The following is a 286,974-nucleotide window of genomic DNA, read 5'->3' as shown; positions in this document are numbered from 1 at the left end:
CTGAGCAGAAATACTGGATGGATGCAGGGATTTGTCATCTCAGGCAAGGCTTCTGCGTAGACTGTGGCACCCAGGGCTGCACAGAGCATGTCCATCACAGGTTGGGACTGTTTAGTGAAAGTGGAGACAGCATCAGTCTAACACATCCTGCCTTGCACTAGTTTGCAGACTAGCCCACCATAAAAGTGACCTCATTTTTATCCAAAATTTGGTGGGGTATTTTTCTTATTCAATGTTTTTATCTGCGATACTTTTTTTTTTTTTTAATTAGCTAAAATAGATTTTTTTCCTGAAGAATTTTAACCACAGTGGCATTGTGAAAACATTTATTGTTTGACCCAAAAACATGTGTCGAAAATGAAGACTGAGTTTGTTTTGATGTCTGAGGTCCCAGTGTTGTGGCTGGCAGCAATTGCCAGGGGTCCGCAACAGATACCGCTCTCTGTACATGTATGTATTTTGGCTCTGGAGACTTGAATCGCTGCATGTGCTTGTCTGTCTGCGGTGTTTGATTGTGGGCTTATGTGGCCAGTCTCTCTAAGTAGACAAGTTTTATCTTTCAGCTAACAGCACCCAAGGTACAGACACTAAGAAGACAAGTGAACAGCCTGACCACTATCTGCATTTAGATGTCTTGGCTTCTTTGGGGATTTAATGACCATTTTTTTCACCTTTGCTACCACATCAAGGAAAAGCTGGTGAGACTGGGTCTGACTGGGCTCTCTGATCTACACAAGACGTTTCTTGTTCTCATTTCCTACATGGTGCTTGCTAGAGCACAGGCATCCCTGGCGTAGAAGCCCCCAAACAGACTGTCGCTTCTCTGGGTCAGATATCAAATGGGCTGGGTCATAAGCTCTTGGATGGGTACCAAAACCAAGGGACTTCCTCAAAGTGCACAGAGATACCAAAGATCTGATCCCTGTTTAAAAAAAAAATAAAGAAAAAATGCTTATTAGTTGCCAGATGCTAACCTATTAAAATTGTCCTCAATTGCATTTTGTGTAATAACTGTTTTCCAGATCTGTTTAGCTTAAACCTGCAGAAGTGTTGTAATTTGCATATAGTGACACTGGGGAGTAATGGGATGATTTTACTAATTAGGGAATAGCAACAAAGAATTTTCTTAGGGATAAGCAAATCCTTTCAGACTAGTCTTACACTGATGGAGGATGGTTTCTGTGTTGATGATTTCTCCATCTCAATGGAAACCTTTCTGAATGGAATAAAGGAGAAATATAAGATTGCCTTTCCCATATGCGCTTACCAATGCACTCTACATTCAGAATTCAATATAGGAGGGATTTGATTTTGCTAAGTCACAAAATATGCATTAAGTTAAAAGAAAAACCAAACACACTCGGATTAGGTAATTTGTCAGAAACTAGAACTTCTGTGAAAGCACAGGCCTGTTCCCCAAGCAAAATCAAGCTATGTCATAATGACAGGAGCTGCAAAATTCTGCAACTCTATGGCAGCATGTGACTAATACAAGACACCTGGTTTTGGCTGGGCTGAACATTTTAACAAGAAGCTGGATTTGCACTATAGGTCCTATCCTTTCACAAAGGTCAGGGCTGTCCTCAAAGAGCTCATCAAGAAAAAAAGCTGTTCTTTGTGATCAGCTTTGTCGCTAGGTTGAAGATCCTATCACAAAAAGGGCTATTAGTGCTTGACAAATCAGCCTTCTGAATCCCTTTGGGTCACTCAACACATCATTTTGGGTAGATCCGACCTCTTATTGAATCCAATCAAGACATACTGTCAAGATTTCAGATTATTTGACATTTTAGTTAATGGTTTCTTTTCCCTTTGAGTTTCCATCTATTTTTAAGTGAAAAAAATACTGTTTTGAAATGGTACAAAGTTTCATTTCAAAGAGGTCAACCCCAAATGTTGCAGAATTTTCCATAACATAACGTGACATTTCAGAAATGTCCAATTGAAATGTTCCAGCATTTTCAAACTTTCGCTCCATTTGGGGAGTTCAGTTTATCCAAAAGCTCAAATAGCTTCAGTGCTGTGCATTTACCTTCACCTGACAAATCCAACTTAACTTCAGTGAATAGGAGCCTCTCTGTTCAATCCTTTTATTAATGCTGTGATGGATAGCAGATGCTTGAAGAAAATCTTTGAAGAGAACTGAATGACCAACTCTTTCTAAAGTTTTCTCTGCTTTCCTTGCCAAGACTTTTAAGCGACCCTAACAAATATGTCCATGATCCGCAAAGCCCCTGGCATTTTTCTGGAAAGGGCTCTTCTTTTGAGTGTTTGGAGGTCCCAGACAAGAAGCTCATGAAATCCCTGATCACCCTGCTGAGACGCCTGGCCAGACATCCTTTGCAAAGTGAGTAGGATGCCTTTTCCATCTAAACGAATGGACGTGACACTAGGTGTAAACCTGGGAGTTGTTTATATGTTGCTGGTTTGAAATGATCATTTTCCTCCCGCCTGCAGCCTAGTCTCTTTTCTTTTTTAATATGTATTGTTTGACATTTTTTCTGCCTGAAACATTTATAAGGCATTATGCTTAAAAAATTAGGTTGATGAATGAGAAGAGACGGTTCTCCTAATAAAGTCATTGACAGAAAGGCCAGAAGCCTTTTTTAAAGCATGGAAGCTTGTCATTTGGCTGCTGTAAATTGCTCTGAGTAGCAAGATAGTAAAAAAAAAAAGACAAAAATAGAGCAATAGATGACACTGAAGCAGAAAGCATCCCAGCAAATACAGCATTGTGGAGAAATACAATTAAAGCATTACGAATTCCTCACTCATTTTAATGAGGGAACAAAGACTGTCTCAGAACTTATGCAGCTCACATGCTTCTACAAGACCTTTTTTGTAGGTGACAGATCTGTTATTGCTTGCCAGGTGACCCTGCCGATATCACACCATGGTCTATAAAGATGATGTCCTCCTTTCGTCACGCTGCAAGACTGAGACCCACTGAAATGGCATTAGTTGGTCTTGTCAATGGGTAGATCAGTCCTGGCCAATTTTAGCTTTCCTTTGCCTGTTTTGAGCAGGGATTTTGCTTTTGTCTTGGGTCCTGGACTCGAAGGCGTCTGGAAGGCTGTGTTAGAAGAACCGATATTTGAATACTTCTCAAACTCCAGAGGTAGCTCTCTGCAGTGGCCATCCAGTTGATGTGAGTGTGACTGTGGGATCATTACAGGAGACAATCCCCAGTCGGCTGTGATTCTGCTTTCTGTGTTCATTATTGACAGCTGTACTAACAAGCTGTAACTTTGTGAGGTTGATTGTGCTCAAGCCAAAATGCCTGACAAATAACTTTGGGAACTCCAGCTGATCAGGTTGAACTCAAGGCACCTGCTTGAGTACTCAAAGCTACACAGGAGACGTGATACAATTACCGGAGCTTTGGATTGGTCTTCTGAGCCACTGGGAACCATAGCAAGAGACACAACGGCCACTTTAACACCATCAAAATAGAAACTTCTCTTCCAGCTGACACATCGAGCTGAATGCACCACCCCCAAGAGAGAAGAACGTGGCTCCAACACCAATGGCCCTACTTCAGAGTAGCACTTAAGCATGTCCATGATCCCCTTGATAATCAAGGGAACTGCCCTGCTTGGATGCCTAAGTGTTCATCTGAATCAAGGCTAAAAGTGTGTCTACTAGCTCTGGTTTCCGAGGTGTTTGTCCTGCACTAAAGCTGAAGCCTAAAGTGGATGCAAGGTACCTGGTGGTACCTGGCCTCTCCGTGGTGGTGAACCTGGGCCAGTCGTTCCACCTAGTCAGTTTGCTCAAAAGCACTGCACTGGAAGGGAAAATTCAGCCCCTCTTGCCCTTGTCAAGGTAAAAACAGACCGACCATTTCAGCTGACTTGGAAAAACGTTTTTGTGCAAGTGGCAGTTTTAGAGGGCTTTTCCCTTGCTACCTTTCCCAGCCAGGCTGGAATCCAGCCATCGCACAGAAGCAGGATCGTAGCTGTGTCTGGAGGGGACATGGCAGACCCTTGACTCACAGCCCATCTGTCCACATTCTCAGGGGAGACTGAGCCGTCTCAGAAGTCATCGTGATGCATAGTATTAAATCCTAGGATATGTTTAAGCTTAAAGGCACTTAAAAGTACCACCTGAGAGGCCATTGGTTCCATCATCATCCTAATTGTGCAAATAACCTCATTCGACTAAAAAAGTGTCTGATTTCCAGCCGGTTTACTGTCATATCCCAGGATCATGTTTCAGCCAAGAAATGAGCATCACATCTTCATTTCCAGGTGAAACAAATAAATGTATTGCATTGTTGTTGTTGTATATCTTGCAGACAAACAAAGCAGTAGCCAAGGGGGACTTCCACCACGCAAGCTCCAGCTCCCGGCGAGCACTCTTCCTGGCTGTCCTGTCCATCACAATCGGAACTGGCATCTACGTTGGGGTGGCCGTGGCTCTTATTGCCTATCTGTCCAAAAACAATCATTTATGAGCCTCAGGAAAGGGGGAGAACCAGCCACCCGGCGCCTGCACTGCAGAACTCCCCAGCAGATCAGACTGCATGATTTTCCAAAAAGATCAAGAGACAAACACCTTCTGGGGGCAGGTACAGGATAAGATGGGCTTGTGCATTACTGTAGGGTGGGAAGCTGGCTGGGGTGGGGGTAATTCCACCATTTGTGATGCACAAGTCTTGCTTCTCTTCATGAACCCCCGTACAAGAAAGAAGGAAAGAAAGAGCGAAAGAGAGAAAGAAAGCAAAAGACAGAAAGAAAAAAGAAAAAAAAAGAAAAGGAAGGAAGTTGGGGGAGGTCTGGAGAGGGGTGTTTTGCCTTTGCCTTCTTTGCAATATGGTGTTTACAAGCAGCTGGCAAACTGAGCTGTTCTCTTAATACCTTCTTGGTGACCTGAACTTTGCAGCCAGCATGAGCTTGTGCTTAGTTTGCTTGTTAAGCACGGCACTGAGATCTGGGAAAGCATGGACAGTGGCTGGTTCTCTGAAAGAGCAATATAACAACAGGAGGAAGAATATGTTTTCTTTTTTTTTTGAACGCAGGACTCATTTGCCTAAGAGTGAACCAGAGACCTCAGCGTAGAATGGTATTGCCTACTCTTCTTGTGTGGGTAGGTTTCCATGGAGGAGAAAAGGAAATAAAAAGTATTTTTTCTTTCCTTTCCTTGTTTTTGGATTAAGATGTGACCCACAGGCCCACCCAATGCAGAACAGCTGAGGTTACTGCATGACTTGGCTCCGCAGACTGAGCGTAAGGTCGAAGTAGCATGGGATCTGTTGTAAAATTAATTCCTCCATCCAGTCACATTGTGATAACGGCACATTCCTGTGGCATATTGCTTATCTGGGTTGCTCCACCTTACCGTGGAGACCTGCATAGCAGTCAGTGCAAGAAACCTGGGGAAAAAAATGCAAACTGAAATACTAATCAATTTTAAATTAAAAATCGTGGTAAAGCATGGGAATTAACCAGGGGAAGGAATGCTTCATACATTTCTGGGGTCCTGCTGATACACAGAGCAGTGAAGGAGACCACTCAGATTACAAACTCACAGCTCATCCGTGGACCAGGGACACAGCATAGCAACGGAGAGACAAACATGTCCCTCGATAAGCAGCGCAATGGTATGTTGTAAGGGAATTGAGCGTTGTCCTTATTTCACTGACTGAAATGATACATTTATTTTCTTCTTTACTCCTTCCCCACAGTCAAGCTTTTTTTTTTTTTTTGTCTTACAGATGTACCATTTCATCCCACCAAGGGTGTATCAGCATAGATATATATGTATCTACATATATATATATACAGAGAGAGAAACTGATCAAAATAATAAGCATTTTATTATTCACTGCATTGTGGTTTACAAACATAATTTCTTTACCCAAGAATGTCATCAAAGACCTTTTTTTCCAACTCTGTATTGTGTGTCAGCTTTGCTCTGGGACAGCTTTTTCTCCTGTTTTGGGGTTGGCATTATTTTGGTTTTAATTTAACTTTTTTTTTATTTTAGGGGGGAGGACAAACACATCCAAAACTATTTTTCTGCTAGTTATACAGTTTATTAAAACACATGGTATACAGCTGCTGATGCTCCGTGTGACACTTTCTTTGGACGGATGCGAAGCGTTAGACTGAGTGAAACTTGCCCCAGTACCCCAAGTTCAGCTACCTGGAGAAGCACCCGTATGGACCATCCCATAACGTACCTGACCCAAAAGCCTATTGCAGTCACTGACAGTTCTTTTTTGCATTGATTTGTTGGGCTTCAAACTAAGCCTGGAGACTAGCAATGTACTTCTAGTCATCTTCACCCATTCTCAGCCACTGCTAAAGTTGAGGTCCCAGTAAATGCAGTTTTTTGGCCAAGTTGCCATATTAAGGTAAAGTCAATCCTGTGGTTCTTCCCCTTCAACCTTTTTTTCTAGCAACTGCCATGGAAGCCTCTTCCCTTTGAAGCAAGGCAGTGGTGACCAGGCAAGTTAGAGTCCCCACTCTGTATTTGCCCTAATGGGCAGTATCTGGGTTTGGGTAGGTGAGGCACAAGAGCACAATCTGCTGCCTCCTTATTCTTCCAAGAGGATGCACGGGGTTTCCAGCTATGATGCTTACAGCAGGCTCTCCAAAGCAGCGTGTCGTGGCTTTAAAAACCAACCTGGGATGTGTGTTGCAGTCCTTGTCTCACTTCCCCCTGGAAATCAGGCAGCTGTGACCACTTTGGTGCACATTTGCCCCATTTCAAACTGTTCTTCCCATTCAGGAAAAACGGGAAGTTTCTTTCTAGGTTGTTTTTAAGGGTGAAGTGTTGCTAGACTTGTCTGACTATAAGGGATCAACTCGCAGCAAAAGCCCCATGCTTTGCCAGCAGAGCTCTCGTTTCACTCAGCCCACGGGTGACATCCACACTGGGGACCGTGGGCTCCTGTTCATCCATCACCACCTTGGGAGTCTTTGGGGGCCATATAAGCCCCATTCAAAACCCCAGACCTGAGCACCACATGTCAATAACTAATCCATTTGCTCAATAACCCAGATTTAAGGGTGTTTGGATGTGGTTCATCACAAGGAAGGAGAATGATGATTGGGATTCAAGCTAACACCCCCAGGACACCACCCTACCCCTGTGTGAAGGCCCTAAATGCCGCAGCGTGTGAGATGTGCAGTGAGACCTGTGAGCACACGTTTGCTTTTGCAACATGCAGGTGCCCAGTGAGCTTGAATTTGGGCAAGGTAACACGTTTCAGTTAGGGCTTGGCTTTCACCACAGGCTCCTGTGCTTTGCTCCTGACACACAGATCAGCCCAAAGAACCACACAGCCAAGCTGTGTAACATGCTCTTGCCTTATGTCAGCATGATTTGTGGGGAATTAGCTCTTTCTCTCAAAGCCTGAACTTTGGAGCCCATGGTATTGAAGAAGAAACTCAGATTTTCCATCTAAAAAGAAAGGAACTAATATTTCCTAGCCCCGATCTGAATTTAACCTGGAGTTCAAAAAAATTAGAAAGCGAATACAGAGACTCTAAGGTCATTATACATGCCCAACAATAGTAATAATAATGCGATTTTTAAACCAATCTTGTGGTTGAGGGATCTGCCTTATGATTTTTGATGATGGTTGTGCAGGCTGAATAGTGACCTGAGAGGCAAAAGCCAGCTCTGGAGCTAGAAGAAACTTTCCCAGATGAGCAGCCTTAAAAATGCCATAGAGGCCCTCACGCCTGGCCTTAAAAATAGCATCCCAAGCTGAGGAGTGCAGGCTTGCATGTCTCCAGGAACCTCCAAGGGACAGTAAAGAGGAGCAGCACTGTGGGAAAGATCTGCCTAGCAAGAGCACTCCTGTGAGCATCACCTGGCTGAAAGTTGAGGATGTGCCTCTGTGCTGCACATGCTGGAGCAACCCACCATGGGACTGGTATTTGGTGTGGCAGTCCGGGGGGGTAAGCAGGGAACCTAAAGGGAGCTTGCATCCCGGGAAGGTAGACCTGAGCCTCACCACAGCCCAAAGTGGGGATAAAGCTCCCGTTGATAGCTTTCATGCCTTATTATGGGTCCAGTTTGCTGAATATCTGCAGCACGGGTATTTACCCAGGGCTGTGTATCAGCCAGGAGCTGAACAGGGACCTGTCTCTCTTCCTAAGGTAAGTGATGTTGGCATGGCCCGCTGCAGCGTCTCTGGCCACCAGAACAGATATAATCCTCTAAAGAAAAATCTATGCCACGAAGACTAGAAAGTGCCACCAATACCAGTGCTCCAGTCTGAGCTTCTGCTGAGCAAGGACCTTGGAAGCTGTGTGACACAGGTTTGCTCCTCAGTGCCAGGAAGGTTCTGATGAAGGCAGAGGAAATTTGAAGGAAATGCTGCAGAGGTAGCATTTAACTCGGGGTTTTCCTCAGCTCAGGCTTTGGTGTTGCCACATGCTGTGATGTGGCTGAAGCAGAGGAACCGCCTCTGTGCAGGAGCATCTGGTGGAAGAGCAAGAAAGACCACGCGAGAAGGACCACGTGGGGTGCGCTGGTGCTGTCTCACAGCTTGCAGGAGGATGCATTTGCCCAGGATTCTTTTCCTGCAAGAGGATCTTCTGCTCAGTCTGCAGTGGGCTGCGAGGAGCTGCTAGAGCATTTCAACTGCTGCGTTTCTAACCGTTGGTTCTCCAAACACTGTCCACATCACCTCACTGCACCCGACTGAGGAGGCAGCTATAAACTACCACCCGTCTGAGACACTGACGCAGCCTGTTGGCAGAGACAGACTTTAGGATCTATCTTTGCTTTACCTGTGCACCTGAAACAAGCTTTCTTGTAGGTTTGCGGTGTGTCCTGGGCCAGCAGCATCAGGTCAGCATACTGGTGGGGCCATCCTGGCAGAGAGGAGACGTATGATTTCATGAGAAGTCAGTGCACATTCACACACACGCAAGGAACATCAAAAGCTTTCAGGTTTGCATGTGTACATGGCCTCTCTGAAGAAAGAGAGGCTTACCCCGATTTTGGGTGTGCTATATATCTCACCATCTGCAGTGATACTCCTGGAAGATGCCAGCTGTGGAAATAAATTTTTCTATTGCATACCAATACCTTTTTCCCCATCATCTTGGGAGATGTGTAAAGTCCTGCCATCCTGATGGGCCCAGCTAGAAAATGCTGAGAGAAACGTGGTTTGGGCTCTCATAAGATATCTGAGAGCAAGAGGAACAGTAAGAACCAAAGGTAAAAGTGATGCCTTGGGCTGCTTATAACCTTGTTTGATGTTGGTGAAAACCTTAGGCTGGCAAAGTCAGGAAGCAGCTTTTCAAACACACATGGGGGGATTTCTAGCCTTTTTCAGCAGCAGAAGGGAGGAGGGTCTGTGTGTAAATGAAATCACAAGTCCCTGTTGCTTAAGCTGGAAACACAGCTCTGAAACTGGGCAGCCATGTGAGATTCATGTCCTTTTATTCACAAAGAACAGCCTGTGTGACCCCCACTGCAGCTGAAACCACACTACCATCTTTTGCTTTCTGAGTACCGGCTCCAAACTGCTACAGGCCATGGGATGACAAGTGCTCCACTGGTTCAGATGTATCAAAAAATAAGCTGTCGTGTTACCTTTCCACATATAAAGGTCCCGCCTGTCTTCCCCCAGCCAGAATAAATCTGGCATGAACTTCCTACTGTGTGCTCAGGCAAATTTGGCAGAAAGACCAGTATGTGTATCTGCCTTACCCAGATGATGCTGGTATTTCTGAGTGATGCCACAGCGTACAAACCTGTACGAATTGGGAAATCACAGTCAGATAGAGGAATATCTTCATAAATTGCTATAGCAATCACTCCTGCTGTTTAGAGCCATACTATTTAAGACTGGCTATAAAATGTTGTCAGCAGTTGTTGAACTATGAAAGCACTCTGCAGACGATCATTATTCATTGTTGGCTGCTTATTGCTGATGGTTATTCTCTGTTGAGTAACCCCTGCTTTGGGAAAGGAAGGGTTGTGTGACCAGAGAGGAGAGACAGGGATCCTGCATCTGCTGTGAAGGATGAATTGGAAGAAGTCAGGGGGAAGTAGTGACAGGTAAAGATAGACCCTTGAAAGCTTACTTATCTATAGAGGGACACCAAGAAACTTACTCTGGGCACTTTCCCTTTTCAAAGCAGCTTTTTGAAACTGAGTTAACGAACATACCTGTCACTCAGTTCAGCTTGAACTTGCCCCTTAAACTTAGCTGTTATTCAGAAGCTATTGCTCCTTTTATGCTCTCTCCAGGCTTAAAGGCAACTTTATTTTTAATAAACATCACTTTTGGGGTAGCAGAGTGCTCTTCCCTCCTGTGTTTGGACACAGGGAGATCCTGTTTAGTTTACAAAAGAGCTTTGCCATCCAGAGAGAGAGGAGAGAAGCCGGTCTCCCAAAGACTACAGCTGCCACATTGCTTCCCTCCCTTTCTGAAGTGAGACCTTCATCCCATATTGGCTCAGTCAGGAGGTGTCAAAGAAGTGGCACTGATATCTTTACCAGTTGACAAGCTGTAGTGATAGCTAAGATTTACTACAAGGAAAAAAATCAAGCTGTAAAGTCCAGGGTCAGAAGGCTCCAACTTAATCGTATAATGTAGGATGTCATTGTGGATTAACCTCAAAAGATGCATGGGGAGTGCTGGAGACTCACTGAGAGGAAAGAAAAAAAAAAACCCTCTGTGAAAGTCTCAGAGCTCAAGGGAACAGAGAGAGACTCTCAGCAAATAATGTGCTGGGTCAGAGACTAATTACACATTACATCTGCCATCTGATGGAATTTCATATCCCCCTGATACCTCCGTTGATTCTCAGCACCTTCATTTGGGAATCTTCCTAGCCGAGCATTTTTTATTGCTCTGTCAGTCTGGAATGAATTTCTCCCATCTTCCACACAACACCCACAGTACGGCTAGCTTGCAAGAGCTCCCTGCTGAGGCAAGAAGAAGGCATAGCAAGGGTGCCTGGGAGCATCCTTGTACACCAAAGCTGGAACAGACACCAGCCTGCCCGTGGCAGTGGCAGTGCCAACCACCTTCTCTGGGCTTGCTGCCATGCACCCTTCACAGCTTGGGAAATGCTGCAAAGAAAATTCACAGGCAGCCAACAACCAGTGGCTCCTCTGGAATCTCCCCTTAATTTCTTCCCGCATCAGTGCCTAAAATGAGGGCTGGCCGGAGGGTGTTTCTAAGCTGAGGGACTTTTTAAGTTGGTGACCATTTTCAACAGAACTTGACAGAGGGTGTGGATGGCTTTAGTACAATTAAGTGCCTCTAAACTTCACAGTAAGGAGCGGTGCAACAGAAGAGATGTACCCAATCACTGCCCAATTCCAGAGAAAGGGCACAAAGAGAGAGTGCACTGTGTATTAGACATCAGAGAACACACACTCAGGCCGCTAAAAGCCCCAACCGGTGGTGGAGCTTCTGTCAGAGTGCACAAGAGGCCGTGATACACACAGTCTGCAGGAGAACAGGTTTCATTAGTCTCAGAGGTCATTACACTTGCCTGTTAGCAGCACGAGGCCACAGGGTGAAGAATCGCAGAAGGGCTGCACGTAGGAAACCTTGTAATGTGTCCGGTTCCTTCAGGGCAAGATGCGGTCCAAGTAGCTAGTCCTGGGCTCAGACAACTTCAAATCCAAAAGAGATTTGAAGACAAGAGGCAGACATGGAGATGGACAACAAGAACAGTGTCAGTTTTCTCAACTAAACCGGTCCAGCCCTTTTCAGCATCCTGCACCAACTCTGCTTTCTGTATCAGGCCAGCACAAAGGCTGCTCTTTGCTGGCTGCGTGGCTTTGCACACAGCTGCTGCGTTACCAACACGGTGTGGTTCCTCAGACAGTCTGATCGCTGCAGCCCGTGGTCCCACTTGTCTTCTGCAACACAGAACATTGGGGTTTGCTTCAGACATCATGGGCAGGACTCAGTGTTGCAGACACCGGGATCACAGCTGTGTCAAGGGAATGAAAGCAGGAGCTGCCAACACTGTTGCAGTTTATGGTGATATGGTGAGGACAACATATGTCTCATATTTATTGATCATGAGGCAGCTCTGGTGACCCTGCTGCATGCAATGGTCAGAAGGTAGGTGCTACTCCTTCATGCCATCACATTTCCTTCTTTAGACACGTCCAAGTGTACTTATGGCAGGCTGCTCTAGCCATTTCAGGGTATAGCTGTCTGTGGAAGGAAGCAGAGGAGTGGGAAAGGGCTCTGGGAGGCAGATTTTATGAGGTGGGAGGTAGGAGAGAATCTGTCTTCTACTATATCCAACCTACGCCTGCACACAACCACCATGCTATGTGCACGGGGAGAAAGCCACCTTCTCTTGTCCAATAACTCTACGGCGGGCTATTTTGCTGTGGTCAAAACCCTCCCTCTACAGAATTCCCTGACAAGTAACAAATTGTGCTTGTGCAAAGGTAAAGCATCTGAAGTGATGCACCAGGTGGGTTACAGTAGCCTTCCCTTCCCAACACAAGGCCAGGTACTTGCATACCTCTCAGATTCAATTTGTCCTTCCAGAAAACTCAGAGGTGTTCCCCCTCTTTCAGACTCATGCCATTTCTTAGTCAGTGCCATATATGTACACATACATATGCATACATACATATACAGACACATACAGGTGTATACATACATACACATACACATACACATACATATCTCATATATATGTATATGTGAGATACCGAACAGAAAGACATGGGGAAATCAATCGACTTGTTCTCCATCAAGGAGGATGCTGCAGTGGATTTCAACAGAAAAAAACCCAACAATACTGATCAATAATCATCTACAAAATGGACAACAGATCATGAGAGCTAGCCTTTGCTGATTGCCTGCTGTATGCTTTTGAGTCAGCTCTTTGCTGCTTTTTGCTCCCTGCCACCTTTGCCCAGCGCATCTTTTGCTAGCATTGGATGGGGGCAAGCTGATGGTCATGCATGGAAGTGGTACTGACACATCCTTAGCAGCATGCTGCCCACTATTTTGTAGCAGAAAGGACCTGACCCCCAGGAAGGCAGGTCTTGATCCAGCTTGGTCATGGATTTCCTCTATGTGTTTAGATAAGCCTTAATAGAGTCTGTACTGCTCTCCAGGCACTAGCAGCTCATTTGAGCTGTCTGCCAATTCTCTGGAGTCATCTGAAATCTCTAGGAATTAGAGATGGTGGTCTGCATATAGGACCATAGAATAACTCAGGTTCACAGGGACTTCTGAAGGTCTCCACTCTGGCCTCCAGCTCGATGCCCCGTGCTTCTGCCCCCAGACAGCTTGGTGGCCTCCACTGGACTCACTCCAGTTTGTTCCTCCGTCTCTTGTACTGGGGAGCCCCAGATTGGGAGGGATCTCACCAGTCCCAAGTAGAGGGGACTATAATCACTGTAATCACTCTAATCACTCCCCTCACCCTGCTGGCTGCACACTTTGCTGATACAGCCAGATGACCTTCTGTGTTGCAGGAGCACCTGCGGACTCCTGGTTACCTCCCTCACACACTTCACAAGACTGGGTCGTTTTGTCCCAGAGGTGGGACATCACATTTGCTTTCACTGACCTTCACACTGTTCATATCAATCCATTTCTCCAGCCTGTCTAGGTCCCTTTGAAAGGCAGCTCTGCCCTCCAGCATACTGCCTGCTTCCCCAACCTCTTATCTTCCACAAACCTGCTGCGTGCCCCACAGAAACTATATTTTCCCTGTGCGAATCGAAGCAAAAAGACAAAAAGCATGTTGGCTTGACCACCATTTTTGCAGGTGCTCTTCTGGAAGAAGTTGCAACTCTTCTCTTTGAATTTCCCCCAAACCAAAGGACAATATGAGCACCCAGGGGACTGTGATTGACTCACATTTAGAACTGGGGCCACGTTTCTTCATTCTGTCCTAGAATTAGTTCATCCATTATATTTTAAGAACACCTACTATAATCCTGGCATATTCATTATTTTCTATTCATTTGAGACATACCCAAGAGGCGAGACAGATCACAATAAATAAATAAATGCTCAAATGAGCCAATACGCAGGCTAAGTAATATAGATTTTCTTTCAAAAACAGATTCATGAAGCAACAGCTTGTATTATTACTAAAGTGCTTTGGTTATGAGCAGCTTAACAGCCATGACAGAATAACAGCCTCATCAAGGCAGTGAGCCATCTTGGAGACCAGAAAGAACATAGGTACAACTGCTACACTGCTACATAAAGAAAGTAGCATGCATGCAAAAATAACTGTTGGACAGTCAGCAAGCAACTGGGGCTTGAAGAGACTCTCTTAGAGGTCTCTAAAGCATGGATATGGTCACACAGCATTGTGTTCAACCACCTCCTTGGGCCACAACAAGCGGGTTTGGGGGTGTCCCCAGCTGTGACTAGCAGAGGTGGACTAGTCAAACAAGAATATCTCACATGAGAGGTTAAAATAAAATGATCTGTAGAAAAATCACCCCCATTCCCATTCTAGGTAGGGCAGAGCCTTCCTTTTCCTCTTGGCCTCCATCCAACAGCTTTCTGTGTTGCAGCAAGGTCTGTACAGTCCCTTGGGGTTGGTAGAAAATTCTCCTCTTGTCTCCCACGGTGAAGGTCTGGCTCTGCACTTCACTCTCTCCTTTTTTTAGCTTCATCCTCGTTTGGGTTGGCTGCAGGTTGCGGGCTGTTCCCCAACTGTGCAATGCTCGGTTGCTCTCAAGGAAGGTGCAAATTCCTTGATCCGTGGCCCAGTAAAAAGGGCATTTCCCTCCTGCTCCCATGCCCTTTTGAGGAACAGTGAATTTCATCAGCTACAGCTGCTAACCCGCCAATCTGGGTGTGATGAGAAGCATCCTAGAACCAGTGTCCTGTCACCTGTGTCACCCATAGCCAAACCCCACGGCATGTCTCTGGGACTCCATCCTCTGGGTGACAGATACAATCCCTGTTTAGATTAGGGACGGGAGCAAAACTTTTATTCCAGTGCTTGGTGGTCCATCCCTGAGAAAAAAGTGAGTATGAACTGCTGCACCATTCTCTTTCCTCAGGATCTTCTGACATGCGTGGTTAAGGAAAAAGTCTACCAGCATCACTATGGGAACGATGATCCCAGGAATTTTCTGTCACTACTGTTGATTTCTACTCCCCTGTGAAACACTGAGAAGACAGAAGGGGTTAACCTGTTGGATTTCAGTCAGAAGGCTGGGAATCCCAAGTCCCAGTTCCCTGTGCCCCTGAGGAGTGGTCCCATGGATGATGGGCTCCAGGAGCTCCAAGAAACTCCCGTGCCACAGGTATGCAAGGAACAAATGGCAGTAGCCAACGGCAACCCACAAAACTGAACCATGAAATAAGTAAGCCAAACATCTCATGAAGGCTGAACACTTGCTTGCATGCAAGAGGAAAAGACCTTTTAAGACGACACCTAACAGTGGCACTTCTGGAAACAGCCGGTTAAGTAGAAGCTGCAGAAAAAGTCATATCTGACAGTAATTAGGTGACCTGAGCCTTGAGAACAATGATTGGCATTGAATCTGGTAGCAGGCTGGAGTACTGCAAATTCTTGTTATGACAGCTTCCCTCATCATATCAAAGCTGTGGAGACCTTCTCTAACCAAGAAAGGAGACAGACATGAAAATGCAGGCAGTCCTTGGTTCAGCAAATTGCTCAATAAAGTTTTACATGTTCTGGTAGAGCGATGCACATGTACAACTTGTTGCAAGGCTCTTTTCTGTTCTGGAGGGTCAGCAAACACCTCGATAAACCGCTGTCTATTACGTTATATGGACCTTTAGAGCATTGCTCCCACCCTAAATGCTATACACAAATAGATCTGTTTCTCTCATTTCTCCATATTTTTGTAGGATTCTGGAAAGAAACTGAAATTAGTCTACCCATTATGACCTTGTCCTCACCTTCCTTTATTATTTCATTTGATTAATTAGTTTACTTGACCATTTCTGGACCCTTGCCTGTGAACTTGTAGCAGTAACTTTTGAGCAGCCAGTGACTTGTTGAATCATCAAATAAAAAAGGCCCAGGCAACATCACTTTTCCTGCTGCCCTCCAAGAAAGGGACCTGCTGGCATACTCTTGGCACACAGCAGCAATTAGAGCTGGTCGCATTGTCTAATCATTTTATGTTTGCTTAGAACATTTTCCATCAGAAAATGTCATTTAATCAAAAGGCTGCAGGAAGATGTTGGTTTCAAGGACATTTTATTATTGAGAAAATAAGAAGCGAAACACTTTCACAATGGCAGAATATTTCACACTGACCTTTTTGAGATGTAACACAGACTATTTTCCTTTGGAATTATTTGTCTCTAAAATATTTGATGCTGATCAAACTGCAGTCCAGCTGGCAAGAGCACATCTTGAATTTTTCTTTTAATTGAGACTTTGCTTGACAGATCCAAACTGAAATTGTTAAAAACATTTTGTTTACTTTTTTTTTGAGGGAACTGCCAAAATGCAATATTTTGCTCTGTTTCGAGCTAGAAACAGATGTTCAGATTGCAATATTACCTATCACATAGGAATGGGAATCCCATTCCCAGATTTTTATGCTTTGTTGGTCTGTAGAGAAATTCTCTCTGGCCCCACGAAGAGCAGCGGTCCTAAGCCCTCTGCATTGAGTAATCTATCCTTGGAAGCACATACTCCTCTTTTTCTGCAGTGAAGATAATGATGGTGGAGCTGAAGGGTTAGACGCTCTAGCAGACTGATGCACAGATGCCCTCCTGATATAGTCAGGCAGAAAAAGGACAGGTAAAACATGTTGAACCATGTTTTGGTTGCACCAAGAAGAAAGCAGAGCACGTCCCGAGTCACCTATGTCAGATCCCGGCTGTGCTGCGTGCCCCTGTTCGGCAGGGATGTGGAGCTGGGTTTCTGCTATGGCCAGCCGCAAAGGCAGACCTGCCTGCTTTTACTCTCCTTGTGCCACCGTGGTGCAGACCGCGGGATGGTCCCTTAACACCTCGCGTTGTACGTTAAACTGTGGAAGGGAAACAAAGGCAGCACAGCTGGCAGTGCGACCCAGCCACATGGCCCAGGCTCAGCCTGCGCCCCTTGGAGAGACAGGTAGGCACTCAGGAGGGAAAGAAAGAGCAACGGGCTGAGATTCTCGGTCAGTGGAAGATGTAAAGGGGGATTCGGGCTACTTCCAACCCAAAACACATCTTGAGGTAGCATCAGCTGACCCCGTTCAGCAGCAGTGTGAGGGAAGCGCTGAGAAGGCTCCCCGCGCCAGGATCTGGCCTCTGCTACCTATGTCTCCAGGAGTATTTACTTCTGCCTGGGAAAGACTCCCCAGTGCGTGCAATGGCAGAGCCTCTTTTCTTGCTATCATATACCTTCCACAAATTTCCCCTACCCTAAAGACTCCCCAGGTTTGAAGGGGAGGACCTAGCCCTGCCAGCAGGAGCCTGAGAGTGATCTGTGTGGGGAAAAGGCTCTAAGCTGAATCCTTTGGTTATGTCCTCCTCATCTACTCTTCTCCTTCCCCGGTCTACCCTCACAGAGGCTGCTCCCACACATCTGCAGTGAAAACAGAAGCTCAGAGAAACAAAACCTCAGTGCTGGTCGATGGGGCTCATGCTGGACAGAGCTGGGACCTCATGGCACCGAGGACACAGAGGAGCAGCTCCACACTGGTGCTCTCAGAAGAGAAGGTGCAGGCAGCAAGACATACACTCCCTCTGTGCAGCCCACGCTGCTGGGGAACCACCCCTGGTTCCCATCCAGTCCTGACATCAATCTTTTTCTGCAGGTTAGACACAATGCCTTCAGCTGATCTGGCTCTGCAAGGTCAACAGGCAGCAGCTTTTTTGCTGCCTTCAGGGTCTCCCCAGGCCCTGAACTTTAAACACTTGCAACTATTTGCTAAGCTCTCCTGTTGCTCAGGAGCTAGTTCAGCATCCTTAGAGCTGAGATGAAGATCACGCCTGTATCTCTGGGGCCTGTACTGCAGCAGAACGTGGAACTCCTGTTGGATTCACTCGGGGAAAGGGATTCCGGACAACCAGCTTCAGCCCAGGAGGGCTAGTCTCTGCTGACTCCTGCAGTAGTTAATAGAGAGAAATCAGTGCCCCCTGAGGGCAATTCAAAGCAAGAGATTAATGCTCTGAATTACATGTTGGAGGGCTGTGATTCTCTGCTGGCTCAAGAGGAAGCCTTGTGAGACATAATCTAGTGTGCTCAAGTTGGGCTCTGTGTGTCTGCAGCACCATCGAGATACTTACTCTCATTTCCTATGAATGACCTGTGCTGTAGTCCTACCTGAGTCCCACGCCCAGGTGCGTTTTCAGACTGCTCTTGCCACCACATATGCCTGGCTCTTCCTATTCCAGCCATTTCTGCAGCTCAAAATTGCCTCTGCGGCACTGCAGTTACATGGAGATCAGTGGGAGCAACTGGTTAGGAACCCATTCCCAAATTCCCATACCAAGGTGCTGCTGGCACGCTGAGAAAGGTACTGAAATGCCATCATCACTTGTCGTCATCAAGGGATTGTCAGCTGGGAGGCAGCTTCGGAAGGTCCCTTTGGCTGAAGGTACTCTGTGCTGCTGTACTGGCCCTTCATTTACTTCAGCGCCAAAGCATAGGAAGAGGCATGAGCATTTGGGAGGGACTCAGGGCACGGTGTGACAGGTCAAAGTGAAGTATCTTCCAAGAACTGAGCAGCAGGGTGATGACTATTGCCTAGAGGATCTTTTAAGATTGCATTTTTTTGTTTTCCTTGGCAGGGGAGTTCTCTTGAAAATCAATTTCCTGTTATTTTCACTTCTTCCCTTATCCATCAGCACATTAGCTTTTCTTCATTCTTCCTTGGCTTTCCTCACCACACACACCGTTGGCCAGCTTATTCATCTGGAATCTGCCATTTGCTAACTGATCTGATTAGAGTTAATTACTAATTATTTGTATTACTACAACCCTGATGTTATACGCACCATGGGAATATAATTTAATTACAGCATAATATCAATCAGATGCATAAATTAAAATGTTCACATTTTAATATGAGCCCATTTTCTATTTTCAGTTGTATGAGCTGCCAAGCTTGGAGGAGAAAAAAGCTGTTGCTCCAGGCTGTTGTGCAGTGAGAGATGGGCAGTTCTCCCAAATCAGGTGGAGGAATGGGGGTCACAGTTCCCAGCTGTGGTTACCTTTAAGAAGAATTCTTTCTAAAAGGATTTTTAACAAGAAAAGCTGTGATTTTACACCATCTAAGTTCTACAGCGTCTAGCAGCAAATAGTTTAACTACACAGTCTATGAACAACCACCTCTTTGTGTTCACTCTGACCTAGACAACAGGAGGGTCTTTTGCTGGAAGCAGAAATGCAAGCCAGTCCCTTTATGGCCTCTCCTTGCCATTCATCATTCTTCATATCCCTGGCATGTCTTCACTCAGCCATTTTTTTCCCAGCTCGCAGATCTAGGCCAGTTAGCTTATTCTTTGTGCACAAGCTGGTCTGTAACTTCATCTCCCTTTCTGAACCATTTCCAGAGAGGGGAGCAGCACTGCAGGCACTATGTAGGATGGTGGACACACCATCAACACATACATTACACAAAAGACAACGAGCCTGAAGGAACCTGACTTTTCCCTGGTGCTTTTAAGCAGACACATTTCAGTGGGGAGAAGAGAAATCCTAGGGGTGTGTGTGTGGGGGTGTCTTATTTCTATACATATATATATAAACCTGCTGGGAGGCAATGAAGATGAGAGAGCCAGGCTCTTCCCAAAAGTGCCCACTTAGAGCACCAGAGACAAATTAAAACACGTAATACTCCAGCTGCACATGAGAAAACAACTTTTTCCTGTCCGGGTGGTCAAACACTGGCACAGGTTGCCCAGGGAGTTTGTGGAGTCTCCGTCCTTGGTGATATTCAAAACCCAAGGGCACATTGTCCTGAGCAACCTGCTCTAGTTGACCCTGCTTGAGCAGGCGGGTTGGACCAGAGGACCTGGTCCCTTCCAACCTCCACCCTCCTGTGCACCTCTGTGCTTTGGTTTCACTCCTAAAGCACCTGAACTCAGCCCTGATGCCCGCCGGCAAGGATGCTGGGGCAAGGCACGATCCCAGACTCCTCCCCGAGGGTTCATCACCAAACAACAGCTCCCCGCTCCAGAATATCGTATGGCAGACACGCTCAGAAGAGAGAAAAGAACATTTTATTGCAAACAACAACTGCGGCGGGGGGCGAGCCCAGGAGTCACAGGGGTTCAACCAGTAACAGGGAAACGGCACCTACAACGACAGAGAACACTGATAAACCCACAAAGGCAGGATTAGGCATGACTCGGTTCCCCTTTCTTTGGGGAACACCGTTGATGAGGAATTGTTCATATAGCCCAGAAGAGAGAGCTGTCGCTGGCATCGACTAGGGGACGGCTCTGGCGCCTTATCCCCACGGGTAATGCCCTTAGAGACCTGCGGGCGTGCAGAGATGCACAGGGCCCCCGTGCCACGCAGCAGGGCTCGATGGGGAGCCCCTGGGGAGCGGCCACGGAGTTATTTCCAAGCCCTGCGCAGCACCGTCCCTTGCCAGCGGGTTAGACTGACTTGGAGCAGCGCTGAGAGTTGGGAAAGATGGGCAGCAGAGCCTGGTACACACCTGGGCTTCTTGACCTGCTGGACCTTCCCGCTTCTTTTATGTCCCCATCTCTTTCTGTCTTCCTTCTTTTCTTTTCTCGTTGGCATTCCTTCTCCTCTGCCCAGACCTCTTTTCTCTTTCTTTTTTTTGAGTTTTCCTTTTCCTGGGGGGAGCCTGCAAACCTTTCCATCCCACAGGAGGATTAGGTAGGTAAAGCCAGGATCAACTAGAATCAGTTTTTGATTTAACCAAAGCTGACTCGTTTTACCTTCTTTCCTCTGAAAGGCTCTTTAGTTCTTCTGCGCATCCCAGGGAGTCTACTGTGGTCCCTGGGGTGGTTGAGGCCAAAGCAACGGGTGCCTACAACAGAAATGTCAGAGTCAGCAGGTGGCAAGGGACACCCTGGAGTAGCAGGTGACTGTTTGGCAAAATGCTGCCTTAGCCCTACAGAGAAGATCCCTTTGGCTGGTTTGCATTAGCCCTTTCTTCCAAGGGCCTCACTTCGGAACACAGGGTTCACACGGGTGTGTGATACTCAGTTCGTTTCTGGCAGCTCAACAAACACGGGGATAACGTGTCTCGGGTAGGAGGGTAGCTCCTGATGGAGCTGCCATACCTCTGCTGTTTCAGACTCCACCACCGTGTCTCCCCCAGCTTCTTTGAAGACATCCAGAGAGGTGGATGTGTGCACCAAGGCTTCTGCCTGCTGGTCCTGGTCTGCTCTGCCTGGAGGGCTGCTCTGCTCTTCCAAATGCAGGTCTAGAAAGGAAAACCATGTGCAGCAGTGACGCCTTGGAAGCAAAGCACACCGAAAGCAAAAACCACCCAAAGCCCTACACCAGTTGTCTTGTTGAGGTTTCTGGTATCCCAAGCCCCAGCCTGTGACAGCCCTCAGTTCCTCCTCATACCTGTGGCTCTGTCCGTGGGTGCTGGCGACTCCCCGGCTGACGGACAGGAGCGGCCATCCATCTCCTCCCCAAAGATATCACCGCAGCGTTCAATCATAAACAACACCAGCACGTTCACCTGCATATATCAAACCCTTGGTCTCAACCCAGGTGCCTGGAAATGTATCGTGCAGCCTTTCCCACTGCTGACCCTCGCCTCTGCGCAGACGGCTGTTGCTGTGGGGCTGCTCTCGCAGGCAGCCGCCCCACCGGCATTTGTTGGGGAGAGGAGGCAGCCAGGGACCTCTGAGCAGCCAAGTTCTGATGGGCCGGCAAGGCTGCCGCGGGCTGCTGAATCCAGCGTACCTTCTCAGTCACCTCCAGCATGGCCTGGAGGGGCAGCAGGTCCTCGTTGGGTGGGCTCAGGAGGTTTGGCCCAAGGCAGATGGCCAGGTTGCTGGCGCTCATTCTGCTGCTGGAGGCGTTGTGGCTGATGTGCCGCAGGAGGGCCAGCAGCCGCTTGAGGAGGAGGAGGTTGGCTGCAGGCAACTTCTCGGCCACCCTGAGGGAACAGGAACTCAACGTTAACGGAGCAGATGTTGCCCGCAGCCGTCCCCGAAGCTTGCCCAAGGCAGGTGGGAGACAGCGGCTGGGTTGCGCAGCTTTCCAGGTGCTCTCGGCCAGCGGTCAGTGCTCCTGCGCCTCAGGAAGCAAGCATGGCATTCCTTCCTAGCTCCTGATTGCACCCAAGCCCAGGCAAGGGCAGGCTCCCTGTCCATGCCCTCTCCCCCGAAATCTAAGCCCACCCCAGCAAAAGCAAGCTGTCAGAAGACACAGCTTTTTAAGGAGACCGTCCCTTTTCAGGCAAGTCCCAGGCCTCTACCAGTCCCTCCTCAACAGGCAGGCTGCTGCCCACGCTTACGCTTTCAGCTCTTCAGTCTTCTCCTCCTTGCCGCTCTTCTGCATGGCGGCCATCCAGTCCTCGTAGAGGTCTGTCACGAGGAGCTTTGCGGGGATGCTTCGGAGAAAGTCCTGCAATGCCAGGGGCTCCAGGTGAGCCTCTGAGCATTCCAGGGCAGGCAGGAGCTCTCCCACCTGCAGGTCAGAAGCGCTCACCTTCAAGATGACGGCCAGCAGCAGCGCAGGCTGGCTGCCCAGGTCGACGTCGGCGCCGCGGTCCAGGGCCTCTCGCAGCTCCCGAAATTCTGTCCCGCTGGCAGCTCTTCGGAATATCCCTTCTGTTGACGGTCCTTCCCGGTGCAGGGCAGCCAGCAGCTCCTGCAGGAGGACAGTTGCTTGGCTGAGAAGTTGCCTTGCAACAGCAGTGCCTTGCAAAAGCACCGCCCCAGATCCTGCTCCTTGCCCCCCAAAGCATCGTCTGGGGGTGAAGAGCCCAATCCCCTATCCCCAGAGCTCCTGGGGACAGCACAGTCCCCTCTGGAGCAGCCGGAGGGAGGGCTGGGGACCCCCTGCCCAGGCTGGCTTACCTGGATGGGCCGGGGCAGGGAGCCGTCCTCCCCGCAGAGGGCTGCCAGGGGCTGTCCAAAAAGCGCCCTGCTGCAGCCGGAGCCCGCCTGCCCTGGCGCCTGGGCAGCGGCCGGGGTCCTCCGATGAGCAAAGGGCCAGGGCAGCCCCATCCTCCTCCTCCTCCTCCTGCTGCTGCTGTTCCCTCCTTCTGAAAACGGAGCAAGATCCCATCAATGGAGACTGCCAGGCCACTGCTCGCAGAGCCTGCCCTGCCCTGCCCTGCCTGCAGCACGGTGCTGAGCAGTGAGGACGGGCAGGGAGCCAGCAGCTGGAACCGCGGCTCCAGCTCAGCGGCTCCATCTCGGAGGCTCCTGAGAGCCGGCGTGCCACCGGGACAGCCTGTCCCAGCCTTCACCCTGCCCTCCTCCAAGCCGTGGGCAGCAGCAGAGGCTCCGTGTCCCCGCAGAACCACGTCCAGCGGCCGCTGCCCAGCGGGTGCCCTTGCTTCTCCAGGTGACATCCTCCCTTGGGGTGCCGCACCTGCATGGCGACACTCAAGGGACAAGTGAGCACAGCTCAACCGTTTGCAGGAGGTTGCCTTTCTTTCCAGAACTCACCTGGTGAGCGGCAAAGTCCATCTGCATTGTTCCCAGATGGGGCTGTCGGTGGCTCTTGCTTGGGATGATCCTGCAAGAAGCAGGCTGCGCTTAGAGAGCATCCCCGCAGCAGAAAGGGCCACCGGCGAGCTGCCGCCCGGCACCAGCAGCCTGAGCGCGGCAGAGCTGGGACCCTCTGCCCTCCGGGGCTCTCTGCCCCACACGGCAGGTTTCCCCCCAGTGCCGCCAGCGAGGATGTGCCGGCATTCCTGGTGGCTCCCCAACCCTCTCCGCTCCCCGAGTGGCTCCACGGGACCCTCCCTCCCTCCCGCACATCCTCACCCCACGGGCCGCACATGCCGGCACAGCCAGAGGCGGTGAAAGGCAGCCGTGCTCACCTCTGCCTGGCTCTGGATCAGCCTCTCCAGGCTCCTGGCGCTGAATGTCCTCCCCTGGGCAAGAGAGAAGGAGCGGAGGAAGGTGAGTGGCGATGCCTCTGCTGCTCGGCTGGAGGACCAGGGCTCGGGGACAGAGCCCAGACCGGGGAGACGCTCACGGCATGGTGGCGGCTCAGCTTCTTCTCCAGGGGTTTGACAGAGGGGAGACGGGTCACCCGGGCTTGCTTTGCTCCTCCTGGTGTCCTGTGCACGGGGAAGGGACGGGGAGAGAGCTGGGTGAGCCCCAAGCTGCCCCTTCTCTCCTGTCAGGCAGCTCTGCCCGAGAGCTGCCAGCAGCCGTGGGGGCACCTCTCCCCAGCTGGGGAGCTGTGTCCCCCCGTCCGGCTGCGCCCACAGCATCTCCCTTTGGCTTACCCCAGCAGCGTGCCCACCCACAGCTCCTTCAGCGCCCGGGAGCTGCAGAAAGAGAGAAGAACCAGCGTCAGGGCGTGCTGCTTCAAAGCCCGTGGGCAGAGGCGTGTGCCTGCGCAGCCCTGCCCCGTGGGGAAGGACACAGATGCAGGACGAAGAAGCCCCGTGGGGCAGGACAGGGACGCTGCCCAAGCCCTGGCTCCCCGTGTCCTGCCAGAGCAGGACTTTTGCCCTTCTCTTCTGGGCATGGTTGGGATCTCTCCTGCCCGGCCACGGGACGTGGCACCACGACTCACCCGAAGGCGACAACGCAGGAGCCGGTGGGCCAGGCGAGGATGAGGATGTCCTCATCGCCGCTTTCCTCCTCCTCTTTTTTCTCCCCCGCTGCCTCCTGTCCGCCGCTCAGCACCCACAGCTGGTCCAGGGCCAGGCGGAGCTGTGGGCGCAGCGTGGTGCCGCGTCTGCAGAGAGCAGGGAGGAGAGGCAGGCGTGGGGGTGATCTGGGGGTGTCCTCCTGGGGGTCCCCCCGGGCAGAGCCCTGTCCCCCACCTGCCCTTGGGACGGACATCCATGGGCGCAGCCAGCACCAAGGTGCCGGTGCCAAGGTGCCAGGGCCAGGGATGGGGGAAAGGCAGCTGGGCTCTGAGGGTCTTACTGCAACTTGGCGATCACCAGTTCCTCCTGGAGGAGGAGAAGGCGTCTCTCGCTCCTCTTGCGGCCCCGGGTCAGCCGCACGTCCGCGCTCAGCACCGGCTCGGCGTCGCTGAGAGCCTCCCTGCAGAGCAGAGCGCGGCGGGCATGAGAAAGGCCGCCGCCGCCGCGGGTCCCGGCCGTGCCCCCGAGGCACAGGGAGAGCCCACCTGGAGCCGCAGCAGCAGTTGGCCTGGCCCATCCTGCCCGGGAGAGGAGGACCCTCGCCGTGGACCGAGGTGGCGGGCCAGTCGGCGACAGCGGGGATGGGGAGCGAGGCGCCGGTGCCGGCTCGGTGCTGCTCGGCCAGATGCTGCCTCCTCCCAGCGCTCCTGCGTGCCAGCAGGGCTCCGTGCTGCTGTCTCTGGTGGCCGTGGGCTCCAACTGACCAACATTCCGAGCCCAACGGAAAGTGGGCGGGGCACTGGGGGGAGAGTTCTCTCCAGTATGGCCGGCTCTGCCTGGCACTGGGGAGCCCAGGGCTGGATGGACACAGCAGAGGGGAAGGACCATCTCCCTCCACCTCTTGCCAATGCTTTGCCTACTGCAGCCCAGGAGGCAGTGAGCCGCCTTTGCCCCAAGGGCACTTTTCTGGCTCTAAATCGGTCAACTTGGCGTCCACCATCACCCCAGGTGTCTGCACAGCTGCTTTCCAGCTGGGCGTCCCCCAGCATTAACTGGCGCAAGGGCTTCTTCGTCCCCAGGTCTCCAGGACAATAGGCACAATACTTGGTTTCAACTCTGAACCTGTAATTTTGTGGCTGTTCTGGAATGCCTTACAGTGAAAGAAGATTTTTAAATTCAAACTGGCTTCCAACTCCCCTAGAAATGATTTTTGGTTTATTTTGACGCCATCAAACCTAGCATGGTTTTGGATGCCTTGATTAATTTTCCTTTAAAGTAGAAAAAAAAAAATCACAAGTTCACAAAAGCCTTTGGTGTCACTAAAAATATATCCTCTTCAACACTGGCAACAAGAAAGAAAAGTTTGTCCCATTTTACTGGTTTTGTCAGCCCTTGAAGAGCTGGGCACTGCATGGTTTCCTCTCTGGTTTGTGCCAGTAGGGAACCAGAAGAGCAGGCAGCAAAGCCAAGAGACCGCTAAGGGACCTGACTGGGATGAGAGGAGGAACCTGCAGTCAAATTCACAATTGGGCATGGACTTTCTAAATGTGAGCCCAGGAGGGAAACCAGAGCACTGGCCTTTCTCTTCTAGCTGTCAACTTTGAGGAGCCTTTATGTCTGTCTGCAAGGGATACCACACACTTTTTCCTGACGTGGTGTCGTGGTTTAATCCTAGCCAGCAACTAGGCACCACGCAGCTGCTCGCTCACTCCTCCCCATCCCAGTGGGATGGGGAGAAGAATTGAGAAAAAGCACACCCAACAGAGCCAAGGGTGGCCCATCAACAGCCCCAGACACAGCGAAGGGATGAACTGGGACCAGGGTCCCTCCAGGGAGCCCTGTCTGGAGCAGGAGATGGGGTAGGAGACGAGGCTATCATGTACGTAGGAGGCGTCCCTCCAGGACGTAGGGACAGGACTGGAGGCAGACACATCTCCGGCACAGCTCAGGCAGGGACCAGGGACCCAGACCTGAGTTTAAATGGGCTCCTGGCTCATGGGCAGGGTGCATGCGTGGAGGTCCCTGCTCGGCACCATTAAGGCCTATTAGTGCCCTCGGGGCTCTGACGGTAGGAAAACAACTATTTCTGCAAACAGAGGCTCAAAACTGCAGTTATACAGGGATGAAAGCAAACGCTGCAGCACTGGTAGAGTGACACGTGTCAGACATGCCTCCAGAGACAGGAATTTCCAAACCTGTAACGCTCCTTGACTTGAGTTCCTAAAACAGAGCCATGAGAAAGGAGGGGTGCAGCAGCATCCCTGCAGAGGTAGGCAAAAGCTGTCAGACAGGCAGGGTAGGCAGGAGCGATGCCAGCGGATCCAGGGATATGCTTCTGATTACAGGTTGCCCAGCAGAAGTGGCCCAAATTTGCCTAAAGTCCTGAGCCAGCTGGTTTCTGCGAGAGCCCTTGGACCTTCTGGGCATTGGTCCTTTAAAACAAGAAAGAGTAGCAATTGCCACCGGTGCTGAGAGTCGAGGCTGCTTGCCTGTCTGCTGTAGTTTGCAAAAGAACTGTGGGAGGCAGGTAATACCCATGAGTCTAAATTTGGGCCAGGACTAGGTTGCAGGAGTTACTGCCACTTCCCAGCCTTGCACAGGTACCTGGCAGAAGGCTGCCTGTCCATTCAGTGACACTTGGGACAGATACGGGTCCTGGGTGCCGAGGCAGAGGCGAGACAAGTGTACTGAGATGTCGCTCGTGGCAAAACCTGATGCAGAAACTCAGAGCGATTGTTCCCAAGCTCTCTTGGCTCACAGCTTGCTCCTGCTAGTCCTGGGAAAAGCCAAATATGCATCCAGCAGCTTGTCTGTCTCACCCCTATCATCACTCTACCAGAAGTTGCCGTGTGACCTTCTACCATGCAATGCAAGCGGTGCTGTGACCACGTACGACCTTTGAAACACGTAACACCAGCCAGCCCCCAATTCCTGCATACACCTTCCAACCAAAACCGGGCAGGGGCAGCAGTCTTCCCCCAGAGTTCCTCAGTAATTCGCTAGCAAGCTATTTTGGTGCTCCTTCAGAACTTACCTTTTTGCAAAAGTTTTTGATGACCGAATTCCAGGCAGGCACTGTTCTTTATAAACACCAAATCTCTCATGGTAATTGCTTCTTCTCCAGGAGGCCAGCAGACCTGAGATCCACCAAGATTTAGGCATTCTTTCCCATCCCAGCTCAGGTCCAGCACCGCAGCAAAGGCTGGTGGCTATAAGAGACTTCCCAGCTGCGTGGACAGCCTGGAAGAGGTGCTTTGGCTCGGTGGAACCAAAGATGCTGACCACACGATGGTGTGGGTGGGAGTCTCTTGCACGCTGGTTTGCAGGTAGTCTGTGACACCTCCTGGGGCAAGGCTGCTCTTCTCAGGTTTGCATTTAAACCCATGCATGGGACAAGCTGGCTGAAAAGCCATCATCCACGGGTGAATGGGACAGTTCAGTGGCTTCCCCTCCTAACCACGCTTTTTGGACCCAAACTCACAAGTCAGAGCAACAGCTACAGCAGGTTCCCAGCTTCTCCTGGGAATGGGGCAGCCTTTGCAATACTCGGACCCCATCTGCACCCAGTCTGCTGAGAAATGTGGGAACTCATCCCTTCCAGAGGACTTCCATCGATGGTTTGCTTAGGGAGTTATCAAATCTACTTAACCATATGAATACCAATTTACCTTTATTGTATATTGCACTGTTCATGTCTATTGATGAAAGTGGCTGTGGAACAATACCAGGTAATGAATATATGGAACAGAGCAGTAGATATATCTGGAGTGTATAACTAGATTCTGCTTTGACTGTTCAATTTTTCTGCACAAGCGTGGGAGTGCAGCATGCATTCACCATGTACAATAGAACTAATACCAAGAACTGCCTGTTTGCAACCTTTGTTACCTCTGGAGAATTTAAAAATTGAGTGAAGGGAAACGTACATTTGTTTGTAGAGTGTCAGCTGAGTCCTTATGAATTTCAAAAGCTCAAACACAGGCAGGACCTGAAGTATCAGCGTCTCCTGCCTCCAGAATTCAGTTTTTTCTTTATTTCTCTGTGGCTGTTGATTTCCTCCACTGTTGCTGACACAGGTTGCATCAGCAAGAAAGCTTTGAATGCCCCAGCATGGAGCTTGGCTAGCCAAACACTCAAACCATGATACCTGTAGGATACAAGTGCCTGGCAAGAAATAGTTTGCTCCATGCAAGTGTGCATCAACCATGATACCTTGTTTTCTTTGGTTTTCAGAGGGGGTTTTCTCAATAACAAGTTTTTTGTCCTTTGGATAAAAATAATTGCATAAAATCATGTTCCTCTGTTATGAAAACAGAGTATTTCTTGAGCCGCTTCCACTTAGCTGGAAAGCCATTTGCCACTGAGCAGTATTTAGATGCTCATCTGTCCTACTCAGCCAGGGACCTCATGGCCTGGGTTCTTCCTGCTATTCTTGGATTACATGAGCCACTCGAGCAAAGCAGTACAGAAAAAGATCCATTTGCTGCCACGTCTCGTCGACCCCAGGAAGGAGGACAAACAGGCTCCACTTGCTCTGCCTTCCCTCCTCTGAGGCAGAGGTGGGGAGAAACATATTTGGGGAGGAGGACAAAGCAATATTTCCCACCCCCAGCCTGAGGAAGGGATGAAGAGGAGGCTTTGTGGGCCGTGCTCACAGGAGGATAAGGAGAAAAAAGGAGAGGGGATGAGCAGGACCACGGGCACAGCCTGCATTCTGTCCTTGGGACAAGCACCTCAGTCCCTTTAAAGATTCCAGATAGCCTCAGCGGGGCTTGTATCAGTTTCACACTCCCACCACCAACCTGAAGTACTAGGGGCTCTTTGCAGTTGTCTCGATTTGGATGAGGCACTAACACACGTCAGGCAGTGCTGAGCACGGCCAAAGGAAGCTCAGACCTGCTGCTAAAAACCCTGCGTAGCCATCACCGCGCTCTGGTTCCTGCTCTCTTCCCTGCCTTTTGTCTCTCGCCTTCGCACTGCCAACCCCAAACCCACAGGATGGGTGCTCTGCTGCGTACCCACCTGTGAGCAACACACGCCAGTCTAATAGAAATAAAAAACATCACTTTGCGTATGGGTTTGGATCTGGTCACTTAAGAACCCAAGGTATCATTATTTAGAGAAAACAAACAAAAAAGAAGCTTAAAGACAGCCAGGTAATAGTGGGGCTCTAGGAATTTTGAGTAAACCATCTAGTATCAGACACAGGGAGAGCAGTCTTACTCTCCAGCCATCAGCTCTGTGGTGAAAACTGCAGGGAGCTTCTGAGCATCCTTATATCCTGAATGCTACAAATTCCAAAGGTAAAACAGCCCACACTTGGAGAGGACTTTGAAATGCTCATTTTTATTTCCATGTACTCGTGCTAACCGTTTTTGCTCTTTAAGATAATGGCTATTCATCCCAACACTATTTTGTAAAAAGCCAGTCATAGGAGGCAATCTTCTTATCTCCTAGGATACATAGGTTTTGTCTGAATATGATAAGGCTACAGAGAAATTAGTTTATTCTCTTGAAAAAGTCTCTCTTTCTGTGTATATATGTATGTGTGTATATATATATGTATGTATGTATTTTTAGCTAATGAAACAAAAAGTACAAAGTTAGTTTAAAAATTCAGCTAACAGCATTATATGGTTTTATGCAGAGACAGAGCTTTTCAGCTCCTGCTAATTAGCATATCTCTGACTCTGATGGGGCAGTTTAAACTGGCTGAAAACCTAGCCCAAAAAGTGGCATTTAATTTTCTAACTTAATTTCAAACTACAAATGGAAGTCTCTTGTTAGGTTATTTAATTTTATTCTAAAATGCTAAAGGACTGTTAGGGAGTCATGTTTTCCAAAATATGGGGCTGCAAAAGTTCCTGAGACAAGGAGGTTTGGTTTTATCTTGATGCCTTCACGCTTTGCTTCTTAAAGGAAAAAAAAAAACAAAAAGACACAGGGAACTGAAGTTATTGACGATAAAGCTTGAAGTGAAGATGAACAAACAGCAAATGCCAAACAAAATAAGCAGAGCATGGCAAAGGAACTGTCAAAGTTGCCTTCTACGGATCCTTTAAAAAAATAAAAAAAGAGAAGTTTTTGCATCCTTACCTGTTTCTTCTCTGTCATCTACATGGTGTTCCATTGTGCCCAAAAGCTATACTTCTCAAAAGCCTGCCAAAATAAAATGTTTCCCTAGCTCCCACCAAGCTTTCTCCAACTTTGGAGATGCCAAGTAATCCTGTTCTCAGTCTTAGATACGTCTTCAAAGTTTAGATACTTGAAATCATACAGTTCACCACGATTTTGTTGGAAAACTTCAAACTGCATGAAAATCTGCAAAACCTTCTGGTACAACTGAGAGCAGAAGAGGGGAGCATGGACAGAACCGCCCACCAAGACCTGAGCGCTTGGTGCTGTGTATGGGTTTAGTAGGGACCGTATCTTCCTCTAAATATACAGGAAAAGCAAAATAGTGATGGATCCAAGGATTTAATACCTTAGCATAGTAGGTAGGGCTTGAAGGCACGAGTCACAGATACACTTTTCAGAAATATGAAGTTTGAAACTGAAGTCTCCTTCCCAACAGGAGGCTGATTCAAACAGCACCCAACGATACCTCCGTCTCCGTTCCTGCGGCGAAGAGCAACCAGCTCTCTGATTGCTGTGGGGACTTAACAGGTGCAGCACCCTTCGCCGCAGTATTTTTAGCACTTCCTAAGCACGTTAGCATCAAAAGAAGTCCGTCAAGAGCCTACCTGGATGAGGTGTCCAGCTGGGCTGCAAACCTTCTGGCAGGCACTTCCAGAAGTGTGTAGTAGCCTCCTTCGGCACTTAGACACCTTGAGGCTCTAGTCCTCAGTCTCAGGAGCCTGGAAAACAGAGACTCCAAAGTCACTCAGACTCTGCTGTAAAACATCACCCTAAAGTTTCCCTCCTCTGCTTTACTACTCATATGCAACACATAAACAAACATGCTGTGAAAACTTCCAGTCAAACCAATTCCATTATAAAAACCAGTAAAGTATATTGTGAACACACTCCTATTCCCCCACCTTTCTTTGACGCTGATGAGAGGTCACAGAGGTCTGGCTGTGCAAAGTCAGTCGAGGAGTTGCTCCACTACCCAGTTTCTCAGTATCGCTGCCAAGAAAACAAGCAGAACTGCGGTTGTTTTGGTTAAACCATGCCTTTCTGATGCCAAGAGACGCTGCAAATTAGCTAAGCCTCATTCAGAGGAAATTTATATCAATTTTCCATCTCCCGTGAGATCTGTCTGAGCAGTTCCAGCTACATGAAAAGGATGTTTGGCTGATAAATATTGTGAGACGAGGGCCAAATGGAGCTGGCTGAGGCACCAGGTGAGGTGGTGGGAATATCTTCGATAACGCAGGCTAGCTGGAGTCCTGCCAGGCTTTCACCCTGGTTGTAACGGCTGCCATATGCGAACGCGGCGAGGAGCAGACCCTGTGTCAGAGTCGCTAAAGCAGATAAAGCACTTAAGAAAGAAGACATTAGCTACCGCGCATCGGCAGCAGCGTAAAAAGCTGTGGCAGATGTGTGGGGGGGAAGAGGGACGTTCCCAAGCAAGGACAGTCTCCAGGTTTGCTCGCACGTGGTGGTAGATACAGTATGAATACTACAGACATCTAGGTATCTATATAGATGTGGATATTAACACAAAATACAGCTTGGCTGCTGCAGGCGTCCCCCCCACTGCCTGAGGGTTAAGGAGAAAAGCTGCATCTCCTGTGGTGGTGACACCCAGCTCTGATGTACTTGGCCACCAAGGCTGGCTGAAGACAGGCACGAAGCATTTAACAACAGAGACGACTAGTGATTTGGAGAGAGCTGTAAATAAAAGGTCAGTCAAGGAATTTTAATTCACCTGCAGCTCCGTTTCCTAAATTAGTCTTGGGAAAGGTGGCTCAAGTTGCAGTTATTGTACCCAAAAGATGAACAAACAGGACGTCAGATGTTGAAGGCAGGTTGTTTCGAAGGTGTTACCCACGAACATCAGTCTTTAACCCCTCCCTCTGGCTCCGCTCTTCCCACAGGACAGATTTCTGCTGGATGAGGGATTACAAGCCCTCCACGAGGCCAGGGAAGAAACCTGGATGTAGATGGGTACCTGACAGGGTTAACTGGCTGGAGCCACTGCTGACCTGCAATTCTCAGTAATATTCACAAACACTGGATATGGAATTTTGGCATCCCACTGGCAGTGGGAAAGGGTTATAACATACAAGACCATTCCAGTAAATACGATGGGCAAAACCTGACCTCCTTTTGGAGAAAAAAACCCACAGAGTATAAAGTTCTTCTACGGGAGACAGCCACCCCTGGTCAGTCTCCTGAGTGTATTTCCCCCATAGTATTTTTTCCTCTCCCCTGCTTGAAAGATGAACATACCTACCTGCCCTGCAGCCATTACATCTGGTCACAGGAGACTGCAGTCAGCGACAATAAGGAGGGTGAGAAGAGCTCCACTAAAGCAGCTGTGCCTAGCATCAGTATCTGAGCTGCTGCATTCAAGCACATCAGCCTCCTTCACCTTTTTAAACGCTGCCAGTACAGTGAGGAAGGCAACCTCTCTGCTCAGCCCCGGGAGGTGTTATCCCAACGCTGGCTTTTCATGTGGCTTGGGGAGTAATCCAAAAGGAGAACATCACAAGTGGACAAAATAGCACATTGGAATAGGTCAGGTTAACAAGGGATTTCCAGGGAAAGCTGGGAAAAAAGACATGGTCACAGGTGAACTTAAAGAAGTCTAGACAGTAACAGAGGGGTATGTAGACTCACCAAGCCTCCCTATACTGCTTATCAAAGCTGTCTTGCATCAGACAGGTGGGCAGTCTGCAGTAATCGAGGTATTACTTTTGAACACGCTGTGATCTTCCCTGTGCTGTCTTATCGTCCAGCAGGCAGGCAGGGAAGCAGATTACCTGCGAGGCATTACAAGAGGTAATCTTTATTGACAGCTCTTAGAAGAAGGTCTCCTTAAGGCTGGCTTCCCACTGTCACTGCTAATGTGTTGGGCTTGGCTTTATTCTGAGCAGGTAACAAAGGTAAAGATGGCATGAAGCTGTATTTAATGCCTCGGGTCCCATCAAAGTGAGCACCTTCATCTGGGTTCTTCTGGTTCACCCACTCCAGGAGCCTAAGGACAGCTATAAACTTAAGACTAGTCACATGAGTTGTCTATACCGCAGTAACCACCCATCATCGACATCCTAGCCCAAAGCCCCTGGGCACTCGGCGCTATAAAAACACATCCCTGAATTTGCACTTCCCACAGAACAACTGGTTTCAGTTCGGTCCCTTTCCATTTTTGGTGAGCATGAAACAGGTCAGATCATGACTCCCCTGTCTGGCTAAGCCAGCCTCCTGATGTGTCTGTTTGTCTTTCTGAGTGTCAGTTTGTAGGTTACATGACAAAATCTTGCCTCCAGCTCACAGGGGAAGAGTGGCTGGTAAGGAACACCAAATGACACCCTGCTCCAGTTCCTCCCAGGGCTGTCGCAAGAGAGTCATCAAGCCATCAGCCCCATGGGCCAGGGGACATCCATCTCTGGGAGTCGTAAGGGGGGGACAGGACTCGTTAGGGGATGCAGAGAAAGAGCATTACCTACTCTGCCACCTGGCTGCTAATGCCTTGGTGGGAGGTCTCCTGTGGGTCCTTAATATCGGGATGGCCCATTCTTGCACCTGGAGGATGCTGTCCTTCAAGACCTGTCACCTTTCCTAAGCTCCTCTGCCCTTCAAACCGTCTCCCATGGGATCCCTTGCTCCCCTGCTCCGAGGCACAGCTGGGAGTCTGGTTTCTGAGAAATTACTTCTGTCTTTCCAGAGCAGCACAGCAGCAGCCTCGGAGGGTAGTAATGTCTTGCCAGTGTTGCAAAAACACAAGCAGAGTGAACGGGATATGTAACGCCAGTCCAGGACAAGGTTGTAGAAATCTCCATACAGGACCCATTCTCTGAAGAATTAAAGAAGGGAATACAACAAGGCAAATCAATCTGTTTTTATGGAAAATAGGGCTTGTCAAACAAACCTGATTTCGCTCTGTGATGAGATTACAAATTTGGTTGATAAAGGGAACTGTCCAGATGTAATAGGCTTAGATCTTCGGAGGGCTTTTGACTTAGTATCAAATGACATTTGTTTTAAAAAAAAATGGTACTATATAGCATCAATAAAGCACGAACTAAACAGATTAAGAACTGCCTACCTGACAGATATCAAGCAGCAACCAGTCAGGGGAAACCAGCATTAAACAGGAACGGCTCTAGTGAGGTGGCACGAGGAGCAGGACTATGCCCAGAATAGTTTGCTGCTTTCAGCTGTGCTCTGGGAGTTGATGCAAATAAAACTGGCAAGTGATGCAAATGCCAGCAGCTCAGTAGAGAGTGATGAGGATGAGGCTGCCACACCAAGACATCTGTGTCACTGGGGGGACAGGGACCACTTACACAGAGGTGGCTTGAATATGCAAAGTCATGTGTCTAGCAAGGAGAAACACATAGAACAGGGACTGTACCCCAAAATGGGGGTTGCAATGGCCACAGGACTGAACGTGACCTCCCAGCATGAGGATTTGGCAAAGAGACACAATCCTTGTCTACCGACAGACCGCATGTGACTTTTTGTGCTGTGATGAGGAGAACAGTCCTGGGATACTATGCAGCCTTCTGGCATCTGGAGATCAAGAAAGCACGGAAAAGTCAAAGACAGCGAGGAAAAATGCTGCCTAAACTATCTAGGGGCTGGGGGGTGGGCAGAGGAGTGCATTAGCAGAGAGGGTCAGACAGCTTGAGCTGCCAAGAGCTTTGTGGCCGGCCCTCACCCTACGCATCCTCTTTTCTTCTGAGCATCGCCCTTCAGCTTCAAGGACTCCTCTTTCTTCTTGACGGACAGCCAAGATGGTGAGCAAAGGCCATGTCCACCCACAGCCCGGCTCCTGTGGGCTGACACAGCCCTGTGACCACATGGAATCTGCAGACCAGACCCAGCCTCTCACACACAGCTTCTCGCTGCAGGTAGGGAAGATCTGCAGACGTCACTCGGAGCGTCTCGGTGATATTCAAGCCTCGGCAGTGCACTGTGTCACACAAGCAGGACTGGGAATAATGGGCTGTGCTACCTCTCTCTAATTTGCAGCATCGTAACCATTCTAATTTGCAATTTTCCCCAAATGAGACACTTGCATGTCAATTGGCTGCTACCAATTACAAGATGGGCAGTATATGCCTTGAAAAAGTAGCATCAGCCTCTACTGGGATCATTAAAAGATAGCGTTGTAATCTCACCCAGGCATTTTAGGTGCTTAACAAACCAAAAAGGGCAGACTTTCCTTAAGAAAAGCAGCAAGAAGCTGCCAAATGTGTCTTTTAACCGAGTGGAGCTTGCCAAGGTGAGTTTAGCAGTGCTATCTTGAGACTGCCAGACTGAATTACTTTGAAGATTTTGTTGTTTCTTTGCTTTTGTTGCTTTTTTAAGGAAAAGAAAAAAGGCTAAGATAAAGGAAGAAATACAGTAAGGAAAGAGAAGGAAATTAGCAGCCTATAGCCCTTCACTAAGCGAGCTGCAGCTCCGTGCTAAAAATGCAGGCAGGAAGCTTTTCTGGAGGACGAACAACAGCATCACAAGCTTAGACCCTGCAAATTTTTAAGTGTCCCTTATGCTACTCCATCCTGCCACCCAGCTTTTCGGCTTCACTTCTCCAACACACTCTTCATACCTTTGTACCCTTCAGGAAGTGTTTTCCCTGCCTCAAGGCCATGAGGAGAGTGGAAAAGCGACCTTCTTGCTGCAGGTAGCAGAACAGGCTGCAGGGCAGGCAGGATGGTGTGTGCTTGGGTCGTCTTCCAACACAGAGCCTGCCTGCTTTGGATGTTTGGGATGTTGTTGCCCCTTTCTGCTAGATGAAAATTCAGCTGTGAGGAGACATCCATCTTCCCACATGGATGGCCCTAGTCGGGGAGCAGCCTTCTCTCCTTTTCCAGCTGCTGCAGAGAAGAAGCTGTTAGGGTCCCCACGTGTGAGGTGGATCTTCCACTCCACTGGGTAGACCTCATGGATGCGATACACCACCCCTGGACCCTTGCCCTGTCAGAGAAGATGACATAAGGGAAATTAGGACCTCTGTGCTCCTCTTTACAGAAGTGGGACACTTTATAGATAGGGAAGCTGGTTATTACTGCATTTAAAAGGACAGGATGATTTTTCAGATCATCACCCATGCATGGCTGGAGCTCATCTCACCAAAGTCCTGGGCTGTGTGTCATTCCTGCTGGGCTGGCTGCTCCCCCAGAACCTGCAGGTCAGCATGGCAATAACACTACAGTTCTCCTTTTGGGCTCAACAGATGCAACACACGCAGCAAACAAAGCTGAACGAGCTCTCCAGCAGCACAAGCAATTACTGCTGCAAACGAGCCCCAACAACCAAAAGGACTTGGAGCAGCCCAAAGGAGGCTGAAATAAAACCAGTGCAAGTGAAAGCAAAAATGGGCACTCTATAGCCAAGTGGGTTCTTTGAGAATTAACCTCCTCGTCATGGAGCTGAACAACAGAAAAGGTGAAAGAGCAGAGGAACGTTACTACCAAGAAGATCATGCCCAAGTTATGGCAGCTCTTTTAACAGCACAACCAGGGCCAAGGCTCTTCAGGAATCTTTCTTGTTTGGCCCTTCCTCATCAGCCATCTGCTTGGTACCAAGCTGTCTCCCATCCGTATCTTTGTCTCATTTCCCCCTCCAGCACCCACACTGCAGTCAGCATTACTTATTCAGGCTGTGTTTCCCAGCAGATACCGACAACAGTTACTGTCTCAGGGAAAGCTAAATTGCAGTGGGATGTGTGGAAACAAACATGCTCACTGCCCCACAGTATCAGGCATCACATCTTCGCTATCATCAGGCCTTCATTGCTGATGAACAATGAACTCATCACACTGGGGCATGTGTAGAAAATCTCTCTCCGTTATGTGGGAGTTCAAGTAAGAGGCTTCATTAAAAAAAATTAGAAAGCTGACAGTTGCCTTATCCCTGTCCACAGGTCTCACAGACTGGGACGCAACTGGGTCTTCTTTCATCTGGCCAAGGCGAGTGAAGTTTGCCCCGGCACTCAAAAGCTGGAAGATTCAGGAGGGAATTTCATCAGGACTGGGAGGGTAACAGGGCTGTCCGTCAGGAGGGGTCTGGGTGGCAGCTGCCAGAAATTAAATCCTAAATCACACGGTGTGGAAAAGCTGCCTGTGGAGATGGCCAGGATGTTTTTTCCTGCGTATGGGTCAGCAGGGCTGAAATGGGAGCTGTATGGTGTGATGTGGCAAGCTACACCTGCATGCTTGCAACCTGAAGCATCACATGGATGAAATCTTTTTTTTTTTTTTTCATACTTCTCATGAAAACAAACAGCTACCCTACAGCCAACCCTTGTGTTTCTAAAACACGTGGCACAGATCTTCCCTCAGAAACCTAAAATGTACTGCTCACAACACGGAAACTAGACGTTGTCCTCTACTTTCAAAATTCTGATTAAAAATTCTTCACAATGTTTACAGTGGAAATTTTGAGCATAACTATCACTGTAACCCAGGTCTCATCTTATCTTACTCATTTCTTGCTCAGTTTTAAATCTAGCCAACAATATTCAGATTAGAAAAATTCTTTAGTGCCATATTGGAATTAAACATATTATATTTTAATAGGAGAAAAACAAGAGGAAAATTATTTTTCTTTACTTAATTCAGCCATCTATACTTGTGAAAACTACCACGCATGAAAGTCTTAAACCACTGTATGGTTTAGTATACTTGATAAGCAGCAACAGCAGACTCTCCTGCAGGCTGGGATGGTTTTTTCAACACTTCAAATTAAAAAACCCTGAAAACATGATAAATACCTCTGAATTCCAATAGCCTTTTAATGTACACTTCTCTTGCAAGTAGATTGCCTTTATGAAACATGAATAAATGCACACATCAAGGAAACTGCACGCTTCAGTTTTTGAGATTGAGCATGCTTACTCGTGAAAAGACCCCACAAATCTTCCTCGGATGTTTGTTGGTCGAGAGTCAGCCCAAATTTCCAGTTTGAAAATGATTTATAGGGTGCTCATAGAAGCTAAAGAAAGCAGAGGGCTAATTAAGTGTCTTTAACTGTCTGAACATCAGGTACAACTCAAAGTGACTGCACTGCAGACTTTTTCCCTGCAATGGCCCACTAACACCTCCTGAAGGCTCCAGATTCAGCCAAGCTGAAAAATATATTTCTGCCTTTTGTGCTGTTCTTAGCCGGCTGAGGTGGCAGGGGCTGTGCAAAACTGCGGTGTGTATAAAACTGACTGATGCTCACCTACAAGCACAAAGGGCTACAATTGCTCCTGAGCCATCGCAGATAGATTTCCCCTGCCAGAAACAAACAAGATCTCTATAGGTCTGAATTGTTATTAATAATGCGGAGAAGTCTCATTGTACACCATAAGGGCTCATTTGATCATGATAAAGACAGTGATGAAAGGAAGCACTGAGGCTTCTGAGCTCAGTGTGAATGCTGCACTTTAAATCACTAGAACAAATTAAATTCTAAGAGAAAAATGCTGTAAGGCACTTGGCCAGGGTGCCTGAGCTGGAGGGTTATTTACACAGTTTCTTTCTTTCAACAAGTAAGTTTTCTGAGTGAAGTTAAGGCAAATATTCCCTGGAGAAACTAATTTGTAGTAGATCTTGAACACTAAAAAAGGAAGGCGGAGGAGATCAGACCCGCCAGAAAGAGATAGCTTCATCCACATTTAAATTATTGAACCACTTTCTTCTGAATAAGCTCTCAAGAAAAATGTACAAAAGTTCAAACCGGGAAATCCAGACATGGAGGATGCATGCCCCTCATGCTGTACGCTACCCACAACCAACACGCAGCATTGGTGTATAGGAACTGAAGATTACATCCTGAGTTGATCAAAACTGGTATAGCCCTGTTAAAGTTCAGGGTGAGTTCAGATAAGCTTGAATTTGACCATCAAAGAAAAGCTGAGTCAAAATGCTTTTTAAAAATGGCATAAATCACTCCCCACAAACAGGACTGCTGTCTCATGACCAAATCTGTATTTGCTGGGGTTTTTTTTTGAAGGCCCATGTTTTAGAGTCCACTAAGTCCAAGATAATAATTTTCTGTTCTTCTAGGTAAGTACCTAACCGCCATGAAGAACAAGCAACTCAAATGTTTGACCCGAAGGACTCAAAAAAAGAAGAAATATTAGCAATGTAAACCTCCAGGTATGGGAACTGTTTAAGCTGACTTCGTTTCTTGAAGCTCAAGAGCTGTCCATCCTGACAAGTGGAAAGTCAGGCAAAAGTGCTAGGAGATCTGCATGGATAATCAATGAACTTCTGGCAAACCTCAAACATAAAAAGGAAGTATACAGAAGTTGGAAGCAGGGACTGGTAACCTGGGAGGAATATCGAGACACTGTCCGAGCATGCAGAGATGTGTTTAGGAAAGCCAAATACCACCTGGAATTGAACCTGGCAAAGGGTGTCAAAGGCAACAAGAAGGGCTTCTGTAAGTGCGTACCTAGCGAAAGGAAAATGGGGAAAGGAAAAAAGGAAAAGGAAAAGGGGAAATGTGGGCCTGCCGCTGAATGGGGTGGGGGACCTGGTGACACAGGACATGGAAAAGGGTGAGATATTGAATGCCGCCTTCGCTTCAGTCTTTACTAGTAAGACCAGCTTCAGAAATGCCAGACCCTGGAGACCAAGGGGAAAATCTGGAACAAGGAAGACATACCCTTGGTGGAAGAGGATCAGGTCAGGGAATACTTAAACAAACTAGACATACCTAAGACCATGGGCCCTGATGGGATGCATCCGTGAGTGCTAAGGGAGCTGGCTGATGTTATTTTGTGGTCAATCTCAATGATCTTTGAATGGTGATTAGAAGAGGTTCCTGAGGACTAGAAGAAAGCAAGTGTCACTTTTATCTTCAAGAAAAGCAAGAAGAAGGATCCAGGGAACTACATACAGGCTGTTCAGCCTCACCTCAGGGGTGCTCCAGGCACTAGAGTGGATATTCCCCTGTAGCCTGTGGAGAGGACTTTGGTGGAGCAGGTATTCCCTGCAGCCCGTGAAGAGGACCACACTGGAGCAGATATCCACATTAGAGCAGGCAGACATCCCCTGAAGGAACTGCAGCCTGTGGAGACCCCATGCTAGAGAAGGTTCTCCTGAAGGAACCGTGGCCCATGGAGGAGCCCACACTGGAGTAGATTTTTCCTGAAGGATTGCAGCCCAATGAAGGGGATCCATGCAGGAGCAGTGGAAAAATGTGAGGGGGAATGACTGGCAGAGAGGAGCTGTGATGACATCCCCTATTCCCCATCCCCTCCTGCACAGCTTTGGGGAAGGAGAGGGGAAGTAAAGGAGTCAGAAGTGGCAACAAGCTAATTCTCGCAAATTTGAGTCTATTTTGCCTGCAGCAGTAACTGGTAAGCAATCCCCCCCGTCTTTATTCCGACCCATGAACTTTCTTGTTCCTGGGCGTTTTTCTCCTGTTTTCTCCCTCATCCTGCTGGGACTGGTGTGGAGCGAGCACCTGGGTGGGAGTTAGGCTGGTAGACAAGGCTAACCCATCACTGCTTAGCTGATCTGAAAGAGCAAAACTACCATTCCCTTCTTCACTTTAGAATGAAGACAATTGCGATACAAACACAATCCAAAAAAGGACTGCCTGCAGGCTGCCTCTGAGGAACAAAAAGGCAGGGGGAAACAGCTCCCAACACACTCTTCTCAGGAGAAGGAATAAGAAAGACCAAGGGCTGGAGCCTGACCCAGTACACACGCATAAAGCATGGATTTGAAAAGCATGATTTGATTTTAAAGCATGGCTCTGGATTTGAATGATCTAGGTTGAAGAGAAGGGAGACCAATCTAGATCTCAAAGGTTCCCTCTGTTTTGGTGTTTGAGACAGCATTGGTTCAGGTCACACAGCATTGAGCACCTTGGTCGTTTTATCTGTTGGCATGGGGCAGGGCTCCACTATGTAATTTATCAGTTTGTTTTTTAAATTGACCTTTATTGGTTTGCTAAGGCACTTGAAAAAACTAAGTTGAAACTATTAAAAGTGTCAAGCCAGTTGCTTAAGCGATTCCGGCAAATACAACTGCCAGTCTCAGAATAAAAACATACAAACATGTTAAAATAACAACACAGCCTCAGATGACTCATATTCATTGAATTTTAGAACAATTTAGGTTGGAAGGGAGCTCCAGAGGTCAGCTAGCCCATCCATCTGCTCAAAACATGTCTAATCAGATCAAGGGATGCTTGTCAACTCCTCATGCATATGCATTAGAGTTTATGTTTTCTAAAGCCTTTTCCAACCTCTGAGTTCATTACCAAGGAGAAGACAGATACTATCCCTATTGTTTACAAGAGGAAACTGAGGAAATTTAGAAGAAACACAGTTTGTCTGATCAGAGCTGTAAACTAAACACAGGCTCTCCCCACGGTTTTATGCATGACCTTAATATCAGGCTGTTCTGGATCAGCCTTCCAAGATGACTGGTGAACATAAGATGGAGCTCAACATGGAGTGGGTACAATGACACTGGAGATGCTCTCCAGTCCTACACCTTCTACGTGCCTATCATCAGGCTGTGACATGACACCCAATACAAGGCCAAACACTCCTAGTGACCAGAGAAGACAAGGGAGAAGAAAATCCAGATGTGAGACTTCTATTTGATCGGAGCATCTCTTTGAGGTGCTGTTGACCGCTAAGTGGGGTCCCAGAGCAAAAAGGAATGAGACAGGAACAACTAGTGCTGTGATCACACGCAGCAATTCAATCTCCATCTGCTCCAGAAGAACCCAAGGTCATTAGTTAGTGTTGTCAAGGTTGTTAATGAGCTATTTACTTTGGCTGGTAATATGCCAGCCCACCTCAAAGACAGACAGCAAAATGAATGGATCAAGACTGGGACAACAATGACCCAGATATTTCACTTTTCTAATAGACAGTGTCTTGCAAACCATGACAGAAACAGAAAGGAGATGAGAAAAGCAAAGAGCTCATCAAAAATACTTCTGTCTTCACAGATTTACAGTTTTCAGCAAAAACTTTGGCCACCCTCAAATGATTTTTTGACTACAGAAGAGAAGAAATAAATTCAAATTAAAAAAATTTAAAAAAATCCCTGCTACAAAAACTTCAGGCAAAATGTTCCTTGTCCAGCCATAGGGAATATCAGATCGGAACAAAGCAGTGCTTTTAGACTAACATATCCTGTACCTGTGTTTCCAGATGGAGGTTAAAGAAGAAAGAATGGTTCAAAAAAGAGCAAGAAAGCCCATCAGAGTTCTGGAAAAGATGCCTTATAAAGAAAAATGTATTCCAAAGCTCTTGCCTGTATTAAATTATTTCAATGTGGGTTATAAAAGTTACTGAGAAGTATGAATTCTTCCATCTCCAAAAAAAGCAATACAGCTCTAACACTGAAAGCTGAACCTATCTCACAGTGAGGTAAATCAATCACTTGGCAACTTCCCTCGGGACACGGTAGCATCACCATCACCTGAGGTCTACAGCCAGCTGGCTGAAGGACGCACCCTAACTAAATCAGGAGCTATGGGCTAGATATAGAAATTGCTGGGTAAAGTTTCAAGGCTTGAATTATTATAGAAGGGCAGGATCCAGATTCATAATAACCCCATCCAGCCTCAAGATCTATGAGTAATGCAGTTACTTCTGCTTTCATTTTGGCAGCAGCCATTGTCTTGGATGCAAGTCCCCAGAACTTCACTGCGTACACTGGATCTAAGTGAGGATACAGCTTACAGGATGGAAATTTACAGAAATGAAACAAATTAACAGCTTCTCAAGCTCAGCAGTATTCATCTGACTCTTCTGCTCTGAGTGTGCTGAAAACACTTGCACTTTTATAGCTGTAATTATGCAGCCCTGTTCATTGCTTCACTGCCTAGCCCAAGGTTTATAGAGCGATGCGAAATTTTTGGTTGTTAATCCTGGCTGTTAGTTACTGCTTTCATTTCATCTTTTCACAATCACAACTGATGTTTATATTTACTACATGCTTTATGAGGGTTTCACAGTACTTTTTAGGCACAGTTTCAATCTGGCAGCATTGCAAGCAAACCATTGTCCTTCTCGCTTGGTAGGATCCTTCATCTTGAAGAGGGGTTTGGAACTGCAGGTTGAGGAGATCAGCTCAGATTCCCCATTTCTCAGGCCAGCCTTGCTGGGCAAGCAAAGGCAGTTCACCTTCTTTCACATATTCCAGTGTCTCCGACACTTCCTTTGCATCCAATACAGGGACCTTTCCCTTTCACCTAGCACTTCTACAAGGTGATCTTCAAGGCATCCAGAACTACTTCACCATTGCTTTGTAAATGGACACTTATCTTCTCATATCATGTGGTGATTGTATTGGAAACATGCATTACTCTTACATTATCAGCTGCCTCTGATTTATCACCACATTTATTGCAGATCCATAATGGGCTCAGATTTATGCTTTCATTTATTTTTATGTCTTAAAGAGACCAGCGCAGGTTTCATTTTGCTCCTTTCCTGCTCTTCAACAGAAAGGCACTTCTTTGCTGCCTTCCAACCTGAGTTCTCTTTCAAACGATCAAAAACTCCCTTGCTACACAGGGCGAAACACTACTAACACTCTAAAACAAAATTTTTACTTTACTAACTACAGTATATGCCACAGATAATGCTGCTTTTCTACACTGAGCAAATATTTTACCAAGAGACACAAAAAAGGAAAAAAGGAAAAGAAAGAGTCAAAAAAGGAACACTCCCGGTCACCAGCACCCTACATGCTAATGCATGCAAGATCAGATTTGGGAGCCACCTTAATTAACCAGACTCTTAATAGTATGAATACCACTAAATCAGCAGCTGTTTTTTCCCCACTGAAATCCCTACACCTCTAAATGCGACAAGAGAAACCCAGCATTGAGCCAGGAAGGATTTTCATAGCACGTCTTCCTTCATGGTCTCACGTAGCTCCTAGGCATGAATTGCACCGGGAACCTCTGCTTGTTCTGCTATCCCCCCAGTCTCACCTAAAACCTGCTTTCAGCTAGGAATACAAAAGAAAGCATAAAGCAACACAGACACAAGCCCCTTCCTGAATGAAGCAGGGCACTGCCAGGGAAGGAATACCTTCGTGCGGCATCTAACAACACTGTGCAATATCAATTCAGGGAGAGACTGCAAAGTTATCCATCTCACACCGCTGCAGCACAACTGACTGCCCTTGGTAAGCATAGGCTATGGTTAATAGACCCCTCTTTATTAAAGTATTGGAAATTTGTCTTCATTGCACTTCCAAAGTGGAGAATGCCTTGATTTGAGTTTCTCCTCTGGCTTTAAACACATCAGCATCTATTTTCAAGCACAGTTTGCTCCCTCTTTCCCTAGTGACTTCTTACTTGAGAAACATTAAATGCCTCCCCATTCTGCTCCCTCCATCAGCTGAATCTTTTTTATATTAGCATCCATCATTTCTCCCATTTGCTAGACGGGTTCAAAGTCAAAAGGCTCACTGCCTGCTAGAGAATGGAACGCATCTGGGGGTTTTTTGAGAAGCACGAGGGCAGCAGCGCTGGGGCCCTGATTCAGCCCGGGATCCTGCTTGTCCTAGGTGCTGTACACACTGCCCGCTTGCACAACGTGTTGGGCAGTGACTCTGAACACCACCACCGAGCTCCCCACACACGTGCAGATTTGCGTGCACCCGTGGCTGCTGAACACGGAGAGGACAGCAACGTGTCTGGCTCATTCCTAGGCACCAGAAGAAAGGCAGCAGCGAGAGATTTATGATTTATCCTGGGCAACGCCAGGTAATAAAGACTTGTTGCCAGATAATAAGGACTGCTTTTAGCATAGAAAGCACCTCCAAATTCAATACTAGTTTGCATAGCTGTGCTCCAGGACCCATGAGCATTGCAATGAAATCAAGTATACTCTTGCACAACAAGGCTCACCTCCGCTGCGGGCTCAGTGGTAATACCCAGCGCTGAAAGGTAGTTTGGAAAATGCATTTACGTAGGGTCCCAGTTGGCCACGAGCCTCACCTCTGTGACAGGTCATGCCCCGCTCTAGCAAAACTGACACATTTTGAACACACAAAACCTCCTTGCCACTGCAAGGGACTGCCAGACCATTGCCGCATCTACCGTGTCCCACTTGGCTCATACCACTCAGATTGGTACCATTGACCCCAGCTGGATACTATGGACCAGAGCAATCAGGAGAACCCTTCTGATTCAGCTGGCAGTGGCCCAGGCCATACACAACACCATGGCCCAGGTCTTTTGCCTGTTCCCCATTAGTTGGCAGCTGCCCTGCTTTCCTGGAGCATGGGGTATTTATAAGTCTGAGAAGGGAAGACTTCAGTGGCCTATCATTTTACACATCTGGGGCTTTGTAAAATTCTAGGCTGAAGGCTGATTGCCTCCAATCACCCTAGATATCTATTATTGGTCCATAAAAACACACAGTGCACCGCCCCGGAGTTGCTAATAGCAGCTCAATTACGAAGGAATTTGCACTGGAAGCAGAGAATCAGGCTCATTCTTATGTGTGTCTCCACCCCAAAATTAAAGCACTTACTTGTGGAGCCCAGAATTCGTTTTCTGAGGCAGTCTATTCATTGGCATCTTACGGAAAGACTGAGAAGTGGCCTCTTTTGGGTCTTTCACTTGAACAAAGCATTCCCTCGCACTTGCTTAAAGCTAGCTGGGATATGGGGAGCTGTCACTTGAATTAGGATAGGTTTTAAGTACAACAGATGACGTAGGTCATTTTGTCCACTCACTGAGCTGTAGTGTCCCAGCTGTAATGCACCGGGTGGAAGAAGCACATAACCGAGCTGACAAGCTCTGCAGCTGCTGTCAAAGGCCAACCTGAGACACAACCAATTGCACCCAGCTTGGCTTCTGCTCTTCGTCACCACTGCTGGGACTGGTGATAGAAAGAATTAAGGGGAACGGGCAGGAGGCAACCACAGGGCAGAGGAAAGAAAAACTAGATAGAAATACCAGTGTGGCAAGGAAGAAGAAAACAGTGGCAATGAAGAGCAGGACAAAGAAGTTTCTCCTGGGGGCACAGCAATGCAATACACTTTCTGAATGGGCATCCATAAGGCACATTGACCAGATCCCTCTCTGCAGTCTCCCTCCACTGAAGCAACAATGAGAGCGAGGCACGAAATTATTTTCATACTCTTCCCTCCACCAAAAAGAAAAAAAAGAAAGTTTACAACAAACCAAAAGCATTCTTAGGGAAAGAGGCAGTTTTGATAACACAACTGCCATGTGCAATTCCCACTGCTCTACTTCCACCCTTTGCCTTCTGATTCGGAATTGTTTTGAAATCAAAATGGATTAAGTCTCTTTTTTAATTAAGGGGGGGAAAGATCAATGGCCAATTCCATAGCTAATTGATTTGGGGCAATTCAGACAACAGCTGCAAAAAATCCTCCACATTTCACATTTTCATGAGCATATAGATACTTCAGATATTTTTAGAAAAGCTTTTCTCACCTTGTTTTATTTCCTACTTCTAAACGGAGCTTGGATTACTTCAAATCAATAGCACAGAAGAAATATTAAATGCTATCACCTTTCATCAGCTGGACAGAGCAATCCCTTGCCCTATTTCAAGGTGACAAGGAGTCCCCAAATAGCCCAGAGCGGGGACTGAAAAGCACTTCACCTTCCGAAGTGCTCATGCATACACCTAACACTGTGCATAACAAACTGTTGGATTTTATAAACATTCGCATGGCATACTGCAGCAGACACACTTAAGCTGTGCTTTAGCAGGAAAGATGTTGAAGCATGCAAAATTCTTTCAACTATCTTTTTATGTTCCCGGCTGCACAAAGCATAGAGTAGAAGCGTGGCACCCATGCAGGGCTCATTATTTTCACTCAAAGCAGCTCTGGTGTCAGTCCATTGGTCTCTCTTGCGGTGTCAATTTATGGTGTAATGACACAGTCTCTGTGCAGTATCCTGCTCTACAGCCCAGGAAATTTAACCTGTCTCTCAACACTCCTGCATTTTCACTCCTCTCTGGCCCTTAAAAATGTGCACCTTCACATCTGTTTGCCTATACAAGCTGCCACCTCTCTCCTCCCTCGTCTGCTTGAGAAATCATTAGTACAGTTCTTCCTTATTTCTGTTTTGGGGTTGGGGGAGGAGATTTTTACTACACACACACCCACACACACCCTTTTTTTTTTCTGTGTTTTCGTATTTGCTTGTTTGCTGCAACGTGTTTTGCACATTGCTTGAGCAAGCCCAGATAAACATTGTGACAAGCCACAGGAGAGCTGGAAAAGAATTGCCCATCGCACAGAAACGCTCTCAGGAGCCTGTGTGTTACAGCGACTGCTATTTTTGATGAGCACAATTATGTCCTGGGAAAGCATAAGGGCTTCCCTGGCTTCATGAGAAATCTGGAGGCGTTGAGTTTACTAACACAGGTTAATAGGAAGCTGGATTTTGGTGACACTACATCCTTCCCTGAAACAAAAAAAAAAAGGGGGGGGATGATACGATACAACCCTGTTTACAGAAACCAGACAAAACCCAAGTCAAGTCAGAAGCCAAGAAACAGGGGGACGTTGCTGACGAGTAATACCCAGTACTGCCGTTCCCAATGTGCAGCAACTTGATGCTTTTTGGAGCCCAAAAAGGCAAAGGTCCTGGGACGTGACCATTTCCCAGTTCTCCCATTAAGTCAGGCTGCTCTCCAGAACCTGTCAGCTACAGGAGTGAGCACAAATGAGCAAAGGAGGTGCAGTATTGTGTGGGGTTGCACAGTGCCTTCACCTTTACAACACTCAGGGCTGTCCATTTGCAATCCTGCAGCCTGTCTTTCTCCCCCAGATCTGCAACCTCTCACCAAAACTCCCACAGCTGTCCAGAGCCTCTGGGGCAATATTTTCCACCTGATTTTTCCATGCTGTTGTTCCCATGGCTTTGCATTCTCCAGTGTTACGACAGGTTCCTCCTTGGAAGCAATTGCCCCTGGGGTGAGAATGACCCCCTCCGCCCTCTTCTTATTTACCCCTTTTTTTGTGGCTTTTCGTTTACATTAACGCAAAAATAAGTCTTGGTGGATAACAGTCATTTAAATATAAGGTATTAATGCCACCAGCATTTCCTGCAGGGTCACCCATGCTTGCCCCGGTCTCCTGCTGCACACATTAGAGCTAATGGGGAGTCAGCACCCAGAGGCAGGGGAGGGACACAGAGCCAGCTTTGGCCCCAGGGCTGGGGGAAAGGGATGGGACCGGGATGAGATTTGGGGGACGGCAGTGCACGGCTTGGCTGTCGTTGCTAAAACTCCCAGTTCAAGCACTTGGCCAGCAGGAAAGTGTCAGTGTCCATTGACCTTCACCGGCTAATTCCCTGCCACCAGCCAACAAGAGAATTAAAATTCAACAGCGGATCTCAGCTTTGGCTTTCTTTTTTTTCACTGTATGAACAGCCTTTTGACAGCCTGTGAAAGGAGAGACTGAGAAAGCCCCACTGTGGTCCAAGGGGCAGCATGGAGGCAGCAAAATGCAATCAGAGAAAACAAACAAACAAAAAAGCCAGTAATGACCAAGGAGCGCAGGGGCTGGAAAGAAATGCTCATGGTCCTGGGCATCGTCTTGCCTGACATCCAGGCCACGTTGTGTCAAGCCCAGAGGGGTGAGACTCAATGAGTAAAGGGAGGCTGAAGCCCAGGTTAACAGACAGACGGTAGAACATTGATCCCCAGGTCACCCCAGGTCTAAGAAACCACCCTGCTTTGCTGAGACCACGGCTGCCCAGAGCACCTCTATGAGGAATTGAGCCCGCATCTCAAAATGCCTTAAGAGACAGCAGGGAACAATACTAACAGGGAGGAGGATGGTCCAAATCCTCCTCGACCAGCAACAGATCCAAAGCACCGCGGGATGATCGGCGAAGCGCAGCGGTCGGGAAAGGGCAGGAGAGCCCACCAAGCAAAAGGAAAACACCGCTGGGTCGTGCAGAGGGCTGGAATTGTACCTGTCCCCGTCTGCTGGGACCCACTGCTTGAAGAGGACAAAAGGCTTCCATCTCCTGCTCCTTCTCCTCCCTTCCCTACCTGCAAAATCTTGCCCCAGGCAATGGCTGATTAAACACTGCATACTGCGTTATTTAAGACGGTGTTGCTGTGATACAAAGCTAAGTTCTTTCAGAGGCAATACCTGACAAAAACAAGCATAGAGAGATACTTAGAGTTCCTGGGGGAGGAATTTAAATTGGTCAGGAAGGGCTTCTGAAAAATAAAAATCAATGACAAAGTCTATTTTGAAAAGCAACCCCAACGGAGAACTATGTTTTTCCTCACACGATCCTCTCCACTGGCCTAAAATACACTCAAATATATTCCTTGTTGTTCACAAGAAAAGCTAACTCAACAAAGCCCCTTTGCTTATCATCTTCTGGGTTTTTTGTAACTACCTAGAAATGAGGGAGCATACCCAAGAAAGGGACATATACCACTTTTTGTTTACTATGTCTGCTTCATAATGCCAGTACTTTGGAAAAAAATAACATAATAATCTTTTATGTATTAGATTCTTCAAGGTGAACCAACTAAATAAGCTGCAAGGATTGCTACAGGATTTATGATCCAAAATCCTTGGAGTAGTTGCCAGGTCTGAAGAATGAATTCTTCCCTGATGTTAGGACAGGTCTATTTGCTTCTGCGTGACCCACAGTCAAAAGGCAAAGGAAAGCTTAGAAGGGACAGGCTCTGCTCAGGACAGGGCGCCTATGTGGAGAAAAGGAGAGTAAGAGGGCAGACGGTGTCCCATTTTTGTTGTGGGTATATTCTGAAAATCAAGATGTCTAAAGGTTGACTACCCACCATAAACAGCATGAGTAGCTCCAGCAAATTTCAGTTCTGCTTTCTTGCAATTTCCCATCGCTAGTGGGCTAGCAGTCCTGCCGCAGGAGTAATCGCAGGAGACCAGCTCCTCAGGAACAGAGAATCCCAGCTGCACTTTTCCTTGCCACAAGTTAAGAAAATACAATAGAGTATTTAAATCATAAACTTTCCTTGGGTAATGACTGTCCCATCCTGAGTATGCACAGCACTTATCACCCAGCTGCTAATTGCTAGTTTTGATTTGGGTCCAATAGAGACAGTTTGGAAAAAAAAAAAGTATTGAGGAGACAGCCACATTAAATTTGTTAGGTCAGCCTCTGAGAAGGGGCTGTAGCTCTCTCTGCATGGGTAATCTTGCCTCCCTGAGCCCTCCCCCCTCTCTCTTCTCCCTTTAACAGTTTTATTTTGTTGAGCTACAAGACTTTTTTTTCTCCTGCTGAGTGCTGGCTTAACAATGCAGGAGGCATATATTAACAGTATTCTTTGGAGACCACCTACAGCAGTGGGATGAACAATGGGCCTCGAACCATTACTAATTTATAGCCCAGAAATATGGTGTATGAATATTTTTTAAATGTAAAACCATTAGTCACACTTAATAGTTTATTTGAACTAAAACCGTATTATTATCCCCTCATTATTTTACCTGGTATATTTTAGACCACTTATCTCAGGGGTTGCCATAGCTACCTGCTGAGTGCCTTTGACTGGAGTGTTTGCAGTAATCAAAGTTAAAGACTTCTTACAAAAAGATGTACGCTCTGACTAAAGAGGAACCTGCGCAAAATTGCCCGTAATTGTATTCTTTCTCTCAACGCTGCAGCTGTTGGGTGAGCGGTAGCTTGGTCCCCTCATTGGTCTCTGAGGAGGTATCCTTAAGGTACAGTCCTTAGGCTCCACCATAAAATCACATGAAAATGAAGGTTTGGAAGGGCCTCTGGAGGTCTCTAGTCCAACCTCCAGCTCAAAGTGGGTCCAGCCAGGATCATGGCCTTATCCGGAGAGGTGCTGGAGATCTCCAAGGACAGAGAGGGTGTAAAGAAACCGGAGCCAGGCACTTCTCAGTGGTCCCCAATGACAGGATCAGAGGCGATGGGCACAAACTGAAATACAGGAGGTTCCCTCTGAGCATCACAAAATACTTTTTCACTGTGAGGGTGACCAAGCCCTGGCACAGCTTGCCCTGAGAGGTTGAGGAGTCTCCATCCTTGGGGGTACTCAAAAGTCACCTGGACATGGTCCTGTGCAACCAGCTCTAGGTGACCCTACTTGAGCAAGGGGGTTACATGGCTCCAGAGGTCCCTTCCAACCTCAACCATTCTGAAATTCTGTGACACTTCTCAGATGCCAACAAGCCGATGTGACGCTCCACTCTTCTTCCTGAACTGAGGCAAAAAACCCATAGACATCTGATTTCCAGAAACACCTGCAGAGCAGCCTACACGCTCCAAAACCACATCCAGCCTCTCCCCACACATGCAAGGACACAGTGCAGGGTGATTCCCAGCAAGACCCTTTCCAAGCATCATGTTCCTGTCCCTCAGTGGTAGAGCTGAGTGCCTGGGAACCTTTGTCTTCCTCCAGGGAGACTTTGACTGTGAAAGAACGTCCACCGTCATCAGGTTGGCACTTCTCTATGCTGCACTGCCTGCTCAGCCCAATCCCTTTGAGCACCAGGACTGCCCACCCAGGATGCTCCACTGTGGTTGACCCTGTGATGTGAAGGCACAGACCACATGTGATAAGGTAAAGTGCACAGAGAAAAGCGCTGGGAACCAGGACTCCTGGGTTCTCTCTTTGCTGCTAGAGGATTTGTCTTGGTGGCTAAAGCAGGAGTGAGGAAGGCTGGGTCTCTCCCAAACCCTCCCCAGTGTCAGGGAGCAGCAAGGGTAGCTGCTCCCTGAGGAAAGGGGAGCAGGAGCTGAGCAAGGTAACTCCTGAGTTATCTCTGAGCAGAGGCGACAGCCTCACCGACAAGGATGCAGGCTCACATATCCTAGTACCACACGTAGGACAGACCCAGTGAGACCTTCAGCTTAAAAGCCAAATGCAATCCAAGGCAGAGGAGGTCCCCACTGAGCTGCTTCGCAGCACCTCCTCCAGCAGCTCTCTTCACAGCTGAATGCCTGCACCGTACCTAAGGTGACCCTGAACCAGGCAGCCAAACCCTCAGGAAGACGGCAATGCGCTCGAGCTCTGCCATTGCACCTCTGGGGGACACAAGGTGGGTCCCAGCCCTTCTCTGTTCCTCCATTTCCCCATCTGGGTAGCAGAGTGGACACATCCCTGAGCTCTGATCGGGCAGCAAGCACTTGTGGGCACAGCGAGCAATTGCTCTTTGAGGCAAGGACTCCTGCCGGTGTCCTGCCAGCTGGAACCAGCACCCTTCTTCAGGTTTGGAGCAGAGGGTCAGAAGTTCCCAGCAACCCCCATCTCTTGTTGTCTTCCCCCATCCCTTGGAATGCTGGCTCTGGGAGACCCCATCCCAGGGGATGTGCACCACTCGCTTTGCTGAATTGCCGTCCCCTCTTTCCCTTTGCTTCAGCCACTCCTGCCTGGAGCATTCCCTGTGCAACATAAGCAGAGCCCCTTCTCCTAGCTAACTCTCTCTATGCAGCACGTTACCCATGCTGGGAAGCGCTGGAGCCCAGTATCACAAGCCAGGGGCCTGCTGATAGCAACAATTGACCCCAAGTCCCCCAAGGCAGTAAGAAGTGAGGTACCTCAGCTCTTCAATCCATCCATCCATCCATCCATCCATCCATCCATCCCATAGCAGTGTTTCAGGATACCTCAGCATGCATCTAAATATTTATTTTACTTATGCAAAGAAGTGAGAGGAAGAAACTTAATACTTTTGGAAGGAAACCAGTTTTAATCAGAGCTAGCAGGCACTACTGGAATCATCCAAATGCACTGCAAGCAATTAGACAATTACAGTGAAGGTCACTAGAAGTACACACTAAGCAGCCATCCTGACAGAGCATTTAAGTACAGAAGAGCTGGATACTGCAATTAAAACAGTTTGCACAAACACAGCTCTGTTGGCTTAGGGACTGACTTCTCTAAACCCTACAGGAACAAATCAACAAGGCAACAGGATTCACACTGGTTGTACTCAGAAGATAGACTCCTTCCCCACTGTGGCTAACAGCAGGTCTAAAATTTAGAGGATTTGAGTGCCATCAGCTTCTCCCCCTTCTACACCACAACTACACCCACACCCCCAATTCCTGCACAGCTGGAACAACATTTCCTATCTGAGAAACCTGCCAGAGCAAAAGGGATTTGTCCCTTCACAGTTAACCAGTCCTATTCTGCCACATGGAAGAGCAGAGTGGCTTTTCAAAAAAGGGGAGATTGGGGTGTGGGATGCAGAAGTTAAAGAGATGTTTTATCTCAAGTTTCACAGCAGACACCACTCCCCTGTTTGACCAGAGCACTTTTTCCCTTTCAGCATCGGGAGTGGCTAAGTCCCCAGGATAACGTTTAGAAAGACATGCAGCACGAGAACTCTGTAAAATGACAGTCACTGTCTTCTGGAATTGCCCTAATGTGGGATTGCTGACCCCTGGATCCAGGCATCCAAGTAGCAAAAGAGACCACCATCCTCTACAAATTCTCTTCATCCTACCTTGCGAAGACCTGACTAAACACTCTCCTTCACCCAATCACTGTGACAAAGGGGAGTCAGAGGACATCCCAGCTCCTAGTTTTGCTCAGCCAGCCTGCTTGGAGCTGTGATATACTCCACAGAGACACCATAGGTCCCGAGGACAGGCAGGCTTGCCAAAGAGGAAATAATGTCAACGCTTGTATCATTTACTCTTGCAAAATGGTTGATTTACACTATAAAGGTCCAGTTTTCACCATCATAGGTTATCAGAGGCAGCATGAGTCAGGAACCAGGATGCTGTTGTGCTAAACACCACGTCCAGGCACCCCAAAACAAGACATACGACTTGCTATGATCCCCCTTGGACAAATACAGCTGATATCCTCAGGAAGGCTTCCACAGACAGTGCCTGGATCCATCCACCCACCAAGACGTGGGGCTGGATTCTGCCCTTCCCCATCCAAACCAGCTTGCATTTGTCAGAACAGACATGGTCCCAAAGCATCTCTGAAATTCTGCAGAAGCTGCAGAGCACTGCTGTTTCCACCATCTAAACCATACCACTCCCCTCTCAATTTGAAATCTCTCTGGACATCCTCACTAGGATCAAGGGAGCCAGGAGCACCGCCCCAGCCGGCAGATTCTCATTGCAAGAAAAAAGAAAAAAACCCTCATTGCTGGCTATCTCCTTTCTATTCCCTGGTAAAAAGATTTAGAGCAGTCAATGACACAGGGTTCAAATTGGGTATATAGGTGAGGCCATGCCTGCTGGCTGTGCCTGTAGCACTGTCTGGGCAGCTGGTGTCCTGGCACAGGGAGGGGAAGGCAATTTGCGTTTCTCCCCAGGAACTCCAAGATGCATTTTGAATGGAGACCAAGCAAGAGCCCAGAGGTCTCAGATGGCCCCTCCAGAGGGAGCTGCCAGCGGTCAGGACATCCATTCCCCGTTAACTTTGTACATCTAGAAACTCTGTTAATCTCAGAGGCTGAAGAGGTCAGGCAAAGCTCTGCTTATCAGCGTGACCCACTCCAGGAACCTCTCCTTGTCGCTGGAAGTCACGCTTGTTCGTACCTGCTAGGTGACCTATTGATTTTAGCACATCTGAATGTAACACAGAGTTCACGCTTGTGCAGAAGTGCAAGAACCCTTTCGTATGCCCCCACCACGTACCAGGCAGCACAGCAAAGGGAAGCCTGCATGGAAAGCTAACGTTGATAAGTGTCCCTGCATGGGGTTCACCTTAGGGAGTCCTGGCCATACAGAGAAGAAAGCAGGCTCCAGAAACACACCCTTATCCAGAGCAGGAGACTTTAAAAGTTTCCTTTATTTTACCAGAAAAAAAAAGCTTCATGCAAACCACGACAAAGCAGCCAGCAAGCAGGAAACATTGACTCCCTTAGGGGAGAGCAGTCCTGGCTTGAAATACTCAACAGGTCCCTTGGCAGAGAACTGGACCCAGGACAACACAGTGCTGCCTCTTTCTGGAAGGTGTATAGAGAGGAGCCATTTGTTCTTTACCTCCATTCAGCCTTTTGGAAATTAAAACAAAACAAAACCATCTCTGCAGATTTTGTAGTTATGGGGCCTGACATATTAATAAATCAGAAAAACATTTTCGGCTCTAAAAATCTGGAGCACATTTGTCTCCCACCCATGTAACTTAACCAAAGTACCAGAAGCAAACCAGCTCCTGAAAGTCATCCCCTCTGTGCAGAGTTTAGCAGCCCCAGCCACCTCTCCAGAACTGCAATCCCCTGCCGTCCTGGTCTCTGGACTGCCTGAAATTCCACTTTCCTCAGGCCTCTTAGGTAACTTGCTTTAAAGTTTATCTGAAGAGCACTACAGTGAATTACTCCTTGAAATGAGCTTATTTGGAAAGTTAAATGTCAGCCTTTCCCAGTGCCCACTTCAGCACAGACTTTAGAGTTATCATCTCCCCATACCAGTGTAAAAAGCTAATAATCCTCATTAGGTTAACCCCTGCTGTGTCGCCAGACAGCCTGTTTGAGGGACTGTCCCAGTGAAGAAACCCTGGCACGTGTCCCAGGTCTTGTAGAGACCTATGTCCAAGGTTTTGGTCCTAACAGCAGGACACAGGTCATCACCCTGTCTGCCATACAAATACAAGCCAAGGATTCAGCCTAAGACAGGAGCTCCAGTGCCCTCCCAAGCCCCCTCGACCTGGGTGACCAAGACACAAGCAGCCAAAGGCACAACCCTGCACGCTTACAGATTTACTAAAAGGAAAGCAAAGAAGCCCGGGTGTAGCCTGCCACAGGGCATTTCAACAACAAAAGCGAGGCAAAAGAACCACAGCCAGCTGCTCCTTGTCTGGGATCCCTGAGCATCCCAGACTCATTTCTGCGTGCCTGTGCCAAACCGTGCACTGCTGCCCAACACAAACAGCCAGGTATCTCGTATCTCACAGCCTCTGTTCTTTCCAGCATCTCTTCCTACACCAAATCTTCCCCTTCTGCTCCAGACCCAGAAAGGTGTCTCAACTGACAAAGTCGGCACCGGCAGCCCGTTCTCCAGTACTCCTATGCTGCCCTGCACCAGTCTTTAAAAGGCCTTTTTTACTGTACAACTGAAGCATGAAAAAAGGACGTCTCCAAACAGCACAACCAGAGCCTTTTCATCCAAGCTTTCTTGGTGAAACACCAGGCATAGCTCATGCTACTGTGCCTGGGTATGACAACAGAAATGGGTTAGGTTTTAAACCTAAGCAGTTTTTCCAGCATACACTGTATCATGAACTTTAGTATAAAAGCAGGTCTGTTAAAAAGTTGTCTTCAAAATCTGTGTGTCAAAAAGAATCTGTAGTTTCTTCCTCCTTCCCCACCCCATGTTGCATTTCAGTCACCTTCCAAATTTGCTTTTTGTTGCGTAGTCTTCTTTGCAGACCTGCAGTAACTGGAAGAGACGGCAAGGTAAGGGGATTTCTGGGTAATTACAGCTTTGATGACACACTATGTAACCAAATACTGAGCCGCAGAAGAGAATAACAGACTAAAAATTAATGCATTCATTGAACATCAGGTAAAACTCAGTCATTCAGTGGTCCGTGCACGACAAGAGTACTTCACAAAAATAAATGAAACAAGTCAGTGGGAAAAACTGTAGATTTGTTCCTCTCACAAAAATATATACCTTGGATTCCCAAAGAAAAGTTCTCTGCACAGTCCAGAAATCACCCAGGCTAGTCTGCAGCACTGAGAGCATAAATCAAGTTTTCTCCGCTTGCAGGGCTTACACTCTTGAAACAGTTGGATCTAATGGCTAATCCTTAAAGCAACCTTATTCATTTCTCTTAGGACACATCATCACAAGTACGGAAAAAATGACTTTGGAGTGAAACAGAGAGCAACTAAAATAAGCAAAAACTGACTTTGGTAAACTGCCAAGTGATGTTACCATTACACTGATCTAGAGAACATTAGTTTTCAGCAGTACCACCACTGTAACCTCATCTTCATCTGTTTCGTTCCACCTCTTGGCTTTCAAGGACAGCCACACATCAAAGTAACTCACAGAAATAGTGATGGAGGAAGAAATATCGAGCTACAAATAGATGGTAGACAGGCACGTTTTTCTGGGATGCTTTCCCGTGAGCTAAGGCTGTACAGCTCAATGGGCTTGGGATCTGACCCCAGTAAGCCCATGATCTGCAGTCCACAAACTATGCAGATGAGTTTCACAGCCTCGCTGATTTATTCCCACACTTAAACTGCCCCTTGCCCTACGCTGGCTCCCAGTCTCTCCTTAGCCCTTTTACTTTACACACACCAAACTATGCGTTAGGCACCACAGAAATGGGTCCCTTCTTACCCCCATCACAGCAAGGCAGCCAACTCCTGGGGTCCGTGGAGGACCGTGGCTTCAAACACATGCCTACCCTGAGCCCCAGCTTTGAGACTCCTGCAAAAGTCTTTTACCCTTGACGTCTAGAGAACGCTGGGCATGAATTGTCCCTGCAGGAATCACCAAGGAGCAGATGCTGATGGAGAAGGATGAGTCCAGGCTTTGGCATACATTCGGACCTTTGCTCTCACTCTTAGGTGTCACAAGGTAGAGACGATGAAGCTGGTCTCCAACTCTGGAGAAGACCAGAGGAGAGGAAGAGTGTGATCATACACTCACAGAAGCATTGGTGGGAAGGACCTCTAGTCCATCAGCTCTCTCAAAGCAGCACTAGCACCAGAACTAGATCGGATCAGCTGCAGCTTTGTCTAGCAGAGTCTCAAAAACCTCCAAGCAAGGAGATCCCACCACCCTGCCCCCAGTCACCTGCCCTAGGGCTGCTCTTGAAACCGACTCAACCTCCCACACCTCAGCTTGTGGACATTTCATATTTTCATGCTGTCTGGCACTACCTGAACAATTTAGCCCCATCATCCATGCAACTGCCCTTCAAGTAGCTGGTCGGGGAAATAAGACAGCAATCAGAAACTGATGTATATTAATAATCCTTATTATCATGAATAAACTATTCTTCACCTGTCACAGGTGAAAGTAGGACAGGGGTTCAGGAAAAAAATTATTCTTTAGTGAGCAACAATTTAAGGTAGCTAAACATTGTGACAGGCAATCTGCATACACACAGTCTTTTGTAGGTGTTCAAGCATCAGCTGTTGGAAAACAGCGAAGTTTTATTTTCTGCACAGGAGGAAGAAAAGATAAACCTGTGCAGTCTGTTAAGCACCTCCATTATAGCATGAAAACAGCACAGCAAGAGAGACTGTTTACTTAAAACAGCTTAACTGTAACGTAACACCCAAATCTTTTTAGCTGATAGTGGAAATGGTTTGGGCATGAATATCTATTTTAAACATGTTTATGTCACACTTCACAGAAAGGTCAAAATTAATGTTATACCAAAAGAATTTTTCAAAGTACAATCATCTTGACTCTTGGAGCAAAGAACATTTCTATTAGGTTTACCACCTGGGGTTTAAATTTCACGGGTTTTATGGTTTTTTTTTTTAAAACTAGGTACCTTACTGATTATATTGGGAGCTGCATTAAAGAGATCTTATAGCTACTAGCTATAATGCCGACTAGCTGCTTTTCCTCCACTAACCCACCAACCCTAATTCTCTGGGGGTTCACGAGTGATGTCTCCAAAGATCATGTGGAACTTTTTTTTTTGTCTGATTAGCCTGCTAGTCTCATTGCCGTATTTCTCTCAGTTTAACTCAAGGGCTCATGTTTCTCCTCTTGCAGGCATTTCCTCAGAGACAGTGGGAAGGGAGCAGATTAAAAAAACAGACTAACCAATCTCACGAATGCAACAGTCACACAGAAAAATCATCATTTTCCTACACCCTGGAGCTTGCTGTTTCCCTTCTCATTTTCACAAGCTTCTCAAGCCTATTTGTTGACATTCTTACAGCGATCCAACGGTCTCTGTGAGCAGATGGCATCAAGCTCAGAAATCGTACACATGCCATGTTACATTAAGCCCTGGCTGACTCGAAGCTATTCCCAGCGTGATATTATTGACTTTTTCGGAGTAAGCAGTAAACCCATCTTCGGAGTTTTTCAGGCTGTTGTATTAGCAAGAGCAAGCAAACGCATAAGCCAGATTTTCTTGGCTGCCGATCTGTTTACAAAGAGCGTATCTCAACATCTTATTTCTTCAAAGTGTGGTTCAGAGAGAAAACAGTTTATCTGCTAATTCCAAGACTACTTTTCCATTCAGTCCCCTGCCCAAAGAGTACAGTTGGCTTTCTTCTCTCATTATTGCCAGAAGGATTATTGCCTTCCCTGTCCTCCACCTCTCTCTCCCCAGCCAAATTCTCTCTTCTCTCCCTCCTCACCCCAACAGGCACACAGATCATCGTGACCTGCTCAGTCCTCAACTCCCACACTTTCATCCACCCTAGCCTTTGGGTAGTAGCCTTCACTCATTTAGCCATCAATGTGCAGAAGAGAATTTCATTGCTCTTTCAGTTGCTGTCTGTGAAAGATAACCACGGGACACATTAATATCAGCATGTCTATGTTTGTACACGGAAGAAAGCTGTTCTAGTTGGGACCCACCAAAACAGAGATACCTCTAAAACAGGCTCAACAAGTAGTTGAATTACTTCAGCACACCCCAGCCAGGAATGAGCCTGTATATAGCAGGGAAGGCCCTCCTCCTTTATCACAGCTCTGGATGGGACTGCTTCTTTCCCCATCAAAAGCCAGCTCAGATTTTGCACTCACCTGCATTTTTGCACAGCAGTCATCAAATGTAATGCTCTTAGGAGACAGGCATGCTGGAAGAAGAAAACTACTCCAGTCCTCTGCCCTACTGCAGTTAGTGCCTTACCAGTGAAGCAGCTATAACCATGCTGTGTGTGACCTGAGGAGCCCTGGCCAAGGTTTTCTATGCCAGATAAGCACCCAAGCCTGGGGTTATATCAGCTGCACTGAAGCATTGGTGGGAAGGACCATATAGAGGGTGTGAAGCTCCATATAGAGGGATCTACCCAGCCAGGAGGAGGTTGGAGGAGAACGAACCTGCGCTTTGCAGGTGTGCCCTCTGAGTCTTCCTCCCGCTCCGTGATTTCCATGCTCCTGAACTTGGGAGTAAGAAGGGCTTTTCATCTCCACCACTTGGAGTTTGCACTGTGTCACACAGCACCAAAAATCGGTCTGTGCTGCTGTAACAGAAGGTGCAAACAGATGCACCAGTTTGCGCAGAGGAGCACACAGAAGGGAGCCAGAAATTCTGCTGAGGGCAGTGTATGTGTGCTTAGCGTTGGTGGTGATGTACCACAGGGCACAGTCCAACACCACCAGCAGCAACTACTTCTGGCCCATCAGAGGCCTCAGCACCAGCTGAGCTCCCAAGAAAGGATGCGGCACTGCGGGCCAGGGGCTGCAGGTCATGCCTGGGGACCCTCAACGAGCCTGGGGCAGGGCAAGTGGTCTTCTTGCCTGCAGAAGGTGAGCGCTTGTCGAGGAGCTGCAAGAAGAGGTGGGAAGTCTGCAAGGCATCAGAGAGTATGAAAAAGAGGACAGGATCTTCGCCAAGACCCTACGAGAGCCTGAACACCCAACTGCACAGACAGAGGAGCATTCAGTCTGTACTCATCAGGTTGGGAAAAGGAGACTCCCATAATAGAAAAGGCTGGAAGCTGGTGACTTCTGGCACCAGGAGGAAGGCTGCTGCTCCACCTGCGGATCGGCAACTACAGAATAGATTTGGTGCCGTGGTATCAGATGAGGGGCTGGGAGCTCTGTTCAGAGCAGCATCGGAGCCAGCTGAGCCTAAATCACATGGCAGTACCAGGAGACTCCTTGCTCTGCGGGATAGAGGCTTCCATCTGCCAGCCTGACGCTGTCTGGGGAGATTTAGTAGGATCCAGGACATTGAGGATAGTCTGAAGGCCCAGAAAGACTCAGAAGTCTATTATCCCCCACTGCTCACCCATGTGGGCACCAACAAAATTGCCTATGGAGACCTGGAAAGTATCAAGCAACACTACATGGGTCTGGGGATGATGGCCAAGGGCATGGGTGCTGAAGTGGCATTCTCCTCAGTCTTGCCCCTAAAAGGGAATGGGAAGGGGAGAAAAACCTTGAGGAAGAGTGGATTGATCCTGCAAATCAAGTTTGTTGCAAAGCTGGAGATGACAACAGGGCTTTTACAATCACGGATGGGGTGATATGGAGAAGAAAGACCTCATAATCAACAGTGCAGGGCTGAAGAGGGCTCAGCCCCAGAGTATGCACACAATTAAGGAAGTTCCTACAGGACAGCATCATGGAGAAAGCTCTCACACATTCTTCCTTGAAATCAGCATGGCTGGGTCCTTCTCTGAAGTGCTCAAACACCAATCCATGCAGCATGGGGAACAAACAGGAGGAATTAGAAGTCTCTGTGCAATTACAGATGTCATGGTTTAACCCCAGCCAGAAACTACAGACCACACAGCAGCTTGCTTACTCCCCCCTCAATGGGATGGGGGAGAAAATCAGAAGGGTAAAAGTGAGAAAACTCGTGGGCTGAGATAAAGACAGTTTAATAGGTAAAGCAAAAGCTGTGCATGCAAACAAAGCAAAACAAGGAATTCATTCACCGCTTCCCACAGGTAGGCATGTGTTCAGCCATCTCCAGGAAAGCAGGGCTCCATCACGTGTAACGGTGACTTGGGAAGACAAACGCCATCTCTCCGAATGTCCTCCCCTTCCTTCTTCTTCCCCCACCTTTATATGCTGAGCATGACATTCGATGGTCTGGAATATCCATTTGGCCAGTTGGGATCAGCTGTCCGGGCTGTATTCCCTCCCAGCTTCTTGTGCCCCCCCAGCCTACTCGCTGGTGGGGTGGGATGAGATGAGAAGCAGCAAAGCCCTTGGCTCTGTGTAAGCACTGCTCAGCAATAACGAAAACACCTCTGCATTATCAACACTGTTTCCAGCACAAATCCAAAACACAGCCCCATACTAGCTACTGTGAAGAAAATCAAATCTATCCCAGCCAAAACCAGCACACGGGGCTATGATCTCATTTGGATCGTGGCTCACGTACCTGGAGGGCTGTGAGGGATGGATACGGCTCTTTAGGCAGAACTGGCCAGAACAGCAAGGATGGGGAGTTGCCTTTTATATGAGAGAGAAGCAGGAATGAATGAAGCTTTGCTTTGGGATGGATGATGAGTCAGCTGAGAGCTAATGGGCCAGGCCCTGCACAACCTGCTCTAGTTGACGCTGGTTTGGGACTTGCACTAGACAGTCTTCAGAGATGCCTTCTGTGACTCTCTGATCCATCAGCACGAATTCCTGCCTATTTGTCTAGGAGAAAGGCCATAGACAGAAAACAAGACTTAGCTTCCCCCCAAATACAGCACGTGTGAACCTTAACCTCCTTTTCTCCCCTTGTTCATAGGCTTTTTCTTCTCTTTTACTCCTTTCTGCTCAGAAAGGGAGAAAATTAAAGAACATGCCATACCTGCTGAAAGAGAGGACTCCGGGGGACTCATTAACCATCCAAACCTAGGCATATCATATGGAGTTCTGCAAATGACAATGTTCAATTAATTTGATCAGAGTCTCAGAGAGTGTTCCTACACAATACAAAGGTGAGGCCGAACACGTCATTCTTAATGACCGTGCCGTGCACAAACAATACTGTCTATTACTTACACAAATCACACACGCACCTACAATTTTACAGAGAGTTTTCAGATGTCATTTTTTGCGGGGTTTTCTGAGAGATCTCTGTGAGTGTATCCTTTACCCACCAGGTGTTATTGTCTGGCTAATGGACCATAAGAGTTATTTAAAGGTTGTTCTTTGTTACTTTGGCCTTGGCTTTTACGTGTACAGTATGTACCTATTTCCCATTGTGCAGGAAGCATGTTACAGTAAAGCTAACTCTCCACGTCAATAATGAAGCAGAGGAGTCAGCTAACAAATCCTATTCTCCAGAGGCATTCAAGTAAATTTCTTCCACCTAATGGCTTTTGGACAAAATAGAACAAAAAGAACAAAATCACCAACCCCCAGTTCAGATCCAGGAGCTTAACATGGGTGGATATTTTAAGGAAAGTTTTTAAGATTTGGGGTCCAGTGAAAAACAATGATGCAATATTTGCTGTTCAGACTGTTTGAACTGCTAGCCCAACACACTCAAAATGGTAGTAATTTCACCTCACATACATTGGCAGGGAATCTGCCCCTGAAAAAATGAACCAAGATGGGCGCATGACCTTTGAATTCATGAGAGAGGCAGGGAAGGGGAGTTAGTCTGAGTTATTTGGCACGCAAAGGTCTACAGTACTCACTATGCTGAGAGAAGACAGGCTTATGAATGCCTGCCTGGTACAGCTGTACCTTCAGGCTCAACAGGTCCTACCTTGACTGCCAGAGGCTGGGAAGGACCTTCAAAGAGAAACGACTGTTTGTGCACCTCATTTCTTCTGGCCACCATCAGAAAGACAAGACCTGGTCCACAAGAGCTGCCTTTCCTTAATATCCTTTTTTAACAACAAGGACAGTCCCACGGTACCTGAACGAGGAGAGCAGAGCACATCCAGTGAGAGCAACCGTGGACACCAGTCATCACCAGACGTGTCTGTAGTGATGAGAGAGGTTCAAGGTCAAGCAGGGAAGTGAAGTCAACACAGCGATGCCAGGATCAGCAAAAGGTGCAGGACCAGGCATAAGCAGACCTCCAGCACAGCTCAAGGAAAGGCCAAGGCAAAGAGCCTGGGCTTAAATATAACTGCTAGACCAAGGTTGTTTTCCCAACAGCATGATCCCAGGTTGCAGCTGCACCATGTTGGAGCTGCTCTTGAGAACAGGCAGTCACGCTCCCAGGAGGGGGTGCAGAGATTGCAGAGCCCATTTCTGTTTGCTCAGCTCCTGACAGCACTAGAAGCAAGAGAAAGTAACGATACAGATGATGTTATGTGGTGACCAGCTAGGAGTCATTCCGCAGAGGTGAGAGCGAACCCAGATCTCCTGAATCCTGATTCTGTTCCTTGTCCAGGACCTCTGCCACAGTGGAGCAGTGGAACTTAGCCAGCTTGTACAGCTTAGAGAGAAAAAGAAACAGTGGTTCTTGAGAGAAGGAAGCCCGGGAAAAAAATTCACCTCACTTGTCTTGTCCCACCTCTTCCCAGAGGGGTGAAGTTATCCTGCTTTGAATAGGGAGAACAATACTTTGAGAGGGCTTTCAGGTTCCTTTTATCATTAATGTATCAAAAAAGAAGTGTGAGAACTTCAAGGAGAGAAGACTGCAGGGCTGAAGGCACTAATTGGAGACAGATGGTCAGACATAGGCTCTTAAAAGCATGAAGATCAGCTAAGAACATCAGCCATTTATCTGAAAATAGCTTGAAATACTGAAAGAGGCAAATCACAACTTTCACTGTCAGTTCCTTGAATCCAGCTGCAGTCTCCAGTTGCAAAACTCAACATAGCCCACTAAATATGAATTTGGTCATAACTAGCACAGGACCACAGACTTTATGCTGACCTGCCAGCACAGGGTCTCAGCAAGAAACCTGCGAAAGATGCAGCTGCTGTTTTTATTCCCTACTTCACCCCACCATTGCCATTTTTCCCTGTATGCTTATAATACCCGCCTAAGGCTTCTTTCGCTTTTCTTTCACAGTTAGGTTTTTGTCCGGATGTGTTCAAAATGACTTTAAAATGAACAAAAGCTGTCACCTCTCGCCTCCTCTGAGCCAAGTCACAGGGTGAGGGGAGGAAGGGATGGGGGGAGTCACCTGAAAAAGCAGCCAGTCATGAAGTAAGCCCTAGATGCCTCTCTCAGTGCATGGCAGCAAGTTTGTCTCCAGCATGCCTCACAATAAATAGCCTTTGCACCGAATTTGGGTCTCCTCCAACTCGAATTTAACTTAAGGGCACTGCTTCAGGCCTCACATTTTTTATTTGCTGCCACATGAGCTCGCCTCCTCCCAGGGATCCCCCAAAATTTCCCACTTAAATAAAGGCAGGCATAGCCTAAGGACATTGTGCGGCTTTCTGGGTCTCGGAAACCAGTTGAGACACAACTCTGCACGCTGGCTTTTCATTTAGCTATAAATTCTCCATGCACTTCTGTTCTCCTGCGTGTAACCTTTCTCATTCTGGGACCCAGTTAGTAGAAATACTTCAAGAGCATTTGGCATGAGCCCAGAAGCCTTATGTGAGATGTCCGTGTGAAGTATTCAGCCACTGGGATCGCGGTGCCGAGCTTTGCAAGCCCTGATGCTCTGCGCTTTCCCAGAGAGCCCAGCCCTGCAGCAGGTCACAGTTTTCTCTCTCTGCCTGTGCCTCCTCCTCAACAAAGCTGCACCCCAGTATCCCCCACCACCCCCCCGGCCTGATTCGAAGGGTCTGCCTGACTTTTACACATCTGCTTGTTGGAGAAGGGGTGACGCCAGGCCAGTGTTGACTCCCCATCCACCAGCCAAGGGAAGCACATCCCCGGTGGATTAAGACCCAGCCTCACGGACAATACGGCGTGTGTGGAGGCTGTGATAGCCCCCACCAGTGACCCCACAACCTCCCTGTCCTCGTTACCCTTCTGGTCCCAACCACGAGCAGAAGGCTAGTGCTGCATTGAGGCAACCGCACGCTCTGGGACAGATGATACGGACTCGCTCCATCCAGAAGAAGGTCTGGTCTGCCCTCTCCGCTCCCAGCCCTGCCGCTGCTCCACGCGGACAACACCCGTACGGGACCGGGATTGCACAGCTGCCCGCGAGGGATCCCAAAATGCACCATCCTCACTTGCACGCAGTGACTGAGCCAGCGGAGGAGAGGGCTGCAAGTGTCCCAGCAGGCAGCACGGGAGGTCTGCGGCTGCCCGTGTCCCCAACACGATGCTCAGCTATGGGAGAGCTGCCTGATACCCCCACATCAGCAGAAACCCCAGCGAGGGTAGACCTTCGCTGCTGCAAATGGCACTGATCTTTCGTGCTGTGGATGGGACAATCAATCTCGGGCTAATGCGGGTTGTTAAAGCAGCAGCCGTCGCTCTGATGAAGCAGCACAGCTTGCATCCTGAAAGACTCACAGTGAGAATGTAGTTTCCCAGCTGCCACATTTGGGGGGGGGGGGGGGGGTGAGCCCAGAGGTCCCAGATAACTAGGCTATTATACAAATCTTAAAACACAGCGGACAAGCTTTACCCCAGTATCCCTGCCCACTCCTAAGGCTTTTTTTCCTCCACCTTGTATTCCCTTGGCATGTTCTGTACACATGCTATACTCCCTCCTTCCTTCTCCTGTGTTTAGTACAAGGGGACGTACTCCATCCCAGAATTTCAGAAGCAGCACCTGTTAACTTCATAAGTCAAATCCATCCTGATGGAAATCTAGCTCTTTTTGGCACATAAGACGCGTTGGAAAATCCTGTGCATTAAATTACCCCAGTTATCCCATATCACACTGAAGTTAGGGAAGTGATGCTGATCCTTTGGAGCCAGGAGAGAAGGCCCAAATATGAGAAAGACCACTTTCAGGGAAATATTGCCACAGCACAGGCAGGGGATAAAGTCAGAGCAAAGGACATTTGGACATATACATAGATCTGTTCTTTCTTGGTAGGGACACTGTGCCTGCCTGTTTAATGCTAATGCCTCTGCTGTCCAAGTTTTCTCTCCCCTCCCTCTCGTTCTTCAATGTTTTCCTTTTGTTTGAGGCTCCCTGCCATCAGACTTCCAATAGTGTGAATTTCTTCCCAAACACTGCTTGTCATGCTGCTTTTTGAAGCTCCTGTTAAGGATGTGACACAGCTCTGAACTTCTTTTTTTCTTTTGGGGGTGGGGGTTAATCATCAGATTTCAGATCTTTGCTATTAAAATCCATCACACAACAAAATGAATCTAGGTAATGAGACAAGACTGTCACTTTGTAGGAAATCAATGTCATGGTGTTTGAGAAGCAAAATCCATTTACAATTATATTACAAGAAAGAACATATCTGGGCCACTTATTTCAGTGTTGGTAATGCAAAACATTGCCTTCCTGAGACATGCACCATCAAACACCATGTATTACAGCATGTGCAGAAGATGAATACGAGCACGCAGTTTAGGTTTGGCAGATATGGTACTAGACTGCACTTCCCAAGATTTTTGGATGAAGGCTTCCTATTTTTTGTAGCTTACCAGTCACATTCAAAGTTTTAACTGGAAAGCGTCCGTGTTTAATCTGGTTCCACAGATCAGCTGGAATTGTTACCTTGTCCCATAACCACAGCAAGTTGCTGACTCCACCTTGGAAACGCCTGTTCTGCAGAAATCTGAAGTTCTTCCAACAAAACCTCCATGAAAGCCATTATGGTACCAGGCTGAAATATATTCCCCTAGTGAGGAACCGCATTTTCCAAAGCTGATTCTAAAAAGCATCATGTTAGGAGAAACTGAATCCAGTGGGCTTGAAAACCCAATGAGTTTCTTCTCACCAGTCTGTTTGCCACTCTTCCGATTTGTGGGTGTCTCCACACAGCAACGCGTATGTCCCAAAGATGCAGATGCACGCAAAACACAAGCAACTGGCCACACAGACCAACATGGACAAAGAACAGTGCCTTTACTGGCCCCCACAAAACCATCAGCAGTACTCACATGAACATGAATGACATGAGCAGCCTCACTTTTTCCCCCCTTCCCCTCCAGCTGATCAGGACTGAAGGTCACCAGGGGACACATGCAGTTCCTCACTTTCCTCATCCACAGGCACACGTGCATCAGCAGAAACCTCCAACCCCAGACACGTAGTCCATCCAGACTCCATACCAAGATCATGAGTCTCACTTACCCCGTGTCCAGCCTTGGGCTATCACATTCTGGTCTTCTACTCACTGACTAGTCGAGCTTGAAGTTTGCCAGTGAAATGTACGCCAATTCACATGCACTGAGACAGAGAGAGAAAGAAAAAAACTATGAATCAGGTTCAATATGAGGACAGGACAGGCTGAAGTGCAGATACAGGGCTCAGCCAGAAAAGCACACTGATCAGCAGCCTACTTACACACAGTTGGACCCTTTTATCCCCTCTCCTACCCATTCTCCCATGCTTGTTCCTCCCCAAATCACTTGGATCCCTCCTTTCCCTGCCTCTGGCCCTTCCCTTAAACATCCCATAATGTTTTCCACATTCCTACAATCCCCTTTAAACATCCGATAATAAGCTTTACACAATCCCACAAGCCTCCTGAAATGTCCCATCACAGGTTTGCGCTTTCCATGATAATCTTCTTCCCCCTTTTTTTCAGTTACCAGGCTCATGATTGAGAATTAAGCACTAGGTTGGCCTTGGTCAAAAACCATATGGGGAATATTAAAAATGTAATAGTAACAGTGATGGGAGAGTGCCTGGAAGCATTGCCTAGCACCGTTTCATTGATTATTCTGCCTACGTGGTCTCTGTGCCTACAGCAGCCTGGGAATTTCAGCTCTCAGTCGAGCCGGCAGACAGCAGGTATGGATGGCCACCACAGAACTTCCCAGCATCACCGAGGGCATCAGGTGTGTTCCTGTGTCACTGTAAATCAGGGTAGCCCCTCCGAAATCATGGAGCAAGCTCTGGAGCAAACTGGTGTGTCTTCAATAACCTCGACGGCATGTGAGCACCAAGCCCTCAGCTGCTCTGTGGTCCGGCTTGCCTTCTTGCGAAAGCTACGGGGCAGAGGTACCCCGGGCGGTGATGGACACCCACAGCCACCCACCTTGCCTGTCCCAGTCAGTGAAACAGCATGGAACAGCTCGTTATTCCTAGGACACTCCACTTTTTCCCTGCAGCACAGCGTTTCTGACTAGTAGCGTGATTTTGGCTGGAGTCCCCCCATCCCAGGGGCTGGTGCAAGATGTCGTGCAATCTGGGATTGAAGAGGTGGTTGCAGACAGGTTGGGCGAAGGCAGAAGTGGTGGCTCTCGACCTGCTGGGCACCAGCTGCCTCTGTCACCCAAACAGGGACGGCGTGCCAAGAGAAGAAAGCATTTCTCTCCTTCCTGCCCTCATTCCCAAAAGTGACAACCATCTCAGGACATCCCCAGCTTCACGGCCCCTGCGTACACATGCGTCAGCAAGCACACTCCTCCAGCAAAGCTGCCTTGACCTCAGTACAGACCATGGAGAACATGAACCCCAGAGACATGCTTGGGGCGGGCAAAAGTCCCAAATGCTGACGCTAAATCTCTGTCCTGACAATAAACTGCAGTTCATCCTCCTCTCCAGCAGCCCGTCTTGCTTTTCCAGCCTCACAGTACAGCCTGCTGTTTCCCACATCCATCAAATTTAACTACTTGAAATTCAGCCACAGCTGACAGAAGGAGATGCTGTGCACATGGATCCCAGGCTTCCAGTTAATGGCATAAATTGTTGCCACCTCTCCCTCTTGCTGAGCAATCACAGTCAGAAAGCTATGAAAGGGTTATAACTCTCAGCAGGCGTACCCTTTGCAGAGCCTCGTATTTGGGTTGCCCTGGTCTCCTCCTAGCAATGGCAAAATAGTAGTAGGTGGCTTAGTTCAATGCCATACGAGCTCCCCACCGTTTGCTTAGCCCCCTGCCACCCATTTGCAGTCTACCTTGGCAGCACGGAGTTCACTCCTGTTTAGCTACAGAAGCAACCACAAAGAACCTTTGGAAGTCCAGAACAGGGGTCAGGGTCTTTTTTTCTTTCAGATTTACTGTTGTTGCTTTGCTTGTTTTGTTTTTCCAAGCCAAATATTTACTAAGAGATGTTCTCGGTATCCTTTGTGGCAGCATGTGATTTTTGCAAGCCACCTTTAAAGTTAAGTCTTTAGAGCTGGATGTCTACTCTCCACCTGCCTGCAAACCTACAACTAGGCTCACCAGATGGCTTGTGAAATGGGCTGCAAAAAAGTGCAAAAGCTTTGTTGGTTATTAGCCGTGCTATTATGGGAGTCTAACAGCCTGGGTCAGGAACCGTTTGCCACTTCAGAGAGCAAACACAACATTATCGCAACGAGAAGTAACTGCAGCAGCACCGAGCACGAGGCTGCCCGTTCCCTGCACGACTGCCGGCGATGAGGGAAGCTGCATCTTCAGGCACCGATGCAGACGAAATCCCAGCAAATGGCAGGGTGCGGGGAAGCATCTCGTCTTTTCCCCAACCTGATCCAGCATACGCTGCTGGGCTGAAGCCTGCAGGAGAGGATTGCCGTGTCACAGAAGGGAAACTGAGGAAAGATGATGTGGGTCGGCCTCTCCCCCTTGAGGTATGCACATGACTTTATCTTAGGGCATATTCACCAAGCACCCAGCGTGCTCTGCCCAGCCGAGGTGACAGTGCACGGTGGGTGCAGAGCAGCTGGGACCATCCGGGGGTCTCTCCTGGGCGAGAGTGGCTCTGCACGTTTGAGGTTTAAAATCAACTTCTTCCTGACAGCCCCAGTTACCTGGAGCCTCCTATTAAAGAGGCTTTGCTTTTCACAGGTTTTGGAAAAGACCGTGCTGATTTGTTGCCTGTGAGCTACAGCCATCAGCCCGAAGACCATACAACATTCAGAAGGACTATAAGACATTTCTTTCTTGTGCCGCATAAACCGATTGAGTGTAAGCACTAAGAAATACAGCTACTCCTCTGCAGCAACATTTTGGACCCATGCTTTGGCTTAATCTCTTTGAATAACGCACAGAATCATTAAAAAACCAGACACAAACCCCATGGCCAGTGCAGAGTTCAGTACCTTTGATGTAGGACAGGCTCAAGGAAACTCTTTCCCTGATGAGAACTTCGGAGCGTCCTCTGCCCCGGCACAGACAGCATGTAAAGGCACGTCAGCAAAGTAGGTGGGTGCATTATTAGGATTAAACTTAGGATAGAGTCCCGATCCTATAAATTGCCCCATATAGGCAGGCTGCTGTCCCTGTCCAGAGCCCATTGCAGGATCGGGACCTCCTTGCACAGCAAGACGAACCAGTTCATGGAGAAGACCCAGATCAGTTGTCACCATTCGTGTCGCTGTTTGAGGCCCCAGAGGCGGTACGTCCTCCCTGTTCCAGCAAATTGCTCTCAACACCAACAACCCACGTCCAGCACACGCCGTGCACCTTCTTAACTCTGAATAATGCTGTTTATTTTTCCGGCAAACATTCACAGCCCTCGCACCTCCTTCGCCCAGGGCTTTGCGCCGCAGCTGAATTTAGATCAGCCGCCTGCCACAATCAATGAGTCAAACTAACGACTGGTGTCCCGCTGGACTTCCCTGCTGTCAGCCTGCTGGCTGCAAGGGAGTCTCTTTGGGCCAGATACTGATGTTTTTATTCACGGCCACTTCTTCTCCCCACGGCTTGCTGCGGGCACGGTGTAATACCCACTTCTGCATGTCCAATAGCATCTGACTTGAAACCTTGGGGGTCTGCTCCTGCAGGGAAGTCCCCCAGAAAGCCGAGTAAAACCCCGCACAGGCTCATCCAAGCAAACCACCTTTCTCCCTGAAGGTAACTTGTCAAGATAACAGGATTTGTCCATCTCTGTGAAACAACATGTGTCCCCGGTGCTGAATCTGCATGTATTTAACTTTCCAGAACTGTGCCAGCATGCTCTCTGTCGTCAGAAGCAGCGTATTTGTCATCTGCAGAGGCAGAACCATTTAGTTGCTAATGGAAGCGATTTCTGCTTCCCTGAGGCTGATGTTCATCCAGCCACGTGCAGCCCAAGGCTCTGACAAAGCAATGCTCCTTCCTGACTGCCCCAACACAGCAGCACCCATGTGAACTGAAACACCCCCGGGAGTTTCCCAGCTAAATTTAATTAGTGCAGAGCAATGACCCAGAATTTCTTGCTGAGCTGAGAAGGGCTGCAGGGTCAGAGAACCCATCCCTGCCTACACAGACTACTGTGTTTGCAGCAGTGTCTCCATGCTCAGCTCCAGCCTGAGCATCTCTTGCCTATCCTCTTTCGTACCCCTCTGGGGTGTTGTTTGCGTGCATCCTAGCACTTGGTTTAGCCCAGGAATGCCTAAATGAATAGCTCTGTGTCACCCTCGCCTCACTAGCGTGACTTACAAACGCAGCATGAAAGCTGGAGATGCTCAAGATGTGAGTCAGGAGGCTGGTCTCCTTTTCCATGCCCTTCCCAGGGAGAGAAAGGCAGGCACCTTTCAAGAAAAAGCCACAGGACAGGCGTGAGTCTGGAGGTACCCCCATCCCTCCACTAGCGACAGCAAGATGCTCAGGGCAAGGCTTTACAAAAAAGCACCCGAACAGGTCTGGGTTTAGCATTTTAGCATCAGTCACATCATTGGGGTGGTGGTCCCCTTCCATTCCAGGAATTAAGTGCCTTTTTAGACCCACCATCCTAATGAGATGGAGTTGTCTAAGAACAATCATTACAGCCAGTTTCTCAGCCAGTGGAAACAGCAGCAATTCTCCGTGCGCCCCACTTTACCCTTGCTAAAGGGCTCATTTATGGCCCGAATGAGTCGGAAGAGACTTCATATTCTCCTCCCCTTGATGAAGTACTCCTCTTGAAAAGCAGGATTAAGTGTTTATGAGCAGCATAGAACTTAAACTATTTCTCACATTCTACTACACTACAGGGCTTCCTGGACACAGCCAGAGGCAGCAATAAAAGCAAGGACCCTACAAGAAGCATTCCTGCCGGCAGCAGAGACCATACATAGAGAATATTGTGCACGGACAGACACACACAACTCGGGCAGAATCCCACTGGTAAATGGCTAGTGCTGTCCCCAGGCTTTGGCACGGGACAAGCGACTGTCCCAGACAACCCAACACATGGGGCTCACAGGATCCTGGGTGTCCCTCTGCAGAAACCACTGCCAGGGAGCAGAGAGACAGGGGCGGGATGTGATTTGCAAATAAACACCTCTCTGAATTTCAGTGACCCCGATATGTACCTAACCGCTGACATTTTAAGAGGCACAATATAACTAGTGAGTAAAAATAACTTCTTTTAGGTCTATTACCATGAAAAACGGGAATGGACTTTATTGACTGGTAATTAAAATCTTATCCCTTTTGGTAGCATATGGCAACCAAGGAACAGGCATTTTTGTTAAGGGTATAGAAGCCAAACTGCACTAGCAATAACTGTGTTTTATCTTCCTGGGAATGCACAATAAAAGAGTCAGATCTTATAGCTGAACTTTGTAAAAGGCACCAGTAATCAAAAGTTAGCACGGAATCTTATCAAACATTAATTTTAAAGCTGCTAATATTTAAAGACCCGCTTTTGTGTCTGTCATTTTTATTCTGAGATGTTTTACTTGTCTCTTTTTAACGATCTGATGGTGAAATGGAGATGAAAATTACCCAGAGTTTCTCTTGAAGTTTGCTCAATGTGACTATCAAAAAGATGCTCTGTGCTGCATGTGCATGTGGGTCCGAGTGAGTTTGGGAGGTTTATTGGTCTCGATGTGGATAGATAAAAAATGAGAAAGAAAACTGCGGAAGGGATGGAAAAATTACGATAATAACTAGAGTTCCCAGTGCCACGCTCGGTTTGAATCAGGAAATTGTACATCAGTAAGACCCAGCTCCAAAGGCCATCAGCGACTATGCAAAGGCTCCTGCAGCACTGGAAGAGAAGGGGAAGGTCACGAATCGGGTTGGAGCCACTACTCTTTGACAAGGCTGAAATAGCCACTACACTTGGCCTTTCAGGAGCTGAATCTCATTCCAGCTGTGCTTTTCAAGGCATCATTCAGCCGATCAGATGTCCTAAACCTTCACAGAGAGAAGGGTTTCATCCTGCTCTCCATCCCCTACAGCCCCTCATGGCCTTATTGGGGAATGAACTCTGCCATGTTCAATGAAAAAGAGAGTTCTCTGCAGCCGTCTGATTTAAACCTTCCCAAATGCATTTTTACTTTTATTAAGCAAGCCTTTCCTAAGACACTGCCAGAAGAGTCCAGATCTTGCATTCATAAAGCTAAGATATTGCTACCAATAAAAATAAATAGATGGCAATTACTACGGAATTACGCTTAGACCAAAAACGACTGAATTTATGACCCTCTGAATGTGTGCAGCATAAAATGCAGCAATACAGAAGTTTAAGGAGAAGAGGTGGGCAAAGAAACTTCTCTTTCTTTTTAATGATGTAGCCAGGAACAAGCCGAGCTCAAATAATAACTGAAATCTGAAGCCGTAAGTGAAGACCGCCTCTAAGTACAGAGCTCGTGTACAGATAACAGAGCAGTTCAGCAAGCGGTACAACACAAATAGATCAGAGATGACTACGCATTAAATGAGGACACCAGGCTGGGAAAGATCCTCCTGGAGAGCTGCCTCCTGTTAAACTTTACAGTCTACAGCCAACAGGCTTTATCCAAAATCTACCGATGCTCTTTCCACTGACATACCCAGGCTTTGGCTACAAAGCCTTCTCGCAGGTCAAAGCTCTTTGCTTTGCCTGTTGAGCGTAATTCTTGTGGGACACCCTTGAAGGGTGGACAAGGTTACCGAGCCCAAAAGTACTTCCAGGGCTGTATGGGTCCCTCCACTTGCAGAGGCAAAATCAACTGTCCTGGTGTAGAAGTGCTCTTGCACCTTTATCACTGCATTTCTGCCTGTGGACACTGTACTGTAACCAGTAATGTGAACAAAGCAGCGGTACGCTCCCGTGCAGTACAGCCCAGACCATTTCGAGATTAATAATGCCAGCTTCTGACACTGCGTGGGTTCTTTTAATACAACATTGCTAAAATACTGTAGAAATAATAATTAAAAAAAAGGCATCTAAAAGCTGGGAAATTTTAAATGACAGTTCCCACAAGTTATCTCTGAATTTGTACTCTCTGAAAATCTCATCTGGCTACTGTGGAAATATGAGGTAAATATTTCTCTAAAATGAGAATGGTTTCCTGGCTAGCAGTGGCAGTGCAATAGCTTACAAAAGACACTCTGAATGAGCTTCCAGTATGAAGATGTCCTTGAAAAATGAAGAACTGTCCAAAAACAAAGGCTGCACAGATTACCTTACATCTGCCCCTTCGACTGACCTTGTGTCCACCCACCCTATTCAATGGCCACATTAAGCCATTTGCTGGATAATGGTGACTCTCAACGAATCTAGCAAACTCTGGCTCAGGCCCCCAGCTGGCAGTGGGAGATGCCTTTATCTCCACTGCTCAGCAGCTTCAAGAAAAGTTTTCATTTTGTCCAGAACGAAAATTATTTTCCTGAAATACGGAGTTCAGGTGAGGAATTGGGCAACCCATTAGTCGCACTGCTCTGCTAACTCTGCCGACAGCCTCCGCTGCCCTTGCTCCCACCCAGCTCATCCAGGGATGAGGTCCTGGAGGAGCCTGGTGTGCTCCCAGGCCTTCGGTTGATTTCTTAAATGCCCACTGCTCAGCTTCCTCACCTTCTTGGTCCCGTTGGCCCTTTCTCTTCCAGATATATCCAACCCAAGATGGGCTCTGTCCTAGGAGCACCGCTGAAGAGATGCAGCGCTCCCCACACATACACAAAGACTGACGGCTTGGTCCCCTTGTATCTAATGCCCTTGCACAAAGTCCCAAAATTCTCCTGCTGTGGCGCCTGCAGGTTGTTAAAGACGTGTCCCCTTAATTTAAAGACTCACAGTGATGGAGAGCCCAGTCCCTTGGCAATCAGTCTCGATGGCCAATTACTCTCCCTCTTAAAAATCTACATTGTATTTCCAGGCTGATTTTTGCTGACTTCAATTTCCAGACACTGGGTACTACATCTTTTCCTATTAAGAACCCCCCTAAAACCTCCTCTCCCTGGGCAGTCATTTCATCAGACTTCTTTTTGACATAGCAAACAGGCTTGCAGTCTTGTTTAGGCACCACAACACAGCAGGGTCCCAGTCCTGGCCCTACTCCTGCTCCTGTAGTTCTCCTTTAGCTCCAGGAAAATACCTAGCTCCCATTTTGCAAGGACTAGGGCAAAAAAGGCCACGTGGAATACAAATGAACCACAAAAATGTGCTTCGTAATCAGCCTGTTACCTCTCTAAAAGTGTCTATTCTTGCATGATTATTGTGAGTTGTATAGGAATCATCTGTAAGGGAATATCTCCCGCTCTTGCAATAGGAACACAGTGGGATGGCCTGAAAGTCCCTTACTGGCCTTCTCAGGGAGATCCTGGGGTTTTGCGGGTTTTTTGGTTTAGGTTGGGTTTTTTTTAAGAGGGAGAGAGGCTTACATGCGTTGGGAACACGGGTCTGTTTAGCTGATACAGAAGGCAGGCGAGAACTGTGGTTTCCACAAAGGCAGCCTGTATTGCCGTGTGGATGCAGCTGAAGGTGATGCAACGGGGCTTGGGTAGTCCAGTACTTTCCCTCCAACCCCAGGGCAGAACTGTACGTCTTGCCTTCCCACAGGCACGACGTGAAGCGTGCATTTGTGGGGACCATTCATGCTCCTCCAACCAAAACGCCACTAAGGTCCCGTGCTGGGGGTCTTTGTTCTGGTGTCTTGTATACAGCCAGAGCCTTGAAGGAAGGCTTTCTTCAAGGACTGTGAAGCTCTAGAACTGGAAAGGTATGACAACTTCTTCATGTCCCTAATGAAAAGTCAGTATTTGGCTTAGGCTACCTACACGCCAGCTTAACCTGCTCTCCCCCAAAGTGCCTCAAACCACCCTCCTACCTTGACGTCTCTATAAATCCAGATATTTCTACCTCTTCTTGGACTGGACAGCTTGAGATGCTATTCCCAGTACTCCGCATCAAGTGGGGTTTGACGCCAGCATCTGCAGCACCATGATCAGGATGTTCTTCCAGACAAGGACCAACACACACAGAGCAAGTGAAAAATGCTTGCTAGGAACACCGTGCCCCATCGATTCAACCTGCACTGGTACTGCAGGCTCCAGATTTCCTTCCCTACGGGCTTATCTGCACCAACTCCATCCACATTCAACCTCTTCTGACTTTCCAAAGACTGTCAGAAAGATCTGTTGACCACAACCTGCAGGGTCAGGAGGATGGAAAGCATTATTAGAGACTTGCTTGCGTGGGCTTTCATGGTGTCCCCACAGCCTGTGTCAGGGAGCAGCAAGAGTGGGGTTGTTCCCTGAGGGAAGGGGAGCTGGTACCCCAGGCTGATAGCAAGACAGGGCAGCGTCCTCACCAACCAGGGTGCAGTCCCATAGTCCCTAAACACAGAGTAGAGCAGGTCTAGTGACATTAACCAAGGTAACGCCACAGTCTAGCGATCCCCAGACAGGTCCGTGATGAAGAGGCAGACTGACGGTCAAGCTGGCAAGCCACATCAGCAAAGCAACACGAAGATCAGCAAGGTACAGGACCTGGCACAAACATACCTACAGCACAGCTCAGGCATTGACCGGAGGCAAGGACCTGACTTTATGCAGGTCCACGGCCAAGGAGAGGAGATGCCGACGAGGCTTCTCACTGTTCTTTTTCACATGGCTCTTTCTCACATCTTACTTGTTTTCCCAGTCTGACCCCAGGTTACAGCAGCACCAGATCACATCTGGCCTTGAGCACGGCACCCAGACCCCTCGGAGGGATAGGGGATGAGGCTACGGATACCCCAAGCCACGGTGAGGCCAAAACGGCCAAATCCTGCTGAGACAGCCACCACGCAGCTCCACTGCTCCCCCTTCGCTAGACAAGCTTGTGCACCAAAATTTCAGGCCCTTATTGCACAAGTACCAGACATGCACACTTACCAGACACAGCATTTCTGTAACCTTTCCCTCGCTGCTCTCCAGCCGTCCAGCAAGGTGTTTTTAGCAGAGCTGGCCTCCTCCCAAGAACACCAAGCTCAGAAGTCCCCCAGATACGCTCCAATTCTTCCTCCAGCAGCGACATCCTCTCTGCCCTGTAGATCCAACCTGCGACTTCTTCTCCAAATCAGCACGCTCCTCCATTCCTGCTCACAGCTTCACGCAGATTTCGCGGAGGTTGCTTTGCAGCTGAGCTTTGTGCAATCTGACCTTCTGCATGCAAAACTCCCTGTATGCAAACCCCTCCCTGCTTCCCTTGCTCCGCTGCGGTGGAACAGCTCGCACCCCTGCTCCCTGCAGGATCAGAGCACTTGGAAAGAGGGGGAGCTGGGAAGAGCCCCTGGCTGACTTTCTTTGGGGAGAAAAAGCAGGTGGGAGACACGGGCATGGCAAACATTCACCCTGTTTGCTCAGAGCACCGGCGCAGGCATTGCTTTCAGACGCGGTTGGTCCTGGTTTGGTTTCCTAGCTCAGTGTGGAGAATTGCCTTTCCTCCTGCTATTTTTCAGTAGTCAGACCCCACGGGCAGCACTTGTTGCTTGTCAGGGCACGGCTCTCCTGATTCCAGCATCGGGCTGGTCCCGGTGCCCACCCAGTTCCCCCTTTGCAGGGAAAGCCCACACCCATGAAGTTTAGAATTCCTCCCAGCCAGTGTTTGCCCAGTCTCTGCATTTCTCTAGGTCCCTTTTTTTCTTGCTTGGCCCTTGCTGGTGACAGTAACCTGCAGCTCTGCCCTCCCTGACTCATGAGGACAGGCTCGTTGTCGGTTTTCCCAACGCAAGCGGTGATGGCTTGGCTTCCCCCCTTCTAGATGAGCTGAGTCAGGGATAGGGTTTACTGCCATCCCCCAGCACACATTTACTCCAGCCCAAAAGATATCCCTGACATGCTGCCACATAGGCATTTCTATACTGCCTGGATATCGCCTGGGAGAAGGTTTTCAAGCCTGATCCGGTGTCAGGGCAATCAGCAGTTGTTGATGTGTTCACACTGTCTGCAACCGCTAATAAAAGAGCTCAGGCTTCTGGACAGGAGGTTTTTGTGTGTGATAGGACTGACACACAAGGCATCCCAGTAGTTTGACAGCTGGCTGCTCAATTCCCAAAAGCTCCTCATTAATAGCTGCGCTTTCTGCATAACAAAACGAAACAAATCCAAAGCAAAGCAAAAAGATTTCCTGTCCACACATGCATGCAAGAGCCCTTCATGAACTCACTTTCAGTACTCGGTTGCTTCTTCCATTTAAACTGATCTACAGAAGACAGACAATAAAGTAGAATTAAATAGGTGCTGACTTACAGGTCACAGGCCCTGTAAATCAAGGGAAAGCCCTCCTTGTTACTGATCCTGCCTTTCTTGCAGGTCTGCAGAGTTTAGCAGTGTGGTCCCAGAGCTGAGGTCGGGCAGACACACCAAGCTATTAGAGGTGATTTACCATTTGACGCTAATTAGATCTAAAGGAAGCTTTAGAATGGAAACTGCATTTGTGTCAACGGGAGGTTCACATTCGGCTCAGCACCGAGTGCTTTTGTGAGCGATGCAGTTCCCATTCCGTGCCTGGGATCCCAGAGAGAGGGAAATGAACTCCTTTGCTTCTGGCTGAATCCCAAAAGGGTCTAACCTTCTGTGCCGAGCTCTGCCTGCTCCGAGGTCAACACATATCATCTTTCATCAACCCCAAGAGGGTCCCGTGTCCTGGACCCTCAGCCCTGTTTAGAGCAGGAGTGCAGCTTACAGACTCTGAGTTCAGCTCTACTCCACCTTTTACTTCTTACCCTGCTGTTTTACAAAGAAAAATATATTCACACAAGGGAGAAAAGATGAATGTTCCCAGCTCTTCGGTGACACAACTGCTTGCTTGAATTTTCATGCAAATGTCTTGGTTCCTTGGCTTTCTGAATGATGTCGTCCTACAAGTAAGCAGCCCTTGACAAGAGAGCATGTGTTCAAGTTAATTGACGAGGTCTCTCATTAGGCAAAGCCATACACATCCTGCAGGATGAGCGTACCTATCCAAAAGACATTTGTATTTCCACAGGCCAAAGCCACTCTTGCCTAAGCCTCCTTAATGCTTGTAAACCTACCCTGTAAATCTCCAAGTTTGGTGGGGTTTTTTCTCCAAAGTATTGCTGGTCAAACTGGTAGCTGGACCTTGCTGCCCTGGCAGTGGGAGATCTCTTATCATCTCTGCCATCCCTCACCTTCACAGGGTATTAATGACAGACAACTCTTTTCCCCTCTCGGGATCTTCAGCTCAGGGGCTTTTCACCTAAGCGGATGCTGAGACAACACTCGTTCAGTGCCTCAAACCTGGCTGACGCTCCCCTCACCACTTATTTTCAGTGCCAGCAGCCGCAGCCATGACATTACCCTGACATCCCTCTGGGAAGCGTAAGTCCCACTTGCTGCCCACCCATCGTCTCCTCTGTCATCCGAGCACTGCTGGCACAAGCACGGCGAGAAAGAGATGGGGACCAAACCACCGGCACAACACCGAGAAAAACTGCTGACCAGTGGAAGCGTCCCCAGGGCTGTCATCTCCACCTCCTTTGGCTCCTTACCATGCTGGGGTGGAGATGCTGGGCTGCTCAGGAGCAGGGAGAAGAGCAACCTCCCCGAGCATCCAGGGGATTTTTGTCACACCTCAGTGTTTGCTTGAAATTCTCTGGCTCTTTCCATCTCACACAGAAACTCCACAGGGTCTCAGTCTCATTTTGCCTCGTTGCATTACTCATCCGGGTGATGGGTCTTCTCAGGCAACTTGTGACAAAGTAATTATGTTCTGCAGGGAAAAGCTGTTTGACAGAGAAAGCCACTCACTGATCTCTGCTGAAACTCTCTAAGCCTGACATCCCGCTGTCTCAGAAAAGTCAGCAATCTGAAGAAAAAGAAAGATATGGGAAGAGCTGATCACCACAGCTCCTTAGGGGATTGAAGAGGGTGAGCTTCAGGGAGGTCCGTTCCCCTCCTGCAGCTTTGCTCCCATTGCCAGAGATGGCTCCTCACTTTTTGGCACCTTTCACCCTCAGACACAGCCCAGCAAAGCCAATTTGAAGGACGATAGGGAAACACACCCCCACCACCGACACACATGTTCCCACCACGTTGGTCTTGTACAGAAGAGACGTCCTGGAGCCAGAGCAGGGGCTCTGCTCGTGAGCCTGGGAGGAGGCGATGGAGTCTGGCTGCACCCAGGGCACCTACCGCAAAATGAGGTACTGCTGGTTGTGCTGGGAAACTGAGGCAGCCCCAGAGGGAGGTCAAAGTTAATGCACAGCTTTACCCCTTCCCACATGGGCTGCTCTTTCTCTGCTAGCCTGCGCGCAGCGCGTCTTATCGCAGCTCCCTTGATGCACTACGGCAGCCCTGTTTGATAGCAGTACAATCCAAAGCACTCTGGTTTTCTCTGATTTTATATTTCTGGTGGAAAACAGAAAAGAATAAAATAAATCTAAGGTACCTGCAAGAGCTCATTTCACAGGAAAATACTTTGGCATTGCAAAAAACATTTTCCACAGAAAATTCTCAGCCGGTGTCTCCAGCATGGCTAAATTCATTCTGCCAGTCTACAACAGCGAGCAGCACTTACTCCTTCCAAGAAAGTGCAGAAATCCCATAGGACCCGGAGATGGGGTAACCACGCATCACGTTGTTCCCCAACCACCACTGCTCAACTTACACGGTGCCCTGAAGCATGGAGGCTAGCATCATTTCTGGATTTTTTTAATAAAACTTAAGCACAGCTATCCCATCCTTGTTAACTACCTGGTTTGCTTCATAAGCACTAACGAAGCAGGTGGCATTCGGAACTGTGATCCCAGGTGGAGCTGTTTTTGAGAACTCCCTTTTTATCTGCAGAAAAGGGCCTTGAAGCTTTAGCTTAGTGCCAATGACCAAAAACTTCCTCAAACTCTTCTCCGTGTCCCAATTCTACAGGCAGGGGACATTAGAGGCTATATCAGCAGCCCCACAAGGGTATTTCCCAGGGAAGATGTTAATGTTAATTCACACACACACCCCCAGACGCTCCAAACAGAACCAAAAGTTTTGCTAGATAAGTGAAGCACACTTTTTTTTTTTTTCCTCTTTTTTTTTTTTTCCGCAAGGCAGATTTCTCTCCATTATGGCTTTGTTGTGTTGTAAGGACAATCTTTTCTCTATTAAGCTGATTATCTGTTGTTAGAGGGGAAAAAAGCTGAATACAGGAAAATGCATGCACTACCTTTCAGGGGGAGTGGAAGGGCAGGGATGCGAATTGCTGTGAAACGGCTCTTGTTGCATTTTGTGAAAGATAATTAAGCCCAGATTGATTCTTCACTTTTGTTGCTATAGAACTGGCTTAACAACATTTTTCAGTTATGGGTTTCAGTAGATAACACTTGTGTGGCTTTTTGGCCTCTGCCCAAACCACAGGGAGATGCAGAACAGCTGGGAAGGGAAGGAGACTTTATTTGCTGCCCTGAGCATGGATACCTACCTGTACCTCTCAAGGGAGAGAGACAGTGCAAAGCTAACCCTCTGCCAGGGTATCGATATAATGGACACTGCTCTGCTTGGTTTAAATTAGATTCAGGACACAGCAATTTTCCGCTCTCTGTGGGAGAACACCTCCGACACCATCCTCCTAGCCCAGGGAGCATCTTGCACGTGTTGGCGTTGCCACCGGCATATGAAATCACAGCTCAGCCCTCCCTTGAATCAGCTTACGGTTGCTCCTCACGGATCCGAAGCGCCAGGTAAGAGCTGGCAGCGGTGGTGAAAGGGAACGCAGCACGGCAGAGGCAGACTGGGGCTGTCAGATCCAAGTCTCAGCAGCGCTGAGTACCTGGGTACCTGCCAGATGGAGAAGCTCCATGGAGTTACAAACGGGATTTTTAAACGCAGCTAGAGAGCACAGATTTGTCTTCCTTCATACCGCGAGACCCGCAGCACACGCTGCATTGCAGACGCAGGCGTACGTTGCGGCACCGATACGCTTCGCTCTGTCTTGCGTTTGCTTTTTCACGGCTTGTGCCAAGACTGAGCCTGAACATAGAAAACACAGTATTTGTCTGAAAAGCAATCCTTGATGGCTGCCAGCCTGAGCCAGCCTCTCGCTGCGACCCTGCTTTGGCCACCTGAATGGCTTTTTAGCAGCTCTGACCCTCTGCAGCTTCCCCACGGGACCCTCGGCAAATACTTTCAATGCATCCAGAGCCATGAGGTCAGTCGATTTTCCCCACAAAAGTGATCATCTTATTTAAAAAGATGCAGAGTGAGCGCAGCATGTGCTGTCTTTGGTGAACTCCTCTGCCTTAAGAGCAATCGTTCCTGCCAGTCGTGTTTCTGAGTGGGGCACACGGCAGAGCACAGGGACCCCGCATTTCAACATCACTTCTGAACCCCCCGTTCTTAAACCAGAGCACATTTGCTGTTCTCTTGTCAAAAGCATCTGCCCTGTCTAGAGAGAATTATTAAACACGAAGGCGAGCAGTAAGGACGCCAGCAGATGGAAAGTGAATCCAAACAGACTGGGGAACCCCGCAGAGGCCTGGACAAAGGACCAGCCGGTCCTGAGTCCCCAAAATACGCTGCATCGTTTCCACAGGTCCAGTGCAGGCTGGGTGAATACGCGACGGATTCATTTGCAAGACATCTGGGAAGAGAAATACCGAATTATCTGAAGCCATCCTTGCACCATATCCTTAGAGGACAAGAAGGGGCTCTCAGAGCCTCTCTCTTGGCCACTGCCTTAACACAGGTTTAGGGGCAAGACACGACGAATCCGCATTTGTGCTTGTGTGCGTTCCCATGCAGGTGCACCTAGATGCAAAATCCAAGCAGACCACGTTTCCACTTTTTTTTCCAGCATTACCCACCCCTGTTGAGCTCATCTATCATCACACAACCTCCACCACCACCAAGACAGCCCCCTCCCTCTTTGCAGAGGAACAGTGGCCCGCTTTCTCCGGGATGATGGGAGAGGAGGAAAAGCAGCTCTATTAAACGGCTGCCAGTGTTCCCATCAGCCAACTGGATAGGGACTTGCTAACTACGTTTAATTGCCCACTGGGGTAGCTGGTGTCTAACACAAATTCATTTGGTGGATGTTTTCCATCGACCTCTTGCACAATAGACCCTAGTCCAGGGCAGGGACCTCCAGCATTACTGAAACACAAGCAATTAGCAGCATTAAGTGCTTAAGTCGATGGCTCTGCCCAGGCACTTTCCAATGTGGTAAGATCTATTTAACTAGGTTGGTCTCCTTCAAACAGGCCCCCAAGCTGGCTGGCTGAGCCAGTGCATGTCTCAGTCACCTCTCAAGCCTTAATTCATTTTGCTAAGAGGTTTGCAGGGGCTCGCACAGATGTCTGACTACACTCAGCATCGTGCAGGGTGGGGGAATAACGGAGTGGAGCGAGAAGCCACTGCATGGACAGTCGCTTGAGAAAGCAAGGTGCCACAGGGGCAAGAGCTAAACTGGCAGCGCTTCGTCGTTACTCCTGTTAGGTTATGATCTTGCCAAGAGGCTCTATCACAAAGTAGGATCTGCCCGGCTGTACAGAGTCCTGACGAGAGATGGTCGTTAGCAAAACAAGCAAAATATAGAAAGAGTCAGTGGGGAAACTGAGGCAGGGAATATCTGCAGGGTTACCAATCTCTCCTGATCAGCAGTCCCCAGCGAAAAGATAGTCCCCAAATGGGACTGAGAACAAGGTGATTTGAAATACACAATATTTCAGATTGTGGAAATAATTTGGAGAACATATAACCCTCTTCTCCAGGCTGTGCTCCAAGACAAGGTTCGGGGCTAAAGGGACCTTTGCTCTGGGCATCTGTATATCACGTTCCTGTTAGAAACGGAGGATTTGTTCTTACTGAGGTAATCAGGCTCTAGCTGATTTTAAATTCAAGTAGCAAACCTTGGATGCTGCAGTGAGAACAGCACCAGGATCATAGCAAAACGTCTGTCTCCTTTCTCATTGCAGCGGTTGCAAAGAGGAGCAGGTTTGCCCTGGAAGTGGACTACTTCAAATCATCAGATGGAGAAGGAGGGGATGGGAGGTTTGTTCATCTCAAAATTAATAGAACAGCCCCAAGGTAAAATGTGGAGGGGTCTTTACATACACCCATTCTTTATAAATACCCCACAGCGCAATCTATAGGCAATCTCTGCACACCAGCTGACAGTGCTGCTGGCAGATAGACTAAATAATGCCACAGTTGCGCTCCCCACCCCTACCTCAGCCCAGCCATTAATTTGGGTCTTCTCTAGAAATGTATGATAACCAGATTATCCTCAAGTCTTCCCTCCTGCTTTCATATTTGATTGAAATTCATCAGTTCAAAAGTTATTGCTGGTAGAAAAACAGATGCAACTGCATGAGCCTTGATCCCTTTGAAAAATCACAGCTATTTCTGCCGTGGAGGCACAGGTGGGGTGTTGGTGAGCTACAGAGCACCTGGCAGAAGAGACAGGGGAGCATAAGGAAACAAATACCCCAGGTGAGACCAACCCACTAATGTCAAACCCCACTTTCTCCTCTACATCCTATTGCTACCAAGTGCAGAGACCCATAATCCCCACTGTAGCCACCACTGCTGACTTAATCCTACGTAGGGACACGTGCTCCGAACATTTTCCTCTTTCCCTTTGTTCAGCTACATGCCTGCTCAGAAGAGTATCAGTATCCCGTGGCTTATCCAGGTGACCCTGTACTATAAAGCTGCTGCTATATGAGCTGCATGGTTTTCCACTTACAAAAGAAGGGCTGGCAAGGTGTTCCTGCTATAGGAAGGCAGAGAAGCAGCTGAGTCCTCAGCTGAATCCTTTATCCTGGTCCTTCTTCCTTGGACTGTCCTTTCTCTGCACCTCGACATATTTCAGCATCTGCAAAGTGCAGGTCTCCGTTGTGGAAGAACACATCACGCCCACCTCTTTCATATTTAAGGCTTAAAGGCTGCTGTTGCCAGTCTGCCAAAGTAACACATGTTTTACTATGTACTAGTCTCCCAAAAGCTGAAATATGGTGATTTCTCTATTTCAACTGAGAGCCAAAAAAAGCATCCTCTTGCTCAGATCCTTCATTAAAGCAAAGCCAATGAAATTAGCTGCCCTGGGGATCAGATGAAGGCCTGGAAAATGTAAAAAAGATTAAAGGGAAAAAAACCCCCACAACTATTGACACTAGTAAATGTATCTCAATTAAAACTTTCAAAAGCACAATTCAAAAACACTCCAGCCATCCTCCAAGTCCCTGCAAAAGTTAATGAGGTGGGTTTTTTTCTTACAGCCCCCCATTGATCCGTGAAGCGCAAAACTGGAGTCAGAACAAAAAATGAAATATTGTGGGTGCAGAGCTAGAGGCTGATTGCATTTACAGGAGTGTAATTCCAACGTGACCCCTGAAGACCCCGCTTCCAGGAAGCCGTGGTAGCAACTGCTGGGTTGTGCTGTGTGGGCAAAGGTCTGCCTCGAACGACAGAAGCAAAAAGCGATGCTGAAGCGCGAGAGACCGAAAGAGTCAACGACAAAACGACGGGATGATAAAAGGACAAGAACTGAAGCCCCAGGTGCGCAAGCCCACCAGAACTGGAACCCTTCCCCTTTCCCTCCCTCTGTAATCCCTACACCTCATCTGTTTTAAGACATAAAACCTCTGACCGAGTCTGGGACTAGGAGCAGATCCAGCCACCCCTGGGCTTCTCGCTGAGAAGGAGTCTAAAAAGCAAGGGGGTCTGCTCTGAACCTCGTGACCCAACGGGAGGGCTGTCCTTATTGTTTTCCCTGAACTGAATCTCAAATAAGCAAGGCCTGCAGTATATGTTTGGTTAGCACATTACAGTTTACTGACATAGTTTCATGCCAATTTTTGTTGTGAGCATACCAATTTTTGTGGCGAGCATGCTAGTTCTTGTTGTAAGCAAATAAAAGTTGAGTTTTGTGAGTTAAAGGATCCCTGGTGCTGTTTCACCTTACTCCTGACCTAGGAATCAGAAAACCTGAGTTGTCATCCTGAGAAATTGGGACGTGACATGAAGAAGTCCACATCATGCACCAAACGTCATGAAAATCAAACTTCGGGTACTGTGGGTTTTGCTTCTTCAATAGAAAAGGAGGATATAATTACATCTTTGATTTATGAATAATAAAAGTTGGGGTGGGGGTTTTTTTATTTTAATCAAAAAAGTCCCCACAGTTTCCCAAGCCTCTAGTAACCCAGCTCAACAGTGAGATAACGAACAGACTCTGCAAATTCCCTTGCAGAAAAAAGAGCAGACTTGGTATCCCCTGACTTGCAATACACATCCCCTACTCACACAAAAACAAACATGAGGGTTCTTCACGCGTGCAAGTCTTTTAAGATCTGTTTAACCCAGCTTAATGCAGAAAGATCACAAACTTGATTTAGTCTGGGTCAGGGCTAGCTATTTGCTTAAAGCAAATGCTCTGTTTACCCTGGGATAATCAGCGAGCCTTTCATTGTCCGCTTACTCTCATCTTCTCCCTGTTCAGGATTTCTGCTCACACAGGAACAGCCACATAATGGGAAATTTAGAGAGTGAAACTTACCCCACGGAGTGCCCCGCATGCCCTGTGCTGGTGTAGAGGACATGGTCTACACATGCATTCCAGGGCAAGTGGGTGAAATTCCCACCAGTGACCCTGAGGGAGCTTCAGCAAGAAGAGCATCTGACTCATTTTCCAGGGTTGGATGTCGGACGAGACATCAAGCTGCTCCACTCCTCCTGCAGACAGATTTGGGGCACAGAGCAGCGTCCCAGGAGATGGCATCTGGTTGGAACGAGACATGGTAAAGGGACAACAGTCCCAGTCTCCGGTCACAGGTTCCTCCACGGCACAAAAATTCCCTGAGAAAAATAACAAGTATTTGCATATTGTGGGCTTGGAGGAGTTTGTTATTGTTTGTCAGTTATTTGGGGGAGGGAGTTTTTTGGTGGGGTTTTTGGTGTTCCGTTGTTTGGGTTCTTTTACATAATAGTACCTAGCACTATTAATACTAGTGCTCATTAGTGAGCACTCTGTTACTTCCTAGGAGAAAAGAACTGGAGAAACATCCTCAACAGAATCATAAAGGGGTCATTAGAAAAAGGAAAAGTTGATTTGGAAGAGCCGCAAACGAGCAATTTTATGGAAAGAGATGGAGAGGGAAGGCGGCAGGAAAAACGTGCCCTCTGCAGACACACGCTACTTACTTTAAGTCACTGTCTGGCTTTATAAACCCTGTTAAGAGTGAAACAGTGCTTTTCAGGAAGGAGCAGGTCCTAGAGCAGGTCCCGAGCTCCCCAGGATGAAGTCCATGGCAGCACAGATGCCACCGCAGTAGGACAGCAGAAGGCAAGCACAAGCCAGGTTTGCATTAGACCATGGAGGTGGGTGACCTGACACCCAGAGCACGTTCCCCTCTGCCCTGGGCCACCAACCATCAGACACCCAAGAGCGTCAAAGCCACGGGCAACCTCCTAGGCAAGAAGAGAACCCAAAAGCATTGCTAGTTTTGGATGAGGTCCAAACAGGGCCACTGCCCCTGGGGTCTGTCCCCACCCCACCGGGGACAAATTCTGCTCTGCGTGAGGTTGGAACTTGCCTTTGGCTTCTGTGCAGAGGAAGGGGCTTCACACAACGGGATCCCAATCTCCCCAGTACTCAGGTCGGAGGTAAAGCAGCAGCGGCTGCTGGGGATGCTCTGTGGGTGCTTGGACCAGGCGAGCTTGGGTTCCAGCACAGTGAATTACCTTTGGGTGCCCTCTAGTGCCAACAGCTAAATAAGGTGGCCTTGGCAACTCCAGCACCCACAGCCCTCTCCTCCCACCCTGCTCTGTGCATCTCACCACCCTTCCTGCCTTCGTTAGTCATCGTCCCCACTCACAGCAAACCCTGTCGAAGGGCTGCTAGTGGTGTCCCGAGGCTCTTGTTTTAAGGAAGGAGAGCATCTATACTCTAGAAAGATCCCCCCAAACGCCTCACGCTTTTGACTCAAATCAAAAGGCTATGAGCTCACCTGGAAGCAAAGAGAGAAGAGACATAGGTCCTGCAGGAAGCCTGAACCCCTTTCTGGTGCATCGTGTGGCAAGGTGACAAACAGGCTCTTGCAACACACGGGAGACGTGTTGGGATCTGGTGACGAGGGTTCCCAACCACCCCTTTCTTTGTATGTTGGAGGACTCGACTACAGGCTTACAAAGGCACTCTGTTGGAGTCTCTCGGTGAGGTAGGAACTGTAGAGCACAGTTCTTGAGGAGAAAGGGAGGGCTGAAGATACCCGATCCAGTCCCTACCTGTGCCACAGTCGAGGGACAGGCCACGGTGTGAGCTCAGAAAAAAAATAAGGGAGGGGGAAGAGACAAAAAAGCCCCAATATAGTCACTCTCATTCCCTTTCAATGTTTTCCACGGGCTTTGGAGTCTGATTCAGAAGCTCTATGCAAGCAGGACTGATGATAAATGTGACTTACCGTGCTTGCCCCATTCCTTCTTGGTGGGACATTTCAACAGAGGGTTTACCTAATCCCTTCCTACATGGAAACACTGATTATTTTCTTCCAGCTGCTTATACACCACCCACACTGCCCTGCATTAGGACTTTCCTTCAGGCAATATCTTTGCCTAGAAAGGAGCACAGTTCATTGCTGGGACAAGTGAAAGGCAACCATCACCTTCCTGCTCACCTGAAACAAATGCACACACACAGACTGAGGTCCACCACTCTCAGCCCTTCAGCGAGACAGCAGTTCATCTCCCAGTCTCCTGAATCTGGCAACCAAGCCCCTTCCCCAGACTTGCAAGCTCCTCAGCATGGACCTACGCTGCCCGGAGAGGACCTCTCTGAAAACCAAGTACCGACCCTGGGGAATCCAACCCCCGAGCTGGAAAGCTCTGCAAGCCACAGAAAGCCAAACTACCCCACTCCCCGTGTTTCTCTTGCTCTCTGGAGAGCATCTAGAGAAAACCTCACCTCCTCTGAGCCTAACGCAGCCCTTACCTGTTGTCAAAACACCTTTTGTAAATGTGGGGCAGGGTGTTCTCCTCTGCCACCGAAACCAAAATCCTCTTCCTACCGGCTCTGCTCCACACAGCCCCCTCGGGTAGATACCCCGAAAACTTCCTTGTCTCCCTCACCCAAACCCCACATCTCCACCTCAGGGGAAGCAAGACACTGGGCCCCATCTTCTCCGTCAGGCTTCTCCCCATGCAGACACCCCTATACAAGTCAAGAACCACATCCCCAGGGCTCACAGCCCATTTCTCAGGGATTAAATTTCCCCGTGAATCTTAAAGCACATGACCGTTGCTCTCCTCACCCCCACACCACTTCGCGGTGTCACACCACACGTATCTGCCCATGCTTCTGCACAACCCCTGAGGATCACGAAGCAAAAGTCCCTCCGGTCTGATGCACGACCGGTGCTGCTATCACCAAGCCAGAGCTTTGTGGCTGGACTTTGAGGTATGTGATCATCAGCAGGAGACAGTCTGCATCAGAGCTGCAATGATTCTGGGGGTTTTAGGGTGATTTTTTTTCTTTTCTCCCAGCCAATAAGAGCACTCAAAGAGGCACATCTTCCCTCGCAGGAAGCAGGGCGGTCGCTCCTTTTGCTGGCGGGCTCCTCTTCTGAAGCGGTGGAGATGGCAGTGAACTTCGCCTGCAGCTTCGCCACACTTTGCTGTTTAGCACTCTGGAGCTTCACCGGGACTTCAGGCGGTAAGAGTGGAAAGTAATTTCTGTTTTCCTTATGCTTTAGGTCCTGTGAGTGCTGCTTTCTAATTCACTGGTAAGGAACAGCCCTTCTCCACCTGCTGCCTATGCTGGCTCAGCGCTGCAGGGTTCAGGCTGCAGCTGAAAATCCAACTGCTTAAAAGACTTTCTCCCCTTGTAGCGAACCACATTATTCAGGGACATCATCTAAGGATTTTAAAGTCAACTTATGGTTTTAACTTATTTGTCAGTGTTTAAACTCCGCGTGACCTTGATTATTAAATCTAAAGACTGTGGCTAACAATTTGACTGCTAAGTACAGATAGGCACTTGAGGGCCGATTAGCTGACTTTAATGAAACATTACTCTGTATCATTTTTTCCTTTGCTGAGCAAGGAAACTCTCTTGATTGCAGCTGGCCTTAAATCTTCAGAATGGGAGCTGCAGACAGGAGTGTTTTCTCTCTGAAGGTTTTAGTTCTGCTTCAGTTTTACTTTGGCTCCCATGCACAGAAAGTACTAACGCACTCAGGGATGGTGTTTGGTTAGCCAGTAGCTTTTTGTTTCGGCTGCGGTTTCCTTTGGGGGTTGCAAAGGCATGCAGGAACTCTGCTGCTTCTTCAACGTAAAGATAAAGCCTAGCCTTGCTCCTAGTAATGGGGAGGAGGTTTTGAAAGTACCTCATGGAAAAAAAAAAAAAACCAAACAACAAAAAAACCCCAACCTGTTGCAGTCAGCCTATTTGCTTCACTGCAGGCTGGGAGAGAGCATCCACAGGATTGCTCTCTCGTACTGCAGGAACAGGGCCCCCAAATTATTCCTTAATGAGAAAAGCACAAGAGAACACCTCTTAATACAACATTCAACTCGTCTCTGCAAGAACAGCCCTCTCTTGCTTAATAACAGGCAGTTGCCTGTTAACCCAGAGCAAGAAAAGAGTCTACCCTACTACCGTCCAGCAGAAGGAGGGGGGGCAGGTTTTTCCCCTCTCTCTTCACATTTCCAAACCCAGAAGCAAGGATGGGGTCCGAAATACAAATGCTCTGGCCCTAAGCATCTCCCTGTAGAGCAGTAAGAGCTGTTTTCCCAGATCGTGAGATCAAATCCTCCGGGCCTCTGAGTATTGCAGATGCCTGAACAAGCCATGCAGTGCCTCTGCTCTCACCCTGGCCTGGACAACAAGTATTTCACCAGTACTGGTATGTCTGGAGCCCTGCACTGTTATCTGACCCTCTGGGCTATTCTGCTTTGCTCCTGGAGCGGGGCCATCACCTTAAACACATTCAACTTTTTAAGGTAATGGCCCTCAAGGGCCAAGCTAGGGAAGAAGCTGTCAGGCAAGGTTACAGTGCAGAAAATCAGAACTACAGGTGCCTCAGACCAGAGAGTTTCTGGAAACAGAGCGGTGCAAACTATTCCAAACAGCAAAAGTGATTTCAGACCAGCGTTGTGTGCCATGCAGCGACCACCTTGAACGAGAATCAAAGCACCTAAAGAAAAACAAATCCTAGCCTTGGGGAATCTGTGTCACCAGAGAAAAAGGGGGGTAAAGTTCTCCCACGAGGCCTCGGGAGATTTTATACCCACTTTGCTCTGGTCTGAGTCATTCTTAACACCAAGTTGCAGTGGGGAAGGAGGTGAAATGCTTGGTACCCCTTGGTGAAAGCTTGGGCAAAAATATACTAGCCTACCACCCGTCTACAACACACGGTGTATTACAAGCCTGCTACTTGTCTACAACACGTGGTCCAGCTTACTAGACTATGAGCCCACCTCTCCAGACGTAGCATCTCAGAGGTCTTGCCATGTGTGACAGTGCTGGATCTACCAGGCACTAGAGTCAGGAACAAGGACACTCCAAGCAAGAGTCAGAATCCAAAGTAACACATTTCAAAGTTTTCTTCCCATACGCACAGTGTGACTTCAGCCAGCCTCACTCACCCTGCCAGCCCACGCCTAAAAAAAGATGTCACCATGACTCAAGATGCGTTGAGGGCTATTATGCTGAAAAGGGACCCTGTACTAAGATTGAAAAAGCCTGTGGTTATCTCTTCCTACTACAAGGGACAGTATCTGCTGTCAACACCCCCACCACTGCCACGTCTGACTTTCCAACAGGCATAAGAGCATAAATTCAAGCAGGGTCCTGGAGAGCAGCCAGAAGAGCCCAAGCCAGGGACCTGCTCTCAGCCTGGCAGCCTGTCTCAGTTGCTAGGTGAGCTCAGGAAAAAGCTGGTTCCTATAAGCTCTTGGGTTGGTATTGATGGTGCAGGAAAAAGCATGGCATCCCTGAGGAAGAGGACAGCTGGTCTTATGGGCAAAGCCCAAACCAAGGTCCTGCTCTGCCCCAAGCTTCCTTTCTGACTTCAGGCAGGTCCTGAATAGTCTTCTTGAATCACCTGTGGGTCCCACTACCTTGTGCCCCAGGCAGAGTCCCTGTTCAGAGGACAAACAGATGCTTTGGAAAGTCTTACCCTTGAGCTGAGCACTGGGTAAGATGTGCTGCCCGACAAATACCTTCAGTCCTAGGCTGTGTGGTCATGAGTTTCTGCGAGTCTTGAATCCCACTCACCCTTGCTGCAATGGGGAAAATATAATCCCATAGATAATAGTCTCAGGCCCTACAAGTGGATTCTGGGCTGTTAAGTGAAAAAACACTGCCAGGTTGCTCAGCACTGGCTGCACACCCGGTCCCAGCATAGATCAGAGATGTGGGACACGAAAGTTTGTCACCCTCACACCAGACACAAAGCCACTTGCAGAATATCCGCTCCTCTCAGACCCATGGTCTCGGTCTCTCGGCTCCCACCTGCAAGAAAACATGGGAGTCATTAAGGTAGCTGGGGTATCAGCCTGGAAGAGATGTGAATTTGGACATTCTTGGGTTGAGGAGGGACGTGGAACTGAATCTCTCCTTTGCAGGTCAACGCTTGAATCCCTGCGCGGTGTTTCAAGGGGGTGCAGCAATTACCACCTACCTGCGGGGGAGGATGTGATAGTGTAACTAGGACATACATAAGCAACCTGAAAGCTGAATTTTTGCAGCCTTCTATGCCGATGATGGCATGTAATGCTGGGTTTGTTTTTTTTTTTAAAAATACTCTGGATCACCAGGTTGCCCCTCCCTCTTCTACTCGGGCTTCTCAGTACAAACTGGCTGAAATACACAGTCTATGCTCTGTGCTTGGGTGTTAGCGAGAGGTCTAGCTGTGAAAAAAAGCTGGAGGTGATAAAAAGCTTGACTTTCACAGCAAATTTAGTACAAGCTCTGTGTGCACATTTGTGTGCACCTGCACACGCAGGCTGACTGCCTACACATACACACACACAACGTGAACTCCAGGGGCCACCTCCTGCATTGGCAGATCTTGGCATCAGCAGTGGCTGCACAGTAACTTGCACAGGTTGAGGATTTTTTTTCCTCTTGTTTGTATTTCAGAAGTGGGAAAACGGAGGTGAAGGCAAATATAAAAGGGGAAGAAATAATGGCATCAACTGTCAGCTTCAAGCTTCTTTTAAATTATTGAAAAAAAAAACCAAGCAGGGCATGGGGAAATTAGCTACATAACCAAGTAAGAATACACAGTAATAAGGGCTGTGTGGAAAGAAGTGCTCAAACTTGAAAGCTCATGGGTGTCCCCACACCCCCCCCAATCTGCATTTCCTACACACCTTGCTCCTCCACTTCATGGCTGTGCTAATAAGATGGTCCTTGGCATTTGGGTCAGGGCAACAGCACTTCAGCACCCAAAGCAGCCCGTTGTGCAGGACGGTGGGGAGCTAGTCCAAGTTCTGCCCCAGGCCCTTCCCTGTCCAGCTGGAGAACAGGGACACCCTCTCCTTTGTCAGCATGTAGAAGGAAGGTATCTTCCCCTCACCTTTATCACCACCTAAATCCCCCTAAAATAAAAACCTCAAGGTGCCATCAAAGGATTAAGGAGGGTAGGAAAGATTTACGTCTGCAAGTTAAACTTGGCATGCCAACTAAGAGCAGCAGGACTCTGCCAGCCAGTGTTTGATATGTTATCAAAATTATACTGTACTCGGAGCAACACGATCTAGCTTTATAACTAGATTCAAAGTTGGGCCTTCTACGAGACAGCAGTCATACCAGAGATGTTCTAAATAATATTCATGGTACCCTGGCTTCTCCTAAGTCAGTTTGAGCTCTGCTACTACTTCTAGCAGCGCCTTTTTATGTCACTTCATTCCACAGCATTGTTTCACCATTTCAAACATATAAAGGAAAATTACCTTGTAATGGATGCGAGCAGAGCCCTTCTGAAGCACAAGTGCATTGAACAACTAAGAAAGTTTAGCACTGGTTCAGAGGGCTGAAGCTCCCACCATTTCAGACACCTGATGTGTTTTGCACTCATGTTTTGTGTTGTTTCAGCTACGTATGTCCCACCACCTCATTCGACCATGAAACCTGGCTCCCCGGTCCCAATGGACACCGACAACCCTGGTGTTCGCAAGGCAGCTCGCTTTGGGGTTTACAGATACAACAACAGTTCCAATGACCTCTTTCTGTTTAAGGAATCGCAAATAAACAAAGCCATGGTACAGGTAAGTAGAGACCAGACTTCTGGTGGCCCTCCAAACCATTTACCAATTGACCATCCTACAAAGCACCCAAGATGTGTGAGCCCTGATCCTCCTCAGGACTGCTATGCATGCCTAAAGATAAACAGCACATGTTCCTCTATCCCATTTTTCCCCCCCAACCCCCGCCAGTAATTCAACACAAAACACTTCAATCCACAACGCCACACACAATTCACAGATGCGGCACTTGATTCCTAGCCAAAATGTTGGCATCCCTTTCCCCTGCCCTTCCTTTAAAGGAGGAAACTACTTTCTCTAGATTGTCAGAGGGCTGAAATACATGCTCCACGTGGAAATTGGACGCACCGTGTGTGAGAAGAGGGAGCACTCCAGCCTCGACAGCTGTCACTTCCAGAGGAAAAAAAACCTGCAACAGGTACGTGTCCAATTCCTTTGTGGTACCCAACAACTGCAGGTGATTCTTGGCCATCTCTAGCTGTATAGTCACCTTCAGAGCAGCTCTGCCATGTCCCCATAGATGTGCGAGCCTCCTCTGTGCAGAACCAGCTGGGGTGAGGCAGGGTTATCAGTATAAGCAGCAATATACAATATTGCTATAATAATAGCAGCAATAAACAATATACAAAAGGTACTATACAATATATAGTACCTCTCGTGCATATCCAGGGCCAGCTCCTGTCTGCAAGGAGTTGAACCAGACACAGCCATCTAGCCCATATTCCTGGGTAACTTGAGTGAAAGTATGCAGAAATAGAGCAGATGCTAAATAGCGAGATTTCCTGGGCAGGGGGAAATCCTTACACAGGCTTTCCCACTAAGGTGTGATTACTTAGCAAACAGTACTTTTCCTAGGATAAAGGGGGCAAAGAGATGCTGTCCTCTCCTGCCCCATCATGGCCCACAATGCTGAGACTGACCAGCAGCCACCTGAACTTTGTCACCAATTCCCCTTTTATTTGCAGATGCTGAGATGCTATTTTGAGGTCTGGATAACGCCTTGGTTACATAAAGCATATGTCCCCGTTGCTCGCTGTCACTGAGTCACCTTTCCCCATGAGAGCCTGACTTACAAGGGATCTACCACCACGAGTTTTTGCTTGCCTGGACTGTTGAGGCCAAAACTGAAGTGGAGAACGGCTGTACAGAATTGCCACAGAGCTTTTCTCTCAAAGCACACGGTTGTTTTCCTCCCTGAGAAAGATGCTCAAAAGTGACAAAGAAAAGAGCTGCCTCAACTGAATTTATTGCTAGCCAGTTGTGTATCTGTTTTTCCAAAACTAAACTGCAGATGAGAGCATGTTGTCATTCATTTAGTAGAGAGCCATCTATGCTCTGGCTGAATTTCCAAGCAGTGTCAACACACCCAGGAAGCTCTGTTGGACTTGCTTTATTCTGTGATGAATCTTCATGCAGCTATGATGTAAACAAGTTTAAAACCACAGCACATGTGACTACAACACTGAGGAAAGCTTTACAACAATGGGATAGTTTGCCTGGGGATACCCCCCCCCCCAAAAAAACCCACAAAACCCAACCCAGTCCTAAGAATATCCAGTGCTAGAGAAATGATTAGACCTGTCAGGAATGCATGAGGTAGAGTTGTTCTTTCTTCAACATAAGAGTATGGATAAGGTTGTCTTGAAACACACCCACAGCCCAGAAATGACACACTCTAACTAGTGCTTCTACTTTAATCAAAAGCTAATCTATACTATGAAAGGGCATCATTGCAAATGCCAAGACAAATAAACCAAATCGTATTCCCAAAGCATATTTTTGCTGAGGTTAAACAATGCAGTTTCATTCAGGTTAATGTAAGACATTCAATCTCTGGCTGACCACAGCTTATATTCAAGCTTAGTAGAATGACGGTCATCTCTAGGTGGGCATCTGCCATTCCTTCAGGCTTCACTCTTCATGTGTGGGTAGATTATTGCTTACACTGGACTAAAGCTCTTATATTTAGGAGGATTTGGGTAACTGCTCCCTTAAAACAGCAATAAAGTCTGGGCCCATGTTCAGTCATACACAGACCAGCACTTAAAAATGGACAGGGCCCTGACCTAAGCTATGAAGACTTTCTTTCCACAAACACCCCTTTTCTTCTGATAGTTGTTGCCTTTCTGCAGCAATATTGCAACACCTATTAGCAGTGACACCCCCACTTTCAGCCTTTATAACAACCATTCAGTCAAGAAAGGCCAGTAAAGGGCCCCAGGCCAAAGTCCAGGGATCTTAAGACAGATATATCTATTAACAGCACAGCCGAGGTCTCTGCTCCAAGTAATCCCAAAGCAAACCTTTGCAGGCTGGGCAAGTCTCAACTTCTGCTTCAGAAACATCGCTTGTGATGAGCAGGTGGCCCAGCAGCAGCTCAAATTCAGCATCCAGTGCTGGAGAGCCAGCTGTGCTGCATCTTGTCTTTGGGGGCAGCTGTCTCTTAGCTGGAAAAAAAGAAGTGCTCAAAAGAAACCTCCAGAAGGGCCATGAATGGATGTAGTGTGGTGCTACATTCATCCATCACACAAGCCACCATTGACAGCCTGATGCCAAAGACAAGAAAAAGAAAGCCAAGTATGGTGGCTCGAGTTGTCCACAAAGCAGGAAAGCTAAGCCTCAGCTAAGTTTATAAGAGGGCAAGAGGAGCCAGGAGGAGCTGCTCTCCGAATCTCAAAGGGGTTAGCAATGGTCTCAATCCCTCTTCCACTTCAGCCGTGTGTTTCACACGATGCCAAGGGCTTACAGCCAGGCTATCAGCTCCAGCCAGCCTGGGCCCAGCACACGCCAGACAGATCCACGTTTCTTCCTTCAGCCAGCACGACAGCCTGGTGCTCAGTAAAGGATGTCATCAGCCTATCCACATGCCACAGCAGGGGTGAGAAGGCAGCACAAAATTACCTTAAATCTGTCCAGCGATTCATGCAGGCAGTAAACACACGACAGAGCGGTCTCCCACGTGTGACCCTTCAAGCCCCTGGCATAAAGGGCTTCATCTCCATCTCCTCACCAAGTCAATTCCCCATTTGTCAGAGAAACAAAAGATAAAGCCAGGTGAACCTGGCGTCACGCAATCTGACAAACCCAACACGCTCTTGCTGCTCTCTCAAGGGAAATGCAGCAAGATCGTTCAGACCTCTCTATCCAAACAAGATACATAAAACTGTTGCCAGCATTTACTGCAACACAGTTGAGCTGATTGCAGCCAGTACAGTGGGAAAGGAGACAAGCGCCTTCTGAGAAAGACACATTAGCCTTATGTTTACAGCTGCAGCAATGTGTTTACTGTAAGATCACAGTAAGAAAGGCACCCTGGAACGGCAGCATCCATCATCCCCCCAGGTAGATAACAGAATTATCATGAGCACCAAAGAAAGGAGCAGAGCTAAAGTCAACTGAGCACTTTGTACCACTCCAGAGCACTTGGCTCAGGAAGGATTTGGGCAATTAAAGAGTCTTGCATCAGGAAGACACTGCTAGCACTGAAATAAAGAACTGCGGCTAAGTACCATTTAACCACAAGACATACAGCAGTCAAAAAGCCAACGTCTCTGCCCTCTGCATCTTTGCTAGAATTTACAGCAAGGTTAACTGTTCACCAATTTGCTTCAGGGAGTTCATACCCTTGCAGAGCTTGCTGAGGCTCGGACATCTACTCCAGGCTACAAAGGCAATTAAATAAAAGTAAATATTTCTAGTAAAGATTTAGGGCATAAGGAGAGAAGGACAAGTTGTTCCTGCCAGCCCCAGATGCTGGAGAAAAAGGAACAATCTCAGCAGTGACATTAAGAGCTTCTGGGACAACCAAAGCTGGTGCTTCAGAGGTATGGGTTCCCGCAGGAGTGAACCCACACCTCCAGCAGACAAGCTGAAGGCTTCCTTCAGCTTCAGATCTCTCTCCAGTATGCTGGAAGCACTGGGTTTGGTGCGTGACATACTTTCGTGGCTCGTGCTTATAAGGATACTTAGGGAACTCTCGTTCAGAGGAGGCTAACAGTCTGCCACATAGAAGGACTGGCTGCACACTGAGACGACCTCCATGCACACAGCGCTACCCAAACCAAGCTAGCCCGAGTTTTCATCAGAGCTTCACAGTGCCTAGTGATCCTCACACTGAGATCTGCATTTGCTCAAAAGCTTTGCTATGTAAATATTTCCTCTCACACTCCCACTTTTTAAATTGCATAGGAAACAAACTGCCTGCCACCAAAATATAAAGCATTGCTGACTGACAGACTTTCCACTTTGCATTCTCTTCACATCAGCAGCTCCACATTAAAGACCTGGAAGGCCTTTCTGTACCAGTTGTACCCAATTTCACAACTTAACTGACTTCCAGGACCCACTGACAGCTTGGGGAGTCATGCATACAGCTGTACAGAACCAAGACAAGTTTTAACTGGCAGCAGCCAGATAAGGAGACATTACTTCTGCTGGCTGGGAGGAAAAAAAAAAAAAAAAAAAAAAAAAGTATGTAACTAACTACAATCACTTACTGCTAAATTTTTCACTCCCTACCTCAAACAAAGCAGCAAAAATGAGCTGCCCCATGTGCTTATTCTTTTACAGCACTGTTTTCCAAGCAAGCTAGATGAGAAGGTCCAAGTGTCAGCATTGTCAGATCTCTGCTGTGATCACTGAGCAGACAGACCCAGAAGCTTAGGAGGTCATTATCTCACGTGCAAAGGTTACTGCCACAAAGCAGACTCAGATTTAAAGGAATCGGATTTAAGCCAAGGCTTTGCAATCACTTTCATCAGCTGTTTGCACTGAGATACCAACCTTTGCATAAAAGCGTCAGGGGCTATCTTCCAGCATCTCTGCTACACGAGAAGTCAGCTCCAGAAAAGGGACAGAGCAGTTAGCTGTGGAGTAGCATTTTAAAGGGCTTCAGCAAAATCTTCTTGATACTTGTGTCCTGCAGAAGCATCTGTTCCACCACCAAGGGAAAACAAAACATATCTTTAAAATGCACAGCAGTGGTGTACTCCAGCTCAGTACATTTTCCTCAGGCTGTTTTACTGCAGGGCTCTATGTTAAAGCAAAGATTTCCCCAAGCCCTGCAGGAGACAGGGCACTGTTCTCTCAGTCTGTCCCATAAGGAGCTTGGGTAAGACACAGAAAGCACCCTCGGGCTCTTCTGGGAGCTGTGCAGAGAGGGTTTCCTCCCTTCATAGGGAAGGAACCACAGCCCCTTTCTCCTGCCACCAAAAAACAATCTTGCCCTGACAAGATCTTTGGATACTGCTGTAAATGTTCCTGCTTCTTCCAGTGGGGAGATGCGGCCACACTAGAGAAGAGCCAGAGCTGCAAACAAGTCATGTTCCTGCACTGATACCATCAACAGAGAAGACAGCTTTTTTTTTTTTCCAAGCCTGACTTGATCCACCTTTCCCTGTTGCTCAAGGGAGATGTGTCACCATCCATCTGAAACCATAACATGCCATTGACTCACGCTTCTGTGGAAGTGGAACAAGCCTGTAGAAGCAGTCTTCACAGGAGCACCAAGAGGAATTTATGCCAGTTTGTTCATTCCATAGGCATTTTAATGCTGCTGCGTTACTCTGGGAGGACTGCATTTGAGCAACGGTTGGATTAAATGCACCTGAGCTTCTATGAAAATACTGTTCTTAAGCACCCCTTATGCTGAGTAATTAAAGAGCTGTGTGTCAGTCAACCTGTTTCATCTGGGTTCTACAGCAGACCACCCCACTTCTGCATACAAAGGTTGGACTATCAGGATCCAACACTGCACCAGGAATGGGAACCAATGCCATCTGAGCTCAGGAAGGGCACTCCTTTCAGCCTCTGCAGACTTTGGGTATCCTTGGACTGGAGATACGCACACCCTGCATTCAGATCCATGTCATAAGATCTTTAAACCGCAAAATGGCACCTCTACCTGATACTGCAGTTCCACCCTGGGCCCCCACCAATGTTGCAGCCATCATGACAGTAATTGGCCTCCTTTCAATTTTAGTAGCCATGGAGGCATCAGCAGTTTTGGGCCAGACATCTCTCTCACCTGGAAGCATCAAGTATACTGACTTTCTCCTAGACCTTGGTGCCTCACACACCACCACTCCACTCTTGCAGGGCCAAGCACAGTGCTGAAAAACTTTGCAGACAAGTTTCAGGTCACTATCAAAACACGGGAGATAGCCAGATCACCTCCTTCTGAGGAAAAGACTGACCCATATTTATGTCCATAAAGCTCCAGCTAAAACGAAATGTTAAGGTTCTTATGACAAATGAAATACCAATGGCCTGGTTAAGCAGCCTGTCACCATGCAAAGTTTGTTGCTTAGAATGATATTAAATTGTGCCACCTACCAGTTTGCATTTGGTGCTTTACAGACTTTGGTGGTTTTGGTTTTTTTGTTTTGTTTTGTTTTTTTTTTAAGGGAACTGCTGACTGACTGGACCTGTACCCAGTGAACTCTCTATTTGTAGAGACTGGACAGATGGGCTTTATTCATCCTGAGAAATTAAATTGAGAAGAACTGAACACTCTGTCCAAAGGCTTAACCTTTAGACAAACTCATTTAGACTGACAGCTATTCAGCTACTTTCCAACAAAGCACAGACAAGAACAATGAAAAATTTCTATTGGCCAGGGCAGACACAACGACAGGCAGGGTGAGACATCAGAAACTATAAAGATTTTTATGGGCACAAATTTCTGCCTGTCTCTGAACTCTACTCCCAGAATTCACCTCCTGCCCTCAGTGCAGAGCCTGCCTTCTGTCTGCCTGCAGTTATTTCTAATGCAGCTGTAGCTAGAGGCCCACTCTTCACAGCCAGAGAGGTCTGGCCAGCAAAGAACCCGCATCACCTGCCAGAAAGAGAAGTAGCGACTGAACTCCCATCAGACACCAAGGCCAACAAAGAACCCAAGTGCCCAAGGCATTAGCTCAGCTTCCTCCATGCTACAGCACTAACCTTCACTACTGACTTTCCGGATTTTAGAGGCAAATTGCTCCCCATAGGAAGACTCTTGAGCAGACAGCTCCAGTATCCTCATGGTGTCCAGCCTCCTTTCTTGACCATGGCACTTGGCAGAACAACCCTCTCTGCTACCACAGGATTAAGAGAAAAGCTCAGAAGGCAACAGCCCCAGTGAATAAGGGCATTAATTGTCTTCAGGTTAGGGGCAGCTGCTTCTGGGCTTCAGTTCTGCCATGATTAATCATTTCTAGACTTCTTGCACCTGCCCCTGAGATACTTATGCCTGGCCACTGTCTGACAGTTTGGACTAGACCGCTAAAAAGTCACACCAGACAAAGCCACACTCTGTTAGATCCCTCTCGTATTTGGTGTTCTCTTTTCCCCTTCCCCAAGAAAAGCCAGTTATTCACATGACCTCTGGGTCTGCTGTACTTGCTACAGAGGTCAGCGAGAACTAAAAAAGACTCAAGAACTTTTTGGTGGGACCACAGGATCATCAGTGTACTAAGTTAGTCTCCAACAGCGGCCAGGAAGGAGTGAGGGGGTGGAAGAGTAGAAAAAGGATCAGAACCAAAAAACTCCCACGAGACAACTCTTCCTACGTCTTACCCCTCTTGAGCATCAGCAGCACTACAACTTACTTTCTTTCCCACTTCATAACTTCAGGGACAGTGTCTTAAAAGGGAACTAGTCACACAAAAGCCATCACATTTGGCATGCCAAAACAGCTGATGTCCACTTCAGTACAAAAGACAGCACAAGTTACTCAGATACTTTGGCAAATAAATCACTAGAGGTAACAATGCAACAACAGGCAAAACTGTGCTTGCCCCAAGGCTACCAAAGCACCAGCACGAAACAAGCCCCAAAACAGACTTGCTTTTGCAACCCCAATTTAAGATCCCATCAAGTTTAACTTTCATATCTCACCAGAATGGGACAAATAGCTGCAGGGGCTAGCAGAGCAATGCTAACCAGCTGCTGTTTAAACAGCCAGCCCTGTGCTGCGTTTTCCCAGAAAGAGACATTACAAGCGTGTCCCATTTTCAGCCCTTCTTCAGAGTTCCCACAGCAACAAGTCTGTCCGCCCCCACACAGGTCACACCTCTCCAGCCTTTCAAACTTATCACAGTATCACTCCATCTCTGTCCACAAACTGTTACGATGGGGCTCAGCTGAACCATAGGTCAGAGCCTGCAGCAACTCATCTACTAGGCTTCTTTTGCCTCTTACTGGGCTCCCTCCCAAATCCAGTAACCACCAGGTGAAGCAAAAGGGTTTGCAGCTTCCTGTGCAGGAACAAGTCAGCCTGATCCAGCAACCATCAGCTACTTGCCACAGGACTGCTGCAGCCTGGTAGTAACACAGAACAAGGTGACTCATTTCCATATCCCTCCATTAATAAAGACAAGCGCAGAAGGCCAGTGAAAGCAGCAGATGACGTTTTTAACATCATCTTCCCCTTCTCTGGTGCTTTTCATTACATATCAAGCAAATCTTGATTATTTCCTTTTCAAAGGTGAAGAAATTGAGCAATAGCGTAAGTTTATGTTTGACTATCACCCAGTGGCAGAAAGAGAGCAAAGCAGCAAAGTCTTCAACCCCAAAGCATGAATCAATCCACTAAATCACACACCTGCTGAAGCAACCCCTTCAGTTCTTCAAGAGGCAAAACCTTTTATTTAAAATGTAACAGCACAGCCTTTCCTTTGTAGTGGCTGACAGAAAAGCATTCTCTGGATTTACCAAGCAGAGTATCCGTAAACAAAGGAAGTAAACCATTTCCTCTGGAGGTGCCAGAAAGCACCCATGAGCTACTACCACGTTCCAAGATTTTTCTGTCAAAGCCTTCCTCATCCACTATTACTAGATCTTACAGGGGCCTTTTCAGTCCACTTCTGTCTACAGACACCAACCTTCCCCAAGATCAGTTCTCCATAAAAAGCATGCTGAAGAGGATTCCTGAAGCTGGCCCTCTTCCCTCCCACATCTCTCAGAAATGGCCACCTACATAATGAACAGGAGACTTACAGGACCTGGTAAACATGGAGGAAATATTGCAAGTGACACTTTTTAAACCCGCTGGAACTAGTCTTTAATAACATAGAAAATGCAACTTTCATTCATCATCTGACTACAACGCTATAAAGAAACACAGAAGTCCATACGTAATGATCAAATTTGATTCCGCATGTTGATTAACAGTTAATTGTAGTGTCTGATGTTGATTACACAGGCTGGAATTGAAGAAACCCAATGGTAGAACTAGATTTCTAGGCATGTTCTGGATGTTGCTGCCTCTACCACAGCACCATGGTATGACATTAGAACACGCAATGTAATCACTCCTAAACAGGAGGTTCTAAAACAGAAATAAACACATGCAAGACATCCTTTTCAATCCAAATCATATACAATTAAATTCCATACATTACAAATCCTTCCAGTGTAAGAAGACATACAGTTGCATTAAAGGTGACAGATGATGTCTGTTTAAGACGACTCCAAGCAGGGCTGCGTGTGGAAAAGCAATGGGTTTTCTTTAAGGAGCACATAACCATATGAAGATGCCCCACCATACTCCTCAGATATTAATAATTATGCATGCCAACTCCAAAGCAAGAGCAGTCAAACCAAGGAAGAGGACAGGTACAGCAAGCTGTATGTTTTCCTATGGCAACAGAACAGTGTTACTGCACATTAACAGACTGTCTTTCACATTTTGTCCTTGGTCACACACTGCCTCAAGCACATGCTTCCTTCGTACCTCTGGAGTATTACAGGACGGTGGCACTTTATCATGGATGGACAGTTAAACATGCTGAAGATTAAGTCTGCAAATAAACGGAGACCGGAAGGAGCCCAGGTAAAGATATCCATTGTGCTCATGTGCCTCGCTAACATAAGCTACTGTCACTCCATTGGGATCATGAAAGCTTCTTCTGTAGGATCCCGTCTCACTAAGTTCAACAACAAGGCTATATTTTGGCACAAACTTTGTCACAGTTTCCTGGCTCAGCAGCTAAAAGAAAGAAAAGAAAAAAAGAAAATTAACAACAAAAGATTTTGTTCTCCACAATTAGATCTCAGACACTTAGACAGTCAAAGACCATTCCACACTCCTTGGAAGAAGCAGCTAAGGACATGAGCACACATTTTGAGTAAACACTATTACACAGGCTTAACACATTAACATCTGAAAAGCCAACTTTAAAAAAAAAAAAAAAAACCCAAAAAAACAAAAAACAAAACAAGGCAGCAGAAGCATACTCTACTCCAGCACTAGGCTGAACGGATGTCAACGCAGGAGACATCATCTTGTTCTGGTGCAGTTGATGCCAAGCAGCAGACATCATGCTCTGCTCCCCATAGCATCAGTTTGTTAAGGCTCCTGCACTGCACCAGGAGAGACAACAGGTTTTACAGGGACAGCACAGTTTGTTTAGCCGGAATGGCACTTCCATCCTGAACACTGCTGGTTGATTTTTTTTTTTTTTTTTTGAGAACAAAAGTATTTTCAAAGTCTTTGTATCGTTTAAAAAGCACCATGCCATTTCTTTAGCATCAGGTATCCCTTACAAAATACATCATTCTTGCTCATCCTCATCTTAAAGGGGAGTGTGACGTAACAACAGGCATATTGAGTCAGAACAAAGTGTCACCTAGCAGCATACATAACATACACACTGTCTCCTAGGATGCCTAGGGTAGTCATTAGAACAGGCCAGACTTCCCAAATGCTCTCCAGACACCTGGCAATAAGCAGTTTAGGCACTTCGGGTACAAAGGTGAAGTCTTCACATATCCAAATGTAGATCCTGTGCTGCTGCATGGCTAGGGCAGAGATAGTCTCTTTTTCTTTCCTGAGATCAAGATGGAAGGCAACTTAAGAGATGTGCACCTGCTGCTCAGAGAAGCAAATGTTAGTTCTGCTACCTATGAATATATAAGGACTGTTCTACCTGGGGACAACCACGACAATTTTAACCACAGCACTAAAAAAATTTTTTAAATCTTCCTACGAAGAGGAAGAAACAGGACAAACAAATATTTATCACTTCCATTCCTATACTAAAGGTGATTTTTTGAAAACTCTTTTTAGCTTTTTTTTTTTTTTTTTTACCTTAAATATCATCCTTTTAATCCATGGTTTTTCAGACAAGAAATCCAACAAAGAAAATCCAGGATTGGGCCGGACAGCTGACATAGCTACCCAATATCCTCCAGAGCTGCTTAACCTGATATTATCTGGAAGACCAGGCATATTCTCAACAAACATATCTGCTCCACCTTTCATCAGCCCAGACACATAATACCTGAAAGTTATAGACAGTAGGATTAGGACACCTTAACTTACGCAGTGTAAGTAATAAAAAAAATTCCCCAAAAGAATTCATTTAAAAAAATAAAAAGAAGGGGTGTTTTTTTTCCTTATTTTGGTACACAGAAATACAGCATTCCTCTCCCCAGAAAAAGTCAGCTTACTCCACTATGCTCAAGGAGCCCATGATGGAAAGATTATGCAGTCCAGATGTTTAAAGAAAAAATTAAGTATTGAGGAAGGCCACCTTCTTTGCCATTGGTAACTAGGCATAAATAGAGTGTAGGGTTTCTTTTGTCATTCAACTCATTTATTTAAACAATCTCTAAACAGAGAGTAATAATTTCAGCAAAGTCACACTCACCTCCTGATTCTAGCCATGGTTGTCTCCTGCACCAGGACAAAGTCTTCCGCAGGAGAGAGCTGGACACCATTGGGAAACCGCAGCCCCACCATTAAGACTTTCACTTCTTTTGTTACTGTGTCATATTCAAGCAGGCTAAAAAGAAAGCATTATATACGGTTTTGAGAGAAGACAAATATTTATTCACCTTGGTTTCATTCTCCAGGCATTCTATCTTCTCTCACATGCGCTTCATCTAAGTTAAAAAGGCAGAATAGCCAGGAAGCATTTGTTTATGAACACAGGAGAAACACTAAGCCACTTGAGATTGGCAGCATTCATGAAGGATTTAGGCTGAATGTAATGCTAACTCCTTCCCTTTTAAAATAGATGTTCCATGTAAGTCCTCTTGAAGGAAAAAGAGGAATCTCATTTATTTTGCTGCAGGTCTCATTAGCAACATCCATACATTCTCTCACCCTCTCCTGGGCATTGCAGTGTTTGCACAGGTGGTTTATAAAGAGAAAAAACTTGAGGACCAAGAAAGCGGTGAAGTCCATTCCTACAGCTGAGCTTACAATAAGTTAAATTCTCTGGGGAAGGGATACTTGCCGCCCATCATCTGTGCCTTCCATAATCAAGAATAAGTAGTCTCGTCTTTGCCATTTGCTACTGGAGTCAGTGAAGTAGATTTTCCTCCCATCCTGGGTCACTGTAAGATCATTCACAAATGACAACTTCTGACCTTCAATTAGTGTTTTGGTTGACACAAGCATTTTTGTTTCACCTGGTTACAAAAAGAAAGGGGAAAAAAAAAAAAAAAAGACACACAAGACAAGCTTTTGTATGTCCTGCCTTGGAAATGAGTTAAATACTAACATGAAATTAGCAGGCACTTTGCATTTTTTCCACTCATGCCTCTGTTAAGTAATAAGGTTTTGGGTTGTAACGGAACAACTCAACACTGAACATGAATGACCAGGAGAAAATACTTTTCAGAAAAACTGACACAGTAGATGATGTTCCCTATTGACAAGTGCCAGACTTTTCACATCTCTGAAGCTCATATGAAACCAAGAGCAAACTCAGGTCCCAACCTTGTAGAAGGATGCAGGCAACCCAATCACTACTCCCTCTTTCCCCATAAATCTGTAAGAACAAAGAGTAGTACTTTCCAAACATTAAAACATCAGCAGGTTCACTAAACTGCTCTGCCACAGTCAGCTCTGCCACATACTACCAGACAAATTATGGTCAAATCTCTAAAAATTAACCAAAATCTATTGAAGTCATCTTTGGGCACAGGGTTTGGGTTGGTTGGTTTGGTTGGTTTTGCCGTGACTGAGCTAATATGGCAGCTGTCTGCCATCAGAAGGGAAGACCTTGATCATACCTTCCCAGAGCCACACAGCCTGAGCCCTTCGGTTACATCTCACCTAGCATTTGGCTAGCCTCCCCCTCCCCACCTGAAGCTAATTTGGAGATGTAAACTGTCAGAAAATCAACCCCACATGAAAGCAACTATTGCTTTCTGACAGCACAGCTTCTAGAACTGAGATCTGGCTCAGGGACATACAACAAAGGGCACAATGCAACAGTGCCTTCATCAGCAGGAACAAGCCACTTAATCTTCAGCCGCACCAAAATACATCTTTCTTCACTTTCTCTAGACTGGGGTTACAGAGAAGTCAAGAGCTCTTCACTACCACACAGTGAGGTCAAGGCAGAAACAAAAGTACAGCGAACATGACAAAAAGTTTACGTAACAGCATGTTTTTTTTTCCCCCCTTATGAAAGCTAAAACAGCTACACAGAGCTTTATTCATGGATCCTGACGTACCAATTTTGACAACCAAAAGCATATGTCACCAGAAGATAAGCCACTGGTAACACTGATCCAGACAGAGAGATATAGAGAGGAAGTGATTGCTACAAGAAAATAAATATCAAGTTCTGGTATGGCACATTTCATCCAGAGAGCTCCAAACCACTTTACAAAGAAGGCAGGCATTGTTTTGCCTGCAGTGTCTGGCAAAACTGCAAATGAAGCCCAGATTTTTCAGAGAACTTCTGAGCAGAAAAGTCATACCTGTACCAGGATTAACTTCATAGAGTCCATAATACGCATCTGCCACAAAAAGGGTGTTATTTGGCCCCACTCTGATGCCAAGTGGTCTTCCACACGTTGGCTCATCTTCACGGGTTCCTTAGGAAACAATTTTAAAATGGTTTTCCAAATAGAAATAAATACAAGGCATTCAGGCTACCTACATAGGTCAAACTGTATCTTAAGAAAACTCTACGGCCAGCACCACACACATTCATTAAAGAAATGATTCTTACTTTCGTAGGTGTGAGTGAAACAGATATCCCCCAAGTTTTCACCAGTCTAGAGATAATCATATAATTTGCCAGGCTGGTAGCTAGCTAATAGCTGCCCCGAGTAGGCCTGAATGTCAGAAAATTGCATTTAAATAAACGCTTCTTCTCAGAAAGAATCAGTTTTACTGCAGGTTTCCTTTACTTTTCTTTTTAAAATCAAAAATAAAAATACACACATCTTAGAACTTTATTTTTCTGGAAAGGTCCAACACTGTCATGAAACTGCCAGTTTCTCAAGACACAGACACTAAAGACTTCTACATGAGGAGGAAGGGTAATACTGCACATCCAAAGAGTTTGTCTATTTGAGTCCTGAAGAACTAAGAACTTCAGAACATCTGTAGTTTGAAAGATTAGCAGGAGAACCTTCTGGAGAAGGTAGGCAGCTACAGCCTTTTCACTTCCCTCCCCAACTCAAGGAGGGCAAGACAGAAGTCTAGGCTCCTCACCACTTCTTTGGCCCCAAAGAAATAGGGCAGCATAATCTTCCCACATCTCCCAAGCTTTACAAGTCCAATGGAAATAAGTAGTGGAAAGGTGATTCTTCACATCCATCCCAACCCACATTCACGCCTAAGCAGCAGCTGGAAGGCCAGCTTCCTCTCAGCTGGGAGCAGACTTTGTTGGCTGTCAGCACCAAGACTGTCCTACCGGTTAGGCAACCAAGAGAGCGCTTCCAAATCAGTCCAGAGTCTAATCACGTGAACATCCACGTAAAATTACATAGCTAAAATGATGAACGTGTCAATGTGAGCTACATAAAGACAAAAACAGTTCCTGCCCATAATTTCTGTCTAACTGGCAACCAGCGCAGGGCTGCAGAACCTCATGTAAGTTTCTACATCGTTACCACAAACAAAACCACCCACAGTCCCAACAAATACCAGCCAGGCTTCTCAGAATGCCAGGCAGTACTGAGATGGCCAACATTAACCATAGAACTATAGAAACGGTTCTGCTAATAAACAGGCCACTAGCAGTTTTTCTCACTCAGTTCCAGAAACCTCATTAAATGAAGCAAATAAGTGGTTCAGAAAGAGGTGTGGAATTCAACAAGAAATAACTGCAATTTAGCAGTGAGAAAACAGAAATATCATGACCAATGGAAGATCTCTGCTAAAGCAGGTGCAGCCATCACAACCCCCCACTGTACTTACAAACAGAGGAAGGCAAATCAGTACAACAAAATGCAAGGCGAAATTCTGTAGATGGGGAAGGTGATATTTATTTTTTGAAAATCTCGAAATAAGTTGATCTTTCCCACTCACACATTATCTCAGAGTTCATTCACTCACACTTGTTTAGGAGTCCTCAGTTTCTATGGGTGGCCCTTCACCTCAGAATCTTGCTGACTTCAGCTTCCATAAATATTAGGCCAGGTTGCTGCCCATTTTTTTCTTGTTTAGGATACGTGCTTTTTCTAGATGGACTAACAGGAAAAGGAATGTTATTTGTGATGCACTCCAACCTTGTCTTCCTCCCGGTGTTAAGATGCAGGATCTTCTACCAACAAGCCATCCATGCTGCAGCCTTACAAGAGTACAGGCCTTGTAGTCATGACCTAGAAAACCCGCATTCCTAAATTTTACTGCTGGGAACAGTGTCCTTTGTTATCAAGAGCACCCATTCCCATTCTTTTGGCCCTTTGCTCTGCTGTTCTTTCCAGTGCTTATATACATATTTCCACTCACACTTCATTCATACAAATATATTAATATTTCTGTTATAAATCTCTACAGAGGAAGATATGCACTTGCATGAGCAATCCAGAGAGAGTATCAGTTTAATCAACACAAGCCCTGACCCAGACATTTTCAGGTACACTATGTTCAGAGCTGTCACTCACCACAAGGACCATGGCCAATTCTGGCTATTGTTTGTATTTTCCCATCTTCAATTTTGATAATCTTCCCATCAGCTGTCCCAGTAAATAGCACATCTGCAAAAACAACTGGTGTGATTAGCTTGATCACAAAACTGTAGCGGCAAACATCCTTCTACAAGTATGAAGTAGAATTCATGTTTAAGATATAGCGAAGTAACAGTCGTCTTCAGTCATAGGAAAAGAATAAAGAGGGAAGGGGAAAGATGAAGGTAAATAAGAGCATTTGGTTAGGTTTCTTCCAACTCAAAAAGAAGAGGAAGGATTTAAGCCTTAGGAGTTGCGAATACAGGATATGAAGCTTTTCATCCCTAAGCAGTCCAAATCCTTGGTTAAAGGTGGATGTAACAACAGTCATTGGATTGATCCCTCTGGGCAAATTTCTACATCATCATAAAATGCAATCAGGCACTGCACCCATCTTACCACTCTTCAACAACAGACTGACTAGATAAAACTTCTCATTCTGATACAGTCCACATAGGCTGCTGGACACCTGCCAATGCTCATATTGTACCAGTTCTGGAGAAGAATTACAAAAACCATAGCAAATGAACAACCACCCAAATCAAAAGCATTGCCAAATTACATGTGATAGCATAAGACAGATTCACTAGATACAAACAACACACAAACTTTTTCATACAACCAAATTAAGTGAAAGACCATTAGATTAGTAGAGCCCATGGCTTGGACTTTTCCATCTCCAATTTAATTTAAGTTTGCTAATTACACTTTTAAAAGGGAATAAAAAGACTTCAGCATTTATTCATACAAAACTTAATTCTTAGGGTGATTATTTCACCCATAGGTCAGTTGTCCCTTGCAGGAAGGTTTCCTTAAAGAGTTTCCAATGAGATCGACAAAACCAGGTAACAGAAAAGAATCAGTGGCTTCAGGTAATCACTTTAGCACATTGTTAACAGAGATAGGTAGAAAAAGCATAATCTGAGGAAGGAATTTACAGTAGTTTGTTGCTGGGTAAAATAATTTTTTAAAATATTTTACTAATTTATTAGAATATATAGCAGAAGGAAAATAAACGATATGGCTACTGAGCACCTCTTGTACTGAAGGATGTTTCAGTAAGGGCCTTGCTTACAACTCCCACACCCTCTCCTTTTCATATTAAAACAGTCAAGGACTCATGTCAAGGTAGTTTCTAGCCCTACCCCCCTTTAGGAGGCACAGGGAACAACCCCTGCACAAAGCCGGTTTCCTATTAAGTGGGTGTCATGCCACTACAAGTCTAGCCACCTCATTAGGAAACTACTCAGAGGTGGCATGGGTTTGTGATTTCAGGAGAACACATATCCCATAAGATAAGTATAGGATGACACCTGTAACACATGCAACAGCACTAAAATGTAAATATGCTATTCACCAACTTGAGATTTTTTTCTGTCATATAAGCAAAAATTAACACCACAAGACTCAGCTCCCTCGGAGGCAACGAGCATTAAAAGAGTAGGTTGTACCCTGTAAATATTAATTCCCAGTTAAGAGCTAGCCAAACAAAAAATGGGACCAATTCCTCCAAACATGAGTAGCCCCTGACTACACTGCTGATGGTTCAGTCCTGGAAGACAGAGATTGTTAATCTGGCAACAAGATTTATTTTATACTGGAGAACAAGGAGAAAAGCAGTATATAGCAGCCAGGTTTTGCTGCATAACACAATTATTTTTGTAAAAACCTGCATACTCAAAGGTAACAAACTCTGAAAGTTATTAAAAGCTATATTGCTGAACAAACCCTTATCAACAGAGCAACATTTAAAGACCCTTCTTTAAAAGCTTATTTTGTCAGTGCTTACCGCCAATATTGACAATGGACTCTGGTCCGACGAGCTGATTTTCCCATAACCGCTCAGCTTTTCGTAACTTGATATTGGGCTCTAGCACACCCGTCAGGAGGGGAGGTTCCTTCAAACTACAAAACAGAACACAGACCTCATGATCCTTTGCACAAACCTGCAAACACTCTTGAGCAACATACTGGATCATTTTCTTCCTAGCTTGCCAACTCCTGCAAACCTGACCTATGCTTTCTTTTTTGAAATATGCTGTATGTAAAACACAGCTGACAAGCTGAAAAATTGACTCTTGTTCATCAAGGTTCATAATTTTCTGGTTCTGCTGATCAGAAAAGCTGCAGTTATGTGTTCCTAAGACAAAGCTGTGTAGATTACCAGATACAAGTCCAACAACACATTCCCAGTTCATCTATCTTCAACAAAGGTAAAGGATTTCTGCGTTGCCACAACACAAAAGAATAACTGCTTTCTTACTCAGCTGAATGAGTTTGTACCAGAATATTTTTCCTAAGTAGATATATGCAAATTCCTAAGGAAAAAGGTTTTAAAATTTAAAAGCCTGGCATTTTACAATACACTGAAGTCTGACGCTGTATAGCATTTTCATCACAGGAAAAAAAAAAATTTAAATTACTAATTAGCATACGACTCAGGAAAAAAGCGTTCCAGTAGTTTGAGCATTAGGATACACATGCTTTCGTACCATATTGAAACATATATTCTCCTTTGTGACTTGAATACATTCCCACAGCGAAAGACCAACTCGAAGAACTAAGTTGCACATAAACTTAAAGGGTATTGAACTGAAATCTCAAAATGACAAAATAAGGCCCAGTTTTGGAAGCCCTTATTCACATAAATAGCCAGGTTGAAGCCAACTGGAATATCAACCAACTACAAAGATATGGAGAAGGGAAGTACTACGATGCCTACACAGCTTCAACTTAAAGAAGCACTGTGCTTCAAAACCAGCCTTAACTGTGCTGATAAACTCAAATACGTTTCAGTCTCTTCGGTTCTTAAAAACACACACATAAGCCACCTCAGTCTCCATGAATTAAGGATTTCAAGTTATTACTAAAAGCTGCATATATGCCCAGGGTGGTAAGCTCAGTAGGTGATCATTCACAAGATGCTAAAGCTCCCTAAGCCAAGTTTTGAAAGAACTTTTCAGTTTGCTTTTTTTTTTTTTTTAAATAACTCCTTATATGACCATAAGCAAATGCCTTCCACCTGTAGCATCTTAAAAAGACAAGGTTTGACTCCAAAACTTGCCCAGGTTCACAGGATCCAGGACCTATTTGTCACCAATTACATTGCAACTCTACTGCTCATGTGGGGAAAATCGTTACAATTTCTAGAGCTTCAGTGACTGGGGGAAAAAAGTCAACTGAAACTGCGAACTATAAAAGCCATGACAGTTGAGGAAAACAGGTTCACAACACAAATAATTCAGGAGAGAAAAATACATACTTTTATCTGTCTGGTTACAGACAGCAAACTTTAAGTATATATTACTGCAGTGGCAAAGGCAACTGAATTACTAGCTCCAGTCCACAGAAGATTTACAGCAGAGTTGTCTTTACAATGCTAACACAAATTCATTTTCCATCCCTTCTTCCAAGCATTAGAGAGCTTCAAATGAGGATAACAGGCTTCAGATAAGGAATTCAATTGCTGGGAACTCTGGACAGTCATGTTTGCAAGCAGAAAATCCTCCCTGGGATCAATATTATCCAAAGACAAGCTCATAGAGAAAGAACTTGAAATAAATCAAGAGTTGCAGGAATGTCACATGGAGTTTCACAGATCACATCTGCTTTTTTCTCCCCCCTCTTATTCCTTATTATTTCTAGTGGCTTACAGGAATAACATCATTATTGGCAAACGAGATTTCTATGTGTTCTTTCACTCAAGGGATTGATTCAGACAGCATCTACTTCCTCGAGCTTTTTCAAAACATTTCATAAACATCACACAGAATCACCCTATCTATTGTACAGACTGGAACCACTTCTGGCAGTGAAGCTAAGAAGCTAATTAAGAATGTACAGCAATATAAGCCAGTGATTTGGGCAGGAAGAATAGTTCTCCCGGTCTTGTAAACAGGGACTTAAAGTAAGAAATGGAAGCATGCAGAATACTGTTACCCTGGACCAGAATTAGACCAGGACTATATAATAGCAAAAGCATTACAGACATATCCTATCAGCTTTCAGAATTACTGCTCAGTTGCAATGTGTTTCAGGGAATTGGATTTTGTTAAACCCAACTGTCCTGGTTTCAGCTGGGATAGAGATAATTTTCTTTCTAGTAGCTGGTATAGTGCTATGGTTTGGGTTCAGTACCAGAAGAACGTTGATAACACACTGATGTTTTCAGTTGTTGCTAAAGGAGTGTTTATACTGAGTCAAGGATTTTTCAGCTTCTCATGCCCAGCCAGCAAGAAGGCTGGAGGGGCACAAGAAGTTGGGAGGGGACACAGCCGGGACAGCTGACCCCAACTGGCCCAAGGGGTATTCCATACTATGTGACATCGTGCCCAGTATATAAACTGGGGGGAACTGGCCCAGGGGGATCGCTGCTCAGGAACTAACTGGGCATCGGTCAGCAAGTGGTGAGCAATTGCATTGTGCATCACTTGTTTTGTATATTCCAATTCTTTTATTACCATTATTGTCATTTTATTATTGTTATTATTATCATTATTAGTTTCTTCCTTTCTGTTCTATTAAACTGTTCTTATCTCAACCCATGAGTTTTACTTTTTTTTTCCCCGATTATCTCCACTATCCCACTGGGTGGGGGGGAGTGAGTGAGCGGCTGTGTGGTGCTTAGTTACTGGCTGGGGTTAAACCATGACACCAACCACAGTAGAAAGCATTTCATTATGATTTGCAACGAGGCAGCTTACGTCTAATAGCCTACCGGCAAGACTTGTAAGTACTACCGTACCACATTAACAGTTTCTTTCAACTCTAAGAGATATTTACAGTGTTGTTCCTTTTCATTAAGGAATTATCGAGTCGATCATAAATATTTAGCAGACTGAGCATTTTCACTTACTTCAAAATGCCAGGAGCACTAAACAACCTGACTCCACTCTATGCTAGCAGTCAAAGCGTTTCACACACAACTTCTCCCAACACAGGTCACATCTTCTCATGTAGTTGATTCACTATTACACTACACAGTTGACACAGACCTCGATTCAGATGTTTATGAATTCAGACAGGGCAGAAATCACCTAGCTGCATTGCTTTATGAGCTCTGCATTTAAATATAACATCACCATATGGTTCTGCTGGTATAAAGCACCAAATCAACCCACAGAGGTTATCCATTTCCATTTCCATCCTCAGATAAACAGTGTCTCATTGACAGAACTATAATAGCAGGGCTACAGCTTGGTCCTTAGTGAAAACGCAGTTCTTGTCTCACAGAAGGAAGAACGTAAGAAATCACAAGCTCCACTGACAGCTTGGACAGCAGAAAATCATTTTCTAGATTAACGATCAAAGAAAGTAATTCAGCTCCTTCAATGATCAGTAGTGACACACAACTGCACAAGATGGCTCAGAAACAGACTGGGTATGCAGAGGAAGCCATGGCAATGGATAATACTGCAACCACTCCCCAATTTCTTAATCCAGTTAGAACCACTTTACGTGGCTGACTCTTCTTTGCTGAAAAAAAACCAAAAACAAACCAAGAGAACACGTAGGAGAAGTTACACTTCAATAACATTTATTTTAAAACAAAGCAACAATCTACCTTATAGGCTGAGGGTCTATAGGACAATCCAGTAGAACAGTCACTCCGAGCAGGGGCACAGTTAGAGATGCAGCCAAAGTCAAGAAGGTAACACGGAACACCTTGCTGCTGTAAGTACTGCCAAAACCAGACAAGAAATAGGATTAGTGTGCTAAGCTGTTTTAAGATACAATAGTCTTTAAAAATTCTTTAACAGCCTATCTTCTTCACAAAAGGAACCAGAAATACTTTTGCCCAACCACCATCCTGAATGACCTTTAAGGTCCATTTTGAACTAGTTAGGATAAAAGAAAGGGATATTTATCCAGTCTCAGCATACTGGCATCATATGAGGCAGAGTATTCTCATGTACAGGTTTCATGCAAGCTACAAGTTACAGCTGACTATATAAAAAACAAAACAAAACAAAAAACAATAACACCAAGAAATGGGGGAGAAGTGCTGTTGTTTGGTTGTGGTTTTTTTGTTTGGTGGGGTTTTCTGGTTTGTTTTTTTTTTTTTTTTTTTTTACACTGATCTTCAGTTTTGGCAATGGTTTCCATCCCAGCACAAATTTTGGATGAAAAGTTCAACTAAAACAACAAACGTTAGAGGAAGTTAAATGAATGCTTGCCTAACTTAGTAAACATTGGTTTGAAACTCAAGCCCCAGCACACAAAAGAAATTAAATATCTGCTATTTACCCATCAAAACACACACACAAAAAAAGTCAAAACTGTTCTTCCACAGGAGAAAAACAGGTTTTGTTCTCAACAAGTTTAGAGGCATCAATCAGGCACTTACAAAGGAAAGCACAGAGCCACACTCAACAAATCCTAGCCTGGAACTAGAAAAGCAGCTCCCACAATTTTAGCTACTCTGAACCATTCATTGGCACAGCCAGCCAGTCTCCTTGTAGAATCAGTTAAATAAAGGTAAACAGTGCCTGATGGTTCTGCATTAATCCTTGGACCACTTCCACTGTTTCGTCCTTCGTTAGCCATTCATCGAGACAGTAGGAAATACGAACTACTGCCCAGAGCACAAATTTCACAACTGGGGAGCTAACAACATGTACTTGCAGTACTGATATCGGCATCAAGGTAACCTTTGGGATTATCTGCTGGAACAGCAAGGACAGAACTAGGATTTCGTCACTGCTTGCAAGCACAATGTACAGTGCAATATTCATAATCCATCACAGCTCTTTCTTGACGGCACAACTGCTGCCAGCAGTCGTAGGTGGTTAGGATGGAGGCCTGCCCCAAGTTCCCCAGCTCTGCGCAGTACCCAATGGGCCATCACAAGCCACCGCACAGATCACCAGGCTACGCCGAGGCGACTGCTATAAGGGTGCTGACAGCCTGCCACGACAAGAGGTGCTGCTGCTGCTAGCCCAAAGCCACAGACAGTTCAGCCTGCTCCAAGAAGTGTTTTTAGCACTGCTGCTGTTGGTCACCAAACTTTCCCCAGCTCCCCCAAGGCACTCACTACCCCAGCCTACTTCCTTTCCACCAGCACGCCCAAGTATTCCTGCTCTCAGATATATTAAAAAATAAATATTATTTCTCACACTCAAGAGCAGAGCATTCCCATCATGGACTTCAGCAGTGTTACAGCACTAAGCCCGTCTCCATCTGAGCTGGACCAGGCTGCGAAACTGCTTCAAAGAAGCTTTCTCATCTGCACTAACTGCTTCATACTTCCCAAGAGTCAGACTGCCCTAAAATTAATTAGAAGAATTCAGCGCTTCCTGCTCTACCAGTAGATGTCTCGAGGAAGCAACAAACTCCCAGTCTGTTTCCCCTTGGATTTGGGATCGAGAGCAGGTGGTAGAGATACGAGGCGATCCCCAAGTTTACACAAAGACTTCAGCTGTCAGCCTTGTCCTTCCACTGTCCTTCAAAAGATGAAGGCTCAATACTATAAGATTAAAAGTACTGTCAGCAGACACCTCAGCATCTTTGTGACAGCTGAGAACAGCTCACACAGAAGAAAGGGGATAAAGATGAATGGGAACTCATCTGCCAAAGCCAACTTAATTAAAGCTCCTGAAAGCATGATTTAAGTGAAGGTCATATTTCTGATCTTCATCCAAACTTGCAAGGAACTGACAATAAAGGAAAAAGGCAGGAAGAATGAGGTGACAAACAAACTCACACTTCAAGCTGGCAAACTGCAAGACCTATTTTAGACACTGCTGAAACCACAAGAATTTAAATAAGTCTCCAAAACTTAAAAAAAAAAAAAAAAATTTAAATTAAAAAGCCAGCTGCTCTGAATCCTTATAAAAGTAAACAAACAAAACATACCTGATATAGAATACTAACAACTGTAAGTTACTGACTGGTCACTGGAAAGAATCACAGAAGTAATGGTACACCAAGACTGATAAGCAAAACAGAAATCCTTAGCTAACTGTGTCTCTGATAATTAACCCTACACAACTTACCAGGACTCCAGCTATAACAACAGCAATTTAGTTCTCACTAAGAACTAAAAAGAGAAGCCATTGCACCAGCTCTTGAAGACAGTAGGCTGGCAAGACGATACTATGGGTCACCATAGTCAGGGGTCCAGGCTGCCTCATCCTCTTGGCAGAGGAACTACTGGGGGGCCGGAGGGGAAAACAAATGTCATCAAGAGTTTCTGCCACAGCTCCCAGCCGGAAAAAGGACAGCCTCCAGAATTTCCTCCACTGGTTTGATGCAGGACAGTCTCATGAGAACAGGACCTGTGGATACTCTGGATCATTGCTGGAGCCCTAGAAATTCAACTGATTTGAGCAAAGCTACCAAGGGAGGCTGAAGCCAGGTAGAGCAGTCTCTCAAGCTGAGAGATGCTGATGCTCTCCTTCAAAAAAACAGGGGTTACGCATGCAAGCCACCATACACAGTCTTTCATTCTGATGACGCTGAAGGGCAGAGATAAGAATCTGCAACGTACTCAAATCGGAAGAGACATAATAGATGGTGAACCAAAGCATTACAAGTCATCAACCACTCTATTCAGTGGAAGGCAAACACCACCACTTTCTTATTGCAGCTACTGCCTTCAGTTACAGTGAAGCTAATTTTTTATAAAATTCCTAAACAGAAAACTGTAAATGGAATCTTCTTTAACTTAGCTACAAATGGACTGTTTATATGGTTATTCTATCTCAGATACATATAGACTAGTCTTTAAACTGCAGATTACTCTTTCAACTATTGCCAAATATAAACAGACTAACCAGAGTTATATAGGAGTTAATCACACCCACAATAAATCTGTGCACGCCACAATGGGTTAATTGTTCTTTCTTGATTAGCAAAAGATAAACTATACTTAAAACAGACCCACTAAAAAAAAAAAAAAACCAGCCACAAATTAAACCATTTTTTTTGGTTAAAAGCTCTTCCTGCAGCTCAGCAGAAGCAGGTGTACAGGCCCTGCCCCAAACCCTTCCCCGCAGAAGCACTAGGGAGAGAAGGCAGCTGCTGCGGAACCGGGGTGCTGGGAGGTCAGGGGGGACCCACAGGCTGAGACCCACGGGTGCCCCAGCATCCACCCGCACCCCCAGCCAAGAGAGGGGAACGGAGGCCTCACTCCCCACGCCCGCGGCGGCCTACTCAGCCCCTTCCACCCCCCTCTCGCCCAGGACAACCTCTCCCAGGGCACTCTGACCCGGCCCAGGGCCTCCCTCACCCGCGTCAGGCCGGGTCGGTGGAGCCTCGTCCCTCCTCCCAGCACACTTCCCAGCCGGATTTCCCTCAGGTCGGGCCTAATCCCCCCCCCCCCCTACAGCCCCAGGTCAAGCGGGACCCCCAACCCACCCGCTACGAACCCTCAGGTTCGCCAAGAACCGGGCTTCTTCCCTCAGGTCAAGCCGAATACCCCCGAGGCCCAGCCCGGGCCCTCAGCTCCCCCGCCCGGCCTTCCTCTCCCCTCAGACCAGGCCTGCCCCACAGCCGACAGTCACGCCTAGGCCTCTCTTCCCTCCCCGTCGAGGGGGACCGCGCCGGGGCCCCACCTGCCCTCCTTAGCCTCCTGCGCCGGGCTGTCCTCGGTGATGACCTGCGGGCGGAACGGCCGGCGCTGCCGCAGGCCCTCCGCCTCATTCATCCTGCCGCCGCTCACCGGCGCTGCCGGTCCCGCCCTCTCCACACATCCCCATGGAACCGCCCCCCGTGGCTCCGCCCCCCCGGTGGCTCCGCCCCTTCGGACCCTAGGCCACGCCCCCGCTCTCCCCTCAGGCGGGAGCCGCCGCCGCCGCAACGGGCGCTCCCGGCCCCGCCCTCTTCACGCATTCCCCCATGGAAACGCCCCCCGTGGCTCCGCCCCCACGGGCCCCAGGCCACGCCCCCGCTCTCCCCTCAGGCGGGAGCCGCCCCCCCTGCACCGCGGCCGGCGGGAGGTGAAGCGCGTCCCGGTGCCTCGGCCACCGCTGGGTTTATCTTCCCATCCCCGCCGCCACGGGGATCTCGGCGAGATCCACCGCTGTCTTCTGGGCGGCTTGGGGCTCCCGTGGGCAGGGCCGGTGCTGCTGTCGTCCCTCCCCCGGGCGCGGCTTGGGCACGGAGAGCCCGAGCTCCAGGGCCCGCAAGATGGCGCCAGGGAACCGCGAGGGAGGGGGAGGTTGTCCGCGGAGAGGCGGGGGAAATGGTCTCCGGTGGGACGGGAGAGCGGAGGGCCGGGGGGAACCTCTGGGAGGCGGAAAGCAAATCCCTCGCTGGCTCCCGGAGCCGGTTACGGGGGTGTGAGCTGGCGGAGCAGCCGGACGCCTCTTGATGTCTTTTACGTCCCCCTCGACAACTTGTGTGCCCACGGGGTGACTTAACCCAGACGCGAGGGGTGACACCCATCTTTTTCAGCTCCCAGAACATCGGCTTTGCTCCTCTCTGGGTCTTTTGGGTAACACAACGTGCTGAGATCTTTCTGGCTTCTTTCCCCTGCTCAGGAGCAGCGGTGTTACGGGAAGGACCCTGCGTGCCAGCAGCAAGATCAGACCCACCGCTTCGTTAACGCTGCAAAACCTGACGTTTAACAAGTGCAGCTGAACAGACAAGGGCTGGAACAGGGGACTGCCCCAGCTGCGTGCTGCCAAGGAATGGGAAAAGCTGTTTGGCATCACGCCTAGTAGCAAAATGTGGGTTTTCCACAGAAAGGGGCTGCAGCCAGGAAAGGGGGGCGCGGGGCGGCTTTTCTCTGTGTTCGGGTTGAACTCGGGCAACAGGCCCAGCAGCTGCAACAGAGCTTAGCAGCACTGTTCCCTGAAGGCACCCGCCTTCCTAAACAACCATCTCACCCGAAGACCTTGTGAGTAACATTCCATAACCTCTCCTCCCAACTCGCCGTGAGGCCACTGTTGTTCCTGGGGGTGCAGAAGGCTGAGGCACAGAGGAATAAAATGGCATCCCCAAGGTCCAACTGGTAGAAAAAAAAAATTTGAGTCTTCTGCATGCCAGGTGCAGGATGAGCACTAAAATGCACTGGGTTTCCACTCTCCCAGCTTCAACAGACCAAAAAGCCAAAGTAAGCTTTGTCACTGCAGATACAGGGTGTGCAGGCAGATACACACCAGCTACAGCGGAATAGAAGCAAGAGTGAAAAAGCTGCTGTGGCAGATCATTCGTTACCAATGTTTGTAAGCTGGTAATCTTGCATAGCCATGATCATTTCCAGCCCAAAAGGTGGTTACGTCCCCAAATCCTTCTATCTGGGACAAAGCAGGGCTAGGCTCACTGCCATGAAAAACATGCTGCGCCTCTAGACTCAGGCAGAAGACAATTTCCTGTCCAGAATTGTCTTGTTTTCAAGCTGAGAAAGAATCACCTGTTCCAGCTTAGTTTAAAAACAGAAACTTGTTGCCGAAATCAGTTTCTGTGGCTTTAACTGGCCACAGAAACAGCCCCTGAATATAATTGTGTTAGGCTGGAAAACAGTCTTCAATTCACCAATAAATTCTCAGTAAATAAATCAGAGCAGCTGCAGTAGCGAAACACAAAGTGAGGAGATGGGCACCTGCCTTTCTACCTAGCCCTTTCCATGACTTGTCAGAGACATTTGCCAGAGGGTTGCAAGAGCTAAGGGTGGCATTGGAAGCTTTCCAGAAGCAGCTGCTTGAGGTAACAGGAGAAGTGGCTAACGAGGATATTCAGTGTCCAGCCCTGCATTACAACTATAGTGTTATCCGTGTGGTACGCAGAGAGTGAAACACAATCTTCCTCACTTCTCAATGGACAAGGCACCCTGCAGAGGATGTGTTCCTGGCACTTAGAAAAGATCCAAGGCACCTGGAAACAAATTTCTTTTCATCTGCTCGGCTCTGGGACAGCTACATGCTCACGTTCTACACAATGCTGTCTCTCGTGTTCCCCGCCCCCATCCCATTTTCACTCCTTTTCTACTTGTGCACGCTGTGCACAAGACAAGATTAGTAGCTGAACTGTCCATATAAACTAATAGTCATTAATTGTTCCCACCAATTGTTCTCTGTTTGCATCACACAAGAAAATGAGTGTAGAGCAGTGAAGCCTTGGGATTTACATGACACATGCAGCTTACTGACATGCAAATGCTAGTTCTTCAACTTTTTGAGTTGTTTTGCAGTGGCAGTTTTCTGGCCGTAACTGATTTCCTGTGAGCTACTGTTTAGAGAAAAGCATTAAAGTAAAACAGCAATTTGGACCACAAGATGACTCATCATGATCTCGAACTTTGGTCTGTGCTGCCAGACTAAAAATGACCAGGACAGGCAGAAGCAAGTCCAATGAACTGAAAAAGTCCCAGACCTTTTAGGGGATGGAGGGCTGGACACCTATGATGCAAAGCCAACCCATCACACAGAGAAAGATACTTCCTTTAATGAAAATATGAATACGGAGATCATTGAAGAAACTGGTTTTGGTCAAGGACAATAAATGTTTAAAGCATGATTACAAGGAAACATAATAATGATTAAAGGCTTAACATTAGACCGTACAACACATCTAGAAAGATGGACTTTCCCTTTCTAAAATTAAAAAAATCATGGTCTGTGTCTCCAGTGGGGGTAAAAGGCACCATGACCGGGTCTCACTGGCAAAACTGAGTGGGGAAAAAAACCAAGCACATTTGCCCTTTGCAACAAACTGCAACAGGTAAAATTGACTCTGGATCTCTTTCAATGAAGCTACAAAGGTGATCTGGCAAATAACCCACACATTACTCATGGACACACAAAGATTTAGAAAAATTCAACAGTTCTGCTTTTCTAAACGGAACAATTACCCGCAAGTCTGTCCCACGATCCTACCCTAAAGTATTCCATACATCATTACCTCCTTCACTGATTAGTGAAGATCAGCTCTTAAGACTGCATGGGGTCTTTTGCAAGCTACCTCCTTTCTAGCATTTCAAGAACTGAGGACATCAGTGCCAGTTCTACAGGTTGAACCCCTCCCCAAACCACAAGCCTGGTGGGGGGGCAAGGCTGCTGCGTGCAAAGAGGAAAGCACTGTTGCCACGCACCAGCGCTGATGTTCGTGACGTCCGGGGAATAACAAAAATGCAAAGCTCGACTTAGGCTTGCACTGAGGATGCAACCACTGCAGTTAGCAGAGATCATGGGGAAAAAGAAGAAAGGAGGACTTCTCTGGCTGGAAAATTTCATCTGTTTGGCAAAGCTTTCTATGAGTAGCCTACCCGGTGAAGCACAGTATTCTTCTTTCTGTAAGAAGTACCAGTTCCAAGCCCTGCCTAGCTCCATTTCTACCAGGCTCAGGGTGCTATTAGATGAACTGAGCATGGGATGTTAGCTCCAAGAGCTGATGCTGGTATACTTGCAGAAGTGCAGTTTTACCAGGAGAGGTGGGGGCTGAGGCTGCCCAGCAGGAGCTGTGTCCACTGCAGAACACCATGTGGGCAGCACATCAGCACCACATGCTCTCTCCGAATACCCCAAGGGAGCCTCTGAGCAGATGGACATCCCAAGGACCACAGCTCAGCTGTGGAAATGCGCAAGGAAGAGAGCAACCATCCGTGGTACTGGATGGCAGGCACATGGCACTCTAGTCTTGCAAATGCTGGTGATGTGATTTTAGCAAAGGTGCTTGTAAGGCTTCAGAAGTTCACGGTATGAGACTTGTTTGTAACTACAGTCTGTGCACACCATAGCTGGCATGGCTGTGATTTATTGCAGTGCTGCAGCTACCTGGTCAGTCTGTAACCTCCCTGGCAGCCGTGGTCCCCAAGCCCATGCAAGTTGAGACAATAGGGATGCAGGTAAGGGAGCACGCCTATCTCCCATTTTCCCTGAGCAGAGGAATTGTATGACGAATGTCTCAATGCACCAAAGCACACTGCTCCTCACATAGCTAGTCTTCGTGAGGCAGTTCAGATGAATTAGACCATGTGTCTATGACCACTGCATCACACCTTAACAAGGAAATTTCACGTCACCAGGACAAGGAAATTCTTTATCCATAATACAGGAAATGCTTTCTTGACTAAAAGAAAAGCGTATAATCTTGTTCAAAAGTCATTTTTCTTCCTCCACACTATATTTCAGACTGCGTGGAGACAACTTGTTTAAACAAGGGAGTCTACTTCTTTTGTCACAAGCATTAACTCCTGGCTGCTTCCCACTTGAAAATCAGTTAAGGAAGTGGGTTTTTTTTCCTTTTGCAATGGCAATAGAGGATATATGTAGTGGCTGTCTCCTAAAATATTAACATCCTGTCAACTTTATCAAACCTTCCGATCTTCAACTTCCCACAAAGTCCACAGCGTGTCTATTTACCTTAAGCAAAAATGGATTGCAGTCAGAAGGATGGGAATTTTAATGAAGCATGCTATTCCCTACTGTATTACCCAGTCCCTAGAGATATTTAAAATAAATTTAAAAAAAACCCAAACCAGCAAATGCAGCTAGCGTACTCAGAGGAACTATGGCACCTAAGACAACACACCTGTCCTTGAGAACACATCATACTGCGAGTAGCCTGCTTCCCCGTTTGGTACCAGAATCTCTGCTGGCCAAAAAACTCACCACTCCTCTCCCAGTCCTGGAGGATCACCTAGCCGTTTTCTTCCTGCCTTTCCTGCCTCCAGTTAGGTGCACAGATTGTCTTTCCAGTACACAGTCCCACTGGAAAAGATAGTTAAATTCAGTTAAATTAATTCCAGTTTAATTCAGCAATAAGTCACCCCTGTAAAACTAGGGCAAAAATTTGCAACCCTGCCAATTACTCTGGGGTTTGGCAGGCCAAAACACACAGCTCCGTGAAACTAAGCAGACTGTCATCTCAGAAACACAGAGGCAGGACTGCAAGGTTTGATGGAATGACACCAGCCACAGCACAGGAAGGGTGGTTAGCAGTCACTTGGCTTAGGCAGGTTAAGATGGAGAAGCTCTGCCTGAGCCCTTGTGGCACACACTCCCAGGATCAGCACTGTGCATGCTACACTGGCGTATACCTTGAGCTTTTGCACCCAGGGAGAGGGGAGGAGTCCTCTACCAGGCCTTCCTGGCATGCTCTGCGGCCCCTGCAATCACTCTGAACCCCTTAGCCAGCTTAACCCAAATTTAGCAGTGGCAGAAGTCTCAAAGGCATTCAGCACCTACAGGTTTTTCCATGACCTTCAGTGGCACAGTTAGAGGACAGGAGACCTACTGGCAAATTCTTCTGAACAGCCCAAATATAAGGAGTGCTTCAATCAAAATGTGTTTGTGATAAAACGAGTCCAGAAATAAAACACTGAATATATTAGTTGCAATTCTGAAAGTATATGAAAGACAAAGGCTATTGTTCCCTGCTATTCTAAGGTTGCTGGTCTGGAATGCTACCATCGCTTTCCAGAAGGCATCTAAGAGGCACTTCCTTCTTCTTTGTGGATTGTGCAATTTGCGGGTATGCACCTGGTACTTAACTCTTTGGAAGATCAGCACGGCAGCATGCAGAAGGGACAGACATGGTAGGGCGCAACCTGCCAGCGATGAGCATTAAGTCATAACTTTTGACAGGAGAACCAACCTACCTCCAAACTGGGTGCCTGTCTTTGTTGGAGCAAACAAGATTACAGGCCATTCGGCAGTGGGCTAAAACAACCATTCCCTGGTCAGAAATCACACAGCCCAGCAAGTCACAATGAACCCTCCAGCATATCTCTCTCAGCTTCAAACTCTCTTGAGCACTTCAGGATTTTGTTTCCCAATGCTTCTCTGACAGACAGCAAGCAAACATCGTCCCTTTTCATAGCAACTTCAAGAAATGAAGGCACATACACAAATCACCAACTGGCAACAAAGATCTACCAGTTGTAGATCCTAATACCACTCCTAATATACAGAAGTGAACCACAATGGACAACATTGATCTAGTTGTCATCACCGATGAGGAAGAGGACAGTTACTTTAAAGGCCCAGTTGGTGATTCAGTTTCTCAAGGCAGAATAAAAACATGTGGGACCAGACCCCTCCTACGCAACAGGCAATGCATCGAGGACATGTAGGAAGTCCAGCGGTAGGCTTTGTGGCTCAGTTTTGCAGCTGGAAGTGCTAGTGCTGGGTTGCCTGCGTGGGACATGAAGGGACACCGGCTCACCATCTCTGGCAAGTCGCAGGACATATAGTGGTAGGAACAAATCCTTATGAAGAAAGGCAAAGGAGGTATTAGAACAACTGGGTAAACACAAGAAAGAATTATCAGACTAGCCATGTCCTTCTCATTTCTCTAATAACACATGTGAGACATCTACTAGAATACCCAGCACTGCTGAAAAGGCACCACAGCTGCAGTGAAATACAGCTACTTGAACTCAGGTATCCAAACTGAAGGAAAAATTGAAGAAGTGTATTCCAGGGCTTCTTTTAAAACAGCAAAAGTATTGTATAAAAACATTTACCTGTACAGTAACATTAAAATGAGAAACATTAATGCCTGCATCTTGCTTCAGCTAGTATTAAATTTCATCATAGCAAATGGAAACCATCAACGGCTGCTCTACAACAGCCCTAGAAGCAATGAAAGGGAGCTCACTGACTGTGCAAAACTGCAGATTGCTCCTAGCTCTGTGCATCTCAAAATATGTTGTGGAGTGGAAAATCTTGTTCCCCTAGAAGGGAAGAGAGTTTTTAAAAAAACACCAAGAGAGAACTATGTTGTTTGCCTGGTTATTTGAGACCTTCCACATTTCCAGAGGAGAGAGATCCCAGAGCTGCCTGTTATGAGGAACTCTTCTCCTTGTATTTCTGGTAAGCATCCAATATCTCCTTGACAACACTTGGATCATCAAGTGTGGTGACATCTCCCATGTTGCTTGATTGTTCAGTGACTACTTTCCTCAGCAGCCTTCTCATGATCTTCCCTGATCGGGTTTTAGGAAGACGTTTCACTACCTGCAGAGAAGGGAAAGACACACCTATATTAGAACCTGGGTCCTGCTGGAAACCACAAGGAAATTTGCCTGAACTGTCCTAAGCCTGGCACACTATCTCATGGTCACAGCTCCTCTGAGGCTCCTGGGAAATACTAGATCATTGAGCACACTAGTTTATGTCCAAGGAAAGAAGTGTCACTAGCATCAATTCCTTGTGCTATATTTTATTCTTATTTAAGTGGACTTTGTTCCCCATTTATGCATTGCTGTGTATCTCCAGGCTGGGTGCTGCAGGACACACAGCTCTTTGGAGAATCAGATCCTCAATAACCTGTTAACTATTGAGCTGGAAAGCTAGTTACACTTGAAAAATCAGGCACTGATGATGACACAGATCTCAATGCATTACCAGAACAGACATATTCCCCTTTACAGGGCAGGAATATAAAGCACACGATACTGCACACCAGTTACAGGGTCTCCTACTCAAGGGATAACACCTGTCTGCTTATGTTTCTCTTTGCCTGATTATATCTGTCAGCCTACACGCCTTCCTTCATAATCAGAAGAATGTTAAATGTCTTGGGTACACTTCCTGCAAAGGACTTAGCAGCAGATTCAAAAGATTCAGCGTAAACTTCAGCCTGGTCGAGTTCTCAGGCACTGAACAGAGATGCTAGCAGGTCTCATTTTGCTACATTATCAGGCCAGTAGGCTACAAAACTCCAAAGCATTAACTAACATGCAAGGAAGGAATTGTAGGACTTCCCTGCGGGACTAGCCCCAAACACAGGGAAACAGAGGTGTTTCCTTGCAAACCTGCAAGTTCTGGAAGCTCCTCCAATCCACTGAAGATGTCCTGGGCTGTTCCAAGTTGAATGAGCCACCCTTGCCTGCTCCTGTTGTATTCTGTAACCCGTGTCTTGGTGTCCACCTTCCAAGCACATGGCTAAAGCAGAGTCCCTCAAAGAAGCGGTCTGGTCACTGCCTCCAAGCAGAGAGTGGAATGGATGCAGGTGGGCCTTGGGGGGCAGCTAAGGGGCAGCTTTGTGCACTCTCCCCAAACACACAAAGGGAGCTGCTGAAAGGTGAGGAGACTTGAAAGAAAGCCTGGAGTTCATCAGCGCTCCAGGTTCAGGCTGAACAGCTGTCAGTTATTCAACAGAAACAGCCAGTTCTTTGAGATTTGGGGTTGATGCTAATTACCAACGCAAAATAGCTGGGCAGTGGAAAGTGTCACTCTGCCTCTCAGTGACACTGAAGATTGTAGCATCTGTCTACAGTTTGGTGGGGTTTTATCTGATCCATTGCACAGGGCCACAGAGAGCAGTGCTACATTGCTTCAGCAAGGGGTTAGCTGAGGGCAAGAGCTGTATGGAGCAGTAATGCTGTTGCATGGTGAACAGGGACATCAAGTGCATCTTGAGGCACAGGGTGGGCCTGGGGTTCCCCTCTGCCAGAGCTCTTGCCAAACATGGTGCTCTCAACACGCTGTGCATCCCATTTAAAGGGTTGTTCAGCACTTGACCCAAATACAGAAGCCTCAGGGTAGCTCTAAAACACACTCTGTAACAGCCCCACTGAGAAGCTGCTCTGCAGGCTGGAGTAGCTGTAATATCCCAGCCACCGTCTGGGTCACTGCTGATCCTCAGGCATGGAGAAGGAGCACATGCAGACCACTGCACCTGCCCTTCCCTACCTAGAGATCCCTCCAGCTAGTTCTGTTTTCCTGCTGCTTTGTCCTGCCGGAGAGGGACAACAGCAGCACTCCAGGCAGGAAGGTGAGGCTTGCTCAATGTGACCATTCCTGCTCCTGGCACCAGTTACAGTCTCCCACTTACCAGAATGTGGTCAGGCACAGCGTATTTTGCTATCTTGGAAGCCACTATGGTTCTGAGCTCTTCTTTGACACGGTCTATATGAGCTGTCTGCTCCTTTAGCACTATGAAAGCAAAGGCACCTGGAAGACAAATGAGCAGAAGCCACGTACCTCATATTAGATCCTGGCCAGCAAGACCAGGGATGCTCATTCAAATGCCAAGGCAGGTTTCAAATCATTCCTATGCGCAATCTAGGGACTGCCAAGAATCCTGTTTACAAACGGGAGTCAGACTCCAGCCCTGAAATGATGGCCCAGCCTTGTCTTGGCATCTATGGACCAGACTGATCTCAGTGACAATGACAACTCAACATAAATTACCAAAGTGTCATTGGGATCAAAAGCTGGCCAATGCAAATCAGCTATTCCCATTCTGTTCAAAGGACATCTCTGAGCACAATCCTTTTAAAGGAAGCTCTACCACATATGGAAACACTGTGTGTGAAAACAGCTTAAGGAGTAACACCTGCACCCAGCTTAGGAACATGCAGTTATTTTCATGGCTGTCTTTGCCTCTTAGGGCTGAAATGCCAGTCAACCTACAGATAACTGCCCTCCCATTCCCTAGGCACCTCCTGACACGCAGCCCAGGTTAGAAATTAAGGAAAACGTATGTAGATGTCATGTCAGGACACTGCTTTTCACATACCTTCTCCTTTGATCTTGTGTGGATACCCAATCACAGCTGTCTCAGGGACCTCAGGGTGATCAGCCTTCACAAAAAGTGAAACAAAAATACACAGAGCGTAACAACTGCTTCAAGCCTTGCAGAGTTTGCGCCGGTTGCTCTAGGAACAAAACACCTTGCCATATCTCACCCTCCCCTTGGCAGATCCTGCTGAAAGCACAACAGGAAAGCTGGACATCTCTGGGAGTAGCATTTACTCACTGGATTGGCCCTGCTTTTAAACAAACAAATAAGTACTCTTACATACACCACTAAGCCCACTGCACACCAAGCTGAATTTGCACCAGCTGGAAACCTCCTTTCTCTTTCTTTGTCTGTGCTTTTGTGTGTGCATGGCTATGGTCCCAACTGGTGACTGGCCATGGCCAAATCAAAAGCAAAACCAGTCCTGCATTGCTCTGTGACACAGGGAACTGTTGCCAGCAGAGCAAAAGTGAAGCTGCCAACATCACAGTCCACATTTGACTGGTGTTTATAAGTGCCCAAAGCACACCAGAAGGCAGAAAGAATCAGGCTTCTTTATCTTCCCAGAAGGGGGGAAGGGTTGTTTTGCTGAATGCATATTTTTATTATACTACACAACAATGATTTATTCTGTCACACTTCAGTTTAATTTAACGTTCTTCTGCAGTAAGACGACAATTTGGGTGTACAGACCGCAAGAAATCGCAGATCTGAATCCCACACCAAAGACTGGATTACACTATCTTAAATTAGATTAAAATATGAAAGAAAACATCACAGAGCAATCTAAGCATATAAATATATTTGCATATACACATGCATACACATACATAGAGCAGGAGAGGAACTGGATCCTATATCTATAATCAGAAACCCACACAGACAAAAAAATTACTCACAGAGGAGAAAGAAGGATCCTGTGTGCTATGCGAACACAGCTCAGGTTTATCAAATGTCACATTTAAGCGCCATTTGCAGGCAAGACACATAATATAAAATAAATATTCAGGTCAAGCTTTGCAGATAAATGCTCTGAGGACTTTTTGTTTTCAATTCCCTGTGCTAATATTATTTTCTCTCAAAATGACAGGCTAGCTTTGCAGCTGACATGAATCAAGGTTGCTTCATATTTAACACTGCTGAATTCTCACCCATACTCAGCTAGTTTGGATGAGCAAGAGCCACAGATTTGGGAAGGAGAGGTTAGATGTTAGCAGAGGGGAAGGAAAAAACAGGAGAGACAATCCCTTATGGAGACTCCACCAGCATCCAAAATTACAGCTGCAACAGTACAATGTCACTGAGAGGAAACACAGCTCTGACAGTTCAACTCCATGGACTGCCCACAGTGTGACTCCTCTTCTTTGTCTCGTTAATAAGGGAGCTGTCTCCTTTTGCACATTTGCTGTGCATCAAGCTGTGTGTATGCAAGGGTTTGAAGGCAAGAGACCCTGTGCTTGTTTAAATTCACAAAGCTTCTTTGAAAGCACCACCTTGCCCCACAGATAATGCCCTGTCAAGGGACCTCTACCTGCTTGGAACTTACCATTGCGTCTTCTATCTCTGCCGTCCCAAGCCTGTGTCCGCTGATGTTAATGACATCATCCATGCGCCCCGTTATCTGGTAATAGCCTTTCTTGGTCCTGTAAGCACCATCCCCTGTGAAGTAGTAACCTACAGCAAAGACACGCGGGTAGTCAGCAGCAGGAAGTCTGCCAGCCTATTGCTTTGGGCTCTGATGCAGAACAGACTATGCTCCGGGATGGCAAACAGGTTAGGGTGGATCAGACAGCTCACAGGGACTCCTAAGCTTACAGCTGTGTGACCTGCCACACACCATTTCCCACTTCTCCCTGTCATCCCCAACCTTCGTCTGCTCTGCCTGGGCTGTGCTGGCTCCTAGTAAGCACCTGAGCAGCACCAAGACAGCGGAGCTTAGATCTTTGCCAAGATGGGCAAAATCACTGCAGGCAATCGGCAGTAACCAGTGGCTGACGTCCCTGTAGTAAAACCAAGTCCAGCAATACAACACAGTGATGGTTTGTTGGATTTCCAAAACCAAGGGGGGCTCTCTGATCTCCCTAGGCTTTACAGGCCTACAGCTGCACAGCAACTGTGGGTTCAGGCCTGGTGCATACAGCACTAAGATAAAACCACTTCAAATGCCATTTGCCATCATGCTGTAGGCTATTGGTCAAACTCAGGTCTGCTGCTAGCTACACCTCACCACTCATGGAAAACTACAACTGTTCAGCTGAAAAAGAACGGTTCTATTACATTTTGTACATGGGAACACTGCCAATTTTTTTAATCACTTACACTGGGATGGATGAAAAGCCATTTTCCTTCCTGGCTAACAAAGATTCAGATCTCAGATAACAGTCCCTCTCCAGCATATAAGCATCGCAGAAACATTGCTATCAGATTAGCTGACACACACCCCCCCCCCGCCATGATAAGCATGGTGTTTGGAGGGTCTAAAACATTTGACGGAAACTGAAAAAAAATAGTGGTTCCAGGAAACTCCAGTGTCACTGAGGACACATCTGGTGACACAGATTGTGTTGGCTCTTCATCAAAGCCATGTCCGCATCTGAATTGTGGCACTTCTAAGCAGCAGCAGGCAGCTTGTGCTGTGAATCTGAAGGTGGTTTTTGCCAGACCCATTATTGGCCAATTAATGGACTTCCAGTCATGCCTCCTGCCCTTCCAAATCAATTAAACAACTATCAACTAAATATCAACAAGATTTCAGATGCGAACATGTAGTCAGTAATAAGGGACTATGGGCTCATTCAATTTCTTCTACCAGTTTCTCATTCTTATTTTCCAACTCATTTTGTACAATTTGCAGGATTGTCTCTCTAACTGTTGTCTACTTTGTAGCTTTCAAATCCCTTTCAGTTGCTCCCCTGAGTGAAGACAGTAGTCTTGTCCCATCTCCTACAAAAAATGTTTCCCTGCCACTTCTAATTACTTGCCAGATACAACTTGACCATGTTTTAAAAAGGAAGGATGTAATACAGTCTGTGACAGCAGGGTTGAGATTCAGTGACGCAGCAGGTACTTTCCCATCCAATATGCCTACTTCCAAGTGAGACACAAATGGCCCCAAAGAAAAGGTATTTGGACTATAAAATTTGGGCATTAAAATTTTCTACAAAATACGTTCCCTTTTGACAGCTAGAAAGGTCAACACTATTTAGGACCATTAGGGCATGCTTGCAACATGTGACACACAACCCCAAGCAACCAAGATCTGGCTGGTACAGAAATATCACAAAACGCTGCTGAAAATGTTCAGTGTGCTTATACTGCAGTGCAAACTGCCTTCCCTTGGCACTTTCCTTACCTGGGTAGGCTTTGAAATAGGCATCAACAAATCGCTGGTGATCTCCATAGACTGTTCTTGCCATGCCAGGCCATGGCTGGGCAATGCAGAGCGCACCGGACACATCATTGCCTTCTATAACCTTTCCCTGCAGGTTCAAGCACAAGGAAGGACGATCAGGTGAACAAAATAGGAATGGTAAGGGCTTCTGTGTCATTGACCTGGCAAGAGTCACACTGTTGCTCACTGCAGACTGCTAGTGGAGGGCCACAGGTGAAGAAAATGAATCCACTCGTGGCTACTCTGCACTGTCTGTATCATGCCTTCCTCACCCCTTCAGGCCAGCAGCACAGCAGGTAAGACTAAAAGAAAAGTGAGTCCTGTGATTCTCCAGAGGGCAATGCCAGCAAAGATGTGCCAAGCAGCCAGAGGATGCCTGGGATGAGGCTAGCAGGGAAATGCCTGGACCCCTGCCTTCCACTTTCACTTTTGTTAACTGCCACATTCCCTTACCAAACTCTCTTTGGAAGAGATTACATGCTTTACTGTTCAACAGAGCGCCGGAGTGCAGATGGGGATCGCTCCGCACAGCTTCACAGACCAGCACCAGTTTTCTCACAGACACACACAGTTGCAGGGCCTCATGCCTTGCATTTCTCTTGGAAACCTCCACCAGTCCTGTTGGCTGCTCCAGTCTTGCCACGTCACTGGATGTTGCATGCACTGCTCCAACTGTTCAGCTCCCTGGTTCCCAGGAGCTGTGTGACTTCTGACTTCTCTCATAAATGGAGGCCGCAGCTCTTAATCAGAAGCAGTGTAAGACCATAAAAGTGATGCTGAAAATGCAAACACTCCTCTAGAGATTTGCAGTCAGCTTGCAATGCCTAGCTGGCAATCTGTACAGATATTTGAGATATGCTCAATACATAAATTGCTCATCTATTCTACCACTTTAATGGAGGAACAAACATCTTTCCGGATCCTGCTCCTCAGCCATCAGAAAGGTGATTAAGGCAGAAACACACACCAGCTTCTCTGTTGGGCACCCAGCACAGCCTCAACTCACATTCTCATCCATCAGCACGGGCACAATCCCAAAGAAAGGTCTCATAGCCATAGCTGGAACGATCTCAGCTTTCTCCTCTGAAGGCCGTGGGGCAATGCAGATGCCACCAGTTTCTGGAAGAAGAATAATGAAAAACAAAATATGTGGGGTCCATCCAACGCTGGATGAAAGCAAATGCCAGCTCTTCTTAGTTAAAGAAAAGAATAGCGAAGCCACCTTGCAAGAAAAAGCCACTGGGAAGGAATTACGCAACACCAAGTAGCACAGCCATCTGAAAGCAGCACAGACCTGATAAACCAAGAGCTCTTTGTGAATACAAGAAAGTCTTCAACAAAAAAATGTCTGGCAAGCCAGGATGACACCACCAAGGCCCCTTCTGTCTACAGGGGACATTGCAGCAGGTAGACAGCGGAGAGCTGCAGGCAGGTCCCCCCTGGTGAGCTCGGATCAAGAGCTACTCCTACTCCCTGTTTGCATGGTGCCTCATTCAGTGCTGGCTGCAGAAATCACTGCCCCGTGTACACCAGTGACAAACCAGAGTGTGGCCAAGCACCCGCCTCAGGGGAAGAGCAGCTCCAGAGCATCAGGATCGCCGACGTCCAGCTTAGCTCTTCAAAGGCTCAGAGGAGAGCAGTACGTGGTTCTACAGTGGCTGCCTTTGCACCAGACGGCCTGCAGACCCTGCAGCAGCAGCCACGACGTGTGCGTTCAGCAGCCTTCCCACACTCCCGTCCGTGGCAAATCCATCAGGCACAGGGAATACCCCACTGATTCAGCCCACACGCTCTGTTCCCTACATCTGGCCCTATGTCAGCTCACAGATAAACCCATTCCCCCAGCTACCAACCAGCAATGAACATGGGCAGCTCTAACGCATACTTACACCCTTGCAGGTCCTTCTCACGCTAACAGGGCTGCCTGGTGGCGGGGGGCAGTACTTACCAGCCCCATTTCCTACCCCAGAAGTGATTTGACAGGGAAAGTATAATCATGTCAGGAGATTTATCTTCCGGTGCTGTTTTTACCGCTGTCTAAGGTTAGCATGAAAAGCACTTCAGGAGTCTGAATTACTATTACTACAAAGTATGAGATTAACCCACCCCTTACAGGCAGGTTGTGCTTATTTTCTGTTCAAAATGGAACCTTTTAATCACCCTTTTTCATTCCTGCTGGGATGAACATTAAATCAGATTCCAACCTTAATCAGATCTTTTCTGTTCTAAAACTAATTCAGAAACACAAGAGACAAACAAAAAGAAAGGAGCATTAGGCTTTTAAAAATACAGCTCTATAAATAAAGGTATGTCCTGCCATGTGGAGAGTGCATTCCTCTATCGGCTTTGCTGAGGTTGTGAAAACTGAAACCATGGGTTGGAAAAAGCTGATTTTTGACCCTGAATTTGCATCCAGGTGCCCTGATGTAGCTATGAGGAAGAGTCTCTGAGGAACCCTAAGCTCCAGACTTGCAGAAAAGTTTCACATGTGGCTTATACATAAAATTATTTCACATTTCATTGATGGGCATGCATCTACTTCACATGTTTCTGTTTATTTTGAAAGGGTCATCTTGAATTTTATCAGAAAAAGAAAAAAGCACCCCAGACACCTGCTGTTCTCTGTTTGCACAGACCAAATCCGCATCAGAGCAGGGAACCTGATTAAACTGATGGTTACTCTTCCTAAGCCAGTACTCATTCTGAATACAACACTGCAAGCTACGTTTCAACATGGGTTTTGCCACATCCTACACATCCTGCACACAAGGCAGTAAAGTCACATTCCAGAGAGAGCTGCATGGTGGCAAGGGTGCTTTAAAAATTATTTGCATGGTAAAGACCTATTTTAAACTGGTTTGAAAGTACCAATTTTAGCCACTGGCATAACAGCTAGCAAGACTTCTAGGCTCTACCCTGCCCTTATGAAGTCTGTCTTGTTAAGAGACATAGCTGGCAGAAGAAAAGCTGTGCTTCCACATTACCTGTGCCCATGCTGTCACCGTAGCGCAAATCCACACAGATTTTAAGCAAGGACAGCAGAGTCTGAGCAGGGAGGGTGATGCATCAAAACAGGCTCCCCTCTGCCATGGGTAAATCACCTCTGGCAGCAGACTGGAGCACGTACTCTCTGCCACCATTGTCTTCACCATCACAGATAGATTGGACTGACTACTTCGGGGAGAATCCATCTCAGAAGCACCAGCCCAGTTTAAATTGCTGTAAGATGATGCCAACAACAAAAGCTTCCGGGGCCTATTCAGAGATGTCTTTCAAAACCAGTTTTTGTTCACAGCTGCATGCAACAGCTGTACTTTTTTTATAAAACCAACGACAAAAGTAAAAATACCTAGTGTCTCTTCTGCACTGTGAAGAAAGAACTACCCCTGAAACTCAAACACAGCTTTGGTTCTATTACTGTTAATCATAGCACAGCACTACCCAATATTTTAACAGTAAGAGCCATCGGAATTTTTCATCTCTCTCATCTGCACATACCACACTACTTAAATTGCTTCTCGTAATTGCTATCTCACTCATTTGCTCAGCCAAAGACATTCAAGTGGATTCTTAAATTGCCATTTGCTGATCTTTACGCCTACCAGGCTTTATTAGCTGGCATCACGTTGCTGCTTCGGAGAGCAACACACCACAGAGGACACTGCATAAAACAGTACAATTAACAAGCTATATCAAAACTGTGTACAAGAGGTGACACTGCAGGACCACAACCAGCATCCATCAAACTGTTTCTATGATCTCCTTCCACACTCCCTTTATATTCAAATGGTGTATATAATGTTTCCAAGATTAATTTGGCTTCCCCTTCATTGGAAGCATCAACTGTGGAGAAAGACTGATTCTACTTTCTAACAAAATCAATTTCATGAATATTTATCATTATATTATGCTTCCAGGAGCTGCTAACTGTTTACCTGCAAAACTATGCCTGGATCAAGGTAAAATCAAGCACTCTGCACTTATAGACTGTCCAGAAAATGTTCTTTAACCTCTCACCTGACAGTTGTTGCTCCAAAAACCCAGGAGAAATACAGTTTAATGTAAGATCTAACCCTGTACTTAAGACGAAATAGAAGACATTGCCTGCACACTGCATGCACCAGTTAACTGAAGACAAACAAACAAAAAAACCGTTAAGGCAAAAAAAGATTCTTCTCAATGCCGTCACTGTACAGTAATCAATTGCTTCTCCATGGTGTTTTATTTCAGAGCAGTGAGGAGGAAAGCACACAGCACCTAGCCAGTCAGCTTTCCCTCTGCTCAGCATGTGAGAACCCAGATGGTTTAAGAGACCAGTAGTTGAAGTAGATAGTACTTAACATTGCTGCTCTGAATTCTGAGTTTGTTTTATTTCAAATCTGAAAATAAGAAGAGTCTGCAAGTCTGGTCTGGATTAAATGGAACTTGGTTGTGTGCCAGAAGCTAATTCATCACATTGAGATGGGCCACAGGGATCCTGAAGAGAAAGCCTGCTAGCAGAAATAAGAATGAAATCAGGAGCAGCTTGACTGGAAAGGGAATGAATATTCTGCCCAACAGCAGCTAGAAATTTAAGAGCAGGCATGGCTTTTTTTTCAGCAGAGGCAGAATGCCAGCAGCTGTGCTGCATCCTTTAAGTCCATGGCTCCGTGGCAAACTGTGGTTCACGACTTGAGAAGGACATATTGCAAGACACCTTTAGCAGCTTTTGAATGTTGGTGCCCAGAAGAGAAGACTGGGTGCCGAGGAAGGAGCTGGGAAGGACCTGCAGGACTTCTTCAAGCGCAGGGCTCCACCAGGCAGCACAGCCCCAGCTGAAGTGCAGTGCTGTGGCCTCTCTCCACTGCCGGCTGGGGAGGGCAGGAGGCAGGGACCAGCTCTGCTCCAGCTGGACAGGGATCTATGAGAGCCAGTCACACTGTCCAGCAGGTCGTAAATGGAAAACAAGCCTTAACTGGTGCACACAGCGGGGCCAAGCTTGTTGCCAAAACAGAAGCGCACTACTTTTTGAGGCATCAAAGGTCCAGGGCCAAAGCAGCTACAGCATACTACTTCACTCCTGGGAGAAGCTGCTTCCAGGCAGCCCTGCTGGGTGACAGCCACTGTCCCCTACCCACCTGATGCACGGCCAGCAAGCCTCCACTCACGCCCTTCCAATCTGCCAGAGCAGCTGCACTAAGGTCCCTTTGACTACACAGCCTAGTTTTCCATCCTCCTCTGACCGCTCCCAGGAAGGGAAAGCACACCTTTGTACAGATTATGGCTACATGGTGCTATAAATGCCTTTTCATGTTAAGACCGTGTCAAGGTCAGCACAGTCGAATAAATAATTGAAAATGAGGTTTCCGATTCAAGCTGCCTACTCCCAGCTTTGCCCAGAAATTCAATCTCTGCCTCCCGCTTCTAGAACCAATTGAGATTTTCCAGCATTCAAAATACCAAAGAACATTTACAGGGGAAAAGAAAAAAAACAACATTGCTATTGCTTTTATATGCTGTTACGTTGCTATTATGTGCTGAACTCCCCAGTGACTTTCAAAAGCAGATCAAAATGCCAGGAGGGTTTTTTTGACAGACTTGTTGGGTCGAATTGAAATGAATTAATCCTTCTCTACCCACCAACAACCTGTCAATGGTCAGGGCCCTCCACGCTCCCCGAGGATGCCTTTTACCTGTCTGCCACCATGTGTCCACGAGTGTGCAGCGCCCTTCTCCCACCACATGGTAGAACCACTGCCAAGCTTCATTGTTGATGGGCTCTCCCACTAGACCAAAATAAGAAAGGAAGCAGCCTGAGACTCAGGGGGTTGCAGGCAGTTCATTCTCCCTTTTGGTGCGCAACACCCTGAATGCATGATCTTTAAGCAGAATGCTTACAGCATTTTTGCTGGGACGTGCAAAGGACTGCAACGCACTCATGTAACCGAGCACTGACTTTTTCCAGAAAGACCAAAAGGCAAGCAATAAATATCACTGAAAATAACTAATCAATGCAGGTCATATATAAGAACCTCTAGAATCCTAAATAGTGCAAGAAAATGCTGCTTGGGTCACCTACACCAGTAAAATTCAAAGTGATGTCATTTACCATTGGATAAATCTTTTTAGCAAAGAATGTGATCCTGCAAAATAAGCTAGGAAACAGGCAATCACACTACGGTTCAACGGCCCCAACTTCAGTTTATTTCTCCTTCTGCTGAGAAAATATCTCAGCAGACAGGGAGCCTGCTTTATCATCTGTTTTTAACCACATCCCATCTGGTCAGCTGAGCTCCTCTGGTGCCTTCATTTCACCAGCTAGAACCCCTTGTCTTTTTCACATGAAGATTTCACACCCCTTACCCGATCCCAAGGTCCTCAAGGACGATCTGTCGTATTTCTTCACCCACTCTTCTCCATAATTCAGCAGCAAGCGTATAGCTGTAGGTGCTCCATAAAACTGATTAATTTTCAACCTTTGTACCACTTCCCAGTAACGACCTGCAAAATCACAAACAGGCTTTTTATCTGTCTAGTACTGATGTACCACTGCAAATACTCAGCAGGAAGGTTAACGGCCAAAGCTAAAGCTAAGACTACTGTGAGTACAGAGCAAAACCAATGGCAACTTCTTTTATTTTTCACCCTGGATGCACAGATGTTCCTGAATGTCATAGGCACAAGTTCCAAAGAAATGGAGCTTACCTCCCTTGAGCAGGCAGGTCACACTGGACAGGTTTCTAAATCTCCTTTGCCACACTGCCATGTCTAGCCAAACCTTTGCCCACCACTTCCTCACCTGGGTCAGGGTACACTGGAGTGCTTTCAAACAGGACAGAGGTGGCTCCATTGCAGAGTGGTCCATACACAACATAGCTATGTCCCGTGATCCAGCCAATGTCAGCCACACAGCCAAAAACATCGCCTTGCTGGTAGTCAAATACATACTGCAAAGATAAATGTAAGGCCAGCTGACTTTCTGTTGGCAGGCGCACAGAGCTTAAAGGTAAGGTGCTGGACTGGACATCCAAGTGGGAGCAGGAGAGTGCACAGGGCAAATGGAGCCAGGCACGTAGGACGGAGCAGCACAAAGGCCAGCCCAAGGTGAGGAAGCAAGTCAGAGGGACCAGTACCAGGGCTTCCAGGCTCCTGACTGTTTCTGCAAACATACAGGGAGCATGACTGTACCAGCAGCTGCTCAGATTGGAGCAACAAAGCTACAACCAAAGCCCAGAGCCCTGGATACCTAAGGTTGCCTACTCCAGGCAGTTCACGTGGGACAGCTGACCCTGAACTGCCAGGAAGCTGCAGGCCTTGGAGGCTCAGACCCTTCACCAATATCAACAGGTTTACATGAGAAAGCTGGAGAGACTGAGAGGTGCCCATGAAACATTTTCTGAGAAATGTTCTTAGCTGCTCAGCTTCTCTACCAGTGTATATCGCTTTCCAGGTGCTATGCTCTCCCTGCTCATCAAATTGAAGATAAAGATCTTGGAGAACTCATTGTCTTGTCTTGGTTATGGAAAATGCTTCCCATTGTAAATCTAACTCCTCTACCATATGGTGAAGAGGTCCTGACTCATAAAGCAGAGTCAGCTTTATGTTTTAAATGAAAGAAAGTGGATCGGAACTAAAAGAAAACCCCATGAGTGTGTGGCGAGTGCCACACACGAGTGTGCAAAGACCACAGAGGCCACACAGGTCAGCTGATCCCTCTACCTAGGAGAGCCAATTCTCACCTTACTTTTGCAAGTGCCTTTCCCTCTCAGGCTCTGAAGTACCTCTAAAGGGACCACGTGTCTCCCTGCATGTCTGCACCAGGGTGCAGGACCTACCTTCTGGACTAAGAAAGAGATGCCTTGGAGATTACACTGTCACTTCTACAAATTCAACTGTGTCAGCCTAAAGAAAGAAAACCTCTGCCTGAATTGTGTGTGATGACAAACAGGGTGATACCCCTAAAGCCAGATGGAGATCTTTCACCGCAGTCCTCTCCGTGTTTCACTGTTACCTTTTCATATCCAGAACTCAGACCAGAAGCTTCAAGAAGCAGTGCCTTGACTTTTTTTCTTTTTTCATGGGAAAGAAGGTTAAAATATTTAGACTAGATCACATAGAAAAGCAGCGCAAAGGTGCAACCACAGAGCATGAATGTAATTTTCGATCTTCAGACAACAAGTGCTACGCAAAGAGGTTGTTTTAAGAGTCCAGATCCTCTCTGAAATAAAAAAGGCCAGCATGCCACTGCAAAATACTACGGTAATATCCACATTACTGATGCCAGTAAGATACTTACCAGAATCTCCTCAGCTGCATCACTTTAATGTCCACAAATTCTGGCCTGCAACACTAGCATGTTTTAAATGCAAAAGTAGCAGCACTGCAGTTTCCCTCCCTTCATAACTCTAGGCTCTGGTTTGCATAGTATTATATTCCCCAGGAACAAATCCTGAAGATTAATTACACATTCTCAGATATTTGTCAGTTTGTTTACACCCAATAAACCAACTGGACAGCAAACACAGAATACAGCACACCTCACCAGTCCAAGCCCCTCTCATTACTACTGTCGGAAGGTAAATGAACCTCTTCCAGAGGATGCAGCTGAGTTACCTTGTGCGTGAGAGCAGCATACAGCAGGTATCCAGCCTGGGTGTGAACAATTCCTTTGGGTTTCCCAGTGCTGCCCGAGGTATACAGCATGAAAAGCATGTCTTCACTGTCCATACTCTCTGGAGTGCATACAGAAGCTGCCTTGGCCATCTCCTAAGGAAAAAGAGGTGGTAATGACAAAAAGACTTTGGCTATATGGAGCCAACCAACACTCCATCTCCAAGCATGTCAGCAGCGTCCAGAGACAAGAACCACTGTTGCTGTTGCCCCCTCACAAACATCCATGGATGTATCATAGGTTATATGCGCTCACCTTGTGGAAAGGCTCCTGTGGACACGTAGCACCTAGCCTTTCCACCAATACCTCTCCTAGATGCAGAAGTCAAGGGGAATTGGCCAGATAAAATAACATTTCAGGACAAAAATGGTAGGTCATAGCTTACATTTCAAGCCTTTGCAAGCTGCTGGTAGAAAACCAAAGTGTGACTGCAAACATGAACCACACTTGACAGCAGCAGCAAGGCTGACTGGATACTGTTTAGGACCTTCCTTTTCCTTTTAAAACTGCAGTGCTACAGTTAAACTGTGCGTTCTTCTCCCCTCCCTGGCCCCAGCAGTGGATGACCGTCCTGTCCATTTGATCCTCAAATTCTAATTGCTCCTGCCCATGAGAAGGAGAGTGCTTTACTCTCCTGCCTCTGTCACTCTCCTCATACTCCATTTGGCGAGGTGGGTGAGATCCTCTCCTCACCCCTACAATCAGAACCATGGGAGGGAAGGATGCAATGTCCTACTAAGCCAGAGCAAACTTTTGGTCCAGCTTGTGTGCCCAGTCCAGCAGAGGAAGGGGAAATAATGTGGTCTGAAAGAGATGCTTGTGGTCACTGAACCTTGTAGCAGCAGAGGGCTTGTCTGCCCAGACCGTAGATTTTTCAGGACGAGGTTGAACATTTTTCTTATGCATGTACAAACTTGAAATAATCATTGTGTGTTCCAGATGCTCAACATATGGCTGTAAAAAAAGCACAGCTGGCTTGGTTCTCTCAAGCTCTGTACTGTCCTACATGAATAGTGATTCCTGCAAGGGTTATTAGGTGGCTCTTTGAAGGAATGTCTAGGTACTGCCTTTTTACAAGTACACACTGTAAACACGCTGTATTTACAAATGAACACCACCAACGGCAGGTCCAGTTGTTTAAAAGTGTCTGACAAACAAAGCTTAATAAAATATGAAGAGCTGATAGGGTCAGATGCAATTCTTAGCCTCTGAGTTACAGCACTCCTGCTCATCTCAGGTATTTATTGTGACATTTCAACACTGCTAATTGAGACTGCCTTGCCAGTTTTTGAAACTAAGATGGAGTTCTCATATTCTCCATTACAACATGAACTTAAATTTTGCCGTAAGCCACTGCACAAGATCTGGAAAGCACAACTGCTGTAAAGATCAGTAATGTCAGAGTTAACAGCATTAATGGTTTAATTCTTCTTATGTTTCACACCCTACAACTGACAACAGGCTGAGCTCAGCTCTTGGATCACCAAAGCACCTCAGGCTGTTTACAGACTAAGGAACATCGTCAGAATGTGCTTTGTGGAGTAAAGAGTAAAACAATTTCCGAATAAAACCTGCCTTCTCTGTTTAACTTACCCTTGTAGTTGCTCCTATCTCATGTGACCAGCACAGGGACTCCTAAGTAATTATCTTGGCTGCACACGGGTGATTTCCAGGCATTATTACAATGAGTAGTTTCTGTTTACTGCTGCCGGCAAACTGATAAAACTACTTCTGCATTAGGCTGCAGTCCCATGTGTACCAGCTAAACAAATTAGAACAACTGTTGTTTTCTTCCCCAGGAAGCACAAGTTCTAAATATTCCCAAGCCATCACTGTCCTCCCATCATGTGGTAACCACGACACTGCCCATAGGCTATATTAAGCTTCTCCAGGAACTTGATTATTTCTGCACTGCCTTTCAACTGTGTCCAGTCTGAGAGTGCATATGACAAACCATAATGGAGTGTCTGAACACAGTATATAACACCACCACCAATGGTATCAGTGCACTCTGGGTCTGAGGAAACACTCATTCCTTAAATCTCAGCACTGTTTGCAAGACTACTAAAATGGAGCAGCATACCCCCTGCCCATGCTGAGATGAGTCAGACGCAGATTGAGCTGCTTCAACTCACAATCCTAGCAGACTGTAAATACAGGCAATCCATTTGAGGATGAAGATCCAGATGCCATAAGGGGCTTCTCCTTTTCATCTGCAGAACTCAAGTCCAAAAGGCACAGATGGGGAGAAAGATGCTCTAGCCAACACTTAGGCCTCAAAGGAGTTATCCAGAGTGCCAATGGGTGTCTGCAGAGCTAGGTGCCTGCAGGGACATACAGATGCTGTCACTGCAACACAGCTGTATCCACTAGCCCACCAGCATTCTGTGGCAGCACGGGAAGAGCAGCACACACTGAAAACCTGTTCCAGAGGCAGCATAAAGGCTAGTCATCGCTGGCAGGTCTGGTGCAGCTACATTAGAGTGCCAAGCTGCAGTGCAGCCGCTGCTTCATAGGCTTTTAGCCCAGCACACATACGCAAGGAAAGTATGGAGGCTGCCTGATCTTCCTTGGCTGCCGATTCCCAGTGTAGCCTACAGCAGATCAAAGACCAAAGCCAAATACCAGAGTGTGCATGATCTACACATTCAGCAAGACTCTCACGCACATGTTCTGAACAGCCCTGCATCGGGTCTCTCGAAGATGTCTGTGTTAGCTGGTCCCTACATTTATTAGTGCACCATATTTCTCTCCCCCAGCACAGTAAACTTCACATACTTCAAGAAACATCAGGGGAAACAGGCAAGGTTTACCAACACCAACATACCTCTTCAAGGGGAATATCACGGTCACCCATCTGGACTTTGTTATCTGTCCTCTGAGCAACAAAGACATGTTTGATGCTTGGACAGTTCTTCACAGCTTCATCCACAGTCGTCTTCAGCTGTATGATTCGGCCTCCCCTGACTCCCTGGTTGTAGGTGATAATTGCTTTGCATCCAGCTAAAAAGAGAAAGAATTAGCAGACATACCAGCCTGTCTTCAAGGCTAGTATGTGCACCCTGCTTTCACTACTTCTGGGGATGATGTATAGGACAACATGTGTGACAAATACTCAGAACTTCTATCAATCGAAAACCCTCAGTGCTGCTGACGAAAACACTTTAAAACCCGAGACCCACAGAGATTAGGGGTAGCTGGAACCTCCACAGGTTATCTAGTCCATCTTCCCCACCCCAAGGCAGGGTTCACTCCAGCTAAACCATTTCTGACAGCTGCCAGTCCAATCTTCCTGAAACACTCCAATGGTAGCTCTTCCACCCTCTCCCCACCAGTCCACTCCAATGCCCATCAGGAACATGAGAAAGTCTCTCCCAATGTCTAGCCTAAGTATCACTCACTGCAATTTAAGTGCCTCCATTCCTGACTAGCAAAACCAACATGCAGAACAGTTTCTTCCCAGTTAACTGTGTTACAGTGAATACTGCTGCTTTAGTCTAACAGCTCACACACCGAAACCAGCGCAAGACTTCCTACGACCTTAGTGAACAAGCACCTTTGCCCCTCTCTTATCCTATCTCTGGGGCTGCATATAAGTGTCCGTTGCAAACTGAAGCAAACAGCACCAAACTCAGTGCCTCATCTCGGAGGCGTTACCCTGCTCTGAGACACCTGCAGCCTTCTGAAACTCACCTGTGCCTTGAGGGGAAACCTCCTGGAAGCCACAGCACACAGCAGCACTCTGGCAGAGCACTTCAAATTGTACCACACTATGTTATTACAGAGCTGTGGCTGCGGAGAAATGGTTCTTTAGCCCATCACCTCCACACAAGTGGCTAAAAGTGAGGGATAACTAAAACATGTACTTGTTCTCTATAGATTAACACTACTAAAACAGAAAAAAAAGCATGAAAATTGCTGTAAGACTTATTCCCTCACACTAGCCATAAAGAAACTGATGTGACTGCTAGGACATGAGCCACTTCACTTGCTATTTTGTTCTTCTGCTGGTATTTTTAGCATTACTTTTTACCTAATCACACTACAAGTGCTTTGGGCTAAGAACAGTTCTGTTTGTTGGTACAACGGCTAACAGAGCGGGGGCAGGCTGCCAACACTTCCAGTGCTATACATAAATCACAGTATCACAATCAAGACTGCAGAATTAGCACTGTGCAGGAGTATCAAAGAAACACTGCAATAACACTGCAAAAGAACAAATCAGGCCCCATTCCTAAGCTGTGGTTTTCCCTCCAGCTTCACTGCTGTCTGCCAGTAACCCAGTGCAGACTGAATGTTAAGTGATTTATAAAGTATTTTAAGGCCAGAGGATTCTGCATCTGCCGCTAAGGAAAAGGCTCTTCACAGTACTTTGCAAAGGAGAGTGAACTGTCCCGCCAGCTGAGAATGAACCTCTTCTCTTTCTGCCAAGAAAACACAGCATTGGGATATGTCTTGGAGCACTGTCCAGAGAGTTTTGTTCCCCGGTCTGCATCTACTTACAGTCTATGATCCTCCCAGCTAAGGACTCCGCGCTGAATCCAGCGAAGACCACAGTGTGAACAGCACCAATCCTGGCACAAGCCAGCATGGCTGCCACAGACAAGGGAGACACGGACATATAGATGGCCACCTTGTCCCCTTTCTGTATCCCATATTTCTTCAGGGTGTTGGCAAGACGGCAAGTCAGATCCAGAAGTTCCCTGCGGCACAGAAGCAACCTGTTTTACGTGGGGGAGCAAAAAGAGGATGAACTTGAACCGAGCGAGGCATCGCAATCGCCTCAGGACCTTGTCATTTCAGCAGTATAGGGCACACCAGCTTCTGCATCTTAAAGAAGGGTGGCCTGGGGTGCGGTGAGAGCCAGACTGCTCCTGCCATTGGGGAGAAAAGAAAAGGGGGGCAGAGAGCCACACTTGCTGCAGAAGGACAAGCGAGCGAGAGCCGCAGGCACTGCCCAGAGCTGCCGGACTCTGGCGTGGGCAGAGCAGCCAGCAAGCCAGTGGCTGTCCTGCGGCCTCCAGAAGTCGGTGTCCATTTTAGCAATCCTTGATGCCTTTTTTACCTACGAGGCTCGGTCAGAAGCTACTGAGAACACGTGTGAGATAGCACGAGATCAAATGGAAGCGTTGTCCCAAGACCCCCAGCACTGTTTATGTTGGTGAACTGCTGGAAGTGCTTCACAACTAGTATCTCCTCTTTAAATTGCAAGGGTAAAAAATGCATTTGCATGCATAAGGAAGAAAAGGAGAAGTCCCGAGACACTTGTGTGAGTGGCAGATTTTACAAGACTCTCATCAAAGCCTGATCACCCACAGCCCAAATTCCTCTATTGTCACTCCACTCTGCCGTGCTGCAGACCACAACAGCCTCACAGAACAGAGATACTACTCCGAGTAAAACCACAGCCACTCTTGCATAGAGAAACTCAGGAACACTGACAACAGGAACAAAGGCTCTTTTCTCAGGGCTTGCCGCTGCGATGTGCTGACTTAATAGCAAAAACATTCCTCTAAGGATTGAAAAAGCAGTTTGTGGGCAAGGACTTGCGCCTACACTTATTCTGATGCCTGCACGGGGGATAACATGATTGCAGGCATGCCTGGGACCAAGACGCTGTCATGAACTGAACAGATCTGTGTGCCTGCAATGGAAGGGCTTTGAGAAGAAGACAGATAACTGCACCAGGTGAGGACTGGTCTCACACCAAGGAAGGAGGTGACCCTCACGAGGGGCTGCAGAGCACTGCTTACCGGTGCCAATCATCAGCTCAGAGGAGAAGACTTGCAGAGTCTGCCAGGAATGAAAATTGTCCTCTGGGTTCAGGAACTTGCTGAGTATTGAGGCCCAGAGGAGAGAGGTATCTTCTACTCGCTAGCACAATCATCTTCAACCTGTCACCTCTGAACCCTTAGGGGTCTGTAAGCTATGCCACCAGGGACTCCAAAAAACTGTTAACAAACAAATGAATTTGGGGAGCCTGCATTCCACAATAAGCTGTAAAGCATGAATCTACCAATGTATCCTTATCTCCCAGAACTGGCCATAGCTGTGAAAAAACAAACAAATTAACAAAGCCAGTTTTCAGCTGGTGGCTAAGTTGCAAATAAAATGAAACGTTGTTTCTGGTCCATCAAAAATTGTTTTCTTTTTTTAAATCAATGCAAGTTGGAAATAGGCAAAGCCCAAGTGCTCCACTTTGGAAATGTCGTAACAAAACCATGGGCTGAGAATAACTTGGCATCTTACTTCTTTAGGATAGAACTCCATCTGCACTGTAAGGGCATGAAGCAACACAGCCATAGAGGAAGTATGAAGACAGATACAGTGATGGCTGGAGGGATACCACTTCCCTGCAATCTTTTGGAAGAGAAGGAAAATGAGCCTCAAATCCCAGCCACAGCACTTTGTGTTATTTATTTTAAGACTATTCCTCTAGCATGAAGTAAACAGACCACTCCTGAAGCACAGGGACTCAGAGAGGTGGCCAGACATGCTCAGTGCCTGCTCTCTGGCAGTAGCTGGCAACAGCTACCACCACAGAGAGTTGGCAACCCTGCAGAAAGCAGATATGGAATGGCTTTACCCCGCACTGAATTTCCTCCTAATCCCTTACAGCTAGAGATCAGCCTAAACACTAAAGCACAACATTCAATACTTCTTCCCAAGCGATTCATGACCATGCACGTTCCTGCTATCTACACAAGTGCACAGTCTGTTAGATGTATTATCTTGCTTACTTTTAGTAAGTTCATGAACTGAGCAACTCCGTGCAATAACAAATTCCCACCCAATGCTTGGTTTTGTGCCTTGTCCTAAAAGGTCACATTCTCAGGTCCAGAATTCATCTGTTGCTGCATTAGAGAAAAATCTCCTACGTGGATAAGTAGTAAAGAGCCAAAACAAAACTAAGCTGCTCAACGGCAGAGCATAGGAAGTGAAACAAGCCCCAGACAGGCACTTGTGAGAAAGCAAAATAAAAACCACTTATCTGTGATGGAAAATACCCAAGTGCTTTCAGAGCTGCAGCCCGTTTCTCCTGAACAGAAATGCCTGGCTAGGGCATCCTTTCTGAGCAGCTCCATGGTTCGCTTGCTTACTCAGGACTCGGTGACCGTGATGGCAGAAGCTCTCATTGTTTTTTGATGATTAACCCCAGTTTAACATTTGCTTAATGAGAGTGTGTGAGCAAGCCGATAGACAATAAGGACCAAGTCTTTACCCCCAGATCCGTTTGCTTTGCCTTCTCTTCTTTGTGTTCTGAAAGGCTGAGATAGGAAGGCCTCGGAGGTCCCTTGGTGGTGCAGCACATGGGGGAACGGACACAAAGGCAAAAAGAAGGTGAAGCCAAGAACTCCAACAAAGAAATCCACAAATCCCTGAGCATCAGGTGTGTCTTCTGGCTCCTGTAGCAGCAACTCAGGCTTCCCCTCCCGTTCAAGAAAGGGAGTTAGCAGAAATGGTGCATCAGGAATCCTTCCCTTGAATCCCTCACTGCTTCGCACACACTTCGTTATCTAACAGGCATGTGATTAGCACATGCCAGCAGGTTACACATTTCCAGTACTTAACCTAAACACGTCTCAGGGTGGAACAAGCACCCTGCAAGGTCACTGGCCTGCAGAACTGAGTGGGACAAACCTAACTGGACTGAGCAGGAGGAAAGCATGGCCGTTACCCTCTCCCTGGTACTGCTGCCAAGCTCAGTGTTGCGGTCCCTCCAGCACACAAGGTTAGAAGAGCCAAGAACAATTCTGGCCTCAAGCCCAGCATCGCCCCACCCTTGGCACAGAGGCAATGCCACCAAATGCTGGCGGGCCGTGCACGGGGAAGGACCTGCCTCCCATCCACACCCATGAGGTGTGTTGGTAGCAAGGCATATCTACTGAAAATATACAACAGACACTGAACAGAGCTAGATGCGGTCACCCTGGAGGCGGTGAGAGTGCAAAAGAAAGCATCTTCACTTAGTTTCTGCCTGCACTGTCACATGGGTTTGGAGAAAGGGTAGAGGAAGCAGAGGCTTAGAGTGAAAACGTCTACCCTGAAAGGGCCCAGCTGTTGCCAGTGAAGGACAGAAGGTGGCCAGAGGCTCGGAGCAGATGTGCACTGCTTCTGCAAACCACAAGAAGAGGGAGAAAGGCAAAATCCCCAGCAATGCTTGTAGTGTTGCCGCCTGCCCGCACGCCAAAGGATTTCTGTGCAGCCGCCCAAGCAGGCGGTGTGGAGCAGGGCACTACGCTGAGCAGAGACAGGCAGGATAACCACTGGAGACAGATGAAGCTGTGGGGCACACGGAGGGTCCCAGGGTGCCCAGCTCCCTGCACGCAAGCCAGGCAGACAACAGGAGGATCTCAGCAGAGCCACTGCAGGAGAAGGAAACGTGCCGCAACGAAAGGAAGCGCCCGGCCCCCTCTGCACAGAGACAGCCGAGAAACTGCAAAGTCAGTTCATGGCGCAACGGTCTGCAGATCCTCTGCAAAAGCAGATTGTAAGAGCTGAGAGCAAATAAGAGAGCAAACCGGGCAGCAGAACACCAGTGGGTAAAGTATCAGGGTGGAGCTGAGAAGCGGGGAAGCAGCAGCCAGTTGGACCCAAGAGGCAAGGCCGTCTGCACAGAACAAGGAACAGTATATATAGTACGTGCTTTTAAAACAAAGCAAGCTAGGGAGATGGTAGGCACATTAATGAACATAGGCAGGGAAGGACTTGCTTTCGGAAAATGTTATCTTCCAACTGAAAATGTGGACAAGTCCAACCCATTCATTGTACTGCAGGTGTGAGGGTAGATAGATGCTGAACATGGATTGCATGTGAATTTACCCATCCCAGCCATGCACCTCCAAAACCCGAGGGAAGCACCATCTTACCCCAGTGACATGCCTGCTCATGGTGCAGTTGACATACTGACAGGCTTTAAACACCATGCACAAGAGCTCTGGGGAGAGCCAGTTCTCCCGCTGTGCCAGCAGGAAATCTGAGCAGCCCACTGATTTCCGTCAGCTTTGGAACAAGCCCTTCACATAGCTGTTTCACGTCATAACCTGCTGGAAAACCATCTCCTTTCAGGGACAGAGCAGTCTGCTCCTGTCATTTCCCTACAGACCTGTAACATGGCACTGCCATGGCAGGCAACATGCCACACGTTTTGTACCGAGTTTGCAAGGTCTCATGAACACAGCTTGTGATGCTCGCTCTGTCTGAGCTCTTCTTGAACTACCTGCAGCCTGTTTCGCCTGGTTTAGCTGTAACAGTGATTATTCTAACTGACCAGGTAACCATGGCTAAATTTTTTTATGCTTCTTTATTTTTTTATGCTACCGTCATGGGTTTACAACCCTAACATAATGAGGTAGTGTAAACAAATACAGGCCTGGTACGATAAGAGGCCTTGAGAAATAGAGGCACAGGACGTGGCATGAAGGAGAACAGATGTGGGACAAGTGATGGAGCACAGACTGGCACTGGTGGCCCCATGCTGCAAATGACCCGTAAAACAAAATGTATACCTGACACTGGACAAAAGTGGTGTCAGTGGTAACCAACAGGACCTCTTTCTTTCTTTTTCTGTAATAATTAGATCTTGACTAATAAGATTAGAATGTTAAGCGTTCAATTATACTAAGAATAAACTCTTGGTTCTCTCCATATAAGGTGTGCTGCCTTTTTGCCCGTAAACAAGACTTTGAGCGTTAACACTGTTCTTTTCTAGACACTCATCACCCTTTATGCAGGCATCTCCTCGGCTATCACAGCATCACTTCTAAGCAGAAGACCTGCAAGGTTGGCCCTCCAGCAGAGCTAGCAGATCACTGTTCAGGCCAGTACTTCTGTTTAATCTAACAGACGCAGCATTTCTCTCCCTATCTTTACAACATCTCTGTTCAGAAACTACCAGACCATATTTTTCCCAGATCCTTCCCCAGATACAGCGGTGCCTCTGTTTCCAAAGCCCATCGCTCAATGTCTGGAACAACAACTCCTGTAAAACCCACCACCAACACATGGCATTTCTCTGACACATTTTAGGGATGCCTGGCAGAAACATTTTTCCAAGAAGTCTGATGCTATCTTTTGCCACAGCAAGACAGCCTGCAGCTTTCTAAACAAAGGAAGCCAGTTGTTTTTACATCCAAAAAAATCGCATCAAGACCTTCTTTGGGAAGCAGCCTTTTGCAAAGCATTTCCAGACATTTTCCTAATCTATTCAATCCCGTATATGGGCTTTGACAGTGCCTGTTTAGGAGGCTCCGCGCAAGCCATGTTCTCTGCTGTCTCAGCATTACAGCTGGGTTGAGTATCTCTTGCAGCAAACAGTTTAATTTCTGGAACCATAGTTTGGATCAGGCTGAAACTATTTGAAAATTCAGGTCAAATGCCCCAAACAGGTTAGTGTAAAAAGAAAAAAAAACAAACCAAAAAAACCCAAACAGAAAACCCCAGATCTGGGCATCTCTCAGCCCAACACCCTTATATCTCACCTCCTAGCTGTTGCTCTACATGAATTACTGTGGAACAGTGGAGTTCAAAGCCTGCCTCTACACCTTGCGATCACAGCACCACGGACACTATCGTTTGAGATGTGGTTTCAAGTCCCCTGGGACACAGCAGATCTTCACACCCATCCCTTCTGCCTGGGTCAACATTCTGGCCACAATGATAATGCACAAACCTATTCACCCTGCACTGCAGCTTCTGTGACAGTGCCCTAGTTTAACCTTTCATTTCCCTAACTTTTTGCTAAATAGAGAAAACATGTGTTTCCTTTTTTTCACCAAAAGGAAAATTCAACTTTTTTTCCATTTTAGTGAGAATAGCTGAAAAATATAAAGCTCAACGTGAGGCTTTTTGGCTGTAGGTTCAATTGCTAAGCCAAGGACAATTGTCCAGCCTTCCTGCAGACATCCTGAACCCAAGGCAAGGAAAACCCCTTGTGACCTCTTTCAGCTGAGAAAACGAAAGGTCCCTGAGCTGCCTTGCATGGGGAAAGCCGAAAGCCTGGGCAAGATTACTTGCAACTTCAACTTAGGAAGCCAACACTGGAAAGAAGGAAAAGAGTTTGCTGTCAATGAGAGACACTTTCCACATTGCACAGCCTGGTGAGTACCCACACAGCTTCCAGCTGCAGTCTTCACTGTGATCTCTAATACAATTTCAACCATTTCAGCTCGGGCTGAGGAACCACCGCCTGTTGGCTTGTTAAAGGCATAGCTGCAATGTGGCTAATGAAGATGTCCAACCACTTCTCTCCCACCTACCTAGGACCCTAAGAAAAGCTACCAAGGACCCTAATTTCTGGCCCCTCAGCTTCTGCTTTTCACTCCCTACTTTGTACTTTGCATTTTGAACATTCCCTCTGCCTACAACATTTTCTGCACCGGAGTGAGCTCCTTTGTAAATTAAAACCCTTCCACTGAGACCCAACCTGCAACCCTTTGCAAAAATAGGTTAGCTAACGTGTACTGTTGCCCACTTCTTTGCACAGCTCCCTTTGGCAATATCCATAGGATTTTGCAGTGCTAGGAAACACTGGGTCACAGGTGGCTAAATTGTAGAGACAGTGGTAAACAAGGGAACACCAGAGAGAATAAATAACCCATGTCGGACAGGGGGAGGTCTGGCATAACTTTAGCTGCTGTCTTTAATATTCCCTGTTGCTGAGCTTACAGAGGCTGCAACCCAACAGCTTCAGCCACCAGCTCTGCCTGCTTGTACAAGGCACTTGATAATACAGTGCCCTTTAAAACCCAGGGCTCAGCAACACATTGGGGAATTCCTTTGCAAGGTTTCAAAGTTCCTGGGCCCTGACAACATCCACAGAGCAGGACAAAACACTCCCAGACGGGTTGGACCCTTCTGCCAATAAATTCAGCTGGCTGCTCACAGCAGTACACTCCTGTGGGTTAACTGCTACTTTGCCACTGTCCTACCACTGAGTTTATCCTCCAGAGAGCCAGACCTCTCGATAACAGATTGCCATGATCTGTCTCCACTTTGCTGACAGCCGCCAAATCCCAGGAGGGCTGAATGCCCTGTTGTCACAAAGCAGTAAAAAAAACAAAGTCTCCTGCCTTCCCATTCAAAACTGGAGATAAATTGAAACTTAGCTGAATTTCTGCATGATAAAGAGGAAATCCAAAGAAGGGAAAAAGCACAAGAGGGGCCAGGGAACTTTTTTCCCCCAAAATGCTGAGTTGCATCAGCTGGAGATATGGCGCAAAACTCAGCAGTGAAAAAGATCATCACAACTGAGCTTGTAAGGGCAGTAATCATCATTCAAGCAAAACTGAAATGTTTCACCCATGGCTTTGTTTATCTTTGCCAGTAAGGAGGTGTTTGGATTCCTCTCCTAGCACAGAGCACTTGAACTCAGCTGCATAAACACAACCCACCCTGCTGAAAAGCATGTATAGGGATATAGGCTGACTTAGGCACAGCTCCACCAGCTCTTTGCCCGCTGCCAGCTAGGCAGTTAGTGGGGCAGCAGACGGAAACAGAGGCTCTTGCTTCTCCCAAGGATGAGCAAGCTGGGACAGGACTTTCCAATGTAGCTGCATTTCTTGCCAATGCATGGCGGAGGTCCTGCTGATCAAGGATTTCCCCTTCTTCAGGGAGGAGGACCCCTTTTCCCGCACAGCCACCTGCTTGCTTTGCAGGCTGTGATGGGAACGGCGCCAGCGCTCAGCTGTTTTCTTGCCCCTGACAGCTCCCCAGAGAAGGGAGAGCACCCACACCAGCAGCCGCATCTTTCCTTGTGCCACCCAGGGCTTATCTATAAAGAGAAGAAGCTCACAGCAGCAAGCTTGGCAAAGTAGATAATGCAAAAAACTGGTGCCTTGTATTTCTCTGCACGTAAGCCCTGGACACCTCCCAGCTGAGATTCCAGGACCTTCCTCAAAGCTGGTCCATCAAGGCAGTGGCCAAATTAAAGCCTTTACCTTCCTAGCACACAGCTTTAAGGCTGCTGTCTCATTAACAGCACAAACAGATCCTAAGGAAACAGGCACAACTCCTCTGCCACAGACACCAGAGTTTGGGTCCTTCTGATATCCAGCATCCCTCTCCTTCCCTCTTTACACTGGGGCTGTCCTTCACTGAGGCTGGCGTGCAGAGACCACCCTGCTACAAAAGGCTCTTGGAGGATTACTCAACCAGCACTACAGCTTCTGGGCCACCTCTTTTTCTAATATGCTTTCCCTCACAAAACTTCTAGCTAAAACAAGATGCTACTGCAAAAAGTTTTCAGGTAAGCTCAGCCTCAAAGGGAGGTCAGTGCCAGCACACCTTGGAAAACCTTACTGCCCCACTTAAAGCCTTTAAAAATGCAGCCCAAAGACCACAGAAAAGGCAAAACTTTTGATTCTCTCCTTGCGTACACACCCATATAATATCACTGTTTTCAACAAAGCTATTCCTGGCTTAATGAGAGAAGCAGAGAACCAAGTGACCTGTTTACCACGTCGTAGGACCAAAGTCTCTTGAGAAACTGTGTCACTCGAATGCAGTCACATCTCACCAAGAGTATCAGGCAGAAACAAGAACATGGCTCTCAAATACAAGGAGAAGTTTGAAAATAGAGGTTGCCAACTTGCCTTTCACGTGGATGTTCTTCCTTCTGGTTGCTAGTTACTGTATCTTTGTAAGGCTGCGCAAAGAGGGATTCAGTTTTCAGATGCAAGTTAATTCTCTTCAAGCCACACAATCACAAATCCACAGGCTGAAAATGTGCTTTCTTCCAAATACGTTTTGGCATGGCCAAGAGAAAAATAGTTCTGTTGCTGTTCAGAAAGGCCTTCTCATATCTCCAGTGATCCCAAGAAGACGGTTTGAGGGTCTGGAGCAGCTCAGCACATTTCAAGTAGCACAATCTGAGGGGGAGGCTAGAGTTGCCTCAAATGAGGCTGTGCTATGTGATGGGCTGCTCTCCTTCTCAGGTTAATCAGAGCACAATTCCCACCTCTGACGTACCCCCAGTTTCACCCCTGGGGCATGAAGAGAGCAGTAAAAGTACATACACCACCCCAAACTCTGTGAGAAACCTTCAATTCTGTCTCGTTTTCTACCACCAGAATGGCAAAAGCAAAACTCAAAGCATTTAGCCAAGCTACCCAGTTGGTTACAACACATTTATATCATAACATGCCTACATAGCCTGTCAAATAACAATACCAAGATAAAAACCAATCCAATTCTTCCACAGCTTTACATCACATTGTGTTTATTTCTGTGGCAGGGAGCACTAACCTCTCAAAGCTATTTGTACACCCACTCCTCCCTGCTGACCAGCTTCCTCACTCCAATGAATAATGTTTTCAGGAGCTTTAATAAACCCTGGAGGTGAACCAGACCACCAGAACCTATTTAGACTCAAGGAGCTCCAGGAATCCCAACTATCAACAAGGTACAGAAAACATTTTGTAAAAGAGTCAGATGTCAGGACTTCCTATGACTCCTCTGCTTTCCGATCCAGCAGATCATCAAACATGTGGCTCCCTAAAATAGGCACTGAGGAACGTACAAGTCTGGGAAACCTTTAGCTCTCACTAGAGAGACAGATGATATAAAAGGCATTTTTGCAAGAAGGCCTGTCTCCTAAATGAAGGCACATAGCAGGGAGAAGAGAAATATGCTTGAAAACTGCCATATTCTAACAAATCCTACAATCTATAGCAGCAATTACAAGTTGACGTCACTCAGAGCAGCCTCAAGGTTGCTCTAAACTGCACTGAGGATGGGGAAGAGGAACACAGGGAGCTTCACATCCCCTCCAGCCAGGACTCAGTATCATACCATTGACCATCGACGCAAGATGGTTTGCACCAAGACATTTGCTGCTGTGCTGAAACCAAAAGCTGCTCACAGAAATTTTCCCATGAACGCTTCTAACAAGCAAAAAGAAAACTGGCAGGTGAGAACATACACCAGAGAGAAAAAACAAGCCTTTCTCTTCTAAAAGCCCCCACGTAGAGAGGGAATCACCAGGCAGGCCTGATTAATGCCATAACCAGAAGATGATGCCAGATCTCAATCTGAAATTTTCAGCAGCCATCAGTAACTTACATCCACTGTACCTCTCACCCTGTAATATGTTTATTATACAAGTGCCTAAGATCAGGGAGCCCTCTCCATGAAGAACCCAAGGGAAGAATGTCATTTCTCAGTGGTAACACGCCTGCGTTTTTCAGGAGCTGTCTCATCATGACACCACAACCTAGCCGCAGCACTGCAGCTGCACGTCCTGTGTGCTGGAGCACCCTGGGAGAAAGCAGAGTTTCACACAGGTCCGATTTCAGAGCAGCAGCTCTTCTCCCCACCCCACCACATTGCCAGGCATCATAAAGCATTGTGAGAAGGTGCCATACCTGTACGTGACATGCACTGCAGTGCCAGGCTCATCTCTCTCCCAAATCAAAGCCACTCTGTTCGGAGACTTTTCGACGTGTTGATCCAAGCAATTTACTGTAAGAAAACAGAGGTTTAAACAAAGCCTGATCATATGCAAGGTGGTCTGTAAACTCAGCTTGGTCAAGCGTAACAGCAAGCTAGCATAAGATGAAACATCATTTGTTCGCTAGCTAGCCACATGCTCATTTATAACACTGGAAGAGACAGCATTTGTAGCACTGGTAAAGCTGTCCTTTGCTCTATCTGTAGTATGCAAATACTACAAATACTATACTTAATTGGTACAGCTGCCTTGAGAAATGGCATCACTCAGCTGATTCAGCTCAGCTTAGCTCCACTGGCTAAACTTTAACCAGCCCAAATCTCAACCCTGCTCCCAGCAGCACAAAGACAAGACACTCTTTTGATGTTTTTGCTCCCCAGAGCAGCATTTCACTACATAAATCTGACAGACTGTCTTACCCAGCTTGCATTTTTAGCACTGCATCATTTGAATTTTCTAATTAAAGCTCATGTGAAACACTTTTATTCCAGGGTGTAACAGAAGAGCTGAATCTCAGCTAACTGAAAATATCTAAAACTTTAGGATCTAGGGTAAAATCCCAGAGTACATACACCTACACATTACCAGACATCTGGGAAAGATGAGCACGTCTCAAGCTGTGTACTACACCTCCTAGAACGTAAAGGTTTACCAAATTACCTTTTGAAGGTGCATCTCTCCCCCCAACAACGCGAGGTGGAGGAAACCTGAACAACTACGCGAGATGCTCAAGTGGACTTAGGGAGAGCACCCACCCTTAAGAAACTTGTAGAGAATCCACCCAAGAAACCTGCCTGCACGTTCAGTAGCAACTTGCCTGATGGTTAGAGATTAACCTTGTAAAGTATTAATTCTAAGCCTAAACTACACTTACGTATTTCATTATAATCTTCCAAATGCAGTTACTTTATTCCAATAGACAACTATTAAAAACCAGTCAGGCACACTGCTGTACAACTCAGAGAAAACCCTTAAAAAATTGTTGAGTTTCAGATCATATTTCCTGGAAACGTTAATACTGGCGGGGGAGGATTTCATTCTTTCCAGATAAACTAAGTGCAAGGAAAGCTGCCTATTGCTGTCACAATTTGTGAAGTTTAAGTAAAGTGCAGCCCAGGAGTCAGCTTCGGCTGTTTTATGGTCACAGCTGATTTACACAGAGGGTGGGAATGAGCCCCTAAAGGTGCAAATCCCTCAGAATTCAGCATATTTCATTACAAGAACAACACTCAATCTCAAAGATATGAAAAAGCACTCTTCAGCTGTTTAAAGTCTTTTATATTTTAATGTAAATCTCTGCAGCAATACTATAAAAATAAAGGAGATAAAGCCATTCCTTAGGCCACCCTAATATGATACGGGAGGACAAAAGCTCTAAGGGGAATGCTTTAAGCAGTTATACACTGGTTCCCTCTGCCATCTGTCCATAGGTAATTGGATCTGCTGCGGCTTGGTCTGTGCCCTTAGCAACTCCCACCTCCAAGCTCATTGCAGCAACACCCTCACACATTGCACCACACTACAGTAAATCACATTAACGGGGATTCATTGCCCAAGCAGCACTTCTTACTCATGAGCAGCCATACCAGCCTTCAGAGGGAATTTCTGTTGCAGCGAGCCCCAGCTGAGCCAAGTGAGAGCTTTAGCTCTTTGCTCAGTAAGAACTGGCAGGTGAACCAGGGCCAAATGCTATTATTTCCTTCCTGATCTTGGGCTTACAAGAGCCTTTTGCTCATTTTACAAAATAGAATTTAGTGACCTTCCCCTTACTACTATATCCTAATGGCTTCTCCATACGTTTTCTTGCCTCCTCAACAACACCTGGAAACAATTCATTTTGGTAAGACATGCTCCTGAGAACCCAGTGCCCTGGTTGGAAGTGCAGTAGTTAGCCAGGTTATTCTCCTGGCCAGGAGTCACAGTGCAATAAACCCAGAAGCGCTGAAGCTCGCAATTCCCCCAGATCCTACCACAAGGTCTCCCCAAGCAAAAAGCAGCAGATGACTCAGTTGCCTGTGGTCCAGCTGTGTTGGGAGATGGGCACACAGGCTGCTCTGCATCAGGGACCTGAACTGTTGCCATGTTTCTGTAACCAGTGTTCAAATCAAGAGATCAAGGGACAAAACCAGAGCCTCCTAGCAGAAAACCAGCCACTCGGCTGTGGCCGAGTACCATCTTGACTGTGCTTTAAAAGAAGAAAACCATCAATAGCAAAACTCTTTAATTCTGTGCATCTATGTTTCAGAGGTTACGGTTTCTTTTTACCTATGCAAAGAAAACTAAGTGGCATTTAGTGCCTGCTGAAGAGCCAGACCCAAGACATGACCTAAAATCAGGCCCAGCAATAACTGAATTTCAGACACCTGACCCACAGGGGATCCAGAAGAAGGTGCTGATCCCACTCTACAGAGGAAAGAAACAGGTCCCTGAAAGTCTCTGTGCTCAGCCAAGATCTTCCTTTCAACAGGAATCAATGAAAACAGAAGCCTGGCTACAATCCCGCTGATTGCTGGGTGCTGGAAGCAGGGCTGTACACACACCTCCATCAACTTGGGATCCACTGCTGGGAATTGTCTCCTGGGAGGAGACGCTTCCCTATGTCCTCTGGAAGACCTGAGGAAGGTTTGCTCTTTTGCTGTGAAAAAAGGTGGCCAGAGAGGTTATGGTGATCAAGCGGTGGCGATTCAAGCGCTCTCCCAGGAATGGGAAATGAAGGTAAGAAACGTACATCCCTGTTAAAAGGCTTTGCCACCGAGTTGTACCCCGGACGGGGCTGGGGCTTACTCCCACCGGATGAAGCAGAGCCACGGCACAGAAGAGCCTTCACGGCAGATACGCTGAAGTTGGAGGAAAAGGCCAAGCCCCTCGTTTAAGACAGAAAAGCGGCAGCAGCTTCCCCCTGATAAAGCACTGGGGTTCGCACCGTCCCCCACCTTCGGTTCACCTTTGCATCACCGCTGCGGAGCCCACCGCGGACCCAAGCGGCACCCTGCGGCCGGCCTTGAGGCCGGCGCGGCCGACGTCGAGGCATCCCTACCGGCGTGGCACCGGGGAAGCCGCACTCCACACGTCGGGGCTGCCGCAGGGTACCCCCAAAGAAAGGCTGAGCGGCCGGCGGGGAAGCAGAGCCAGGGCGAGAGGCTTAGCCAGGTTCATCCTCGCTTCCCGGGATTTTTCTCTCGGCTTCCCACAGCGCTTCGCAACACCCGGCAGACGCGCTCCCAGCGCCTCTCCGCCAAACTCCTGGGTTTTTCCCTCAGAAGAGGAGCGCTGGCGAAAACTACCCCAGCGGGAAGGCCCTCGGCAGGCCGCGAAGGCAGAAGCGGGCAGCCCCCGGCGGGACGGGCCCCCAGGGCGGCGGGGGATGCGCGGGCCCGCGGGGGACGCCTTACCCGAGACGTTGAGGCGGCCACCGAGGAACCAGCGGGCGGCGGCGGGCTGGCCGGCCCGGCAAGCCGTATGGAAGGGGCTGTCCCAGCGCAGCACCCCCCTCGCCACCTCTGCCCAGAAACCGGCGGGGTCGCGGGCCGCCCGCTCCTGCCAGACCCGGTACCCGCCGGGCGGGAGGGCCGCGGGACCCTCGGCGTCGCTGAGGTAACGCCTGGCGCTGACCGGCAGCCGTCCCGGGGGGAGCGGGCGCCTGAGGGCTCGCAGCACCCGCGCTCGGGCCGCCACCGACGCCATGGGGGTACGGCCCTGCGCCGCCGTCGGGGCCCCGGCACCGCCCCCGGCCGCCGGGAGAGACCGCCCGCGGGGAGGGGCTGCCCCACAGCCGGGCGGCTCCGGGGGGGGCCCCGCGGCACCCCGCACCCCACGCAGCCGGGGGTGTGCCACGGAGCCGGGGGTGTCCCCCGCACCTCAGGACACCCCCGCACCCGCATGGCCGCGGGAGAACCCTCAGAGACATCCCTGCACCGGCATGGCCCTGCGAGCACCCCAAGAGACACCCCCGCACCCACATGGCGCTGGGAGAACCCCAAGAGACACCCCCGCACCCACAGGGGCCCGGGAGAACCCCCAGAGACATCCCTGCACTGGCATGGCCCTGCGAGCACCCCAAGAGACACCCCTGCACCCACATGGCCCCAGGAGCACCCCAAGAGATGCCTCAGCACCAACAGGGCTCCAGGAGCACCCCCAGAGACACCCCTGCACTGGCATGGCCCTGCGAGCACCCCAAGAGGCACCCCTGCACCCACATGGCCCTGGGAGAACCCCAAGAGACACCCCCGCACCAACAGGGCCCCAGGAGCACCCCAAGAGATGCCTCAGCACCAACAGGGCTCCAGGAGCACCCCAGGAGACACCCCAGCACCCACAGGGCCCCAGGAGCAGCCCCAGAGACACCCCCACACCCACATGGCCCCGGGAGAACCCCAAGAAACACCCCCGTACTCGCATGGCCCCGGGAGCACCTCACACCCAGAGAGATACGCCTGCACCCTCACAGCCTTGGGAACACCCATAGCACTCACACAGGTACGCTGGACCCAGAGAAACACCTACCCAAATGCACCCCGGTGTCCATACAGCCCTGGGAACAACCCCCCTGCACCCTCAGAGTCACCCGCGGAGATACACCCTGCACCTACACCACCCTGGAAACATCGCCCGCACAGACACGCAGGCAGAGGTGCATCCCTGCGCGCACCCTCATCACCACGCACACGGGTACAGCCACGCGCTTCAGCACACGCGGCACCGCTCGGCACACACGCGCGCTGCCCTGCCGACAAACCGATGTCCGTCACCGCACGCCGACCACAAAGTCAGCACAGCAGCGGCACCGGCCTCAAACGGCGTTCCTGGCCCTCACGCACAGACACGTGGGTTCGTGACAAACACGTCGTGCCCTCGCGCACTGCCACGGGTCATACGCCTGTCTGCCCTTTGCTCGAAATGGGGTAGGTCTCTCCAAGTGGGTACGCATCCACTGTTTTGCTTGGCAGCCCGGCGAGCATCGTCATTAACACAACGTGGAGCTCCTGGCTTTGGTATCGCGACACTTCTTCCCCCATCTTAATCTCAGGACCAGATTTAACCCTGACTTTATAGGGCAAACCCTCAATAACGAGCAGCGAGATTTTACAGCAAGTAACACAGAGCTTCTTCCCCGTGCGTAACAGGGTCCTCTTTGCTGGCATGAAGAAACGAATTCTTTTAGGCAGTTTGGTCCAGCCTCCCAGCACCGAGTTCGAGAACTCATATTAGAGCGGCAAGGTCTGGGCATCCTTAAGAAGTGCCAAACTACCTGAGCACCGACTCAACTCACTCCCAGAGTTTGGGCAGACAAAGCACATTTCATGTTCAGGATTAAAAACTTGAAGCTACTCTTTACGCTAAGCTGAAGCTCGTTCTGGCAGTGATAGAGACAAGTAGTGTTTTGTATAACTTTTTCTTATCCTAGAAATACCAGCAGACGCTTTATCTAGGTAAATAATAGAGATTTTATCAGGATTTGGATTTCTGACACTTCTGACGTTTGCAGCTGTGTTTTATAGCTAAAGTACAAGAATAAATATACTCTTAACTTCCTTGTAAAGTAGGCGTTACCGCACTGCTGATAGAGCTCAGTATTCCCTCCTTATGTTTTAAATGCCAGGATTTCGGTTTGCCTAAATGTTCTCTTACAAACAGCAGCACGTATGCCACCTGGTGCCAGACAGGAGTATGGACAGCTCTTCGGCTTTCACTTGGTTTGCTTATGGATTGCTCAAAGGTTTTCTATCAACGGTTACTTATATGCAAACCACACACCACCACCACCACCACTCCCCCCCAGGACTGCAGAGGAATGCTTTTCACAAAACGAGCAAATTATTTGTCAAAAAAACCTAAGCCTGAATTTAAATTCTTTGGCCTGAAAAGCTAGCTGCTTCATTTGCAGACCTCGAAATCTTGTGGGAATGGTGCCCTTCTCTAGTTTCCTTCCACACAAAGTTGATTTTCCTTTTCCACCACCAAGTTTTATTTTTCTCCTGCTTCACCAGACCACCCCCCCACCTTCAAGTTTTGACTGTCTTTTTCCTCAAAGAAAGCCATGACCATCATCAACACAACTCAGACGTAATCCAGCCTGGAGGCCACCTAATTGCCCTGTTCAGCTGGGCTGCTGGGCAGGACAAGCACAACCCCAAATCTCCTTTCTTGCCTCCAAGAGAGCTGAGGAGAGGGGAGATGAGTCCCTGAGATTTTGTGATGCCTACTTGTCCTAGCTATGACTTTCTGGCGGTGAAGGCTGGCATCAGGCTGTTGACTTTTGAGAACCAAGGGGTGTTATGGCAATTCTCATTATTAAGTACGGTGCTTGAGTATGCCAGGAAAGGCTGGTGCTGGATAAAAGACAGGTTATGGAATTGCTTCCTACATTCGCTGTGTCTCCATTCGGAAGACCCTCCTGGCATTATGGAGTCCAAACAGCGATGCTGGCGTTACCAGCTCTGGAGAAGTCTGGTTACTGTGATCTGCAAATGGCACCTCTCTATGGCAGCTCCCAAAGGTTTGTGGCTGCCAAGGCAGAAGAAGTCATTCCCTGCTGCAGTCAGGCCTCCCGGTCCAGCCAGGCAACCTCACTGCCCTGCAAGAGATTTTAGCAGCTAACAGGCTCACCTGCTGAATAGCTGCAGCCTTTGGCATTATCATAGAAGAATCATAGAATGGCTTGGCTTGGAAGGGACCTTAAAGATCATCTCGTTCCAATCCCCCTGCCATGGGCAGGGACACCTTCCACTAGACCAGGTTGCTCAAAGCCCCATCCAACCTGGCCTTGAACACTGCCAGGGATGGGGCATCCACAACCTCTCTGGGCAACCCGTTCCAGTACCTCACCACCCTCCCCAAAAAGAAATTCCTCCTTACCTCTAACCTAAATCTACCCTCTTTCAGTTTAAAGCCATTACCCCTTGTCCTATCACTACATGCCCTTGTAAAAAGTCCCTCTCCAGCTTTCCTGTAGGTCCCCTTTAGGTACTGGAAGGCTGCTATAAGGCATCCCCAGAGTCTTCTCCTCTCCAGGCTGAACAACCCCAACTCTCTCAGCCTGTCTCCATAGCAGAGGTACTCCAGCCCTCTGATCATCTTTGTGGCCCTCCTCTGGACCTGCTCCAACAGGTCCATGTCCCTCTTGTGTTGGGGGCCCCAGAGCTGGATGCAGTCCTGCAGGTGGGGGTCTCATCAGAGCAGAGGGGCAGAATCCCCTCCCTCAACCTGCCAGCCACGCTGCTTTTGATGCAGCCCAGAATGCGATTGGCTTTCTGGGCTGCAAGCGCACGTTGCTGGCTCATATTCAGTTTTTCATCCGCTAATACCCCCAAGTCCTTCTCTGCAGGGCTGCTCTCAATCCACAGGCGCAGCCTGTGTTTGTGCTTGGGATGTTAAAGTGAATTAAGTATATTAAGGGTCTTCCGTGCTGATATCACGGCAGGCACTGATGAACCAAGCCAGTAGTGGTCTGAGTAGGGGGTGAGTTTGGCTGTGGATATCTGTTGATCAGAGCTGTAACGAAAGAAAGAAAAACAGAACAAAACAAAAACCCCAACCTCCCACATCTTTCTACTCCTATTCTTACTGCTACCAGCAGTTAGATAGTGGCCTCATCTTTGATTCCTGCCAACATACACGAGGCTTACTCAATGTGGCGTGCAAGCCCTAAAACTGCCAGCATAAAGCTGAGCACAGGCAGAGGTGTTTGCAGGATGGGGACCTTCGACTGGAAGCACTCAGGCACAGGATTTTCATCCCTGCCGGATTAAAGAGCACCTGGCATCCTAGCAAGCCTGGCTGGCTTTTCCACATCCATCTCTGGAGACAGTTTGAAGCCTCAGCCTTCAGCTGAAGCCATCCTGGTTAGAGCCAGGACTCCACCAGGCAGGCTAATCTCCTCTCAGTAACTCTCCATAGGCTCATTTTGCATTTACCCCACAGACTAACCTCTTGCTCTCTCTGGTGCGACAGCCTGGAGAGCACCAGTCCCGTGCCACTGGGGAGAGAGAAAATAGCAGGGGATTTCTGCTTCTGCCCCTCTCCCAGGCACAGCTACCCTACGGGCACGCACATCAATGCCCTCTCACCGCTTTGCTTTGCCTTTCTATCTTTTCTGTCAAAGCAGGTATTTGACATGAATTATGTTTCCCAATTGCTTGTCCCGCTATTTTTTCCTTATTTCCATAAAAAAGGAGAGGAAGAAGATGGTGAAATCCATGACTGCTACTTGGTTATCACTGTTGTGCATCTAACTGCACTTTCCAGGGGTCTTCCCACATGGCGCGCACACAGCTGGTATCTGGCCCCACAAAGAAAGGCAGGGCCAGGCAAAAACATCATTATAGAGCCATGTACATGCTGCTCTGTGTTAGAAATCTTCCCAAGTCATGATTAACCCAGATCTGTTCCAGTGGGTTTGTGGGTCCATTCAGTTCCATCTGCAGAGGCGAAGGCTCAGGAAGAGGTTTAGAGCGGGGATGAAATAAAGCTAAAATGCAGTTATTCAGGTACCACTTTATTTTGGCACAGATCAGCATGGACCTTGGGTCCAAAGCAACAGGAACTACAGCGAGTTTGAAGGAGCAGAGTACTCGAGCTAATCAGGGACATGAATCTTTGCCAGATCTGCTCACATCTAGCCACACCTGAAATAAAAGTCTAAACAGTGTGAAAAAATAAAGATTTGCTGCACTTCCATTTATGGATGTGTAATAAATGCCCAGTAAGTGACAAGGGAGAAAAATAATACTTAGAAATATCCAGATAACTAAAGTGCTTTTAGACAGATGTAAAGAGACTAAAAAACATCTCTAAGATCATAGCACCGTCTTTTGAACATTTAACTCACGAAATTGCACATATTTCCCTTAAATTGGCTGCAAGGTTCGCATCTTCTGTACACAGTACAAACAACATTTTAAAGTGTTAAAAAAATCATGAACAAAAATGCCTTTCTCCCCCAAGAATGTTTCAAGATGCGTGATATAAATGCAAGATAAGGCTTTTGGGAGACCCAGTGGCCAGCTGAGCACAGAGGCAGGTGCAGCGCGTGGTGCCTGCCTGGGTGCAGCGTGCAGCACGGGACCAAGGCGCAGAACCCAGCCTTGCACCAAGAAGCAGGAGAGCACAGAAATCTGCCGTGCGAAGTCTGGCTGCAACGCACGGCGCGGGGCATGACTGCCACGTGCACAGTGGTGGCTGCATGGTGCAGGAGCACCCCGAAGGGTGCGGGTATTGGGGTGTCTGGTGCTCCTCCAGTCAGGAGTCCATGGAGGTCATGTCATGTTTGGCATCAGAGAACCAATGTCTCAGTGGCACTGCTCAGAGCCCAGTACCTAGCGCAGTGTTGGCTTCCTTCTCCTTCTGGAGACTCCTTGCTACTACCGGTATGGTATCGCGCTGGGGCAGTCAGTAGCAAAAGACATCACTGCTTTTTCTAGGTATCCTTCCCTGCTCATGCCCATACTCTCCATCACACTCATCATTAGCCTGACCAGGCTATCAGTTGTCCCATCCTCAAGAGTTTCCTGCCCAAGGCTGGATTTCAAACCAAAGGGATTCAGTGCTGTTGTTGCTACTGATGAACACTGAATTTTCCTTGCCTTTTGGCTCCTCTCCTGCACCAGCACAGTCTGCACTGGTTTTGCTACGCGCTTTGTTTCAGAAAGTCCTTGCTGATGAACCACCCCATCATGCTTCCTCTTGGGCAGCAGGTGGGGCTGCCCACCCTGAGGGGGGACTGAAGGCTTCAGCACCAAACTCTTCCATCCCCTCCAGTTTGGTACTGATGCTCTGGGCTCAGTGTCCACGTGTAGCAGAGGTCCACTCATGGGCAGACATTTGCCTGGTGGAAACAACTGAGGAAGTCAGGAAGCCTCCAGCTCTCGCTTGGCTTCCGCTTCAGCTCATCAAGTGATATTGCCGTCCCCTTTCAATTAAGGTCAAAGAGGCACAAGTTGCAACATAAATGTGATTACATGAAAAATTACTTTCCCAGGAGAGGGGTGGAGGGATCCAGAGAGGCTGTGGTGTCTCCATCCCTGAAGATCTTCCAGACTGACCTGGACAAGTCCCTGTTCTAATTCTGAAGTTAGTCCTGCCAGCAAGGCAAGGCTCTCCCCAGCTGGGGCCCAGTAGTGCAGTACCCAAGCAAGGTGGATGCAGCGGTGGTAGCCAGGTTCAACCAAGAGCTCAAGTCATCAGGCAAGTTTGTGGTGATGAGGCAGGCATGACGTCAAGGCAGGCATGACGTCGAGGCAGGCAGTCAATCTACACACCAGGATCAGGTCCAGTGATGGTAGCCTGGCTCAGACGCTGTCCAGTGATTCCTGGGCATGCCCATACTGAAAAGACAGCTTCAAGTTCAAGCCAGGAACTCCATCCACAGGTCAGGGGCCATGGACAGGTACAGCTGTGGCTGAGCTGGAGATCAGCACAGCGTTGCTCAGGCAAGGACTGAAGACTAAGCTGAAATGGAGCTCATGGGCCCATGGGCAGGGTGTGGGTAGACCCCCCGTGAGGCTGGTAAGGTCCAGTAAGGCTTATTAGTGCACTCAAGACCAGGACAGTCTCTTCCAATCCAATTCTGCTGCTGGGTCTGTGCTTGGAGCTCCACCAGCCTGCCGAAAAAGGGGTCTGAAGGGCACTGAGAAGCATGTGAGAGGGTCTTTGCAGGGGAAGGCAGCTCCCCCACCTCCTTCTTTTGTTTTGCCTGCCTCGAGCCCTCTCAAACCCAGCACCAGGAGCCAGTGCTTGGGGATACAACTGATGGGGACTTGACTTGCAGCACAAAGGGCTCATGCAGCAACTGTCAATCATCCAACAATCATAGATCTAGAATGACAGGGGCCTTGGCATGAGGATGCAACTGGCTGTGAAGGGTTGTATTACACCCTGCAACCTGCGGGATGAGCTGCTGCAGGGCTGGAGCCTCCCCAAAGTCTCTGCAGGATGCTTCCACTGAGCAAATCCTCAATGCAGGGAGCGCAGGGTCACCTCTAGCCAGTGGAGGAATATCACGGAGGCCTGGTAGCCCTGTTCTCCCTGGTCTGAGCGGCTGGGGGTGGCCATGGTTGTGGTGGGTCTGCCTTTGCACCGGCATGTCTTCAGGGATGTCAATCTTCCTAACATATCCCCTTCATTACCACCCTGGCCCCAAGCGACTGCTTTGGGAGGGGGGAGAGTCCTGGCTAGGAGATACGTCCCACGAAGGATTGGGGAGCGCTGCAGCCCTGTGGAAGCTGGTGTGACATCCCACATGTGAGATCAGATGGGCATCTCCAGCTAGGGACCAACAACAGGTTGGGTCACTCTGGTGGGGACAGGGAGAAGGCACGGGTGTGTTGTGAGTCTGCGGAGAGGGTCTGGGAGCAGCACCCCTTGCAGTGTGTTGGGTGAACATCTATAGGGCACGGGGCAGTGCACACCCACAGTTTGGGGCACAGGTACGAGGTACAGCTGGGGATATGAGTGATCTGCAGTGCACATCTGGGATGAAAGGGAACAAGAAAGCCCAGCCATGCCCGCTGCACAGCACATCTGTAGGAGCCGTGTGCTTATCTGCGCTCTGAGTACAACGTGAGTAGCGGTGAGCTGGAGCGTGGAGAATGGCACATCCCTGGAGCAGGGGTACAGCTTTGTACCTCAGGGTGGGGGAACAGGGGACTGTACGGGGACAGGCACAGTGCTCAGCTGTGTGCAGGGAGAGGCTCACTCGTGTGAGCCATTTCTGTGTGGGGTGCAGTTATGGTATCACTGGTGCTGCGCCCACCTGTGGGCTGTTGGGCTTGTTCCCAGCCCTGGCAGGGCAGGACGTGGCCCCGTGCAGATGGGGACGGTGCTGGTCCTGATGGTGTAGCGTCCAGCCCAATGCTGGTGGTGTTGGTCCCAGTCCCAGGGTGGTGTCCAGCCCAGAGTATGCTGGTGCTGGCACTGGCAGTGCAGTGTAGTGCCCCAGTCCCTTGCTGGTGGTGCTAGAGCTGGTCCTGGCCCCAGAGCACTGGAGTAAACCCCAGGCCAGCACTCCTGGGGCTGACTCCACTGCCAGCTCAGGGCAGTGCCAGCCCCATGCTGGTGATGCTGCCAGTCCCACTGCAACCCAACGCCCAGCCCCAGGCAGATGTGCTAACTCTGGCCTTGGTCCCAACAGTGCAGTGCCCAGCTCCACGCTGAAGGTGCTGGTGAGAGTCTCAGGCCCAATGGGACAGTCCTGGTAAGACGGTCCCAGGACCAGGGTGCCGGTCCCAGTCAAAATGCAGCACCTGGCCCCGTGCAGACAGTGCCAGCACTGGTCCCAGTCCCAGGGCCGTGCAGTGCCCAGCTGCATAGTGGGGATGCTGGTCCCAATCCCGGGACCGTGCAGTGTCCAGCCACATACTGGGGGTGCCGATCCCAGTCCCCCGGGGCTGTGCACTGCCCAGCCGCATACTGGGGGTGCCGGTCCCAGTCCCCGGGGCTGTGCAGTGCCCAGCCGCATACTGGGGGTGCCGATCCCAGTCCCGGGGCCGTGCTCTGCCCAGCAACATACTGGGGGTGCCGGTCCCAGTCCCCCGGGGCTGTGCACTGCCCAGCCGCATACTGGGGGTGCCGGTCCCAGTCCCCGGGGCTGTGCAGTGCCCAGCCGCATACTGGGGGTGCCGATCCCAGTCCCGGGGCCGTGCTCTGCCCAGCAACATACTGGGGGTGCCGGTCCCAATCCCGGGACCGTGCAGTGTCCAGCTGCATACTGGGGGTGCCGGTCCCAATCCCGGGGCCGTGCACTGCCCAGCCGCATACTGGGGGTGCCGGTCCCAATCCCGGGACCGTGTAGTGTCCAGCCGCATACTGGGGGTGCCGGTCCCAATCCCGGGACCGTGTAGTGTCCAGCCGCATACTGGGGGTGCCGGTCCCAGTCCCGGGGCCGTGCACTGCCCAGCCGCATACTGGGGATGCTGGTCCCAGTCCCTGGGACCGTGCAGTGCGCAGCCACATACTGGGGGTGCCGGTCCCAATCCCGGGGCCGTGCAGTGCCCAGCCGCATACTGCGGGTGCAGATCCCAGTCCCCGGGGCTGTGCAGTGCCCAGCCACATACTGGGGGAGCCAGTCCCAGTCCCGGGGCCGTGCAGTGCCCAGCCGCATACTGGGGGTGCCAGTCCCAGTCCCGGGGCCGTGCACTGCCCAGCCGCATACTGGGGGTGCCGGTCCCAATCCCGGGGCCGTGCACTGCCCAGCCGCATACTGGGGGTGCCAGTCCCAGTCCCGGGGCCGTGCAGTGCCCAGCCGCATACTGGGGGTGCCGGTCCCAGTCCCGGGGCCGTGCACTGCCCAGCCGCATACTGGGGGTGCCAGTCCCAGTCCCGGGGCCGTGCAGTGCCCAGCCGCATACTGGGGATGCTGGTCCCAGTCCCCGGGACCGTGCAGTGCCCAGCCCCGTATGCCGGCAGTGCGGTGCCCGGTGCCGGTGGCCGTGCGGCGCCCAACCCCACGCCGGGGCCGGTTGCCGGTTGCCGGTGGTGGTGGCGGGGCGGGCCCGGGGCGGGCTCGGCCGGGCGGGGGCGGCCCGCGGGTGATGTCAGGCTGATGCTGTCGGTGCGGCGCGCGGTGCATTGTGGGCGAATCCCGCCGCCCGCCGCGGCTCCGAGGGGGAGGATGCGCTCGGGGCCGGCCCGCCCCACAGCCGCAGCCGCAACGAGCCGGGCCGGCGGCACCGAGCCCGGCGAGCCGCACTGAGGGGCGCGGGGTATGCGCTGCCCACGCCGGCCGAAGCGGGAGGCGCCGGCGGCGGCGAGGCCAGGTGAGCCGGGTCGGACCGGGGGGCGGCGGAGGCCGTTGCGGTCGTTGGCGGGGAAAGGGGGCGTCCCGCTGGCGGCTGGGGAGGTGTGGGGTCGCCGGTCGCACCGGGCCGGGCCGGGCCGCTCCGCTCCGGGACTGCGCGCGGGGCATTGTGGGAACTGTAGTTCGCCCCTCCGCCCGGTGCCGGCTGCGGAAGGGGACGGTTCCCGCGCGGAGGACTCGGATTCCCAGCGTGCCCGCGGGGCTGGGCGGTCCCGAAGCGGAGTGACGGGTGGGCCCCGCCAATAAGAAGGCGGGCCGGGGTGGGGCGAACCATCTGCCGAGAGGGGCGGTGGGGAGGTGGTGGAGGTAGGGGGGGGGAGCGGCGGCGTGCCGGCAGCTGCAGTGCAGGGGCGGACGCGGCCACCTCCTCGGCGGGGGGAGGCGGGGCGGCCCGAGGTGAGGGGCAGGGCCGGGCCGAGATGGGGGGGCCCGGGGCGGCGGCGGCGGCGGTTCCCCCTCCCCGCCGCCTCCTGCCCGGACCGGCGGGTTCCGGGGCTCAGGGCGAGGCCCGGGGTGGCGGGGGGGGGGGATGCCCGCCGGGGGAGGGGCGGGCGGTGGCCTCGCAGGGGCGCGGACGACGGTAGCGTCGTGTGAGGCCCGCGGGCGGCCTGAACGGGGGGTGCCCCGTCCCCGTTTCCCTCCCTCCCGCGCCTTGAGAAGCTCCGCCGAGGAAGGGAACGGCGGGGGGGGGGTGATACCGGGGGGGGGGGTGATACCGGGGGGCTCCGCCGCCCGTCACGGTCCCCGGTGTCGGGGTGGGGGCCGAGGTGTGAAGGCAGCGGGAGGCCTTGGGCCTGCGGGGAGCTGTGAGGTGAACTGAGGGAGGGTGTCAGTTATTTCGGGGAGGCCAAGCTGCCCCCCCCCCGGGGCGAGGGGACGAGCATCCTTGCCGGTGTCACTAGGTGCCCGTCTAACCGAATGCTAGCGAGCCAGCCGGTTTTGTAGGGACTTTTGGGGAGGGAGCGTGTTCAGTGTGTTATTTTGGGATAACTCTTTGGTGCTTGGGTTTGAGGCGGGAGGCTGAGAGTTTCTCCTCGTTACCTTTCGCGGGGTGGGAGATTTCACTCCGGCGTGCGTTGCCGTCTCTTCTGCAGCTTTTGAGCGTGAAGTCTCCCGTCATTGTGTGCTCACGGTGCCCAAGTTTGCATTGGTGAATGTGACTAGTCACTGTGCTTTCCCTGCTTACCGGGAGAGGAGGTATCCAGTAACCTGGGTCTGACCCACTGAGAACTTTCAAGATGAACACCGTGACCTTGAAGTGCATCTTGTATTCTAACGAAGAACCAGTACGCTATATGAAGCGCTGAAGTGACGCTGTCACTCCATCAGTGTTGCTGAACTACTTGCGTGCCAAGTTCAAGACCCTCTGTGTTTTTTGGGGGGTAGGGATTTCAGTACCTGTCGGTATCATTGTTTCTGAGCAGTCCAAACCAGTTGTGTATTAAAATCTTTCCTCTATATTTTTGAATTTCCTTAGGCTTACAAGGAGGGAGTATAGACAATTTGAATGATAGAAGGAAAGGTTTCCTAATTTTACCATTGCACATGAATTTCTTTTATATTCCTCGTACTGTCACTGAAAATGCTACCTTTCAGCAACAAACTTCTCAGTGAGTCACAACAGAGATTTTCACCCTGAGAACTTTTTCTCTGTATGAGTGAAATTTCGCCTGATGTTATATGTGAGAAAGGGTGTGCTAATGCTCCCTCAACACTAATGCTTATAGGTACTGTGCCTATACAGGTGCTATGACTAAAGGGGAGTGTGTATCAGCACTGTCTCACTAATAGTTATTCACCACATTTCAGTGGATTGGCTTCTCTTGAGACTACCTGTCAGTATAAGAGGGGCAGGTTACGAATTATGTGTTAATGTTTTGGCTTTTTTTTCCTTTGTGTGCCAGTGATCGTCCAGCTCCTAACAAGCATTCTCATGCTGATGTATGTGGGATCAGAAGCTTTTGAGATGTGATGCTCATGAATGGCGTATGTGGTGTCCACTGCCCTTACTTTTGTGTTCTGTCTGCTTTTGCATGCTTTATGATAATCTCACTCCTTCAGGAATGGGCAAAGTTCCTGGAACTGGAACTGGAATTATCATTCCCTTGTAGGACAATTTTATTGGGATCAGACTTGTGGATACCTGCCTAACCTTTTTTTCTTGGAATAGTTAGCAAGAAGAAAGTTGGATCCCCGTCAATGCCCTTGGTCCTCCAGAAGGGACTGTCTCTGGTGTTAGGAAATCTATTTCACCAGCTCCCAGGGTTGATGCTAACGAAGTGGCGCTCGTGGCTCGTGTGGATTTCCTTCCCTCTCCATCCCAACCACAATGTTTGGTGGCGAAGGCAAGTGTATCCCTACACTGCAGCAGGCAGCGTGGAGCTCTCCTCCGATGGAAGCAGTTGGTACTCGTTGTTTTCCAAACCGTGAGTGATCAGAGAGATCCAGGAAGAGCCTAATCCCTTTTTCTTCCTCATCTTTAGTGCTGGGATCCCTTCATGCTGTATCTTGCCCTCTCTTACAGAAAGATTGCCACATCACTTTATAGCTTGTTAGGTAGCCTGCTACTCTCTTGTGAGTCTTGTTGTGGCCTCACCTCTTCAATTGTGTCCTGTCGGTTTTCTGCCTTGGTCTTATTTAGGTATGTATCAATGTGCAGGGTCCACGTAAACTCTGTAGGAATGGCTCCCCATCCTGGGAAGGTCCTAGATTAGATTAATTCACCTGAGCCCCATAATGAACTTCCAGTAACATTGGTTCACTTTGAAAACAGACCAAAAGACAGAAAATAGGGCCTTATAGAGGAATATGCCTTGATAAAGTCCTCAAGGGCTTTGTAAACTGTTCCCTCATTTTTAAGGGTTTGTTGGTGTCTTCTCCTTTGAACATTACAAGGCACAGCCCAGTATCTGCTGGGGCAATTGTGGAAGCATTTGCTAAAAGGGTGTTTAAGCTCTGCTAGTTTACTGAATAAGATGATACAGAATGGGCACGACTAGTGCTTCCCTCCCCTTCTTCCATCACAATTAAACAAAAAGTGGGTATTCCTCTCAGACATTCTGAAATCCCCTTAAATGTCATTGTGGGACACCATCCAGTTGGAATAAATGTTAAGGTTGCTTTGGGAGAGAGCAGTAAGGAAGGCCAGCTATACGGCCTCCGTCCCTAGGGCAGAGGAAGAATGGGAGAATCTGTTGGACATTTGTTGAAGTGTTAGGAAGGAGAGGTGGGAGGTGAGGGAGATGATGTGATTCTTACACCGTGTATCTGAACCCAAATTGAGACTCCCTTGCCTGTAAGAGTCTCACCAGCTATAAACTGGGCAATGGCAGTCCTCCATGTCATGCAGGACCAACTCTTGGTCTTTTCCACAACAGTGCCCGCATATTGATGTGTGACCCACGACAGTTATCCCAGAAAATACAGGAAATAATCTAGCAATAGCAATGTGACTTGGAAGTCAACGTATCAAGTGTTTTTTCACATGAACTTTTCTGTTTTATGGAGACCAGCAGATACACCAATACATTATTCTTGATGGAGGAAAAAAAAATAATTGCCACCCTAGCTTTTTTCATCAGACTCCTAATGCTTTTTGGTCTTACCCAGTTCCATACTGTTTTCCATCAAGTCTTCTTTACTGCTCAAGAGCTGTTTACATGGGAAAGGGTCTCTTTTGTAGTTGAGAAGGAAAATGTTGACAGCATGATGGACTGTAGGTGTAATCAAATAAGATGTGCTTGGAAACCCTTTCCTTTTGGTGTCAAGCCATGTCATCTTTAATTTGGTGAACAATATGAAAGGAACAAACTGCAGATCATGGGCTGACTCCAGCCGTACAGGTGCAACCAGGAACAGAGAGTATGCTTATGGGCGCAGGCTTCCTCTTCTCTGGAGAAATGGGGCAGCCTAGCCTTAAGAAAGAGATTTAGTGTCAGCCGTGACAGATGGAAGTAGATTCCTCGCTGTCCGTGCAACAGTAAATGTTAGGAGGCTCACCGTCAGCCCCGAGGTTGTATGTGTAGAAAGCTTTGGTGGCCTACCAATCAGATATGAAAAGATTGCAAAAGGGATAAGGAGAAGTTGATGTCTAGTGAAAAGGTTTTGATTATAGGATTATAAACCCAACTGCTCAGGCCAAAACCCCGTATTGCACCAGTCCTTTTTCTACCAGTGACCAAGAGATGATGCTTAAGGAAAGGCTAAGAGGACACGTATAACATGCTCGCCCTAGTTATACCCTTCTCGGTGTTGCAGTCTGCAGTTTTTCAGTCTTTTTATTTGTTAGCCTGAATAATTTTGTATGTACGCAAGGTGTGCCATTCCACTGGTAACAGCACTCTGTTGTGAAACCTAGCTATGCATTCCTGTGTGTTTTCCTCTCTTTTAGCCAGTTATTAGTTTTAGAGAAACTTTAGTTTTATCCTGGGACATCTTAATTTTTAAGGCCTTTCGTCTGATACCACACCAGAAGTTTTTGGCTATCCAGAGACATTGTTAGTGAGATGGCCCTATCTGTGTGCTTGTTGAGTCTTCCTAAAAGCACCTAGCCTTTCCTAGTAGGTCTATAAATCCTGACTTCTCCCCCCTGCCTGCCAGTTAGTTTTAGTTTTCATTTTCAGTTTTCTGAACATGTCTGGTGCGGAAGTAAGACTGATTTTTCAGATCCTCTGCAGAGCTCTTTAAACAACAACCAAAAATCCTTGGCATCTTCTTTCTTATCTTTTCTCTATTCAGTCTTTCTATTTCTTGTCTGTCTGTCATCCAGCAGACTGGCTGGCTGGCCTCTGGTCAGGTATGTGTGGCAAATATGTAGTTTTTATCTGTAGAAATTTGCTTCATTTCTTTAAAATCAGGAAAAAAATATCATATTTAACTTGGAAGAATTTGTGCTGTTTTCTTCTTTTGCGCATATCTTCTATTTCTAAAAGACTTTTTGTTTGTACAGTAAGTCAGTCACAATTAAAATGAAGCAATTTAAAGGACCAAGCAGAAGTTGCACTGGCCAAAGACTTTTTTTTTTTTTTTACAGGTGATATATTTCTGTTCTTACTCAACAAAGTTGAGTTACTGTTGAGTTATAAAGTTACTATTTAAAATTTCATCTTGGTGACATGTCCTGATCTCCATAAGGAAACTGAAGTTCCCCATTGCTGCCTGTTTGCTAAAGGCACAGCCCATCTGTTGTCCCATGGCAAATCACCATTGCTGCTTTATTCTGGTCTGATGGGGTAGTTTTACTGCTACATTTTTTCCATTTAGGCTTGATACAATTCATTTATCTATCTCCTTTGAGTCTATTTTTTTTCTTCACTATGTAGTACTATTCCTCCCCTTGAGTGACCTGGCCTTTTTCTGTGTACCTTGTTCCCTGGAGCGCCGGAGAATGCCACCCTGTTAACAGGTTCCTGGGGTACGTGTTACCTCCGTGTTCTCCCTTGAATCTATACATCCTAGTTCCCTACGTTACTTCTGAGACCTGTTTCATCTGTTTGGTTTTTTGGGTCCCATTTAAATGCCACATACTGCTGAAACTGTTCTTTGGAAGGGGGAGTGTTTCTTCTAAAATTCTGCCTGTTTTTTTCCCTACCCTGCATCAGAAGTTAGAGGACTTGGGATTTTATCCAGGCTATCATTCTTGGCCTTTATACCATTGAAAGCCATACGGATCACGCTTGCCAGCTTCTCCCTGGGGTGATACAGAAATGGTTGTTCTGGATTAAAACCCCTGGGATGTTACCTGTGACTGTGACCAACGCTGAATGCCCAGGGAGGAGCCGGAGGTTGGAGTTGGTGGGCAGTGCCATCTTCCCGGAGTGCTCTCTCAGTGCTCAGTTGCTTTCAGTTCCAGGATTTTTTTGGTCAGAAATTTTTATCATTGTATTCAGTTGTCGTCCACTGGCTGGGTTGGGTTTTTTTTGTTTGTTTTGCTTTTCTTAGTTGGTTTTTTCTATGAATTTGTCCAGTTCTTTGGACTCAGTGTAAATGCTAACCTCCACTGTGTCTTGCAGCAGGGCGTTGCACAACTCCTCTGTGCTTTGCATTCGTTTCAAACATGCCACCTGCTAGAGTTGCCTGCTGCTGCTTCCTTAATGCATTGGAAAAAGCGGTGAACAGTCATTTCTTGTGCACCTTCTCCATGCGGAACTCGGTTGTGTAGACCTCAATCATACCGCACCTCAACTTGTTCTTTGTAAGAACTTGCTGTTCTTTCACCTTGCAAATTCAGCTGTCTGCCTGCCAGGTATCTTGAGCTGCCTCTGCAGCCTTCCCTTTCCTCTGCCCACTCAAACAAGGGGACAGTGTAGCTGTCTTATCCTTGTACCTTCATATAGGCATCAGCGTAATGCTCCTTTTGATTGGACACACCATTAAATTGTGTTTTGTTTCCCTCATTTCACGAAGAAGAGAAAGTTGCTCATTGCTTGCTTGCTGAAGTATCTCAGTCAGAGAATAGGAGTCACCTTTGTGGTGACATTGTGTTAGGAGACTTAGAGCTTTGTGGTTTAATTACATCTTGAATTATTTAAAAAGAATCTAGCTGCATTAGACTCTAAAATTTACTGGTTTAGGGGTTACGCAAGTAAGTTACCGAAACTAACTGGTTTCTTTAAATTTTGCTTTCCTTGGATAAAAAAAAAAGTTGCCCTCAGGCAGAGTTACTCCACTGCTTTTAAGCAGAAGTGGCTGAATCCTGTGATTTCATGGAAGGCCGCAGGCTTCCTGCTGAGGAGACAGACATGGAGCACAGCTTGACAGAAGCTGAAATGGATCAGAAGTACCACTCCTCCGTTGTGCCGGCACTTGCATTTGACTGACCCTACAATGAACCAGTTCAAGGAGCTCTAAGCCAAGGAAATAACTTTATTTATTAGGAAGGGGAGTAGTTCTTCTGCTGGTACAAGTCACTGAACTGGCCCATGGTGAAATCCTGTGTATAGGAGTTCAGAGCTGGCAGAGAGAGGGGAACTGTTTCTCTTCATTGCAGGTAGGTTTTCAGATTGGCTAACCAGTAACCTGAAGCTGTGGATCCAGGATCAGCGTCTGTTTGTAGGCTTTATGGAGAAGAGAATGTAGGTAATGCGGTGTAACAGTGCTTCCATTGATTCTCAACTTCCATTCATCAGTGTTGAAGCACCCAGAAATGTGGGGTTTGGTTTTTTGTTGGTTTTGGTTTTAGTAAAATTTGCAGTAGCTAAAGCATGCCTTTTTAAAGGTGCCAGGCCTTGATCAGAAAAGAGCAAGAGGTGCCCAACCTTGACCTGAAAAGAGCAAGGGATCTAGAAACCACCATCTCTCTTGTTCTAGGTCCTGTCCTTAAGGAAAACTCCCATGAAAAACTAATATGCAGTTGTCAGGCTTCAGCTTCTAGCAGAAGATAAGCTAGAATGGGAGAGCCCTTCAGTTTCTTACATTTTCGTCATTGGGAGATACTTCTACGCTACATTCATTTGCTTTTCAGTGTGCCTTTTGGATAAGATACATGCATTTTAAAGAGTTTAGTTTTCAGGCGGGTGGAAGGCATTTTTCAGCTGTTGTTCAGCTCCGACTTTTCTAGTGACTGTAAGGCATGGATGCTGGCCCTTTACTGGACTCCACGGGCTCTCCCCAGTTGTAGGCAAGGACAGAATTGCCTCCCTTTTTTTCTGCTTCTCTCTGTAGCGATGCTGTGCTCTGTATGCATGACCTGTATGACTTATTCATAGATGTCTGAGCATGAGTTGGTTGTATTAAGAAGCATTTTGTGGAAGATGCGCTTTTTCTTTCTGCTGTTCTCTATGTCTAGAAAGAATCAGGAGTGGTTGCTTACCAAGCAGAGATGAGGCTTAAGGGGCTCTGTCTATTGAGCTAACAGGAAAAAAAAAAAGAAAATTTAAAAGGTGCAAATGCAAAGGGCAGGCAGTAGAGTATTTTCTCACTCTTGTGACAGTTGATGTGATGGAAATGCTAGGAGGCATTTGGGTTCTAGGGCTCAGGGCTCTCTGGTCGCGGAGGTCTCTGCAGCCTATTTTCAAGTTTGATGCCACCTCAGAAGCTGGTATTTTTAGTGTGGTTGTTGCTTCTTTTGTGAAACAGATTTTCTTTAACCTTGCTACCTGTGTTTCTGATTGCGATGAAATGATACACATTTTTTTCCCCCTCCAGACATCCTAGGCTGGACTTGAACCAGTAATTGTTCTGTCTGCGGAGTATTATTAGAAACGTTTGCCAGTAGCCAGCTCACTCTGGCAAGTTGAGCATAGAATGCGCAATTACCCATTTCAGGTTGAGACCAGTTTGAAAAATTGTTATGAGCTTTGGCCAGCTCAGGTACAAAATTTACTTTTCTATTACTTTATTACAGCTATGAATAGAATTAAAATTATTTTTACATTCAAATATGACATAAGGTTTATGATGCTTTTTTATAGAAACAAATTCTGACCATCTGTGTTCTGTAATAGGAAATTCTCAGGATCCAGTTACCTGGCATAGCACTGGCAAATTAAGGCTCAAAGTACAAATATGATTTATTACAATGCATCTGCCCTGAAGAACACATTTTGGAGACTTTTTTTTTTTTTTTCCTGCAAATAATATTAAAGAGATTTTTCTGTCAAGCACAATGAGCTGGTGTAAGATCTCATAGCAGAATGAGAAGACACATGCCTAAGTCATAGAACTGCTTAACTCAACAAATAGGAAAACTTATGGATGGGAAACGATTATTTGCATGGGCTGGGAGAATGCAAGCAGATACTGACAGTTGTGGGCTAGATGGCATCATTGACACATGTGGAAATGGCTTATATAGAGGCAGTCCAGACCAGCTTGTAAAACTCTTCCATAATCTTAGTAACACCATTTCTCCTTGGAAGCTGACTCACTCACACAGCAGTACGGAAAGAAATTAAACAGTCTGTGCTTGCATGTACAAGAGTTTTCATGATCTTTCTAGGATGTTCAGGCATAGAGAGAAACTGGTGCAGGCCACAGCCATTATCTGCCTTGATGTTATTGTCGTCTTTGTTAATATTATCTTTAGATATTAACTACAAAGGAAACAAATTCCTCTAGAACTGTAGATCCTTCAAATAACAATGAAATTTGAGCTTCCAATCTAAAATCAAGTTTTACACCTCTGGGGAACTTTTATCTTTGAGAAAAAAAACTCAGGGAACCATTGAATATGGTTGAGAATGCACTGGGATTTCCCAAGGGTAGCAGAAAAAGTGGGTCAGCCATGAGGACATCACCGTCGGGCAAATCACCAGCTGTCTGCAAACTGAAAAATGGTGAGGCTGCAGATCAGAGAATGAAACTGTAGATTTGCAGGGGGCAGAGGAAGGTTGAACATGCTTCCCTGAGCATGCTCCAGCTAGGGGGGAGAGTTCCTTACAAAAATGGGAAAAATGGTTACAGAAGGGCTGTAGGGAGATGATTTAAGTGGCTAACAGTTGGCATGATAAAACGTTTTTGCCAATCCCGGGAAATCTCTTCTGTGTAATTACAAACAGGATCTCTGCTGTGATCAACAGTGGGCTTGAAAACCACAAACATTTTGTCCCATTTAGTCTCTCATTTAGTCCGATATGGCGTATCAGTGCAGCAAGTGGCAGTTGCCTCACTAAGTTGCTAATTTTTATTAAATTTCAGAAAGTGCTTGGCAACATGAAGTCTATGTGGCAAATCTATAAACACGTGATTTTTCCCTGCAAAATACCCTGTCTTCCAGAATTTGAATCAAAATACCAAATCTCTGATCAGGAACTTACTGTTACGTTCCTAACCTCTGAATAGTTTTTTCACAAGTTTATTTGATCCTTGATAATTGTGGTGACTGCATCTATCATAAAATTATTTGAATGGGTAAGATGAGCACTGTTTTCCCTGGAATGGAGGTTTAAAATGATTGATCTTAGGCTGTGAGCCTTTTAATAACCTAATATAATAGGTTATATAGAAGACCATTGAGCAACAGATGTTATAATTTTGCTGTATGGCTGAGTCAGTTACCCAAGGTAAAATACTTTTCTCCAAGAATAAGGACTCGAGGAAGGTACTATTGACCACAGCTATGAAAAGCGACTTGGAGCGGCCACGTTTGAAGGAAGATGAGTAACAGGCTCCCCACAAAAGCACTCTGCAGGGAGAAGGGAGAGGACTTGCCTAAGAGGGACACTTTGCATTTCCTAAGGATCAATTAAACTGGTCCAGGATCAGGTGATGAAAACATACCTCTGTGTGGTGTTTCTGGTGGTGTCAGGTGTAGATTGAGTCTGATACCATACGTATAACCTCTGCTTAGTTCTTGCTTTCATTCAGGTATAATTGTTTTGGCTACCAGCAGACTACTCAAGCTTTGCAAGTAGTGATCTATATTGACTTTGCAGGTAGATATACTTGAGCTGCAGCTAAATGTTTATGGTAAGCAGACCATAATGTTGCCTGTTAAATTAGTAGAGGTTAAGCTGGTTATGATATTAGAGGGATTTCCTGGTGATGGATTTCATTTTCTGCTCGGATCAAAAATTGGAGCAACTGTGTCAGGGAGATTGGGGGAAGGTAATAGACTTCCCTCTCAAACTCTCCTGCTCCCCATTTTTTTAGCTTTGCTGCTGTAATGTAGTTGGAGAGGATTAGAATCACATAAACTGCCAGTAGTGCAGGCGTGCTTATCTGGTGTGCGTTCCTAATGATTTGTTGTCATAATTAACTGTGCTGATTCTCCCTGTAGATACGTGATTTTGGCACAGAAGTCACTGGTGCATCTGACTGCTCTGTAATGTATGTGAATACAGTCTCTGACAGTATGAAATTATGTGTTTGGGGGGGTTGTTTGTTTTGCTTAGGTTGTATGCTGTTACTTGTAAGTCACTGTGCAGGCAATAATACATTCAGTTGGCTGTGCAACCAGGTTGCCATAATAATGCTGTCAAGGTGCATCTGTTGTCATATTTAATATATTTATGTATGTTCTGTTCAGTGCAGCCTCGTGTTAGGAGATAATCTGGACCTGTCTGTCTTGATTGCAGCTTTTTTGGGGGGTGGTTTTTTGTTTTGGGTTTTTATTTTTCCCAGTCATAGCTACATCACTCCTTAACAGTCATAAACCTTTCAAAGGTGAAAAACAGTCCCAGTATCTTGCAACCTCACCTTTAGATGTTTTGTTTTTTACAGAAATGAAATGCTGTGAATAGCAAATCCAGAATTTCTAAGGCTGATGCCCTTGCATGCCTATGAGAAGAATATGTCACAGAGGAGACTTTAAGCCGCAGCTGCTAGGAGTTGAGCCGGCTCTCTAAGCAGGGTTTGCTACAGCAGAGGCAGGCAATGAAGGAAGATATGTGTCTTCAAGGAACAATTCAGAACCTTTCGAGCTCCTGCTGTCAGACCTACCCTAACAGCGTATGACTTGTTTTTAATTGCTGTTTCAAGTTCAGCAGGAGGTATGATGTATTCCAGGGCTGAGGGGCTGTTAGTCCAGTGCACTGTATTTTTCTTAATCAACTTGTTTCCTGTACTGTCATATGCATTTCTACCCTAATAACAGAATGCTAGTGCATGGTACAACTTATTTATACAAAGATGTAAGGGGGTTTTGTTTGTTTTAATGTGAGGGATTTCATTTTTATAATTGGTATTTTGTGTTGGAAGCAGATGACGTTTGTAAAACAGTGAGGGACGCCGAGTGTGCGCAGTTAATGCTGCCATTAACTGAGCCCCAGTTCTGCTGCTCGGTTGCACTTGGAAACTCCACTGTTTTTCTTTCTTCCTTCTGAGCACTCTCAATCCTGCTTGTTATATTCTGCTCTTATTCCCCACCCCATCTGTTCCATTTTGACTTAATGCCAGTAAAGTTCATGTTGGGAACAGCTAAGTTATGCTTAAATTCTGTTTACAACATTTTTTTTTTGTTCCTCCCATGCAAGTATTGGAGGGGGAGATTGATCTGATTTCTAGACTGCAGCTTACTGGGGTTAGTGATTTTGTTTTTGCAGATATCCAGCTTTGTCTCACCTAAAAAGCTGTGATTTGCATCAGCTTTCTAAGACAACCACTGGGATCTGCTCTTGAGGTGGATCTTGTGTTCGTGGTGGGGAATTTGATCAAGAGGGTCATGGGCTACAGCAGTCTAAATAAACTTCACTTGTTCTAATTGTTCTAATTTGTAGGCTTCCAGAGGTGAGGATGTGTCCTGAAATAAAGTGGGATATTGCAATTCCTCCACAGTGAGATTAAGGCACTTAAGATTATCCAAGACCTTTAGTAAGATGGTGAGAGACAGACCTCCATAGCTTTGTTCTGCTGTTTAATAACCACGTTGTGTCTGATGAGTTTCCAACTTGATGTTTGTTTGAGTTTGGCTGTATTTTGAGCACTGCTACCATGGTATATTGAGACTGAAGTAAGCTAACATAGGAGAGATCTCATATATACATTGGGAATTTCCACAGGGAATGCTCCGTATTTATGAGTTTAATTTTAAGAGTGCTATGATCCTCTAAAATTAGGAAATAATTTTTCCAGTGAAGCTATTTAAAATGTTGCTTGCATGAACAGGAATGTTGTAAGATAGGTAATTGGGTTGTTTATATGAGACTTTTTGTTTGATTCTTTATTTTTTGGTCTCTGACCTCCTTGAAGGGATAAAGGAGACATATATATTATTTATGCACTACTTCCTCTGAAAGTAACTGGTAAAAACCCAAGTCTGGCCATGCTGAGTCATATCACAGGTCCATCTAGGCCAGTATCCCATCCGAAGCTGGCCAAGAGTGGATATCTAGGGTAGAGAATAAGAGCAGGGAAAGCATATAAAATGACTCTGCAGAATGCTCTTGCCACCTTCAGCGATTTGTGAATTGAAGGCTTCCTAAGCTAAAGATGGAATATTTGTATGTAACTATTTAATGGATTTTTTTAATTATTATTTTTAGTGAATTTGTCAAGTCACTTTTTGAATCTATGTAAGCTTTTAGCATCTGCAGCGAAGATTTCTTCAGCTTAACAACTTGTATGAAGTTACTTTTGCTTGGTCTAGTTTGTCTCCTGATGAACACGCGTGTGAACATGGCAAATGCGTTTGATGTAAGACTCTGCCACACTAATTGCAACATCAGGCCTTGCACTGAAATTCTTGCAGACTTTACTCCTAAGTTTGTTACTGTTGCCTGTCCCAGTCATGCTTCTCTGCCGGGTCTTGATTTTCACTTCGGCTAAATAATTGCTGCTATAGTGCATCAGATTTTTGTAAGCTGCCTTAAAAATGAAACCATGTACCTGTGAGTGCTGTCGAATTGAGAACTGTCTTGATGCCAAATAGAAGGAACAGCTAGCAGAGCAGCGGGTCAGAATATATAGTGGAGCCTATTAGCCTGTTTAAGCATGGTTTTTTGAATTTCTTTTTTTTTTTTAAAGTCCAAGACTAAATTTATAAAACTATAAAGATTCTCCAGTATGGGCTGGAAGAGGTAGCAGTATGCAAGAGCTGATTTCACACTTCTTCATGCTGAGGTTGGCCAAGAGACAGGATTTGGTCCTCTTGTTGTCACTGTTTCTTTCTCACAGCTGCTTTCATTTTTGCTTCACTTGCTATTTCTAGGAAGCCAGTTTTACAGTATCTTAGGATTGCTCAGCTCTCTTGCCTGTCTTCATGGGAGAGGGCTACAATAATTTCTTGACATCCTGTACGTTTCCTACAGGAAAAGACAATCTGAAAGTTCTTGTCTTCTCAGTCACTATCTTCAAAATTATGTATCTTTACATTCTACGGTCTATATGTTTTAAAGTCTTGGTCACCTTTTGAATCAGGAACAGCTTTCCTGGAGTTCAAGAGCGATGTAATCCTTCAATCTCTCCTCCAGTTCCCCTTAACACCGCTTAACATTTAACATGCAGAAATGATGCTCTCTGCTGTGTGTTGGGGAAGAGGTGGTAGTGCCTTACCTCTCTCCCACTGACCATCCTTCGCCACCTCCCTTCTGTAGCTACATCAGCGAATTCGGCTCTAGCAGGGGGCTGGCTGCAGGCTTTGATCCTAGTCAGACAATATTTACACTATATTTTATTGATTTAAAATGAATTACAATAATGCAGAAGTTAAGCATCATTTAAATGTGCTTATGTTTTCTGCACAAAGGTAACTTTATCCCTTCTTTTGCCCTTTCTTTGTGACACTTCTGGAGATCTAGGTTAACATGTGTTACATCTTGCCATGGGTATAGGCAATGCTTCAGTGTTACTCTGGTAAACCCTTGGTGCATAGGCCTGAACATGTTTCTGCAGTATTAGTACTGCCTCAGGAACAAATTTTTGATATGTTAACACTGCTTTGAGCTGCTACTATGATCTAAAACAGCTTGAAATTTGCCTCAGGCTGTAATAAAATTGGCTTTTGGTTTGGCTGCATCGCTCTGGCTGTACCAGAGCATATCCGTAAACTTAGTTCTGTAATTGCATATTGCCAAATGGCTGCTATGCATGGTAGTGCCCAGGAGGATTTTGTTCTGTTTCAAAGCCAGTGAAGATTTATGTGACTCCTTTAAATAACAAACATGTTATCTTTGTACACATGTATTATAACGTTGATAAAGGACAGTGGAATAGTGCACCAGGGAAAGCAGCTCTGCCTTGTCTAGTTTTGAGTGCTCATAGACTTTCATGCTCTGTCTCTCCTCTAAAATTATTCCTTGGGGTTACTTTCCACCACTAGTCACTAGACTGAAATCGTCATGCACATGCATGCACTAATGCGTACATCACGTACCATACTTTTTAGGTGTTTCGCTTCAAAGTGCATGGCTGACCTTCTCTGGAAAACTCCTAAACTTCATTCTATCTGTCTTTGTTGCTACTACTACGCCACGTCCTGGATCTGTAGCTGTCTTTGTATCCCCTGCAATCCAGAGCCTGCATTGTGCTGTACTTGTCTTCATGAAGTCATGCCAAGAGACCTTCAACACTAGGGAGGGGATACCTGCCTCTGTACCTGTATGTTAATGTTGGGTTTTTTGTCTTTTTGTGATGTTGAGGGTTTGGGACAGTCCATAATTACATGACTTTTCTTTAAATAACAGAAGAAAAGCCAGCCTTAGAAGAGATTTTTGTGGGGATTCTGTCTCCTGTGCAGTCTGCAGTGATGTGCAGGGAGGCTGGGTGCACAGCATATGCAGAGCTCACTGGTAGCTTAGGGATATTCTAGTGAACATAAAGGAGCCTGCGGATGGCATTAGACTTGCTTGTTAGGAAGAAGCAGCACAAATGTTGTGCTGTGAATCACAGCATGTACTTTCTCATTGGAGAGCTTTCCAGTTTCTTTCTTCGATACCTGGCGACTGAAAGGGCTGCTACCCATACAGATGCAGGACTCTTTCAATGAGAATTCAGAGCATTTTGCAGCACCTTTCTTCTGAATTTCTTTACTATTCAGTTTCTTCTTGTTTCTCTTCTATCATTTTGATTGTACTTTAGCAGATGTTGGATCATATGAACACTTCTCAGCAGCCCTCTTACTGCATTAGTCTGCTGCTCCTTTTTTCCATGTAGTTATCCTCTATACCTAGAATGAAATCTTTTGTGAAGATCTTTTGAGAAGATGTCTTTTGAGATCTTTTGTTCATGTTTTGTTTGATGATCTTCTATGTCTTGCACTTTTGACATACTTCTGTCTGCGGCTTCCGTGTGCACACTACATGCTGGTCACTTCCTATCCTTCCTTCTCAGTCCTTTTATTGCTAAGGAATGAGCTCTGTACTTGAGCTTGTAATTCACTGGTGACTTTTTTCCTTTTTTTGGGCCTGAAGAAGTGTGATGGTTGAATGACCAGCTCTAGTCTTTTTTTCTAATTTGGTATTTATGTTGTTAATCCTACTTAAGCCTGCAGTCAGAGTGCTACAGTAACGCTCATTTTTAGGAAGGAAAATATTTCATATTTTGGGGGAGGAACAATAGAACTGCCAAAAGCTTAATAAAAGATCCATGCTTAATAAAAGATCTGGCCTGCTTCTAAAGCCAGAAAAATATCTTACAGGAAGAGACAAAATGCATTAGGAAGATCTTTTATTAGTCCTGTTTCAATTCATTTTCTTCCAGGAAAGTGGAGTTAACGTGTATCTGAAAGTCATTTTTGTAGAAGAATTATAACCAAAAAATCTCAAAACAAAATTAATTTCAGCATAGGCTATCTGGAGCTCCCTATAAAAGTAGGAGAAAGGGGCATGAGGTAGAATGCAAACACTGTAGGAACAAGGTATCTCTCTGTACTTTAATTTGATTAGTTTTAGCACTGCGTGTATGCTATGAGGATGACTAATTTATACATGGCTGAAGCCCTTTCTAACCATACCCATCTTCTTTGCTTGGCTGTTCATCACAGTGATAGTGTCTGTAATCCTGGCTCTGTAAAGGCCCTTCTACCCTATTCAGATGCTTTTAGGCTTATTGGATGCAATACCTGGCAAACCTTTCTGATTTGTGTTGGATGTCGTCCAATGAAAACCATAAAAACTGCCTATGTAGCAGCTGCTCTGTTAAAGCAAGACCTTTTTGCCTGGTAACAATAACAGCTCTTGCAGCATTTGGCATTAGGTTCTCTTTGACTTGTTGGCTGTCAGGCTCAAGAGCACTGGACTCCTGCATGGTATAGCCGGTAATTGTCACCCTTTTAGTTTGTGCTGCTGACTTGAAGCATGGTTGCGTCTGCCAAGTTTATGCATGGAGTGAGCTCAGGTGTTTGCAAGGTGAGTTTGCCTTCTTCCCTAAGAGACCGGTTCTGATTTAGTCATAAGCAAAACCTGTGGAAATGTGGCATGTACTTCTGCCGTGACCTGTACTAATTTTGTCATTCCTTCCCCCCGCCCCTTTTTTCCCCAGATAAATGGCTCATTTAAATTGGGAGCTACTAAAATATTCTCTGGCTGGCAAATGCAGTGCCTAGCAGCAGTCATCAAGGACGAACCAAACATGAGCGGAGGAGGGGAACAGGTCGACATTCTTCCGGCCAATTATGTGGTCAAAGATCGCTGGAAAGTGGTGAGTAGCTCCGGCTTTGTGCTTCCTTTGGTGGCCCAAACAGATCTCCTCCTCCTGTAGTAGTACAGAAACTTGTCTAGTTAATCCTGGGCTCTAGCAAGCAACAGTGGCGTGGTATGGTTTGACATGTTAGTAAGATACTGCAAGAAGATGTTTAATATTGCTCTAGTGGTTTTTAGACTGTCTGGTATTTTTAGAAGACTAAACCTGCCAAGGATTTTTAGGTAGGATTGAACTGTTGCAGCAGGCTGAGTCATCTTTTGGTAAGAAACTTAGATTTCGAGTCACTGTGGCAAAGAATACTTACAGGCATGCCGATAAATAAATTACAATAAAATAAAATAATTTAAAAGCAAATGTTTAAGGCTGAAAGGTCAGCTACTTCAAAAGTCAGAAATTCCGTAATTAGCTTGTTGGTACAACTTCTGTGTAAATTTATTAGGATACTTTTTAAAATCATATCATCACGTGTTAAGAGTTTTAGTTCTTCATGGGACAACTGTCATCTGTTGTGCAAGCTGGATGGGGTACACTAAATTAGTAGCCATTTAACGTTTTATGAATTCATTGTATGGCTGCAGATCTCACTATCCATTTAAATTCATGGCATGAGTTGGCCATTTAAACTCAGATCTTTATGTTTCTTGCTGTTGTGGTATCTGTGCCAGATAGATAGATATATAGATATATATATATTTCTTTTTATTCATGCTTTTACCAGGTGATACAAGAGCAAACTATTTGCTTGCTTTTACAGATAGGGGTTCAAGGTTAGTTAGATCTTGATTTTTATTATTTTTTTACAGACTGGTTAACATTTATGACCAAAGCACATCTCCGCTAGACATCATGGGCATCTAGGCATGCTCACCACTTCTTCTATAGGTTGGACCTGGCTGTCTTGCCTTAGGCACTCAGCAGAGGAGCATGTGATTAGTGATGGCTTGTGATTAGAGACTTCAGCATCTTGACCAGAATCATGCAAGAATGCTGTGGTAGAGACATGGGGAGAATCTCGTCCTCTAGACAGGTGTTTCACTGCCACCAGATTTGTTCAGAGGGTGCAGTTCCTCTTATGTATAAGGCTTTCTCTTTATTCATAAAACAAGGTCTCTGGGATGGTGGGGGAAGGAGCATTATATTATCACCTCAGTTAAATAAACTAGAATATAACACGTGAAAGGATCATGTACCTTTATACTTTTTGAAATTCTCTATGTGTTTTCTGAGAGTTTTTGTTTTCTGGCTTTAAAAGCTTTGCTTTTAAAGAGCTGAAGAAAAATTTAAATCCTATGTATGCCATTGTGTCCGTTTTATAACTTGGATTACCAGCAGTGTCTGAATCATTAAACTCGCAGCAGAAGCCTTACTCGTTTGAACTACAAGTGATTTGTAGTAGTAGCACCAAGTCATTTCTCTGTGCTAACTAGCTACGGTACAGCTGCCCTGTGAGTTTTGCAGTGGGCTCTGAAGAGCAGAGGACTAAAGACACTCAGGACTCTGAACTTGCTTCAGTTCCAGGCTGTGGATAGGTTATTTTCAACAGCCTGCTTCAGACAACATACTATCCTTTTGTTAGACTTGCCTGGTGCCTGTATCTCTTTGTTGCCCTGGACAGTTCCACCTTGCTGTGTTCTTGTTACTCCCCCATTGCCTGCCTCTCTTCATCCAAGCACTTTGCTCCTGCTTTGTCCACAGCCTTAACTTTTCTGTCGGGCCTACCCCTGAACAACCTGTTTATATTTAAGCAATTCAAACTGCTCTTCATTCTCCATGCTTCCTGAGAGCAGATGGAGAATCTCAATTTTCTCTGTGATTAGATACCAAAATGGAGACAACCCCTATCCTCCTCCCAAAGATTTCTGGCACAGCTGAAGGAAAGTCTTGCTGTGCTCTTGCAGCTCTAGGCTGGAGCACATATACTTGTTTTGGCAGGATGATACATGTGCAGGTTAACTGACGTATAGGACTTGAAACATGCTCTGTGCTTATGGACTCCTCAAAAAATACCGCTTGCAGCTTTCACCTGACCCTTCCTGCACAAACAGAAATTTCCTCAGAGCCTACAATTTGGTCAGATTGGTGCATGTTCTTTGCAAAGCTGAATTTAGATACTGTCCTGATGCTAAGCCATTGCTTCAGGTGCATGGCTGCAAATAATCATTCTTCTCCATTCTCCTTACCCTAGCTAGCTTCAGCTTGTACCATTCCTACTGTTCATCAAACTTTGAGTTTCTCCTTCATAGATAGGAGTGCTGAAACTTCTGTAAATGGTGGGAGTATTTTTTTAACACGGTCTAAACAAAGTAACTTTGTTCTTGGAAACAGCAGAACTCTTAAAAGCACCAAAACCTCCAAATAAAGCCTAAAATATGCTCAGTTATGCTCACAGGGGAACATTTCAAAGTAATTTTAAATTTGGAAGAGGCACTAAATGTGGGATTCAGTGACTTCATTGTTGCATGAGTCTGTGACTGGGGACTGCTACAAGCTCTACCCACTAACTCTGCCTTAGAAAATATAGAAATGTGCAGCTATGTTGTTAACAACAACTACCTCTAACTAGAGAAATAGCTTTTTATGTTTTGTAATGTTGGCTCACAGTAGTCTTCAATACTGCAGTGAGGTCATTACCCCACTTGAAGGCCCTGGGAAGTTACATGACTGCTAAAGGGCGTAAATAGCAACGAGAAATTCTAATTCTCAGCTCTGAGTATAGCTGGGAATTTGGCCTTGTGCTAGCTCAGTTGTGTGGTGCGAGCTTTCATTGAACAGTCATTTCTGCCCCCCTAAAAGTGCACACCCTTTAGGCAGGCCTTCTGTCCTGTTCCCTTGCTGTGCTTGAAGTTGGTGTGGGACCAGTCAGAACTGCAAGCTGTATGGGGCTCGAAGTAGTCTGGAAAAAAATATAAAAATATCTCTGTTGGCTCAAGGAAATGCATAGCATAGGACCAAGTGGCAGATGAAAAAGGGAGCGTACCTTAAAGTGAGCATACAGCTGTAACATCAGTAGTAGCATTTTTTATTTTATCATAGACCTTTCTGAATCTAACCCATAGCATGCAAGCCAGACAGTCCAAGCTTTGCTGTGAGTGATGGATCCTGCTCAAGCAGGTGTGTGGCACATTTATGTGATGCTGGGGTTCAGCTGCCAGAAGGTTTTTTTGTGTAATTTGTCCTCCCATTGTGACTGTCTTTGGCTGGGCATCTGCTTGAACCTTGTAGTTCTTAGTGCTGGCATACTTCCAGTATTGAACCAATTTCTAATTTTAGATCGGTGTAATGTATTCCTTGAATTCCTTTCCTCCTCTCCTCCTATATGCTGGCTGACAAAGATTTGACAAATGAAGATGTTAGTTCTCTGCAGTTAGCCTGTTGGTAGTTCATCTTCCTGCCGCTCCAAGTCAGTAAAGTTTGGCTGTCTGACAGCAATGCTATTTTCGTTCTTATTTTTGGAGAAAGGCATGGATGGGGAGTGCTTATACTTTTTATCAAAACTTTTGGACTTGAAGAAGCATTCTTCTGAGTCATCATTCTTTACTTGCAGATGTTTTTGATGATTTGACTGGATGAAATTTGGACAGTACTGGAACCATGTGACTTTTGCTGAGACACCAGAGGGTGACTTGATCCGCACGTGGTCTGAATGATGTGAACTGCTTTGTTCAGGGGAGGCAACAAAGTCAAGCATAACTTGTACTTGCTTTGAACTGGGTATAGATGTTAAGGCTGAATGGATGTATCTCTCTTTCACCTAAATGCTTTGTGTTGGGGATTCACAGCTGAGACTTATTAGCAAGACAGAGTTGGCAGCTCCTGCACTGAGCTTTGAATACAAGTGGCAACCCTTGTATGCATGTATGCTCTTTTGTCAGGTGCAATCCCTGCTTTGGTTTCTACCAGGTTTCTGAGGTTCTTGAACTGAAGTTTTGGTTATACTTGTCCTTCTGTTTATTTTGGAAACCTTGCTGGAAGCCACACAAACTTCTGTGGACTCTTCACCTTGTCTTGGTCACAAAGGCCATTTATAGTTCCAAGAGGGAACTTGGGACAAGGAAGGTGCTTTGTCAGTCTTGGGGCCTGTTTTGGTCTCACTCTGTGCAGAATTGCTGTAAGTGGGCTTTGGCAGGTCTTCAGATGGTTTAGAATGTGGCTGGTTGACTTCTCCTTGATTGGCTTCTCAGGTCATGCCTGTTTGATATGTTAGTTTTCCCCTGAGATCAGTATAACTCCAGCCCTCCTGAGCAAGTTGAGTGGACTCTCAGAGTTTGGTGAATGTAGGTCCACTCTTCCTCACCTGTTGTTAAGTCAGATGAGGCCTGCTAGCCATTTCTGGATCAAGTAGCCCATTGAGTTGGACTGCAGGAGTTGCAGGCTTGACTATACAAGTGCTCCTAAAAGGCAGTCGCAGTAGTCACTGTTTGACCTTGTCAACATTTGAAGCCCATGAGTGACAGCCTTGGCTGAATTCACCATAGGTCGCTGGCTCTAGGTTTGGTCCTTTGCTCTGGATTCAGAGCACATGTTCTTTTTCCTGACCTTGCCACCAATCCTGAGACTGAACCACTCCTCGTGCCTTGATCCTGGAGCATTTTCCTGGGAAGGTCTAGTCTTTATATAATATCCTCGGAAGGCAGACTTTGTTTAGAGCAGCGGTGTCTTATATGCTTGCTGAATGAGAGATTAAATTTGTAATTGAAGGCTATTTTGGGAGGGGGGGGACTTGGTTTTTTGAACTGTCCCTCTGTGAGTACTGATTTTTGCTTAGTGGGAAGACTGTGTATTGTTTGTTTTTTTTTTCATAGGCTCTGAAGGATTGTGCTGCAAGAGTCTTTTCAGGATAAATCCAAAATATTTCAGGAAGTCTTCTTTAAATAGACTTCAAAGGGAGCCATCTGTGTCCTGTGTAACTACCGATACGTCCAGGGGGGCTTTTGGGAGTGGCTTCCCCCATCAGGACATGGCTGTTTTATGTCGGTAGTCCTGGGGGACAGTCCAGTTTGGGGAATTCCTGGAATGCCCTAGTTGGAGACTGCCACACTGAAGGGTCAAGTAGAGTGGCTTTTCATTAGCAGTTTACTCCAAGGGCCTAACGTGGCATGAAACCTCTTAGAATATGGAAGAAGCTCTGCAATGAGCTGTATGGTCATTCGGCTGTTAGTGGGATGCTGAAAGGACTGAAATCATGTCTGAGATGCAGCTTACTTAATTTTAGTTGTCTGTGTGCAAGTTCAAATAGATACCTGTGTTTCATCAGATGAATTGTTCACTTGACTGCGCAGGCTCTAATGGAAATCTGGACACCCAACTCACATATAGGCTCATGCATTTAGGTAGAATGAATCCTGCTGGTGTTGTCAGCCTGTATCCCAGTCTTAACAGTAAAGGGACTGGTGGAAGGTAGGAAACAGGATGAGAAGAGAGTATTCCCAGAGCAGTGAAGCTTAGCCTGGGCTGGTGACTCATGATTACCGCTTAGGTGATACTTGTTAGATGTTCCCTTCTCTTTCTTGACTTTGTTTAACGGTTTCATTATTTGTTTATTTTCTTGAGTGGTATATGCCCATCTCTCCTTTGTGTCCAGCAGAAGGCTGTGCTGAGTTCACCTTAGACAGTGAACTCCCACAGAGTACCCAAGCAATGAAGAAAGGCCCGTGTGGTAAGCTGCTGACCTCAGCCAAAGCCTTGAGTTGCAGGATAACAACTTGCTATGCAACAAAGAAAAGTAAATGGCTGCCGGTGGCCACTGGATGTTGCTGAAAAGTCAAGGAGGATGGCAGTGCTGGTAATGATAAATGGGACCATCTGGTCCCAGCTGGGAAAAGTATGCCAGAGAATAATTTCCATAAGAGGGTGAGAAAGGATGTGGGGAAGCAGAAGCAGCTTGAGGGCTCTTGGACAGTGAGGTGCATCCATTGGCTGGAATGTGTGTATAAAATTGGTTTTCTGATACAGTAGAAGCTCTGATCTTAATCTCACGTCATCTCACATTTGTTGCTCTGTAGACTTATATGGGTCCTCTGATTTGGCTCTTTTCCCAGGTGAGCGGTCTCAATACCTGTACCTTTCTTCCTGAACCTGCTTCTCTGATGCATATGGTCTTTTTCGTTTTTCTGAGGTAGCAGTCCTAGTCTGTCCTTAGTTTTTCCAGGCTCCTGATCATTCTCTTCACCCCAAAATGAACCACTCCTAACTCGGTGATAGCCTCTAGCAGCAAGGTGATCCATATTGTGCATTGTACATGACTAACCTTCCTACAGATCCTTACAGTGCCACTATCCCAATCATATTACTGTGTTGTTCCATTTATATTGTAGTAGCTTTGCATTTTGACAACTGTGTTGGATGTGGGAGCTGTCCCTGTTAAGGCCAGTGAATGGAAAAGGATCAATGTGTGCTTTGGTGCTGGCTCAGCAATATTTCTCCCCAGATCCATTTCTTGAATTTGCAACCCAGCAAGATGTTTGGGTAGCCTATGTTTCTTCTGCATCCCAGCTATGTTGTGTTATATTTATTACTGTTGACTTTTGCTTGTTATGTTACCCACTTTCCCACTGAGACTTTTTTAATATTCCTCAAAGTCCTTCCAGATCCTGACTAAACTTCTTGCCTTCTGCAGCTTTTACTGTCCCTTTCCCTTCTGTGTCATTAATACATCAGGCAACAGAAAATCTTGTGTACTGAATCCTGAGGTATTAGCTGGCATGTTGTTGCTATGCTGAAGGGAACATTGTTTTGATAGAAAGGTTTTTTAGTAGCCAGCTCATTTAGTGTGAATTTCCAAGTAGAAGTAGGGCTGCACTGTAATAATTTATGAATAATATGTGGTGACCTACTTATTGGGCTGTTTACTGTATGAATATGCCTGTTTAGCCCAGTGGAAGGTTGTGAGTAAAAACAACAAGTAAAAGGAGAAGAATGGCTCCGGACAGCAACTCTCAAAAGGGTTCAGAGACAATAGTCAGGCTGTTAATATGGAAAATAGTACCTTCTTCATGCAGAGCTGTTTTTCTTGACCTGGGAGCCAGAAAAGCAAATGGTTTGGGTCACCTTAAGAAGGAAAAAAACCCCTGCCCTTGAAAGGCAGGGCCCTTTGATCAGCAAACTGGACAGATGCACAGGACAGGCCTTCTGTGGTGCGGAAGACACTAAAATATCATCTAAACCTCATTAAATGTTGTGTAAGATACATGTTTGACTATCTGCCTGATTTAAACTTCTTTTTCCCTTCAAGTGTTATTGCTGCTGTTGGAAAGAAGCAGCGCTCCGGGCTTCCTGAGCACTTGTGAACAGAGGGAACACAAAATGCTGAAGGAAAGGGCTGCAACAAGGTTCAATGAACAAATGCTAAGCAGATCAAAGGAGCCCTGATCTAGCTCTGCTGTAAACCTGAATTTGTTCCGGGGCAGCATAGTATGCTTTAGATATATCTAAGAGAAACAAATATAAAATAATTTTCCTGGCATAGACATTGACACAACACATTAGGAGTCTGTCTTATACATGCATATGTATAACTATATGTGCATATGCTGTCAAGTCTCAGCAGAAGGAGAATCAAGGAATCACCTTCCAGGAAAGGCAGAGGATTCCAGCTTGCTCTCTGAGTGGGTGGCTACTCTAGAACAGGCAGACGATCTATCTCTAGTAGGTGCATATCAAATATGCTGAAACTTAGACATCTTTATCTTTGAGTTTATGTCAATTGAAATTGTTTTGATTTCCAAATAGTGATATCCTTCTATTGTGAAACAGCCTTTAATTTTGCTCAGAGACACAAAAAGCATCATTTGGTGTGTTTTAAAATTAAAAAGAAAAAAAAAGAGAAAATGAGAAACAATGGAGTTATACTTGTGGCTTGTATGTAACTGTTTTGAGGTAATGCAGTTGGCAGTTCTCTGAAATGTGATACTGAAGTAACCTCACTAGCAGAGCAGGTCAAGCGTCTTGTAAAATATTACCGTGGATGTTTTGTTCTGTATTTAAAATCCTGTGAATGAGATGTAAACTTCATTTAACTTATTTCTTGAAAGCATTAGTTCCATCTACCATGGTTGTGTTTTACTGCAGATATGTTTGTTGAAAGGGATTGACAGTTTTTATCTACTGTGGTCTGGATAGTGGTTCTACTATCTCCTTGAAGGGTCTTTCCTTGAATTTTGGCAAGAACATTATTGAGCTAATAGGCGTTATCATTTGCTTTTAAATGTATCACGTGTCATCACTTGCTAGGCTTGTTCTTTGTTGTTACAGCAAAGAATTTATACATAGCACAGTCAAGTGGGTAGCTGGGCTTTTGCCTAGCTGTGCAGTGAAGGTATTCAGGCACAGCACAGATTGGGAGCTGAGTTTGTTCTCCCTCTGCAGTAAAGAAGCTAGTGCCTGGCTCTGGGAGAGCTAATTTGATGTTGTCTCTCTTATACATTGTACCAAGCCTCTTTGTACTTTTCTAGTTGAAGAAGATTGGTGGCGGTGGCTTTGGGGAGATCTATGAGGCAATGGATCTGCTGACCCGTGAGAATGTGGCCTTGAAGGTGGAATCAGCCCAGCAGCCCAAACAAGTTCTCAAGATGGAAGTGGCTGTCCTGAAAAAGCTGCAAGGTAAGGCAGAAAGCTCTTTGGAACTGCTAAAGGTCACCGTGCATGTTAACAATTAGAATCCAAAGTTGCATATGTTTTTTATAATTTTCTCTTCAGCTTCCATCTATATGTGATGTTACATTAAGTCATTCAGCTCAGAAGGTTATTGCATTCTGCAAAGCGTCCTACTCAAGTGAGTTCCAACTACAGGCACTATTTCTGTCAGCCAGGCTATAAGAACAATGGGGAGACTTAAACTGAACTATTGGTACACTGGTCTGTGCAGTCTAGTGATACTGATCAGATACTAAGGAACAGAGCAAGCGATGTCTGACTAAGAAATGAGGGTAGCTGATTGCCTCCCAGAAGATCGGGACAACGTTTGTGACTATAGCACTGTGAGCATGATGGAGTCTCCAGGTAAAATGGTTGACTAGTAGATGAGTGCAAAAAGTGGATAACATGAAGTATAAGGAAACTGGCAACTGGTTAATTTGTCATGTACGTGACTGTCCTGAAAGCAAAATGTGAAGTGATTTTAGGTCTTCTAGTTTTGGGAGTGGTGGTTTTGAATTATGTTAATTGGAATGATATGCCTATTCTTAATTTTCCCTAACGCAGTTTTATATTGGTTTGGATGTGGAAGTCAGCCCTGGGACCATCAATTTCTATAGTTGAACCTAAGCAAAGCTTAAAAGCAGGTTTCAAACTGACTGGGAAGCAGCAAAATGGGAGCCTTCCTTGACTCATGTCCAACCCTGCTTCCACTTAAGAAATTACACTGAAGGGGTAAATGCCTTATGCCAGAATGCTGTTTTCTGTGTGCTCAGGTGAAACTATAAATAAAGCTGAAAGTTAAAACTTCCTCTGCTGATCTTTAAAGTTGCAGTCATTCTCAGGAGTGAACTAGTAGAATAGGGTGAAAGAAGCCAGTCAGTATCCCAAAGGCTTTTGCGATGCTGATGAGATACAGTTTAACACCAAAGGGTGCAAGGGAGCAGTCTCGCTGTAGTTGTTCCTGGCTGAAGGAACAGTGAGGGGGCTTCTACTAAAAACTGATTGCTAGGGGAGGATGTAAATAAGGGATTTCCAAATCTGCCTTTGAGGAACTGGGAACTGCTGTTTGCTGAAGTGCATTGTGCATGGATTTCCTTGTGAAGGCAAGGCCAGCTATTGACAGGTACAGTTTACATGTTCTAGTATAATATGCCTTTAAGGGGATGTTCCTTTTTGCAGGATTCCCACCTGGGCTGAGGAAATGCCTTCCCATGAAGCAGTGAGCCCTTATCACCAGGGCACATGTTTCAGAGATAGTGTTATGGCCCTTTGTCAGTGTCTATACCTCTGCCCTTGCACAAAATCTCCAGATATATGATTGAATTAGAGGGTAAGACTGTTGCAGGTCTTGTGGAACTGGGGTTACTCAATGTTTGTGACAGCCTCTAGGTAAAAGTCAGTGAATTATTTTTGAAGGTCAAATAGTTTTCCACAGTTCAGCACTTCTAAGAGGAGGACTGATAAGGCCTTTTTTGAATACACTGTATTGTAATAGGTGCAGCTGATCTGTGTAAAGAGAATTGAAACAAAGGAGAAATCAACCCCGGTCGTTAGGAGGAAGCTTGCTGTTGATCTGTGAAAGGCCTGGATACATAGAGCTCCCAGAGAACAGCAGAGCAGGTGGCTGAGGTCTGAAAGCAATGTAGTGAGGGCAAGCAAGGCAGAGATTTAGTTTTTTTCATTTGGTTGTATACTTGGAACTGCTCTGAATTAAGGGAGGGTGTGACTGTGTAGAACAGCTGATTACCAAGAGACAATGCTATCATGCTGGCTAGTGTCAATATGTGTTACTTCCAGGGCAGGGAGTGCTTGAAAGGAATGACCTGAAGTCCCCAAATCGGAACTAGCATCAGAAAATGTGCAAGGACTTGACTAATACTCGTGCTTTGCTGTCAGTGTTTATTTCTGGAAAATAGTTGAGAATACCAAATGCTTGAAAAAACACCCGCAGTTGTCCACAGCATGATCCAAGTAACTGGGGAGAGGGAGTGGTGGTGTGTGGAATTAGGAAAGTCCCTTGGCAAAGCAGTTAGCAAATATTAAGGGACAGAAAAGACAGAAGAAGCAGAATTGGCTATGCATCAGCTATGCTGCATTTAAGAATGACAAATTGCTTCAGCTGTATTTTTACAAATCAAGCTGTTCTGTGAAGAATTTAGCTTTTTTGGTTCAAGGTTAATCCCCAAATGCCTTACTGAAATAAATGATAAAGTTAAAATAAGAAATAAGGTTGAGAGAGTGGGGACTCATGTATTGTGTATGTTTTCTTTGTGAGCTGTTGCGAAGAGGTGAGAAACATTTCACAAAGGGAGATGCTGATTTTATCCAACCAGTTGGTGGATGGAGGAAGTTGGTATTGCCGTAGGTGATATAGTCAGTTCATGATTTTCCAGGTGAAAAGCGAGGGAACAGTGTTGTCTAAAATTCCTCTGTACTTTTCTGGTAGAATTGAGCATTGCAGTTCTTCTTAAGTAGTGCAGCTTCACTGTTTTCTATTTAGGTATCACACCAACATTAAAGGACTAATGAGCTGCTGCTCTTTTCAGAGCTTGTGATCAGGGTCTTGCAAGTAGCTAGAGCTTCACAGACTTTGGGATAGAAGAGGCTGGCCATTAGCCCATACTGCAGACCTATTTCAGGACCTGATTTGGGTGCAGCCCGACCTCTCAGTGCAGTAGCTCCTGATCAGTTTGGACTGCAGGCCGTTGCCAACAGTCAGACTTTCTGGGACATTTTCTGGAATAGCCACATAAGGAACACAGCTGCAGGTCCCTCACAATGTCCTTTCTGCACTGGCAGTCCACACAGAATAACTGGGGAACGAATCAGTTAAAGACTCTTCTAAGAGAGTCTCTATACCTTCTAATAAACACTCTGTGTGGTTTTCTACTGTGAGGGTGGTCAAACACTGGCACAGGTTGCGCAGAGATGTTATGGAGTCTCTGTCCTTGGGGATATTAAAAACCCAGCTGGATGTGGCCCTGGACAACCTGCTCTGGCTGTCTCTGCTTGAACAGGGGAAGTGGACTAGATGATCTCAAGAGGTCCCTTTCAACATAAATGGTTCTGTGATACTTGTGCTTGGCTATGTGAGATCACTGCCACTTCAGTATCTCTCAACTGCCCTGTAGCGTCATTCTGTTCTGCTCTTACTTGATTTGATTTTTCTAGCTGTATAGTGCTTTTTCTTTATCTGTTTAGATATTAATGTCTTTGCCAAAGGCAAAGTTCTTTCTGACTTGTATTGTTACTTGCAAGGATCATAGATTATCTTCTGACCAACCTTCCAAATCTTCGTACTGTCTTGGGGCTGGGAAGCACCAGCAATGGTGCCCTTGTAGGCTTTGGGTGAAACATGATTGAGAAGTCAGCTTACAGAGTTTCTTGCTCAAGCAGGTGATGAGCTGAAACTCTCAGTTGTCCTGTTGTTGCACATTTACCCAAAAAGTTTCCAGCAAAATTTCTGTCTTTTTCTTGCCTTCCGTGGACTATTTTAGTGAAAATCAGAACCTCTTGTTCCCACAGAGTTGCTGTAGAGTATTTCCTTGTTCAGGCTGGGCTTGAAGGGCTCAAGACATTCTGTCTGGTGCTACTCTATCTGGCCAATTCTAATCAGAGCACCACAAGATAACATTTTTTTTCACCTTTGTCAAGCACTCTTTGGCTTACGTTGTCCTGTTGCTCCCCTCTTCTGACAGGGCCTTGGCACTGTTGAACCAAAGCTGTTTTCTCAGTGTGCGTTGGTAAGCTTGCTTGGGGAACAGGAAAATTGCATTCTCTTTTTGGTACCATTAGGAATGTTGACCTCAGTATCACAATGTGTGTTACTGTCCTTGCTGCTCAAGGAGGCCTGCCTCCTCCACAGTGCCTGACTTTATCCATATCATCATTGCAGCACGAGCAGATGGGATCCTTCATGATGCCAGGCCTCTTGCATGAGAAGTCACCATTTGAAAACGAGTCTTTATTTCCAGATCCTCACCACATGGTGGCATTCAGGCAACCATACCTTGTTGTAGAACCAGTGGCCGCTACAGATTACGACCTTGGACCTCTCTTACTTGAGATCGCACCATGTGTTTACCCACTGTCTGCTGTAGGTAAAGTCCTCTGCTCTTTATCAACACCAGCCTGAGCAACCCTTTTGGTCTGACTACAGGACTTGCTCGCCACTTCTGTTGGGCTTGATTATCTCTGGCTTATCTGTCCCTTCCATGGATGAAGGAGTAAGAAGGACTAAGTTTACCTGGAGGATCAGAAAATTTGCCTGCCTTGAAGAAGGCTGCTGTGCAGTTCCCAGGTACTGGGTGTCATGGAGAGTCCAAGGAACTGCATCAGAGGCTAGGCTTTTGCAGTAATAGATTCTAATATACATATTTATCTCTGAAATGTGCAATAAGTAACAAGCAATATGGAAATGATATGAAAAATTCATGGTGTACAGCAATAAGAAATGTGTGTATGTAGTTGGTAAGTATAGGGATAATAAAGTAACAGTATGAAAAAAGATAATAAGAAAAATTATTTTATAGACAGCTCATAGAGAATTGCCCTACTAGGGATGAAAATCTTACCTATAACAAATTCAGAAACTGTTTCAGGGGTAGCTTGGCACATCTGCACAGGGAACTTCTGCATGAATACAGCTTCTCTGTCAGAAGAATACTATTTTAGTGCCAAGTCCTCATTTTATTACCTTAATCACTACTGTAAAATTATCTTTAAGTGAGATAATTGTATATGATTGTACCATTTGCACATAATTTTAATTTATTGGGCTTTTCTACTTTGCAGTCAAGCATTTTGAAACCAAGCCTAAGCTGCATTGGCAAAATACTTCTTGCAGATACAACTTGTCTCCAGCATAGAAGGTTGCTGGTTCAGTTGTATCTGCAAGTGTTTTGCTGTGCAGACGAGCCTTTTGATCGCGTATGTTAAAAGGCAGATGGAAATAAGATGTGTATGACTAAGGGAATTAGCAACTTGCTTATCCAGAGAGCAAGAAGGGTCTTGGCTGCGTTTTCTGTGTTTCACCCTCTGAAGTTATGTCTACATTAGTGAGCAGTATAGTACCAGCAGATCAGTGGATAGAAGCAGTTGCTCAGGCCTATACATCTCCAACATATATGACTTGGGGATTTTACACTATAAACAGCATGTGTTTGGGGGATTTGCTTTGGGTTAGTTTTAATCTGGTTCCCCTGTCTGAGGGACCAGTTGTTGGTTTGGACTGTCTCCATTAGGATTTGGGGACTGCTTGGTGTGCACCTGGAATGGAGCTTCTGGGTCTGTTTGCTCAGAACAAGTTTACATGACCCAAAGCCACTCTGTGAACAACGCTGACACATGGTAATTGCAATGATTTAAGGCAGTATGGGGGCTTGCTTTAAAACCTCATTGCTATTATAAATCAGGACTCTGAGACTCCTGTTCTTTGGAATCATGGGGAGAAAAAATGGGATGGTTTCCTGTCATTGAACATGTGGAAGGAAGAGTCCTGTCACTTCTAGAAGAGCAGATATTTTTCCACATCTTCAATGCTTTTCTAACCCTTTAGAATACAGACAGTCAGAAACCTGCCTGCTCTCTCTGTGACTTTTTTTCCCACCCTGGATTTGCTGTCGAGCAATGTTCAGATGGCAAAGGAGCATCTGTGAAATACTATCTGAACTCTGTTTCCTATCTCTGGGGTCTTTGAGGTTAATCAAAATGCAACAGCTCTGTTAGAACAACTCTTGCACAGATTTTGAGGTGGTTGGCTTGGGCTATCTCAGTGTCAGTCTGCCTTTCCAACAGCAGCCTTAATTGCAGAAATAGTAAACCAGTATCCCTGATTAAATCCAGTGGATTATTTTCTCTAGCTTTTGGGCTGCTGCAGAGAGGGGTGTGGAAACCATCTTTACATGGCAAACGAGGCACTGTGTCTGCTCTAGATGCTCAGCTGGGGCTCTGTGAGGCCTGGCAGCAGACACTTTGAATTCAGTATTCTTGCTGTCCTTACCCACTTCTTGATAGGTCTCTCTGGGAGCATTCTGAGGGCTTGTGAGACTAGGGCGGTGCAAAAGGATCGCTTGCAAGGCGTGCACTTCAGATGCCTTCTGGTCCGCAGGCTCCCCAAAATCTGGATGTGGCCACGGCATTCAGTTTCTTTTGCTGGGATTCTCCTTGGAGCAGCCTAACAGTCAGATTGTCAGTTAAAATGGCCAGATTTTTCTGGTGCTGAGCACTGTTTTCTGTTCATCTGCAGTGGCAATTTTGCCCTGGCATGAGGCTACAAGGCCCCATGTACTTGCCTTTGACCTCACTCGGCAGCCAGATATTCCTGAGCGCTCTTCAGTGTGTCATTTTCTTTGTAAATGCCTTCTTTTCAGTGTAACCAATCTCATTGCGTAGGACTCTGATTAATTTTATTCTGCAGTGCAGAGATCTTCTGCATATTGAGTAGTTGTGCAAGATGCAGCCTGGACACAGGCATTGTAGTTTTTGAGTACCTGATTTTATTACAGCAGATAGTGAAGCAGGTCTGTGTTGCTTGTTTCCCGTTTACTGCCAGGGGTTGGACAGGTAAGGGTTTCCTAACAAAATAAGGGAAGAAAAGGGATCTTGCTTGTTTTTTCTCATTTACTCGTCCTAGTCTTTTCTTTTTGCCTATGTGAATTTTTCGTGTTAAAGTGGTGCCTTAACTCTCTGTGATTCAGTTTCTGTTACTTTTGTAGACACGTTTTATATGTTTCTACAGTATTTTGCTAGGTTGATGTAAGCAAGCTATCTGTAAAGGCTGGAAAGGAGGGTAAATTACCTTTGGCAGGTTTTTAGGCTATCACAGGGTGGCAGATTCAGACACCTGATGTAGCTCTAGCCTCTCTGCCCAGCACTGCATTTTTCTATGTGGAAGAGTCATATGGATGTTTGAATGAACTGGCATTTGGGCCACACGTTTTCTTTGTCAGCCACGGTGTCACGGGATGCGGGAACGACATGGGATGATTTAAAACACACTTTTTTTGAGGCTGTGTTGAATTCTTACTCCTTCACTATTCTGCCTTTCCCTGTGTGGGATCTATTATCAGTTGTTCATCTTAAAGTTTTTCGTGGTCTTGGGAAACAAGTGGAGGAAATTATGCCATGCAAGGTCAGGCAGTTTTACCTTTTACGGTTTGATTAGAAGCCTTTTGTTTTTATGTCCATTAGCTCATTCATTTATTACAGAAGCACTGGCAAGGTTAACCCAGTTGATTAAATCCTAATTGATTACTATTGTATGATGTAGTTATTTAAGCCTTACTTCCAGCATAGAATTTGTTTTCTTTCATGTTCAAAAATCCTTGTCTCCAGCTGAGTTGACAAGTCCCTGAAGTCAGCTAGTTTGTCTGGCCAGGTGAAACTTGCTAACTGCAAAGGAAAGAAAACTGTATGCTAGTCAGCTTTGCCAAGCTACAGACACCATTTCCAAGTAAAGTTAGAAGATAGTAAAAATAACTCTCATTTCATTTTCTAGTCCTGATGGATCCTCCATTTCTTTAGAATATTTGTACAGAAGTGAATTCAATATCCTCACAATACAAAATCTGTGGTAAGCTGATAAACCTGATACTGGTGTTGACAGGTGAATAAAAAAAGAGGATAGCTGTAAAATGTATATTATATCTATAACATAGAGCATGAGATATAGCTGCAGCTTTCCAAATGCCAGTGAGAGCAATTGTATAGTTAGATGTCCACATCTGTGCATATAATAGATACCGTGACAGTGCCAAGTGCTCAAGTGGGTTATGTCACTAAGCACTTGGGCTTTTTCCTACGCAGTTGTCTTCAGGGTTGAGCTGCTGGACGGCTGTGCCATGTCTGGTTATTTTTGGCCAGCAGTATACCGTTGGTTTTGATACTTCATGTATTACCTGAATAAAAAGAAACTTGACTGATGATTCTGGATTTAAGCTGAGCTTGTGATTAGAGAGATCAGAGGTTGCTGCTGATGCAAGAGGCAGACCTTAAAGAAAAATGAGTGTTTGACATGGACAGATCCAGAGTGTAATTTAGGCTGGTGGGGGCACCTCTGGAGGTCTCCATTACAACCTCCTGCTCCAAACAGAAAGAAATAGATCAGGTTGCTCTGGGCCTTTTCCAGTGAAGTTTTGAATGATCTCCAAAGATGGAGATCCCGCAGCCTCTCTGTCCAGGTTTGACCACCCTCATGGTGAAAAAGAAATGACACCTAATGGGAATTTCCCACGCTGTAGCTCGTGTCCAAGTCTGGCTCCATCTTTTCGGCATTATTCTGTTAGGTGGCTCCGACCAGCAGTTAGATCCCGCTCTGCTGCCTTCCTAAGGCTGAACAAACCCAGTTCTCTAACGCTTTCTTTGAATGTCACATCCTCCTTTTCCTGCGACCATCCTGGTGGGCACTGCTGGACTCGCGCTGTTATGTCAGGGTTGGTCTACTGTAGAGGAAATGTAAGAATTGGTAAGGTAACAGTTATAAGAGTAACAATAATTGCCATGAGATTTATGATAATCTACGCAGTAGAAGTTTCTTCAGTGTTTTGGGTGGACTATTAGCAATGAGACAGCTCATCTATGGAGATGAATCACAAAATAATTTTAGCATAAATTTAAAAGATTAAATTCTTGAACTCCTTTGGGGAGAATAGTGGTTATTTGTTTTCTGCAAGTGAAAATGCAGGAAATATGGAGTCTGGTACCAAAAATAGATACTTCAAATTGCAACAACGTCACATATTTCTTTCTTAGTATTTATTTGATTAGTTTCATTGCTGTATTGAAAGTACATTAGGAATATTTAAGAACTTAAATGAGTAGAAGATTGGAATGAATGTTTGATTCCAGCAGTTTGAAATTGATCCATGTGGAAAAATACATTCACAAAAAGATCATCATTTAATTTTTTAAGTGCTGTGTAATGAAAGTTTTTCATGTAATGAAAGTTTTTAAGTATTAACATGGGGTTTTTAATCATATCTCTACAAGGTGATGAATATCTATCCTAAGGTAGAAGGGTTTCCCGGGTACTTGAAGTTATTTCTATACATGAGGACGTGGTTATTGACTGTAGTTTTTAAGTTCCTTCAGAACAAGGATGGTGAAGACCATTTTAGTAACTGAAATATTTTTATTTCTTACCCAGTATTATATGGGAGATTATTATGTTCATTTTAGTTTAAAGGCAGCAGTAGAAAGACTATTTTTCGATGGGTGAACATTAAAACATTGCTTTAAATGCTTGGAAAAATTAATGCATATGAAACAAAATAAAACACATGTTCTCTGAAACTTTTCTCAGGTCAGTATTTATGAGCATCAGGCTGACTTATTCCTCCAACTGTTTTGGGTTTGTGTGGCGGGGTTTTGGTAGCGGCAGAGGCGTTGCAGGGGTGGTTCCTGTGAGAAGGTGCTAGAAGCTTCCCTGGCTCCAAGTCGGACCCACTGCTGGCCAAGGCCAGGCTCATCAGCGATGACAGTGGTAGCGCCTCTGGGATAATGTATTTAAGAAGGGAAACCTGCAGCAGGGGAGGAGATTGGAATGCGAGAGAAACCCCGGTGCAGATACCGAGATCAGTGAAGAAGGAGGGGGAGGAGGTGCACCGGAGGAGGGGATACCCCCGCAGCCCGTGGGGAGCTGGGGAGCAGATGCCCACCTGCAGCCCGGGGAGCAATCCACGCCGGAGCAGTCGGATGCCCCCGAAGATGGCCGGGACTCCATGGGAAAGCCCACGCTGGAGCAGGCTGTACCTGAAGGACTGCAGCCCACACGAAGGACCCACGCCGGAGCAGTTCGTGAAGAACTGCAGCCCGTGGGAAGGACTCACGTTGGAGAAGTTCATGAAGGACTGTCTCCCGTGGGAGGGACCCCACGGGGGAGCAGGGGAAGAGTGAGGAGTCCTCTCCCTGAGGAGGAAGGAGCAGCAGAAACACCGTGTGAGGAACTGACCCCAACCCCAATTCCCATCCCCCTGTGCCGCCGGGTGGGAGGAGGTGGAGGGAACCAGGAGTGGAGTTGAGCCTGGGAAGGAGGGAGGGGTGGGGGGAGGGTGTTTTAAGATTTGGTTTTACTTCCCATTATCCTGTTTTGATTTGATTGGTAACAAATTAAATTGATTTTGGTTTTTTTCCCCAAGTCAAGTCTGTCTTTTGCCCATCACCATAATTGGTGAGTGATCCCTCCCTGTCCTTGTCTCGACCCACAAGCTTTTCATTCTATTTTCTCTTCCTCATCCCACCAGGGCGGCCGCATGGTTCTTTGTTGTCTGCTGGGCTGAAACCATGACACCAACCTATGTTAGTTAGTTAACAGGCCAAAACTCTTTATAATCTCTTGCTCTGTTCCTTACTTTGTTGAAAGATAGCTGCTTTGTTTTAGTAATAAACACAGATATAGGACTTATTACAAAAGATCACTTTAGGAAGTATTGGAGTGGTTGTTCAGTGAAACAGTCTAGCAAAGGAGCAAGTGTGATCTGGCAATTAGTGCTGTAAAATGGTTGCGAAGCTCCCCATACTAAGTATACCCTGAAAAATCTTTTTTTTCCCTTTTCTTACTTTTCTGTGTTGAAACATGCTTTGCTGCTCTCTGTGCTATGATCTTCATGCTTAAGGAGGGCAGGTGTGAGGAAAGAGGGCTATTTCCTGCTGCCTTAAAGGAAAGTATGACAGTCCCATCATCCTGGCTGCACAGGAGGTTATTAACAAGATTGTTCTTGTGGGCTTCATAATTCTGATCAGCCTCAGGACTGATCTGCAGGAATCCCAAAGTCACACCTGACTGTCAGCCTCCATCTGCTACTTCAGCATGGCATGAACTCCTCTGAGAGAGCAAACGGTTGTAACCTGGTGCCTCCTTTAGTTGTAAAATGAGTAAAAGCTTCAGAAACCCAGAGGGGTTGATGCTCCAAGCATTTATCCCATCTATATGACCAGCTGGCTGTACATACACCACTTCTAAATGTGGCCTGCTTTCTGTACACTCTGTTATATTCCTTTTGTTTCATGCAGGAATTGGCACAGTCTTCCCTCTCCCCCTTTCTTCTTTTCCTGATGTTGCTTGTGTTGCACAATAGTGCATGGGAGAGCTGTTCTAGGGAGAGCCTAAATTCCCAAGACCAACAGGTCAGGTATGAGCCCACTTTAGGCTGGAGAGGAGGATTCAGTATAAAATCAACTCAGTTTGGGGATGTGGGTCATCAAGAACTGTCAGTTCGTAATTTTAAAAAATTACAGTAAGCGGAAACATGTTGTCAGCCTAAATGTGCATACAATTCTCAAAGATAATAAATAAAAAATTTAAATGCTTTTTCTTTCTGTAAAATTTTGTTATCCAGAAAACAATAATGTTATGTAGGAAACTGATTTAAAAAAAAAAGTCTCAGGAATGTACTCAAAATCAGAAGAGGCAGTACTGAATTAGCAGGGATGTGCCTTAAGTCACAGTCAAGTCTATTGGACACTACCACTCCTGTTTTGCTGAAATTATTTATTTAGGTGGCCAGGTTCTCCCCGTCAGAGGTTTGGTTTTTAATGTTCTTGCCTTTAGTTTTACAGCAATAAAAAGCACATGGTGTCCTGCATATCAGTGCTTTGCAATTATTTAAAACAATAAAAACAAGTAAAAGTTGGAGTAATTTACCCTTTTTACTACACAATAGCTCTCATTGCCAGTAGAAACAGTCATTGTTTTGGCTGTTGCCTCAATATCCATCTCCTGGTGCTCTGAAAGGCAAAACAAAGCAAAGCAGGACTCAGTGTGTCTGTAAGTAAGCCAGGCTGGTCTGTGTGGATCTGTACGGATTTAAAGGAGTCCGGTCTGGGATGAGTGTGGACCTGCGCTGGCCCATCCATCCTGTCTGAGACCGGTGTAGACTGCTCGTTTGCTGAAGCACACAGGTACCAAAAGCTCCTAAAGAAACATAACTAGTTCTTTCTGAGGTTATCCAGATATGTTGACTTTGTAGCCACAAATCTGGCTTTGAGGCTGCCTTCACGTCGGCAGGCAGCATTGCCATCCGTATTGGGACCCACGGTTGGAAGACATGTAGGACAGTTGAGGCTACCTGATGCTCCCTTCTTGGTAATGCCCAGGCCAGGATGTGTGCTATATCCAGACAGTGTCTCAACGAGTTCCCTCAGAAAACCAAAAACCTGTATGTCAAAATCAATACTGAATTTGCAATGAATTTGCAGATAGTAGGAAACCAGTGGCACCCAGTACTCATGGGCACACACAGGGCATGGGCTTGGTATGTGAGAAAAGGGATGGAGGAAGAGTGTGCAGACTGCCCTGATGTATACTGAAGACCGTACTTTCCTGATCGCTGAGTATCTTTCCCTGCAATATGGTGGCTTGTGACACTCCTTGATGGTTTCAGCATGGTCTTGCACACCCAGTTCTGAAACTGGACAAGGTCCTTAAGTCTGTGCCAGAGACATGAAGGATCTGCAGCCACATAACCTTCCTGCTTACCTAACCAGATATAGGTGGATACTAGGATTTGTTGGTTGGTTTGTTTTAAGCCTGTTCTTCCAAAGGGAGTAAGGGGTAACCAAGGCCTCTGTCCCTCCAGTTCTGGTTGCCAGCAGCTCTGTTATCTCCTTGTGGTAGGAGAGAGAGTGTGGGTGTTCTGCTGTGGGATGCTGCTGAGCTCTTGATGATCTTACTGAGAGCCCTGGGATGGAGCTCCATATTCCACAGCTGTACATATTGTTCTGGTCAAAGCTCTGGTTCTCCAGTGAGAAAGCTGCTGCTTTGTCTCCTGCTGCCCTCCAGGTCACGTCTTGCTGTCCCCAAAAGTTTTTGATGCCCCAGGCCTGTGGTGCACACAATGAGAGCAGTAGCAGGGTCCTGAGGGTGTTACAGGCAGTGCAGTTACTGATTTCTGTCTATATTCATGTTCTTCCTTTTTTTATTTTAAAAGTGGGAAGTATCAAACAATAAGCTTTGGTTTAAAAACTAATTAAAATCACCATTGCTCAAGTGCTACAAAGAAATACAGGGTAAAGTGATGCAATGATACTCACCCTCTTCCCTGCTTAGAAACCCCACCAGGAACCAACTGTTCACCATTGTGGTGTGCATCAACCTTTACTCTGTTATCAGTAGCCTGCTATTAGAGAAACGCATGCATCGTACTTTCCCTTTTGCTAATACAGAGAGCACACTATCACAAATCCTTTACAGGTCAGGATCTGAAACCACAGCCTCTGCTCCTTCTGCTTTTTTTTTTTTTTTTTAGTTAGGTCCTGCCTGGTGCCATGTGATGAAATGTAGACATTGCAACAGCAGCACTTTTGTACCACAGAGAATGAACCTAGAGGACTAGCTGAGTGTTGGGGGGGGGGCCTGGTTGGTTTTGATTTTGCCTGAATAGGTGTAGTTTGTACTTCTAACACCACGCCAGAACTCAACATGAAATTGCCCAGGTTTATTTTCTTCTTTCATTATGAAAATGCTTTAATGTTTCAATGGAGTTTTTCCATAAGCATCTTTCTTCTCCAGATGTTTCCGACTATTAAAATTAGAGTTCATCCATGTTGAAGTAGCATTAGTTTAGCTGTTCAAGGTAAGCAATGCTAATAGGCAAGTGTAGTGGTGGTGTGTAAAAGCCAGCATTTACTGAGTAAAGTTGGTGTAATGCGCTTAAGTGTGCTGCCGGTGAACCTGTAAACCATCTGGTCATATGCACTACCCGTGGTTTAGTTCAGGGATTGTGGTGGCTGTGGTGGTGTTGCATGCTCGTGGTGGTGGAATAAACTGCGGTTTGTCACACTCTCACTTGTGCCCTGTGTCGGTTTGAGGATTCAAGGATCCCTGACACTGATTTCCACTCATGGCTATTTCACAGGTGGTTTTCTTGTTGAATGTCAGTACTATCCTGAGCTACAAGACTGAGAAGTACAAACAAAATCAGTCTGTTCTGCAAAACTCCCTGCCTGATGTCCCTGATGGTTACAAGCCCTTGATCAGAAACCATTTTTCTAAAAATCTTGATCACAGGATTGTTATCTTATGTTCCATTCTGTATGTTTCTGTTTCTTTTCAGGGAAGGATCATGTTTGCAGATTTATTGGCTGTGGAAGGAATGAAAAATTTAATTATGTGGTCATGCAGCTTCAGGTGAGTTCTGTGCTTCCCCCTCTCCACCCTGTCCCATGGAGATGGCATCACAGGGAAGGATTTACAGTGAGAGAATAAGGCCAAGCACTGGTGTGGAGACTTTGTTGTAGATAAAAAGTGGGTGGAATGGGAGACAGTGAGAAGGGGTGATGTTGCTGTGATATCCCTTGGGATAGCTCCAGTTGTCAAGATGCGCTAAGATATTTCATAGCTCTCCTTCTCTGTTTAAGATGGCTTTCTCTCAGTTTTCTGGGGAAAGCACTCAATTCAGAATGCTTGCAGGAGCTACCCACAGTATCGTGCAGCAGTGGCAGCTGTTTGAAATATCTCCTGCTGAGCTCTGTGATGCAGCATTCAAAATATGTGTCTTGTATCAGAGCTCAGAGTGCGGTGGGAGCCGGTGGTATCACACCAGCAGCACAGACTTCTCTACGAAAAGGAGTGATCTCTGGCTCCCCTGTCTCTACCAAGCTCAGCAGTAGCTTGGCTTCTGCTGTGGAAGTGTTTTCTCCCGTTTGAACACTGCTGATATTAAGTCAGTATGGGTAAATACTTGGGTAGCTAGCACATGGGGACTGTACTGCTCGACAGCCAGCTACTCCTATCAGAGTTAGCCAGCTGAAGTCTTACATGAGTGTCTATACAAGCCACAGTAACAGCAGGAGCTGCAGGGACCTCTGCATGGTTCAGCATGAAATTTCACCAAAAAACATATATAGTTAGATCTTCAGACCCCAAATATGGTGGTACTGTCATGAAAACAGCTTTCTTTTTCACGAAAGCGCTTTCTTTTACAGCATGCAGTCACAGGAGAAAGAGTTGGAGGGGAACAAGTGGGAAGAGATGGCTGAGTCAAAAACACATGGAAGAAAGGCCTTTAAGGAGAGGGAGATTGTCCCTGGCTCGAGGGGAATACTTTCAAACTAAAGGTGCTTCTTTCTGACACAGTTGCCTTGGAAGCTGGCCTGTTTCAGCACCTGTCATAAGAGTTGACAGGGAACTTGTCCTATCTCTCTTGCAGCTTGTATGATCAGGGCTTTGCTGTGCAAAGCACTGTGTGATTATACAATACAAGCCTACCCTTCCCCTGAAGACCTTCCAGCCCATGTCATGTTTCTTGATGTGTAACTTGGGTGATAGAACATGCTGAAGGAAAGTGGGAAGGTTGAAGCACTAAGTAATGAGAAGTAAGCTGCTGCATAAACTGGCAGGTTATTTTTAATTGGTGAATGCTGAATGAAGTAAAATAGACACCAGCAGACCCCAGTACTTCTTTAAAATAAACTTTTGATTCTTTTGAAGCATAGTTCTACTGCAAGGCAGAAATATAAAACCAGTAAATTCCTGGTGCTTGGGTTTGCCTTTTATGCACTGCTGGCATCCCAACTGCTGTTACAGATAGAAAAAACCTTTTGCTCTCTAACCAAGCCTGGCTATTGCTGCTGCTGCAGTGTGAGTGTGAATATGATTCTTGAAAGAGCTAATCTGGAGCTCATGGAACAGCAAGGCTTCTAACCCCCCAATCCTGTCCTTAACAAGCCTGATGAAGATGACTATACCTTGAAAAAAAACTCTGCACAGAATCTCTTACTTTCTAGCCTGTTCTTGACTATGTAGCTGAGCTCATAGAGTAGGCAGAGCTAAAAAGCCTTTCATTATTTGCAAATGAAGACTTTGATACTTAAAGCATTAGCTAGTTTTGCACCATCACTCTTCAGGCTAAAATTCTCCTTCAACTTCAAGGTCTGCTGAGACATGGTTTATCATGTGTCCCTCTGACTGTTGTATACTGCAATTCTCTCCCTTTCTCTTTAGTCACTGGGACTGAGGTGTCCACTCTAAGCTTTGCAACTCATTGAATCTCCTGTTTCTTAGCCAGCCTGATGGTGTTTATTTGGAAAATAATGCTCATTTTCTGTCTTTTCCTGGAGGCAGTATTGGATATTCATGTGCCTTGGGTTGTTTCTGGAGAGCAGGTGTCTGAGACTGTCTCCCAAATCAGCTAGGGAAAGTTACGGAAGATTTCAGTGTGCGGCTCTGAAAAAAATCTGCCTTTCCCTATTATCATTGGATAAGAGAGTTGGTGTCCAAGGAACCACTTTACAGTGGAAAGAAAGATCTGCTGTCAATTCAGCAACTCAGATCTTTCAGGATAGCAGTGACAAATCTGTGCTGCCTCTAGTAAACTGTCACAGAAATTAAAAAAGATAAGCACTAGAGAAGTAGCTTAGTCTTATTTTGTTCATGCTAAGGAGCAAACCTGGGCCAGTTGCTGTGACTTGGCTGTATCTGTATTAGCTGACCTGTATCAAGTGTGGTTGTTTAAGGGACAGAGCCCTGAAGTGAAACACGGGTCAAACCAATTTGAGAAACTAGTCATACGTTAAAAGAGCCAGTTGCAGTTGGCCCCTTAAAGTCTGTAAATAACTTGAGAACTGGAAATGGGTGGATGAATAGATGGCATTTCACTGGTTTGGAGAACAATCTGTGTTTTCTTGTCAAATGTTTGGAATCTTTTTTTTATCTTCTGTTGTAAATTTTGTTTGAATACATCTGGACTTGTACTATAAGCACGTATGTCTTTGCAGAAGCAGAATCAAGAGATTCTATAGTATAGTGATAATCAGCATGTCCCTGTAACTTTTGTTCTTGATGCATGTTCTCTGAAACAGTGGACTCTTATTCCTAATGTTTTTGATCAGTTGATAAATGCATTAGTTCTGTGGATTAGAGGGGTACTCTGCCATAGAATATACTCATTTTAACACCTTCTTTCTCTTTACAAATCTAAAGAGGTATAGACAAAACTGAGATGACAGAGATCAAAGAATACTGTGATTTGTCTGGTGTTTAGTCTGTCTTTTTTTTTTTTTTGCTAAATAGTCTTTATTTTCATGCACAGCTGGTAGACTTTTTTCTCCCCAGAAATTTAATTAACTGGAAGTAAATTACCGATTTTTTAATAAGTATTTTTTAAGTCAGTGGAAAAATCCTCCTCACCTGATTTTGGGTATGATTCTCTTGTTAGACACCTTTCCCCATTGTGGTGTTGCCACAACAATGCTGACTTGAGCTTGAGCCAGACACTTGTGTGCTAGGGAGTTTCTGATGAAACTGCTTCTATGAGCTGTAATAGATAGTGGCTTTATGACCTGCTTATCATATTTGTACTGCTTTAATCTTAAGATGGCCCAGAGAACAGACAAAGGTTGTTCTTAAATCACCTTCTATATAGTCTGGGTTTAACAGTAAGGAGATGCTGGGCTCATACAGTCTGAGGCACTGCTGTCCATGCCATGCCTATTTCCCAAACAGCACATCAGCTGACTTCCCAAGATAACGGTCTGGTATCTTCTTATCAGCAAATACATCACTTAAAAGTTAAAAGGAGGTATTGGAAGATCATATACAAGAAATAAAGGAGGCATAAGATGAGCACCTGTCTGATTAGCATTTCTGCTTTTTGGGGATGCGTGTTAGAACTTGCAGCTGTGAAATGCTATGCTTTAGTGTGATGGTTTAAGTGTTTTATTGATTATTTCAGGGGCGAAATCTTGCAGATCTCAGAAGGAGTCAGCCTCGAGGGACTTTCACGCTGAGCACAACGCTGCGATTAGGCAAACAGATTCTGGAATCAATAGAAGCCATTCACTCTGTGGGATTCCTGCATCGTGACATCAAGCCTGTATGTTGTTTTGGAAATTTTCCTTTTGGTTGTATGTCTGTCTGTTCTGCTTGGGTCAATAAAGACAGTCTGAATATGGGCAGGTGTCAGTAGAGGCATTTAGGCCTCCTTGCACACTCCCACTGTCCAACACATTGGCTATTTTCTATAAGTACAGAATAGTAATATAGTTTTGTCATTCCTTTAAGTGCATAGCAAACTAGTTTTTATCAGCAGAGGCTGCTTCATGGTGGGTTAGTAGGTGTCAGTCAGACTGGTACCAGTCAAGATCACATGACAAAGCAATCTAATTTTGAACAATCATTTGGAGTCCAACCGATTATTACTATAAAGAGGGTTCAGAAAGGATGTCTTGCTCTATGACCCATCACTTGAATAAATGCTATTTCATGTATTTGACTTAGCTACATAGTCCTCTTAATCTTTTCTTAGCAATTGCCAAAAAAATTGGAGCACAGTTTCCAGTGTTGGAAACACTGTCACGATGTTGGTCATCTGCCTAGGTGAGGCATCAGTCACTAATGTGACTGGCCAGAAATCCTTTAGCAGCCATCTATTATGGTAAAGGATATAACTTTAAGATGGGGGTTAAAAAAGAGCTGCTCCATTTGCTTGTTGTCAGTTTATTTACTAAGAACCAAACCCGGTGTTTTTTAGATGTCTGAATGTTCAAATAAATTTAGGTAATGCAATACAGCGATTGGAGATTCTGGGAGTTAGGGCAGAATAATGCATGCTAGTAGCTGAATCACAAGCAGAAGCATTTGTCTACAATAACTCCAGCCTGTTATGCAAGTGGTGGAGCTCTAACTGCAGAGCTAGTGGTGTTAAATGTAGCTCTTGCTCATAGCAGCAGAAATTTAGCAAAGATAATGTGAATTTTAGTTATTTTGAGACTCCACAGTCACTTATCTGCAAAGTGAACTTCTTAACATGGCAGTGATTCTCTAATCATGATGTTTAAGATGTATCTTAAAATTCTTGTCTTTGACTTACGTTTCCACCAGAGGCATATGGGGCTATATGATAAAGTTTTGTTAACAAATGCACTCTTACCGAAGTTGCTCGTATCAAATTGATTTTTTTCTTTCTTTCTTTCTCTAGTCCAATTTTGCCATGGGCCGCTTACCTTCAACATACAGGAAGTGCTACATGTTAGACTTTGGTCTGGCCCGTCAGTATACCAACACTACTGGTGAAGTCCGGCCAGTAAGTAAATTTTAAGTAATTTTTTTTCCACTTCTGCAACTGCTTAGGCATGGAAAGATTTTGTGATTTTGTTCGTTTTGTGGTTGTTATGCTTGGTCATTATATTGGACTGCATTTTCTGCAAGGTGAGAAGCAGCAGGTGACTTCAACTGAGTTGGGATTCTAAGAAGGAATGCTTGCTTTTGTCTTACAAGGTGTGTGGCTTTTTTTTTTCTTTTTTTTTTCCTTTAGGATAATCATGTTTTCCACAGGCTTGGAATACTTACTGAGTACGTTATGGCCAAGCAAACAGGGTGAGGCCAGTGCTGGCCACGGAACTTCTGTAGTCCCAGAGGACTGGTCTAGTTCAGTTCTCTGCGATCTGGGGAACCAGGTCGGTGCATTCTTAAAGCTTTTTATGAAAAATATGCTAAAAGTTAGAGGCTGACCTGATCTCTGAGGCTGAGCTTACTGTGAACTGCAACCTGTAATGCTGTTCTCACCCTTGCCTGTTTTGTGTATATTGCCCTCTGTCCAGATTTCTTAGCAGGACTATTACAGCGTGCCTGCTTGGAGGGGAGGTAAGGGCAGGGGGCATAACTTGCGCCATGTGACATGTGCATTATCTTCAGTTCTTTTGCCAGCACTGTGTTATCTGGGGTCACTCATAAGGATGCAGTATGCTTCAGATGCTCTAGGTATCAGTCAGAGCATTCCTAGTTTTATTTCGGAACACAGCGCCAGCAGGGAGGGCTCAAGACAATCTCTCTGTTTATCATCCTAGGCTTATACCTTTTGGTCTGCACATCTTTTCCATCTGCAAGATAATTGTTGACAGTGTGAGAGCTAAATTGAGAGACTCTGTAGTGCAGGATATGGTTGGGGAGTGGGAATAAAGCAAAGATCAGTGAGTGGATTTTGTGTCTTTAGCAAATGAACAGAGCTAGGGGATTTTTCTTCTATTTTTTCTTCTTTTTTTATAAGTCTTTTCAGTTGGACATTGCAAGCCTTTTCTTATTAGCTGTAGATGGGAGCAACTCTGAAGGTTGTGTGTCTGCATCTTATTCTTAAAAAGACACACACTCAGTACTACTGGTCTTCCTTGTCAATGCTGTTTAGTTTGGGGATAAGCCTTCTCCATGTTGCTGTTTTCAAAATGCAGCCCCACTCCTTTCCTCTTTCTGCAGTCAGAATTCAAGCCCATTATGGATTGAAACTGGCATTTGGTTTTCTGCAAAATTTCTTCATTGCTTCAGTGAAGCAACTATGTTTTATGTCTGTATTTCAAGTCCCATTGTTTGAATACTGTTCTTTCTTTACAATTAAAGAAGCTAATTTTTCCAGATGTCTATTCTTTTGGATCCTGTCTTTTCTTCCTTTCTCCCACTAACTTAAAATTACTTTGCTTTTATTTTGCTACATCCATAGAGAATACTCCCAGGCCCTGTTTTTGGAAACAGCACTACATCCAGCCTTGACATTTTTTAGAGTAAAAGATTCTTCAGCTGTGTCTCGCAAGCTGTGTCCTGCTTGGGTTGGTGTGGGTGAGGTGGGGCTTTGTTAGGACGCAAGACTCTGAGAAAGTCGGTCTTAACTCTGGTCATTCTGGTGGTTGGCTGCTTGCTTGTCACAGATGGGTCTTTTAGAAGGACTAATGACACATAATCTTTTCCTGAAAAAAGACATGGGAATCCCCAGAGGGGTGGGAGTATGCTCTGCTGAAAGCGGTAAAAGGTCTTGGTTTGTTTGGGATGTGGGAGGATCATATCGGGTAAAGTTTCATATACCTAATGTACCTATTCTGCCATGCCACACTTCAGGTGGTGAGGCTTTTTGACAACAATGATACAATAAAAAAATACATATTTACTTGAATCCCTTTTAACATTATGTTATAGTCACCAGGCTGTTCGATCCTTTTGTGTCCCTGCTGCCTGATGCCACTGTTGAGTCCCACTTTCTGGACTGAGACATTTGCCTAGAGAAGCATGGTGTCACTGGTGCCCAAATAATGCACTGAGGATTAGGAGGGAGATGGGGGTGAAGGGCAGTATGACGAAAAGTGAAATGAGGTTTTTTTGTGTTTTTTTTTTCTTTTTTTAATAAAGAACTTTATCTTTTATTTCACCAAAGAGATTATTTCAAGCCAGTAAGGTAGATTCTTCTTCCTCCATTCTCTTTCAGTTCCTTTATCCATGAAGAATATAATTCCCAAATTTATAACATGATCATCTTGAACCTAGGTTTTTTGTGATTTGGTTCTGAGGTACAATACACAAGATAGATAGGGGAAGGAGCTCGCTTCTTCTGGAAGCATGTCTGAATTTTGCTGTCAATCATATTCATTTATTAACAAACATTTTCTGCTCAAGTAGGTTCTGTGCAGTTTCCTACAGTTTCAGAAGCATTGTCATACTTCATGAACAATACCATAAAAAGTATTTGCTGTTTTCACATCCTCTGAAATTCATAACCTCAATCTTGCTTGTCAGCTTTTCAGAAAGACTCTGAATGACTTGCTAGTAAAGCAGATAATGGGCCTGGCCTTTAGGATGCTGTGGTTTTATTTTGGTTTTTTGACTTACCTTTTGCCTTCTTATTTTTGGTTACTTTTCTTGGTTTTTTTGAAAACAAGTTTGATTTTGAAAAAGGGAGAAGCCAGTGATTCTGTGGAGCAAAATCCTCTAGAAAGCTGTGTTGGCACTGATTTTATGTATTTACTTTTTATGTGCACTTCACTGATGCCAAAGAGTATGAATTTCTTATATGAAAAGGCAAAGAGCTCCTTAGTAGGCAGATAGCATAGACTGTCACTAAAAAGGTTTCATTCTGATTTTCTAGAGGTTGATTAAAGCTTTGAGGTGGGATCATTTCTACTCTCCATGATCTTCATTGAGCATTAGTTCCTCCATCCTCAGCTGTTACCACTCTGGCTTTCCAGACCCTCTTTCAAGGGTTACCACAGTAGCTTTTACCTAGGGAGCTGTTATTCTGCTAAGCTTCTGATGAGTACTATGTATTTGGTTTGTATGTATCCTCCTTTTACAGAGGATAGCTAGTTGACAGTTCAACTTGATCGCTCAGCATTTATGAAGTTATGGGCCACTTGGCTTAACTAAATCCAAATTTATTCTGAATCTGTATTTATTCTGTGCTTCTAGGAAAACAAAACTGTTCTACCTTATGTGGGATGCTAATATTAGCAGAAATGCTACTCTTTCGAGAAAAGCTGTTGTTGCACAGATTTGCTTGCATGGGAATGGTCTCACCCCTCTACCACTTGCCCCTTGCCAGATGTTGCAAAAATCTCTTGGATAACAGTTTGTAGAAACTCATATTGCACTATAAAGACAGAAGATGGTTGGGGCCAGAATGTGTGTAAGGAAGCATCACTAACAATTTTTCCCTCTCTTTGCAATCAGGGGAACTTGGCTGTTCTCAGCAGTCTCATTACTTGATATTCCTCTGAGGGCTGTAGAAGTCAGTCTTTGGTAGTTACTCCTTTGGACAGGTAGAGCAGATGTGCATCAGTCATGGAGCCATTTGGTGTCCGTTGTGTGTTGAGAACTGCTTAGGGCCTGGCTGAAGGCTGTTACTTTGGCTACCGTCAGCATTTCTGGCATTTGGGTCAGACTGAACATCCTGGCTAGCAGGAGGGACTCTGGCTATTATGATAAACAGGACAGATTGCTAGTGCAAAAGAATTTAATCTTTCCGGAGGGTTTTGTTTTCAAACACTTGCGAGGACAGGGAAATGAAGGAAAAGACAGGCAGCTTGACAAAACTGCTAGAGGAGATGCTGATTTCTTCACTGCTCCCCCCTGACCCTCCAAGCCCCACCTTCTCCCGTTTGAAAGGTTGCAAATACTGGTTAAGATCTGTGATCTGTATTCAGCAGGGTATGTTTGACCTGGGATTTCCCATTTCTCAAGGGAGCACTGTCAGTGATAATTCACAAAGTATTCCTGGTCCATTACCCTTAGTAAAACATTTTGGTGCTCAATACTTACATATTTACTGAAACAGAGAGTGGAAAAATTACTTAGTCACAGTAAACAGGGCCATCTCCAGGGCTGTGAGACTCCTGAGGTCCGTTTTCTAGGGAATATGTCTTAATTTTGTGCAAAGCTATAAAGCTTCAATGAGAGAGATCGCAATATGACTGCTCCCATTCTGCCTGTGGCTTAAATATACAATGTTTGTGGTACTCTGCTGTCAGGTGAGAATGCAGGAACTCCTGTAGGAGAGGAGGTTATTGAACCTGAGACTTCCAAACTTTGGGTGAATGACCTAATGCTGGAGACAAGAAACTGTGCTCCTGTTCAGTGTTGTCCTTTTTTTGTAACTCTTAACCTTCATTTCTTGTTTTTCTGGTTCTGCTCAATGTTCACCAGAAAACTCCTGGATTGCTTCACCCTGCCATATTGCCTCTCCAGGCAGAGTTATTCAAGCCCCCTGTGAGTACCAAGGCTTGCAATTGCAAGGCTTCCTTCAGTTGTCTAAGAAGGCTTCCATCTACTTTTTCTTCCTGATCTGGCAGTCAGTAGCAGATGCTTAGCGTTACGTTACCCGTGTTAGTTGGTGCTGATCACTTACTCATCAGTAGTGACTGTCTCCTCATCGCCTGCTCCAAGGAGAGCTTCATACATTCAAGCCACTCTTGTGCAAACACACCTCCTTGCCTACCCAGTCCTTCTTTCCATTGATTGCAGCACTTAAGCCGTGCGAGCTGTCCCACCAAATCTCTGTAATCCCAGTGAGATCATAGTTTTGCAGTGGCACATGGACCACTAACTCCTCCTGTTTGTTTCACGTGTGTAGGTGTTTGTGGACAGGCATTTGAGGTGGGCCACCAGTTGTGCTGCTTTCCCAGGGGAGACATGAGAGCTTCTATCATCCTCTACCGTGGCACCTCCTCACAGCCTTTGTTCTTCCATTTCTCTTCAGGTTATGGTAATCCTCTCTCATTGTACTTGCTTTAAGCCCTCCTCACTAGGTTAGCAAGCCTAGATGCAAAGCCTTCGCAAAGATGCTCTTGCCAGATGGGCCCCTTCTTTCACCAACAGTCCTTTTTCCTTAAAGAGGGACCCATGGTTATAGAAGCCAGAGCCCTGTCTTTGATAGCTAGGTGTTGATTTGCAGGATGCATCCACTTCTACCTAAGTTTTTCCCACTCACTGGCAGGATTTAGGAGGACAGCACCCGGGCCCCCATGCCCCCAAATCTGTAGTCACTCTTAGTATACTCAAGGTCAGCCCTTGAAAAACAGGTGCTTTTGGTGCTCCCATGAATGAGCAGCGAGGGTTAATAGTCAGAGGGCCACACAAACCTTGGCAATCTGTCCTTATCATCCCATATCCAGGCCCCCAACAAGCCACAAAGCTCTTGAGACATCAAGTCAGGCCAGTAGATGGGGCTTCCATTTCCTGCAGGAAGGAGTCTTCAGTGACCATCACTCACCGTTGCTTCTTGGTATGAGCATTTGGTTCAGGCTCAGCTGGCTCCCCTGACAGGTCTTGTTCCTCCTCACCAGTTCCCAGGTTACTAAATCTGGAGCATCTGGAGCAGGAGCCTCCCTTCTGCTGCTAGCTTCCCTCCTTTTGGGAGTCTTCATCCGTTGGTCCTTTGGGCATAACCGCCAGTTGTCCCTTTTTCCTTGCGTTGCAGCATTCATGATTTTCGCTTTCAGAGGCTCTGTGAAGATTGTGTCGATCTCTTGTTCACCCTCCCTGATGCTACACAGTCTGCTCACCTCCTTTCCCACCTCACCACAGCTCCTTCGCCTAGCAACTCCACAACTCAGCCAGAGTACTCTTAGAAATGAGGCCACTGCAGAGGCACCAGGTGCTCTCCGCAGCCCAGTGAGGATGGCCACATCCTCCCTTTGGGGCTTTTTCTGGGTTGAGGTCTCCAATGTGCTAAAGATAGTCGCATCAGCCCATGCTGGGGACCAAGCCCCGTGGCCCATCACCACCATCGTTGCAGCCTGTCAGGCCCACACTGTCCCAAGCAAAGTTTCTGGGCCCCTTTGCACCCTTGTTTTGCTAATTGCTGTCACAACTGTTACAGCTGTGTTGTCTATTTACTGTGCTGCTTACAAATATCATAAATAGAGGAAAAAATTAAATCAACATTTTCATGCTTTTCATGCCAAAGTTTTTGTTAAACATCAAGAATCTCACAGTTAAACTTTGATCTAAAGGAAATTGGGTTCTGAATTTGGCTGATCTTAAAACATTCTTGTCTATGATATGAGAAATAATGTAACAGCAGAGGGGAAACTGAAAACACAACTTTGACCAGGTTGTATCGTAAAGTTCTTGTTGTGTGCAGGTATTTAAGAGTTTGTTGCCTCTTTAATGGACAACTGTAATTGCCACCACTCAAATGAGAGAGAAGCATTGTCTTTTGCAGTGTAATTTCTTAGAGTGTGAACTTTCTCAGGGACTGACGTTTTTGAAAATTCAGATGTACTATATCGGCTAGGTTGCCTTTGTCTATATGCACAAATGTTGCAGAGAACACTGTTGGTGATGCGCTACTTTCCCTTAGAAAAGCTGTGTAGACTTTTCCTATTTACATCCCAGCTAGCCACATTTCTACTGATTTTGTTCTTCAGGAGAGTTTCAAGTATTCATTCTGGTGCATGGGGTCTGAACCAACATTACACCTTTTAAAAATTAGTATTGCACATGCCAGATTAAACAGAAAGCAAGGGGACTGCATCTGCCCGACTACATGTACCCTACCTGTAGGATATCCAGAAGCACCTTCTTTAGGACTGGAGGCAGGTTACCAGATGAGATGCATCGAGCCAGTGATGCAATTGTTATGGTCCATATGGAATAGAATGATGAAAGCTACAAAACCTTTTTTAGTGCCTTTATACAAATCTAGATGAGGTAACAGTTGATGATGCGTAAGATACCACCCATCCAGTTTCAGAGAACGTATTGCAGATCTAAACAGTATTCAGAAGACAGTAATGACAAACTCTCATGAAGAGGGAATGAAAAGATTGTGATTATAACCTGAGCAAGAAGGTGAATAAAAGTAATTTTATAAAAGTCTGTAAAATACTGTGAAGCCTTGAGAATTGAATGAGAGCACCTCTGTTCTCTTTGGTTACATAGGAGCAAGATACTCAGTGATAAATTTAAACCTATAAAGGGATGCATTTATTCATGAGGCATCACTTGCTGCCGCACGTAGTCAGCATGCATTGGGAAGAGTAATACAGCGCATGCGTGCAGGTCAGAGACTCGTCTAAATAGCAGCGATGGGACAGAGTGTGCTGTGGTAAAGGTAAGGGCCAGCTATAGAAAATAGTGGGGGGGCTATAAACCGGCAGGTGAAATTGTGTAGATAAAGGGTGATGCTCATGGTGTGTGTTTGGCGGGGAGAACGGTTCTAATTTCACATATATGATAGTGGCCTCTGAGCTGACAGGTATCACTGATAAGTAAGACCTTGGTGTTATGGAATAGCTTCATGAAAACATGGGTTTGATACTCAGCAGCTTTCAAGAAGGTGCTCAAACATTAGAAGTCATCGGGAAGGGAATACAGGACAGATCAGAGATCACTGTTGTGACGCTTGATGAGATGGGGCTGGCTTTTCAGAGTTCTCATAGCATACCTGAGAGAAAACTAGGCAGATCTGAGGTGGACTGAGCATCTATTGGCCTTGTTCTTGCAAAGAGCCTTTCTCTTTGTGTTGGTCATAGTGTGATGGTAGCAGCAGTTGTGGGTATAGGCCATCTCTGCCATCTACTGTTAAAAGTTTGCTTTAGGGTGCTTTACTTTTTAACCCCTCTCCTCTGAGATTTTTGCAGTGGCTTCACTTTGTGGCTGCATGCAGGCAAACTAGCCCAGCAGCAGGAAAATGGGTAAATATAAAATCTGTTTAGAAACGTTTAAAAAAATGGAGGTGAAAGAAAGAACTGGTGTTTTCTTCCATATCGATTGTCTTACTGCAGAACTTTTGCACCCCATTTTTGCCACGTTGGAGGAGAAAATCGGGAAATACAAGTAGATTGGGGACAGTGTTGTGTTGGACCAATCTGACCTTTGTCCAGACTACTGTTACATAGGAAGCAGTTTTTCCTTCCCTAAATACCTAAAGCAATCCCATTGCCTCATCCAGGGCCACTGTCCTTGTTTTTCAAGCTTACGTTCTGCACCCTCCCACACCCCATAATACCTTTTTATCCATGGGATCTTCCCAGGATTTGTGCTATTGTACAACTTCAGTAGCAAGGAAGCATAGTTTTTTATATGGTTATGCTGATGTGTCAAATACTTTGTTATCAGCACGAGGATTTCCATCCAAGTGGGTTTCAAGTGGGCACTAGTTCAAGCCATGTGTTTCTCAGTTATGGAAGGCTTGGAGATCTGCTTAAGGGGAGATGGCTTATGGAGGGTATCTTAGTTCAGCTCTAGTTAATAAGTGCTTTCAGATGCAGAGGGTACTCTTCTGAGAAACGAGTTGAGTTTTCTCTTTGTGGTTTTGTTTGGGTTTGGTTGTTTTTTTCCCTCCCATGAAAACGTCCATTTTGGGGTGAATCCCAAGACCTTTCATAACAAATTTGATATTACAGGATGCAGAGACCATTTTAGGGATTTAACTATTATTTCATCTAGATGCAGTCTCCTGCCATGGTTCAGATAAAGACATGAGCAGTTTTGTTCACTGTGATGTCCTGGTTGTACAACCCATCTTTGCCATGCAGCAGTATAAGCAGTCAGTGTTGATGCACATCTTAGGACAACAGAACTAAACAACTGGGGAATGAATTGAAAAGTTGGGTTTTTTTAAATTGTGGAAGTATCTTCTATAGAAAGTGCACAAGTTAAAATTTTTATCTTGCATTAATTTTTATAGCAGAGAGCTGGACTAGCAGAACGTGTTTGATACAGAGAACTAAGGCTGAGAAGAAAATTTGAACTTGGAGGGGAAAATAGACATGAACGTTGTTGTACAGATAATATGATGAACAGCATATGCTTATATAGTGGAGGTGTTCTGAGTTATGAAGGTCTTCTGTACTAATGTAGGTCAGGTTTTGGACGATAACTCCATGATCATTACTGGTCTTTCTTCAGGTCTGCTAGTTTTGTCACTAGCGTGCAGTACAGAAAGCATTATACTTTTTCTCTGCCTGTGGCACCCTGCCTTCAGAAACATATTCCCTGTGGCTCCACAAATATTAATTGAAAGTGGTCAAGGGTTTAGCAGCTTGGTCTTAATTATTTATTTGAAAATAGAGGAGAGGCTATGTTTTTCCTGGAATCTCTCTCCCGTTGCAGGATCTGGGCCGTTATGCTCAGCAAGCATTTTTTTTAGCTTAGTCAGCTGCAGCCCATTGATTACATCTCGATCTCCTCGTGGCTCAGACTGCACTGCAGTAGTTTGCAGTGCCTTGCTGTAGATACTGTACATGTGCGAGGGCGGCTCTGTGAGTCAGTGGGCAGAAAGAAGATGTTGTAGGCAGGACAGTGCATAGCCTGTTCAGACGAGCATGGTGAAGGCTGCAGAAATTTGTCAGCTAATTGAGAAAAAAGTATTTATTTTCCAAATGTCTGTGCATAGTGTTAAAAATAAACTTCGCTGCAGTGAACAAGGTATTAGAAGAGGAGAGTATGGTATGTTTTTCTACTAAATAGTTTTCCCCCCACTGGAAAATGAGCTATAACACAAAGGATATTAAATCCTACCTCCTAAGACCCCCAAATAATCGAACATAGAAGCCCAGTAGCTTTTATACTTACTTTGTACTTGAAATATATGTAAAGCGGTAATGTTATGTAGGAGATGAACATTTTGCAGTAGAATAAACAAATTTGTGGACCTGCAGTACTCGGAGTACTATATTAGCTTAGGAAGGGTTATGATTTTTGTCTCGAACTTTGTATTGTAAAAAGGTAATTGGAGAAAAGGCTGAAAGCACAGCATAGTCACATTGGTTCACACAGAGATGGGGAAAAGAAAAAAATGGACCTATGTCTTTAAAAATATTGCACATTTAATATATTAGAGAAATGCCATTTCTCTGGGAATGGGTTAGTTTTAAAACAGATCATCATGAAAATTATGTAAAGGTTCTTATCGCTACTTTCATTGTTGGAGTAGCAAATTTGGACTTGAGAAGCGAGTTCACGTTCTAGTTTAAAACATGACAACTACTGAAAGCCAATGCAGTTGAAATAAATGTATTAAAAGCAGACTAGCTGGTGGATTTGAAAATCTATTAGCAAGCAGGGACTCTTGTATCTTGTTATAACTAGCTGTTTCTCTGCTTTCCTCCCCTGCAAGCCCTGGTTCAGTGAGGGTGACCTCAGATCATCTGCCTCAGGTTGTTGGTGGTTTTCTTTTGTGTAGCAGTGCTCTGGTTAGAGCTCTTGTGCTACAGGGGTGAGGGAAAAGGAAGGACAACTCAGGCTCGAATCCCATATATGCCTGCAGGGAACTGAGATCCCATTTTCCATTTCTGAGTGCCTTTACTGCCAAGCTGCAGGGGGGATACGGTATGTCCGAATGTGTCATTCCTTCCAGTCGATGCTGTTCCACTTGAAGCTCTGATTATTCTTCCCACTGGACTACAGAGAGGGAACAGAAAACTATTACTGTGTGTGGTGGTGAGGGAACAGGGGCTTCACTCCCTGGGCAAGTGAATGTTGAGTTGGATTGCAGGTCAAGACTCCCCTCCATCAGGTAAGTGCATTTGCTGCCAGGTTACAGAGTGCCTGTCATACACTTTCTCTCTCTTGGTAATAAATATTCAATTATTCTGTGCAAAAGGGATCCTTTCCAACATGGATGTTCTTAGACTTGCATCTCAAAGCACCCTGTGGCTTAGGGGTGAGGGTGTAGTCTGGAAGGAGGGAGGTATGGTTTTCATGTCTGTGCAAGGGGCGGAGAGATTAGAACTTAGCATTGCTGCATCTCAGTGATTGCCACGACTGTCTTTTGTCGTCTTCTTTTTGGTAGAAAAGGACTGTCTTCTCCATCTGACCCCAGGAAAGCATTATGAGCTGTAAATCCCAAATGAGATGTGACTAATGCTCTACAACGCTCTCCAAAATATTGCCATTTCAGTGGTTCCCCTGCTCTGTGTTAACAGTGCATGAAAAACTTGTCTTTCTTACTAAGCACTCCCCATGCTTTCCATGGGGATATTCTGTGCTACTTGTTCCCCAATGGGACCATGCATGTAAGAAACAAGTGCAGCTCCGAGGCCAAAATTCTCTTGATAAAAATCGAATGATAATTGAAAAATAGGATTACAGCTGAAATAAGCTTTTGATTTAAAAATGCTCATTCTTAGCCCTGTTTCTAATGTGCGAAAGGCATCCTCATCTAGAGCACATATTCTGGCACAGGAACCGCACAATGAGATGGTTGGTGCATGCTATTCAGAAAGACAAAATTATTACCCTGGACTTTTCTGATGTTAAAATCCATTGGAAATCTTGAATTCTCCGAAAGTAAAGAAGGAAAGATGGCATTTTAACTCACCTCCTTCAGGTCTTTTGCTTTGGAAGGAATAGTGGGAGACTACTAAGTAACTTTCTCAAAACTAAATTTCATGCACAGTCTACAGAATTCTTAGAACTTGCATATTTTAAGGGAAGAGGAATACTGAGACTCAAATAAGAAACTCCATTGGGTTGATTGCTTTTTATTAGTTGATTTCTGTTGGTATAAATATCTCTCAGCCGAGGTCTTTTCCTCAGTTTACTGAATTGAGTTTTAAGGTTATGCAATATAATATTGGCTCTTCCCTCTGATCGGGGTGGCCCTCATGTTTCTATACTGTGTAATTGACATCTTAAGATACAGCGACTGCGCACGTGGCCTAAAAGCAGCACTGACTTTCATTCTGCTCTCTTTCAAACCACCATTCTGCATCCCACCAGACAGCGGAGACCCCGCTATTTCTAGGTGGAGCACTACAGCAGTCACCAGGGAAGGGAAGATGCCTGGAGCTGGCAGCTGTGAAGCCTGTAAAGTTGGAAAGCCAGTGATTGTATAGAGATTGCTGGTGAGAAGGCAAGGTGGTGGTTGCAGAAAAAGCCAAATATCTTGGGTGGAAACCCAAGGGGGACATCTCTGTTCGTTTTTAGAAACTTATGCACTAACGTTAGAACTTGCTCCCCTTGTTGGTTATTAGATCAGTTTGATTGGGGGAGGAAGGGAGGTGTAGGTATCAGATAATTTTAGGAAGGAAAATCACAGTAGAATCGTACAACTGACCTGTGGTTGGGCTGTATGCATCTCTGCTCTCAGCTTTTTTTTTATACTATTAGGTGTGATATGTGAGCAGGGCAAAGTTAGTCTCTAGAGGGACCCCTCTCACCACTTTACGTAGCACTCAGAAACCGCACAGGCTCACTCAACACTTTGTGTCTAAATGAAACTAAATACAGCATGAGCCAACAGCCCTGGGAAGGATGCTGGGAGATGGCAACAGCTAAACAAGAGACTCAGGTTTCTGGAGGGATACAATAATGAATTGTTTTTTGATTCATTTCTGTTTAATTTTTTTCTCATTTTGTTGTTTTTTATCATGTTTTTCTTTGGGTTTCTCTCTGTTTTACAGTTCTTTTGGGCTCTTCTTTTGAGGCTGTGTTTGATGCGTTGGCTTCCCATCCGCTGCTCGTAACCATCTCTGCTATGAGTTGTGAGTGAGCCATCACCATGCTTCTGGGTTTTCATTTTGTTTTGTGCTTTTGTTATATATGGAAGTCCGAATTACACCTGGTTTTCTTTTTTCCCTCATGATATGTTTGTTTTTCAGCAGGATCGTGACAGCTACCTAAATATGATGCAGAGGCCTAGAGCACTTGGGATTCTGCCTGAGGGGCTGGCAGACATTTGGGTGGTGCCAGAGACTGTGATTTTGTCAGTTCTGTGGTGTCAGAGGCAAGGGGAGGGGAGTTCTCTTATCTTACATTTTTGGCTCCAGCTTCCTCTATTCGTTTCTGACTCCCCACTGGGATAAAATATGCTGCTGTCATTAACAATTCTACAAAGTGCTGCTGTTTAAATTAGCAAGTCAAAACGCATTTAAGAGGTGCAGAATTTGTCTCCGCAGAAGAGGTGGAGATGCATATTCCTGCGTCTCCCCTATGAGCCTAACTAACGGAAGCAGGAGATTCCTAGAAGTCACCGAGATGCTTCCTTTTAGTTCAGTTAAAGCTTCCTTTCACTTTTCCTTCTTATCACAACTTTTCCAACAAGTCATTTCAATTCAAGATATATCTCCAAGTGCTTCCCATGATCTGTGGCATTTCCTCTCTCCCCTTACCACCTTCTCTTCGATCTGTGCTAACTTTCTTTTCATTTTCTTACTGCTGGAAATCCTTTTCCTGTTTCCAGGAGAGGTGGGTTAATGATCCTAGATGACAGCAGGCCTGCCAGGGGCAAAGGTGGTGGATCTCATGAGGTGTTTGCACAGGCTTCCAGAAAGTTGGGGAGGATCCAGTGGTCATGTTCCCTGAGAGTACCACAGGCAAAAAAAACGGCAGGAGGAAAGTACTGGCATCCAAATACAAGGTTTCAGGAAGGAAGATGAAAACTGGGACATTCAAAATACCAACCTAGGGACCAGTGAGGCAAGAGGAAAAATTTTAATATCTATGTATGAACATGGTGTAAGGAGCAGGGATTCAGATTAATGAGGTAATACGAGCACTCCTGAAATAGAGGGAGCGTATACAGGAAAGACAGATTTCATGTGAATCGTAAGGGAGACACTGTTGACACTTAAAATACAAATGATCATGAGTGTTTGAACTGGAGAATGATGAAAAGCTGATGGGTGCAAAAGAGCACAGTTTGGAACAATGCATCCACTTCGTACAGGATTTTGTTACCTAATTCTGTCTTTGTGAGGTAGTGTACATTGCTAATATATTAAAAGGAACGCAGAGTATAACTTTTGCTCTGTGGTAGCGATCTAACACATTATCCCAAGCTAAAACTCATTTTAAACCGGGTTCTAACACAACGCAATATACTTCATATCTCTGTCATCTCCCTGACAGCTCTGTGTAATAAGTTACTTCAGCTTTGTGCTAGACACAATCTGAATGCAGGATGAGATATACTTTAGCCTGAGTAACATTTTTGATAGTAATACTGATGTAGAAAAATTTAAAAATAAATCATGTATAGTTTAAAATTGTATTTCAGCTTGCTAGCTTATTACCTTCTTATAATTTGGGGGATTCAAACCAGTTGGGTTATATATGATTCCAGAGTCTGAAGCTCCTAACTGTTAAAATTTCAGTTCTGTTTCAAATGTGGACGGGTCTGGACAGCAAGGATGCTTTATCCAGGCTCTTTTCCACTGCTGGGCAATGCAGTGGTAGTATGAAATTTGTTCACTGGAAGAAATGAGGAGTGTAAAGAAATCATCTGGAAAATTGATGAATTCAGAAGAAAAGTCAATAACAGTTGGGTGTACAGCATGTGCTACAATAAATGCTCAGGCAGGAGCTGTTTGTTTGGATGAAAAACAAGGTATCTCCACAGCCATGGAAATATTTGATCGCAGTGATTAGTGATGCAGTCAAAAGGCATGACTAATTGCCTTGTGACTGGCAGGGCAGTCAAATATGGTTAAAAGAGGTGAAACCTTTATGAGAAAAAGATGCTGTTAACACAGTTAGCATCTGCCTATTTTGTTCAAATCTCTAAACGTCCTGTCAAAACAATTGCAAAGTCTTGCTCAGTTGCAGTGCTCTCCCTTCGCTGAGGTACCACATGAGAGAGGACTGGAGCGAGACCCCTTTGGGTTCAGCTGCTGGACTGGCTTGGTTGTTGGCTGTGGGACAGATGCACAGTTAAAAGGTGGCTGGGCTTTTGGTTTGCTTCTGAAAGAGGAGGGGAATACATTTGCAAACTGCCTAGAGTTGTTTTCAGAATAGATGCAATTAAAAACTGCAAAGATAGCCTGTCTGCCAGAAATAGTAAGTATTGATCTAAAAAGATTTTCAGAGACATTGCCAACCATACTGAAACCAGCACATGCGGTATACTTGGTTCAGTATATACACAGTTGATAACTGAAGACATTGAAGTAGGGAAAGACATGAAAGACAAACTCCCATGGACTGCAAACATTGAACAATATTTGTTCTGAAAACATTACGGGTTGCACACTAGAATTGTTCACAATACACTCTTATTTTATGGCTCGTGAAAAGTATCCAAACACACTAGCTTCCACTCATGATGGAAAAGCGGAATGTCCTCTTGCTTTTGAATATGTAGAGGACATTTATGGTGATGGCTGATTCCAACAGATGTATTCCAGTAGCCAGTATTCTGCTTTTCAGGAGCTCACGTCAGTGAGTTCACTGGAATTCTGAAAAATATTTTGCAATCATTTGTCAGTGGAAATCCTAAATGTATGTTCCGGGAGGAATGAAGTACATGATCATGAATATAATATCTTGACTATTACCTGCTGCTAAATAAGTAGCTTACAGCTCAGGCTGGTGTACTGCAAGATTAAATGCTGCTTAAAGTGCATGGGATATGCATACAGGTTCTCCTTGTGGAGTATTTGATTAACATAAAGGAGTCATAAGATAGACTTGTAGCTTTTTTTGCTTGGAGTCACTATAACTTAAGAGCTGCATTATACACCATTCAGGTCTGTGTTAGTGGCACAGTGTTGGTGAATTTTTTTAAAAAACATTTGAAGTTTTATTCTTTCTGAGAGTATTGAAACTCAGAGCAACTTCCTTGTACCCAAAAAGAAGCAACTGAATTGTACGTATTTAAACTGACAGAAGGGTGCCCTGGAATAAAAGTGCAGAGTTTTAGGCTTAGTTCTGAAAGTGTAGGCAGAGCTGAAGGAACAACATGAATCAACTGACCTAAGTGGGACAAGTTACCAAATTAGAGTTGTTATTAATGTGATCAAATTTCTGCAAGAGTAGTAGTTCTTTGCCCAAGCTTAGCCTTATGATGGAAGATGTCTGGACCTGAACTGGGTTTTGCCACGTGAATTTTGAAAGTACTGCTGTTAACTCTGGTGCTTCTAGCTAAGCTGAAAGGATTTGGTGGATGTCATTATTTAAATGCAGTTTTTTCAGAACAATGACATCCTCAGTAAGCGAACTCGCATGGTCTAATGTTCTTGTGGAGGCAGCAGTGGAAGGAGTTGGAAGTGTTGCTCAGCCCCCAGAACAGAGAAAGCCTCCAGCTTGGAGGAATAGTCGTGGGAGGACTGCCTTCTTCCCAGGGCCGCTAGATCAAGCCTCCACTTCCCGAGGACGCAAAGAACAAGAGAATCAGAGAAAGAGAAAATACATGTACATGGTTTAGGATATACTGGGAAGAATCTGGAAAAAAGCAAGAACTCTGAAAGTCAGAAGTTCTTAATTAATTTAAGTCTTACAGAGGATGTTGACAATCAGTGTCAGCAAATGCATGTGGTCACCTGCCCTGTGTCAGAGTAGGGGATACCCGTTCTTGTCCTGACCAGGCTGCGCTCAAGCTTTGCTTAGCTGATGTTATTCATGACTCAGTTTTGCACTTGCACTTCTTTACTAGCTTTTCCCTTGACCTGGAGTTTAAAAAGGAAAATACAATCTTGAATAATGTTCTTAGCTCTATGCCTAGACTATTACTATTCTAACCTATCACTGTAACCACCTTGCCCTCTCTGTAAAATAAGCTTTTCTAGAAATGCAGACTTGGAGAATGCTGTCTGTTTAGCTGGCTGCTAGAGCAGATGAAGGCAGTAAGAGCTTTGTATCCCTTGGGTACATATGGAATAACAGTATAGACGAGAGGTTCTCAGGAGTTAGCTGCACAGGGGATTTAGTAATCTGCTCTGTCTCTGATATTTTCTGTTGTCTCCCTTCAGCCTCGCAATGTTGCTGGTTTTCGAGGAACGGTCCGCTACGCTTCGGTGAATGCACACAAAAACCGAGTGAGTATTTTTGTGTTATAAGGAGTTAACAGCAAGGTTATTTCTCCTCAGAAGCCTGTTTTTGGGAGCAGAGAAGTCAGAGGCGTGAGTTCTGGTTTGTTACCTACAGAAGTTAGTATGTCAAATGAATTCCATTAGGTGGTCAAGGCTGTTGACCGTAAAATCAAAATTATGATTCAGTTATTGGATCCTCTCTAGTTGGCAGCCTTAATAATTGTAATTGTTGCATTTTAAGGGAAAAAACCCCCACACTAAAGTGAAAATCAGGTTAAGTGCCAGGCTGCTTGCTGCTAGTTTCTAGAAGCACTTGGCTGTGAATTACCAAATGCCAAGTCCCCAAATCCATTCTCCACCTGGAATTTTTAATATTAACATCATGCTGTCAGGTGAAGAGCCACCTAGTAAAAGCTAGGTTTATTTTTCCCTGAAAAGAGCCAGTATTTACATAGCGTCTGGCCTGTTTCATTCTAAACACTTCCAGAAGTCTCATCCAACATTCTTCTCAAAACACTCGTTCGTCCTATTTCAGTAACGTTCCTGTGTAGACAGTAAACCGTAAGTCCTCTGGTTCTGCGCTATGTGCCTTACCAGATGGAAACTATCAGCCCTCCTGCATTACCTCCAGGTTTTTGGCCTTATTTGGGATGAATCTGTAGGATGACCTGTGCCATATGAGGAAGTTTCAAGGTTTTTTAGGGAAAGAAGTTATTGTATGCAGAAGATGGAAAGTGTGATGTGGGGAGGGCAGTTGAATGCCATCATGAATTCATTCTATTTCCTGGGAGACACTGAGAAACCTGAGGTGTAATTTTTGGAAGAGCTGGATAGTGCCAGCTGTAGCTGGCATCAGCTGAAGGTATATTTAGGCACAAAAATTGCTGTATAATGCATGCTATTCTTAGAAATCATGTTCTAGACATTGGATGTTGAGCACCAAAAATTATTGTATGTTCTTTGACAATTTCAGCCTTAATCCCATTGTTTCAATTTCCCATTTGCTAGGCCAGGAGGAGAGTGGTATGTGGAAATGTTACAAATCTGTAAATTGTTGTGGTGCTTGATGAGTGTTTTGCAAAAGTCCTTGAGTAAATGCTGTCTTGTGAAAAGAGTTTGAATGATATTTAGTTTAAAAATAGTGACAAAAACCACTTTCTACAAAGTTTGTTTTTTTTCTTAATCTAGGTTATTCCACGTCCCATTAATAAATATTCCACTCCTGTATACTCAGTGAGGGAAAGTCCTATGGAAAACTTATGCTTTGTTGTATAGAAAAAAACCTCTTTCTTAATATATTCACAAAAAGGAAAACAAATGAGATTATTCAGGTGACTGTATTAGACATTGCCAAGTTTAATAAATGCTTGATTTTGCATCTTTAATCTGGCTTCTTTAATCATTGAATAGGAAGTATGACTTTTCTTCCTGCTTTTTAAAATGAGGTAGCTCATCTGGAGAGCACACTTGGACTACTGAGCAGCATGGAACTTTGCTCCTCAGTCTTCGTCTCTCTTTTCTCCAGGAGATGGGTAGACATGATGATCTGTGGTCCCTCTTTTACATGTTGGTGGAGTTTGCGGTTGGTCAGCTTCCATGGCGAAAGATCAAAGATAAGGTAGGAAACCTGGTGTCTGTGCTTAAGATAGGGTGCTGCATTTTTGTTATTATGACTCTTACTATTCCTCCTGCAGTTCAGTGCATCTTTTTGCTGAAGTAAAGCCAGAGCCTGCTTTTCATCAGATCTTGCTGCAAGATGCTAACCTGCTTTTGTGTGTTCTGATGCACAATGTGGAGCTTGTCTTATTTGGAGTAACTAGATATTTTCTTATGCACGTTGTTAATCATATTTGATCAAGCGACTTTGACTTTGTTCTTGCAAAGCAAACAACAAAAGCAGAAGGGCTGAGCTGTCCTTTTGACAGATAAACAGGACCTTTAGAAAGGTGGAAGGATAACGCTTTGCCATGCCAAACAAGCCAAATGGGAATTGCAACTGGAAAGTTAAACAGAATAAAGCTAACTGTTCATGTTGTCTTGCAAATACCTTGTGCTAGAGAATAAAATCCCTGGAAAGAAACAGGTCACCTGTGCAGAAGGCTGTGCTAAAGGGACAGCTTCTGAAGAGTGTTTCTGACTCAGGATTCCCCTTTGGCCTTTGCCTGCAGTGATCAACCTCGCTTTGCTAGGGACACCACACAGGAGAAGTGTGTAGACACGGCGCTGGGTCTAAGAAGAGGCCGTGTTCAGGAATGATAAGACTAGATGGTATTCCAGGAATGATAAGACTGTATGAATATGAAGTAATAGAAGAGATTCTTGGCTCTGAGATATTTTCTTTTTTCCAGGAGCAGGTTGGCATGATAAAAGAGAAGTATGAACACCGAATGCTGCTAAAACACATGCCTTCAGAATTCCACCTTTTTCTGGACCATATTGCAAGCCTAGACTATTTCACCAAGCCAGACTATCAGGTAGGCGCCTTTCTTTGTTACCGATCTGATGCATGGCACTCTGGATTGGCATTTGAATTTTCTAACATTCCCATGCACGTGTTCATATATGGCTGAGGAATACTTTTGCTAGGACTGGGAGAGAAAGGTTGGACCGGACAGTTCTTCAACACTCAGAAGTTTTCTCTTCCCCTTCCACCACCCTGTCCAAAATAATCCTGTGCTCCAGACCAGAAATCTCTCCCCAAGCAACAGAGTACTTTTGGCTTTCATTAAAACACAGAAGTGTTGAGATACTCCAAATGTGACAGAATTTTATCACAGCTTGCCAAAGTCTGCAGAGCCTGTGCCAACAGCTTAACAGTACACACCAACCCCTTTGTTTTCTTGCAGACTCATATGGGCCTTAGCTATTATTATCTCTTTCTTTAATACTCATCTTAACATACTTTTTTTTCCCATTCACTGTTTGCTATCAGCATGTATGTGATCGGTTACAATAGCTCAGCCAACACAATATAACTGAGGCAACTTGATTCTGTGTCCCTTTTTTTATCACAGTGGTTTTCTCTGTACATTAAAGCCAGAATGATGAAAACAACATTTTATTAGCAGACCTGTGCAGTCTTATATGAGCACCTGCTCCTGTTGATAGTGCATCAGATGAGTGGGAAAATGGTAGGAGGGTGTTCCAGCAAACTCTCTCCAACAATGCTTTTGTATTTTAGCCACGTACATGTTGCAGCATAGCAACCACAACTTCTTAAAAAAGAAAAAAAAGGCAAATACATTCTGGATAGTACAGTGGAAAAATAACATTTGCCACTAAGATGGAGGGCTATAGAGGGATGGAAGTGGACTGAGGAGATGCTGAGGGAAATGGATTTGTTTAGCCTGGAGAAGAAAAGTCAAAGAGGGGATCTGATTGCTGTTTTCCACTGCCTCAAGGACAGTTGCGGGGAGAAAAGAGGTAGACTTTTCTCAGAGGCAGCAAGGGAAATTGTGACTAAATCTGGGGGTGGGGGGAAATCAGAATGAGGGTTCTTAAGTACGGAACAGGTACCTAGAGGAGTTGTGGAATTTTCATCCTTGGGGATTTCCAAAAGTTGATTGGATGAGGAACCTGATCTGACTTTGCAGTTAGCCCTGGTTTGAGCAGACGGTTGGATTAGAGATCTCCAAAGCTCCTTTTGAACTTACATCCTCCTATATTCTGTTCCAGTTAAAATAATTGTGTCCTGACGGTACTGAAAAGCCATCCTTCAGATGGAAATGGAAGGAGATGTTTCCAGACAATTTTAGTGCAGTACAAATCATGAACAGCGCTTTCACAGTAGGGGATTTGTCTGAAGCTGTGAATTGCCTCTTTACCTTCAGTTTCTTGCAGGTGCAGCTCTGGGAAGAAGCTTCCAAAAGGGAACTCCCCACAAAAGTCTGGCATCTGCAGCTTGCCACGAAACACTGATTCTTCTAGCTTGACTTGGAGGCCTATTCCAGCCAGCAAATTCTCCAAACATCTCAGCTCCAGAGATGTCTTTATATTGATTTACCTGGATTTATTACTGTGAAAGATTAAAAACTATCAGGTGGCATCTGAATTTGTCACCAGTACCAGACCCTCAGGGAAATTAAGGAAATTGGGAAGTATGTCTGCTAATATATAAAGTCATGGTTTATTTAAAAATTGGAATGACAGGATTAGAAATAAGGAAACAGAATAAAACATATATGGATATAATTTGAATTTACAGGTCACCATTTCCCTTCTTAGCTCTTTAATATATTTCAGTTTAAGATGTGTGCTAATCACCAGGTGAGGATTATGACTGAATGCTGTCCTTTAGCTGGATGGGTTTGGTGTTTCATATAGCTACCCAGCAATAGTCGACCTCTGAGTTCTCCTCTTTGAGAGAAATTATGATGAAAAGGCAGCTTCACTGGGCTGGAGAAAAGGTTTTTCTGGCCTAGTAGTGTGTCTCCAATGGTGTTAGTTGTGTGAAGATTATAGAATAATGAGTAGTGACATTTCCCCAGAAAACTCTCAAAGCTCCAGGATCAAGGATCCCTGAGGCTCAAGAATCTCCTAAACCAAAAATGTCTCTATTTCAGAGCCCTCAATGAATTTGTCTTCCATGAACTTGTCCAGTCTTCTCCTGAATTCATGTAAAACCTTTAGCATCCATCATGTGGCAGGGAGGCACCACAGCTTAAGTGCTTGCTGTGAGAAGAACTACTTTCTTCTGTTTGTTCTAAACTTGCCACCTGCCAGCCTCATTTAATGCCCCTTACATCTTGGACATAACTGTGAAAGCTGGTCCCTAGCCCCTCTGCCGCTTCCCAGCCACACAGAATCTTACAGGCCTCCACGGTATTGCTCTTTGGTTACTCTTTTGCCCAGACTGAAGGATCCTAGTCTACTCATTTGCTTTTTGCCCAGAAGGAAACCTTTCCACACCTTTGGTTTGTGTCCTCCTCTGAACCTTGTCCAGTTGTACCTTTGTGAGGTGGGGACTTGCCAGCATTGCATGTTCAAGACGTATGTATCCCATGAAGTGATAAACTGCAGTTACGATGTTCTATTCCATTCCTAAGACTTCCTAATATTTTATCTGTTTTATCCAGTGGAAATGCAGTTTGGATTGCTCCTATTTCTGTGTACCAAGTAAAGCTTTGGCTTCTTTTGCAGTAGCATGAGGTTTTGGTAAAATCCTTCCTCTCCCACCTCCATCTTTTTGAAGTGGGGAATGATGCATAAACGCTGCATGTGAGCATCCAATAATAAGATCGTTCTGACTGCTCCCTCCTCCCTCACTGCCTGAATTCTGATGTATTATCTCTCTAACCTCTCCTGATGTATGTCTTCTGGCTTTGCAGGATGCTGGATATCATAGGATGCTTTTGGCTTTAGAAAGAGGCCAGACATGAATGTAAGAAGAGCCGTACTGGGTCAGCCCCTCCTTTCTTGCTCCTTTGTAAATGGGGACAAATAGGGGACTGGCTGCTGCTGCTGTCCACCTTGCTCCAAGTGGTCCATGCCCTGAAGTTTGCAATCTTTTTCTTCAGCTCTGCCACCGTCAGCATCTGGGATTGTTCATCTAAGCAGATATGCTAGTGTGAAGGATGGGAAAGGGAGAGGGGTGAAATACATCTATAGCCCTCACCACCATTTTGCAGCACACCTTAACTGATGCATGAAAGAAAAAGCAACTGCATCTGCTATCTTCAGACTTGTTTTATTGCTGTCACAGGAAGAATGTTTTAGAGGTGGAAGGCAATGCACATACTTCATCTCAGTGACCCCATGACTCCCCCCCCCTTCCTTCTCCGTATTGTTGTTTAAAAAAAGCAAAACAAACAAACAAACAAAAACCCAAAACCCCATTACAAACAAACAAAAGAACCCCAGTCCTCTCCCACCACTCAGACATATTTCTCTCTCTCTCTCCCATCTACCCCCTAGCCTGACTTATGGCTTTTTCTGTCTTTGTGTGAATTATCTCCTCTCTGTCTCCTAGTTTTCCAATTCTCCTACTTGCATTCTTGCCCCTGTGTGATTGGTTTTTTTTCTTTTTTGCACTTGTTAGCCGCCATGAGTATCTCTTGTTTGCCTCAATTAAATAATTAAACTACTGTCTTTTTCCCTACCAGCTCTGACTGGGAAGACCATAATCCTCCTTAAGGCATGAAAATAACATTGCTAACACTCAGGACCTCAGCTGACACTCTGCAGCATCCAAGTAGTCGCCTGCCTTGGGGGAAAATGGGATTACTCCATTGTGTGTTTGCGGCAGGTTTGCTCTTAGCCAGTGATCTTAGCTGGGCCCAGAAGCTGATGGAATGGTGAGCCTGTTACTCCTGGACCTTCTTCCCATGGTGGTGAAGGTTGCCAAGATCATGCTTAGTCACAGACTGTGGCTCTAGATCCATGGGAAGTGTCTAGTTCTTAACTATTGACATCTGTGCCCCAAGGCCAAGTCATCAAATAGTGTTTGTCAGTAGTCATCTGCCTTCCCGTGCCATTTTAGATCCTCCGAAGCACACTTCATGCTGAGTGGCGATTTTATCACAGTTCTGGGCCCCTGAGATCACGTCAGAAGAGAGAGATACCAGGCTGTAACTGAAGACTAAGTGTGACTGGAGACCACTACTCTCTGGTGGATAGATGGCACAAGCTTTGCCTAGGCATAGGTGAAGAAAATGATGGTAGAATAAAATAGAGTTGAGCTGTCATGGGATGGATCTTACTTACACCTTGTGTTTTTGCACTTTTGGGCTCATGGCCTCTGACATCAGGCCTGTCCCTTTAATGGATCATTGTCAGTATTGGTTCATGATTAGGATCAAACTTTCAGCACTTTCACAGCAGGAGGATGTGGGCATTAGAGCAACACTTTGGGGTTTTCTGACTCATTTGACAGCAAGAGAGACATGCCTTTTCCCTGGCATAGTGAAGATAGGATGTGAGAAAGTTGCATGAAAATCTTTTCTGCTACAGTTGCATGCTGGGTCCAACTGGTAGAGGGATAGTTTCAGGTATGGTTGGGGAGGTGGCTAGCTTCTCCCCCCAGAGATCCATCTTTTTGCAGTGAGTATCAAAAAAGAAATGGTGACCTCTGGTCCTGGAAGATTATAGAAATTGGAATGTCTTTGCCTGGGAGCCCATCAGATTCCCTCAGCTGGTGGATTGTGAATTGCATTTCACCCAAGAAAAAGTGATCACACCACCTGTGATTGTATAAGACAATGGCTGTCTTGTACACATCCAGAGCAGAGGTGGGAAGATAAGAGCTTTGTACATGGACCTCTTCCTTTCAGATGCAGTTGATACCAGATATTGTCAGAGCATTTGAGAAGGGCTCTCTGTGGACAATGAGTGCCAGTTTGAGACCTCTCGTGTTGGCCAAGTTATTGGAAGTCTTCCATCATGGCCTTAGTGTTTTCTCCCCAGGCATCCCTCTAGGGCTTACAAACATGTATCAGGAGCATTCCCTTATCAAAAGGGGACCCCTGCCCCTTCAGAGGTGTGCCTAATATTTATTCTTCAATACTGTGTTGGGGATTACAGTGCAGATTAGAAACTTGAGCAAGAGCAACTTGCCATGCCTGAAGTTTATGCATGTGCGTCTTCCTAGATGATCCCCAGAGAATTCAAGGCTGGAGCATCTGGACAATCCATAACTGTTTTGGGACCTTTTTCACCTGCTGTTTCAGGATTGATTGTGCTTCATTTCCTGAACCTTGGTCAGGAGAAGGCATTTGACAAGATGTATCATGATCATTTAATGGGTAATTTCTGCACAGTTGGCTGCTTCTCTCTCATTCTATGAGGCATCAGCCCAAAACATGGTGTGCTACTACACAATGTGCAATTAAGCTTTATGTCCTCATGGACATTAACATCTTTAATAGAGAAACATGTTGGGTCTCTTCTTTATCCCACCGGTAGTTTTGATACTCAAAGAGTTGGAATTGCGCTTTGTCTTGTGGAAGTTGACGCGCTCTGATGTGACATGGTCTAGACCTGGCACATGGACTGACAAGCCATGCCCTCACCAGCCTACATCTACTGAGTCATGAATCCTTGTCCAGTGCTCGCGGGGGGAAAAGGTACCACAAGGGTTCCCTAGTTCCCATTGCTGTGCCGCAGTTTGGTTTATCCAATATATTTTCTTTACTGCTTATCCCTTTCCGTTGTTAAATCTGGCCCAATAAGAAACTCAGGAGTCTGAACAGCCCTAAATGGGAAAAGCTGATCCAGTCCATGCTCTGCCCCTGTTTCAATACCATTCCTCTGTGACTCTGATAACCTTCCAAGGGGAAATTCTGTATTTCTTCTCACTGGGGTGCTGTGGATCTCTGCTTACCCTGTAGCTGGGGAAGAAGATCTGATCTGCATCTGTAGCCATTGCCTCCTTTCTCTTTCTGGATCCTGGAGAGGTGGAGTGATTGCTTACAATGCAGCTAGACTGAATGAAATATACTGCTTTGTGCCTTTCCTGTTACCTCCCAGGGTTCCAGAATGGCCAACATTTCCTTTGTATATGAGGAATTCCCAGTGAGACCTATCCAAACTGCTGGTCTTCCACCACAACTTCCCTATGACTTGAAAGCTCTTTTCCAAGTAAGGCCAACTACAGGCACCATGATAACAGGTTGCTTTCATAGGTCCCTGTCTGCATGTGGTGTAGACCTGTTGGGTGTCCTGGAGGTGAGTCCTGTCTGGTACCTTCATGATTTGAGCCTAATTTTTAGCTTACAATTAGGTGTACATAACTTTTTTTACCTTGTGCATGGATGACAGACAGATGCATTATTCTCAACCAGTAGACAGAAACTGGAATATCTTCCTGAGTCAAGGAAGTCTTATGAGATGATGTTACTTGGTCGTCTACTACCTTTTCCTACATTCCCTCATCACCTGAGCTCAGCCTTCCCTGAAGTCTCTTCATCTAGCCTCAAACCCCATCAAATGGTTACTCATAAAGTTTTTGAAAAAAATGATAATATTGTTCATGTATGCACATGCTTTGTCATCACTTTCCTTGTTTTTGTGTTCTGTCCAGACACCAAAAGGCTAGGTCTGTTACTGCCAAGAAAATATGGCAAGTCAGCCTCTATCTACACTTAGGTCCATGGTATACAAACTAAAAAATTCTTAATGGAGTGGTGTATACAGGCATAGCTATGGTGGGCATTATATTCTTGCTGAAGAGGGATGCTTGGCTCGTTATGAAATAACTACTTTTGGAAAGCATGTCCACGTACATGAAAGATTAGAAGGGGCCTGGGAAAAGCCAGCATGGATTTATCCAGGACAGAGCATACCTGACCAACCTGACCAGCCTTCTGCGAGGTGACGACTTCTATGGATGCAGAGAGAGCAGTGAATGTTATCTACCCTGACTTTACACAGTCTCTCATAATGTCTTCGTAGCCAGATTGGAAAGAGATGGTTTGAATAAGTGGACCACAAGGTTGGTGGCAAATTGTCTGGATTGCTGGGTGTCAGAGGTTTGTGATCAGCAATGCAAAGTTCAGTTGGTGGCTAGCCACTAATGGTATCTCTCAGGATACAGTACTGGAGCTAATAGTGTTCAGTGTCTTCCTTAAAGACCTGGATGGTGGGACAGAGCACACTCTCAGCCAGTTCACAGAGGATACCAGTTCAGGAGGAGCAGCTGATATGCTCAAAAGTAGTACTCAGAGAGACCTTGATGGGCTTACAGGGACCTCATGAGGTTCAGCAAAGGCAAATACAAAGTCCTGCACTTTGGATGGCATAAACACATGGAACAGTACAGGCTGGGGATCAACTAACTGGCTAGGGAGGAGCTCTTCTTCTGCAGACCTGTATGTCGTAGTGGTGACCGTGGAACAGTAGTGTGTCCTTGTGACAAAGCAAGCTAACCATATGTTGGGCTGTATTAGGAAAAGCATAGTGTAAGGGAAGTGATTATTCCCTTCTGTTAGGCACTTGTTAAATCACATCGGGAAAACTGTGTGCAGTATAAGAAAAACATACAAACTGGAGTGAGCCCAGAGGAAGGCTATCAAGGTGACTGGGAGCTAGAGCACATGCCATAAGGGGAGAGGCTGAGAGAAGTGGGATTCTTTGACCTTAAGAAGGGAAGGATCAAAGGGCATCCTGGTTTTGCCTTTTGCTACCTGTAGGGAAGACTGAGCTAGACTCTTCTGAGGTGCACAGTGAAAGGATGAGATGCAATGGATGTCGTCCACAGCAACAAAGGAAATTGCAGTTAGCTATGTGGGAAAAAGTTATCACCAGGAGGATGTCAAACAGTAGTGGGATCTTCATCCTTGCAGATAGTCAGAATGTAACTTGACAGGGCATTGAGCAAGCTGATCTGACTTTGAAACTGGATCTGACTTGGAAGGTAAGCCCTGCTTTGAGTAGCGGGGGGCTAGGTGATTGCCTGAGTTCCCTTGCAACTTAAAGATCTTTTGAGTTCCAGCCCTCTGCATCCGTAACACCTCGCGCCAAGGCTCTTGCTGTGCTCCTTATCTGACATCCTGTGTAACTGAGGGATTGCTTGTCATCTTCCTCCTGGCTCTGCCAAGTTAGCTGTTCTTGGGCCCAGCAGAAGGAAACTCAGTATGGGAGGCTTGCAGTGACTGTGGAAACTCTTCTGGTCCCTAATAATATTGTGTCTGCAGGCAGAGGATCCCTAGATAGGATCCAGTAACTCTTTGCATGACTTCTGGGAACCGTGGTTGTTGTTGGGACTGTTCTGTGCACTTTCCCACTCCACTTTGCTCCTTGTAAAGCTTTGACCTTTCATCAGCAATATAAAGGGTTCAGAGAAAGCTGAGAAGGCTCAAAAAGACCATGGAATAGCTTGAGAATAATGGCAGCTGAGGACGGACACTAGTATCCTTCAGCCTGCAAAAGAAGACCCTACAGGGAATACAGTAGAGGTCTGTAAAATCCCAAATGGCCTGCAAAGCAAGGGTTACAGAAGAAGAAGTTATAGCAGAAAGTAACAAAAGTTGTTTTGATTGAGTGGGTCCTTGACTGCATGAAGGAATGCTAAGAATAAGACAGCTGAACTTCTAATTTTAGCGTGTGATTTCTTACTTCAGACTGCTTAAGTATCAAAGGAGTGGAAGGTGGCAGAAGCAGTACCAATTTTTAAATGGCTTCAGAAGATCCCAGTCCCTGACACTGACATGTACATCACAAAGAATCAGAAACTGTGATAAAGACTGGGCTTAGTGGACAGATGGGTGAGGATGACCTAATGAGCAGAAGTCAGTACAGCTTTTATAAGGGCATCTGTCTACAAATGTATGGAGTTCTTGGAAGGAGTCTTTGAGGATGTGGGGATATTAATTTCTAAAAGTCACTTGACAGTAATCCTTGCCAAAGTAGCAGTTAGAAAGCAAATATAATCCTAAGAATAATTAGAGTAGTATTAGAGGGTAAACAGAAAATACCCTTATACTACCATGTACATCTGTGTGAAGCATACTCTTAAATACTGTGTGTAGTTCCATTCCTGCACCTCAAAAAGGATATCTTGAAATCGGAGAAGTTTTAGAGGAGGGTAACAAGGAGGCTAGAGATAGATTCACTTCCAGATATGGAAAGACTAATTAGACTAGAACAGTACACTGAAAAAAAGAGAGGACTGACATGTACATGACATCTTTAAAATCAAAGGCAGAATGGCAAGAAGTGAATGGAGAATGATTGTTTTCTGCTTCTTCTGATATGAAAATGAGGAACTGCCAAATGAAATTAGCAGGTGGCAGGTTTGAGTGAGCAAAGATGGTTCACATAATTGGTGCATTCTTTGCTATAAGATAGGAGTAGTCTAAAAGTTTATGTATTCAATAAGTAATTAGGCAAATTCATGAGAAAACATCCATGTAAGACTACTAAATACCAGACATGCATTTACTAAAAGCAAGACTGTGACCCTTCAGTTATTCACATTCAGTTTTGAGCAAGAAATACCCTGCCAACAGCAGCAGTACAACTCCCGTTTCCATCAGAGGTGAAAAGGGGCATCGTGACATGAGGCTAACAAGCAGAAACACAATCCTATCATATTAAGCAGTCACAACAGTAAAATCCCTTTCAAATCAAAGAAGCTCCTACCATTGCCATATTACATCCACTCTCTGGAGAGGTGTTACCTGTTCCTTGGTCTGACCGATAGTCAGCTCTAGGAATTCTTTTAATCAAACATAGTGCCACTGCAGGAGTGGAGCACCTAATTCTAGGTCAAAAAAAGGAGGAAAAAGATGGCTCAACTGAAAGCTGCAAATAGGCATTTTACTGGAGTTTGGTGGAAGGTAGTAGGAAATGGCAGGCTCTCCTGGCCGCCTGATCATGCTGATAAACGGAACTGGAATATAAATGTAAACAAATAGGGTGTTTGTTCATGGTAATTTTTATTCACAACTTAGTGCTAATTCTATGTCATAAGCCAAATGTGTTTGTCACCATATTCTCTCTCCATATAGACTTTAGGCCGAATCCTTTAAGTTCTGCATTATTTAACTGAATAATTTTATTAGAAATGCAGAACCTCACATACGGCTGTGTTGGCCTATAGCATCCATTTTCCCTTTGACAGCAGAATGTCAGATTTCCCTGCGTAACGCATTGATGCACATAGCACTGTTGCCAGTAGCTTCATTCTCTCCTAAAGAATATCTGTTCTTAGAAAGCAACAAGCATAAACCATGTCAGCATGAGCATTTGTACTTGCTATCTTATAAAGAAAATTGTATCATCCTTTTTCCAGTTTTATTTTCTTCTGCAGCCAAATGTGGCAGGCCACGTTGTACTGGTTTCGGCTGGGATAGAGTTAATTTTCTTAGTAGCTGGTTTTGGATTTAGTGTGAGAATAAGGTTGATAACACACTGATGTTTTAGTTGTTGCTAAGTAGCGCTTATCCTAAGTTAAGGATTTTTCAGTTTCCCATGCTCTGCCAGCAAGCAGGTACACAAGAAGCTGGGAGGGAGCACGGCCAGGACAGTGGACCCGAACTAGCCAAAGGGATATTCCATATCATAGAACATCATGCACAGTATATAAACTGGGGGGAGTTGGCCAGGAGGGGCCGATCGCTGCTCAGGGACTGGCTGGGTATCGGTCAGCGGGTGGTGAGCAATTGCATTGTGCATCACTTGTTTTTCTTGGGTTTGTTTTTTTATTTTATTATATTATATTCCTTTTCACTACTGTTATTATATTTTATTAGTAGTAGTATTACATTTAATTTTAATTTAATTATTAAATCATTCTTATCTCAACCCACAAGTTTTACTTTTTTTCTGATTCTCCTCCCCATCCCACTGGGAGGAGGGGGACTGACTGAGCAGCTGTGTGATGCCTAGTTGCTGGCTGGGCTTAAACCATGACAACTGCGCATAAGCATATCATAGGGCTTCTGACCAAGCTGCATTTAAGCCAGACACTGCAACGAGTCTGCATCCTAGGACTGTGTTTTCCTGTTTCGTTTACATCTTCTGGCAGCTCTTGAACTCTACATATCAAATGTGCTGTTCTGCATATGTCTAATTTACGGGAAAGCTGAGCTGAAGTTAAGGCTTTAGAGTTAAAGTAACAAGCCAACTGCAAGATTTCATCAAATCAGTAGATTTATAGATTTTTTAGATTTAAAGAAAATTTTCTGTAGATTTAAAGAAACTTCAGTTACCAAGCCAAAACCAGCCTGAGAAACAACTGATATGATTTTATGACATTTGCTTTCATTTCTTGGTACCTTTCATAGGTAAGATGGACATTAGAAGCTGCACTTGGTCCTCATGCTCATACCTCAGATTTTTTGAGAGAGCCACCCTCAGCTACTTAACATAAATTGTTTTTGTAAATTTATTCCAGCTAATCATGTCCGTTTTCGAGAACAGCATGAAGGAAAGAGGCATCACTGAAAATGAAGCCTTTGACTGGGAGAAGGCTGGTACAGATATCTTGTTGTCCACTAGCACCTCTACTCCACCACAGCAAAACACTAGGCAAACAGCAGCCATGTTTGGGTGAGTATTGCGGTTGCGCCAGTCGGACTATGGACATCTTCAACAAAAAGCTCAGTAACAAGTTCATTTTTGAAAGATTTCAAGGCCATTATGATCCTGGGAAGTTGGAGCTGCATGGCAGACACTACTTGATTTGACTTTATGTATATTAACATACATTTAAGGTGGTGGAACCCAGTTTCAGACCCTCGCTGTCCCGAAAACACATTTTCTATTGGGGATGAGTGTGTGGGTTGGAGTCGCATTAAGGGATGTCTTGAGACTTTCGGCCAAGATTGATGGAGCCTGTATGCTTGTATATTTTGCATATTATATGGCATACATGGCTGTAGCTTCTGTGATAGTACCTGCTGTGAGGCAGTTGTTGCCTTGCTGTGGGGTGGGTTTGTGATTGATAGTGAGCTGAACACAGCAGAGGGCATGCACTCGTCACACCTCGAACACAGCTCCTCGACCTTTACAGGGTATTTCATGTGCTGGTGCAAAGGTGCACCAAGCTTGGGGCTCAGAGATGGAAATGAGTCCAAACAAAAGTTGATAAGGCTTAGTGCACTGGTCTGTTTTGGTGCTTTTGAGGGGGCTGACATTAAGGGATAACAATAATCCTTAGTAATACTATAGAAGAGAAAAGCTTAGTGTTATAGAAGGTAAAAGGTGTAAGGCCTATTAAGCCTCATTTGCTCATGCAAAGAGGGGAAGTTACTTCTAAGATAAATATTGTGTAATGGGCACTTCTGAAGAAGTTCACAGCCTGTGTATCAAGGGTCCTGTGATGCTTTTACTGATCCATCCCACTGTCTTTGTGACTGCATGTTAGGTGGAATCCTCCTGTTCTGTTTCAGGTTGTCATATCTGGGATAATGCTGCACTGCCTGTTTTTTCAACCTGGTAATACCCTAAGAGCTGCGAAGGAATTTCTGTGGGGCAGTGTGATAGGCCTCCTTCTTTAAGCACTGATAATTTTACCTTTCTTCTTGTCTCTTCCATAGGGTGGTTAATGTCACTCCGGTACCTGGGGACTTGCTTCGTGAGAACACTGAGGATGTCCTACAGGGTGAACATCTAAGTGATCAAGAGAATGCTCCTCCCATCCTATCAGGCCGGCCAGCGGAAGGTCTTGGTCAGACTCCAAACACCGCTTTCAATGAGGCTGAAGTTTGGGAAGAGACAGATGTGAATCGCAACAAACTCAGGATCAGTATCAGCAAAGTAAAGAACATTTATTTATTTCCTGTAGCTGTTGGTATTTGGGGCGATGGATTCATAGACTACTAGAAGCCGCATGGACTCACTGATGTAGCATCCTATATAGTGCAATCCGAAAAACACTGTGGAATTTCCCTGTGGAAATGGGAAATTACAAACAATTTTCTCACAGAGTAAAAGCCATTGGGATTAATTTGGATCTTTATGCAAATGACATTTTGGGGGCCAATAATGCTAGAGTGAATCTTCCGTACAATCATTATATCATTATCTAGGATCTTGATATTTCAATCAATGGAATTCTAGTTCTTACATAGCTGATACAGTATTAGAAATGTCTCAGGTTTGGAAATTATAAGCCAAAATTTTATTGTGTCCTAATCTCTTGGGAAAATAAATTTCATCAGAGATGTCTTCATAAGCCGTATTTTTCTACATCTGGAATCATCACTAATTTTTCTCTTCCAATTTTTTAACTTTCCTTTCTAAAGGTAGCACAATCTACAAGGAGCATCTAATGATGGTTTCACCCCTGTGAAGAGTGAGAGAAACTATCACTTAATATTCTTATATTTCTGCATTCCAAGATCATATTAGACGTTTTAGCTTGCATAAAGTGTATACTTAGTTGGTTTTCCTCGTAATCCCTAAGATGTTTCTGAGTCCTTTCTTGTAAATGTTACCTAATTTCCTGGAGGCATTCCCACTGAATGATGATTCCATAGTAAATGTTAAGTATGAGAATCTAGCAGTTAGTTTATTTATTAGATCAACTTACATATTGCAAGTAAATTAGTATTTGTTGTGTTGATCTCAATTCTTATTTAAAAATCAGAATGTCACATGGCATGACATCAGATACGTACAGAATCTGTTAGCAAAGAGACCTTCATCAAACAGACTTAAAATATTATCAGGGCATATCAGATTCACTTCACAAACCTGTCTTTAATGGACATTTGTGGACTAGCATGTTCAATCTACCAGTCTTCTGGGTCTGACCAGAATTCACTTCAGTCTCTACTGGCACAAAGTTAGTCCTTCTTTCAGGACTGTAGATATCTCCGCTGTCCTTAGTCTTATTAGAAAACATTATTCATGGCCAAGAAATAATCTCATCTAACTTGCTTAAAATTCTCCAGTGCAAATAATTTGGATCAATGTGTTATCTGTATGGAACACTACCAGTGGCATTCCCCAATACTGAGAATTATAAACCAAGTTCAAATCACTTCTTCATCTCTCACTGGTAAACTGTGTGTATTCCCCGAAGTTCTCATTTGAAGGCACTTGAAATAAGAAAAGCCTGGTAGAGTGGGACAGTTCTGTTTCCACAACATACGAAAAAAAGAGTATTACAGAAAAATCCTGGTAACGCCTATGTGTTTTTCTGTTCCTTTGAACCACCAGGTGCCTTGACGCTCTTCAGTCAGACTGAGATACGCACAAGGGAGTCCTAAACATCCTTTTTACGTGCTAGTTGTACATAATGTCTTAGGTACCCAGCGCTGTCATTCACAAGCCCTGTCATAACAGCAGCTAGAGGCAGGAGAGGTTTCTGCAAGATCCACAGCATGACCAGGTGACTGTCCTGCCGAGGGATATGCTATTTCTTGCTGGTTTACTGGCAAAGGAGCTTAGGGGGTTAGTCAGCGTGGCAATGAGCACTTCAGTTCTGACAAGCTTAGTAGCTACGCAGAAGTCTATGAAATAGAGCCCAGGGCATCATGCTCTCCAAAGCTGAAGAAGTCTATCCTTTCTCTCTGTGAGGGTTGTTATCTTTAGTCTGACTCTTGCCTGTCCTTTCGCTCTGCTAGGTTTATTATCTTTAGTCTGACTGTTCTCTGAGAGAGAATCAGTTTTTATTTAAGTCACAGTCACCACATGGAGGAAAAAAAGGAGGCTGCAGACTTGATATGTAAGGGCACAGCTTCACCTCTGCTTGTTATCTCAGGCATCCCTTGTGTCTTCAGAACCACAAGGGCAGCTGGTGTGTAAAACACCCTTCTGCTATTCACAGCTTCACCATCCTTCATCTTCCAGTCTTGTAGCACTAGAAGTAACTCTGGCTCTCCCTGTCTTGCTCTTTGTATTTAGGTGATGAGTAGATCTTGCTATATTTTTTCTCCCTAATACCTCTCTAAGTTCATCTTTATTTCTCTGTTCACACAGTTCAGACCTCCTTCTGTCCCACTTCTCCCATTTCTATGCTAAGGACAGTTTCCTTGCTTACTGTCACTGACCTTTCTGGTTCTCATTCCTCCACTGGATCGAAGTTCTCATTCTGTATTTTTTCAGAAGCCTCTTCGCTCTCTCCCACACCATCCCCCAATTCTCTGCTCTTGGATCTTACCAAGTTGCCTGTCACCCTACGGTTACATCAGCATTTTGCTCCTTTCACAAACGCATTTGACCTTCCTTTGTCACTAACCTTCTGCTGGCCTGAATGGATTACAGATTAAATCATTATCATCTATTCTGCTTTTCCTGTAATGCCTGAAAGTTCTTCTCCACTCTCCCTAGCTGCAAAGGCTCATTAGTTATGCATTCCAAACCCAGCCTGGATGGTTTAGATCTGCTAATTTATGGACACTGACTGACTTGCTGTAAACACAGTACATGCACAAAGGCAACTGTCTTGATCAGCAGCATTTTACTGAGAAGCCTGCTTACATTCAGAGCCTCTGGCATTAATAGAGGACAAGTGAATAGAGGGCATGTTGCAGAGAAGGGTAAACACTCACCACACTAGGAACTTGCGCTGGCATCTCAATGCACATCCACACAGTGTAGCAGCTGATGTTGCATGGCTGGCAGCACAACAGGGTTGAATGCAAATCCTAGACTGCCGCTGTAGCCCTTGGACCATTCTGCCTCTACGCTTTTGCCTAAGCAGGTCTCCTCTTCCAAGGGGAAGCAGCACAGTGGAAGGCAGAAGGCAGCTGTGTTACAGTCACCTACTTTGCTCCTTTGTCTGCTGTTAAATTAAAAAAAAAAAAACAATCAGATTCACTAAGGCCATATGAAAACGGAAAATATGTACTGGTAGAGTATGAACAGTCAATGCTCACAAGTGTCCATGAGCATGTTCAGGTACCTGCATGACCTTGGGTCTGTGGAAGGCTCTTACAGATGTTGTGGTTGAGTATATGTCCTGGAGGACTTTGTTTAGAGGACCAAGAGTTAAAAACAAAACAAAACAAAAAACCCCAAACCACCCTGGGAATTAGGAGATGGCTTAGTCATATCAAGTTCATCAGAAGTAAAAGTATGTACATTGCAGTATAATGCATGGACACTGCATAGACAAATATTGACATAGATAAGCAGTTAGGGTTTGTGTATGCAGTAGGTTTGCCCATGATAACTCCTTTGGATCAACTGTTCAGGGTAACTGAAATGCAAAGGCCACCTTGTAAAGGTGTTTAAATATTTGAATTGATTTAAAATCCCTACCTTGTTTTAATACTAGGTAATTGCCAGGGCATATGGCCCCTTGCATTCCTTCAAACATCGCTTGTGTAGATTGTGAAAATGCAGCTGAAACTGTATCCTTGAAGAAAGCACAGAGCAATAGTGAGGGATGGGAAAACAATGTCTGTGGTTAGATTTTGAGGTTCTCTGTGTTTACCCCCTACAGACTCAGTGCATGGTGGAAGAGGAGCAGAGAAATGGTGTCTGCCCCAGTTCCCCTGTCCGAGTGCCTCCGGAGTCCCCTACTGCACAAGTGCGCTCCCTAAGATACCGCCGTGTGAACAGCCCTGAGTCAGAACGCCTCTCCACTGCTGATGGCAAAGCAGATCTACATGAAAGAAGGTTTGCTCACCCTCTGTAGCCTCCTACTGCTTTTAGCAGTGTCTTGTGGATTGACTGTTGAGACCAACCTAATCATTAGATCAGCAGGCACTGGAAGTTCATTTTGGGGTGGAGGTGTTCATGAGCTTTATGATCTTTCTGACAAGACACTCATGTCTGTTAATAAGGAGAGTTAGTGGGAATGATTCTCATCCTGTCCCTGGATGGGAAGAACTCCACAGATGGAAGGAGGGACATTTGTCAGAGGGAAGGCAAAGCATCAGGTCAGAGATAATGTAAACAGTCACAAAGCTTTTGGCTGGCCTGAGGTGGGAGGGAAGAATGGATCTTGTTAGGATACATACAGGGATGCATGTATTCTGGGAGCTAGCTGGCAGATCCTGATCTGGTGGGTTTCATTATTTCATTACTTTTCATTAACAGTAATAATAGTATTCATTTCTCAGCATATAGCATTGTGCTTGTTTGCACGTGAAAAGTACATGTTACACCCTGATTTTGAGGGTAATAGAAATACCTTCTCTCAGATCCACAGCAAAGAAATAAACAAAAAACAAGAATAATAAAAATAATGGAAAGAAGCTTTTTAAAGTGTTGCGTGCTGGAGAACACGTGTTACAAGACATAAGCCCTTCGTGCTGGTAACCCCCTTCACATCCTTTGTTACTCTGTCTTCCTCTTCCCATTGAAAGTCAGGGCATGGACTATGGTTGCAGGACGTGCCGGTGAAATGGCCCCTCTAAAAGAGGTAGGAGAGAGACAGGTCTTCTTCTCAGAGAAAATCTGACAGACTTCAACCAAGAGGAACAGTCACGAGGAGAAGGTAGCTGAAAATGAAGAAGGATCAAAAAGAACTAGAGAGAGGATGAGTCCCTAGCACTACCCCCAGTTTGTTAGGTACTGTTTTATTCTGGGTGGCTGAGGGAAGCTGTAATGCTTCTCTGTAATTCAGGAAAGATTGTTTGTGTTGCTGTTAATAATTTAGGGTTTGAATAACAATTCTTGGTTCTTGCTACCTCTTGTTTTGCTTGCTCTGAAGAAAAGCTCTTTAAAATAGGAAGGGAAAAAAGCTATATATAATAGTCAGCAACACTAGCCCTGTATATTCACTGAATGCTTTTAACTCCTTCCTTTATTTCTCCCACTCTTCCTTGTCTACTCAGCACCATGCTAACTTAATATAGAAAATGAGCATTATCCAAACACATCCCTTTCTCCTGCCTCCTTCCCTCAACTCCTGTTTTTAAAATCAAGATCTTTTTTCATCTTCCAAGTAGCTTGCACCAAGTATGGTGCAAATATAGTTCCACTCTGCCACACAATCTTCTTTTTATTCTGTTTTTGTCTTTTTACAACACAGACCTGAGTCCCAGCAGTGGGAAATTCTTCTGGCTTTCTGCAGTAAATTCTTCCACTCCCAGAGTCTCTCCTCTGCTGGGGAATAGATGAAGACATTGGCTAAATCCAGAGTTTCTTTTATTTTTTAGCAACAGCTGTTTAAAATCCAGTTCTTCACACACAGAGTGTAGGCCATTTTGCATTCTTACTTTGCATACTTAGTGTTCCCTATTCACAGTCATACATTTTTAAGACTTTAACAAATACAGCCTTATTTCTGTCAGATCCATCAGACAGCTTTTGCTGAGATCTTTGTTTTTGCTCGCAACTTTCTCTACATCAACCTCTCATCACGTCCTTCTCTAATTCCCCTTTCCTCATCAAAAATTTTTCATTCTTGCTTGTAATTCTTTCCATCTCGGCTTTGACCTTCCACTGTGTTAAAGATACCCAGTTTGGCTTAGCAACTCTTACCCAATGGTCGGTCACTTCTCTGTTTCCCCTCATGCATGGGAGGCTTTTCCCAGAAGAGTCTGCAAGGCTCCTGTATGGTCCTTGTTGAAATCCTTTTGTAAAACACACTGCAGCTGTCCTTTTCTGGGCAGCGGACGCTCTGGCTTTGTGCAGCAAGCTGCTAGCCTCTGTGATAGACAGAGAAGCAAAGCAAGCAGCAGGTGCAGGCCAAATGAGAAGCATGGATGGTAACACTGTGGAGCAGAAAGACAGAAGTGCCACTGGCTTTTCCAGCTGAGATGCTGCCAGGGCTATTGGGGTACAGGGAGCTTCCAGAGCCTCTTTGAAACGTATTTCTGCATGGCTGCAGAAGCTGCTGCTATTTAGACCGTGAGCCACGGAACATTCATTATACTACCCTTTGTAAAAGGATACTTGCCATATTTCCTTCCTGCTCCTCCAAAGTATTTTGGGGTCATCTATGCACAATGGGATCAAAGATTCTTGCTGTCTTCGCAGAACTCATGTGGCTGCCTTATAGATAGCACAGTGCAGCTGAAGAGATTATAGGAGCCCAGCAGAGACACTGTTAAGTCAGATAGTAAATTTAGGATTTAGGGGTGTTTGGGTTGGTTTTGGGTTTTTTCACAAACCAGTAGAACTTAACAAAGGGGAAAGAGTATATTGGTGTTCTTGGGGGAAACTGTTTATCATCCTGTCATCTACAAAGAACAGAGATGCTGAATTGGCTGTCATACTGAACCACTTTAGGGGGAACATCTTTATGCTATTGTAGGTTCTAAAGAAATATTTTTGCTTAAGCTTGTCTTTCTGAAGCATACCAAGAAATGAGTGAGATAGACTGTACAGGTTTTCTCTCAACTTTTATGATCCCTAACTTTGAGCACAAACCTGATGTATTTTTAATGGCTTCATGTTCTGTCTTTAGATCTCGAATGGATTTACCTGGCTCTCCATCACGGCTTGTATGCTCCTCCCAGCCAGCCCAGATGCTGTCCATTGATACTGGCCAGGCTGACCGGCAGGCAAGTGGTCGGATGGATGTGTCTGCTTCAGTGGAACATGAAGCCCTCAGCAATGCTTTCCGTTCAGTGCCACTCGCAGAGGAGGAGGACTTTGATAGCAAGGAGTGGGTTATCATTGACAAGGAGACAGAGCTGAAGGACTTTCACCCAGGTGCTGAACCAAGCACCTCTGGAACCACGGATGAGGAGCCTGAGGAACTAAGACCTATTGAAGAGGGTGAGGAGAGAAGGCGTTTGGGGGCAGATGCTGCAGTCAGGCCGAAGACGCATGATGGGCGAAGTCGGGGTATGCAGCCTGTGACTGAGGAGGACAGTTCCCACAGACATGAAGGACCTTCTCAAACAGTATCTGACAGTAAACACGAACAGCAAACGGGAAGTCCAGCCCACTCCCCCCTACATTCAGCACCAGCTATCCGACAAAGGAGACGAGAATCTGAACCTACTGGTCCTCAGAGACAGGTAAGATCCCTGGGTCTGTATCTTGTTGCCTAGCATAGCATCATCTTAGGAAACCTCAGCTATGCTGGAGAATTCTGTGATTCCAAGCATGGATGCTCTTGTGAAACTCTTTCTGACAGTGCTTGCAAATGTTGTGAACACCTTAAATGTGCTCCCTATAGCTAGTACCGTTGTCCACTACCAAGGACACGCTGTTATCAAGGTCTTTCATCCGTTTTGGTGCAGGGACAAGAGGAGAGCACAGCTGTGGTTGTGAGTATCTTTAATCAGTTGTCTTATTGCTCTCCCACAGTGTTTTGTTAATAACCGCTTAGTTGTATGGAGATGTCACTAGCAAATCTTCTCCACATAGTTTCTCAGCAGCAACAGCAGTGTATGGCAAGAGAACGCTCTCTGACCTAATCACACACCAGCACTGGGCAGGCCTGCAGCAATGCAAATCATAAAATAACTCCCTGAAATTAAACTTTCTTCTAAATACCTAATAAAACCTCAGAGTAACCAGCACACACATCCCGACAAACTTACTTCAGTGACTGGCGTTGTTGTTACCAGGTATTTACTCACAGAAATGTTCTTTACCTACCGTGTTTTTTCCAGATAGTTTAGAGGGCTTTTTAATTTTGGTTTTGCTTTTTTCTGTGGTCCTCTGAAGATATAAAGAAGTTCAGTTTTTAGTGGGAGGTAATTTATTAGATTACCTGGAAAAACATGATATGGTGTTAGGCTCAGAGTTCCTCTGTCATACCTAATCTTCATTTCTCAGACATTCAGAAGAAGGCTGTCCCAGAGCGTTCACTGCAAGAGACAATAAAATTGTTCTCCTGAGGGCTTTTTCTATTTTTATGTTAATGAAGATCTCTCACGCATGTGGGATCCATAAGTGTAGCAAAGAGCAGGAGAGTCTCAGGTCATGGACACAGTGATACTCTCCTACAGCAGGCACTCGTGCAGTTGCTTGTTCCCCTCTGGAAGATGGTAACTCCATCTCCCATTCCCTCTTGAGCTTATTCTCTAAGGGAGTGTTCACTGGACTGGAGCATGTTAAAAGAACATCCCTCCATTCAGGCCTTGCCCAGATTCCTCTCTTCTCTGGATCCTGGAGAGGTACAAGAAAAAAAGGACTGTTAGTTTTGACAGCAAAACATGAAGGATACAAGAAACTATATAAAAAGAATCAAACCAAATCCTTGCCTGCCAGGCAAGATGTTCCTTACTAAGGTGTATGAAGCTGCAGTATTTACAGGAAGGATAGAAATACTGACAGCAGGCACTAGTGGGACTGTCCTGCTGAGCACGGGATAGTAGCAGTCCACACTTCTCACGGAGACTGTGTCCAGTTGCAAGGTTCCTAGGTAGTGTTTGCTGCATAAAGCCAATATGTTGAATGCCCCAGATATCCAGAGATTGCATAGGCAAGGTTGGCAGAGTTGGAAGGGTCTGTGTCTGAATTTGCTCTGTCTGTTCACTTACTGGGCTGGTCAGTGCAAGATGTGCAAGATCTGCAAGATGCGATGAACATGGCAAGAGCCGGCTGGTAAGAACCAGCTGTAAGAGCCAGCAGGGACACTTTACTGACATATTTAGCATAGCTAAAGAAGGCTGGAGGTGCCTGCTTGGCCATAGCATGTTATACTGCTGTGTGAAATGACTGGGGGAGTGGAGTGTGATGCAGTATGAAGGCTCCTTGTCACTGCACAGTGATACTTAAAAAGCAGGCAAACCAGGTAGATTAATGCGATTGTGGGTGATCACTGCTAATACATTAGACAGCCTTGGTTCTCCAGCGGACTGTGCATTTTTTTGCTCCTGTGCTCTGAAATACCCTTTAGTTTCTCCTGGGCCTAGCTTTGTACATACAGACCAACACTGGACTTCTTTGGCTGGCCAGGAATTAGCTGTGCTTCCTTTGATGTCTGGACCCTTCAGTTGCCTCTGTATACACAGCTTTGCAGTGACATTCATGTTTTTCCATTTGCTGTCACAAAACCAACTGCTAACTCTCAAAGGAAAAATGACTTGGTGCCTCAAGGAAAGCAGAAGCCTGTTCTCCTTAGATACAGCAGAGATGGAGGGACAGTTAGTTGGGATGCTAATAAGAAGGTGACCAAGGATTTAACTAATGAAAATACTGAAGGCCTCACTAGCATTGACAGATGTTTCCTGTAGCTCAGGCTTGAGCTTCCTCTGGGTTTGATTGAAACTGTGATTAGATTGTGTGTGTGTGTGTGAGAATAAATCTTCCTTATCTTTGAATATGAACTGAGCCTTTTAAGATAGGTAAAAATGTCACTAAATGCAGAACTACCATGACTAAGGTCATAGGCCTTGTTGTACCGATTTGGGACCTCATTCTGGTCTCCCGAAAACTGGTGATCATCCATTGGTGTCAGTAAAGTACTGAGAACAAATGGGTAATCCCTGCTCTAATGCTTTCTTCTGTTCTTCCATTCTCTGGCTCCAATATATAAGCCATTACTTGTTACTGGCAAAAAGACAGTGACCTCTGGATTATCAATCACAGCGTGGTTGAGGTTGGAAGGGACCTCTGGAGATCATCTAGTCCCATCCTGTGCTCCAAGATGGATCAACTAGAGCAGGTTGCTCAGGACAGTGTCCGATCAGAATATCTCTGAGGATGGAGACTCCACAACCTCTCTGGGCAACCTGTTCCAGTGTTCAATCACCCTTACGGTAAAAAAACTTTTCCTTCTGTTTAAATGGAATTTCCTGTATTTCAATTTCAGCCCATTTCTTCTTGTCCTTTCACTGGGCACCGCTAAGAAGAGTCTGGATCCATCTTCTTTTTCCCATCAGGTATTTATAAACGTCGATAAGAACCCCTCTGGGTCTTCTCTTCTCCAGACTAAACAGTCCCAGCTTTCTCAGCCTTTCCTCAAATGAGAGGTGCTCCAGTCCCTTCATCATCTTTGTGACCCTTCGCTGGACTATCTCCATGTCTCTCTTGTACTGGGCAGCCCAGAACTGGAACACGGCACTCCAGGTGTGGCCTCACCAGTGCTGAGTAGAGGGGAAGGACCACCTCCCTCAACCTGCTGGCAACACTCCTCCTAATGCAGCCCAGGAGGCTGTTGGCCCTTTTTGCCACGAAGGCACCTCGCTGGCTTGTGTTCAGCTTAATGTCCACCAGGACCTCCAGGTACTTCTCTGTCAAACTGCTTTCCAGACAGTTTTTTCCCTAGTGTGTGCTGTTCCTCCCCAGCTGCAGGACTTTGCACTTCCCTTTGTTGAACTTCATGAAATTCCTTTTTGCCCATTTCACCACCCTGTCCAGGCACCTCTGAATACCAGCACAACCATCTGGTGTGTCAGTCACTCCTCCCAGTTTTGTATCATCTGTGAACTAGGTCATTAACGAAGCTGTTAAACAGTAGTGGCCTCAGTATCGACCCCTGGCTACACCACTAGTGACTGGCCTCCGGCTGGACTTTGTTTCCCAAAGCACAATGCTTTGAGCCCCGCAGCTCAGTCAGTTTTCAGTCCAACTCACTGCTTATCTAGCCCATATTTCATCATTTTGTCTATGAGGATGTTATGGGAGACAGTGTCAAAAACTTTACTAAAGTCGAAATAAACAGCCTCCCACCCAGTTATCTCATCACGGAAAGCTATCAGGTTCATCAGGCATGGTTTCCCCTTCATATATCCATGCTGACTGCTCTCAGTCACCTTCTTCTCCTTCATATGTTTGGTAATGGCTTCCAGGATGATTTGCTCCATGCTCTCTGCAGGCTGACAAGCCTGTAGTTCCCTGAGTTACCCTCGTTTAGAGCTCAGATGTTTGTTCAAATATTCGAATCTGTTGGAAAAAAGATATTGTAGTACAAGTGTGAGGGATGGTGGTGTCCTCATGAAACTGTGTGGGTGTAAGAGGGAACACAGTATGAACAGATGCTGCTGTGGGTAAAGTCAAGTACAGAGGAGGCTCTGAATAGCCTGGGGGAATTTCTGACCCAAATATTCTCACATATTAGATATCTCCCAGTTTCAGCTGACAAGAAGACAGCTGCAGTGGAGCGTAGACCTCATGGGAAGCCCTGGTATAAAGGGAAAACAGGTCTGTCATGAAACTTATCTCCTGTTCAGGCCCTTCTGTCTGCACGCTGCTCAGTGCAGCACCAGGCACCCAGCAAGCTGTTTAACAGAGCTCTTAGGGATTACTTCAATATATGCATTTCAGGAATGTACTAATAAATCTCTGCTTATTTTTATGCACTAACGTGCAGATAAAGCTACAGAAATAGCTAAAAATGAGTGGAAAAAAAGATTGAACCTGCACTTCTGTTTACATATTAATCCTGACATAGGATTGCTGTTATTGTTGGAAACCATTTATATCCACACCTAGGAATACAATTTAAAAACCTGTCAAGTTCTTAAATATGCTGGGTAAATTCACTGACACTTGACAGAGACAGCAACTTACTGCTGCCCTCTGTGTTGGAAAGAAATACAAATGTTCATTCATTTGAGTTTTAGCAATTACTTCTGACTGTAGGTCCGTGCTCATAGGTATTTCTTGACTCTGAATCTCCCTTGCTGCTAGTGCAATTGGCATTGTACAAAATGTTTTGAGACTTGCCTGCCTAAAACATGCCTGTCCAAATGATGTCGCATCTAAAAAACACAAGAAAAGTGAAGCAATAGTGGGAGATCATATTAACTCTTCCTTACCTATTCTTCGATATATTCTGCAGAGTTCAGAGAGCATTTTGCTTACACTGTGTCTTACAGTCCCATCTCCCAGAGCCAAGAGTTCATCTTTTAGAAAAAGTCCCAACGTGAAGAGGCACTGGTGTATTTCCTCACCAAGTTAGCTGCGTAGTTAGAATCAATCTTAAAAAAATCTCCCTTGGTGCTATATTAGGCCTCTTTTCTCCCACAGCCAGCCTTCCGCAGCCAGGAGAATGCCAAAAATGAACTTATTTAAAGTTGTCCATGTCTTGACCCTGAGAGGGCAGCAGCTGTGGAGCTTATGAGCCCTTCCCAACCATACCCCACCATTGGCATCTTTGCTGAGAGATCGCGCAAGCATACTCGGCGTGAAGACCTGTGTTGGTAATACCGTCGGTAAGACAGGAGGCAGTCAGAAGCACATTGCACAGGCTTCCTGGGCCAGCTTCACCTGGGAGTCCAACTTTACCTATAATCACTGGTTTTCTTCTGTAAAAAAACTGTGCTGAGAGCCTCACTGAGCTAAGAAAATATTCTCTGTTCTGGTGCTGAGCCCACGGGTGCTCCCATGCTCCTGAACTTCATCGTTGCCTCATCTGACGGATGCTATAGTTGTGACGTTGCCCAATACCCTTGGGAGTAGCACAGCTGATCAGAGGAAAACCACTTCAGCAACCTCAGTACGCTGTTCTCTTCCTCCATTGATTTAAGTTGGTAACGATTATTGTTCAGAAAGGGACACAGAGACACAGGAGAGGGCTGCCTCACTACAAGGACAGCGCTCCAGCATTTTGGGTGATCTGTACTGCCTCTCTGGTTCATGTGGTGTAGAGCCCTGGGTTGCCCTGAGTCTGTTACCTGGAGGAACTCTGATTTGCACTGAGGACTGAACGCTGAGCAGGGCTTTTTCTGGGTATTATTTTGGGCCCGGTGGCCTCTGTGGCCCCAGACCCTGGAAAAGTAAGGAGGGAAATCTTTGTCCCTCCCAGAGTGCCTATAGACAGCAGGAGGAGAGGACAGAAACTGCAACTTCACTGGCTCTGAGGCAGAAAGAAGAAAAGCTGGGCTGAAATAATAGAGCAACAGGTAGAAGCAAAACACAGCAGGCCCTCAGGTTTATAACCCTGGGCAGAAGAGGTAGGCTGGGGGAAAAAGGCAGCAGGAAAAATGAGATACGAAAAGGTGCTATGGGTCTTGGTTTGCTTTCCCTTCTACAGCATCGTCTGTGGGCTGCTCTGAGGGGACCTGAGGGACCATTTCTCGGTGGTGAGAAATGGGCGTTTGCAGAAGAGGGGCAGACTCTCATTGCCCCTCACTCGGTGTAATTCCCCTTGAGCTGCACTTGGTGCCTGTTGTAGATGACGCAATTCTTTGACATCCAGCTCCTCCGGCTTCCCTCCGCGTGAGAAGAGCTTGCCAGCAGATGGAGAAGGGTATATGTAGAGTTGGCCTCTGTCCCATACGCTCTTTAGATTCAGGGTCCCTGTCCATCCATGTGTTAGGAATAAAGGATCAGCAGAGGGTGATACTATAAGAGAAGTAATGCTCACGTATGCTCGTTATGTATATACAGGTCACAACAATGAAAACCTTAAGCTCAGGAGACATTCCTAATTACATCTTATATCTTTAAAATATATTGACCTCTATGAACATCACATTTTTCTGGGACTTCACATGAGAGGTGTCATACTACTCCTGTCCAAACAGAGCAGAATAGGCCTGATGGAACGTGGTTCAGCCTGATTGCGGCCAAGGGCAAAGGGCTAAAAGGGGGCAGCACCTCCAGCGCTGACTGTGTAATTTAAGCATTAGAGCATCAGTGAAGAAAAGTGGTGTGTCTGTAACCTCAGCTTCAGCCAGGAGGCAGCAATACCTAAGTGTGCTTGCTGGTGGGGTGTTGCAATTTGCCCCTTCATGACCTGGGCAAGGTCCTTGGTCCTGTGCTGTAAAGGAGGTCCATTTGGGTAGTTGGAGTGATCCTTTTTGATCTGAGAAGTCTTTACCATGTTGGGATGATAAATACATAGGAAATTATACAATATGCTGAGCCATAACATGGAGCAAAAAAGTAGTAATAAGAATTCCAGTACACTTAGTTGTGCAGCCTGCCAACAGTGCACCCAAGACTGAATTTCTACACCATTTATGCAAAGAAGAGAATATGACAAATTAGAGCTGCTGTCTAGAATTTGTCTCTCTCAAATACTCTGTGTGACAGCATTACGTTGTTATTATCCGAGAGTCTGATCTGTGCAGTGACACGCAGTACTTTTAGGACTGTGAATAATTGCTTTTCACATTTAATGCCCACCACAAGCTGAGTAGTTCTCAGACGCTTATGAAGATAAGATACCTGCCTCAAAGCACTGCAGAGATATTGAAGGTGACAGGAAAGGGATGAGACTGGATGAAGTTCAGCTCTTTTTCTCATATCGTTTGCAAGGGCAACATCTCTAGTAAGGTAAGGAGAGCGATGTTGGCTTAAGAAAATAAAATGTTGCCTTTTCACATTTCCCAGTTACATTTTGAAACCTGCAGAGACTTACTGAAAAGAAATGCAGCACAAGGAAGGGAATGGATTTGAAAGGAAAAATATAATTCCAGGAAAAACGGTCTGGTTTTGGAAATTGAGGTTGCTGACCCCTGTGAAAGTGCTAGTTTCATAGCAGAGGTAGAAATGAGAGGAAGGGCTTAGCATTTTCAGGGTGAAGAATCTGAAGTCATTCCCGTAACGCCTTGCTCTTCCATTCAGTGCGTAAGGGGAAGGTAGGGACTGTGATCTCCTCCTGGCACAAGCTGTCCTCTGTGAGTACACTTTCCTCCCTCTCCCGGCCATCCCAGCATCACAGAAGCAGAAAGGGGACCTAAGAGTGCATCTTCTCCTCATGTCCTCCCGTGGCTCTGTGTTTTGAATTTCTCACTGAAAGGAGAATTATACTCTGCCTGCCTTTCCAGCTGCTGCTTATACTCCACTTACCAAAACTGGAAGCGTTAACACTCCCCCTGCAGGTACTCAGTATAAAAGTGTATCGGGAGGCCGGCAATGTAAGTGTGGGAAAAGGAAAAGTCCGCTAACAGCCCCCAAAGTTGCCTTTGCAAATCCCTGGACCAAGTTTTAGTAAGACTCCTTGAAAGAGCCCCTGAGAATCCCTCACTTTTAAATACGTATAATCATTTTAGCACCAGGTGTTTCACCTTTTCTCATACACATGGTTTCCAAGTGCGTTCAGAGTTTGACTGTTACCTGTAGGCAAGATGTACGAATAGCCTAATGACGTGTCAAGATGAGTGATGCCAGAGGAACAGAGAGGTGAGGCGTGTGGCCTGAAGAGCCAGAGGAGGGGACTGACGTAGCGGAGCCTGGCACCCCCGGTGTCGCTCGTGTCCGCGTGTGGCTGGGGAACGCGTGGCAGGCCCCCTGTAATGGCAGGCTCCCGCGGTGCCCGTAGGATCCCCGGGAATTTATAGACACAGAGCAGTAAGTACGCCCCGCGTAGAGCAAAAGCATTTTTCATCCGCCAGCGAAGATGTCTGCAGCATGCGCATCACAAACCAGGGGCGAGTCAAGTCTTTGCCTGACACCTTTTCCTCCACTCTTCTTGGTCTTTTTCAGTTGGAGGAGGACAGGCCTTCTCAGCACTCCCTCCCGAGGTACAGCCCCCTGAGAAGACTGGCGTCCTCCGTTTTCTCCTCCTCAACCCTGGAGACAGAACACTACCCTCACGTTGGTGGCACTTTCATACAGCGCAGCCGTTCAGCGGAGAGCAGTCCCGTACGCATGCCCCACCGCAGGCACATGCCCCTCACGGCAGGAAACCACAGACTCATGCCTTCCGTCCTCCGCATTTCCAGGTCCCAGCTCCAGCAGGTGTGGGCCCGCTTCACACACAAAACATAGCCTGTTCAGGGAAGCAGCAGCATCCATAATGCAATAATAGATCCCACCTGCCCACAATGTGTCACCACTTTAATGCAATATTGAATCCCAGACAACACTGGCCTAAGGTACTGTAACTTCCAAAGCCCCTGCAACCAGACCCCGCAGAGACTGAAAACATCTGCCTTTCTAAACCTCCCAGCAACCTGGGCGAGGGGCGGCAGCGTGGCCGAAGATGAGAACGCAGATGGTGAACGTGTGATGTGTGAAAGAGGTGGATGCCAGGGCTCGTCTCAGAGACTCGCTCGCGCGTCCCGCTGCCTCGGGGGTAGGAAGGGCAGGGCTGCCTCGCTGAACGCGTGCGACCGAGCCACAAACGTTGTCAAATTATGACTGGAGTGGAGAGACCGCGGAGGTATCAGCAAGCGTTACCTTCCCCGGGGCAAAGCGGTTCAAACATCTTTGTTGGTATCTTACACTGGGCCAAATCTGCAGGCGGTTTTACTCCATCTAGATATAGGCAGACTCCCACTGGAAGCTCACCTGAGGCAGGACCTCAGGATTTGTCCCTCTTGTGGAGTTACGATCATGTATCTCTTTGTTGCTTTGGCTTTGGAAATCCCCTTGCTTTTGTTGCAGTTTGGTTTCCACGCAGTGACCACGTATTTCTGTCTCTCTGGCTTTGCCTCTGTTACGTGACAGCGGACCTCTTTGTCTGCTCTCCACTCCTAAGCTGCTCCAAATCTACCTGCCTTCCCCCAGAGGCGCTGACTGTCAAGAGTTGGATAGCAAGGATTTTCTTGCTGATCCAGCTGTATATTACACTGTTTCTAAATTCCAGAAATTTTAGGCACCTGCAGCTTTTCAGTGGCAGAGCAGCCCTGCTTCTTGGCCTTGCTTGGAAATGCCTGTGATAACAGAGCTCACTTGATAAATAAACTAGCCTCAGCACCTGGTATACAGAGCCCCTGGAGCCCTTGTCTAAAACTGACTTAAATCTCAGAGGAAAAGGGAGATCAAAGTTAATTTAAATTGTCATAAGTATTTCCCGGGTTTGCAGGGATATATTGCCCTTCTCGGTATAGCTGCAGTGTAAAACACCAGGCAGTATGAAGACCTTCTGCAGTTAAGTGAACGTAGTGACTGACTTCTATTGAATTGAGCCCTTGGTCTGGTCTTTTGGGAGAAGAGGCAGTATGGATGTTAGGGTTAAAGGAGAAGGGGTCATTGCTGGTGCTCAGGGCTTTAGGAAAGTGCGAGTCCAAAGTAAAATACTCTGCAGAAAGTATATAAGCACAGGATACAGACAAGAAAACGTATAGAAAGCTCAGGCAGATGTGAAAATGGCATGGGATAAGTATGGGTTTTGGAAGAAAGTTGTGACACGGAGGGATTACTGCATAGATAGGGTGTTGCCCGTGCAGTTACAATGAACGCTTCCTTCCAAAACACTGATTGCTGTAGGTGTATCTGCCCTGCCTGAGGCTCCCTTAATATCAGAGTCACCCTTCTATAAGCAACCCCAGACGCTGCAACCCCAGACGGGGTGGGTGATGCTTTCTGAAGCTCGTAGGACCTGGCCCGGTGGGTCTGCGTGCCGCAGGACATCCCACAGAGCATCCCGGTGGGTGCGGGGACAGAGGTGGAGGGGTCAACACACCTTCCTTGAGAAGACTGAACATAGGCATGACCAGTCTCTTCCCACAGTCATTCTTGAGTCAGTGACATCAATTTCTTTTTCATTTGCCCCAAGAATGTGAGTGAACAGGACACTTTACTGCCCAGCCAAAATTTTGATCTGCAATTTGTTGATCAGTTTTATTTTTAAAAAAGGCTCTAGGCCTTGCCAGAAAAACTTGGACTGAATTAACCGGTAGCCTAATCCGATTTGGCAGTTCTTCTCTTGTCAAGCACAGAAACCAGAAAGAGCAAGGCTTTGCTTTTCTCAAAGTGACATGAGAAGGGATTTCCTTAAGCAGACTCTGTTCTGATGTTATTTTTTCCATGTTCAGTAGAGACTTTAATAGAACAGCAGATTGCAGAGAAAATGGAATTTGTGAAAGAAGTAGATTTAAAATCAGTAGCTCTTAATAATTTTTAGTTCATAGTCTCCAAAACACTGATCTTCACTTTTCAAGGTCAATTTTAGGAATGAAAATTTCTATTGTTCTATTTTTTAGAAAACAATTTTTAGTTTTGCCAGTGAGAAAAGGGAACAACAAACAGGATAACTGGGTATTTATAAACTCTAACCTGCCTGTTTCAGACAAAAACAATGACTAGCCAATAAGTAGCTCCATACAAGAAATTTAAAGGGCAGTAATCTATCTAATGCTACTCATCATGGTTATATATAGAACTGTTCTTGCCAAGTAAACTTGATACTGTTCTTCTTCTAAGTTCGAAAGTCTGATTGGTAAAGATGGTTAATTTATATAGACTTCAATAAGACTTTCTTCTAGTTAAAATTATTAATAAATTGAAAACCAACTAACCAAACAAAACATGTTTATATGTTGGTATCTCTTACAAGTGGGGATGTTTCTCATCAGGACTCCTGATCTGCCACCTTTAGCTCAGCACTTTTCTTTGCCTTTAGTGGCTGTCAAGAAGAAAAAAGAAATCACTGAGGAGGAAGTTTGCAGTGACAGGAAGATGGGTGGCTTGATAAAATAATACTGGCAGGCCAGCTCTGCAGAAAGATCTGGATCGCTTGATAAGTTGCTTGTATTCAAACTAATTACTGCATTCAGCCAGGGACAAGGTCATGTTTTGAGTACAAAGAATATAGGTCACACGCACAGAAACTGTGCCCTGGGAGGTGCTGTCTCCCAAAATGAGGTGGGAGTTTAGGGGAAATAATTAGCTGCATGTAAGTTCTCATTATGCTGCTATAGCAAAAAAAAAAAGTATTCTTTGATGTATCAGCAGGAAAATGAAGATGTGAGCAGAAGGGAGATCTTTTGTGCTGGTGAGATCACTACCAGACATATCCAAGTCTTGTATGGAAATTTTTTTAAAAGATTTTCAAAACCTAAAAAAGCAGAAGCAATACAAGAGTTGTTTGATTCTGTAAAACCTGCCTTGTAGAATGAGCTTGAAGAAATGCAGTCTGTCACTAAAGACAAAACTAAAAAGTGACATGATTGCTGTTAGGAGTACCTGCCTGAAGAGAACAAGACGGGCTTTTAATCTGCCAGGCAAAGATAAGGGTCTAGGTGGAAGATAAAGTAACAAAGGTCAAACTAGAAGATGCTCATTTTAAAGACATAGGTGGGTGGTAAACTGCGGAAATACATTTTTAAAAGACGTTGAATTCTTCACTGTTCGGATTCTATAAGGTGGGATATTGATTTCTAAACCAATCCTGTTAAACCATCAAATTTGGGCTCTATACCAGAGTAATTGGACATGTTGCTGTTGCCTGGGTTTTATGGGAAGTTTTATTTCATGATTAGTATGGCTTTTACAATTTAATTCTGAACAAATTAATTGGTGCTAATGGCTGGTGTCCTGATGTTACAGTCGTATGCAAAGAGTATTAAAAATAGTCAATTTGCAGATTTTTTTAACATCTTCATCTAATGCTGTAATAATTACTGTGGAATCCACATATTGTTGAGGAACAGTTGGCAAATTAAAGAAATGTGAAAATAGCTCTCTTTTTATATATATGGAAATGTAATAAATTAATATTAAAACTAGTTACAGTGCAATTCTGAAAAACCTCTGTAGGTTACATTTATATTGCATTTATTTATTGTGTTTCATTTACAATGACTGCAATTATAAATGTAAATATGTCCAAAATCAGTTGTCAAAAAAAAAAAAAAACCAACCAACCAGAAAGCTCAAAGGAAGTGGCAAGCAGCCATTTCTCAATGAAGTCTGCGCTTTTATGGTCTAGTTAGGGGAACAGAAGTGTCGGTTCTCTAAGAGGTACCCTCCTACCCCCACCCCATCCCATCGAGCCCTTTCAGCTCTTTCTCCTGTGCCAGTGCCCGTGTTCATGTGGCTGCATGGACCTGTACGGGGAGAAGGAAAGTTGTTTTCAGCTTTGGTTCATTTTCCTGCTTTGGTTCACTGTCCATTTGCACAACTGACAGCACTGGCAAGCCAGGGTCATCAGGGAAAAAAACAACTGATGGAGGGCTGTTGACACGAAAAGTGATCATGGGGCTATGGGCTGAAAAGTTAGTTGCCCTAGTTATTTTTCCTCTTATGTTTGATAAGGTTCCTTAAATTCTTCAGCTGGGGTAAGTCAGTGTAAATCAATACTAGTGAAATAAAATTCCCTTTCAGCATCAAACTCTTAGGCAAATTGTGTTCATCAGAAGGATCCAAGAACAGGGTTTGCATCCTGAAAGAGATGTTCTTGTTTTTACTTCCCATTGTACATAGCACTTGTTCTCCTCAGAATCCAAAATGAGGACTGAAATGAGCATTTGCCACTCCTTTACAATACAGACATCATTAGCATCCGAAGGACAGGTAGCTGTTGCTAGGATCTCATGCTGTACTTCAGTGAGCAAATGCACATCGATTGTATATACATACAAAAGCCATCCTTTTATATCTTGGTCTCTTGGCTCCTTTCACCTTCTTTCTATGCAGAATGGGAGATGTTTCCAATTTATCACTCTCTCCCCAGACTCCTTCCCACAGGAAGGAGCTAATGAGATGTGATTTCTGTGAAAACGTTACTGTAAATGCTTGGGTTGAGCTAGTATGAATTGGGTAAATGTAGTTATCCAGCACACATTCACTTTCAGTGGAGAAGGTTTTGGTGGGAGGGGGTTGGCTGAAAATAAGCTATACTGACAAAGGGGCAATTTTGCAGATGCCAATGCATCTGCGTTAGGAGTAACCTGTCGATATACCTATGTTGACAAAGACCCTGGTGTGAACCTGACTTTGTCCGCCATTCCCATACTTTTTTGCCAATGTTGAGGGGCAGGTAAGTGGAAGAGTTAACGTTGCATCACCTCTTTCACTGTTTAAAATCTCTTTTGTTACAGTGATGACAGAATGTAAGATAGAAATGCCCTGTAAGGCAGCCGTATGGGTGATATAATCCCATCCTTACGCTACCTCTTCATGATGAAAAGTATCTCTTGCTCTTCCACTCCTTTTTTTTATTGTGGGTCTGAACCTGGACATTGTGGTAGTCAAGGCTGCTGCAAGACTGGTGCTCTGACAGGGACAAACTGGTTCAGAAGTTGTATTTGTTGGGCTAAGTGTCTTCGTGGATCCTAGAGACTTCCAACCTGGACTGATGCTTTGCTTTCCGCATGACAGATGTTGACTCCGAGACCTTTCCTACAGCTCTTTTCCTGTAGTTCATGTGGTGATTCTTTAAGGATCCCCAAGGACAGAGGCAGATCAGCCCACCTCTCAAATCCTGTGTCCAAATGACTTTTGAGGAGTGTATAGGAAGCTGCTCTAGCTTTCAGTTACTAGGTGCTCAGCCGAGGGTGGGAGTTTGAGCGCACCTTCTCCCTTCCAGTGCTGGGAGGCAGTTGCCATCTCTCCAGCCCAGGTTGAAGAAGCTGTACTTGAACAGTTGCCCTCCAGACTGGATTGAGATAAAGCAGCTGACTCCAGGACTGGCTGGCATTCTCCTCCGGGATCTCATCCATTGCTCCGTAAGCGGAGATATTGCTGCTCAGCTGCCACCCAGTTAGCTTATGTTTAAATCTGAATCTGGGTGCAAGAACAACAGCAGTCAGCTGTAGCCCTGAGCTGTCGGTAGGCTTCACGTACAATGTGATGAGGAGGCAGAACCCCTTCATCTTCACCTCACTGCTTAAGAACCTTTCTTAGATCTAGTTGCCTCTTTGTTCCCCTTTGCCTATCCCATCTCTTCCCCATATGGCAAAACTCTTTCTAGTCCCCCCTGGTTGCCAGTGCATGTCCCACTCCGTACATTCACCTGCCCCTGTGGTTCAACCTCTGTTGCCATTCCTGGTGTCTCATCCCTCGCATCCTTATTGCATCCCTGAGTACCTGCACAACCTCCTGCCTTTGCCATTCCCAAGAATATGCGAGGCTTGCCTCCTGCACCAGTTTCCTACCCATTGCCTATCTCATGTTGCACCATACAGTCCCTGTAGCACTTTGATCGGCCTCTTGCCTTCCCTCTCTCTGATTTCCTTGGAGGAAACAGTGAAAAATGGCATGTTTTGGCACTTGGAGCGGTCTCAGCTGTACATGGAGTCTGTGTGAGGAATAGTGATCGTGTTGTTTAAAGGCAGTTTGATTTCAAAGGTGATAATGGAACATACCCTCCATTTTCAGGACAGTTTCACGGGTTTCAAGTCCTGGAATCCTTAGGACTTAGCAAACTCCCCCAGATTATTGTGTACATGAGCAGCTAAATTTAGAGAGCTGGCAATGCTCTTTCCCTTAAGACACAGCTACCATCTGTGATTGCAAACCACTTAAACACCGCTTCTATTGTCGTGAGCTTGTCTCTAAGTTCCATTTCAATTGGTGCCTGGTCTCTGTGGGTGAGAAAATGTCTCAACTCCAGTTGCTGTCCCCATTCTCCAGCCTGGGAGTTGGGGGTGGGAGGAATCCAAATACAAACGGAAAGAAATAGAGTATTTCAAACAGCTAGGACAGGGCAATTTTAAGTGCAACAGAGCTGACACTTTGTTCATTAATTGTAAACTTTAACTCACTGGTGTTTCCTCTCATTGCCTGTCTTATCTGGAGGTATCACAGAGTGGTGGATTTTTACCTTGTGGACTGGTGTTCTTCACTTTGGCACATATAATGACAGTTCTTCCCTTATCTAGCCTGTGCCACTGGCATTAAGCCATCAAAATATCTTGTTTTAAACAAGCTCCGTGTTTCTTCTGTGATCCCATTTGGCAGCTAGCTCTCCCAAGCTGCTTCAGCAGCAGTCAAACCTGGGTGTTACATGAGAAGGCAGTATGCCTTTAAGAACCAGTCAACAATCTTTTTTCCTTTTTGAGATGAAAAAAATCAATTTTGGGTATCTTTTTTGCATATAGGACTTCTGGAAAGAGGCCAGCTGTTTCAAAGTGATCAGCGATAATAAGCAAAGGCGTCCTCAACAGTTTCCCTAGCCTGCTCACGAGGCAGAGAGGTTGGGTGACTCTTCAGTAGTTGGGCTACGTTTCTTTTCCAAAGGTGACTCTAAAGCCACTTAACATACACCTTCTTTTCTAACTCCTGTAGGCTGTGAGCACTTCAGGATGAGAAGCAAAACAAATGTCATTTGGGATGTTTCTCTGCTCCACGCTTCAAACATTTCTTCCAAAGGGTTTACTTTGGAGTGTTTAACTACCTCGTTTGTCTTTTGTTTCAGTAGCATCACCAGGCTTTGGTACCATCTTTATCACTGGCTACACTGCCCCAAAGTGTACGGCCTCTTCCGAGAGACTTGATAATTTGTTTTGTAGTAGAAGCGTTCTGCAGTCAGGTGGGAAACCAGGGCAAACACGTCAATTTAGCCTTTCCAGGGTTTATTCAGAAACAATACTAATAGTCACAGTACTCCTACTTTCCTATGGCCTCTTAACCCAAAAGATCCCCAAGTGCTTTATTTTTCCTGTGAGTCACTTCCCTGCTGTTTGACATGCGGGACCGCTGGAGGAAGTCAGCAGCAAATAAAGCATTTTCAGAACGTGTCAGGATGAAGCCAGATGTGAGAGTTTGATTGCACAGAGAGCATTTCAGGAGGCAGAATATTATTTCATGATGCGGAAATTGTCAGGACAGTGGGTGGGACCTATATATACCAAATATAACAAATATCATTGAGGCATTTCTTTGACTGCAAATCACCAGGAACTTCACTTGCTCTCTCATGTAAAAATGCACTATTTGAATCTGGTGCTGTGATCCTATGTAAATAAATTAAGGCAAGAAAATACAACCATTGCTAGTTTAGTCCTGTATTGTAAAATAGCTCAACAATAGGATGCACTGTGAGACTGAAGATCAGAAAGCATGGAAAGATGTGTTCAGTCCTTTTCCTGTTTTCTAATGTCCTTCATTCTCACACCTCCATCATTTAACCTTCCATGATGTGTATATGTGGAACTTGGCAGCAGCACAAGATTATTCTTGAAAATACAAGGAGATTTTCTACTTCTCATCTGGAGGGACTGGTGACAGATACCCACTGTGTTTGTCCAGTGGGTCTAGCATCTCTTCCTTAGCCTACGTGGAGTCTCCGTGATATCCAGTCACATTCGTATTACAGCCACATAATACAGCGTCAATGACCTAATTTATTTTTATTGTAAACTGCTGGGTTAGATGAATGACACATTTTATTAATGGTTGTCAGTGGAGATTTATTCACGCCACTCTCAGAACTTTACCTGGAGCTGAGACCATTTTGCGACTTTCACATTGAATAAGAAAGGGCTCTTTTATCCCAATCTATTCAAAAGAGAAGCTTTTGTTTTTATTTTTCCTCTTCTGTTTTTCCTTTGGTGACAAATGGGAAAGAACTATTTGGAGATAGCTATTGTACATTTGTCTAGCTCTGCTTGGCAGTAACAGATGGGCTTTGAGGGGCTAGCTGAAGAAAAGAAATTTGCATTTCCTAGCAGACAAGGTCTGAAGCCTTGAAAATCATGGATGATTTGCAAATCCCTAAACTCCTGTTAGTGGTTATAGTGAATAAATTGCCCCAGATGTTTCTCAGCTGGAGAACATGGGGTGCTTTTCTTCTTGACCTACTTCCCCTGTAGTTGCCAGCCCTCCCCAGAGTGACTGGAGGAGACGACAGTTTCTGGAGAGACTGACCAAAATAAGCCAGATGCGCTTCCTGATCTCACTCTTGTCCCCAGGGTGGTGTTGGGATGCTTTTTGCTGGAGCTTCCATTTCTGATTGTATGTATGTATGTTTATATGTGTTCATGACCCACACGTGGAGTGTGAATGGCCACATGTGGTCATGCCTTACAGAAGCGTTTCTGTGCCAGTAATGGGCCACTTTGCGCGCATCCAAGTGCTCAAAAGGCTGTTGCAAAGAACGAATCTCAATCAGTTACAGAAAGTATCCTCATGGTGTCTGGTTCTGATGGCACACCTGGCCTCCTCTGCACGTTGCAGGTCTGATTTTGGCAACCTGGCCCAGCCCAGTTTTCTTAATTCAGTGTCTTGTAGCATACATATCCCTCCATTCGCCATCAGCTGGTGGCAGAGTATTCTGGCGATAGGAATGGTGCTGCCACTTGGGACGTAATTTATTAGTATGCAAACACCTATTTGGGGGAATGTTAAAACATGAAATAAAATGTGTAAATGCTGATCATTGCGGTACTACCTTCCTTTTCGTTGCATTTTTATACCATGTGTTTTGTGTTTGGGTCGCTATAACACACAGACCTGCGTTTGCAGTTCCATGGGACAGCGCAAAGATTAATTTCTGGGAAATGTTTCTAAGTATTATTTGATGTATTGCAACTCCTTTGTATTACATCTGCCATTGAAAAAATGATGTTACAATGAATGTACATTTTAAACAAGCTGCTAACCATGTAACCTGGGGATTGGAAGCAATCCCCATTTTACATTCACTTGCATGTCTTTTAGTGTTTGAAAAGAAAATTGCTTTATGTTTGGAGGTTTTATTTTTTCAAATGCAAAGTGTTTCAAGTCGGTTACCTCATCTAGTGCACTTGCCTCCTAAGAAACCCCAGGGCTTCCTCCAACAACTCCAACAAGTTTCTCAGTTTAATTATGAGTGCAATTAATTGATCTGGCAACGTGAAACACAGCAATGGCAAATTTCCTCTGAACAAGTCAGATAAGGAGGATTTCCGTGGGACTCTTGCCCCTTCCACTTGGTCCTTCCTAAAAAAAAAAGCCAGATCAGGTTCTTATTCAGCACTGCTGACTTCTGGTTATTTTTATGACTAAGGAAGATGTTTAGCTTTCAGAATCTCCTTCTTCTTCTTTCTTGCTGCTATTAAGTTGCCTTTACAATTAGGCACTAGAACAATTTTTGGATTATCATTTCCTTCCACTTTGCTCGGCATTTCCTGAGTCTCTTATGAGTGATAAAAATGAGGTGGTCCCCGTGTCTGCTCAGACAGGGAGCTCTGCGTTGGCTCTTGCTGGAGACACCGGTGGGTGCAGAGGTGGGAAGCTAAGTGGCAGGTGTACCACCTTTACAGAGCTATTGCTTCCATCCAAGACGCTAGGAAAACTGGCACAAACCTAACAACATATGAAAGCACAAATAGGGAGGAGCAGAGCACTTATCCAGCATAGGACTGGACTGTCCTATTCACCTTGGTGAAAAAAAATGAAAATGAAGAGAAAGGCTGTGGAACATTTGATGCTAAGATGCTGGAAAGAAGAACATCTCTCTGACATTTATGGTGCTGATTCTTGGAACATGGAGAACCTGCAAGCAAGTGTGGCAGCTCTAAACCCCTGCTACTTTTACCTCATCTGATGCTGGTTTGAAGAAAGAGCTGCTTCAGAAACTCAGATTCTAGGGTTTTTTTCCACTCACTGTTGTCAATCCTGCCAGATCTCCCAGTCCCAAACAAGCTTAGTCTATGTTGGCAGAGGATAATGTCACTTCCAGGATATGCTAAGGTCCTGATAGTATCCAAATCAAAGCTGTTACAGGGAAGACTGGACTGTGGCTCTTGCTGTCTGTGTGCCATCTGCCTCTCTCAGGACTAAGGCCTCTTCCCATTCCCAATGGAACAATTAACGTCATGTTGGGAACTTGATTTCTGCTTCTCAGACTTTCCAGCTCCCATGAAGAATCTCAGGGACCAGCATATCCTTTCTTTGCATTACCTTGTGTCACCTGTTAGACTTCTGTTGCTGCTAAGCAGGAGAGAATCCAAACCATATTTGACCAACTGCTCTTCAAGTAGGAGGTGAATGTGGGTTTCTGTAGTCACTTCTACTGAGAGGAGACAAAAGCTGTAGGTAACCTGTTGTGCTTCCTAGTTTGCTTGAGAAACTTCATCTGCTGGGACTTGAGTTTGCTTGAAGCAGTGGATCTCAGGAAAATCCACTTCAAGCAGGTCTCTGGCATTAGGAGGCAGAGCAGAAGGGCTTCCTCAAGTTGCCAGAAGTCCTCGTCGATGGCTAGGGACAGAAGGTTTGAAGAAGCTGTGGAAGTTCGTCTCAGGGGGAGGGCAGCAGGGAGACGGAGGGGAAGCAGCCTGCTGTAGCTTTAAAGGCGGTACTGAGTAGGGATCCATTTGGAAGAACGTAGTTGACTAAAGGGATCCAAAGCTTGTTTTCCTTGAGTCTTTTTATTCTTCCTGTATCTAATCCCTTTAGAGCCTAAGGTCAACCCCTTTTTGTACTGCAATAACACTGTAATATATGCTTGCACTAATTCTTCTGGCACACCGAGCATGCAAGACCAATTTAAAGCTTTTTTCAGAAGAAAAACACTGTATTATTGTGTATATAGAAATACTGAGAGAGAATTTGAATTCTGTCTCCTGTATAAAAGCATGCATTGATTACCTGTATGTAGACCATGCTGTAAATGCTGCAAAGTACTGTAAAATCCTACACTTGAAACCACAATGAACAGGCAATGTCATCAAAAACAAACAAAACAGAAGCTGTGCAATGGATTTTGTGCCTTTTTTAAATCCATGTATGTTAATCCAGACAATCGGAAAAAAAAAAAAAAAAAGAAAAAAAGCTTGTATACTACCAAAACCTTATTAAAGAATCAAAGGCAGCACCTTGGTGATGGCTGGGTTTTTTGTTTGCTTTCTTGCTTTCTTTTTCTACTCCCTTTGCTTTCCAGCTCTGGGAAGGTGTCCCCTGCTCATCCTTGGGTACGTGGGAGCACTGGGCAGGGAGATGAAGGAGCTCTGGTAGAACAGTGAGAGTTTAATTATCGTTTCCTAATGTGATCACTGAAAACTTGCAGTTAAGACAGATCTGGGAATAGAAACAAAGTTCTGTGACTGTTAGAGACGATGTGTTTCGTGTACTTTGGGAAGGCCACCCTGTGAGTTCAATTTACATAAATTTAGGCTAGTACCAATTTCACTGACTTGAACCCAGTCATATCACAGCAGCAGGTTACAACTAGCCCCAACTTATCTAAGTTTTTAGAGCTCTGCCTTGATGGCAGAATTGGCTAAACTTAAGCTAGAGTTTATCACATTTCTCTTGGTTTCTTACACTGGGCATTTTCCCCTGGCTGGCAGCACAGTGTGCATAGGGTGGATGGACGGCTGTCTCCCATCAGATATTTGACAAGGTTTTTTAAGAACATCTGGTAAACTTCCAGCACCTCCACCCCCCCAAAACCCCAGGGAGATGGATGCAAAATTGTGGCTGTCCTGCAAGTAATGTACTCCTGCCTGGGCTGCTCAGTGGATCTGACCGTGCTTGCCTTTCATCATGACTCCTATTTGAAAGCAGTCTCTGCTACAGAGCGGCATGTGGTTCAAACCCAATTGCTGTTGGTCTGTCTGGGATCAGGCTGGAAGACGAAACATGGCGACAGACCCTGTCTGCTTTGGTGTGAAGTGCACAGTTACTAATTCAGTGGGTTTTTTGAAAGTGGCTGAAGAGGGAGGCTGCAGGTAGTAGGTGCATGCAAAGGCTCTGGTACCTGTAGAAAGGGTGGTGGAAACTTTCCTCCTTGCAGGAGAAGCACAAGACCCCAACTCCTCCAAGGTAGAGAGCAGTTTGTGCAGGCAGGTGACAGTCTGGGAGGAAGAGCTAGGATTAAGCTGTGGTTTCTGACTTATAGGGTTGTACAGTGTGTGAGTCCCTTTTTTCTCTGGTGAATTGTATGGAGGGTCAGAATTCTCCTGAGTCTGCCTTTAGCAGGGTCCAGAGCCCGTCTGCTCCATGATGAAAGCCTCAAAGTGTGTTTTGGTTTGCCTCTGTAAGGCTGTTGGTATGTGGCAAATGTGTACGACTGTCAAACACTGCAGAAGGATGCACTGATGCTGTAGTGGTAACCACGGTCTGAGACATGGGTTAGAGCATGGTCTGAAATGGAACAGTAGATAGAAGAGATGCGGCATTTCCTGGTTTTATGTTGGGCAAATACTGTGATTTTTTCCCCTGTACCTGGTGTTTTTTTGGTTGGTTTTCTTTTTTCCGAAGTTATTCCATTTAAAATGTTTAAAACCAAGAGATGGGAGAGAAAAAAAAAAAAAAATCCCAAATTCTACAGTCTAAGGGAAAATTGATTAGGCTCACACAGGAAACTCTTCCCTTTCCCCCACGTCGGTGCGGAGCTGCTCGGGAGAGTGGGCTTTTCTGGTGGACACTGGGCCCGCTCTGTGCCATGCCACAGACTGCTCTGCTGCGGGGACATAGGCAAACTATAGGGTCTCTTCTCTGTGCCCTCACGAGTCGTGAGAGCACCAAAAAGCCACACAGGCAGCGCAGATACTGTCATCACTCTTTATTGCTGTAGGGACCTGGGCAGAGCGTGCATGACTTGGCATAGAGCAGGATATCTATGACCACGTTAGGGAACTGGATACCAGTACTGCTCCTGAACCCACCAGCAGGAGTCTGCTCCGTGCTGCTGTCTGAGAAGAACACATCTGGCTACGTTCCTGGTTACAAGGGGACTTGGGAACTTCTCATGCGTGGTTGTAAACTTGCTGTAGCAAAGTGGAGGCTGCATCTTTGCTGATTTTTGCAGTATTTGCAGCATCACTGGGATGTAGGAACTTTACTGCTGCCCATATTGGGTGATATGAGTCTCCTCTGAGGATGTCCCAGTGCCAAGGATCCTGCTAATCTGAAACCCCACCAGTTTACAGTAATGACAAACCCCCAGACTCCAGTTAGCTGTTCATGAGCACAGGGGCAGAGATGGACTTGAAGGGGCTGGTCTCTGCCTCTGCCAAGCAGGAGCTGGTAGATGTTTTTCTCTCCTGACTCTCCTTCCTCTCTATATTCTAATTCTGGCCTCTGTGCAAAGCAGGGATATTTATTGCCTTCCAAATACATATTGTTACACAAAGTAGTTACTAGCCAAATTGAATTTAAATGCAGTCAAGTTTTATGGAGAGACAGAATGTTACAGAGGTGAAATGCGCAGACTTTGTGGGGAACGCACGCTCAGACACATATACTGCCGTATGTATTCCTGGACAATTCACTGACAAGTCAAAAGAGAGTCGGGAGTAAAGACCTGAGCCCAAGCAGGTGGGAAAAAATGGTTCACTGTCCAAGGACAGGCAATGTGTCTTCTGAGAAAGTGAGGAACGTAGGCAGAGATCAGAGCTTGCTGGAGGAAAAGTCCTTTTGACTCAGATTCAGCCAGCCCCAGTGTAGCTCTGCTCACTCACAGTCTTGGTAGATTTTTAAGATGGGGTGGCTGCCTCAGCTCACGGCATAGTTCCTGCTCATAGTGGAGTGAGCCCAGCAGAGGGCCACCAAGATGATTAGGAACTAGAAATGTATGACATGAGGAGAGGCTGAGAGCTGGGTGTGTTCCACCTCAGAAGGATTGGGGTGGGATCTTATTTCTTCCTTGAACAACCTGATGAAAGGATGATGCCAGACTCTTCTCAGAGTGGAAAGACAAGATGTGATGGTCACAAGCTGCATGAAAGGAAAATTAGATACAAGAATTAGATATAAAGAAAAACTTTTTCACCATGAAGAGCCTCAAATACTAGGACAGGATCCCAAAGAGGTTGTGGGATCTCCATCCTTGGAGATACTCAAAACTCAGCTGGACAGGGCCTGGAGCAGCCAGCTCTAAGTTGGTCCTGCTTTGAGGGGTGGTTGGAGCAGAGACCTCCAGAGATTCCTTATACCTTTGTTACTCTACAGTTTTAAGATACGGGCTAAGCCTCTCCACTCCTGATCTTCTGGCATCTTCCCACAGTTCCTCCCCATTTACCAATGCAGAGCAGCAAAGCTCTTCTCCAACCTTTGGAGACTAGTCCTAGAGCAGCTGAGTGTGCTGTAGTACAGAAGACACATGATGACTGTCAAGAGAGGACACAAATATCTCTAGTGAGGGGTTCAAATGGGGAACACTTTATTCAGCAGGGTATCTGCTTGCAGCTAGCTGCTGATCACTTTAACTCAAGAGTGAAGACAGTCTCAGACTTTGATGCCCTGGGACAGTCTCCCTTGTTAACAGCTTCAGGTGATGATAGTAATGAAGGTAAGAAAATAAGTGTTAAAATAATATTTGACCCAAGAGACATTTCAACAAAGTTTCTTTTAGTTATGTTTATAGGTAACTCCTGTCCTCCATATTTTTGGCATATTTATGCTCTTTGGATTTTCTCCATGGCGCATTTACAGTGGCAAAACAAGCACAGTCTCGGGCTGCTTTAAGGAATGCATTCTGGCAATTTTGGGGTATTGCATGCAACGGGTTAAGTAGTCCAAGTCTCCCAAAGGTAGGTAGAAGCCAAGCAACCGCTGTTGTGCTTAGGGTGCAGTGTCTGTGCAGGGAAATAGAAAATACATGGGGAAAATGAAATGGCAGACAGAAAGGCAGTCCATTTGCCAAATACCGCAAGGAATTTGTACAGCCAGAGGTGGAAGAACATGGAGGTTAGAAAGGTATCTACAGCACTACTCAATGACAGCAAAGGGGAACCAGAGCAGAAGAAGGAAAGAACCGTTATTTTTATTACAACAACGTCATGCTGTCCAGCTCTGTGGCATACCTTATTGCTTAGTACAATCTCATCTCAGACAAATTTCTGATGATGAAAGGGAAAGAGCTGTTGAGGAAAGGGGGGTTTGCTGGAGACAGGGCTGCTGGTGGGACAGACTGCAGGGTACAGAAACCATATCTCTGGCCTATATAGGATGTGCACTGCAGGACTGGCTTCAGTTCTCCTTGACCAGAAAGCAGATGAGATGACACAAGCACCTACGAGCTGAGAGGAGGTTTGAAGGTTTACATATGCAAAGAGAAACCAGCGATCCTCCAGCTGTACCATCAACCACAGCATCTAGAAAATGGGGTGAAGTAGAGCAGCAGGTGAACGGTTGTTGGGGCTGGGGTACTCTTTCCAGTGGGAGGCTCAGCAGAAGGCAAGGTGTTGGTCAGGGCTTCTTTATCAGGTCCCAGTCCCACTGGGGAAGCACATCTGTTTGATCAGGACTCCAGGGATAGCACTGCGGGTGTATTTCTTGGGAAAACCAAGTCCAGCCAACAGGCAGAATCCAGTCTTAGGCTGCCAAATGGACTAATTTCCAAGAAATGCCTGAGGGAGGAAGCCGAGTGGGTGATTTCCTTTGCAAAGGGTGGTAAGTCCCTCTTATCAGTCCAAGTTCCACATCTGTCGTCCTGATACAAAAGGTAGAGTGGGTCAGTGAAAGCCCAAATCAGGCTAATATAGGGCCATCTTCAGCGCCAGGCTTCGGCTTTAATGAAAGAAGAGAAGAAGCTTTAGATTCCAGAGGCATTGCCAAAACCAGCCTGTGTTTTAATTTATAAGATATAAAAAGAAATCTTAAATGGATAACAACTTATCACCATTCATAACAGCTTGATGCTGCCCACCAGTCTATTTGAAATGTCCCTGTTACACATGAGCATAAAGATCTTTCATTTTTTAGGCATACTAATAGGGCAGTTGCTCTGCACAGAATAACATGCAGATTTTCAGCACAATTTGAAATTGTGTCATTGGGCTGAAAAGCTATTGAGGGCTTCCCCCCTGCTCAGAGACAAAAAGATCTGTTCCCATAGCCAGGTGAATGTGCTAGCTGTTGGCAGCTCTGTAGCTCACACAGTTAAATGGGTGCTTGTTTAGTCCTGTAGCCTAAATATCCTCTGATGCTGTCAAATGCCGCTTGAAAACGCAGATGTCTGGAGCCCTTCTGTTCATGATTAGGACTTTTCAAGGGTAACATGTGGTGCATTATTGACTGATTGAGTTTATGGAGAGGCTTTTGTTTTCCAGCCCTCTTAATAGAAGCGTGACCTAAATGGTTTTTTTAAAATTCATTTTGTGGAGTGGTGCTGCTGTGGTTTTCATTTACAACCAATTGTTAATTAGGCCAAACTTCGAGAGGCATTTCCTATTTATTTTGCCCTTTTTTGCTTGTTTGGTCAAGTGTGTGCATGTGTGTGTGAGCTGCCGCCTTTCTCTTATTATTTGCAATCATTTCACAGCCCACTCCTGGCACCTTACGGGCAGTCTCTCCACCACAGACTGCTGCTCGAGAAACACTGCCTCCACCAACTGTCCTGTCCTCCCATTGCTTTTAATGGTTGGACACCCCAGAGTCTAATAATGATACTTTATATGTCAGCTTTCATGACTTACTTGCTGATCATTTTAGTGAAAGCAGAAGCCTGCAGAAGACAGAATTAGGAGTTGCTGGAGGGACGTGGGAGCAGAAGGGAGGTATGAATAGGACAGCAGGGGAACACAGGAGCGCTACCAGCGTTATAGCCCCGGTGACAATGTTGGATGGTACTGGAAAGTGATCAGGAAATTTATCTATCTAGCCCAGAGGGGCCCCTTGAGGTCACTACGGCCTGGGCATAAAAGCGATTTCCTGAATGGTTCCAGTAAGGAAAGATTGAATATGTAAACGTATAAATACCTAAATAAATATGTAAATACTGAAGAAGATTGGGAAACGTGAAAAAATCCTGAGGAATTGCTTGCAAACAGCTCTTTTAGGTCCAGGTTAAAGACTGGTAACAAAGGAACTCCTTTGGCACATTTTTTTGCCTTCATTGATAAGTGTCTGTGAACCTCTCCTTTCTAAGGTTTGTACGAATCGAATGATCACTGCTCAGGCATGTATTTTGGAAGTGTGATGGACTAGATGCTTTCCACTGCTGTTGATCCTGATGTCTTCTGTGTCAATGCTACGTCTGAACACTAAACCTTTTCTTTTGTCATATCTGTCTTCTTGCAGGCATATATACTGAAGTCATTTGAAATGAATGGTCTGCCCAAGGCGGTGCCTTTAAGTTTGCCTTATCAAGACTTCAGAAAAGATGTGTCAGACTACTGGGAAAAGCCTAAGGTATCCCAGCGGATAAAGAAAGTTGATTTCTCAAATGTTGTCTTGACTGCTCCTTGCAAACCTCTGGAGTCTTATCCGGAAATGAATGGAAAAGAGGAGGAGGAAGAAGACGAGGAAGAGGACGAGGAGGAGGAAGATGAGGAGGAGGAGGCAGAGGAGGAAGGGGATGAGATTGACATGCACAGTGGTTCCAGCAGCGACCTGAGTCAAAAAAGCACAGAGCGCAGCCAGGAGTGCGCACCATCCACGCTCCTGGCTGATGACCAGAAGGGATCTAAGGGTCGAGCATCCACTGCTGATGGGGACCTGGAGCTGGAGGAAGGCTCAAAAACACTAGTGCTGTTTTCACCAGGTGATCTGAAAAAGTCTCCGGTGACCACAGACTTGGCTCCAGAAGTTGATCTGGGCACTCTTGCTGCACTGACACCTCAGAGCGAGCGGCCACAGCCTATGGGTAGCCAGCTGGATGTATCCGAGCCAGGGACCCTGTCCTCAGTCCTTAAATCTGAACCAAAGCCTCCCGTGGCAGTGGCTACAGCTTCCTCCCCCTTTACCAAAGTTGAGCGCACATTTGTTCATATTGCTGAAAAGACCCACTTAAATGTCATGTCTTCCAGCGGCCAGCTGATGAGGCATGAGGAATACTGCCCTCCAGGCCAGTTTGAGGAGGTCATTGTCGAAGAAGAGCTGGAGGACAACCTGGCGCTGGTAGAGAATGGAAGCATACATTCGGGGCTAGAAGGGGCAGAGACAGAGAGCTGCGCGCTTTCGGCTAATCCCATTGAAACCACCTCGGAGACAGTGGGGGAGCAGCTGGCCCTTCCCAATGGCATAGCAAAGCCTCCCGAGGACAAGCCAGAGCTCTCCGACAAAGTGCCACTCTCACTGGATTTGGAAGAGCCTGGCAAGATGGTTACGAGGGAGCCCGACCTTGAGAAGTCAGCGGCGGTGGGAGAACACCTTAAGCGAGCAGAGACCCTCCTCGACACGCTGCAGCAGGGCCCCAGGAGACCTCTGGGCTCCAGGTATAGAAGTCGGATACCCATCTTGTTCTCCGAGGAGGACACCGGCTCAGACCTTTCAACTTCACTCTCGGCCAAAGAGAGGCTTTATAAGAGGGCAAAGCAACCCGACTTGGCTCGCCTAGTGATGGAGAAGAGGCAAAACCGCCTCCTTCGGCTGGCCTCAGGGGCTTCCTCCTCAGCGTCCTCCAGCGATGAGAGGCGGCGGGCCTCGGAAACGCTCTCGGCCACTGGTTCTGAGGAGGACACCCACGACTCCGATGACTCCATCCCAAGGAAGGCAGGGAAGGAGAAGGCTGCCCTCCTGGGGAAGGAAGAGAGACCCGTAAGCACAAAGAGCAGAATTCCTCGGCCCATCACGCCAGTGAAAACACCAGTAGAGGCAGCAAAGTCTGAGAGCTCCGTGGCCGTCGCCATGGCAGTGCTATGTAGCTCCCCGCAGGACGCGGCTGTTGCCTACAGGTAAGACCAAAACGGTGAGCAATGCAAAATGTTGGACTTGTTGAGGAGGTGCAGCCAGGGCTTTGCTCACCTCCCACTGCTTTACCCTTCACTTGGCTTGAATGTGTGGTCCATCCCCGTTTCCTAGTCATTTCAGCACACCGGTATGTGAAATTCCCACCTCTCCGTCTTTTTCGGCTCAGTCTGGCCAAGGGGCCAAGCCCCTCTTCACTGGCCCTAGCTTTGAAGCCTTCTTCATCTCCACGAGCTCTTTCATTTGGTCTGATCCTGCTAACAGCAGATCCCTCCAGTGTTGAGCTCTCAGTTTTGCAGCACGCTTGGCATGGCCGTGACTCTGCAGGGAGACCTGGCCTGGCTATTGCAATTAGAGCTGCAAGGGCTGCGAGGTTGCCAGTTGTGATTGCCTCAGGAGATGGCCACCACGCCAAGAGCTGGAGAGAGGGAGGTGCACATGCATGGGCTTTGGCAGTGACCTGGAACACCGTGGACCACCTCCATGTGGTCTGAATTCCCTACACATCCCTGTGCCTTGATTTTTTTGGAGGTACCTGACTCTCTTATCAAATAAGCACAGAGATGTAAGTGGAGGTGGACCCTCTGAATTCACCGGTGTTTGGCTTTTCTGCCTGGCCTTGGGGCTGGAGGTCTAGCCCAGGAGCAGAGCTGCTGCTGTGGCTCTGCCACAGGTCCAGCAAATTCTGCTCTTTCAGAGACGTGGAGTGAAAGGAGGGGATCCCTGCGGGTTGGTTTATCTTCCAGCACAGTTGCCGTCAGAGGCCAGCTGGTGTAATCCAGCTCATGCCCACGTTCCCAGATTGTACCTCCTGCCTTGAAAAAGGTTGCTGCGTCCATGTTGCATGTTAAGAAGAATCCCAGATACATGCTATCGGCCAAACCATGCCTGCGTGTTGTCCCAGAGGGTGCTGGAGGATCAGGGCAAACACTTAGTGGTTAACGGCATCAAGAGTTACAGGATGGTGTTCAAACCAGTGTCCCGTCTTGTTCACAACATAGCTCCTGTCATCCTGGTGCTGGAGACTCCTTGTAATTGCCCAGCAACATTCATGCCAAACCTGCCAGGAGCCTGGAGCCCCTTACAGAAGTTCCCCTTCATCCTCCCTCTTCTTTCCCCTGCAGGCTTCAGGCACAGAGACCAGCTGGAAGCGTCCCAAACGAGTGCCGAACAACGCAGATACAAAGTCGGCTTCCTCTTTCACCGAGCTCCACTTCTTTTCCTCCACGGAGCAGCTCACGGAGGTCCAGCTGTGCATCCCCTCGGAGCCCTGTCCTTCCTTCAAGAAACCCCAGTGCTTCCCCAAGAAGCCAGCTGCCGCCTCGGAGGGAAAGTCCTTCTCCCTGCCGACAGCATAAGCCAGGGACTGCTCTTCAGCGAGTTCCTCCTTCTCCCCGACCTCAGCCCCCAGCTCCGGCCCCGGGGCCGACAGGAGAATCCCTGCCCTCTCCTGGTGTGGCCAAAAAACGACAAAGAGGAAAAACCCAGACTCAGAGTCCAGCAACCAAAGGAAAGCAGGTGTCCCTGGAAAGTAAGGCAGCTGCCAGATAATGATCTTCTTCTGCCAGCCCAACAGACTGGGTAACTTCTGCATATAGTATACACTTGAGATGCTGCAGCACAGCCTTCCATGCTGGACCCACGAGTGTATAGCAGTAGCTGTACTTCAATGCTTCACTCACTCTCACCCCACACCGTCGCAATCAGCTCCCACGGGCCTGAGAGCCTCTGAGCCACGGAGCCTTCTTCAAGGGAGACATCCAGCCCGCAGCTCACGCTTGCTAATGCACAGCACCAAGCAGCGACCCAGGCAGCCTGCCTAGTGCCTGACCCTCCTCCCTCCCCAGGCATTCCCCTCTCTCTGTTAGCAATACCAGCCGCCAACACCGACCCTGGCTTTGGAAAGAGGAGCGGAGGTGACGAGAGCAAGGCCTGCTGGAGAGGAAGGCTCCTGTCCCGCAGGCAGCTCCCTCCTGTCTCCGTGCCGGGAAAACGCCAGCCTCGGCCGCCACCATCTACCTGAGTGTTGGCTCGCCTCCTGCCACCTGTGTTAGCAAGGGATTGTCACCAGCTTAGCCAAGAGGGATGGATGCGTCCTTGTGTGCCGAGATAAGAGCAGGGGCAGGGTGGAGGGGGCTTTTCTCTTCTTTCCAGAGATGCCTCTGCAGGTGGGAATGGGAGACAGGCAGGATGAGACATCCAGAATGCTGGATGCTCCTACCTGCTCCAGTATGGCCCACGGAGGAGGCCGTCTGGCATTGCTGCTCGGCGACGCTGCTGCTGTTTCGGCAGACGCCTGTGCGGTGGGTATTTAGATGGAAGTAGGGATGTATTAACTTGCTGGGAAATCACGAGCCCTTGCTAACTGATGTAGAAGGGAGCACACTGCAGCCGCTTCTGTCTCAAATACCAAACTGTGATCTGTGGAGACCACATCTCCCAACACGGGTGGTTCCTCTTGACCCGAGTGTGGTTGGTGCCACAGACCTGTAGTCCACCAAACACAGCTCCATCCTGAAGATGTGAATAGTCACTGGATGCCTTTAGCTTGGGTGCCCCTTGCACCTAAATTCCTTGTGCTTTATTGTCACGCTCTTGGTGTTTGTGAATTTTGGCACTGTGGTTGAAAGTTCCCCTACACGGCAGGGTGGGAAATTATTATCCTGTAGTATACTCAAAAGCTGCTGCTTTGCGAGGAGAGGTTTGCTGGCACGCCGTGGGTACCTTGTGCATTTCTATCCGAGAGTACAGTGGGTTGAGTTGCAGAGATAGGGTTTGTGTCTTTCTCGGTGCTCAGCTCTTCCACACGTTGCGT

At 46.1% G+C, this 286,974-nt stretch overlaps 5 protein-coding genes and 1 long non-coding RNA gene across 18 annotated transcripts; 2 read left to right on the top strand and 4 right to left on the bottom strand.

Annotated features, from left to right (window-relative positions):
* Nucleotides 1-20,109: 20,109 nt before the first annotated feature.
* LOC128150158 (uncharacterized) lies at nucleotides 20,110-21,228 on the bottom strand. Its single transcript, XR_008237959.1, has 4 exons — nucleotides 21,167-21,228; nucleotides 20,819-20,910; nucleotides 20,572-20,732; nucleotides 20,110-20,204 (listed from the first exon to the last, which is right to left on the bottom strand). It is a non-coding gene; the product is annotated as an uncharacterized LOC128150158 (long non-coding RNA).
* Nucleotides 21,229-21,238: 10 nt separating this feature from the next.
* LOC128150420 (T-cell activation Rho GTPase-activating protein-like) lies at nucleotides 21,239-34,309 on the bottom strand (the record flags this gene model as incomplete). The annotated part of the gene is made up of 15 exons (XM_052806588.1): nucleotides 34,242-34,309; nucleotides 33,628-33,769; nucleotides 31,368-31,495; nucleotides 24,965-25,084; nucleotides 24,606-24,770; nucleotides 24,313-24,354; nucleotides 24,057-24,141; nucleotides 23,899-23,952; nucleotides 23,522-23,591; nucleotides 22,925-23,112; nucleotides 22,554-22,715; nucleotides 22,360-22,469; nucleotides 21,804-21,999; nucleotides 21,459-21,576; nucleotides 21,239-21,309 (listed from the first exon to the last, which is right to left on the bottom strand). Coding segments are annotated over exons 1-15 (1,719 nt in total), but the record flags the coding sequence as incomplete, so codon positions are not given.
* A 56,182-nt stretch (nucleotides 34,310-90,491) lies between these two features.
* On the top strand, nucleotides 90,492-96,905 carry CST7 (cystatin F). Of its 3 annotated transcripts, none has more exons than XM_052806699.1 (5): nucleotides 90,492-90,794; nucleotides 90,920-91,049; nucleotides 95,439-95,611; nucleotides 95,910-96,026; nucleotides 96,574-96,905. In XM_052806699.1, exons 1-5 carry the CDS (start codon nucleotides 90,741-90,743, stop codon nucleotides 96,649-96,651), a joined length of 552 nt encoding a protein of 183 aa, XP_052662659.1. In that variant the 5' UTR covers nucleotides 90,492-90,740; the 3' UTR covers nucleotides 96,652-96,905. The 3 variants fall into 3 exon arrangements, with proteins under 3 accessions (XP_052662659.1, XP_052662658.1, XP_052662660.1); XM_052806698.1 differs by having other exon boundaries at nucleotides 90,881-91,049; XM_052806700.1 differs by lacking the exon at nucleotides 95,910-96,026 and having other exon boundaries at nucleotides 90,881-91,049.
* A 7,721-nt stretch (nucleotides 96,906-104,626) lies between these two features.
* On the bottom strand, nucleotides 104,627-121,242 carry APMAP (adipocyte plasma membrane associated protein). 4 transcript variants are annotated; one of them, XM_052806758.1, is made up of 10 exons: nucleotides 121,066-121,242; nucleotides 117,075-117,191; nucleotides 113,301-113,416; nucleotides 111,449-111,541; nucleotides 109,310-109,426; nucleotides 107,833-108,007; nucleotides 107,242-107,376; nucleotides 106,680-106,872; nucleotides 106,309-106,419; nucleotides 105,476-105,578 (listed from the first exon to the last, which is right to left on the bottom strand). In XM_052806758.1, the coding sequence occupies exons 1-9, from the start codon at nucleotides 121,155-121,157 to the stop codon at nucleotides 106,354-106,356; spliced, it is 1,104 nt and encodes a 367-aa protein (XP_052662718.1). In that variant the 5' UTR covers nucleotides 121,158-121,242; the 3' UTR covers nucleotides 105,476-105,578; nucleotides 106,309-106,353. The 4 variants fall into 4 exon arrangements, 3 of the variants coding, with proteins under 3 accessions (XP_052662717.1, XP_052662718.1, XP_052662719.1); XR_008238075.1 differs by having other exon boundaries at nucleotides 105,489-105,578; nucleotides 106,240-106,419; XM_052806757.1 differs by lacking the exon at nucleotides 106,309-106,419 and having other exon boundaries at nucleotides 104,627-105,578; nucleotides 121,066-121,241.
* A 2,636-nt stretch (nucleotides 121,243-123,878) lies between these two features.
* On the bottom strand, nucleotides 123,879-162,136 carry ACSS1 (acyl-CoA synthetase short chain family member 1). 4 transcript variants are annotated; one of them, XM_052806752.1, is made up of 14 exons: nucleotides 161,806-162,136; nucleotides 158,328-158,424; nucleotides 147,469-147,686; nucleotides 145,793-145,968; nucleotides 142,908-143,060; nucleotides 141,094-141,241; nucleotides 140,658-140,795; nucleotides 139,988-140,080; nucleotides 135,322-135,434; nucleotides 134,277-134,403; nucleotides 132,471-132,598; nucleotides 130,922-130,985; nucleotides 130,235-130,353; nucleotides 123,879-128,412 (listed from the first exon to the last, which is right to left on the bottom strand). In XM_052806752.1, exons 1-14 carry the CDS (start codon nucleotides 162,095-162,097, stop codon nucleotides 128,239-128,241), a joined length of 2,040 nt encoding a protein of 679 aa, XP_052662712.1. In that variant the 5' UTR covers nucleotides 162,098-162,136; the 3' UTR covers nucleotides 123,879-128,238. The 4 variants fall into 4 exon arrangements, with proteins under 4 accessions (XP_052662712.1, XP_052662713.1, XP_052662714.1 ...); XM_052806753.1 differs by having other exon boundaries at nucleotides 147,469-147,668; XM_052806754.1 differs by lacking the exons at nucleotides 158,328-158,424; nucleotides 161,806-162,136 and adding an exon at nucleotides 151,836-151,975 and having other exon boundaries at nucleotides 147,469-147,668.
* Nucleotides 162,137-171,980: 9,844 nt separating this feature from the next.
* TTBK1 (tau tubulin kinase 1) lies at nucleotides 171,981-286,343 on the top strand. 5 transcript variants are annotated; one of them, XM_052806747.1, is made up of 15 exons: nucleotides 171,981-172,167; nucleotides 189,063-189,221; nucleotides 197,675-197,822; nucleotides 211,910-211,983; nucleotides 215,528-215,668; nucleotides 216,773-216,877; nucleotides 233,742-233,807; nucleotides 235,327-235,419; nucleotides 236,150-236,275; nucleotides 247,633-247,787; nucleotides 248,777-248,996; nucleotides 252,634-252,809; nucleotides 255,550-256,108; nucleotides 282,552-284,146; nucleotides 285,284-286,343. In XM_052806747.1, the coding sequence occupies exons 2-15, from the start codon at nucleotides 189,114-189,116 to the stop codon at nucleotides 285,708-285,710; spliced, it is 3,993 nt and encodes a 1,330-aa protein (XP_052662707.1). In that variant the 5' UTR covers nucleotides 171,981-172,167; nucleotides 189,063-189,113; the 3' UTR covers nucleotides 285,711-286,343. The 5 variants fall into 5 exon arrangements, with proteins under 5 accessions (XP_052662707.1, XP_052662705.1, XP_052662704.1 ...); XM_052806745.1 differs by lacking the exon at nucleotides 171,981-172,167 and adding an exon at nucleotides 172,524-172,604; XM_052806744.1 differs by lacking the exon at nucleotides 171,981-172,167 and adding an exon at nucleotides 184,333-184,465.
* Nucleotides 286,344-286,974: the final 631 nt, after the last annotated feature.

Source organism: Harpia harpyja, chromosome 13 (genome assembly GCF_026419915.1).
Source record: "Harpia harpyja isolate bHarHar1 chromosome 13, bHarHar1 primary haplotype, whole genome shotgun sequence".
Lineage (NCBI taxonomy): Eukaryota > Metazoa > Chordata > Aves > Accipitriformes > Accipitridae > Harpia > Harpia harpyja.
This window is presented reverse-complemented; position numbering and strand designations above follow the sequence as displayed.

Bases quoted from the DNA above. Each gene is read 5' to 3' on its own strand.
- TTBK1 (XM_052806744.1), top strand. The intron at 252,810-255,549 runs GTTTGCTCACCC...TTCTGTCTTTAG, and splicing joins GCAGATCTACATGAAAGAAG to ATCTCGAATGGATTTACCTG. The intron at 284,147-285,283 runs GTAAGACCAAAA...TTTCCCCTGCAG, and splicing joins GACGCGGCTGTTGCCTACAG to GCTTCAGGCACAGAGACCAG.
- CST7 (XM_052806698.1), top strand. From the start codon at position 90,741: ATGCACGACCGGTGCTGCTATCACCAAGCCAGAGCTTTGTGGCTGGAC. The intron at 91,050-95,438 runs GTAAGAGTGGAA...GTGTTGTTTCAG, and splicing joins CTTCACCGGGACTTCAGGCG to CTACGTATGTCCCACCACCT. The intron at 95,612-95,909 runs GTAAGTAGAGAC...TACTTTCTCTAG, and splicing joins TAAACAAAGCCATGGTACAG to ATTGTCAGAGGGCTGAAATA.
- APMAP (XM_052806757.1), bottom strand. From the start codon at position 121,157: ATGAATGAGGCGGAGGGCCTGCGGCAGCGCCGGCCGTTCCGCCCGCAG. The intron at 117,192-121,065 runs GTGGGGCCCCGG...TGGTTTTGGCAG, and splicing joins CAGGAGGCTAAGGAGGGCAG to TACTTACAGCAGCAAGGTGT. The intron at 107,377-107,832 runs GCAAGTATCCCT...CTTTCTTTTTAG, and splicing joins GAAGGCACAGATGATGGGCG to CCTGCTTGAATATGACACAG.
- ACSS1 (XM_052806752.1), bottom strand. From the start codon at position 162,097: ATGGCGTCGGTGGCGGCCCGAGCGCGGGTGCTGCGAGCCCTCAGGCGC. The intron at 140,081-140,657 runs GTAAGGGGTGTG...ATTTTGGTCTAG, and splicing joins CTTGAGGACCTTGGGATCGG to TGGGAGAGCCCATCAACAAT. The intron at 135,435-139,987 runs GTAAAAGGCATC...TTCTTCTTCCAG, and splicing joins GGACACATGGTGGCAGACAG to AAACTGGTGGCATCTGCATT.